At 40.3% G+C, this 249,953-nt stretch overlaps 13 protein-coding genes and 2 long non-coding RNA genes across 25 annotated transcripts; 6 read left to right on the top strand and 9 right to left on the bottom strand.

The window, feature by feature from the left end:
* The first annotated feature begins 1,129 nt into the window (after positions 1-1,129).
* LOC135263154 (ras-related protein Rab-38-like) lies at positions 1,130-12,174 on the top strand. Its single transcript, XM_064350825.1, has 3 exons — positions 1,130-1,401; positions 6,300-6,580; positions 10,213-12,174. Exons 1-3 carry the CDS (start codon positions 1,203-1,205, stop codon positions 10,363-10,365), a joined length of 633 nt encoding a protein of 210 aa, XP_064206895.1. The 5' UTR covers positions 1,130-1,202; the 3' UTR covers positions 10,366-12,174.
* A 21,662-nt stretch (positions 12,175-33,836) lies between these two features.
* LOC135263152 (transmembrane protein 135-like) lies at positions 33,837-49,566 on the bottom strand. 3 transcript variants are annotated; one of them, XM_064350822.1, is made up of 16 exons: positions 49,136-49,277; positions 48,558-48,696; positions 48,346-48,473; positions 47,052-47,144; positions 45,594-45,627; positions 44,111-44,176; positions 43,361-43,407; positions 43,013-43,054; positions 42,456-42,635; positions 42,105-42,174; positions 41,654-41,821; positions 40,442-40,505; positions 40,266-40,342; positions 39,707-39,805; positions 36,126-36,193; positions 33,837-35,615 (listed from the first exon to the last, which is right to left on the bottom strand). In XM_064350822.1, exons 2-16 carry the CDS (start codon positions 48,651-48,653, stop codon positions 35,483-35,485), a joined length of 1,365 nt encoding a protein of 454 aa, XP_064206892.1. In that variant the 5' UTR covers positions 48,654-48,696; positions 49,136-49,277; the 3' UTR covers positions 33,837-35,482. The 3 variants fall into 3 exon arrangements, with proteins under 3 accessions (XP_064206892.1, XP_064206890.1, XP_064206889.1); XM_064350820.1 differs by lacking the exons at positions 48,558-48,696; positions 49,136-49,277 and adding an exon at positions 49,337-49,566 and having other exon boundaries at positions 43,013-43,051; XM_064350819.1 differs by lacking the exons at positions 48,558-48,696; positions 49,136-49,277 and adding an exon at positions 49,337-49,563.
* On the top strand, positions 48,701-63,443 carry LOC135263151 (ferroxidase HEPHL1-like). The gene is made up of 21 exons (XM_064350818.1): positions 48,701-48,893; positions 50,713-50,818; positions 51,042-51,286; positions 53,165-53,377; positions 54,165-54,359; positions 54,784-55,038; positions 55,651-55,822; positions 55,973-56,112; positions 56,481-56,612; positions 56,921-57,126; positions 58,008-58,152; positions 58,530-58,742; positions 59,078-59,291; positions 59,698-59,837; positions 60,053-60,181; positions 60,354-60,460; positions 60,825-61,047; positions 61,176-61,315; positions 62,115-62,283; positions 62,780-62,800; positions 62,932-63,443. Exons 3-21 carry the CDS (start codon positions 51,094-51,096, stop codon positions 63,042-63,044), a joined length of 3,120 nt encoding a protein of 1,039 aa, XP_064206888.1. The 5' UTR covers positions 48,701-48,893; positions 50,713-50,818; positions 51,042-51,093; the 3' UTR covers positions 63,045-63,443.
* A 420-nt stretch (positions 63,444-63,863) lies between these two features.
* On the top strand, positions 63,864-72,261 carry panx1a (pannexin 1a). 2 transcript variants are annotated; one of them, XM_064350824.1, is made up of 5 exons: positions 63,864-64,334; positions 66,089-66,228; positions 70,185-70,387; positions 70,473-71,131; positions 71,704-72,261. In XM_064350824.1, the coding sequence occupies exons 1-5, from the start codon at positions 64,154-64,156 to the stop codon at positions 71,787-71,789; spliced, it is 1,269 nt and encodes a 422-aa protein (XP_064206894.1). In that variant the 5' UTR covers positions 63,864-64,153; the 3' UTR covers positions 71,790-72,261. The 2 variants fall into 2 exon arrangements, with proteins under 2 accessions (XP_064206894.1, XP_064206893.1); XM_064350823.1 differs by having other exon boundaries at positions 63,866-64,334; positions 70,470-71,131.
* A 4,428-nt stretch (positions 72,262-76,689) lies between these two features.
* Positions 76,690-80,201, bottom strand: cwc15 (CWC15 spliceosome associated protein homolog). Its single transcript, XM_064350817.1, has 7 exons — positions 80,052-80,201; positions 79,477-79,618; positions 79,118-79,230; positions 78,598-78,695; positions 78,202-78,312; positions 77,826-77,962; positions 76,690-77,446 (listed from the first exon to the last, which is right to left on the bottom strand). Exons 2-7 carry the CDS (start codon positions 79,605-79,607, stop codon positions 77,317-77,319), a joined length of 720 nt encoding a protein of 239 aa, XP_064206887.1. The 5' UTR covers positions 79,608-79,618; positions 80,052-80,201; the 3' UTR covers positions 76,690-77,316.
* Positions 80,202-80,837: 636 nt separating this feature from the next.
* Positions 80,838-92,834, bottom strand: LOC135263148 (sestrin-3-like). The gene is made up of 10 exons (XM_064350816.1): positions 92,552-92,834; positions 88,082-88,144; positions 87,541-87,741; positions 86,476-86,658; positions 85,828-86,058; positions 85,238-85,385; positions 84,912-85,030; positions 84,237-84,427; positions 83,593-83,737; positions 80,838-83,191 (listed from the first exon to the last, which is right to left on the bottom strand). Exons 1-10 carry the CDS (start codon positions 92,627-92,629, stop codon positions 83,105-83,107), a joined length of 1,446 nt encoding a protein of 481 aa, XP_064206886.1. The 5' UTR covers positions 92,630-92,834; the 3' UTR covers positions 80,838-83,104.
* A 6,795-nt stretch (positions 92,835-99,629) lies between these two features.
* On the bottom strand, positions 99,630-108,593 carry LOC135263147 (protein FAM76B-like). 2 transcript variants are annotated; one of them, XM_064350815.1, is made up of 10 exons: positions 108,211-108,593; positions 107,042-107,106; positions 106,888-106,942; positions 106,466-106,621; positions 105,918-106,123; positions 104,933-104,983; positions 102,799-102,876; positions 102,497-102,629; positions 102,133-102,234; positions 99,630-101,007 (listed from the first exon to the last, which is right to left on the bottom strand). In XM_064350815.1, exons 1-10 carry the CDS (start codon positions 108,295-108,297, stop codon positions 100,918-100,920), a joined length of 1,023 nt encoding a protein of 340 aa, XP_064206885.1. In that variant the 5' UTR covers positions 108,298-108,593; the 3' UTR covers positions 99,630-100,917. The 2 variants fall into 2 exon arrangements, with proteins under 2 accessions (XP_064206885.1, XP_064206884.1); XM_064350814.1 differs by having other exon boundaries at positions 102,497-102,632; positions 108,211-108,592.
* A 1,153-nt stretch (positions 108,594-109,746) lies between these two features.
* On the bottom strand, positions 109,747-118,877 carry mtmr2 (myotubularin related protein 2). The gene is made up of 16 exons (XM_064350813.1): positions 118,620-118,877; positions 117,577-117,679; positions 117,367-117,390; positions 116,818-116,890; positions 116,395-116,489; positions 116,148-116,252; positions 115,770-115,874; positions 115,600-115,683; positions 115,263-115,412; positions 114,920-115,108; positions 114,630-114,815; positions 114,183-114,389; positions 113,482-113,574; positions 113,255-113,368; positions 112,516-112,692; positions 109,747-112,391 (listed from the first exon to the last, which is right to left on the bottom strand). The coding sequence occupies exons 1-16, from the start codon at positions 118,697-118,699 to the stop codon at positions 112,227-112,229; spliced, it is 1,950 nt and encodes a 649-aa protein (XP_064206883.1). The 5' UTR covers positions 118,700-118,877; the 3' UTR covers positions 109,747-112,226.
* A 614-nt stretch (positions 118,878-119,491) lies between these two features.
* LOC135263145 (cGMP-dependent 3',5'-cyclic phosphodiesterase-like) lies at positions 119,492-187,738 on the bottom strand. 2 transcript variants are annotated; one of them, XM_064350811.1, is made up of 32 exons: positions 187,271-187,738; positions 171,977-172,037; positions 149,724-149,813; positions 147,662-147,753; positions 144,936-145,045; positions 144,386-144,441; positions 143,707-143,766; positions 142,100-142,268; positions 141,759-141,811; positions 139,118-139,192; positions 138,932-138,973; positions 138,363-138,431; positions 137,686-137,816; positions 134,861-134,972; positions 134,282-134,321; positions 134,083-134,146; positions 132,152-132,233; positions 131,195-131,260; positions 129,573-129,747; positions 129,272-129,384; positions 128,988-129,065; positions 128,289-128,399; positions 128,094-128,164; positions 127,004-127,126; positions 126,390-126,477; positions 126,235-126,282; positions 125,800-125,874; positions 125,531-125,630; positions 124,771-124,883; positions 124,106-124,144; positions 123,632-123,738; positions 119,492-123,229 (listed from the first exon to the last, which is right to left on the bottom strand). In XM_064350811.1, the coding sequence occupies exons 1-32, from the start codon at positions 187,336-187,338 to the stop codon at positions 123,001-123,003; spliced, it is 2,910 nt and encodes a 969-aa protein (XP_064206881.1). In that variant the 5' UTR covers positions 187,339-187,738; the 3' UTR covers positions 119,492-123,000. The 2 variants fall into 2 exon arrangements, with proteins under 2 accessions (XP_064206881.1, XP_064206882.1); XM_064350812.1 differs by lacking the exon at positions 131,195-131,260 and having other exon boundaries at positions 187,271-187,735.
* A 2,491-nt stretch (positions 187,739-190,229) lies between these two features.
* On the top strand, positions 190,230-201,581 carry LOC135263144 (uncharacterized). The gene is made up of 3 exons (XR_010332403.1): positions 190,230-190,436; positions 193,395-193,520; positions 201,501-201,581. It is a non-coding gene; the product is annotated as an uncharacterized LOC135263144 (long non-coding RNA).
* LOC135263142 (arf-GAP with Rho-GAP domain, ANK repeat and PH domain-containing protein 1-like) lies at positions 194,233-211,297 on the bottom strand. Of its 2 annotated transcripts, XM_064350809.1 has the most exons (28): positions 211,122-211,297; positions 210,935-211,004; positions 210,564-210,684; positions 209,898-210,064; positions 209,369-209,475; positions 208,991-209,184; positions 208,578-208,663; positions 207,042-207,224; positions 206,721-206,895; positions 206,461-206,595; positions 206,232-206,367; positions 205,499-205,601; positions 204,900-205,092; positions 204,739-204,784; positions 204,247-204,410; positions 203,738-203,950; positions 202,964-203,069; positions 202,444-202,591; positions 201,597-201,692; positions 201,462-201,533; positions 201,210-201,327; positions 200,893-201,006; positions 199,192-199,325; positions 198,410-198,492; positions 197,613-197,663; positions 195,647-195,710; positions 195,459-195,525; positions 194,233-195,100 (listed from the first exon to the last, which is right to left on the bottom strand). In XM_064350809.1, exons 1-27 carry the CDS (start codon positions 211,280-211,282, stop codon positions 195,481-195,483), a joined length of 3,285 nt encoding a protein of 1,094 aa, XP_064206879.1. In that variant the 5' UTR covers positions 211,283-211,297; the 3' UTR covers positions 194,233-195,100; positions 195,459-195,480. The 2 variants fall into 2 exon arrangements, 1 of the variants encoding a protein (XP_064206879.1); XR_010332401.1 differs by lacking the exons at positions 194,233-195,100; positions 195,459-195,525; positions 195,647-195,710; ... (2 more) ...; positions 199,192-199,325; positions 200,893-201,006 and having other exon boundaries at positions 201,462-201,692; positions 204,918-205,092.
* A 210-nt stretch (positions 211,298-211,507) lies between these two features.
* LOC135263143 (uncharacterized) lies at positions 211,508-214,465 on the bottom strand. The gene is made up of 3 exons (XR_010332402.1): positions 213,925-214,465; positions 212,055-212,119; positions 211,508-211,615 (listed from the first exon to the last, which is right to left on the bottom strand). It is a non-coding gene; the product is annotated as an uncharacterized LOC135263143 (long non-coding RNA).
* Positions 214,466-215,490: 1,025 nt separating this feature from the next.
* LOC135263141 (ragulator complex protein LAMTOR1-like) lies at positions 215,491-220,876 on the top strand. 2 transcript variants are annotated; one of them, XM_064350808.1, is made up of 6 exons: positions 215,491-215,550; positions 215,663-215,727; positions 216,454-216,581; positions 216,720-216,797; positions 217,240-217,363; positions 217,658-220,876. In XM_064350808.1, the coding sequence occupies exons 2-6, from the start codon at positions 215,686-215,688 to the stop codon at positions 217,748-217,750; spliced, it is 465 nt and encodes a 154-aa protein (XP_064206878.1). In that variant the 5' UTR covers positions 215,491-215,550; positions 215,663-215,685; the 3' UTR covers positions 217,751-220,876. The 2 variants fall into 2 exon arrangements, with proteins under 2 accessions (XP_064206878.1, XP_064206877.1); XM_064350807.1 differs by having other exon boundaries at positions 215,501-215,727.
* A 732-nt stretch (positions 220,877-221,608) lies between these two features.
* On the bottom strand, positions 221,609-232,242 carry LOC135263139 (NLR family CARD domain-containing protein 3-like). The gene is made up of 7 exons (XM_064350801.1): positions 231,652-232,242; positions 230,278-230,486; positions 229,820-229,936; positions 229,156-229,254; positions 226,552-226,684; positions 225,224-225,464; positions 221,609-224,271 (listed from the first exon to the last, which is right to left on the bottom strand). The coding sequence occupies exons 2-7, from the start codon at positions 230,418-230,420 to the stop codon at positions 222,686-222,688; spliced, it is 2,319 nt and encodes a 772-aa protein (XP_064206871.1). The 5' UTR covers positions 230,421-230,486; positions 231,652-232,242; the 3' UTR covers positions 221,609-222,685.
* Positions 232,243-234,484: 2,242 nt separating this feature from the next.
* Positions 234,485-245,368, top strand: LOC135263140 (serine/arginine repetitive matrix protein 1-like). 4 transcript variants are annotated; one of them, XM_064350804.1, is made up of 10 exons: positions 234,485-234,659; positions 235,620-235,680; positions 237,675-238,451; positions 238,797-239,501; positions 241,777-241,946; positions 242,345-242,456; positions 243,040-243,106; positions 243,339-243,455; positions 243,572-243,692; positions 244,677-245,368. In XM_064350804.1, coding segments are annotated over exons 2-10 (2,121 nt in total). In that variant the 5' UTR covers positions 234,485-234,659; positions 235,620-235,630; the 3' UTR covers positions 244,679-245,368. The 4 variants fall into 4 exon arrangements, with proteins under 4 accessions (XP_064206874.1, XP_064206873.1, XP_064206875.1 ...); XM_064350803.1 differs by having other exon boundaries at positions 235,615-235,680; XM_064350805.1 differs by having other exon boundaries at positions 234,487-234,659; positions 235,615-235,680; positions 237,675-238,421.
* The last annotated feature ends 4,585 nt before the right edge of the window (positions 245,369-249,953 follow it).

The raw sequence follows: 249,953 nt of genomic DNA, 5'->3' as shown, positions 1-249,953 counted from the left end.
GAGGAGATGTTGTCATTCTGGCCAACTGAAAGTTTTCCATCCCTGGGCAATGTTAGAGTGAATTGCGCATCGCCCTGTGGAATTTCTGGCCACTGTGGGCACTACTAGCTGAAACAATCTTACTAGTTCTGCCTGTTCTGAGATTGCCATTTTAAGAGACCCAGATGGACCATGTCATCATTTTAAGACCCAGAAGGACTTAATCTGGACCAGAATGTGGTTCTTATACTGAACATGTACCAATTTATTTTTCATATTTTGATACTGAATAATAATGAACACGAATTGTAAAACCATTAATATTTTCTACTTAAAGTGCTCATACCAGGCCATGTATGGATAACACATGGACAGCCAGCTCATAAAGAATCATTTCTATTTGACGCTATCAGCAGTTTATTATCAGGTATGCAATGAACCTCCATCAGCAAAATCTGCATGTCATACTGTAGCCTACTGTGCACTGTAGCCACACCAGTATTAGCTTGATCAGTCTTTTCCAGGGTAAACCCAGTGTTAGGCTTATTCTAACGTTATGCTATTCAAACTACGCCATGTGTGTACATTTCATACATTTGATCGCTTTCTTTATAGCTTTCCCAAGACGATTGAAAGGAAGGGATTGTAGGCTATAACGTACGTAAGGGAGAAAATAGTTTGGTAGCAGGGAATTCTCAATCCACTTCGACCCCATCACATGTGTGCACTGAGACCTAAAAACGGCCAATCGGTCTCTGGGGAATGCAGACATTGTGCTTTATCAGAAGTGATCTGAAAAACTTATTATTTCACTTATTTCAGTTTCATTATGTTCTCCTGCCTTCTTACAGTGTTCTACTACGGTTCCGTAAATGCATAAAAGCAGCTATTATTTTAATTGCAACTCAAATACAAAATTCTGAATAATTAGGCCTATGTTATACATAATTATGATAGTTAATACGATAGCATTGTACCACGTGTTATATAACAGACAGCGATCACATTAACAGATTTCAGGGTGAGATTTAATGTGGCACCTATTATTACTGTAGACTCGGATGGGTCACAAGTTGTTTCGCGATGCCTTGTCATTACCCGTGCCGTTCTGGGCGTTCCTCTCTGGGTAAGAGAACCACGCTCCTAATTCGAATTACTTCCTCATTGGGGATTTTTCGGGGGCATGTTCAACATAATCGCCGTCGCCTCTACAATTCGCTGTCATGCAGAACAGTCGAAAAGAACATCTGTTCAAGATACTGGTTATCGGGGATTTAGGTGTGGGGAAAACGAGCATTATACAACGATATGTTGACCAGAGTTTCTCGACGAATTACAGAGCCACCATAGGAGTCGACTTCGCCTTGAAAGTTTTGAACTGGGACTCAGATACAGTCCGTCTACAGTTATGGGACATAGCAGGTAGGACTGAGCATTCTGACGTTTCGTGTAGGCTACACTTGTTTTCTCCGTAGCACCTCCCCAAATGAACTGTTAGGCTACGGTTACTGATTCTGTGACTCTTCATGCTATTGGCTGCTAAGACGAATTAATAAGTTATTTTTTAAAAAGTCTGGTTTTGTTTTTGACGTCTGGTCGTCTGGTGTTTACTTGGGGGGAGGTTCTGGTTGTCATGAACCGTGTATTCGCTAAATTACATTTAAACATGTAAAACAACCTTGTCGTCTACAGTTAAAAGGTGTTGAGTTTTTATGCTTTCACAGTTATTTTGTGAAACTAATGTCCCATATCAATTGGTTTGTTTGAAGCAGAGAGCACCGCTGTGTGCCGATTGAGGCCTATTCATTTGCCTTGGGTAATTTACAGTCAGTCCTAAAAAGGAGGACAGCAAAATCAAATAAAATAAATCAAACCACGTTATATTTCAGAAATCAAATAAATACAGGAGATTATATTAATAATACATAAAGGGGCCGGACATTTGCAATAAAATAAAATAAAATAAAAAGCCGAAGGGACCCATACATAAATAAAATAATAAATAAAAATGAATGGGCTTATATTCTGCTGTTATTATTGGGTGGTGTGGATATACCAGAGCATATTTATTGTTTCATCCTGCTGGTAAGAATGTGATGAAAATGTGATTGTGATGCTAATCACTGGAAAAACATTCAAATAAAATGTAAACAGAATGGCAGATCTGACCAGACCCACTGGCACCATTTATTATTATTATTATTGTTGTTGTTGTTGTTGTTGTTGTTGTTGTTGTTGTGAAAAATCTAACAAACTGAATTAAGCTCAGTCAGTTTGTTGGAGAAAATACTCAATTTCTGTAATTACACAGGACAGGGCAAAATTGGCACAGCAAGTTTGCTCAGGGGATTCAAGTTCACCTTTTTTCTGGCTCATCTTTGTGTGTTTTGACAGTTCACATTCCAGCTGTTGTTGCCTTGGTTTTGTTGCCTTTGTCCTTATGAAATAATATTGGATAAAAATATCAGATTTTTAATCAAGTTTGGAATTTTGAAGCATTGGGTACAATACGAAAGTGGGGAGAAAAGATTTTAAAACAAGATCCTGTAGAGATTTTCAGTTATGAAAGCAATTGGGAGAGAAGCTACCTTTCAGCTATGAAGTCACTACGTTGTGCTTAAACTAGTTTTTGAGCAGGTTTAAACCACTGAGGTTGCTGCCCTAATGTCACTTTTTAAAATCTGGCACAGTGTCAAATAGCGTAACTGGTGAACCTCACTGCCCTCTGTGAAGCACTGCCCTCTGTTAGAACTGTGCTTGGCCACACGGATTGCTATTTCAATCAGACCATTTCACATGAGTGCTGCACTATTGCTGTTTCTCACTACCAAGGCGTACTACTAAGCCCCCCCCCCCCCCCAGCAAACACCCAGTACCACCCTGTCTGCGCCTGTCCGCCCTGGACTTTGGTATGTATGTGGTCATGTGGCCCTGTCTCATATGATTGAGATTTAGAGGCAGACTCACTAAAGCTATTGTAGATATAAACGGAAAAGATATCCCTTATAGGGTGTTTGGATTTGCTATACCTTGCATGTATTTAAAGGGAACACAGTAGGTAGGATCTGTATTTTAGAGAATGTGATGATATCTTTAAAAATACCGTTTATTTAAGGAATTCACTGAGGAGCATTCCTCCTTCAATTACTGAGTCACGTCAGTTGCCAATACCTATACACCCACAATTAAAATGCCTTAAATGTCATCTTCACATTTTTACTATTGTAGACATCAGGGCTATGGCAACACACTTTACTGTGTAATCATTTTCAGAGTTAGCCCTGATAATAGCCATTGCAGGTTTTCTACAGCTGTCATACTATCATGTACTGTCGTACAGTTAAAATTAATTTTGTTTTCGCAATCACTGCTATGTTCCTGACTGAAATCACAGTTGTTTTGTGAGTGCCAAATGACTGTGCCAGCCAGTCAGAATTGTTTACAAAAAATGCAGTCAATATTGTATTTGATGGGTAGGAATGTCAGCAATAATTTTTCAACTGTTTCTGACAAGTACCAGCTAGAGAGCTAGACAACAAGACACAAGGGCATTGAGATATGAGCACTATGGAAAAATCATATATTGAACAGAACTAGAGACTGATGAGTTTATTGAGCTTTGGGGAGGACATTAACGTTGACACATCCACATCCACACTGTATAGCCGCGTTTCCACCAAAATTACCCGGAACTTTGAGTCCCAGGAACTACTTCACCAGGAACTAAAAGGTTCCTTCAGCCAATGGTTGTCTGCGTTTCCACCGGGGTCTAAAGTACCGCGAAGATTAGGCAAATTAGCCCACTGACGTTGTCGTCGGTCCATCTGTCATATGATTTCTTCTGTAACCCCATACTACCACCGACGTAGCCTACATTATTTTCTAATAACCGGGACAGCCCGGAGGGGTTTATTCCACTTATATACAACGGGTTACCAACAATGACTATATATGGTTACTTTTGTATTTAGCCTATTGATTTTCATATATCCTCTCAAACACATTCATTAACAGCAGAAAACATGCACACTTTGTAAACAATTTGCTGTTTTATTACTTTCTCGTCGTCAATTCCATATAGACTAATCGCAAAATGATAAGAATAGAACGAAAACTCGGACTTGCGTGAAAATGTAAATTAGTAGTGGTACAGCCACCGTTTGCTTTCCTTCGAAGTTACTGCTAGCCGAGCAGCGAAGTGTGCACTCCAGATGCGAACCATGCACCATAAATTAGTCCATAGTCTTCCTGGTCTTTTCGTGGAATTGAAAAATGGCAGTAAAATTGAGTAAAATTACGTCAGTCTGAAAAAGCTAAAGGGAAGATTACTAGAATTAACCTGTTATTTTACCCGGATAAAAAGTGCGGAAGGTGATTTCCAGTTTGCTTGTACTGTATCACCAATGTTAATTATGCAGAACTACCGCATACCTCACATAACTGTATCAAACGTTTGAGTCAATTACAACGGGCTAACAAAGAAAATCCGGAAGAAAATATTCAGCAACCGAATTAATCCGTTTGAATGTTTTGGTAGCCTACGTAATATGCTGTCCCAGAACGAATGCTTAGCATTTTATAACACGAATACTAAAGCAAGAAAAGAACAGAAGAGCACACGTTATAATTCCAAGACGTTGACAGGCTATAACCAAAAGTAGGCTACTGCGCCGCATAATATACAAGTTTGATTTGAAGTTATTATGAAAATAAATTGGTTTGCCGCTGAATATTTTCAAACATGGCGGGTAATGGCGGAAAATAAATACAACACAAATGCTACGAGTACTCGACCAATCAGAAATGTTCAGCGCTGCAAGCTCCACCCAAAAGGTTCCTGTACTTTCGGAAAGTACTACCCCCCGAGCAGGAACGTTTTAGGGGGTAAAACAAAGCCCCCAGAACTAAATTTAGACCCTAGTTCCTGCGGTGGAAACGCACTGAGTTCCTCAAAAGGTTCCTAGTTCCGGGGTATAGTTCCTGCGGTGGAAACGCGGCTTATTGTAGGACAGTTCACAGAAGTCTGCCTCTTATCAGACCCTCAAAGTAAAACAGACTGTTTACTGTGCTGACAGTCAGCAATTGTGATGAAGAGACAGAGTTCAGTTGCAAAACATCTGATTGGATCAGCATTATGTGAACTTTAGGTTCTCCATAATACAATGTAATCATGTTTTGCATTGTTGGAAAGCCGATGTCATGGGGAAGTTGGTGTCTTTGGTAGTGGGGTGCTTTAGATAAAAGCGATGTACCAAAATAAATGTAATGTAATGCTTATACGCTAGTGTCATAACAGGACACACAATTGTATTTATACAGGCTACACAAGCCAAAGACTTGTCTGCATCTACCAAGTTAGATACAAATAATAACTGTTAGCATGGAGGAAAGATTAAAACACATTATTTTTGGAGTCAGATATCTGGGATAACATTAAATTAATCCTGTTCCAGTAGCAATGGGTAAGACTACACACGTTCCTTCACCACTTGGACACTTCCGCTGTTTGGTTTGCAGAGGGGTTTCTTGGTGACCTCGATGTGAGAAGTTTCGGTTTCTTGCCGTTGGTGACGGCAACGCACCGTTTGGTTTATCTGAGGGGTCTCTTACAGTACGAGCATACAAAGTAAGGGAATACATTGTGAGAAGCCTTCATAAAAATGATAGGTGATTTTCTATTTCCCAGATTTAAGTAGCCTACTTTAAACCCTCAGAGCCAGATATAAAAATTATCTGCTTGGGGCTGCTGCTGGATGGTTCATCCTGTTAAGGCACTATTTCACTGTTTTGGTTTTCAATTCAGGCTGTACCAGTGTCGATTGAGGCCAGTAGTCCTGGAGGGTTGATGGATTTATACCATAAACAATTTCAGTGTACTCCAGTTGAACTGCAGTGGCTTTGGGTGCTCCCTTTCTTTTTTTTAAAATGGAGCGAAGCAGGAGCATTTGAGCAATTATGTAATTATTAGCTGAAGTGTGCATGTAAATTATTGGTCCTGGTCTTCAGGCTCCTACTTGACAGCTTATTCATACCCAAAATCAGCATACTTACCATGCCACATCAAACGAGGCTGTTAAAAACAAATGTGAATTTATCCTCTGTATCAGTACAAGTACAGGAGAATATGTTTGTTTTTTTTTTTTTTAGTAGGGCAGTTTTTAAAGGGGGCTTAAAAGGGTTTTTTAGCACAGTAAGATCTCTGTACTATGGAGCTACATCACATGCACAATATCATCCGTGTGTACTGAAATGTGAGTACAGGGTTGTGATTGAATAATATGCGATTAATTAAAATCATGTCTGTTTGCTTGGCTTTGAAGGCCAGGAACGATTTGGAAACATGACCAGAGTCTACTACAGGGAGGCCGTGGGAGCCTTCATTGTGTTTGACATCACCCGACCAACGACTTTTGAAGCTGTGAAAAGGTGGAAGGAGGACCTGGACTCAAAATTGACTCTATCAAATGGCAAGAGCGTCGCCATCGTCCTACTGGCCAACAAGTGTGACCTGAACAGAGATGAGCTGAAGAATAATGGCATCAAAGTGGACCAGTTCTGCAAAGACAATGGCTTTGTAGGCTGGTTTGAGACATCAGCGAAGGTAACCCCTGGTTCTGTTTCCTCCTGCCCTGTCCTTGTTGCTCTGGTTACACTGCCTATGACTAAAATTCAGCTGAATTGTTTTCTACAAATGCAGAAAAAAGTTATTTCTTGCCTTTTGTCCTTTACCTGGCCATCTTTGTAAATAAGACTTTGCTGGTGAACTAGTTTAAATACAGTCAAACAAATAATAAAATATGTACCAGACTGTCTGCTGGGATGTGCAGGGTCATGGGATTGAATCATGTGTGGAAACATGCTGATTCAGGGTGTGGCTGTGTTTGACATTGGGATCCATATGACATCTTGTGCCTCCTATTCTACTGAAGAAAAAAGCATTATATCTATAGAAGTGCTAAAAAAAATGGAGAAACACTTAATTTAAAAACAGATGCTTGGCAGGAAAATGAAAATTGTGAAATGTCAGGATATTGTTAAACTGAGAATTCTCAAACAAACTCAGGCCCTTGATCAAGGAAATGACTAAGACATTAGCTGTAACAAAAACCAGCATACACAGCTGCACTCATTCCCATGTGACCATGACTATTTGTGCATAGGAAAACTAGGATTTCTTTAAAAATCACATGAATTACATATAGACATATGCCATAATTGATATGTCATAAAAATCCCACTTAAGAAGAAAGTTCAAATCAAAGTTTAATTTTAGCTTAATATAAATGTTGGTTAATATTTGATTTGTAAGGCTGGTTTTCAAAAGTGTTTCAATAGAACAAACATTGATAATTTTAGTGAATGATTTTTTTTAACCCTTTAACTCTAGTTATAGGGTTACAAACATAATACTTAATAACGTAATACTAGTGTCTATCCCTTTATTTATGTAGCAGAGTTTAAAAAAAAAAAATCTTTATTGTATGTTAATACACTGTTTCACTGTTTTATTTAAGTATTGTCCCTAATTGTAAATGCCAACCATTACGACACAATGCAAAATCCTTTCCTGCAAATGGTACTAATAAATTCAATTCAATTTTAAAACAATGGCCAGCAGGAAAGAAGAAGGATGTATCCATAATTAGAAACAGTTCCAGAGAAGGTTCTTATAAGATTAATGAACATTTCTTCTCAGCGACCTCTGGAATTTCACAGATTACTGGAAGGGGCAATGGGATAAATTTAGGCAGAAGGGTCAGGCACAGGGAAGTGTGTTGAGGAGTCTCTCTATTTTGCGCTTTACACAGTTTTCTCCCCTTTACACACACATACCTCTGTGTGTTTTGCTGTATGACAGAGCGAAGCACTGTGCTTGTAACAGGGAGGTCCCACATTCCTTCACCACTAAACAGAGGTCAGAGATTAAACGTCACCAACTAACCTGGTGAAAGTGGATAAAGTATTCAAATGCCTTTTGGTTGTTAAACCAATAAACATTATATGCTGGACTTCCAGATTCTCGTTGATGTGTAGTTGAATCTGGTATTCATGTAATCTGAATTTAAAACTGGGCATTTTTTCTGTATTCCAGTGTCCGAAATGTCCAAAAAATTTTAATTAGAATGCCCGATTCAGCGTTTCAAGCTTTTCTCGCATTGTAGCTGACAAACAAGTCATTCATTCCAGTCATTTCAAACAAAAAAGGTTCCCTGGTGGAATGTTTCAAGTTAGCATGGATTCCGAAGGACATGCAGGGAATTAATTGAATGAGCTTGTCTGTGTTCTATGTTTTAAAAAGCACAGGCCTAAACTAAATCAATTGCTGTTAACATTGGGTTTATGATATGTTAGGTAAAAGTGACACTTTTTCAATGTAACTATAGTTTGATGAATGTTTGGTGTTAAGTGAGCTATGCACTATCTGCATCACTACTTTTCACAAGTGCATAATTTGAATTACAATAGCACTTTTTCTGATAAAAACTATTTGGAAGCACCTGTCCTGGTGGGTATTTTGTGCATAAGTAAAAGCCAATGCTTTTAGCTATGAAAGATCAGTTATGTGTTAAACAGCGCTGCTAATGTAAAGGAAACTAAGGTACAGGGTGGATAACGTGAAATGGCTCATTTTGAAATGGTTCAGGGGAAGGCTGTTCGGCACACACTGATGACATCAAAGTGCAATGATTGGTTAATAGGAATGTTGTTGCAGGAACAACAGTAGTGATGTTGATCCAGGAGCATATCCTACTTACCTATAAATCATTTTGTGTGATACAGGGCCAACGTCAGGGGTGGAACAGGTACATTAGAGCAGTATTTCTCAACCCTGGTCCTGGGGACCCACTGCCCTGCATGTTTTAGATGTTCCTATGCTTCAACACACCTGATTCAAATGAATGGGTCGTCATCAAGCTCTGCATAAGCCTGATAACGACCCATTCATTTGAATCAGGTGTGTTGGAGCAGGGAGACATCTAAAACATGCAGGGCAGTGGGTCCCCAGGACCAGGGTTGAGAAACACTGCATTAGAGGATGGGGGGGTGGATAATGGTCTGTGAACTTGTGGTAAATATTATTGTTCAGGGCCCAAGAATAATATAACAATTAGATATTTGTCTTGGGCCCTGTATACCTTTCTAAGGTAACTGCCTATTGTGTGGACACATATGTCATTCATGACAAGTAAATTTTGAGTATTAAAAACCCCAACGATTGTAAAGGAGTAACTGGTATTGGATGGTATGCTGAGGTAATGAGAATAAAGATTTGGGATCTGTTTAAATTGAGAGAAATGTAATATTATGTGAAAAATGGCTTGGTATCAGGGTTGGTAAATTGTATTGGCTATTTGATTAGAAAGTTGGATCAGTCATTGGTAGCGGTGTATGGATGAAGAAAAGCTGAGGGAGGAGAAAGAGATGGAAAAGCTGTCAGCGTTGATGCTGCTTTGTGAGGGTAAACAGGCAGGATGGAGCCAAAATGCTATTTCAGCCCCGTTCATTCAGAGGTAGTCTACAAAAACCCATGATCCATGTTCTGTTTAAACAACCATTCAATCGGATTTCCTGCGGGCTATTAAAGCTGGCTCTCACCCCAGCTGGGAAATCAGCCCGTGTCTAATTGTGATTGAGAAATTGGATTCTCAATCACAAGTTGCATTTATCTTCAGTTTTAAATGGAAAAGATTTATGGTTTTGTAAATGAAAAATGTTCAGACATCCTCTCCCTTCCAGAGGCATGGATATGTGGGTCCGAGGGAAAGTGTGGAGTACCAGTGTAAATACTTAGAGGGATGGATAAAGGCTGGATTACTTGTGAGAATCTGCTGCACACCCTGTGTTATTTTCTGAGGACGACTCAAATGTAAAACCTCATGCATATTCAAGCTGTAATTATTTCTGACACTTACAGCCAGAAAAATGGCTGGGGAATTGGAGCTAGCCGACTGTACAAGGAATCTCATTAATTCTGATCTGGAAGGGTGAAGGAATTTTATTTTCGTTCTTTCATCACTAACCAAGTGGTTACTTTGAACATCCTTAAATTAACCACTCAATGAGCCCAAAATATTTAATTAGCACAGTGGATATTGAATTTCATTTTGTTTTCCGAACTCTTTGTTTAGCACCATCCATCTGTTGTACTGTAGAGCACACAATCTGTTCAGCTTTCATTATGTATAGTACTCCAAAGTCAATCTAACAATAGTCTCTCTCTCCCTCTCTCAGGAGAATACCAACATTGATAGAGCAGCCAATTGCCTGGTGAAGTACATCATTGCCAGTGAGAATGACATCCTCAAGTCAGTGGTACCTGACTCCATTTCACTCCAGCTCAACTCAAGAAGAAACAGCAACTGCTCAGCCTGCCTGAATTCCTAGGACTCGATGCAGCAGGATCCTACGACAGTGACGGAGTTGGTGGTCGGGCGTGGCTGAGAGTAATGAGCTGCAACACATACTCTCTTATGTCTGGGTCCCAACAATGCAGCATCTGAACCACAATTACAGATTAATGAATTGCAATACAGTGGCTGGTGGACGTGTGCTCTTACTGGCAGTCTAGCAGTTTTAATACGTATCCGTGTTGTGCATATTTGCCATTCTGCATGACGTGCAAATGCTGCAAGGATAGGGTTTGTTTTTCATTTCACATTTTACAAGTTTCTATAAGACATGCAGCTGTCAAAAATTGTGTCTCGCTGTTTAACTGCAAATTCATGTGCAATATTTTCATGTTTAAGAAGAGATTTCCTGTCATCTTGTTAATGCACTATCATTCTGAGATTATTTGTTACATTATGAGAAACTGAAGCTCTCTGCACTCATAACCTTTAGCTGCCATTAGTCACTGTGGATGAAATTGTACAGGAGAGAGATCACTAGTCTGTGTTTGCTAACAGCCTCCATTATTTCATATTTATTTATTTATTTATTATTTTGGTTCTCGTTGCCAGCCCAGGTCCCATATCTTTTCCATGGCTGGTACTGCTTAGCGCAAAATCTGAATTATTTTGTCCTACACTGGGGAAATACCTGGATACACACATATACAGACAGATGTACAGCACACACACACACACACACACACAAACCACATACACATTCAGTACCTATAAATGCAACCTTATAGATATTTGGTTTGGATCGATTCTGACCCAAAACTGCCCCCCCCCCTCTAACACAGGTAACATTCCCCAATGTTTTTATAATGCCTGTAATCTCACCAAGCTCTTTTCTGACTCAATCGCTTTATGTGAAACTCTTGACTGCAGGCTGTTACCTTTTTTATATAAACATCCAGCAGTTTTATCGATCAAACGCCTTCTTGTCTTTTTATGTATTTTCATGTGTGTTGTGCAGCTGCGCTCTGCTGTACTTATTTATATAAAGACAAAGTATTTTATGTAACAGTATTGTTTCTCTGGATCTTGAAATCCCTGTATCTCCCAAATAACGTTCCAGGGTTTTATCAGTTCAGTCATAACTACCGACAACAGCAGAAGTATGGGACATTTTTTTGTAACTCACCCAGTCCTTCTAATTTTACTTAAGTGCATTTGCTGTGAATTATCCAATTGCAGAGAGAGGACACTGTGTCTCTGTTCCTGGGAATGTGAACAGCAGTAGTAGATTCTGCAGTGTCACTCCAACTTGCTGCTCTGCTGAGACCCCTGTACTGTATATAATGTTCCTGTATCTGCAGCATTCTGTTGTTACCAAGACAACGACCTCACGGAACCATAGTCCATATTTGTACAATAAATTCAAGGACAACTACTGATGCTCTATGAAAAGTGCACTATTTAGCAGTACATACATGTTTTAGCCCTGATTTTGGACAAATACGTTCTCTCGATTATTTTCAAACATTAAATAAGAGCTACAGTTGACGCCTTCGACGGGCAGTCCATGTTAAAGGCAGCTTTTAACAAACCACATAACAAACCTTATGGAAGCTTTACAATGGCAAATGACTTTCCCCAGTAACTAGGTGTTGATTAAGTTGCATGTTATGCGTTGTCTCTTTAAATGGAAATAGGAGTTATTTCAGTATTTCCTAAGTGCTCAAACTGCCCAATTATGTTTATTACCGCTGTGTAAAAGGGGCTTCTGGTTCTGTGCTAGTACTGCACATCCCCTGCAATATGTGTGAAAAGCAATATAAATAAATTCCCTCCTTTGTATCCATTTCTTATTTGTCATTTTATTTGTTCTTATTTGTGTGTGTTTTGTGGTTCTAAGAATTGTGCAGAATCTGCACTTTTCCCATGAAGGGATACAACTGCAATTCAGTCTGCCTCTTGGTGGAAAGCTTGTTTAAATGTACTGAAGCTTTCATGAAACACAACACGCAGCTGCATTGGTTTCAGCTGACATACAAATATATCAACTTTAACACACACAGTTATTAAATGATCTTATAATCAATCAGGATATTGGGTATGTAAGACCAGATGAAAAACTTTTAAGTACTGAAGGTAGACACAGAAATTGAGAAAAAAAACATTGCCTGCATAAAGATCATAATGGTCAATCAACTTGAAGATCATTGCCAATTATTCACTGTTGAAATAATAAAAATCTTTTCATTTCTTGTGTGTTTACAGTTGAATATTATTTTATTTCTAAACATGTCTAATTTTGATCCTGAGGTAGAGGCTTGAGAATCTGAGGTTTTTGGACAGTCAGCACCCCATTCCCATTAGCTTCCACATGACTCAGTTTTTCCTGGGAATTAGATTTGGCCTCATCCCTGGCTAGCACACAATATTAGTGAACACTGAGAGCTCCCTTCTCTCAGTCAGCATCATATGAGGCATGTTCATAAGAGGCATGTGGACACTGTGTGTTTGGGGGTCCTAACCTTCAGTGAGGGAAACATATAATTCAGAAGGTGAAATGGTAGCTGAGACGTGTCCTCCAAAATTATTCACACCCTTGAAAAAATGATCAAAGACTGTATAAAATAAACAATACTGGTTTAAAAAAAATTACTTTTTATGCTGATAAAATTACTGAGAAAATGTATTTTCAATCCAAAAACATCCAAGACATGTCACAATTATTCATTCCCCCATTTCACCTTTTCAAAATATCAACGTAAAATCCATTGCTCACTTGAATGCAACTTCAGAGTCCAATTGAAGAACCAATTTTGAACTTTGATTGTATTGAATAGGTTTTGTAAGCTACTCCTCACAAGATTAAAATGCACTGTAAAATAGCATAACCTATTCCTGCACTCATCTCATATTCATTTATATGGGCCCAAATTGCCCCCCTTAGGATAAGGAACTGTTAAACACATCCTGGACATTTTATGCAAGGCTTTATGCCCTACCCTTGTTCCCGAATGGGAAGACATGTGAGCATTGCTCTGATCCATACCTGCAGCTCAAAGCTTGATTTTTCTGTCACTCACATATGTGAGTGTGGCTATATTTGCATTTGTCAAACAGCAGCACTACACGTTCTGTGGCACCACACAATGAAGAACCTTGTAGCTCTCTTCACAAGCAAAATGGATTTTGCCCAATGAGTCAGTGATCTGGGAATAGCGTGGGACAAATGAACATGTGATTCACACCTACAGATTCAGAGAAGCCTGAAGAACATTAACAGCTACTGCATGTACCTCCACCCCTGTCATGTCCTTAGGATTTAATCATTGAATCAAACAATAATTTGTCCTTAATTTTCAACCTGAAGTTTATATAAACAGCTAAAAGGCTGTCCAATATATCTTTATCCAGATAATAAAAGCACAGATGTTTACAATATGCCGCCCCCCTCCCCCATATCTCTATGTCTACCAGCATCCCCCCATATTGCATAAACTTGTGTTGGTAGTTTGTTTGCTGGCAGGGCTCCATGGAGGGCAGGATGAAAGCCACACAACATTAAACAAGAAACTACACTGAAAAAAAACGCAGGTTGTTTTCTTCTTTTTGAAAATATTCCCTTGTCTCAGAACACTGCTCCCATTGAGAGTGTGAGATAGTGTCTTCTCTTTTTCTCCCATCAGTCAGGAGGCAGTTTCCACCACAGCCAGGTGTGGGGCAAATGGAAGGGATCTAACACGTATTTATGTACGTGTGAATGTGTAAGCAGGTGTATGTGTGCATGTATGTATGTATATGGGTATGTGTAAATATGCATGGATATGCATATATATTATGTAGACCCCAGGAAGAGCAGTTGTTGCCTTGGTAACAACTAATGCAAATGCAAATAAACAATAAACAAGTGTTGATTAAGTACCCACCTTGTGGGCTTATTGTCCGTTTCCAACGCAACCTAAATCCTGTGGGTTCTGAAAGGTACACCCAAATGTCGTCTTACAAGTCCCTCAGGAAAATCCTGCTCGTGACAGAATAATGACTGTTGGCTCCTGCAATGGTGTCAGACACAGGCAGGTAGGTCTTCGCTCATTAGAATGTTCAGAAAGGAAATAACTCCTAACTCAATTATGCAAAGTGTTGTGGGACCAGAGTGAGAACAAACATAATCACCTCCCAGGTCCTCCCAGAGGTCTCTGAGACCTTGTTATCGCTAATCAAAGGATCGGGTAAGCTTGAGCACTGCCTTTTGTGACTGAAGATGACCTCAATGTGCATACTTTACTCCCCCAGGACACCACCACTGATGGTGCTCATTATTCATGAACAAAATTAAAAGACACAACTGAGTTGCTTCTCAGTTCAAACACTGGTCGTTTAAAAAGTGGGGCAGAGCTGGGAAATTCAATTCATTTTTATCATGTTGAAGAATGGCAAATGGCACTTAAGTCATTTACAACATTGCTATTGTGTTTTTTTTTTTTTTTTTTTAATAACTTAGTTTAAAGATACTGTTAGTGTGAAGTTGAACCAGGTTCATGTCCACTATGACCATGCTATCTTTCTCTCGTCTTATTGTCCATATTGAAATTCATCTGGATTAGTTGAAAAACATTGAAAAAAAATTGTTATTAAAAATGTTCAGTTCACTTTGGTTGCATGAACAAGCAGAGGTCTGAAATGAAACTTAAAGCATCTGTGGTATTTACTGTGAGATCTGCAGTACCTGTCATATATTCTTTAGAAAGAAACTCATCAAATGTAAGCTTGGGGTATCATCCAGTGTCCAGACAACACATACATGTAACCAAAAAAGATGACTTCTTGATAATAGCAATACAGCAGCCCTAATGCCCAGGTGGAAAAGCCCAAAGACCAGCAGTATCCCCAGTTTTGGTGATGAGGAATCCATTGGCCAACCATTGAAGACTGATAGACAGAAAGATTCTCCTAAGTATCTAATATGTTCCCTCACACTTGTAAGGAGGATCTCTCTCTCTCTCCATCCTCTCCCTCTATAAACTCCCCCCCACCACCAATCTCTTTTCTTAGTCTTGGCACAAATGCCATTTCTATTACAGTCTGGCACAGATACTCAGTCTTCGCTTTTCCTTATTTCATGATTTGTTTGAAACACAGATGGAGTACTGCTACATCCGGAATATGATAATGAAATATAGTTTTACTACAGAAATGTGGTATGTACCCGCATGTATTTTATGCACACTTCACCTATACCATCAATTTCTCATACGCACATACATAGTTGCATAGTTGCAAATTACTACATTTATTCCACACCAACCTCCTCAGATATGAACAGTTAATGCGTGATGTCACCCCCACACGTTTTTTCAGATGCATCACTGATCTAAGACATAGCATGGACTTTTTTTACTGTCTTCAAAGAGGAAATACTTTCTGAAGCCCTCAGGGCATACAGAACAGGTACAGTAGCACCATGACAGCGGTGAATGCATGAAACAGACATAAAAGCAATGGCCCCACGGTGTATGACACAGAAGATTGCATTGGTCTGAGTCATAGACCGGACTCACCTAGGAGAAGGTGGGACTGATTACTCACATTTAAACAGGGAATGACAGCTCTGTGGGCAGCCTTTCATAATGGATGTGCTGAGAGCAGCAAGGAAATCCACAGAGGTGTTACAGCTTCACAGGACTATATCCTGGACTTGAGAAAACTGCCAGTGAACATTAATAATGATATGTGGGTGGCACACCAGTGTGATTATGATACACTGGTTTTACAGAAAAACTTAGAAATCTGAAAGAGCAAAGTAAAACAGAGAAATATTGTTTCCGTTTCCAAATGGCCCACATGGCCTGACACTCAATCAGACAAGACAAGCCTGGGTCAGATGAGTGCCCAGAGTGAACACAGTGGATACATGCTCAGAATAACCTGAAGAAAACCTAGTCAGAAAATGGAGGGCAGCAGTCAATCACAAATTCATTTGCCCTGCACCTAGGTCTTTTGTTAAACTGGGCATAATTAATACAGCACAAGCACTCAGCAAAATGATTCTTTAAAAAAAAAAAAAAAAAGAAGAAGAAAAAACATTTAAAAGTCTGTGCTGAGATTCGCTAGCTTTCCCCCTTGGCTAAATGCCAGATTTTCAGTGGGTGGGTTATCTGGGTACAATGTTCATCACTAAAATGCTACGACCGATGAAATCCTTTCTGCTTGTTATATGTAAACTTTTGTGTGGGCTAAGTTGGAACTGCCAAAGCATTGAGCCTTTTCTGGATGCAGAAATACCAATATACTTGTTTATTTTCCGAAATAATGAAAAGACCCACAAGAAATGGGTTTCATTTCTGGAGGCCACTGCAATATTGTGATAACCCCAACGGTTAATATTTGTCCCCATTTATGTGAGGAGGACTTCACCAACTATCTACAAAAACAATATGGCTTTGCATTCATCAGCTGTTGCTGCAAGTGACACGCCCGATGGCCACAGAACAGATGAGTGATGGATCGGTGAGCAGGTCTACTGTTAGCAGACGATAATTAAATAGCTTTCAAGATTAGATATGTGGAATTAAAGCCTTTCTTTATTTGGGTGTAACGTCTGAAGTTATACTAACTAACTATAGTTACAACTATACTGACAACGTCTAATGTTAGTACAGTAGCACAGTGTTACAACATCATTACACACAATGGTCTGCAAGGTTTAACAAAACAATGGTAAAGCCTAGCTTATGTTGCTTTCTTTCACGTTATCTGGTGGTCTATTATCACTGCAAGGGACAACCTGCTCTAACCTAGTGACAAGAAATTATTTACTTATGAGTTTGCTTATGTATGTAAATATTAATGAGTGCCGGATGCATGCCCACTCTGCTGAACAGGTCATGATAAAAGTGTTTATTACAGTTAAAACTAGGTTAAAAACTTGAAGAGAAAAATAAGAAGACAATCAATCGTCACTTCTGATGAATATAACCACAATTTGAATCCAGTTTACCTGACATTTTAATGATTTATACTATTTTATTACTTAATGTCAAACATTCACTATGGCCTGCTCACGCTCCAGCCATTATTAATCCGCTTCCCAAAATAAGCAAGAGGAGATTTAAACTAGCAGAGACCAGCATAATGTATTATATCTATTCCTTACCCATCTATCCTCTTTAAATATGGGCAGAAAACTAAATGTGAGCCTGTTTAGAAATGTATAATAAAACTGAGACCAGAGAATAAATGGTTTCTTTAAATGCTTAAATGGTGTAATTCAGTCCCAAACATTCCCCAGTACATTACTAAAGCTGAGAGCTTCAGGAGAATAAATTATGTAAGGTCCTTTTGTGGAGAAGACAGGAGCAGCATGCACAGGAAAGTGGTCACATGGACCAGTCACCGTAGCAACAGTGCATTCTTGTACATTGTCTCCTCTCTGTTTCTCTTATTCTTCGGTATGATTCACACATTTGGAATAAGTTTATACCAGAGACACACGTGACCTTTAATATTTGAGTAGAAACTAGTGCAAAGTTAAGAGCTGGTTTTGACCCGACCAGTTAACTTGTATTCTTAATTGAAAAGCAGAGGGTCAGGGTCTCAGTCAACTGGTAAAGAAATCGCATGTGGAGTCCTTTCTCCAAATTGTACATGTAGGATCGTGAATGGCTGTTAGCAAAGTAGTTTTTTTAACAGAGAGCCATTTAGAAGAGAGGATGCAATGTGAGGATAATCTGAGTTTACTGTATGTGTGAAGTAAAGCTGAAAAAGCAGGAACAGTTATAAAAATCTATTGGAGATGAGGGACCAAGGACATGTTCAAATCAAGTGGCAGAACTTTGGTATAAAATACATTTTTATCAGCACAAAGAAAATTGATCATTTGTTCAATTCACCAAAAATATGTTTAAAAAAGGTAAGGGCAAGATATGTAAAGTGCACAATGAAATGGGCAGATCCATTCATGTACAGTTAAATTGGACAGTAACAGAATGTTTTTGGCTCTGTACCCCAACACATTGGTTCTCAAATAAGGCAATGGATATGAAGTTAAAGTGACTGTCCATTTCAATATGAGGGTCTGTACATCCAAATCAGGTGTTCCATGAAGAAACCCTCCCCTTAGTGCTTGGTTGCAGATCCTTGAAGATGTATGACTGCCTGAAGTCTTTGAATCATAGACCATAGACAATTATAGATCACCAGGCACTGGGTATCTTCCCTGGTGATGCTCTGCTAGGCCTATGCTGTAGCAGCAGGAATCTTCAGTTCTTCTTTTGCCTCCAGCAAGTGAAAAACACATTAAATTGGGTGATTGACTTGGCCAGTCAGGAATACTCCACTTTTTGGCTGTGAAAAACTATTTGGTTGCCTTAGCATTGTTTTGCTGCAAGGTGAAGCACTGTCCAATGAGTTTTTAGGAATTTGGTTAGATGTATGCACATAAGATGTTTCTGTACACTTCAGCAGTCACAGGATCAATGAAGACAAGCGAGCGTTCCATAGGGATACATTTTGGGACCTTTACTCTTTGCCCTGTACATGTTACCCCTGGGTCAGTCAATTAGACAACATGGCGTTAACTTCCACAGTTATGCCAATGACACCTACTTGTATATCTCTGTCTCGCTTGGTGAAAACAGTACTCTCAGCTCTCAAGTCGGTTTTTACGTTCCTTATTTTTTATTATTACTGCTGCTTATTTCATCATTATTTCACTAGATGTATTTATTCTTAATTTTTTTAAATCTCTTTTGTCTTTATTATATCTGTCTATTTCTGTTTTGCCATTAGTCTCTTTTATATGATATATTTGTATGTTATTTCTATGTAAAGCACTTCGGTTATTATTATTATTATTATTATTATTATTATTATTATTATGTTAGTGTGTGCCACTTTGTGTGTAACAGACAGCAGGGTGTACATATGTGCATTGTGCACCCGACTATGAATGCACATTATTACTGTCTTAATATTGCACCCTTAAAACAGCAATGAAGCTGCAACATGACTTCAGATCAGGTTTTGGTTGGTCATAACCCAAACACTTATAGCTGCATCAAAATAGGAATACAATTACTGAAAACTACCATAACCATACCTAATTTTTAGACCAATCCGCCCACATGAGCACAAGGTCATTTGCTATTTTTACAGCATAGGTGCTGGATGGGAAAATGACAGCTGCATTTAGTCTGAAACGAGCAAATTGTGTGACAATTGTGTTTGGGCCACCATAGTGTTGCACCAAGGAGGATGCAAGTTGAGTATACAGCCTCAAGATAGAGAGTCCAAGATAGAGCCTTATACGTCTTTAGAGGTGTAAAAAATACCATATTGTCGATTATATGCTCGTGGAAGAAGTGTGTTGAAATTAGTTCCCTTTCCCCCTGCCTGGCAGCCCCCCCCCCCCCCAACCCACCGCTCTCGCTCTACCTTCCCTCTCCCTCGCAACTTCTGGGAGCAGCAGGTCTAGAAGATTGTAGAAAATAACTACATTGACTATTGTTTACTAATCCATTGATTGAAGTCCATTTGATTGAAGCGTGATGTTCTCAGCATGCGTATTGAAAGAGCAATGGTTTCTTTACGCAGGAGAAACAATATGTCCTTTAATAAATGTAATTTCATTGGCTAAAATGCTACACAGCCATCACTATAACAGCTCACCATTGACATTATGCTGTCCATGTCGAGTCAGTGCTCTCATTGGCTATAATGAGAGACTGCTTAGCCAGTACTGGTTAGAGTTCATTGTAGGTGGGCTCATCTTGTAGGTGGACTCATAAAAATGGTCAACAATGATAATTCCTCTGAAGAATTATTAAGTGAACAAACATATGCAGCTCCAGTCAAACAGGACCAGCAGGGGGAGAATGGCGACGAAAGTGGTTGGCGGTTAATGGCTCGATTGTGTGACCTATTTACCTACATCACAATACCCTGAGAGAGATCTGTAATGCTGCAGCATCACTAGATGCTGTGTCTGAGCCTAGACATCTTGTACAGCTTGACTGGACTTGCTTTAGTGAGTGTAGGCCTCTACAGTCAATTGTAAATGGAGATGGAAAATTACAACCCTCAGTGTCAACTCTACTCATCAAATGTTCTACTTTTCAGTGAAAATGAATAGTTTTCTGCAATTCATTTTAGATTATGTGCATTATGGATTTTGCTCCATAGTCTACACCCATCAAAGACTGAATTGTAAAACAATTCCAGGAATTTCTATGCTATTATCTCTTGGAAAACAAACTCCCAAGGGTTGCCTTTCAGAAGAGACAAGAATTATACCTGTAGTCAAGGGTTCACTAATAGAAACCATTGTATTCTGGGTATGTCATTTTCAAGCTTGTGTTATAAAAATTGGGTGCTACAGAAGGGGTTAAATTTGCCTTTTTATTTCATTATATTTAATTTGATTAGTCTGCTTTTCTGGAGGTCACAAAAGACATGCCACAAGGCTCAATCTTGGGCCCTCTGTCATTCACACAGTATAATTGACCTTGGCTTATCAGTTACTAACAGCTCTGTTCGTTATTATGCAGGTGACACTGTCATTTATGTATTGGCACTCTCAATTAATCTAGCTTTTAGTAAATTACAGGCCGATTTTTCTACCATTAAAAATTCTCTCATCAGTCTTAAGCTTGTTCTAAACCATACTAAAACTAACTTTATGCTCTTTAGTTGAAAATATTTTAAACCAAAACAAAATTATTATCTGGTTAGACAAAATCGTATCATACAAGGTCTAAGTTGATAAACGTACACCTTGCGAGCTAGCTTTATCATGTGAGCTAGCTTTCAAATTGTCCAGGCAACATTTTTATCATTTTTAGACTGTGGTGACATTATTTATATGCATGTAACAGTAACTAATTTGAAGCCTCTCAATGCAGTTTACCATTGTGCTCTCAGTTTTATTACTGGGGATGGTTTTATCACCGTGTTTTCTACCCAAATGTAGGTTGGTCTTTACTCAATATCAGGAGGGAGAAACACTGCATACTACTTGCCTACAACGCACTCCTGAATACGTTGTCTTGTATAATATAGCATCTTATATAATATCTCTTTTAATATTAAAAAATGGCTACTTATCATACCCGTTCACAAGAATATAGTGGTCTAGAAATTCCTCACACTTAGTTTTATGCATCAGGAAAATGGAACTACCTACAAAGTACCTTTATATTAAAACAGGTCGTTCCCTTTAAACTTACATACAGCATCTTTAATTAGTGGCAATTGATGTAGATCACCGGGGAGGGGAAATGTGATAATTGAATAACAAGAAGGCTTTATCAACCTCTTACTGAACTGCAGGTACAAAAACAGCCCAAGAAAAACTGGTGTCCCTAATCACCATTGCACCTGCTATATTTATCATCTTTTTATAAAACCAATACTGTGTTGGCTGGCTGACCTGAATAGGAGCTGATTAATCAGCTATATACAAAACATTACCCCATTAAATGTGTGTGAGTGTGTTTGTGGGGGGGTTGTGTTTAATCTGATTGCAAAGTGGGGGGATTAGCTCCACCTGCATTTTATTTCATAATAACACACTCATTGACACTATAATTGAACTAAAAGCAGGTCATTACAAAACAAGTGACTCAAATTCAGATGAGATCCTGTGATTCATAGTACAACAGAATTATTATTGAGCTTGCCATTGAGTTAGAAAACGAATAAATGAACAACATTGGAGTTAACAACATGAATGCCAGTGATTGAATTTGCAACATTAAATTACTGCACTGGCTGTAAAAACACCAATAAGAATGAAAAGGAGTAAGGGGTCCTTAATGGTAGACTGAGGAAATGTATGGTTCCAGTTTTGTACAGTGATAGCATGGCCAGGAGTCGAAGCGGCTGTGTTTATACATCCCTGACTTCAGACTGACTGACATTATTATTACTTAACATTACTTTCTGCTTGCTGTGAAATATTATTTTAAGGCTATGTTATAAAAGCTTAGAGCTTTTTTCATTTATACCTGTAAGGAAAACCGCTGTAGCGTAAGTGGCTCTCAAAATCTCAAATCTCCAGTATCAAATGAATAGCACATACCATATCATGACTTATATTTATGGTTTCATCCTGCAACCTATTGCTATATGTTTTCCTTTTCAAGAACCTATGATGTGACTCAATGGCACCTGCCCACTGGGACAGAAGAAAGTATTTGGGACTTACTATTAGATCTGGATAAAGAAGAGGAGGAAAAATGTATGTTGTATCTTATAAGAATCATGTACATGGAACATGCACTAAACATTCTGGAAGCAAGGTGAACTAAAGTTCACAAAAAAAAAAAAATGGAATTGACCGTTCTGTGTCCTTCAGTGCCTTGACTGGCAAATTCAAAGCGCGCTCACAGAACTGACAGGACTAATTGAGAAAGGCGTTAGTTAAATGACTCAGAAATTAAGCAATTCTGCATCAAGCATTAGGAGAAAAATGAGTATGCAGCTGTTCATTAGTATTCACAGAACTTCCAGGGGTTACAGTGTCCTCAGCAAGCAGCTTCACAGCACCATTGTTCATATAGCCCCACCTGATACTCTCCACTCTGTAGTCTTAATATTGAATGATAACATTAAGGGCTCTATTTTCTGGAATCAATGTCAGATGCAGTCAATGGCACAGTGCATGCACACACTGGGCGTGGCTAGTGCATGTTTGTATTCTCATGACCAGAGATGAGGAGCACACTGGGAAAAGCGAGCGGTGCACCTGGAAAGTGGGCTGGATTATTCTGAATATATTATCAGTAGGTGTGGTGCAGCTAGATACAATAATAGCCAGTCAAATTACCTCTTTTGATTCACTTTAAGAGCCATGCACATTGCACAGGGTGTACCGTTAATTTGCAATGGAATGGAATAAGAATACAATAATTTTATGTTTTCGTCTGAAAATGTTCTTTTGCAGGAGGTGTTGCTCAAATGAAATATTTGTGTGAAGAAAATAAAAAGGAAGCCATGACTGCATGAGAAGATATACCTTGGTTCAGTGGCAATGTATTAACTTGTTAATTGCCTTGTCACTTCAGACTACACAACCACTTGGTTACATTATTTGTTGGTTGTCTCTGCAGTTACTGTTACAGTAGGGACGCTTTCATCAATATAATCAAAAATTCAATTTCTCTGTTAATTATAATTCAAATAAACAAAGGTTCTTGCATATTTCTTCCAATAAAATTTGTGTTGTGGATTTGGATTGACTGCTTAGTGAATTTGCAGTAATACTTGTTTGACAGTCTTACATATGGTTGCAAATTAATGTTGTAATATAACAAAACCATGAGTACGCCCTTCAGGGTCCATCTCCTGCAAATACAGACTGCCAGCCTGGATCCATTAATGTGGATTAATCACGTCCTGTCTGCATTATTGCTTCATCAATAGCTGAGGACCAGTAACTGAAATTAATGAGGAGTCCTTTTGTCTTTATGTCTGCCTGCCTGCCACTTTTCTTGCATGGAGTAAAAATAGGTCAGACGTTTAGATTGCATTAGTCATTTGCTTTGCAGACACCTTTATAACTCAGTCCAATTTAAATGGTTGGTATTAAGGGAGGTATTTTATTGCAGGACATGAACCTTACTTTATAGCTTGCAAAGGCATTGGGATTCAAATGAACAATATTAATAATGCACACGCATGCGCGCACGCACGCACACTCCCACACACACACACATACATCCATAAACACAGTGGGGGGACATCCATGCTAAGAGTATATATGTGGCATACTGTGATTGTGCTGCAGCTCAGTCTCTTGTCACCTGGGGATGTAATGTAACAGTGACCTCATTCTGCCAGGCCTGGCAACAAGAAAGCCACTTTATTCTCAAATTTCGCTGTCAGGGGGTACTTTCCAAGCACACACACCCACGCACCAACTAATCTGCGTCACTGTAACGTTGCCGTGCAACGTCATGAACGGTGACCCTCACAACCAAGAGGGACAGAGAGAAGGACAAATATGGAGTGGAGGGGAGAGCAAATGAGAGAATATGAAAGTGGGAGAGGGGGGTAATTAGGGGTCTGCAAAAAGAACAAGAAGTGATGGGGGCATTCCCAGGAGCCAACCTGTCTCATGATCCCACAAAAAAGGCTTGTCACGGCTGTGTTTTATTGATCCGTCGTCTCATCTGCATCCAGACTGAATAGTTCATTGCTGCATTGCAATTTCAATGTGAAGGATAGACAGAGACAGAGAGAGTGAGAGAGAGAGGGAGAAAGAGGGAGAGAGACAAAGAGAAGGGAGGGAGAGAAGTGAGAGACAGAGATGTAATGCTTGCTGGCTGCTTTCCGAAAGGTTGTTCAGATCACAGCATTGTATAACAGCAGTATTTCTCAATAAAAGAACAGAGGATCAAAAGGATATTTTATGACAAGTGCAGGCTATAAAGTCAACCTGGGCTCATCTATTTGGCTACAGTCTAAAGTGCATCAAGCCTGGTCTCCTGCTTCAAGTCCAAAGTAAGGAAGGCTATTCCAAGGCTATTCTGCTGTATTTATAGATCAACTGAATTATATGAAACAGAATTCAGTTGGTAATTTCAGATTATAATCAAAAATGCAAATAGTATTGAAATACTAAGACATAGAAGCGCCTTTTTGAGGTAAACAAATATTCATATGATGCATTCCCATGAAGATATACACATAGAACAAGTCATTAAATTTTATGCAAATCCTGTTCATTGAAGAGATGACTGTATTTATTTACTGTTGGTCCTACAGATAAAATCACAAGCTGGTGTATTTATACTGAGCCACTGAACCATGTGGATAAAACAATTGGATACTGGTATGACCCTGGGGATCGAACACATTACCCCTTGTCAGAACGTTAATCACTGACCAGACAATGAGGTATTGGAGATCTAGAAGTTTAATTAATACACAGTAAACCTAGAAATAGTTTGAAATACTTCTCTCTACAAAACCCTGAACACTTTTAGTCTGGAACCAGTCTGGAACTGCAGGCCACGAGGGGAACCTGGCAAAAATTAATAGAGTTATAGATAATATTCGAATGCTTATAGAATGAATTGCCAAGGTTGTTTCAAAGACACCTTTGTAATTAGAAAACAACTCCCTGAAGGACAGACATGTTCCTGAATTTGGTTGTTCAAGGTTGGTGGTCCACATTCATTGAGGCACCCACACAAAATATAATTTTAACATTAAGTGCTCTATTTTCCATCCGGCGCATAGCGGGTTGCGAGCCATTGCACTGGCGACGCACAGTATTTTCGTCATGGAAGTGGGAGGAGAGCCGCTGCTGTGTGTGTCAGTCAAGATTGAGCAGCGGACAGTAATTTTGGTGTTGGCCTAGTTTGTGATTTGCGCTCCCACCGCCCGTATGCTCAGGCCACATCTGCGGTGCAAGTAGCAGCCAAGTGTATAGTGGATTTCTCATTTCCAATGCAATGCGCACATGATCATAGCCTATTCAAAAGCCAGGCAATAGGCTATGAATTCTGACCAATTTGTCTTTGATATAAATCCCACAAGCAGGAAAAAATTCATACTTTGCATTTATCGTTTTTCACTGTCGCAACACGACACATTCCAGCAGAAAAATAGAATCCTATATCACCATCCATTAATGTTTGCTCTATTTTTGTTTTGGGAAATGTAAATAAAACATTAAATAGAATCACTGATATATTTCCATTACTTACCCCTGGATTCAATTAAAAAGTGCCCTCATTTTTGACACATGCAATTAGAGTGTGCCTGGTTCAGTGGCAGTACTTGTAACACAAAATATAGTCGGGGATTGAAGCTGGAATTGCACAAAGGAAACAATGTTTTTAATAAAGAATGGATATAGAATCAGCAGGACTTGAAACGTAAATAAGGACCAGCCATTTACTCTGAACTGCATGTATTGATCTGGAGTAAGAAAAATGTTGAGAGGACATGGAGCTGGAATTCAGTTAGTGCAATTTACCAAGTTTGGATTTGAAAGGAAGTGAATTAAAGAGTTAGAATTTACTTGCATAGGAGTTTTAACTGAAAGAATAATTAAAAAGAAGTGAAGCGATTAGTGGAACTGATATTAAATATGGCTTTAAGGGACTGCTGTTCAGCTCCAACTTTTTAGAAAATATTTATTCAGTACTCTGAAAATAAGTAGTGTTGAATCATGGTGCTGAAAAATGCTTGAATAGTTCAGTGTTGAAGATTTCAACATGTTGAAAAACATTCACTTTTGCACACTATTGCAATTTCAAGAAAAAAGAAACAATGTTTGTAACAGCTGGAGTTGTTGTTTGCTGGGGCTTTGGTGCTGCCAATCAGGCATACAGTGCATGGAAAATATGCACCCAATTTTTTATGGTTATACATCATATGCCATAACATGTTTAGTTTAACTCATATAAATGTTACACATATTACACAATCCCTTTACAGGGTAGGTTTTCCGCTGAGGAGTTTCAGGTCAAAATACCCTTAAATGACACTGTTCTGCCCCCGGGTGGATACTACTAACCCCTCTGGAAGAGTCCCATGCCTCGATTGCTCACATCTCCTTCTGAACTCCAAAAGCCAAAGCAGAATTTTGTCTGCATGAGCTGGACCACCTGCTAAAAATTAATGACATCAGAACATATTGGGGGGACACTCCATCTCTGCAGGTCCCCCCAGGTGAACAGTGGACAGGGGGCAATGGAGGCAGTAATGATGTGGCTGGATGGCTGTGTATCGCCCCCATCACAGCGACCTCCATGCAACACTGATATAATCATCATTATCCAGGCAGGCCACTAATCATGCTAATCTCCCTGCCGGCACTCTTCAATTACATACTCCTCCCTGCAGATGCCAATACAGCAGGTCCCTGTGATAGATGCTGAGGGTAAGAGTGTGTGGGTGGGTGAGTAGGCGGCTTGTGGAAACCGAATAGCGTTTGATGTGCTTGTATGAGAAATGCACTGTAGTCTCATTCTGCAGCAGAAACGTTACATAACAGACAAAACCTGTGAGCAGCGTGTCTGTACCAATGCAGACATTTTATTTTATTTCTCAGAAGGGGCATTATCTGTATTCTAAAGATAATGCCCACAGCCGTGCATAAAAGAGCTGCATTCATGCATATCAGCAGCAAATCTACCTTTTTTAGCAAGTTTGCAATGATTTATGCCATCACAGGCAGCTGTGTAAATCATGTCAGCTCTCTGCGGGATTAAGAGCACAAACTCACTGATTGGCATGGGTTCACAGGATGTGGCACGCTGGAGAGGACAGAATCAAAAAACATAAGACTGTTTGGGAAAAAATATATAAAATGTCAGAGCTGGCTCAATGTCCAATTCCAATAGCCAAAATGGATGGAGAGGTCTGTCCCAACAGGGGTAACCAACATTGATCCAGGAAGGCTGCAGGATATTTTGGTTTTTGTTTTCAGCTCAAATTAAGCACCCAATTAAATCCCTAGAAATGAGTTCAGGTGAGTTCACTTTGAACTCAGTTGCTTTGATTGATCAATTAAGTATACAGCAACAATGCAAAACAGCATATCTTGCAACACTCCAGGACCAGGGTTGACCATTCTGGTCCTATATTATACACATACGGGAGTCTGAAATATTTTAGACTATGTTTCATAATCATTTGGCAGTTAAATTTAAATTTAGTCATTTAGAAAGTGCTCTTATCCAGAGCGACTGACCTAAGTGCGTACATTTAGAAAGGTACATACAAAGTTAAGGTAATGAGCAGAGATGATGCCAAGACATCAGTGTTACAATCGATAGTCAGTACATAAACCTGAAACATAAAGTTAAGCGCCACAGTAGGGCCAAGGCAGAGACTGGGAGTGCTTCAAGTAGCAAATCAGTTTATGGATATATTTTCTTGATTGGTCTCTGCACTCTACAATCTTAGATTTGTAATCAAACAATTTACAGATTTTATTAAAGGGTATTTTTTAATGTAATTTTTGGTTTCAAAATGTAGAAATTACAGTGTCCTGCCATGGGGGACTACGTATAAAACATGAGAAGATACTCAGCACCTGGTGATGTCTATGTGTCACAAACTTCAAGCAGCCATTGCATGCAAAGGATATGCCACAAGGTATTAAACATGACTACTTTCATTTACATAGCATTAATATGTCCCAGACATTATGGTGCATGCAGGGGCTATGCATCAAAAGTGCTGTAATGTCTACATGGGGAAACCAAAATGTATTAAAAAAATACCCCTTAATAAAAGCTGAGAATCAGCACTTTAACCACATGTGATGTATGATTACAAATCACAAATTGTGGCGTACCGACCCAAATCAAGAAAAAAGCATGTCTTTGTCCCAAATGTTATGGAGCTCACTGGAGTTTAGATATTTTAAAAGAGGAATCAGGGTTATTCTGTAAAATATTGATTGTTGAACCCTTCTTAAACAGACATATTGTTATTTTATAATTTATGGGTATAAACTTGTGTAGTTTGCAGTATTCAATATATAGCAAAACCTTATCCAGTATTTTGACCAGTTGTCATTTTCTGCAAATAGATGTTCTGAAAGACAATATTTTTGTTTGGAATTACAATCAAATGTGGTCAACAGTCCAAGAAAGAACATAAAGTTAAGTTTTGCACAGACACATACCCATAAACTGTGAATCTTTAAAATTGTTCTCTCTGGTCTCTCTTATTTTTTCCATTGCTGTGGGTAGTGCTGGTAAACTAGTTAACCACCTTCCTGATGTTCCTAGTGGGAAGAGGGGAGATGTTGTCCAGAACCACATGGCTGTGGGAGAGCAGTGCTCCTCGTCCTGCAGGGAGCAGAGGGGGAAGTTTGGGCTAGCCCACAGGCTCTAGAGAGACTCCAAGAGGGACTTTCGCGTTTCTACTGTACTGTGGGAAAGCTCCTTGCCTCTGGTCTCTTAGCGATCTCTCTGAAAGCTCATAAGATCAGCAGTCTGAGCAAACGTGGCACAATGTTAGGTAAGAGAAGAGACCTTCTTCTCCACCAGTGGTAGGAGGGTTTAAACATCTCTTCATCCTGGTGTTTGCACCACATGGGCCTGGCATTAATAAGCCATGTTTGTACTTCCTGAAGATGAGGAGCTGGTGATTAATATTATCTGCAACAAATCCCTTGCTTCACCACCCCCACACCATTTCACCATCACCATGCTCACAGTACGGCTTGCAAAACACTGATGAAGTAGGCTGGTGCGGTAGCTACAGGGGATAGGAGTACTGTGGAGATAGAGATAATATGTTGCTAACATTGCTGGGGACAGATTGTGTACCCATGATTGATCCTATTTCTCTCACAAGGAATTACACTGCCAATACATCAAGTGTGTGTGTTTGAGTTTGATTTCAGAGAGAACCTTATCTGCTTATATGTTCAGTTTGATTAATCAGGGTACAGTACTGGAACACAGCAACACACTCCTGTTTCCAAGCCAGGAATATGAAAGCAGTCCTGTTGAACCACGTATACCATATTCAACACAATAGTCTTAAAATATTTGCTTATTAGAAGCCTGACCTTCATGTGAAAGGCAATCGTGCTGAAGGTATTGTTCCTCTTGAATTAATGGATGGAAAGATGAAAGGCTGAAAGATGGAGCCTGCGAATGATTGACGTCAGTAGCTTCTCCTGCATAGAAGCTGTTCGCTTTTTAAGCAAAGGGAGCAGGAAAAGCAACACTCAGTTTTGTAGGGTTTGACAGCAGACATGTAGGAGTATTCAATACCTGAGGAGAGCGGCAGCTCAACCAAGCCGAACAAGCTACGGAATGAGAACCGTACCTTTCGCTCCCTTCCTCTCAACCTCCTCCCATCCTCTCTGTGCTGTGCTAACACAGCCCTGATGTGTGGGGTGGAGAGAGATACAGGTCAGGGGTCAAAGGCGTGGGTGTAGATATGTGGGGGGCGGGGGAGACGAAGGGTGGGGGCTCTTTTCATACTCAATGCTGCGGGTGGTGGGAGGATGAGATGAAGATGCCGCGACCTTCCACTGCGCCTCATCTGAAAACATCCAGAATGCACAAAAACAAACGTGCACACGCAGACAGACAGACAAACATATACACGCACGCACGCACAGAGCTTCCAAGCTTTTTCCTCTCGAGAGCAGAATAAAAGCAGCCCATTTTCAGAACAAACCGTCCTCTGCCACCACCCCCTCCCCCATCTGCCTGTAGCTGAAAGTCAGCATGTGCCAGGAGCAAATGTGTGCGTTCTAAATTCAGCCTGTTACAGTGCAATCAGAACGTCAGCCATTTGGAATGGCAGCAGTTCTCACAGGAAAACAAAGGGGAAAATCATTTAGCAGCTATTGCAGAACGGTTCAAGTTTTTTGCGTACCTTTTGGGGAGTGCTCAAAATGTGCTCCAAATTCTGAGACTTGCAGCCTCTCTCATACACAGTAAAGTGGACAGTGATAAAGTGAAGCTCATATTCATGTCCTGAACAACCCTTAATCACCACACTTCATTATTTATTAATAGAAAATGAGGATTTATTGTAATGAGGAACACAAAAGCATTTCTCAGACCACTCTGATCGATTGACTTTCTCAGGTCTGTAAGGAGACCAAGAACATTAATAATGTGTCTCGCCAGGCATCGCATTAGTCACATCAGGACATAAGTATCAGCTTCAAAAGTTACGTAGATGCTTAATTCTGGAAAGTTCCACCGGCTTTGGATTCATTTGATTGTAGAGGACAGTTTTTTAGTCTTTCACTTGGATTCCAGCACCTGCTGTACAGAATTATAGCAATCACATCATGCCTTCCCATTCCAACACAGGTTACAGGTATCTTTAACATCTCCTGCAAACTCCCAATGGTCCATACCCATCTCCTCCACTGCAAACCGAGAGGAAATCACTGACATCAGTAAAAACATTTTTAAAAAGAAATTCTAAATCAAGTAATTATCATATCTGGTTTGTGCGCAATTAAATCTGAATTAAATGCTGTGCCCCAAAACCCGACCCGTCTCTCTTCTCCATGCTGGAACTACCATCTCCAGTTTTCCTTACAGTTCAGATTTGGGAAGGTCACTGCCTTCTCTGCAACTCTCCCCAGCAACCTGAGCAGCCAGTTCCCCTGGAGGTAACTGCAGGGTCAGTGGGCAGGTAGGTTTCTGACAAAGAGTTGTCACATGATCAGATGATAGGTTGTTACCAGCCAAAGACCACAGAGAATGCAGCTGCCGTCTAAAGATAGTCCTTACCTTAATCTGACATTCAATATTTTCAATGTAATCGTGAAAATTTATGTCCAGGTCCAATGTTATTGGTTTAACAGGCCACAGCACTATAGCTTTCAACACACCACAGAATGATGATAGCATATATATTAATTGTACATTTCTGTTTAGTTCAGCACCGACATCATGGATAAATATTTTCTTCTTGCATGCCCAAATCCACAAGGTTTAGTTCAGTAAATGTACAAAACCCCAAGGAAAGAGCAGCCCCTAGTGGAGAAAACCACAAATCAATTTGCAGCCAAATTACAAATATGACCTTATCCATGACGTCAGTAACACGTTCTCTTACTTCTACAAATAAATATGCAGATGAATAAAATGACTCATTCCATTCCTTTTGTGCAGGACTGTATACCACCAAATTTTCTGCAGTGCTCAATATGATTGACACAGATTAAGTATTTTATAAAATAGAGACACAGTATGAACCAGAAAAGATTGACAGTCACACACTCCCCTGCACCTCAAATGACTTTCATTAAAGACTGAAGTATTTGCCTCAGGTATAGACCTACAGGTCTACAGAAACTAGAATTACTCAAATTGTACCAATTACTAATTGTGCTTTTTCCAATTGAACTTCTTCAAATTACCAGAGTTCCTGAGGAAATACTCTTTTGAAGTATGCTTTCTGCAGCACCCTGTAACAAATGTTAATTTAAAGAAAGAGTAGCACCTTTGACATAATGAAACATTTTAAATTGGCCATTCAACACAGGAAATCCTGCTTATGGCTAAATACTGACTATTAACTCCAACCCACTGACTTGCACATACATTGTTTGCACCAGTAGAACAGCACTCCCCTTCTGTCTCTGCTAATAGAATATCACATCCATTGTACAAGCACCAGGAGGAACAGCACTCCCATCCTGCATCCACCAGTATAAGGCACTGGATTTCAGCCTGGCAGAGAAGAACAGCTTAGATTTCCATTCTGTCACTTAATCTCCAACTATAGCACGGTGCAAAAGAGAAATACCTAGTATTACTGTGACACAGCTGGCAAACAAGCCATAAGCTTATAGCAGGCCAGTGCCTTTCTGAAATCAAAATACCCGTTATGTTGAACATTTTGTTCACCCAAAATTCTCCCAAAATAAAATGAAAGTTGAGTTATATTATAATTTCTCTTAACCAAGGGATTTGTCTCATGAAAAGTGTTACACATTAAAGACCCTGTGCAATCACTTGGTGTTCATTACATCATAATGTAAGTAAATACATACTTACCTTTTCCAAGTGTAAATTTTCTTTTGACATGAAATATACTTTTTTCTAAACAGGACAGCAGGAGGACTAAGAGGGTGTTTCTTCTGCAATGCCATTCAAAAGTTCCTTTTTGATAGACAGCCCACTAAACTGACTCACACTAGCATGTAGTTAGCTAACTTACAGAACACAGAACTACGTGGAAAATGACACCAATAAGTGACAGAGGCCATCAAAATCCAAATCAGCAATTGGATCAAAGCAACTCAGCCTCAATTTCTATGATGGGCATATTGCAGTACCAGCTCCATAGAGGGATCTAAAGCTGTAAAACGTTACTCAAAATAGCATCCAACATTCAGCTGTCTGGGTAGCTAGCCATCTTGGTTAGTAAACCATTGCAGAAGTCCTCCAACAGTGGGCAGGAGAATAACTTTTCTTGCATTTGCATTCAGAATAAAAAACTATTTAAAAAATTCAAAATTGCAACAGAATGACAAGTGCTTAATACCATAGTTTTTATTTCTTTAGTTCTTTACCTACAATATAACTATTTTAAAAATGACGATTTTGATTGCACAGGGTCTTTAAAGTATTTAGTGAAAACAAGAGGTCAAATACATCCACTTGGTTTTGAAAACACTGTATTAAATACACACACAATTTTTGACATGCAAGTAAAAATATGATTCAATACCTTCACAGGTAACATATAGCAGCCACTGGGCTCTGATAAAAATGCTGATATAAAAAGTTGTGTGTGGAAAATTCAGAGACAATTAATATCTGTAATACAACAGAGCAAGGCAAGGTGTTTCCACTTCAAATAAGTTTACAGGTGCAAGGCAATAAATCACAAGCACTCAGAACAAGAGAAGTGTATATGGAGAAGGTACTACTTCTTATCAACAAATACATACAGTCTGGCATAGATGTAAAAAGTGTACCTATTAATCACATTTGGTCTCTTCCAAGTTAGTCTGAATTATTTTAATATCTTAAAATAACCATAACAGAAACACAGTTCATGGCTAAATTCAGCAAATTTTATAAGAAAGCTCTTGCACCTTCCCAAAAAACAAACATATAGCTTCATTTTTACATAAATTACAGTTTCATTTATGGTCAATTACACTGTCCTGTATTACTAAACTTCATATTCATTGTATATCCATCCACCTATCCATCCTTACATCATCTAACCTGCTTATTCCTGGTCAGGGTCACAGGCTGGAGCCTTATCCCAGCATGCTTTGGGCAAAAGGCAGGAATACAACAGGTCGCCAGTCCATCGCAGGGCATACACAGCATTATCATATTTATTGTTACATATTAAATCTCTGCTGAGTAGACTGAATTAAATCATTTCACTTATCATCAGCTTTGTACAATCACATTGAAGCTGGAGGCAAACCTTTCAGTGTAAAAGTCATTGCACCTTAAAAGGCACCAGTGATGTAAACTTCCTACAAATTAAAATTAAAGTTCTTTAAAAAAAAACTTTAAGGGTTTCTGAATACAGTTTCATGAGTACCAGTCGTGAGTCGAGCTAAATATTACTGAAAGCCATTTATTCAGGTAATTTCTGCATAAGTCTTGTAACTTAAGACATCTTGCCTGCCATCAGTACAAGAAGTCAGAACCAGACAGGCCTAATACCGTGAACTGTCAGCATTTTTTTCCCTTTTGACGATTCTGCATTTGAAATAAAACAAGACCCCACCCGCCCCCTCCCTCCCCCTTCCGTAAACAGACAGCAGTGTTGCCCTCAATGTATTCATGCTAATCCAAAAAGTGCAGCTAAGAATAACTTGTGAACTCACCCATACATACACACTTGGAACCAAGTTCTGCCATATCCTTGGTTTGTTCTCCCCAAACCGCTTTCACTATGGGAAGATACTGATTACTAAAGATAGACAGCAAGTTTGAAAAATAATTCAATGAATTGCCAAGTACCCAAGTACCATTTTTAGGATCCAAAATAAGCTGTTCATTAACGACATTTTAAAGAAAGCCTGCTGAACAACAACATGGCCAAAAGAAAATCACAGTATATATAACATCATCTGCAGCCTTTCCAAAAACAAATTCAAGGTTGGTCTTCATGTGTCTTCCGTGTTTAATCTGCTACAAAAATAGGAGGGGTGCTCTGCAACTACAGACTCCACAAACAATAATAGGTTTCATCAGTATATTTTCTGTAAATTCAAGGTTATTTACGTTAATCATTGAACACATGTTCAGGCCATTTCTTAATGCTGAACCACTCAACTGTGAGAAATAAATGAAATTAAATATTTTGGTAGAACCCCAACTTTAGCCTCCATCACCACCTACTCTCTCACATCCCTGAACGCTCACATGTACCATTATGGTGCCTCTTTTCTTGGAGCATCTACAAGGCATCCCACGTAAAACCTGCAATAACACTGGACAACCGTTAAAATATTATCATCACTACTGGACCTTAGGCTGATATCATAAATTGTTGTAAATGTTTACGAAGACATTATGCAGAATTACGTCCATTTCATCATAGGCACTTTTAGATCAGCGCTGCAATTTGCTTCACGTGGAAGTGACACTGATTTGTGTGAGGGTCCCGCACTCGATTTGGACCGGGTCGAATGGTGACCCTAGCCAGACACCCCATGCCCCTCGCACTCCTCAGTCCAGCTGGACATCCACAGCAGGTGGGAACAGCGTGTACTTAGGGTCCAGTTTGGGGCGGAAGCCTTGGAATTCCTGCGATGCGCCAGTTTCAAAAATGTCTAGAACTTCCCGGTTCATCAATAAAAATCTGGGCACACAGAGGAGAAACATACATATGTACATGTGAGGATATTCTTGATTTTTTCTAAATGCAAGTACAAGTTTCAAGTTCTCAGAACATTCTTTTAAATGAAAAGCACTGAAGATGCTTGGAAAAGTTCTTATAATGTACACTCAGTGTGATTGTCCAGATATAGACCCTAGGAAAAAGGCACAATTGTATGATTAAAAAGAGTTGAAGTCGGCTACCTTTGTGACTACAGTGTCGATTCACCACGACACAAAACGTCTTTTTAATTCCTGTCAGACAGTAATGTACATTAAGGAACAGCCTCGTCAGTGAGACAGGACAGCCTGACAATTCATCAAGAAAAGTCAGCTGATTTCTCCCGATAAATCAAAAGCACAGGTTAGTCTTGCTTAGCTCATGGGAATCACGCATTAAACACCAAAGGTCACATGACATTCCTTAACGCTGCGAACACAGCACACAATCATGTGCCCCTGCAGAATGGAATTGTGCGTTCATTTCAATTACCTGCCCTTGGTGAGCCGAAGCAGGAACTTCCAGTATGAGGGCCGCAGATTCTGCACCTCCATCACTGCCTGGAGAACAGGAGGAGCATGGAGTCACTAAGCATTCAATACACACACACACACACACACACACAGATATAAAATGAGTGCACACATGCACACACAAACGCGCGCGCACACACATACACGCAGCATGTCGGAGCCGTGATCTTGTGCAGCTGGAGACAAACGCATCATGCTATGAAGTCAGTCAGTCAGGCAAGGGCTTCCACTATGAACTCAGCCTTCAGAATCCTGTGATTCACTGTGTGCAGTCTGATTCAATCTACAGAACTGTGAAAACTGTTCACCTGGCTGCAGTAGGAACCCATACACAGACTCTGAAACTAACGTGTTGTTGATCCACCCACTGTATCTGGTGCATTAAACCAGACACCACCACCACCACCACCACCGACCCACCCAACCACCACCCCCCCCCCCCCACCCCTCACAAATGAAAAATGAAAACCGCAAAATCACACGAGTTTATATGACGTATAAAACATTTAAAAAATATTTAAGACAAATCGATTTCAGCATGAAATTAAATGAACAAACAACAGTAAATACAATATTTTGTCTTTGCTTAAAGGCAATGCTACCTTTTTTATTACAGTTACATATCTAAGAAAACTTAGAAGACGTGTCACTCAGGAGGGTTGTTTTGACTTTTCGGGGGCATATAGATGGCAGTCAGCACCGAACGTGACTTGCTCTTCAGCACAGAAAACCAGCCATTCATGACCCTTTCCCGTTACTAACAAGCTTCCACTTCTCATCAAACCAGTGTTTCTTTTTATAACATCACTTTGTTCTTCAACATTGTCATGTTTTCTTCTACTCTTTGACAGGCTTTTTTACCCCAGTAATGTGTTGCCACATCTTTTTCGACAGCTAATAACAAAATTTTTTATTTATATCACACCTTTCTGTTGCTTCACAACAGAAAAAATGACAGGGCTTAAGAAATCAAGCATAAATAAAAGGTGTGTAAGGTGATAAAACATTTCAAGATACAGTCAATACAAATAAAAGCAGTTAGGTTCAGGATCAGGAATGATCGGAAGAGAAATTAAAACAAATTTTTAAATAATAATAAATAAAGTAAAACTTTGAATGGGTTCATTAAAACCCAGCTTAAACAGACAGACTTTTAAGCCGCGTTTCCACCAAAATTACCCGGAACTTTCAGTCCCAGGAACTACTTTACCAGGAACTAAAAGGTTCCTTCAGCCAATGGTTGTCTGCGTTTCCACCGGGGTCTAAAGTACCGCGAAGATTAGGCAAATTAGCCCACTGACGTTGTCGTCGGTCCATCTGTCATATGATTTCTTCTGTAACCCCATAATACCACCGAAGTAGCCTACATTATTTTCTAATAACCGGGACAGCCCGGAGGGGTTTATTCCACTTATATACAACGGGTTACGAACAATGACTATATATGGTTACTTTTGTATTTATTGATTTTCATATATCCTCTCAAACACATTCATTAACAGCAGAAAACATGCACACGTTGTAAACAATTTGCTGTTTTATTACTTTCTCGTCGTCAATTCCATATAGGCTAATCGCAAAATGACAAGAACAGAACGAAAACTCGGACTTGCGTGAAAATGTAAATTAGTGGTACAGCCACCGTTTGCTTTCCTTCGAAGTTACTGCTAGCCGAGCAGCGAAGTGTGCCCTCCAGATGCGAACCATGCACCATAAATGAGTCCATAGTCTTCCTGGTCTTTTCGTGGAATTGAAAAATGGCAGTAAAATTGAGTAAAATTACGGCAGTCTGAAAAAGCTAAAGGGAAGATTACTAGAATTAACCTGTTATTTTACCCGGATAAAAAGTGCGGAAGGTGATTTCCAGTTTGCTTGTACTGTATCACCAATGTTAATTATGCAGAACTACCGCATACCTCACATAACTGTATCAAACGTTTTGAGTCAATTACAACGGGCTAACAAAGAAAATCCGGAAGAAAATATTCAGCAACCGAATTAATCCGTTTGAATGTTTTGGTAGCCTACGTAATATGCTGTCCCAGCACGAATGCTTAGCATTTTATAAAACGAATACTAAAGCAAGAAAAGAACAGAAGAGCACACGTTATAATTCCAAGACGTTGACAGGCTATAACCAAAAGTAGGCTACTGCGCCGCATAACATACAAGTTTGATTTGTTATTATGAAAATAAATTGGTTTGCCGCTGCATATTTTCAAACATGGCGGGTAATGGCGGAAAATAAATTCAACACAAATGCTACGAGTACTCGACCAATCAGAAATGGTCAGCGCTGCAAGCTCCACCCAAAAGGTTCCTGTACTTTCGGAAAGTACTACCCCCCGAGCAGGAACGTTTTGTGGGGTAAAACACAGCCCCCAGAACTAAATTTAGACCCTAGTTCCTGCGGTGGAAACGCACTGAGTTCCTCAAAAGGTTCCTAGTTCCGGGGTATAGTTCCTGCGGTGGAAACGCGGCTTTAGTCTTTTTTTCTTATTAAATACCAGCTAAGCTTGCCATTCTGAGGTCTTGTGGGAGGGTGTTCCACAATTTAAGGGCGTAAAAACAGATGGTGGCTTCACCAGCTTTCTCTTGCATTTTTATTGGTACATTCAATAAAAAAAGTACTGGAGGAGCTAAGAGCTCTGCCAGGGACATAAACCGATAAGCAATCTGAGATATATGAAGGTGTGAGGCAGTTAAGTGCTTTAAAAAGTAAAAGGAGTTTAAAATCAATTCTAAAAGATACAGGTGTAAGGATGTATAACTGTACACAAGAATGTTTGTGGCCTCCTGACCACGGGACTTCCTGGCCAACCAAGGCATAATTAAGTGCCTGTCCCCTTCATCTAGTGACCCTGCAATAAACTCTCTGCTTGATCAATTAGGCATCAGCTTGGGGTGAGGAACACCCACGTTTTGGAGGAAAATAGGGAACCCGATTTAACCAGCTTAAACATTAAAGCAGTAATCAATGGTTTATCTATCCACATTTATTTAAAATCACACCCAGGTCCCTTACTTCTGATATAGACTGAATGGCCAGACAGCAGAGCTTTGAGAGCAGTTGGTCTCATTTCACTTTTAATCCTCCAAGTAGAATCTCTGTCTTTCCTTCATTTCACTTTGAAAAAATTCTGCTAACTGATTAACGTTAAGATGATTCTGGCTGATTTTCACAGAAAAGAGTTGACTAACATTAGGTTACCACTCGATACCCCTCCGGCAGGTGTTAGGACTGGTGACGTACTCAAACCGTAGACACATCCAATCAGAGTAGCCAAAAGAACACACGGATTCATGGGAGTTGAAGTCTCATATTCTGAAGCTATACTAGTGAATACTGTAACTGTGAACTTCCATGTATGTTTTGAGGATTTTTTCGACAGCTTTATTTCTACACAACAACATGTCTGGTAAATTTGTCCGGTTCACCTGACACTGACATAATCTACCTGCATTGGGCGAGTGGTCGTGTGCGTGTTACAGTCACTGCATACAGTGATCTGTCAGCAAAGACAACGTTGGTCAACTTACCGCCTGGAAGCAGATGGCTGTAGAAACAGCATAGATCAGGGTGTCCGCGTAAGGAAAATAGGGTAATCTCCCGGCCTCAATGCCTTTGAAGTACATGGTCTGAGGAATACACAAACACTGGCTGTCACTTCTGAGACTCAGTAACTTCTGAGAGGAGGTCAAACTTCAGTCCTGGAGGCCATTAGTGTCGACTGGGTTTTTGGTATTTCAGCGCCAGTGATTCTTCTCTGTCACTGAAAGGTTAGAGAGTCCACACTGACTGACTGACTGAAAGGAAACCAGTAGACACAGCAGCACTCCAGGACCTCACTTTAAAGTCAACACTTTTATCTTAAGTATAAAAATTTAATTACTAAACCATTTACCAAGCTGCTGAAAAAGACAAAAGGAAATCCAACAGCCACGTTATTGGGGAAATGATGACAAGCAGCAAACCATGAACAGTGTTTAACAGGAGCACTACAGTAACTGCCAGTGCTCTCATAAGTCCAAGAAGCCAATGAGCTAGCCTATCGTTTTTTTTTTATTGCAGGCGATCAGCAGTTGTGAACAGAATTACCTCCACCAATTTGGAAAACAGGTACATGGAGATGGAGGTGCTCTTGTAAAAGAACATGGAGATGCCTGCCAGGAAACCTAGGAGGAAAGGGGTTGGGAGAGTCTCTGTTAGAGGGGGTTGGAAACAGGAAGATTTACCAGACTGAAGAATGGTGGTGGGCGAGAAGTGTACCTTACCAGCGACAAGGGCGTGGAGCTCATCGTCTAGGTTACGTACCCACCGCAGGAAACAGCTCGTCCCCTGAGAGAGAGATCATATGACATGGTATATCATGCATTTTTAGCACAGGCTGGCACAGATCAACACACCACTGGGACTGGGCACCAGGATCCACTGACAATGATGACATATGGTTCATTCCAATCACTTATTATATCTCTTCCTCATGTCCTTTCCTTGCTCCTTAGCTCCACCCAACGGAGGAGGAGAGGAAGCGATGCAGGGATGAGATACGAGGAAGGGGGAATCAAGACAACATGCATTAGGCAACTGGAACATCCTAGCTGAGTCAAGCGTCAGTTTTAAGCAACGTAAATTACAGACATGGTAGATGCGGAGAGCTTCTGCATAGGCGCCACTTGTGCACCTCACTGAAGTATCCTCTGGAAGCCTCCTCGCTACACCAAGGAGCATTTAAGATACTGGAATGCCCTTAAAGAGGGTGGACCTCAATCAATTTCCAGGTCACGCAAGGGCCAAGGAAACAAGCACAGAAAAAAAAAGTGATTGGAACGAACCCATAGTATCAAGAGGACAGAACTACATGTCTTATGCCCTGCCTTGATAGCTATAACTGAGGCAAGTCAGGTCTTTCAACAGAAATATGATTCTGGACAACAGTATATTGGCCAACCCTGTCTATGACAGTAGATTATCCCAGGGTCAAGTTACATCAAGTGGACATATGTCAAGTGGAGAAAGAGCACAAAATGTTTTCAATATCAATAATCCAAGATAGACCTGAAAATTCCTAATATGTACCCAATCGGTAGCATTCTCGGAAAATGTTCACTTCCGTTGGATCCTTTATGAAGCTAGAATAATAATCTAATGTAATTATCCAAATAAAGCGAGCACACTGACAAGCCATTTTCTATCCAATACAGCAATACAAAAGGCAGACATGGGCTGGGCGAGGGAGGACCAACTCTAAAGATGTTCTGGGGACATCAGAGCTTTGGCAGGGGAAAGGAAACAGCCATATTGGGTCACAAAACACCCCACATACTGCGGGCCAATGGAACCCAGACCTGACACAGCAGAAGGGCTAGTGACTGTCCACACACAAAGAAACATATTTGGACTCAGTTACCCCCTTATATATACAGGGCAGAAAACATCAGGGTAAAGAGGTCATTGTCTAGGTTTCGATCGGGGTGGAAGGTTACCTTGTATATGCTAACAAAGGAGCCCAGGAACGCCCCCAGCTGGAAGTTCTCCTTGTGGTAGAGCAGAGAGAGCAGACGGGAGGGTTTGGTAAAGGCCTGCCGAAACGTTGAGGGAACCTTCAGACAGCACTGGATCAGGTAACCCACACTGAACATCCGAATAAACCCCTGCAACAGAAAGCAAAACGACAGATCTAGCACCCAGCAATGTCCACACGGTACCCAGAACCAAGGTGAATATTCACAGTTCTCAAATTAATATTGACCTTTATGCAGTGAGATTTCTTATGGCAGAATGGTGAATATTAACTGGAGAACTGTGCACAGCTGAAAGTCAACAATACCAATGGCTTATAGACTATTCATAAGTAAGTGCCACTGTAAATGCACAATGAGCAGGTTTAGCCAAACGAGCATCTCATATGTATCAGAGCGTGGACAGAAGTCTTACTTTGACACAATATGAGATGCAGTTGTCATGGTAATGTTTACAACATCTGTGTCTGGGCCCACGCTTGCACCTGGAACCAATAAAGAAAACAAATTACGAATTGCACTAAGTCAACCACTTCACACAATACTAATAATGAACTTTATTTATACAGCACCTTTCATGCAGTAAAGTAACCGATAATATAGTCGATAATATAACAATGATAAGTGGCCCCTATACCAAAATGGGAAAATCCATTCTACACTGCAATGCAAGGCTTACATCTGATAAGGATATTACATTTATATATGTGCATGTGTTGGTTTTCATGCGTGGGTGTGTGGGCGTATATCCAAAAGCACTTCTCACACAGACTCCAGCAGTCTCCGGGTCAGGGCAGCGATGGACGTTCTGCAGGAGGCAGGCTGGGACTGTGGTCTCTCTCTCCTCTCGCTCTCTGACTCGATGGCGCCCCTCTCTGGTGCCCCCTTGTATGCGTTTTCTGCCTGTAGCGAATGTGTGGGGAGCTCCTCTTTTCCCACAATGAACCTGACGGGGAAGAACAAAATCGCCTTCATCTTTGGATTGAGGAACAACACGTGATGGTACCTTGCCACAAGCCTACTCAAGAGCAGGCACTGTAAACTACAACAGACTGCCACAGATAGGGAAAAGCAGGATAAAAAAGAATGTAGCTCAAGTAAGAAATAAAAATGGAAAAAAAAAAAGAAGGAATAAGGCAGCCCTCCAGATACAGCGCTTTGTATATCCCCCCCCACCAGGCCTGGGGGGCCCTTAGGTATGTGATAAGTTCATCCCACACAGATCACTGACCATTATTTACAAAATACATGTGTACAGACATACAGTACCAACAGATAGTGTTAATATATACTGTACATGCATGTTTAGTAATACATACTTACTTGAGAGCAGAAAATGCAAATCCCTGGAGGCCATCTTTGCTGCTAAAAAATAAGTAAAATTGACCTTAATGGCAATTTTCAAAGAGTATGTTGACAAGACTGGCCATAATTATAAAGCACGTTATTAAAATTCTTCTTGCAATTCTATTTAAAAAAAAAGTAGAACCTCCCTCCCAAAGCTGTTTATAAGCTGTGTAGAACACAGAAAATGCATCTACTCAACAATGACTCATGGGTCATCCTCCACTGGCTATACGCTCTGAAGATCAACATCATTCAAGAGCTATGGAACTGTGAACTACGGTTTCACAGATGGGAGTGGTGCTCTGCCGTCATCTGCTACCTTACCGGAAAAAGAACATGTAGATTGACGCAGTCAAGCAGAACAGCAGTATCTATGTAGAGAAGAGAAGCAATGAATCAATCTACTCCATCTTGTCCCAGCCCCCCACTGTGGTGGAATGACCTTCGGTCCTGGGGCCACCAGGACTAAAGAAACAGTTTCTACAGAATCTCCAAATCTAAAACCACACCTACTCATAGTATACTTAAAATGACGTGTGTTAAATAGACTGATAGCAAATTCCTGATCCTTATCCATCAAAGCAATTAGGCTCCTTTTAATTAATTTTTTTTTAAACTTCAATACTACTTTAAAGTTCGTCCTCTGTGTTGAGTCAGTCATCATTTGAAATCTTCTTAAGTAATTGTGCATTTGATACATTTAATACGCTGTCTATTGGTTCAGTCTGATCAGCTTTAGACAAATTATTGATAGTATTAATGCCTACTTGAACTGTTGTCCAAGTTATTAGCACTTGGTATGCCATATTAGCAAACCATTAGTGTCTGCCAATACATATATAAAAAACTGATTGAGTTATTGTGACTATAATAGAGGCCACTGCAAAGACACACACTTCTCAGTTTCTCTCCAGTGCAGGTCATATCAGGCCATTGTTTGCATAACAGCTGATCCTGATGCACGTCTGCTGCTGGTTTAAACACACTGTGGATTTACAAGACTAGAAGGGAACATCCCTGGTTCAGGATTACTGACTCCGCATGCCTTGAACTGAGAGTCCCTGCAGAACTCACCTCTCCGTGTTTGATGGGGCTAACCATTCCTCTTCTGACTGCCATCCGAAATATAGTTTCTGTCGCCTAGAATGACACAGAGACATGCGGGGCTGGTGAAAGTGGCATTCAGCACAATTTTAACACATTCTTTACTACACGGCGCTCCCTCTGTTCACATGGCAACGGTCAGGGAACTGCATGGAACGCTGACTACAGGACTGGTGAGCGCCCATTTCCATGGTGACAAAGGTTTCGCTTTATTACTCAGCCCCATGATTTTCCTAAGGCTGGAGGATCCCTGTCTGTACTGCTGAACAGACGGCACAGACAGGCATGCAAAGAACTACTCAAACCTGCATTCTGGGAGGGCTCCTCTTGGTGTGGTCATTATTCTATGCTTGTAACCTGAAGGTTGCAAGAATACAGTTCCAATAATGCACCCTTTTCCATACATAAGATCAAAATAAGATACTTTAATTACTTCATGTTATTTGCTGTCATCAGTTATAGATAGCCAAGGGAGGTAAGAGTTGAAAAAGTAGGCCATCTTGCACAAGCAGATTATGTGCAATACCAGCCGTTGGACTATTTTGTTTTCCCCATAGCAGCTATATATGGCTTTGGTTCTCCACTGATTAAACACCTGATTCACAATCACAATTGCTTGGGTTCAAATCCTGCTAGCAAACATTTTAAATCTGACAATTTCATTAGCCATTAACCACTGTACAGTACCTTGTGGCAATATTACGCATTGTACACTAAAAGGGTTCACACTCACTCAATGTCAATAGCCTAGTCAAAGCTTAGACTATTTTGGCTAGGCATAATGCTACCATGCACATCCTTAAGTTTTTTTACTTTTGAAGGTTCCAAAGCAAAAGGCTTTTCCGTTTTACTGCGTCAATCCTGTGATAGCAGCGTGGTTTGGTCATACAGAAACAAGACAGGTTCTTTGGCAGCATTCACCAACCAGGAGCCCCTGCACATGCAACCAGTACTGACCAGGAAAATGCTCAGACATCGTATTGGTTTAAATCACAATCACACACCAAAATACTGTATCAGCAGCCAGAAATTGTGAAACTGTAGATGGACCCCTTTGCAGTTTCCCAGTTCCCTACTGCAGATAAGTTAATAGTTGATTAATTTAAACCGATGGCAGCAGGGCAACAGGCCATTCAAGGTGCATTTGCTCTGGATTGATTTCAGCTTTTACCACATAACGGTTACAGTTGCATTTATGGGGGGGGGGAGGGGGGGGGGGGGGCATGGCTGATCCAGGACCAGTGATTGGGGGGGCACCAAGTACACACAGCACTCTTTCCACAATAGACATGCTGTGAGCTACATCACACTTCCGCCCGCAACAATGGGGTGACGTGTAAAAATTGGTGCAAATTTTATCGTTACCAATTTTAAGAACAACATTCCAAAAAAAGGGTATTTGACTGTGCATTATATTTGAAGAATAGAATGTTATAGTGTTGGGACAACATACCAGATTTGCCATGTATATGGTCAGCAGTCCTCTCCTGCAGAGAGCGAGAAATCGAAATATCAGATGCAAATAATGAAGAAATGCACTGTGGCAAAATCTGCAAAGCAACCAGCAGTCAGTCAGATGAACCCATTACACACAGTAGAAAACAGACATCAACTAGATCTACCTGAGTGATTTCTAAATGTATGTAGCTTCTAGCTACACAACACTCTTCGCATCAGTCTAAAGCAGGGGGCATTTCCCAAATGGAAATCTTCTCTCAAAAGTATCAATTCTGAATGCAAGGAGCTTTGTGTACACCTAATAAATCATGTTAGGGTACCTATTGAAGCTGAAAGACTGATAAACCACAAAACATTCAAGGATTTAATTATACATGTTTAAATGGTTTATGCAAAGTAATTAGACAAAACAAACAGTCAATAGACTGAAGAGACTTTGTTCCAACAGTGATTTTTTTTTTTTTCCTGTTTGGGAAGCATCAGCCCATAAATCCATATGTCAATCCATTTAAACACATTTTCTACAATGACGGAAGTAATTGGGTAGGGTATTTAGCTCTCTTTAAACCAGAGAAGACTATACTGACAGTGATCAAACACTGTGCCTGTTTGTTTCCTATTAAACTAATATTAATTCAAAAGATGTCTGTGCATTTGTCCCAAGATAAAACAAAAATTCAAAACGTCATTTACTACAAAAATGATAATTTGTCTATTATGCTAAACTAGTAGTAATCAAGGCAGAAATGTGGAGGAGGAGTCAGCACAGTAATATGTAGCAGTGGTGCGCAGCAGTGTAGAGCAGTGCCCAGAATCGCAGTTGGGAGAAGTGGTCAATGCAGCAGTGTGGAGTAGTGCTCAGAGCAGCAGTGTGGAGCAGTGCTCAGAGCAGCAGTGTGGAGCAGTGCTCAGAGCAGCAGTGAGAGCAGTGGAGCAGTGCTCAGAGCAGCAGTGTGGAGCAGTGCTCAGAGCAGCTATGTGGAGCAGTGCTCAGAGCAGCTGTGTGGAGCAGTGCTCAGAGCAGCAGTGTGGAGCAGTGCTCAGAGCAGCAGTGTGGAGCAGTGCTCAGAGCAGCAGTGTGGAGCAGTGCTCAGAGCAGCAGTGTGGAGCAGTGCTCAGAGCAGCAGTGTGGAGCAGTGCTCAGAGCAGCAGTGTGGAGCAGTGCTCAGAGCAGCAGTGTGGAGCAGTGCTCAGAGCAACAGTGTGGAGCAGTGGTCGGAGCAGTGATCAGAGCAGCAGTGTGGAGCAGTGCTCAGAGCAGCAGTGTGGAGCAGTGATCAGAGCAGCTGTGTAGAGCAGTGCTCAGAGCAGCAGTGTGGAGGAGTGCTCAGAGCAGCCACGTGGAGGAGCGCTCAGAGCAGCCATGTGGAGCAGCAATCAGAGCAGCAGTGTGGCCATGCATGTGCAGGCGACAGGACCACCACGGACAGACCGCCATGGAAATGAGGCTGACCTGCTTTTCCGTTCAATCAGGATGGCGATGTACGAAGCTGGCAGAGCCGCTCCGAATCCTGTGGACCATGAATAGAACCTGCCAAGAAGTCTCCTGAGCACACAAAACAGCGAGAGGAGACTGAGAACCATCTACAGTTACGCACACTCACAAACGTTGGAAATCAGACATTTTAAAATACCTGTGCTGACTTTGACCCCAGTGTTACTTGCCATTTATAGCATAGGTCACATGCAATAAAATGACATGGCAAACTGATTACCTCATATTGTTCCGATTTACTGTTTCACAATGTCAGTATTTTTATTTATGGCTACAGATAACCGCAGCAGCTTCTCTACATACAGGAGAGCTGTAAAAATGGCTGCCACAGCTGCTGTTGCTGCTGCAGGGGCAACAAATATACAGCAGTAGCTGAAGGGTCAGTTATAGTACAGACTGATTTCCCAAACATCAGCATCACATGGACCATATCAGTCAATACAATAGGACACATTTTGGTTTGACTGAAAAGCCATAAATCCTCTGTTAACAGGTGTAAATACTCTAAATGGGAGACATGACTCTGAGGCTCCTGCCTACTGCCTATATAGGATGTAAATATTGATCATAAATGGTGTTTCTTTTGCAATATCACACAACACAGTGGACAGTTTTGATAGTTCCTCTGTTGACTAGAAATACACTGGACCACACCCTTGGTATTCAGTTAAAGCATAAACAGTACATTGCATTATGTTACAATCATTTAGCAGACATTCTTATACAGAGAAACTTACAAAAGTGGAAAACATGAATGTTATTCTCAGGAATACAAAAGTGCAACATCACCAAGAAGGCACAAAGACCATTTATAATTAATAAGCGTAATGTTAACCTAAAAACCAATAGCTTGTATAGCATTAAAAGTAAAAGTCACTAGACAAATTAGGCCCTACCTATCTTTACACAGCTATACCACACTTTAAGGGGCAATAGTGTCAGTGTATTGCAGTATCATAATTTTGTGTGATTTAACTTGTGCATAGATGGTTTGTGTGATTTCACCTATCTGTAGCGTTTGTACGATTTCAATAATGCAGACAGTTTATAAAACTGATACTCAGGAGCATTGCAGGCCTATTTATGTTTACTCTTGTTATCTAAATTGTCGCCTTTATGGATTTATCCTTCAGCTTTCCAAGCATTGCAGACTGCTCTTATCTGTGGACTTTAAACAATCAATAAAGCAATCCATGAGTTGCAATGGCCGAATAGCTGTTTAAGAGCACTGCTTACAGTGAACAATTCCTACCTGAGAATGCAGAAGAACGCAATGTATAGTCCCCCATTGGCAGTCAGAAATGACGTTGACTGTATAATTTCAGGTATCAGTCTTTTCAAATAGTAATCCTTTTTTCTCCTCCGGAGGATAGCAGCAATCTGTAATACACCAATTGTTGCATTAGACCGATTTTGGATGAGATGGAATAAATAAATAAATACATTTTAGAGACCTAAACCTACCTTTGCATATTCCCTAAAGGAAGGGTGAGCAACCATGCACATGCTACCCACCACACATATCCAACATATACACAGCTGCCACGTAATTCGTGACATAGCATGCTACACGACCATCTGCTTAGTGACCTTGGTATTACTTCTGCAACACAAGGGACAATGGAAGCCATATTCCAAAATAAATCTAAATGCATAGACAATACGTCACTTAAGCACGCTAGCTATACATCACAGTTAGTTAGGTGTATTCAGCGGTGCAAATCACTTTGCAAGCGGCTCCGTTTAGGAAATATCAGAAGCTGTCTAATTCTATCCACACTAGAGACGCGAACGTTACAGGTAAATAGAAGACGTTCTCATAAAGATAGCTAATTATCTAATGTTACAGCCAACTAACCTACAGATGATAGCACAACATGCGTAGTATTTGTAACAGACTAGACTAGTTAAACTGAGCAACATTCGACAGCAAGCGAAGTTACAAGCTTCCTGGCTAGGGATTGGAAATTTCAGTTTAAACTGCAAAAGCTTGCCAATAATAGATGACAGAAAATTCGATATGGAACGTTAATAAAACATACCAAATATGCAAGTGTTTGTTAATGTTGGCTAACAATCGACTGTATACTAAACGTGCTAACTAGCTAAACGTAAGATCGCATCGAGCGAGCCAACAAACTTTCAGAATAGCACTCATACATTGATTATCATTAGTTAGTTGTACTCGGGCCCTAGCTTAAATTCATGGAAGTTTCTTGACGGCGTAGAAACCTTTGACTTACAAGATACAAGGGTGCGTATATTTTAAAGGACGCTTCAAGTGCTCCTGCGGTAACCTGCAGTGTCGAAACCGTGCACGAAGGGTTCCAGGTATGTCCAATTTCGTAGCAGTTGTGTGGAATTGACTTACTGAAGGCAGCCATGTTGGCTTGTGCTGAACCCGTGAACGCGCGATCACGGCACAAGCCCCGCGCTGCACTGAGAGGGAAATTGGAGGAAAGGTCGTTTTCGGGTTATTATGGGACACTTGTAATGGTTAGAAACTGCCTTATCTTTCAGTTCTTTTTAAAAGAATCTGCGTATAACACATGCAAACACTAGTACAACCGTGACTATAATTAATTGGAAGGCAATAATTAAGTAATTTATCAATTAAATGCAACCATATGCCATGGTCCCCTTTTGGGAGGTTGTTAAATAGTGCAGTTGATAATGCAAGATAAGTAGTCCATTGTGTACCTACAATAAAGCAGAAGCAAGGAAAGGAACATGCCAATGACACACATTGCTCATTTATTTATGTAAATCTTAATTGAGCTAGTGAAGAAGCTCAGTCACCAGTGGATACCGCAGTGTTGTCACTCGTGGGATTTGAACTTCTAGATGTTTCCGTAAAGCACAGAACCCCAAACAACACTCAAACCTACCAATCAGATGGACTTTTCTCGACATTTCCCTTCTGAAATTTGTACATACACACACAACATGGACATTTGTTAGTCTTGCATGAAATCCCATGTCCTGTTCTCAGAACAAACCCAGCATGTAATAAAGTAAGATTAAAGAATAAAAATAGAACAGTTCCAAATATCTCTGAATCTCAGTTTTTATTTTTTCAATTTTCTCTGCCCAGATTGTAGATATAGACAGATGCATGGTGATGGAGTTGGGTTTGTAGAAACCTAGCGAAGATGGAGCCACAGACTGCAGCTGAGTAGGCCCTACATGTGCTGCGCACCTCAGTACATATAAATTTAGAAATTTAGAAAGGAATGGTTCCATGGCAGGGAGCTGCAGGTCCCAGCCATGCAACCATTCTGTGGCATTAATGTTACAAATCCCTTTATGCAGCACCAGAATGCAGCCACAAGCATTGTACCGCAGAAGTCTATGAAGCAGCCTATTTGAAGAAGTTTTATAAGAGATTATCATTAACAGCATCCAGGGATAGCAACGCATCCGTCCTTCCTTTTTGATTGCACTGCATGGCTAAGTTTCACAAAATATATCCTTTTGGGAAAAGGGAGGGGACAAACACATTATTCCCTACACAAGTACACGACACTTGACTGTACCTGTTCTTTGCCATTAACCATGGGCTGGCTGCGAGACACTTGGCTTTTGCTTATTTGCACACTTTGTGTCTCATTCTCTGCAGTTGATAGCATCACCAGAACATACTACATCGGAATTAAAGAAGACAGGTGGAACTATGCTCCGAGTGGCCGCAATCTAATAACTGGGAAAGACTTCGCTGAAGATGAGTGAGTTACAGTATGACATTTATATTGTTTATTTCACATAATAATCAATATAATTCAGGAACTCAAAGAACATTTATTACATGGATGTATTGTAATAAGGCAGATTTACAGTGCTGCTTAATACTTTGTGAAGCTTACATTAAATGTGTTTATCTTGTGAAAATATGTTCCCAAGTCAATGCTCTCTTCTGCATGTTTTGTCCTTCTCCCCAATATCGCCCAGGCTTGCCTCTGTGTTTTTACAACAAGGCCCACGCAGAATTGGATCTGTGTACATGAAAGCAATGTACAGGGAGTACACGGACCAAACCTATTCCAAAGAGGTACCTAAACCTAACTGGCTGGGGTTCCTGGGCCCAGTTCTGAGGGGAGAGGTGGGCGACGTCCTGGTTGTCCACATGAAGAACTTTGCCTCAAGGCCATATTCGTTGCATCCACATGGCATGTCCTATGAAAAAGACTCTGAAGGTAGACACATGCATGAATGAACACACACACGGGGAGTACTTTCAGGCACAGAAATACATTTCTAGCCATGTCACAGATAAATGTACTTGTTATGTTGTCTTGATTTTAGATGTTAGATTGTCAGTCAGTTATTTAAAAAGTTTGTTAATAAGATTTTAGGAATGTTCCAGTAAGTATTGGAATATCAGGTTCATTGAACATTGCTAACTTTCCCAGTGAAATTAACATGGATAGCTGTCCACTGTTTATTTTCTAAATAGAGTGGCAAAGCTGAATAGTATTTAAAAACTACTATGGCAATGTTCCTTATAACTTCAAAATAATATTCAAGTATTATATAAACAACTTCACACCTTGAAAACATTTACCCTAACATACCAGAAATGGAACATAGTGGAACTAAACGTGAGCTGGGATCACACCTACTACCTACATACTCTTTTTCAGAAAAGTGTTGAAAATGAACTATATCTAGAATCTTGGCTTATATTTAAGAATGTAAGAGTATTGAATTCAATTCAATTTATATAACCTTTTTACAAAGGCCTTTATCACAAAGCACCTCTTCTGAGATCTGAGCATGAACCCACATATTACACATCTAGTACAACACTGGCAAGAGAAAACTACCTTGCTAGTGTACACTTTTCGAGAAAAGATCAAGAGTATAACATTTTCATTGTCTTTTAGCATTTATTCCTCTTAACATTTCAATGCCTTTCCTTCCAATGTCTGATCTCCAATATGATATTATTTTTTATTCTTTTTGCCTTTGAACATAAACTCCATTTTATTGTTTTCTTGGCAGTAGAACATTGTGATAGCAATGACAAAGTTGCCCAATGGCAAAGTTGGCAGGAAATCTACTAAAATATACAGAGTAAATGGCTCTAATGTGTAAAGAAAGATTACAGCCAAGTGAATGTAGGTGTCTTTTACTTGGCTGTTTATTTATGCCCTGACACCTAAGTTTACATCTGTCACCCACATTCCACCTATTTACACCAATATTAACACTTACTATACCACACTTACACACAATGCTTACGAAGTGTTTCGACAGATTTGATCTTTAGATGCCAATGACCAGTCCCTTGAATGAGTAAGTGACAACATTATCCTCCTTATTCATCATTAATAAAATGGGGAAAGTATTTAAAGGAACCTTGCAGAAGAAAATCTCATTATTATGTTTAGCCTGTTATTTTATTCAAAAAGAAAACTGCCCCCAAAGCAGCCATTTATTTATTTTTCGTTGTTGTTTCTGAATGTTGTGCTATAAACAGACATAAATTGGTGTGCATGTCTTTGAATGTTTTTAATCTAGCCTATTACTTCATTACTGCATTATATTGTCTATGTACATCTGTTGGACATCTGTTGAAGAGATCCAACTGTATACTGTGTCAGTCAGACGATTATATTTTATTCCGTACACTTTGTAAATGTGTAGTCAAAGAAATGCACTTCACTGAGTGCATTTCAGAGAAGTAACTGAAGTCATGTTCAGGTGCACAGATTTGTCATGAAATGGGTGGGAAAAGAAAAGAGGAGTAATTTAACATTTATCATGCAGCAATTTTGAAATGATTTGAGAGGATATCAAGTGGCAGTATACAAATTCATTTTATCTCCTAGCAGTATTCACAATGCAATTATTATTGTTATTATTAGTATTATTAGTATTATTATTATTTTAATTTATTTTTAAAAACATTTTTATTATGTAATTGTAATGATAATCTGTTTGTCCAAGGTAGTGTCTTGATGATGACATAATGACATATGCGTTTGAGACTTGAGTGCGTCAGTCCTCTATGGGTCTGTGCCTCCCTGTGCAATTTTGTGTTGATTATGTAATAGTACGGTTTGTTCCAGGGGCTCTGTATCCTGATGGGACATCTGGAAAGCTGAAGCTGGATGATGCTGTCCCCCCGGGAGGAAAGCACACCTACACCTGGACTATCAAGCCCGAATTTGCCCCCGCGGAGGGGGACGCTAACTGCCTGACCTGGGCGTACCACTCACATGTCGATCCCCCTCGGGACATCTACTCTGGTCTTATTGGGGCTCTCCTTACCTGCAAGAAAGGTCCCAAGCCATCTACACACACATCACATCATGAGGTCATGAGATGTCAGCATCATGGCTATTAGTATTTACCCCATTCAAACAAGCTGCTACTCAGTGCTCTGGCCATTTGGTTCCCTTGCAGGGTGAACTGCCATCCTTTAAGGAATTCATGAGTCACATTCATTGCAGTGCCTTCATGTAATAGCAAAAAATATGTTAATTATGACTGTCTCCATATCATGCCCTTTATGGCTGATAGTCAAAACAAAGTGGCAGGTCAAACTCGTTCTAAAAGTATTTTAAATTTTACTATTATTAATGCAATTATTATTCTTATTATTTTTATGCTTTTTCTTCGCAATATGGTATTCCCAATAATGTTCACACTATGATACTCATCACAGCCTCCACAAAAGCCTGTAATATGAATTTTTGTGCAGTTCAATAGGCAAACTGAGAGTACTCAATTGACCAGCAGGGGTCGCTGGTGCATGATGAGATACCTTCTTCCTGGCTGGCTGAAGTCCTCTCTTCCTGGTCTAGCACAAATTGTGTGTCACCCTGCAGGGCTCCCAACCACAGTTGGTATTGGCATAGTCCAAATCTTAGGTCCATGCCCTGGAAAAGTTCTGTACCAGCTAGCCCATGGAGTTATTATTTGACTATTAGCTAAAAACATTTATCTTTAGCGTATCTTCGTATTTTACTGGAGTCAAATAAAATAACAGATTAATCACTGACTACTGCTCCATAATGGTGTGCCACTCCCTTCTTTTATGTGTTCCCCTACCTCTGCTTTTTCCAGGCACCCTGCTGCAGGTACCCAGCAAACGGACCATGCTGAAGCGGAAAGACGTGGACCAGGACTTTGTCTTATTATTCACTGTAATAGAAGAGAACCTCAGTTGGTACCTAGAGGAGAACATCCAGACCTTCTGCTCAGATCCCAAAGGCGTGGACCCTGATGACGAGGACTTTCAGGAGTCCAACAAAATGCATGGTGGGTGGTGCCAGCCTCCTAATCACTCTTTTTGATGGTGTCCATTAAGTAGATGGTCAGTTTAAGGTCTGACCCCTATCACACTTTAAAAATGCCATCACCTTTTGCCCTGCAATGGTGGAACATAACAGTTTTTTTCTTACCAGAGGTAGGATGGGTTTAGGCTGGTTACTGCTACAGTTCCTTGGGTCACTATGACATTAGTTCCTACTAGCTACACACCAGGTGGCCACAGGCCATGAGTTGTGAAAACAGAAAGGTATATCTCGCCTCCATTTACAACTAGCTCTCTTCTTTCAACATGCAGATCCCCTCCCCTCCAAAGGAATCCCACCATCAGATTGAAGGAAGGTGGTGCATACTGTAGAAGCTTCTTCTTTCTCCATCAGTCTGCTCATTGACATTGTTCTTTCCTCAACCACAGCCATAAATGGGTACCTGTATGGGAACCTGCCAGGTGTGGAGGTGTGCCTGAACCAGACGGTGGCCTGGCACCTCTTTGGCATGGGCAGTGAGGTGGACATCCACTCTGTCGACTTCCAGGGGCACACACTGCTTAACCAGGGTCACCGTACTGATGTCCTCAGCCTGTTCCCGGCAACCTTTATTGCCGCAGACATGGTCCCCATCACCCCAGGAAAATGGCTGATGGGCTGCCTGGTCAATGACCACATACGAGGTAGAGGCAACAAAAGCAAAGATTCATTGTAGTTATTTCAGGACTTGACTGCTAACCAGGAGGTTTTTAAGCACAGGTAGAGCAATACCTTTGTACCCTTAACACCTAACTTTTAGTAAAACGGTCATTTAGAATAAAAAATAAAAAAATAAAAAATTCCCATTTAAATAGAATCGTTTTAACATAAATGGATAAAATAATGAGAGCATAAAATGCATTCCTAAATGTGTTCATTAAAAAAATATTTAGATTTATTTCCAAGTCACAATTAATAGTGTGACTTGTCATTACATTACAACATTACAATTAATGCCAGGTCACATAATTCATAGTAACTTGGAAATAAATCTAAATATTTTTTTAATGAACACATTTAGGAATGCGTTTTATGCTTTCACCCTTTTTAAGTGTTTTTTTTTTTTTTAAACACTTAAAAATATTTTTTTGGGCATATGTACATATGGTTTCATTGAAAATGTTTAATTTACTTAGATCACTGTGTGGAGGCAGGCTTTCAAGGACTTGAACCTTACACAGGAATTTTCAGCGAATGTCCTGTACATTGTGTAATGTCTTCCCCTGGTGGTTGATTGTCTGTTTTTCTATCCATAGCGGGGATGCAAGCCTTTTACCAAGTTTTGAGATGTGGAGGAAAGAACACTACTGAAGCATCTCCTGATGGCAGAATAAGGCGGTATTACATAGCTGCTGAGGAACAGTTGTGGAATTATGCCCCATTAGGAACTGACACTTCAAATAATCTGTCCTTGGTTGATTCTGGCAGGTGTGGTGTAAAAGTCTTTTTTTAAATGCATTTTTAACTCAAAGGCGATTGCCCACCAGTCTCTGTTCCCTGCATATAAATACATAGTGATGTAGGAATTATGCTGCATAGGTTTTTACCGGTATCTGTTTGTCTGTGCTCCCTTGACAGTCAGTCGGAGATTTTTTTTGGAAGGCAAGGGGGTCGGCTGGGAGGGGTGTATAAGAAGGCCCGTTATGTGGCCTACACCAATGGAAATTTCACCACCAAGGTGGAGCAGAGTTCTGCAGAAAGACACCTTGGAATTCTAGGTAAACCTGCTAGATACTGCTAGTTACAGTAAAAGATATGTTCTTAATACTTGTATGAACTGAGTTGACCCATTGTTATATATTCATATATATATATATATAATTATTTATTTTGTTTCATTTGATTTTCCACTTTTACATGAATACCTGTTTCAAGCATACACACACATGCACTTATGACATTTTAAGATGTTGATACTAGGAAATCATTGCACATACTGTTTTCCATCACCATTCATTTAAGACTAAATTATGGTCAAAGTGTAAGTTTTGATTATTGTTTTTCTGCCCCCTAATATTATGCAATGAGGGGGCAAATGGATGTGGAATCCACTGGATACCAATATAATGCTGACTCACTCCCCCAGGCCCAGTGATCCGAGCTGAAGTCGGTGACCACCTTCTGGTTACATTCATGAACAAGGCCAGCAGAAACTACAGCATCCGGCCTCACGGTCTTCAGTATGACAAGGCTTTTGAAGGCACCAGCTACCAGGACGGTGAGGCCCCAGACCCCTTCTGTGGTATCAGTGAATGTTTTATTGTGTTCTAATTAAAGGTATTAAACGAAAACAATCAGAAATACAAAAATTTGAATGTGTTAAAGAAATCTCCTCACAGAAAACTGATATTCTTTCTTGATTATGTTTTCTCATCATTAATTTTTATCTTCTCTTAACATCCACCCCATTTTTCATTAATGACTTTCTTTTATCATTAAAATGTTACGGCAATGATATAGAAATGCTGAGATTTTGTCTCTGTGACAGTATTGTGATTGAACTTTGCTTGTATGGATGCGTCTCAGGTGTTCCCAATGATGGAGCTCACGTGCGTCCGGGTGGCAAATTCACATACAGCTGGAGAGTGAAGGAAGGCCCCTCCCCCAGTGACCCAGCATGCATCTCCTACCTGTACTACTCATCCAGTGACCCAGTCCAAGACACCAACTCCGGACTGATGGGCCCTCTGCTGGTGTGTAGAAGGGGTGCACTGAATGAGAGTGGGTCTCAGGTAATTTCTTCTGCCACTTCACTTCACCAGAGGGCACATTAGCAGGATGGCAATAAGTCTTGGTTTTGTGGAACTGTTTGGTTGAAACTTATAGGGGCAGTTCACCCAAAAATAAAATTAAGGCGTGTTTTCACTTGCCTGGAGTAGTATCTGTCCATCCAGATAGTTTCACTGAAATGTGATGAATTTTCTGGATATTTGCTGTAGCTCACTCTAATAAAATGCACCTGGCGAGTCTATCTTCGTGTGGCCTCAAAGTGCCAAAAATTAACATTTGATAAACGCAGCAGTGACGTCCCTTTCCAAAAATAATCTCACGGTTACTCACGAACATCCACAGAGCTTAATTTCTGCATGGTTTCATCAGACTACTTCTTCTACCGGAGAACGCCAACTGTGCAGCCTATAACTACCCGAAGTCTTGTGCAGGCAGACTAGTATGAAACTTGAGTGGTGGTGACGTAACATTGGTGGAATGCAACCTTGTGTAGTTTCAATATAATTAAATGTTAGCAACTTACTTTATTAAAGCACATAACAGCTTCAAAATTCAAGGTTTGTAAGGTGTACAGGGCATAAATCTACTTAACACCCTGGTATCTGGTGATATTGTATCTAGTATGTGCATTCATATTTTCTTGAAACAAAAAGCTTAAGTGTGTGGGCTGTGGAAGCCATTATATAGGAATGACTCTAAACCTTTGTTAGCAGCTTCTTCAGTTTAAGAGGAGATTCTGGACTGCTGGCTCTCTTTCAGAACACCATATTGGAAACAGCTAACAGTGTACATTAGATATAACATCTAGTATTGAAATGTTTGTCTGTGATTGTGTGCAGGAAGTGTAGACCATGAGATATGTGTGTTGCATGATGTGTTTCAGATGGGCGTGGACAAGGAATTCTTCCTGCTCTTCTCTGTGATGGATGAAAACCTCAGCTGGTATTTGGAGGACAATATCCGCATGTTTGGGACCAGCGAATCAGATGTGAAGAGTGAGGACTTTATGGAGAACAATAAAATGCATGGTACTTACATGAATTCTCCTTTACCAGTATCACATAATTCATTATCATGACCTTAAGTAAATATTAAGTAAATATTATTTTTACTTTATTAAGTAATGTTTCTTCAAACTTGTTTTTAAACATATGTTCTTGGCTCAGACACATTCCTCCACCAAGCTCTAACCAAGTACCCTCCAGATAAATAATTTGTTTTGTACCCTAATGTTTCAAGTAATGTTTTTGTATTGGGTAATATTATAGATTATACATGTAGAGTAGTATTTTATGATCTTGGTTTTATGTTAGTTTTGCACTGATTGTGTTGAATGAAGCATTAGTAAGTCTGTTTGTGTGTGTGTGTGTGTGTGTGTGTATGTCTATGTGTGTGTGCCACACAGGGGTGAATGGACTGATGTATGGGAACCTGCAGGGTCTGAATCTCTGTGTTGGGGATCGGGTGTCCTGGCATTCCCTTGGCCTGGGCACAGAAGTGGACGTGCATGGGATTTACTTCAATGGCAACACCTTCCAGCAGGAGGGCATGAACAGGGATACCTTCAGCCTGTTCCCCCACACCAGGGTGACTGTTTCCATGCAACCAGACTCAACAGGTGGGTTTCCCTGTCACAGATGAGCAAGGAGAAAAGGTGGCCACGGCCCATCCCAGGAGTGGAGCTGCCACCTATGGGAGGCCTACTGTCTGTTTCACACAAACCTGTTGTAATTTCTGAATGAATATTACATGCTTGTAAGTTACTAACATGATTTATTAGTGAAGTAGAATTGCGGTATTCATTTTTGCCAGTCAGATATACTGCAGTTTGAAACCAGTCTGTGAATCACAGTTATGCATGCAGTACCGAGAGGACAACAGCGCATGTTGCATAAGTTCTGTGATTTTGGTACATATTACCTGTGACTGTGTACTCTGACCTCTGATTGGCAGGGACATTTGAGGTGAACTGCATTACCACTGATCACTACCTGGCTGGGATGAGGCAGCAGTACTCAGTGTCACAATGCAGAGGACGAAAGGTTCCACAGGCTGCGGCCCCGCCTCCACTGGTGCAGTACTTCATCGCTGCTGAGGAGATCGAGTGGGACTACGCCCCCAGCAGAAAATGTGAACTACAGATACACGGTGGCACTGAGGAGAGCAGGTACTGCTCACCCTTACTCCTCCCCCTGTCTCACTCGAGCCTCACCTGAGCAGGTATATTGTACAGGTGCACCATCTGCTGTCCCATCCACCTCACGTTGAGCCACGTTACTTGTGTACCTCTATTGGAGTTTCACCAGACCTGGCACATTTATATTGGTTCGATTTTCACCCCGGCTTTTAATTTAACCTGTAACACGTGTTTGCTCTGCTTGCTCTTTCTGCTCTGTCTCTTGCCTTGCTACTCTGTAAAGTGTCTTTGTGACTATGTAAAAAGCGCTATACAAATAAAATTGAATTAAATTGAATTGAACATAACTTTCAATGAAAGAACTTACATTTCATCTGCCACTCACATTCCCTCAGAGTGGGAACATTATAAAAAACACAGTTCATTTCACTTTCAGTCCTGGGAGCATTTTTGTGGAGAGAGGTGAGAATCGCATCGGCTCCAGGTATAAAAAGGTGGTTTACAGGGAATATACTGACACCACCTTCATGACGAGGAAACCAAGGTTACCGCAAGAAGAACATCTTCAGATTTTGGGTAGGTCTCCTTTTCATTTCATTGTCAAGAAACATTTATTAATGAAGTGAAGATGAATTAAGTGCATGCACATTCTCAACATAAGAAATGTTGTGCTTCATCTGAGCCAATCAGATGTATGGAGAAAAGAAAAATACTGACTCTTAACAAATATCTCTAGTTTAAAATTTTATGAATGAAAATCTTAAGTTTGTGTGTATATGTGTCTCTTGAAGGTCCCATAATCAGGGCAGAGGTTGGAGAACAAGTTCTGGTCCATTTCAAGAACATGGCTACCCGCCCATTCTCCATACATGCCCATGGAGTAAAGACCCCTGCTGGTCAGCTATTTCCTGTCCAACCAGGTGAGAGCAGGGTGAGGGTTGATGTCAATCACATTCTCAAAAAACATGGCTGTATATAGTGCTTCTCACATAGTCACCATAAGACTGTGAAATCTCTCTTCATCTATCTATCTATCTATCTATCTCTCTCTCTCTCTCTCTCTCTCTCTCTCTCATCAATTACGTGCACAAGGTGGAATACAACAATACCAATGGGACTTTCCAGAAAGATCTGGTCCTGGAAGTTTAGACCCCAACTGCATCTCATTTGCCTATTACTCCTCTGTTGACTTTGTAAAGGTTAGTAATCAATATAAAAGCATTGGCAGTTATAATTAGTATTTTAAAACTGATTACACAGTATGGTTCCATTTTTGTTTGACACAAGGGTGCTGGGGTGTCATGCAGTTGACAAATTGTGAAATGTGTGAAAGAAAACTGGTAGTAGTGGGAATATGTAGTGTTACAGAACAAGAAACTCAAATGGACATGTTTGTACTATTTGGGCATTCGGTACACTGTTTAAGATTGGTTCTGACTGGACAGCTGGTTTTATACCTTCTCTGGTCAATGGAAATGTGAGTAAAATCAAGACCCTATAGTTTTTTTTGTTTACAACATGACCAGACCACTGTTACTGATAGAAACTTAATTTCTGATATAGGACACAGCCAGCGGGTTATTTGGGCCTTTGGTGGTCTGTAGGAAGGGGACGCTGGACCAGAACAGGAAGAGGAGGGATGTGGACAGGGAGTTTGCCTTGCTCTTCATGATTTTCAATGAAAATCTCTCCTGGTACTTGAAAGACAACACCCAAACCTACCTGGATGAGGACCCCAGCACCTTCCCCATGAACGATGAGTTTGTGGAGGGAAATCAAATGCATGGTGTGACGCTGCAGAAGACTGCTTGTGATCTAACACTGGCATTTAAAATTCATTATTTTATTTTGCTGCAGACTGTGGTATATCTGATATATACCGTAATGGATGTTGTTCCTCTTCTCCCCTCATAGCCATCAATGGAAAACTCTATTGTAATCTTCAAGGGTTGACAGTGGTGCAAGGGGAGAAGACGGACTGGTATCTTCTTGGAATGGGGAATGAAGTGGATCTACACACTGTCCATTTCCATGGACAGGTTTTCATTTACAGGGTACTTTTCATTGGCCGGATTCCATGCACATACCGATCTAAATGAGCTCATTTCCACACATACCGTAGGCATTTCCATGTAATGCTTCATCTATGATTATGCATGTGATTAAGTTCCTGGTAAACAACTATATTCACAATACCTAGTGAACTTGAGTGACTTGGAAGGTGAAGGGTGTTGGAGGGTGTCATGCATGTATATTTATGTTACTATTTGGTGATATATGGTTAACTCATGTAAGCTAAAAATGTTAAATTCCTTATTTTTAACCAGTTTGTTTCTGGTTTATTTTCTCTCATTTTAATTTGTGTGGTAATTCAGTTAGCTATGTGCAAATCTGTTGCGCACTATGCAACATTCCAATTTGGAATAGACCAATAGGATGAAGAGGCTGTAAACTGTCTGAAGTTTATGCAGGGAAAGACACTACAGATATATGCAATGTGCAAAAGTGAGTTATTGCATCAAATCAAACTCGGTCCCTCACCTATGGGATCTAGGTTCTAGATTGTCAACTTCAAATCAGTCATTGACTGGATATCTGTGTAGTGCTTATAATGGAGTTACATAGATCTTATGAAAGTGTTCACTAACAGTGTTCACTAAAAAAAGCTTTACACTGGAAGATAGATTCTTATGGAATAATATAGAGATAATTATGATGTTTGGTTTTGATTGTCCTTAGAATTTAAAATGATTAAATCCTCAAGGTGGTGCAGGCTGTATATGGGTCATAATTTCAGCTCGTGCAGCTCGCACTATCCTTTTGTTTTCTGATGCATTGACATTCTTACCGCAGACAGACCTGGCTCACCGAGCGGATGTCTATGAACTGTTCCCGGGAACGTCTCAAACGGTGGAGATGATCGCAGAGAACCCTGGGACCTGGCTGCTGCACTGTCATATAGCTGACCATGTTTATGCTGGCATGGAGGCTGTATTCACTATCAAGAGCAGGGCAGGTACAGGTAAGGGCCCGGGCAGCAAAAGCACTGGGTGTATTATGGTCAGTGCTGGCAGTTGCTGTAGGAATGGAGTACACACTTTGAGAAAAGGGTTCTGAGCCTCCAGGGTTCTTGTCTTCACATGGGAACCATACATCTTAATGGAACCCCCTATGGTAGGTGTGAAAAGTGTAGAAGCTCCCTGATTGAACCATTTTTCCCAAAATAGAACCCTTTAAATAGATGAGGTTCCTCTATGGAGACACAGAGGAGCCTTTTGGAACCCTTTCTTCTGAAAATGTACCTATGACACTATTCCACCAATCACAGGAACAGATTGCTGAAATAAAGGGGAAAGGGGTTCTCACTAAATCCAGGTTTCATTTGATCAGCCATTTTTCATAAAGTGTTTGAGCATCCATTTTGTATGTCTTTTTTTCAGTCTGTGTATCTCTGTCTGTAAAGGATTCAACCTTGTTTCGTATGACTGGATAATTTTTTTTTTTCTTCTGTTTTCCAGATGATAATTTCTCTAATAATGGTAAGACTACAGTTATGTTTAATTAGGCTGTTTGATGTGAATGTGAAACTGAGAAGAAATGTACTTCATAACTACTTCTTGCGATTTTTATATTGACAGGCTTGTCTGTGTTTTTTTGTTTCTTTCTCCAGCAGGTTCTGTACTGAAAATCTCCCTGCTTGGCCTCCGGTCAGAGGACAGGGGTTTTATGGTGACCCTGACGATCCTTATTGGCCTCCGTCTGATACTTTCTACACTTTTGTAGAAAGATGAGGATTTTCATTTTCATTGTTGATGTCTAGAATTGGCATTATATAGCACATAGTAATAGATTTACAAAGAGTTGGCAGAATTAAAATATTAGCACATTTGTTTGAAGTTGACAAATGTTTTCATTCCATTGAAGTATCCCCATTCTTGTTTTTGGGCACCCTTGCTGTTGACATACATTCACTTCCACCCACATTGCCCAATTGATTGTTTCCATTTATGCTACTCCTGTAGGGTGATCCAGTGTACACACTTGATATGATATCATGATTATGGCTGAAGTTCATCTCTTCAGGTTATAGGATTATCAATCCAGCTGTTCTGGTCTGAAAGAAGTATAACCAAAAAATGCTAAAAAGCTCTCCACAGCATGCTCTGGTATTTTCTGAGACAACATCAGTAGTGGATGATTTTTTATGTACACATGAAAATGTTTATGATTTATGATTTTGTTTTGTTTCAAGTCAAAAGCATTTTATAGCACTGAATATGGCTGTAGATCATCAGAGAACCTATGGAATGAAGTTGAAATATACCATTGCTGTAAAATAAATTGATGGAACACAATAATGGTAATCCAATAAGCAGCCTTTTTTCTGCTAAGAAACTATTTATTTTAGGATATTATACCATTTTGAACCCATTTGTAAAACACATTTTGATGAAAGTAGAGTTTATTGTCTTCACTCTCTTGAAGTGTTTTATTCGGCATGCTAAACGTGAAAAGAAGTCTCGTAGTTCCAGGGTTTTGCTGAAACACCGCCCAACTAATAGCGTCATATAGATTACTCCGCCCCTGTGGGAAGAACCCAAGCCAATTCCGTTTGCTGCCGGATGATGAGCACAAAGAAAGGCGGGACATTACTGTCGTTATATTTATTGTTTGTGTGACTGGAGTCGCTTATCGAACTGTTGCAAAAAATATTTAATTAAATATTTTTCAAATATACATTCCTGTATCGTATGCAGGTCGAATTTAAAATACAAATTGCAAACTTTGGTTTAGTTTCAAAGAGATATCGGTTAAGCAGGCTAACAGTTTCATTGAGAAACATCCCTGGATCTGTTGACAGCCAAGTCTATAGCTTGGTTTGTTATTAAACTATGGCAATTGCACACGTTGCCACGGAATATGTTTTTTCAGATTTTTTGCTCAAAGAACCATCGGAGACAAAGTACAAAGGAGTGCGTCTAGATTTGGCTGTGGATAAAATAGTCACGTTTATTGCGGTCGGGTTGCCTTTGTTGCTTATTTCTCTCGCGTTTGCTCAGGAGGTGTCAGTAGGTGAGTATATAGCTAATGTTATAACTTGATAGGTAACAAACACGGTTGTCGCGGCGGCATCCTCAGTATTCTTAGTGTGAAAATTCACTTTACATTGAAATGACTGGTTCAGCTATTACTAGAGCGCTAGTAATTATATAAACTCATTCCATATAGCAAAACCCTGCAGGTGTTTTGCTAATGGTTACAATAACAATGTAATGGTAGGTTTTAACCCTGGATTTTTTTTTACTTATTTCTTAATACTTGTTCTTTCATGTGAATCAACGGTGATCGATGGTTCTTATTTTGCAGTATAGGCGGTATAGAGCATGTGGTAAACACGCCCTAATCCTTCACTCGCTGACTCCCTTCTTCGATGACTTAAACAATCTGAAACAAAAGCCTCTTTACTGTGATGAGACTTCTTTTTGATGCCACATGATACAATGTCGCAATGTCATTATAACTTCAGTTATCAGTAAACCAATTTATAAATGGTCTTTCTACCTCTCTGCAATATGACCCTCTGCGTGTGGTCAGAGCACAGACAGCGCTTCTCTTGTAATTGAAACGGTCTAAAGCAGTCTCAGCTGACTGCCAGTCATGCAGTGAATGTGCACTTAGCCTTCGTTTAATGAAACGGCCTCTGATTTCGGGGTGCATTAGTCAGCCGTCACTTGGATATTACTCAGCAACTTGAATTTCACGGTGGCAATACAGTTAATGAAATCATCTCTTCAACTTTCTGAGTTTGGAATGCAACAGTAACAGAACGTTCTTATACCTGCACTAAGCGATTGAACGCACCTGCTAATCAGAAACACCTGTGTAGCCATTTGTCCCAAACATTATGATGCCCTGGAATGGGGGGGGGGGGGGGTGTATGTATATATATATATATATATATATATATATATAACTTGTAACTAGGCAGCTGTTTCATAGGTGACTTAGTTGATGCGCCTGTCTTAACGACTAATTGTATTTTTATTTATTTTTATTTTTCCATAGATTGCGTTGTTGCCGTTCTCGTTGTTAGTGTTAATCAGTTTAACCATTAGGGTCCAAGTTGAACTATGCGGTTGTTCCCTGTACTTGGACCGGTACTTCTCTCTAGGGTTTTCGTCATACTTGTTCCTGGTTATGGTTATACACTTTGTTGTACGTCGCTCTGGATAAGAGCGTCTGCCAAATGCCTGTAATGTAATGTAATGTAATGTAATGTAAAAAGTGCTGTAAGCTCTACATGATACCAATATATATAGAAAATACCCTTAAATAAAAGCTGAGAATATGCACTTCAACCACATGTGAATTGTTTGCTTACAAATCTAAAATTGTGGAGTACATATCCAAATCAATAACAAATATGTCTTTGTCCTAAACATGGCACTCACTGTATATATGTGCAGGTTAACTTCAAATTAAGTTTAGACTGATTACAAATACTGAAATACTGGAGTCCTAGCCCACCTGCATTGCAACTAGCTGTGCAATCAATTGGGTGATGAACAGTCTGATGTAACTGAGCGTCAGACTTGGGTCAAATGACAACCTCCTTCACCAGTGGATTTGGTCAGATCTTTGGTCTGTCTGCACATTTCTCCATGCAGGCTGACCAAAGGTGAAGAATAACATAAAATTTTTCCATTTAACCTGAGGATTGTAATTTTGAAATTGTATTTCTTTTGTTGTCAGTGCCCTGGGACCATAATTGTGCACTTTGTGAGCCTGTACTGATTCGACTGTCTTCTGTCCCCTCGTTGCCATAGGAACACAGATCACCTGCTTCTCTCCCACCAACTTCTCCTGGCGCCAGGCGGCCTATGTGGACTCCTTCTGCTGGGCAGCTGTGCAGCGGCAGGACCTGTCCGGCGATGAGAACGACCACGCTCCGCTCTGGCTGCACAAGGTACAGGCTGGCCCTTCTCCCCTCTGCATCCATATTCACAGAATTGCACACCATGCTATACCACATAGTGCTACCTTATACTATATCCCAGTTCATGCCACCTCTGCTTTGATCTATTTACAACTGTATTTGGCGCTGGTTTTACAGGGTGTGAGCTGTCTTTGTCATGTACTGCCTTTCTTTCATCTTTCTTTTGTTTATTACTAAATAACTCAACATAATTCCCAGCTATCTGCTTTTGGACTAAGGAGAGAAAATATAAATTCTTCTGGGAGAGGGAGAAATGGCACCTCTTGCAGCTCAGTATGTCTTAGCATGCCATAACCTGAGGGACAGTGAGTAAACTGATCTCAAAAGATTCAGATACCGCTGAGAGAAAGCAAGTATCTCTGTCAGAGAATCAAAACAAAACTAACAGCTGAGAAGTTGAGGAGCCAGATGGAAAAAGACAAAGCAGAAAAGGTTTTGCTGGGTTTGTTTTTGTTGTTTTAGTTCATTATTTTACAGGAACCAGTGAGGAGGAAGGGGGAACATTTACGTTTTTTGTGTTTATGTCTGTGTTGTTGTGCTCTCTGTCTATGTTGCAAATCGTGGTGAAAACCGCATTTTGCCGCATCTTCCTCCCAGGGACAGGACACAAGATGTGACACTACAATAATAATTGTTGTTCTTTGTTGTTCTTGTTATTGGTATTGTTGATTATCAAAATTATGTGGGAATGATTGCTTTGGCAGTGCTTGTACCTTTGTGTGGTTATGCCAGTAAAGCATATTTTCATTTGAATTCGGATTTACAAAACTGCTGCAGTTATTTGCAGAAATTGTAGACACAAACTGACAAAGTGAAATCTTTCCAACAAAAATAAAGCAGTAGAAACATCCAAGTGTAAGAAAAAGCTGCAATATTTATACTCATTTTATATCTGCTGTTGTACTCATTACTAGTACAAAGTAAAATGCAGACTGGTATGGTATGGTATGTTGGCAGATGGACAGACCCTGGACATTTACTGCAGTCTGTTTCAGTTTTCGGTTGTTAGGCCTGTTCCCATAACTCTCTTGGCTCAGGCACGGATGCGATTAAATTAGACCAGACAGCTGTCAAAAGCATGAGTTTTACCGTCCAGTCCAGGCATGTCCCAGAGCCGTAAATGATCAGCTTAACTATCTGTAATGTGGACACCCATTGGCACCCTTTGTATCTGTGAGCTCAAATATGTGACACGCATGTTTTAGTGGTATTCACACAGACGTTAAATAACATTAATTAAATGGTATTTTTAACCCATTCCTATATGGGCAGTAGTGTCACATTTATAAGTTATATATTTTTAACAACAACAAAAAACTATATTTTCAGGGACAAAAGGAACATGTTCTGTAGTTGCATTATCTTTTTATACTTTTATTTTATCTGTAAAAGCCCAATTTAAGACATGAAAACATCTTAATATAATAAATAATCAGAAATCTTATATAACTAACAAAATATTCATAGTAAGTCATCAATATTCTTCTCTGAGGTATGAAAGGGTTTGAATATGTGTTTTTTCTTTACCACATTATAATGTTATAGATAGGGAGAAATTTTTAGAACTGTGGCAAGACCATGGGTGTTTGAATATATATTGGTCAGATAGATTAAGGCCTACTGGCATGTATTAAGTACTGCATGCAATTGGTGTTCATCTGTACTAGTGGTCACAAGACAAACTAATCTGAATTATTAATAAATAGGTTCACGGCTCAAGGAGAAGTAAAAGGCTTCACCACACGTGAAAGCTGAGCTTGTACCCTGGACATCGCTCATTTGAGTGTAGGTGGTGTCATTAGCTGGCTATGGCTGGGAGTTTGAGGGGCGGGATACAATTAGCTGTATCTCATTAGGTTAAAGTGGGCTTAAAATGGTTTTAGGGTTCCTGAGGTCACCATCACATACGTAACTTGCAACCTCTTCGGTATAACTTCTTTTGTCTTAATTTTTTGTCCATTATTTTACCCTGCTATCCAAAATAATCTTTCAATTTCATACAGTATATGTGGATATTTTTGTTTGGTTGTGTTGCCTTAACTGTTCTAAGATACAGTTTCAGACCTGGAAAAAAAACGTATTGTTTTGCAAAGTATATTAAAATGAAAAACATGTAAGTAAATTAAACATTAAGACCAGAACCAGATAGTTAGGCCTTGATGTTCCATGAAACTGTAACCGATTTGTGGAGCTGCATACCAGGGCATTTGAAGTGCAGTCAGTCATCATAAGCTGCTCTGTATATTCAGGTTAATGGATTTCTGCACATTATGTACATCTGGCTAGAGATCATTGAGTTTATTCGCAATTCATCTGTTGCTTGGTAACTGGCCTAATTCTTTCCGGACCCGCTGTGGTCTTCAGCAACCGACTATTGTAGACTGTGTTTACGACCCAGTCCTGCCACCAGGCCAGACACGCCAGAATCAAGACTGACATCAGGAATTCAGAAATACAATGAATTTCTTGTCTGAGTATGACCTCATTTCAGCTGATTGCATTGTGAGAGGGTGGCTGTTGCCAATTATAAAAGAAAATGTGATTAGTGTATCAACTCAACTGCAGGGAAGTTCTACACATACTTATACGTGGATTTTGTGATAGTGAATGCAAAGGGAACAGGGAGCCTGTACTGTTGTTTGGTTATCTGACTGATCATTTTAAAAGCGACTGCTGTAATAAAGGCATGAGGTATGAACAGTTTGGTTAATGAATGCATTGTTTCCATCAGCTGCTTAGGAGAGATAAGCCATCAAGACAGCCATATTTTATTTTTAAAATGGTATTGTTTGTACACTCTCTGTTAAGTTTGATTTTCCCTGAAGGAGATCACACAGTCCCATGGCCGCATTGGCTCATACACCTTTTATTTGATCTTATTTTTAATGAAATTATGCTCATGAATAATATCATACGATTTAATGGATTATTTATATAGATAAAAATAATAAGATGTCAAACGAGCTTGCAGAACGTGACATAGTTGTAATGCAGCTTCAGTACCAACATGCAATCCAAAAGCACTCCTGAAAATCTGGCTCTGACAAATGCTTCTTGCTACAAGACATACATAGTTCTTGAATTGTAATAATTCATGTTTAAACTGATATTTTACTTTTGTGAGCACTATTTCAATGCAATGATCTCATTGTTATCACACAAGCTCTGGGACCCCATAACCATGATAGTTTAGGTAGGTGAAGTGCAATAAAAAGGCAATGGGTGTCACTAGATCCTTAAAGACAAAGAGTGAAATTATTGTAGCTGTGGAATCTGCATGTTCTTCACAAAAATGACTTGAGAAACTCAACAGTAAGGCTTTAAAATCCAGGTGGGACACATTCATTTAATTGTTCACATTGTTTGTTTTAATAAGGCACTTAGCTTGAATTGCTTCATTAATTATCCAGCAGTGGAAGTTGTACAGTAGCTATGCAATAAATAATGGTTAAGTATGACTGAATTCCATTTGTTTGAAAAGCCTTTTCCCCACTCCATTTTAAATCACATAGCTCCCGTTAAAACTTGTTTTTTTAAAACAGAAATTGCGAATAATGAAAATGTCTTAAAACAAAGGGCCATATTTACTAAGGATTTGTTGAGCTTTTATAGACTCTAATGAGACAAAAAGCATTTTTCCACAAAGTAATGTTTATATATTGCTGTGACATCTATTTATCATCAATGTTTATAATATGATTCAATCTTTGTATCAGGGTACCTGTGTAGTTCAGTGTATTTACCAGCAACAACACTGTTGAGAAATATATGCAGTGTGTATTCATTTTAAAAATAATTTTTATTAAGCTATTTTGCACATAATACACAATTACAACCATTTGAGTGCAGGGATAGATCAAGATAAAGCTACAGATGTATTTCAAAATATTTTATTTTTTCTTTCCCCTCTCCTCCTTCATCTCTAGTTCTTCCCTTACATCCTTCTGCTGGTGGCCATCCTCATGTACATCCCTGCCTTGTTCTGGCGTTTCACCGCCGCACCTCATCTCTTCTCTGACCTGACCTTCATCATGGAGGAGCTGGACCGCTCTTACAACCGAGCCATAAAGCTGGCCAAGAGCCTGGCGTCCAACCTGGACACCAGTGATGCCCCTGCAGACTCCCAAAGGTAGGCCCCGACGCAGTTGCCCCATGCTCTGCCTGAATGATTCACACAGCCAGTGTTTATTCATGGTTTCTGTGTGCCACAGCAGTGTCTTGGACCTGGCAGAAGGGTGCTTCAAGTACCCTTTAGTGGAGCAGTACCTCAAGACCAAGAGGGGCTCCCGAGGCCTTGTCATCAAGTATCTCATCTGTCGAAGTCTGACCCTGGTCACCCTCCTGCTCGCCTGCCTTTACCTGGGCTACTACATCAACCTGGCATCCGTCACGGACGAATTCACCTGCAACATTCGCACGGGCATCCTCCATAACATGACGTCCATCCCTGCCGCCATGCAGTGCAAGCTGGTGGCCGTGGGCGTCTTCCAGCTGCTCAGCTACATCAACCTGGTGGTCTACGCCTTGCTGGCGCCTGTCATCGCGTACACCGCCCTCGTACCCGTGAGGCAGAGCACCGCCTTCCTCAGACCCTACGAGGCGCTGCCGACGTTCAGTATCCTGGACCTGACCACCTCCCTCTACGATGACCTCAGCATCTACCTTCTCTTCCTGGAAGAGAATCTGAGCGAACTGAAGTCCTACAGGTGCCTGCAGGTGCTGCAGCTGATCCAGGAGAGCGGGGGTGAGGCCCTGGACACCATGTGCCTGCTTCGCACTCTGGGCCAGGTCAAGACGGATGTTGTGGATGGGAAGACTGGGGCCTCACTGAAAGCAGAAGCCGGGGAGCAGGACAGCTCCATGGAGCTAAAAGGTGACTATACTTACTCCAACAGGCTTAGTGTTACCTAGCAACAGCACAGCACAGTAGTGTGCATTAAATCATGAACCCAGTTTGAATGTTCCAAATGTAAGATTTCAGCTGAAAACTATGAGGCAATTGTGCTTTTTGCTCCATTTCTTTTACTACAATGCGTTATGGGAAGGCAATATATGTGAATACATGGAGCTAATTAAGCAGGGGAGCAATTTGTTTAACAAGAAGCTGCCTACCTATGTGCCTCCTAGTAGTGCAAAACCTGATTTTAATTCACTGACATTTTATTTCTAGATAAATTAGCCCCATTGATCTGTCAGATATTTATACAAAAGCTTCTGCCAATTGATCAGGCACCACAGGTCCACATGTTCTGCTACACGGACTTCTGAGTTGTGAACTGCTTTGTGACAAGAAACGGTGGCATTAAAAACAAAACAGAAAGACAGCCATTCGCATGTTTGAAAACTGAATGTTTTCCTTGCAGTGCAACACATAAGTTCAGATATTCAGATGCACTGTGTAGAATGGAACATCAAAAATACATGTGCTCTTCTGTCCCACCCCAGACGTCTCCACCCTTTTACTGGAGGATGGAAAAAGCAAAGGCGGGAAGTGCTGTGACGAGAAGGCGGTGCGCCAAAGAGTGATCTAACTGTCCCCGGGTTACGCCAGTTGCCATGACGACATGACAGGCTGAACTCGACATCACATCAGATGAAAGATGGTTTGTGTGGGAAGTTGCTGATCCAGGATGGGAGACATGAGAGGACATTTGTAGTTGAACCTCTCTACTGTTTTCTTTAAGCAATAATGGGCTTAAATGCTGCAGCCTCATGGAAGTGTATCACCACTGTATCCACCATTCGCTATATATGGCATAATTATGCTTTTATTAATGCCAGTCCTTACATTTTTCAAGGGTGATATTAGGCATATTGTATATGCCTGTTTTTAGGATGGGGGTGTTGCTGGGTATTTATTAGAATTGGCAAGGGCAGGCGAGAGATTTGATGCAGTCTGTAGGGTGCCTGAATCTCAAGCCATATGCCAGTCGCTGGTCCCTCCTATGTGTTACCCTTTCTTCCTGCATGAATAAAGCAAAAAAAAAAAAAAACATGAAAGAAGGCCTGTCCACTCTCCTTTACAAAATTGGTGGACAAGGCCAATAAAGAGTTTAAAAAGAGACCGGTTAAATGCACTGAAGCCTAACAATACATATATTCTGTCTGTAATTTCTGTCCATAGTTTGTGCAATTAATTGTTTACATGAAAGTGTTGAATATATTTCAGAAACACTGGCTTGTAACTGAGCATAGATCTTATATTTAAATTGTTATTGATGAGGTTACCAGTATTTTTGTTTTTAAAATGCACTGCAGTAGTATCTTACGGCAGCCACACATTCAGGTGTTCACGGAACTGTCTTTGCAAGGTTAAATGCATTGGAATCCAAGCCATTTTCTTCCTCATAATAGCTTGGCACTTTTGCATTACTGTAGTCCATGCACGGTATGTATTTATTGTGTCTTAGGAAAATTCATAGTCTGAATTCTATAATTGTTTCAGAAAGCTGAATGTTTACATGTACAGCATAGTGTTTTGTTTTATTTCTTAAATGTTATGAACCTGCTGAAGATTTTTAGTATAGATTCCTGTCCTTTTTGTGGAACCGTAATAAGGCTATTTGTTCAATTAAACCCGACTCTTCGAGAGAATTTGTATATTTGTATTTGTTTGCAAAGATATGCAAAGATATGCTAATTCCAGGAGAGTGATGTGGTAAACTGAAAAGCTGACTAGTGAGTGACACCGTTGGTGGATTGAACATGACATTCCACTTGTTACCAAAGGAGCCCATTCTTAAACAAAAACAGGTAGAATTTGTTTTTTTTTAATCACGTGGTTGTACCTGCCAGCATAGAGGGAATCCATGTTCTTAGTGCACATTTTACAGTTTAACTGCTTCCAGAAGTCAGTGGCTTTTTGCGAAAAAATTGATTTTTAATCCAGATGCTGTGCCTACTATATATCCCAGAACCAAAGCAGCAAGCATTGCCAATTTGCATATTCATAGATTTGGGTATTCTCAATGAGGGTGAAAGTGTAGAGATGATATTTTCAGCAGTTTTATGAAAAAAACAATAAAATTATTTTCAAATAGAAATTTACATTTAAACATCTGGAGGTCTTTAAACATATTTTACTCATATTAGCTGGGCGGTTTGATATTGAAATAATCTGCTGCCAGAAATAAATCTGACAGGAATTTTATTCATCCAGCTTGCAACACACTTGGGTGTTATATGGTCACCGTAATGAAGTGCAAAAAAATACTTACTAAATACTGTTTGGTTACTGAAAAAGGTTATGTCAAGTTGGTTGAACTATTTCTTTTAAAGGAAATATGTTCAATAAACTTTTTAAATATAGTGTTTGGAAAAAAGGTTTGTAAATTGTAAAATTGTATTTATTATTTCTGAATTACATGAGACAAACATTTTCACTGCTAAAGGGCTGTTTGACTGTTTTACACTTCATTTTACATTTTCACAGATCAGGTCAATTTTACCTGTAACATAATGGATGTAACTATTTTTCAACATAGTTAAAAATATGTAGTCTACTTCCAAGGCCTGTTTCTAGAAAAACCATGACCTCACAGAAAGTGAAAGTAAGAATGTGTATCTTTTATTCTTGTGTAAACAATGGATGAGAACACAAACATGTCTACTTGTATTTTTAAAGATAAAGGAATATTTTCTCTATTGTGCCATTGATTAAATAACATTTTCCCCACAAGGCTGGCTCTGCATTCTATCATGGTTCAAAGATAATTACAAAAAAACCAAAATGTGCTCAAAAAGATTTTGTGCTTAAGAACACTTTTGTGTTAAGCTACTTAAGTTACAAGAACAGTGAACCACTTGGGAAGAGAGAATTGGAAGACTGCATTGACACGTGTCTTACCCTCAGGAATGCCGACTAGACTGAGATTGTTCCTACACTACATTTCTTCCAAATTAGCCAAATTGTGTTCAAGATTTACAATTCAAGTAGGCTGTTCTCCTAATTCTCCTTGAGCAAATGAGAGGCCCTTGGGCATTCGAATCCATCTTCAAATTGATAGTCATGGCCCTTCATTCCTGCAATTATTATTTTGCATTTCAAGGTATGTGTTGTTGTCTTTGTGCACTCTGCAACGTTTGCAATTGTTAATTATAATTAATAATTATAATTAATATTCCCATGGATCCCCTGATGCTCCAGACTACGTATTACTGAACAAGATGAGGAATGGAAAGGAACTGATCAGGAATGCTTCCCTCCTGTGTGACTGTTCTGGTTCTCAGTGGAACTCATTCAATCAATATTGTCAGGTGCTTGCATAACAGCTACTGGCACAGTGACTTCAGACTTGGGTTCAGTTTTGCTTCGTAATGTAATTATATAATCCTGTCCCTAAACTGTGGGCAGTCAGTTAAAAACAAAGACTGGGATTTGTGCTTTTGCCTGTAATCTCTTTTACGCTTTTTTACATTTTAATTGGCAACATATTCATGATGTTCCAGTTTTCCCCAATTTTTAAATACCTTAGTGCTTTAGGCTTAACGCTGTCTGATTTGTATGTTAATGTTTCAATAATGAACAATTGAAACATTTTGATCATGTATTTTTAGCATGCTCATCTGTAAGCAAACTAAGATTTACATCACTCTGTACTAGCACTGGAAGGCTAATGATACAAATTGTGGGGGTCTTTCCAGACACCCACCACTCGGGTGTGTAGATAGTGCAGGCAGGGTATATTTCTGTAGAGCAAGGTCATTCCACAAGGTCATTCAGTAGGTCATTCCACTTTTAGTAACAGCACATAGTATGTATATCATAATATTAATGTACCTATTGTCCATTTCAAAGTTCTGCATGAAAATATGTTTTTGCAGGTTCATAATTATAATAGAATGCCCCATCTATGTGATGTAGTGTCTGTGGGTGTACTGACAAAATGTATATTTATGATGTATATTTTTACATGTATGACTATGGTTGCATCATACAATAAAGTATGCATTGCATTGATTGAAGGTGTAGCTTTGTGTTTATTTGTATTTGTATTCCTGATTAATTGAGACTTTTGTGTTTATGTATGCTGTACACTAATGTCTTACTGGCATTTGTTTTCAATCATATCAACCATATACATCCAACTGGACTTTCATTCTAAAGCTTGTCAAAATATCAAAATAAGTGTGTTATTTTTACTGAATGTGGGAAGATTTTTTTAAGGCATCAGCAAAGAGAGTCAAAATTGTACATTTACTCAGTCTGGATGTGAAAATGGTTAGTAAGGATTGTTGACACAAGTAAATGACCACATCATTGACTCTTGCTAGCCAAAATGTATGAAATTCCATCTGTATATTCCTTCAGTTCTAAGGCCGTACTCAGGTAGTGTGGGAAAATATTTAGCTCTCACATAACTGATGGAATTGAATGGCCATGCTGGTGACAGACATCTTTTTCAAAATGAGTTTCCAATAGTATTTCTTAAACTAATTTTCGTAAATTATGTGACTGATAAATGAAGATAGGTATTTATTTTCTTCAGCTATGAAATTCAGTTGAACTTGCAACCATGGTAATATTACAGATGTCCTCTTCTCCAAGGTATTTTGAAAGTAAGGATGTTAGCCAGCATATCATTATGCAGAGCTGAGCAGCTGTACCACCCTGTAATTTCCTTGTGCTGGCCTGGTTAGAACATGAATAGACGACTTTAGAGAACAACCCAGCTGCACTCAGTGCGAGTACATTTACTTCTGGAGGCACTGCGCTATTGATGGAACTAGCATTTGCATTCGATTTGCATTAAAGAAGGGGTGGTCCCCAGCTGGCTGTATGTTAGCACATCATCCCACCTACAGAGGTTCGGTGTCTGTTTATAAGAAATAGTTTTTTCTGTCCTTACCTTTTAGAAAAAGGTTTTACAACAAGGACAGTGTCTTTTCAGCACACCAAATAGGCCTCCAGGGCATCTCTGCACTTAGTGAACTGGCCAATATGTTATCCAAAATAAATGTTACTTGTATTTGCTTTGTCATTTTGGATTGGTTACTTGTAAGAAGTGTCTTTGGAATGTTAACTAGCCAACATAAAATGAACGTTGAAACTGTACAAATTACAGAAGTCTTTTTAAAAAAAAATATATTACTTGTTCATTGGCAGATAATCTTATCCACTGTCTCGCATAGCCAAAATAGTGAGAACATGACTACACATTGCCAATTTTGTTAAACATTGTGCCTTTTTCCCCCTTCCATGGAAATCTGTCTGAGGTTTTCTAGATTTTTCTCTCATCTTTGCAGAGGTGCTTGTGAGTTCAGTAGAGGTGCATAGCCTCTGCTATTGATACCTGGGGGAATCCCTGTGTCTAATCAGAGAATGGAGAATAAGCAGCGTCTGCCTCTCACTGAAAATAAATGTTAGAAAATGAAATTTAAGACTGGGTGTTTTGTTGCCCCCCAAGGCTTGACATGACAATAGGGCAGGAATGAGTGCTCTGAAAAACTTTACTTCTTTAATAATCTACTTTAAAACTACAAAAAAAGACAAAATAACAATGCAAGGATTTTACTAAGAAGACATTGTATTACCACGTTTTTAACAATTTTCCACAAATAACAGAAATTCGAGTAAACTTATAAGCAAAGCAAATATATTTTTACAGCACAATCTGGTCAAATTCAGGGAAATTTTTTTCTGATGGGAGAATCTTTCCAAAACAAAAGAAACAGAAAATTCATTTTTAGCAGAGCTACGGCAAAACCAAACCATGCTTTTCTTTTCTTTTAAAAAAAAAAAAAAAGCATGGTTTGTCGGGAGACGTGGTCAAAATCTCATTTTATATGGCTGCATTTCCATTCATCATGTATTAGTGGCTCACCTGCCCAGTACATGCAGAACTGAATTGCATCCAAATTCCAATTATGACAGATAAAAATCCGGTTGTGAATGCTGTGGTGCTTACTGTACACGAGAGCAATTTCTTTTGTGAAAGGCAGAAGCCCATCCTCTTCTATCCTCAATTCTGACCGCGAAGTACAAGCCCCCTTTCGTCCGACTCTACCCACTGACCAGACAGGGTGTGATATCACCACAATCGAGCGTATTCTAGATCTTTATTTGACGTATTTCTCCATGAACTTCTTGTGAAACTCGGACCGCAGCGTATCGTTGACAAAGCGCTTCTCTTTCCTCGAGTCGTCTACGCCCTTCGCACAGTTCTTGAACACCACGTCATCGTCCCACCTGAGAGAGACACCGCATTACTTTCAGGCTAACGGTTCTGCTAGCACTAATCTGATTTTGGGTGCACCATGCACTCATAAAGCAAATTTCACTTAGAATTATTGAGGATCATTCCATATGATCTGGTTTTTCTTCAGAGGATCCCACTAAATAAATCACCTTGAGATCAGTTTTTAAATGGTTCCCTGCAACACACCCTGTGTGTATATTCAGTGCACTTACACATGCCTAGAACGTAAACCATGGGATGCACAAAGATGAAAGATCACCATGCTTATCCTCCCTGGACTACATAACACAGGAGAAAAACCCTGTACCATAGCCCAGAGAGGTCGCAGTATTACGTGTGTAAGGTATGCAGGTGTGCGTACTGCATTACCTCCTCTTGACGCTGAAGGCCGTCTGGGTCTGCACAACCACCTGCTGCTGCTGCTGCCCGGCCAGGTTGAGGAGCGGGTTCCCGCTCAGAATGTTCTCCATGCGAATGCGCTCCTCCTCCGCCTTCTGCTCCCTCTCCTGCGCAACACAGCACCCATCCCACGTGAGCCCCTAGCTTGGGAACGCGTGTTAACTGTTCACCCCATGTTCAGATTTGGATCATGGTTAAAAAGCCACAGTGACTCTGCCAGGAGAGGCGTTATCATTCACAACACAGTAGGCGCTTCCTAGGCCTGGCGGTTGGTTTATCTGCTCGGGATCAGGGCCCTGTTTTTTCGTAGTCGCCCCCCATCGGGGGCCGGTACGCTGCCGCTCACCTTGCGCTCATGTTCTTCAGCCCGCTCTTTCTTAATCTTTTCAAGTTCCGCCAGCAGGGCGGCGGTGTCATCATCATCGCTGTCCTCGTCAGAGTCGTCCTCGTCGTCGTCCTGTCACATAAAGCAACAGGTCAGCGAAAAGAGATAAGACTTACATCACCCCTGTTTGTGAGCCTATATTTCTTAGATTGGACCTTTAGCTGATCCTTATTTAGGCCTAGGTAATATTTTTTTTTTATCTTAAAAATTTCCTCTAAAGCAACTGGAATTTTTTTAATGAAAAAATATCTGTATGTCTATTTTGTTCACCCCCTCCACCTCCCCTCCCCTCCCACAGTAAAGGTTTCCTTATGCTGTGACAGACTGCCTAAACTGCAATGCAATGAGGCCACCTACGTCAGTGAGGGGATCATCTGCATCCAGGTTAGCGGCAGGAATCTGGTCCAGGCGGGGCCTTTTTGAGGAAGAAGAGGATGAAGATGATGTGGTGTGTTCTGGGGACAGAAGACAATTCAAGACAGAGAACCCTAAATTGAGCAGCAAAATTAACAATTGAACACATTCATTACCACCAATTTCATGTAATTAAAAATGGGGCGAGACTCAAAATATGCCTAATAACTCCAAATCTGCCAACATGTGTTAACACTTTTGTTGAATCCTCACCTCACCCCACAAAAATGGAATTCCAGCATTCAAGGGTACAAATGACATTCTGCACAAGAATTTTCTCCACACACCATTTTAAATGCATGGAACAACTGTGATCAAGTGCAAACTCAATATAGATAACTGACACTAGAGACAAATAAAAAGTTCCATTCCTCTTCAGTGTGTGAGAGAGAAATCAGTTATGACCCATAAGGACACAGCTTCAGTAAAAGTGCTTCAGAAAATAGGCAGTGAGGAAACTCACCCCTGGGCCCCCTCTCCCTGGTCTTCTCCCTAACTGCAACACGCTCCCTCTCCTCCAGCTCACGACGAAAGTCACGGGCACGCACCTCCTCAGGGGCATCCTGGGTGGGTTGTCTGAGGATCAATGATTAAAATTGACTTAATACACAACAGTAGGATGCACAGGTACACAGGTAGAGTTTTTTGCATTTATTAAGCATTTTTTAACGGCTGATTAGTCATTCATTTCAAAGCCCAACAGCCGGGAACATACCAGACAACATGAATCTAAGGGGGTGGTTTGACAAAGTATCTTCTAAGAGTCTAATACTAATAGACATATTCGCACAACAGATAAATTCCGACTGGTTTTGTCATCACCTGTATTTAATCTTAGTGTGGCCCGGTAGATCTCGGCTGGAGTATTGTTTAGAGAGGGCGCTGAGGTCCCCTTCTCCCTTTCCCCTCCCGCCCCTCGCGGGCTCGAACGTTGGTCTCGCCGCTGTGGTCATCCTTCCACAAACTGAAATAAATTAGTTACAACATGTATTACAAGCGATTGACAACGGCGCAAACCTTCCACTCGCAGCACTGAATATGAAGCAGGATGTTGTTGAAACTTCATCATCCAAGGGCAAGATAATGTTACTTTGGTTACGGAGATTTGATAACATTTGAAATGTACTGCCATTTCCGGCGAAAATCCAGGAAATCTACCTAAAACGAAATGAACACTACAAGCTGGCTATCACACTACCTGCTAGCTAGCTATGTTTGTTGCTAGCGTTATTATTCGTTTGATTACCCCTTCGCAACAGAATATTGTTCGCTAGTAAAAAAAAAAAATGAATTCGAGAACCACAAGACACAACGTTCACATGCTTGATTAAGTTTCATCGATATATTTTGTAAATATGACGGAAATTTGCGCATAATTTCAGAGAGCTTTACATTACCTTCTTATGCGGCCGTGATGAACTAAAACATCCCAACAACCCTTGCGAGAAGTTGCGACGATACAGTGCCAAGGGAAAGCTACTTTGGACAAAAGAGTAAAATGGTGCTTTTGAAAACGCGGATTGTCTTCTTCTTCCTCTTTGGGTTTGGTTCAAATCGCATCCAAGTTTATACACCGCCATCTACTGTGCTGGAGTGTAAAGCCGGTCACTGTCTAACTACATTCAATTATTTTCCCTAAACCTGTTCCTCCAAGAAAACTAAGAAGAGCCTTACCCATCTCCTCTTTCCCCTTTCCTTCCCTAATATCCCACATCTACTCTATCCCTGCTCAGTTTCGCTGACCCTCCCAATATCTCCCTGTCCATATTAATGTGGATTGTCAGTCTGCTATACAGATTTGATTAAGAAAATACTAATGTAATATTTATTGAATACAATCCTATGAAACTATTTGATTTTGTATTATTGTTGTGCCTCACCATTTCTTTGGACAAACCAGATGGCGATTCCTTTGTGATTCCTGGAATTGTGGGTTTTATTAGTTAAAATATTACCTTGATATTGTGCACCTATGGAACATTGTAGGCACAATTCCTCTGTTCCAGTACATAAACAGTCATAAACCTGAATGCTGATTTCATTGTCCTGCATCCAAAGAATGGAGTTTCTAAAGCTGTCAAATATGATTTGGCTGTGTCTTTCAGCTCTTCTGGTTTTACTCATCTATTAAATTGTTGTGATGATGTTTATTTTTTCTGATAAGAACAGGAAACACAAGCACCTCAAGAAAGTAAATTTATTTATGCTGTTGTATTTGTCGAGAACAAAATGTGTTACAAAATAAGCAAGGAAAAATATTTTTGGAGCAGATTTACAACAACAACAAAAAATTAATAGTGACTTCACCTCCACTTGTGAAATACAAGATATGCTCCTTCCCTGGATGGATGCTGAAATCTTTCAGGGAAAAAAAGTAAAGTTATGAAAATGTTATACCTGTTTAAATGAATCTTTAACAATATTCATATCCCTACAGCTTAAAAGGGGAATAGAATGGCATATTACCATATGAACTCATCAATATATATTAAGGTTTTCTTGGACAGTACGTTGAATGATTCAAACTTTGGCAACTTTAAACTTTTGCATTCACTTTATGTGTCATAGACAGACAAGAGAACTGGTTGCACCAAAAAGAACTGTCAGTAAAATGTTAGTAAGATGTGATATGTAGATTGATTTCATGTTTTCCTATGCCAGTGTTAAGTATTGAGTCAACAATCACATATAAGACATGACTGTCATTTGCAAGTCAATGGAAAAATTAATATGCACCCTTCTGTTGCAAAAACAAGCACTGTAATAAATCATACCACCTAATTAGATGACATTGCAGGGGATCACAGCTTCACAACAACTGGTTAAGAATTCAACCAGCCACGATGGTAATACTGAAAATGCTTTAAAATGCTTTGAAATGTGAAAAGGCAAAAAGCACTGTTCATAGTATGCTATCATTACAACAACATGCTATAAATGGTTTAAATGATATACATCGGAGACAAGAAAGTACAGAAACCAACAAATTTGGTTTCTTTCACATAGATTTCTTTCACATTTTTTTAGTCGTCAGTGGTACATGCATTGATTCATATGAGGCATAATATCCATCAAGTGAAACCAATGTTGAGGAAAACAGGTATCCCTCTCTGTCAAACTGAATCCCATCTCAAATGGGACCTTTACATATGTGCAAAATGTAAAAAATATATATTTTTTGAGATTTTAATCTCAGCTTAGTTTTTTCCTTTAATGCAGTCTTCCTAGCTCTAAAACATAAGACAAAAATAAGGAATAATGTATATTGCACATTCAAACAGACAGTACCTTATACAGAAAGAAAAGAGCATCCTGTGTTTCCACAAAAAGAACAAAACTGTACAGTCTCACCAATCTCACTCTGTACTTTGTTCAGTATTCCTTGGTTAAATTCTATTCTGTCTAGTTCTACTTTGTTGACAATTGTTTGGTTCAGTCTTATTCCTACTCTGATCAAAAACACTTGCTTCAGTCTCTCATTTCAGTTCTAGATTATTCACTATTATGTACTTGGTTCTGTCTTCCATCCAGTCCAACTATACTTTGTCTTATCCGGCTCTGGCTTTTACAATAGATCTTAAAGCAGTGTGTCTGCACTTTGCCACTTTTCTGTGCCAATGTTTCAGCTGTATCTTTCAGGAATGAGGCCTTTCACCCCAAAGCAGCCAAAGTGTAAGTCAGGTGATCAAACAAAGGAAAAGGCAACTTGGTGACACTTGATAAATGAGACAATTCTGCTTTTGGTAAAACAGCAGAGAAAACAGCCAGTGAACAGTACATTACTAATTGTGTGAGAATCCCCCCTCCCCCCTTCCATTTAAGTATTTAAAACAATATTTATTTTCATTCCAAGGCATACTGCAAAATCCCTATTTCCTGGCTAGCCAGATGTTGAGTTGGAAACACAAGGTACATGACTGATACATCTCATGTTATGAAAAAGATTAGCGAGCAATGTATTTACTGCTCTAATTGAATCCTGACCACAGTTTTATATCATTCTGCATAAGCCATTTGATCTTATGGTGGAAATATGTACTACAGTAATTATGCTCTTTAAAAGCATACTCAGCTCTAATAGGTTCAGCATGACAAGTCAACTGTCAGCGCATCAACAAACTGCACTACTGCCAGTTTTGTCTAAATGGTAAAAAAAAGAATCTTATCAGAATACAGTACATAAAAATAAGAGAAGAAGGAAGAAACTTTTTGTCATTACCCCAGATACGTCTCCTCCACAACTGTGTTGTTTTTGTTTCAACTTTCTTTTAGAATAGTGCTGAGTGCTGTGGTCCACTCTGGAGTAAATAGAAAGGGGAACTAAAATATAGATATTTTGGGAATGAAGTTAACCCTATCCACTTTAAACCCATCATTTATTCCAGCTAGGCCCACAGCAGGGATAGGTATGTGGAGGTTTAGTGTGGGCCAGCAGGCGAAGTGCGTCCCCTCAGGTCATGTGATGAGTGATGGCTCGCAGGGCATACAGAAGCTCCGCCTGCATCCGGGCCTCCATGAGCAGCAGGTTCACATGGACCTGGCAACCCAGAGGAAAAAGGGTTCAACGATTGTGAGACGGAGATACTAGATTGTATACTTTTAGCACACCCTTAACCAGAGCATATGAAGAATAGATTAACACAAAGCATCTGCATCAAGGCTCGTTCTTTTAAATGTCCTGATAGATGGTCAAACTGGCCAGCCACAGAGGATAGTGCTGTAACAAGGTCAGAGCTCTAAAACCCAGCGAGGAACAAACTGTTAAACATCAAGCTCTATGGACTGAAGAACTCACATGGGTTAAAACATGAAGCAGTCATTTAATCCTGAAATAAGGACCGGGATTACGAAAAGGCATGCAAACACAGGTGTTCAATGCACACGCACACACGCACACGCGCACACACATACACACTCACACACACACCATGCCTTCACCTTTTCGGAATGACGGAACTGGCGCCAGTAGCTGTGGTACATGTGACAGGTGGTCCTCTCTGGGTAGCAGGTCACAGTCTTGATGTAGACCTTCAGACTGCGTTCCAACAGTTGGTTCACCTCCCCATAGTTGTAGTCATCATACCTGGATCAGGAAGGTGGTGGCATGACATTTACTCAACCAGTTTCCCCCCAATGGCATGGAAACAGCACGCATGAATGAGGAGAATCATGGGAAGTCTACAACACCCATGGGCTCAAAGAAGACACAGAAAACTCTGGGGACCAAATCTATACCAATTACACACTCAGAGCATGGACAATGCAGAGGTGAACAAGAATGGTGTCATGGGAGGGTACCAGACTGTACAATCATTTATCCATTTAGACTCTCTCATCTGGAGTGCCTAACAGATATAAGCATTTAATAAGGCTAAAGCAATAGTGTACAGTATACACAGAAGATACGTATACACAACAAGTGGATTGTGAGACTGGATAAACGTGTGATGTCACAAACAAATGGCGGTCCTGGGTTAGAATGCTATGTCATAAGGAGCAAGAGGGTAATAATGAATACTGCAATGTCAAGGACAGCAGAGATGCTGGATGAATGGATGCAGAAAGATGAGACATTTTCTTACCTGATGCCGTACATGCAGTGCACGTAGTTGAAGATGGCACGGCGGAGCATGGTGGTGTCCACGTCCTCGTGGGTTGCCATGTTGTAGTACGTCAGGTTGCACACTGTGCGGAACTTCTCGTCCAGCAGGAGCCCAATGTCAGAGTACAGCCGGTTTACCAGAGAGAAACCGTGGTCTTCCCAGGAGTAATCCTGCAAGAGAAAAAGAGTGAGTGTGTGTGTGTGTGTGTGTGTGTGTGTGTGTGAGAGAAAAGCTGTGGTCAGGGTAGCAATATAGAGCAGTCTTCAGACCAGCAGTGTGAAGCAGTGGTCTGACCAGCAGCGTGGAGCAGTGGTTAGAGCAGCAGAGTGGAGCCGTGGTCAAAGCAGCAGCGTGGAGCAGTGGTCAGTGCAGCAGTGTGGAGCAGTGGTTAGAGCAGCAGTAGAGCAGTGCTCAGGGCAGCAGTGAAGAGCAGTGGTTAGAGCAGCAGTAGGGCAGTGGTCAGAGCAGTAGTGTGGAGCGTAAAACAGTAGTCGGAGTAGCAGTGTGGAGCATGCAGCAGTGGTCAAATTAGTAGTATGGAGCAGTGGTCAGAGCAGCAGTGTGGGGCAGTGGTTAGAGCAGCAGTGCGGAGCAGTGGTCAGGGCAGCATTGTGGAGCACTGATTCCTCTGATTCAGTTACAAAACTGCCTCACCTGAGCTCGGAAAGTGGGCAGGTCGTCTTCCGCACGTCTGGCAAAGTCCTGATACCGGAAGGTGGAATCCTCCACAAACTGGGAGACTTTTGATTTTGGCACCACCTCTTCCTTGAAAACTGAAGGTACCCATGGAGAATGAAAAATTAATTTAAATATTTCTTTGCAAACTATATGAATTACTAGTACCTAATTCCCAGTTTTAGTACCTTCTATCTGCTGGTGAACAAAACATGATCTTTGGGTTCTAAGGACATTTAAAATAGACGTTCCATTAAACCTGTCTTCTGCAGAGTTGGGCAAAAATTAGGTCAAGCCTGCAGTACCTCCTGAGCCCACTAGAAGGCTCTCTTTCTTCTCCCTCTCAAAGCGAGTGGCCATCTCCTCCTGGGAGGCCTCCTCCTCCTCCTGCTCTTCTTGGAGTCTCTTCATTCTTTCCATTAAGGCCTCCAGTTCACTGACTGAGTCCGTCATCTGAAACACGTTGCCAACAGCAACCGTTAGGTCCATATAGCTATATTATCCCCCACTATATACTTCCCTGTATACTGCCCCACTGAATCATTAACACTGTCCCTATGTTATCAGCAATCAGTACAATCATTTATACTGCATTATACTCTCAAAACTGTGCCACCTGCACTTTGACTTCATCGAATGAGGTAAGAAATGATTACGCCAGAGTTGCAGGGCATCCAACTTTATAGTACGCAAAATCCCCACAGGGGCTGTCGTAAGTCCCTGCGTCAAACGACAAAGGTCTTTGGCATGGGAACCAGTAACACCCGTCAGCTACACTGGGGGTGACGTGACAGCAACAGTGATATGGAAGTTCATCTGTGAGAATGCCAGGTAGTTCCAAGACCCCAGTCGCCAGTTTTTGCTCCCTTCCCCAGTCCCCATATGACTATCTCACCTCAAGGCTGCCACGAAAGATGCCCTCTGGCTCCAGGCTGCAGTTATCAGCGAGGTCACAGGAGCAATTGCACATAGACTGGAAGCTCCGCTCATCTATGTCCTCCTCCCCATCCGGGTTGATGCCGCTGCTGAACACAAAGCTGGCCAAGGCATGGAAGTGGGCCAGCAGGACCACAGCATGGACCAGCTCTGCCAGGGACCAGCTGTTCTCCCCAGTTTTAACCAGACTCTGACAGTGGGAGAGACACGAACAAGGAGATGTAAGTGTGCATGTAAGTGTGCACACGTGTATTTATGCTAAATTGTTGCACTACATTGTTGATGTGTGTGCGTAAGCTTTTATGTGCGTGTGTTTATGTGATTGTTTGTGGGTGTGCGTGTGTGTGTATGTGTAAGCTTGTGTGTGTACGCAAATGCGTCAGCTTGTGCGTCTTTGTGTGAGTGTGTTTGTGTGTGTGTGTGTGTGTAAGATAGTGTGCGTGTGTAAGCCTGTGTATCTGAGTGTACGTGTGTGTGTGTGTGTGTGTGTGTAGGTGTTTGTGTGTGCGTGTGTGTGTATGCCTGCGTAAGCTTATGTGTGTGTGTGTGTGTGTGTGTGTATGAGTGTGTGTGTGTATGCATGTCTAAGTTTGTGTGTGTGTGTTACCTGTATGTGGTCCTTGGTGATAAGCCATGGTCTGTGTGCTAGGATCTTGTTGATGTCGTTGAGCTTCCTCATCCTCTCAGGGGCGTACTGCAGGCCCCTCAGCCACTCCACCGGCCCGCCTATCTGGTAGAACTCCTGCACGTGCATCTTCACCAGGAAGGAGCACTGGTGCCGGGCCGCCGCCTGGTGTGGGAAGAGGAGCAGTCAGGACCACAGCAGGACCATGTATGCGGGGAGAACTGCCACACTGTGCCACAAACCTCAGGCCTTTCACCAGGAGTGGGCAACCCTGGTCCTGAGGAGCCGCAGGGACTGCTGGTTTTTGTTTTCAACTTAAATACAATCTCTTTAGACCCAAGAATCCAGGTGAGGCGAGTTAACTGTGTAATCGACAGCTTTCCCAGATCAACAGAATACACTGACAACAAAAACCAGAATACCCTGCAGCTCTCTAGGGCCTGGGTTGGCCACATCTGTCGTATACTTTACATTACTAAATTACGTGGTAGAGATTCACATAATGTTTACATTCACCTATACTGTACACACTGCTTATACATTGTATGCACATTTGATCAATTCTTGTGCAGTGTTATGTCAGATTATCTCCTCTCTCATATGTGCACTTGTTCAGAGTTGCTTTCATTGTAAAATTCTCATTTTGCTGTTAAAATGCACTTTAAAACGCTGATGCACTTCTGGGAAAAAAGACACTTGAATAAAGCCTTTCTTAAAAAAAAAAGCAGACCATATCTATATCCCAAAACAAAACCTCACTCTTTGCCTTCTCCTTTCCCAAATCCAACCCAGTTTTACACAACTGCAATTTGTTGCCTGTTCTTCCCTTCACGTTAACCCGGTTGATGAAAGCCAAATATTGTCAAATAAGCAATGTCTCAGAACCTCACCTGGCTACTGCTGTATCCCTTATACTAAATGCGCTTAAACCATGGAGCACACAGCAGATTTCCGCTGGCATTCGAAAGGGGGTGTCAGACTGATCGGAAAGGTTAAAATAAACACCGCGTTGCTGCTAGTGCACAAGCCAAAACAAAAGGGACTCACCATGATAGCGATGTACTGGCGGCAGTGCAAGGGCAGGGGCCCATCCATCCACAGAAGGTAGAACTGGCTCTGCAGGAAGGACTGCAGGTATTGGGGGTGCAGGCCCATCACCTGGGTCAGGTGGTCCAATCCCCCGCTCGGGGAGTAGGCCTCCGCTAACAGCAGCTCAGTGCAGGCATCGATGGGGAGGGCCTCCAAGATCTGTTGCAGAGGGGCAATTATGGGAGAAGGGGGTCATGGTTTGCTAACTGTACCCTAGCAGCAAGGAAAAGGGAATCTCAGAGGGACGATAATGGCCATGGAAAAAACACAGGGAGGACCTAGGGAGGAATACCTCAATGTGAAACTGAAAAGTCTTAAACGCATATTTCTGCACAGTCACAGTTCCTCTGGATAAAAAACATCTACTAACTGCGTGAAAGCAAACGCAAATGTTCAGACGCATGCGATCTTTGCCCTCGTTTAAAGGAGGCTTGAACTTTTATAGCCGAGCCGAGTCAGCAAGTCGCTCGGCGAGAGAGCGTCGCCACTTCCCACTGACCTCATCCTCTGGAATGAAGGCGCTGGGACCGCTGGAGGAACACCGCGCTCTCAGTCCCTTTTCCTGTTTCAGACAAGGGACAGGAGGCAATCTGTCAAAACACGGCCTGAAAGTCGCGTACGACACAACACAGCCTACTCCGCACTCAGGAGGGACACGGGAGGGGAGACCATTGTCTACACGTAGCAGATACAAAGGGTTTGCGTTTCACAAAGTGATCTTCGGCTCTGGGGGCAAGAGGAGGCTGGAGGTCCCGTTCCAGTCCCTGACCTGGGTGCTCTGTGCACACAACGTATCCGAGCCGTGACATCACTGAGTAGCACTGGGTCACACTCCCAATTTCCCATGCAAGACAATGTCCACGTTTAATTATTATTCACGTTGAATACTAGAAAAATATTAATATATCTCAAAGTGATAAACAAATATATTCAAGTAAAACCTTTATTGCATGGCTCTTGTTTTTTTTTTATTTTATTTATTTATTTATTGTTGGTTATAAAAAAAGAAAAAAAAGAGTAATCAATTTGTCTTGAAATCTATTTTCTTTGCCTCTCTTGTTATTTTTCTCCACTGTTCTCTAGACAACATTGACAGCCAGACCTGCCCTTTTTTCTCCCCTCTATCAACACCCCACCCATTTCCTGTCCAGCCTGTGACATTTTAGCTTGCGGTAGATTGCTATGAGTTAAGGACCTTATAATTATAATTCAAATTTCTCTATAAGAAAGGAACTAACATCTTTATGAAACAGGACATGTTTGAAAATGTGAAGCAGGGCCAGGTAATAACATGACAGAGGGAAAAAGCGTGAGGGTGATGTCAAGCACCATGCTGGGTGCAGGACAGGGGTTTGTGGGAGCCCCGGTCACGCTCAAAAGGACAAGAGCAGCAAAAAAGTAAGGAGAGTAAATGAGTGGGATGGTGCCTGTTTTAGCAAAGCATCGCTGAGATGCTTTCTTTCCTGGCACACATCTGTGGGAGAGCAGACATTGCGACATGCACTGTGCAGCTCAGAAAAGCCTCCAGCTTGGTGTCAGCGACTACAGCCAGTTACACAACCCTGTTATCATGTGCTTATTTATAGAGCGCCCTTTGTGCTGAAAAATACCCCCCTCCACTTCTTCATTAGCTATTCACTAATTCATTTGTTGATTCCCTCAGTTGTCCATTAACTCTTCAGTCAATTATGTCAGTGGTTGATTAAACAATCCTTCAAGCCCTCCATGTAGATGATTGATCTGTTCATCAGGTGGACAGCTATTGATTACTCATTATTTGACCTGTGAGGCAACAAAGAGATAACAAGCAGCGATCAAAACAGCCACTGACTACCGTTTAAAATGGAACTACTGTTAGTTACACTTAGAACCAGCGGCTTTGAATTCAGCTAAGCCGGGTCAGGAAGTACCACGGCTGTGAGACCCAAGACAGGGAGTGTTGTGTGAGATGGCTGTGGTCGGGGTGGAGCTGCTGCAGGATAGAAAGGCCATGAGGAGGGAACCGGCTGTGTAATTACTGTTTGTGCTCCCACCCTTTTCTGCAAAAATTACCTCTGTTTCTACTTTCAGCCAAGCAGCCAAATATTCCCTGTGACTCTGCATCTCCTCTTGGCGAAGGAGAATGGAAAGTACCTCACCACACGGCTGTGCCTTTCGATGCCCTAGTGGGTCACCTTTAATGGGTCACCACACATGCCCATAAAGACGTAATGAGCCACTGCTCTGTTACGTGCACTTCTGCAAAGAGCACCACTGCTGACGTATGTGCTCTGCTACAATGCACAGACCATGCAGTACTACAGGAGTTATCAGTTAACTCCTAAAACTGCACTAAAACCAAACTAGCATGTAAGCGTTGCACATAAACGATCTCTAATTAGCCTTAAGCAATGTAATGCCTTTAACTGTAATGTATTCATAGTGTATCACCACTGTTAAATACACTGGATACAAATGCAAAAGTAAAGAAAATTAGTCTGAATCCACGCTGAAGGGGAAAGCTTCTTTTCAGCATTTCACTCAGCTGGCTGTGCTCCCATACCAACTAGAGGGGAGAACTGTGCTGCTGAGAACAGGTGGATGAAGACTGCGGGTGTCTTATCGACAACACAGCAATTAGCTACAAAAACAAATTAGCTATGTCTATGAATTAACTTGGAAACTCGTATAACTTCACCAGGCAGGATTTCCAGACCAAGACACCATCACCACAGCCATTCTTGAGCATAGTTCTCAAAAGTTTGAGAGACAAAACATTTTCAAAATTTTCAAAACAAAATTGCTGGGGCTAGAACGAGGGCATAGTACAACAAGTAGACTGTAGGACTTGCATGCTACATTGAATTGTACTCATTTGCCAGTTGCTTTTATGTTGAGTGACTTACACTAGAAGAAAAAGAAACGCATCTACCTGATTCGTATGAAAAAAATGGTCAGACTCGGCTAGTACCATTCCTAGATCAGCGAGTAAAGATCCAACACTAGTGAAAATCAACAATTCTAATCAAGAGTTGGCTGCTTTTCTTTTTAATTTGATCTTTTTGGTAAGTTTTGGACTGGAGAAAAGGGAAGGGGAAGTGAGAAAAAAATGAAAACATATGATTCTCATAGAATCTGAGCATGATTGACAGCATGGATAAAGAAGTGAGTGTACCACAAGCACCCACAGATGAACCTGCAAATGCCAAACATTTCTCATTATCTCCTAACACATAAAAGCAAATTCTTAATTATTTTATGTATTTTATTTTATATATTCAAAACACATCACAAGAATGATAACTTAATAATTATTTAAACTAAACTGTGTTCAAACCACTTGTTTGTTTGACCTAATTAGTACATTAAAACTTTATGTATTCTGAATGAGTACCAATATATTTTACTTTCAGTTTAATAACTTGACCTAGACATTTGCTGGTTTCACAGTCTCAGATGAACATTGAAAGCTGTCGCTGCTCTGACCGTTACTTTTGTTACTTCCTTTTGTTGTTCAATGGAAGCAGACCACAAAATAGACACTGCAGTAAAACATTCTCTTAACCTTGTCCACTTTGACTGTGTCTGTATGAAGGTATTGTGAACTGCAAGGCCTTACGTAACACTGAAATACACTCTTTTCTCCTGTCCAACATCAGGCAAATCAATGGGTTTTATGTTTTCTCAAATTCAAACAGATCGCTGTTTGACTGTGATAATGGAACATACTGAGGCATTGACTGAGACCATGTTTGGGGTGTGCCTATATTCTGACTTCTATTTCCAATGTGTATCTGTGAAAAACTGAACTGCCAGAAGCAACACACATTTTCAGTGTGCAATTCCTAAAGTACAAATGCTCATGTGTTGGTCTGTCTATATTCCATTACTGACCCAAAGAACACAGATATGAAATTAAACTTTGTGATGTCCCACTTCACACAGCTTGTGGAAATAAATGTGAAGTTTATCGCATTCTTCCAGATAGCCAAGCTGGGTGTCATGTCCCACAGTAAGCCTATTTATCTGTAGTGCCAATTGACCACTGTGATTCATACCTTAAGACTTCCCAAATGGTTGATATTACTTAACTGACTCTGACCTTCTAATGAGAGTAAGGGTTAATGAATAAGCTATCAGTGAATCAATGAATGAAATTCAATTATTGAATTGTTTCAACCAATCAGGGGTTTTTCTGTCTAAAACAAAACACAATGATTGGTGGGTCAAAGTGAGGGGGTCAAAACTGCAAATTTAAATAAAATATATTTTTAAATTGTCAGTGTTATATAAACTGACATATATGAATTGAATATATATAGCTGCACATTTGCTTTCATCATGGGCCAATTAGCAAAATATTCACCCCATGATAAAATCAGATGGCAAAGGCCCTTCTGTCAATTGCTTCAAGCTTTTAATACTCAAGGCAAATAAAACACACAAAAACAGTTTCTAAGGAGGGCAGTAGTTACGTTGTCCGAGCCCGTGTTTCCACAGTCCATATCATTAATCTTCAGTTTATCATGTAGCATGGATAAATGCTTCTGGTAATTTCAACATTAATGCGCTCTACTTGCCCGAGACGGGCGTAGATGAATAGGGCATTAATACCAGGCGCAATACAGCTACATAATATGACATTATTAGAGAGGCTAAACGGGATTTCAACCGCTAGCACTGGTGCCTACAGGGTATTCGCATTAATTCTGACAATGGCACTTACTAAATTACACAATTCTACTGCCGAGTAGTTGAACGGATGCGTTCACAGAGCATACGCAAACTATTTAAACGGCTGTCATGCAGCCTGGTAAGTTAAGATATAACTTATCTTCCCTTATAAGCAACAGGACAATTGATTAGACTGTGACGCAACACCGCAGTCTCTGTAATTTTTTTTTTTTGTCTACTGCACAATTCAATTCACAATAATTAGAAAAAAAACATACAACAGGAAGCTAGTGGAATATAAATTTAAGTATAATACCTTTTTTGCGCTCACTTTCCGACAGGCGTTACAGATGCGGTACGGGCTGGAAGACTCGGAGTTGGTACTGCCATTCATTTTGATACGTGACGATTTTTTTTAAATGAAGATAGCTGAACAAAATTAAGATGAATTAAATTGCATTATTGGCTGTTAGTTGGGGTTGTGGCTGTTTGGTGGTGGGGAGATTGTGTAGTTGCTGAGAACGAAGGTAATTGCTGATAACCAGAGATGTTCTTCCTTCGCTCTCGCTCCCCACACAACAGCATTTTTTCGAGAGTGAGTTTCTAACTTCAGTTCGCTCGGTCATGGCACGCCCACTAGCCAACCGGCCGACGTTCAGGGCGGTGCTTACAGTGTTTTGTGGCCTTTCGCCGTAATCCCCGCCGTGTTCGTAAAAGTGAGTGCTCGTCTTGAGCGGTTCAGGTGGAGACGGCAGTTCGTGTCCCTTGTCCCACCAGGGGTAGAGTAAGCCCGGGTTTGTCTGATCGATACACTCCTCCCAACAACGTTCCAGGCTCCCATAGATTACCAGGTACCCATAACATCTTTCGATGATGCCTTGTAATTGTGTGGCCTGTAAAACGAAAATTTCTGCAGGGTAGCGCATTGGAGGAACGCACTTGATATACACCGGTTCTGGCACAGAGGTGCTCGTGGGACAGTGGTATTTGAAGAGGCAGAATTGGCGATTGCAAAAGGAAGAAAGGTTTACTTATTTATTTGAGAAAAAAACCTGCTGGTGGTATTTTTTGTTTAAAATAATAAAATGACAATTAACAGGTTATGTATATATAATATGATTAACTGAAAAATGAATAAAAGTCTAATTTGAACAGTTGAAGCTGTCAGTCCAAACCTCACAGTTCACAGGCACAATTCAAAAGCATCTCTGCTCTCAGAATGTTTCCCTCAGCAACAGCATGATGTCAGCAGAAATGTAGTGTGGGAACAAACACAGGGTTTGTTGTGTAGAGAAGTCAGTCTGATCTCTCAGCAATGGCTGATCAGCAAAACAACCTTCTCTGCACTTCTGCTGTCATGTTTATCTGTGCGCTGTGCCCTTTCCTGAGTTTAGTGAAGTGCAAGACATGGTATGTACTGTAAGTGGTCGACTGTAGTGAATGCTACTGAACAGCACTGCCAAAGTCAGCTACTGATCTCTTTCAGAGCCTTAATATAGAGCTTTAATACTTAAAGAAACATTAAGCAGCTTTAGATTGTGTTGGGAGTTGAACACAGAAAAAAAAAAACGTGCGACTGCCTGCTAAAACAGAAATTTGTTGATACTAGAAAACTGCTTTTTAACAGGGTTGCATGAAAGGACAGAGGTGACCATTGTTGGGGTGTGGTCTTGTTAGGCCATCTGTCTAGTGGTCTTGACAGAATTTGAGAATACTGGCTTTTAACATTTTTTTATCAGTTTGACTGCTTGTATGGGAAAGCAAGTTTAAAAACTCAGGAAAGATATGCTCACAGCAATTGTCAACTGTCACACATTTTGTTTGGACGCATTACATTTATTGGATTCAGTAGTAGCTGTAGCTTGGATGTCAGTTATGATACAAACATCTAGGACAAATTTCTAGAGTAGCCTACATTGTTTTAGAAATTTGCAATTTAACCTGGATGGTAAGTATTTGTGGTGTCACCTCATTAAGATGTGGTTAGTTATTGTACATATTTTTTATTATTTTTCTTCATAGATTTCTCCTCTAGAACAAGAGCTTGAACTCTGCAGATAAATACAAATGTGCTCTACCCAGGTTTAACAGATCCTGATCTTTACCTTCAATCCAGTGTGCAGTTGTGGTTTTGGTTTGGTATTTGTGTCTTATTGCTGTTGTGGCTATCTTCTGCACACAGTTCTTAAGCTCTTGCTCAAAACAGCTGCTTGCACTTGTTGAATGATAATTGTCCCAGCAGTTGTCGGCTGTCCTTTCTTGTGAATTCAAACACCTGTGAATATTCTGGTGAAAATGTCTGGCATACAGTAAATTGTTAGTGAACTAAACACATTTGAACCAATATCTTTACATTTAATTACTCAGGCTTGAATCTGTGTTCCAGTTTGCCAACATTTATATCAAAACCCAGGGTGTGATTTATTTATTTATTTATTTATTTATTTATTTAATCCTTTATCAGGGATGTCTCATTGAGACTAGAGTCTCTTTTTCAAGAGAGCCCTGCTTACAAAATTCACAACCAACAACAATGATAATACAATGAGAGACAAAGTACAAAATACAGTACAAATGGGTAACCGGTATTAAAACAAATCAGCTACATGAAACATTTGCCGTCCTCTGCAACCCAGGTTGATTTTCACATTGTGTATTTTCTTGACATTCTTAAGATATCTGGGACCTGTATCACAAAGCGGGATAACAGAGTTAGCCGAATAAGTGCACTGTGTAAAACCTGGAACAGCGTTTTTTAGTTCAGTCTGTGTTATAGATTTGGGAGGGTTCCGGGTTTTAGTTAGTGCAGTTATTCAGCTAACTCAGTAATCCTGCTTTGTGATCCAGGCTCATAGCATTTAGGGCCCATTTTTTATTGTTATTCACCATTTTCTGTCAAGTATTATCTACAATATCAAGTCTTATTTGGTTAAATACTAGGCAGGGAACTGCTGGTGCACATTAAAGCAATGAACTTTCCCATAGTTCAGTCCACTGAAAGGCCCAACAAAATATATGTGTTAGTGCACAATATCACAGTGAAGTTCCCTCTAAATTTTAAATGAAGGGCATCTGCTAAGCACATAATTTCAAACAATAATGTAACACAAACCACTGCACTGTTCTCAGCTCTACCACTCCTACACACTGTGCTATAAATACATAACAAATAATTCACTGTGCAACAAACCCCCCTTTCATGGTTAATGCCACGCCCCTCTAACATCACCCCTTCTAATGACCAATCCTATTTCTATTTTCTCGCCACCAGAAAAAAACACATCTTCTATTTCTACCCACAGGCTACGGTCGCAAGCTATAATTCATGTAAAGACAAACTGAAAAGTCAATTGTCTGTTCAATAATTGTGCAGGGGGATATTTGATCATGCATTTGATATCAGATATGTCACACACACATACGCGCATGCACGCACACATGCACACATGGACACATGCACACACACACTCCTCCCTTTTTCTCTCTTTTCCGCCATGAAAATACAGAAACGTTTCTCGTTTCATTGCAATTCTAGTAGTTTAGTTGACATTGTCTTACTGAAAATAAAGGTACCTATTACTTATAGCTGTCTACCTGACATACAAACATAGTTATTTCACATGTTGTGTTTTGTCCTTTTGAAGATCAGTGAAGGAATGGAAACAGCTTTTATGTCTGTCCTTCAGGTGAAATTTGGGTTGAAAATTGGGTTGATTACTTTGAAATGAAATGTGTCTAAAAACCCTCAAAATAGTTTTAAAAAGCAACAGAAATGAAAGAATCCAAGAATATCCAGCAACACTATTACTTTAATGCATGAACATAAAATAATAATAGTTAAAATGCACTTAAAATGCTCCTGAGGGGCTCCACTTGAAAAAGCACTCACCAGAAGCACAGGCTGGGCCCTGTAGTCACAGGTTCAAGTGTGAACTAAGTCAGCAGCGTAATATGATTGGGAGTCTGGAGTAGAAAGGCACAAATGGACTCTCACCAGGGGTGATGTGGGCTCATGCCAACCAGAAATCTTTGGCTTCCTACAGTAAAAATAATTCTAAATTGTTCTAATTGTTCAAAAGACTCAAGGAGTACCACATGAAATACTGCAGATAAAGTGTAACAATGGGATCTATCAAAATCCATACATTAAGCTGTGTTTGTGTAAAATTGTGATCTTTCTCATTTTTATTTATTTAGTACTCTGTTGTTCATTTTGTTCACCAGGGGACATATTCTTCAGGGCATACCAGCATTTTGTCATATTTTTCATATCAGCATTGAAGATATAAGATAAGCAGAAATGACCAGATCACTGCAGTCTCATCTAATAGTTATAGAATCAACTCATATATTGAACACTACTGTTATGCCCTTGAGCAAGGTTTGAATGTCTTCGATAAAAATAATCGTGTGTTCATTAAAGTGCATCCATGAGCCATTACCTTGAAAAAAAGGAAGGACTTGATGTATGTTTCAGTTATTTAGTACACAGTATGGGAGGTTGAACAACTGACAGCTTGTTATCCAGGTGGATTTAGGACTATCAGTGGATGGAAAAGACTTGACGACCTTTTATCAAGCTTGTTAAAGATTTAATGAACTCAATGAAGAATATCTTTCATATCCCCCCCCTAATTATCTTTGGACCTTTACCTTCAGACCTCCCCCAAACACCTAATCAGCAACAGCCTATTGTAAACTTGCATAACTTTATAGCTTTTGTCTCACTAATTATGGGTGACAGAATATCTTGCCAGTAATATCTTTGCACTGCATGGGCATAGATGTAAATATGATATGATGAGGAGAAGAAGTAAAATATTGATTGGAAGTGTGGCTATTCTTTCTGGAATCAGAATAAAATTATGCGAAGTGAATGAGTCTGAGTTTTGAACGAGCCTTTGAGCCTTGTTCAAAGCCTGGTGCATACTGGATGTACTATAGCCAATGTGCTATAGTTTGTTGATCATGCCAATTGTGATCTGATCATGACAAGATTGGGCCAAACAGTTTGCTAATGAATATTCTGTTGTTTTTTTTTTTTTTTTTTAAGTTGCACTCTTCTCTCAGAAGGAAATGTATGTTTACTGGAAATTACCTTCTTTCGGTGAAATAGCCCAGTCTGTCTTGTCTTTTCACGCTGAAGGAAATAGGTAAAACATTATTATTTTCCTACTCTCCTAAAATGCATGGCTTTCTTTTTTCTCAGTAAAAGTATTTTCCGTTGCTCAGTGCCATGTCAGTTTGGGTGTGCATCTTTCCCTTTCTTATGAAAAATCAATAATGACCACATTTGTTCACATTTATGAGTGAGCTAGAATGGCAGTGCTTAAGCTGTAGCTTGGCATATGAATGTATTTGTACAATTCTCTGTTGGGTCTGTTTTAACAGCAGGCATCCATGTCTGAATGTTTCTTTGTATGTATGACACAGAACACAGATTCTCTGATGCAATAAAGTTGTTTTCATTCTTTTTCCTGGAGCATTATCCACATAGACTGTATTGACGGTAAATACAGAATGCACACCACACAAGATTAACGAGTATTTTTCTCAGTAGAAACACCATTGATTAACAGCCGCTAAAAGAAAACCTTGACTGACCCACATACAATGACCTAAATCACCCCCATTGCCCTCACGGCTTGCTTATAGTCTGTATTCCATATTTTCTACACTTCACCCTCATAAATGAGCCTGGCCTTGAGCCTGTTATCGTAGAGAATGTAGCCTACATGAGCACGAATATCACTGCAGGAGTGAGGACTGGATGATAATGGCAATACTAAAATGAACTTATACAACTTACCTGAATAATTTAAAGTTAATTCAGGGATGTTATGTTCCACGGGGCAGCAGATTCTTCTGGTTTTCTGTCCATTTAAGCATCCAAGTTAGTTTGTCCCTGAATGGCTAGAGTCCACACACCTTGTTTCCAAGGCCAAAACTGGCTGCTGACTGAAAGGAAAACACAACAACCAGCAGACACTGTGGCCCTACCGGACGGACGTTTGAGATCTCCGGTTTAACTGGAAATGCTGGCCTATATTTAAGTCAGGGGTGTCAAACCCATGTTCTGGACGGAGGCAGTGTCAGCAGGTATTAGCTGGTTTTATTTCAAGCAGCAGCCAGTTAAGATGAAAATACATGCAATTTTTAGCCAAACGACAACTTAAATTAATCACTGGTGCTGAAACACACCAAAAACCGACAGACAGTATGGTCTTCCAGGTCTGGATTCTGACACCTGTGCTTTTCAGAGGGCTATTAAAGTACTGGCATCAAATACATTACCACAAGTGTTCCCAACCTGGAAATTTGCATAAGTGGCCAGCCAAATTGACAAACTTGTAAAGCAGTCTATTTTTATAAGCCAAGAAAAAAATATATATATTTGTACATAATTACTCAGATGATGTCTGGACCAGTTGAATATTTGTTTTTCATTAACTTGCAAAAACGCTTTTTTTTGTAAATAATGCCAGGGGTGAAGAACCAGGGACTATCAGGGGCCAACACTGGTGCTGTGTGCATGCGGTCAGGGAGGACATGTTACAGCTCTGTACACTGGAAAGTAAGGTTTGCTCCAGCCCACTGACCATTTGTCATCTAGAGTCATCTTGCCACCTAGTGGCCCATATATGGAAGGTGTTAATTGGACAGTATCAACTCATGAGGGCCATCCTTACAAGCACACGAACCTTGATATGAATGAGCACACAGCTGTTAATGTGCAGCCAAATTACATAATATATACACAGAAAACATTTGTAGTTTGTATGTCTGAGGTTCACTCTAGGCAAGCTGTGGTTTCATCACTATGAATCCTAGCAGTGGCATTACCACAGGGCTCTAGCAAAGTAGACAAGAAAAGCATAACCCAATTTGCATTACTCCAACACCAGTGTACCAATGGTAGAATATTGTGTTAATTAGTGGCATCAGAGTGCCTTTGAAGCATGTTTCACACCTGGGCAAGCAAGCTAAAAATGTATTTTAAATGAAAAGGGATAAAAATCACAGCAGTTAACCAGGGTAAAAAATTCAACATTTTGTGAAATGGTGCTCTACAGAAGGGGGCAAGCAAACCATACCAAATTGAATATGTTCCAGTAGTCAAAACACAATGAAATTACTTAAGCATATCCATATAGAAAATAAAAAGGCAGCTTTTAAGGTACTTTCATGAAGCAATGCTTGGGAACATTTCAATATAAATCTTCATGCTATAATTTAAATCACCTCTTTAAGTATACAAAGCAGATCCCTCTACTGGCACATCAAATGTGTAAAGCACACACATACCAGTCAATTCTACTGGAGATAGACAGTGCAGAAGAGAACATAATGCTGACCATCTTTACTGGTAGAAAACATCAAATACAGAGACCAGCTGGAGAGGGCATTTCACCAGATTTAATATTTCTGAAACAGTTTTGAGAAAAAAAAAAACAAACAAAAAAAAAAAGTATAAAAGTGGATGTGCGAGCCAGCTTTAGGTACAGCCCCATACTCTCCACATACCGGTAAAAAGTCAAGTAGATGTTTTTAAAAGTATATTGTTTGTTATAATAATTCGCCTTACACATATTTACTAGGAACCGATACAAGTAACAAGTTTTAAATACACAAAGGCCTTAACCGTCGAAACCTTCACACTTGATTCTTGAAATTCATCTAAAAATTAGGTTACAGTACATGAGACCGCAAAGTCAGTCTTCCGGCGAAGGGTCGTGAAGCATATAGCGGTTCTTTCTACAACAGAACGGCGATGCGACGGGTCCGTGGGAAACTCCGCGGATCGAGCCGCCCCATTCCGGCTCCGCACTTGCATACGGGATGCCATGAACGCAGCCCCCCCCAGTCGCTCACGCAGTTATATCCATCAGAAAATGAATTGTATACAATAGCTACTAAAAAAATACGTTCAGTGGAAAACACAATGGAAAAAAAAATAAAACAAAAATGTGCATCAACATGCAGGATATGTGCAGGTCTGTTAAAATGCGAAAACGGCATAGTAAGCAATAAAAATAAAATGTCCTGGAACCTGGGGTGTTGACAGATTCACCCCCCTCCCCCCCTTACTTTCATTGTTCAGTGTCCCCAACTGCTCCTACAAGCAGTTTCCTCACAGTGCACCAAACATTTCTGCAGTCTGGGAACGGAGCAAAAATTCACCACACGCTCCTCTTAAAGAGTGACAAACAAAATATGATTTTCACACACCAGTCACACTACAGAAGGCTCCATTCTGAGACTGTGGTTTTACAGTCATGGTGCGACTGGGCATGATGTAATGCAGATTCCGTCTGCAGATATGAGCAGGTGCCTATGCGATCATCTGTATTTGAGACCACATGTGCGAGTGTCAGAATGAATGTATGTGTGCCTGTGTGTGATTGTGTGTGTGAGATGAAAGTGCATAAGTGAAAAGAATGCGCCTGTGGTGAACATGAGGGGACTGAATGTATTCATGATTCAAGCTGATGTCTCCTGCAATTTCGTCCCCAATTCAAAAACAAAACAAAAGGAATCCAAAGGAAGGAAAGCAGTAAAAAAATAAATATGATCTCAAGAGGGATTCGGTGTTAAATGGAGAACTGTCTTTGCTCCATTCTAGGTTGGTGTTTTGGAGTGTGTGGGTGGGGGGGGGAGCCGTGGGTGATGATGCCAGTGAGTTCATGGTGACAGCAGGGTGCTCCCTGACTTCTCGAACTTCTTGCCCTTAGACAGGGCGGCCACCTGCTTCAGCAGCTCCCTGTTCTTGGCCTGCAGCAGGAAGAGAGAGAGAGAAGGAGCACATCACCACACCGCATCAGCTGACAAACCATTAGAACAGGATCTCCAAAATGGGAAGAATCACATTCCAGACGAACGCCACTTAAATTACATTTGTTCTGAGACACACTGACCCTGCCTACTTGGTGGTTTTTTCCATGACATATGCCAGAACCAGAAGAGCAACCCCAGCCACTGTAATATAAATTTTTTTATTTTTTTTTTAAGTATGTGGACACCTCACATCTCATCCAAAATTATAGGCATTATTAATATGAGCTTGGTCCAACCTTTGCTGCTATAACAACCTCCATTCTTCTGGGAAGGCTTTATACTAGACGTTAGAGCATTGCAGTAGGGATTTGCTTCCATTCAGCCAGAAGACCATCAGGGCTCTGTGCAGGCCAGTCAAGTCAGTGTTCTCAACAAAAACATTCCTATATGGACATTGATGTGTGCCCGAGGGCATTGTCATGCTGAAACAGGAAAGGGCCTCCCCCAAACTGTTGGGGAAGCACAGAATCATCTAGACTGTGATTGTATGCTGTAGATTTAAGATTTGCCTTCACTGGAACTAAGGGGCTCTCTTTCTCTCTCTCTCTCTCTCTCTCTATATATATATATATATATATATATATATATATATATATATATATATATATATAAACACGTGTGTGTGTGAGACAGAGAGAGTGCATGAGATGGAGACAGTTTAGAACACAGTGAGAGGAATCAAGTAATTTAAGCTTCAAATCATTCTGCAGGCTATTACGAGCAGCAAGGGCAGAAATCACACAGGCTTTCTAGCCTATCTCCAACAAAGCTTTGTGGACAGGCAGCAGAAGGGAACCTAGGAACCTCAGGCTGCACTGTCCTCCAAGCTTCTGTGTAAAGTGATGAGAACCACACACAGCTGGGAGTGAAGGCACACTGAATGAAAGAGCAAGACCTCTCCCCGTTTCATCTTATTGCATCCTGACTGATTGGCCAAATAGTTTAATCTCTGGAGGGCTGGCCCCAGGTGCCTTCTCCAATCCCTTTCCACCCCAAGCGCGTGCCCGTAACCCCAAACGGGTTACGTCAGCTGTGTGCAGGGAGAACGCTCCGCCCACTGACCTGCTGCTGCTCCACGGCCTCTTTGTGCGCTTTCTCCATGTTGTTCATCTTCACTCTCATGTTGGACTCCTGGTACTGGAAGTCGGCTTTCAGCTCCGTCAGCTGGGAAGCGTGCCGAGAAACAAACATGTTTTTAATGACTTTGCCGGACGTGGCTTTCTGCTGTGACAGGTGTGAGCTCAGCTGGCGCACACCAGGCACTGGTGGAGGTAATGAGCTTAACGTGAAATCCTTCGAGGAAAAAACGCTGTACAAGGAAGGGATTACCTGCACTGCATTGAAGTTATTTGGGAGACTGTCTTATCTTATTGTGCTGGGGCAGAGCCTGCATTATTCTGTGTTATCCAGAATATTTCTCACATACCTTCCTGTCCTTCTCCAGTATAGTTTGATCCCTCTGCTGAAGAAGTCTTTTTAATGACATCACTTCCTCCTTCAACTGACTTATCAGGATAAAGTTGTCTGTTCCTCCAGAGTCCATAGACTGAGTGATGGAGCTACTACAGATAAAGAAAGTGAAGGAGAGCAATCAAAAAAGGATGATGGAGAGAAAGAAGGGAGTCAGAGAGGGGAAACACTGTTCATGCAGAGCTTATACCAAACCTTCACAACATTACTGCCAAAGCAACAATTTTCACTTGAACAGACCCATGCGAAAACACACACCTGTCTCCATTTGACGGCTTTGATTCCAGTTTGGGTTTCTTCTTTGGGGTGTCGTTCTGGATCGAAGATGACTTATGGCTGATCAAGAAAAAAGAGACATGCCAGTGATCAACCAAAAGGGTCCCCGAAATGGAGATGAATTTCCACATTCATTTCATGAATAACAAGATCATGGTTTACATGTGAAAACCTTGCAGAACTTCAAAAACAGCATTTATAGTGTAAACAAAGCACAAAATATTTTCTTTCATGTTGTTGATGCTGGGACTATAGCCTGCATAATCATTTTAAAAAAACTGAATCCTCCCACACGATTTATGTCTGCAGACTTATTATCAATGTCGTGGTCTGAGACCAGATCTTTTTCTTGAAAACCTGACAGATATGACACTTTACAATCCATATTGGCACTTGTTACTGGCACAACAGTTTGTGCATTATAATCGGAGATATCAGACCCCCCCCATTCACCAGCCAAACAGGAATATTTGATGTCATCTGATGTCAATGTCACCTCCCTACTATAGAACAACAGCTAAAATGTCAATGCCCATGCAATGATGAACCAGTTTGCAAATAGCTCCTTATTTTTCTTCTTTGCAAATAAATGTCTTGTCGGATATTGAGTTTTGATTGTTGCCTTTGTAAGACACAATATAATTTTATTTGGCAAACTTGATCATAGTCTACATTGTGATTGAGTCGGTTTCTGTTTGACCATAGGAATGCTCTCTCTCTATCCCAGTTTTCCCCTCCACAAACATCAAAGGAAACATTTTTGGGTCAATTAGAGTTACATTGAGGGTATTGCAAATGCATACAAACCTAGGGTGTCCTGGAATTCACCCTAGAAAGTTTTATTAGTTTATTACCTACTGGTGGAAACACAGAACATGCAAACTATTGGGAATGCCACAAACTATTGGGAATCAATGACTGAAAAACGTAATGTCTATATAGATAATGGTTGTTGAAGCCTAACAACTGAAATCCACATTTTTAGAAGCAGTTCCAGTTTCAAGTGGAAACCAGCACGGTGAAATTTGGTTTCGTTACATGGAAAATATTTTGGCTGATGGTAGATTACTACTGGATGGCTTTTACAAGTATGTGTCTTCAACTATCACCTCTGTTGTTAGAAGCAAAAGTAAACTTTTTTTAAAAGAGGTGTTCAATAGCTCAGCGGGATTACCTCCCAACATATTGATGTTTGGTCTTCATTCATTAAGCATAAACAGGCCAGGAGAAGGGTGGGTTCTCCCCCCCCCCCCAACAAAACAAGCTGTAGTTTGGTATTTTCATTCATTTATTTATTTTGTGACAGTAACCTGTCCATGTCTAACATTTGTTATTTGTTAAGGAAGCTAAACTTTCATCTTTGAATACTTCACTAAATAAATTTCTTTAATTTATTTGATTGCAAGTTGTACATTTGATAACGGTTGATCCAACATGTTGCTCTGCCTACCAATGAATTCAGCGACTTAAATGATAATTGATGTCTTTGATCATTAAGAATTAAATCAAATAAATTAATTTTACACGTTGGACAACTGAGGTTTTTAACTGTTAATACACATGTGTTTGGTATTCAGTGCTGAATGGTAAAATAGGGCCTTAGCTGTTAAACACATATTTTACTTTATCCCCACTTCCCCAAAAGTCTCCAATGTTTAAATTTTTATTTTATTTTATTTAAATCAAGGCAAAACACTGCAATAATTTGTCATGGTGATTACTTGCTGACTACACAAATAAAGGCTCTCCCTTAAGAAAATATGATTAAGTTAAATGAAGAAATTTGATTTATCCAAGTGATGAAATTGTTTTTGTATACATTATGTTCAATAATTCTCAGTTGATTTTGACATTTTTTTCACTGCATTTAATAAATTACGGATTTAATATTTCTAAGTGGTTTTACTGTGGTGCTTATTTTTCACAAGTTCACAAGGAACTACAAGTGGATATATTAGGTCATAAAAGAATTGGGAAAGATGAAAACACCTGACAGGGAGAGGACTGTTCTGAAACGTCAGTTTTTACCTCATCCAAAGTACTATAGCAGGGGTACAAAACCACACCTAATGTGGACAAACTGTAACTATTGACACATCTGCAGCAGCAGTCTCACCTCTGCTTCCACAGTCCTGGTTCCTGCTCCGGGCTGAGGCTGCTGCTGAGTCTGTAGCACACAGAACATAACCAGGCACAACAATTACACACGTGTGTATACACACGCACACACAAAGCAGGGTCTCGACATACGCTTTTACCTTTAACGTAAAAATGTAATATTTCAGATGAGACATTTGCCCAAGTACAGAGAGGAAGCACAGGTTTACAGATGAAGTAGGGTCAACACTAAGGTTAAGCGATGAAAGCACCCACATCAGGGTTTGAAAAAAACAAAGAAAGTACTGGAGAAACAGCAGATAATAGTAGGGAACTAGTGTTGTGCCCAAACCAAAATTTTTGACTGATACCAAAACCAGCTTTGTACCAACCTTGGTACCGATACCAAATCCGTCTAAACGATTGGACAGAAAGAAACAAGTTTGGCTAATAAATGAGGTCAAATGTCCTTCTAGGAGGAATAAGGCACAATTTAAGTCTTTGTGGTGCTCATGGTGAACCTATTGGATAAGATACCGTTTCATGAAATCTCCTGTATCCCATGCAGACAGGACCAACAGGCCACTAGACACTCCCATTATGTCAATGTTCCCTTCAATTCTTAGACACAGTATTCATTTTCCACTGAATAATCATTTTTCTGCAACAGAAAGCAGTGTCAGGTACGTTTTCATAAAGTATCAAATTTAGCAAAATGCTGTCATTGCACCATTTAAAACTTTTTTTTTTTAGTACCAGCATATCATGGAACCGTAGTAGGGTCTAGGGGCAGGGGTCTACAACCCTGGTCCTGGACAGCCATAGGCTCTTCTGGTTTCTATAGTTACTCTGCACTTACATGGATTAAAACAGGAATTACACAGTTCTCACTTCGCCTGGTTACTTGGGTCTGAATCGGGTACTGATTTTAAGGTGAGAACAAAAACCAGCAAAGTTTGCGGCTCTCCAAGACCAGGGTTGCAGGAAATGGGAGAAAAGCGTACTTGTTCTGTGAGCTGCTGTGCCGGTGTTGATGTTGGTTATGGTGATGGTGGTTGTGATGGTGGTGGTGTCTGGAGTGGTGCTCCTTCTCACTGAGGGAGGAAGAGTTGGAGTGGGAAGAACCCAGTCCTTTCCTCTGCTCCTTGGTCTTCTGCAGGACACGACGATATGACAGTGTGCAGAGCCAACACAGCAGCTTCCCATCCACCTAACACACAAAAAATAAAGCAGACTTGTGAGAAACTCACAGCGTGCAGCGCACACACCCACACAGAGGCATATGAAATTATGGAGGACGATGTATAAAACTGTAGCGTGCACAACATGTCTGTTGGGATTAGGTATCTAACTGTAAGGCTACTGGGTGGCTCATTCGGTAAAGGCACCACACTGGTGCGTGAATGAGCCCCACATTTGGACCGTGCCAATGCCAACTGCGGCCAGTAGCACTGCAGGGCGACGCAATGCTCAGCCCCACACCAGCTGCCAAATTTATTTTTAAAAGATATCAAACGGTATATCCAGATGACCATTCAAAGTTCAACGGTACCTTCCTCCTGCCCTCCTCCTTGCGGTCGAAGGCACACTGCTGCTTGCACTGCTCACAGGTTTGTGGGGGCCCATATTTCTTCTCTGAGTTGGTGCAGCGCTGACACTTGGTCCCAATGAACGCTGCTATGATATTGCAGTACTGGCACGGCTTGGGCTGTGGAAAACAACAGGGAATATATCAAACAATCATGGCAGGGAGGCTGTCAATTGAATTACTAGACTGGACATAAAATCTTGGGGGGGCTTTTAAAATTCCTGTCCCTGCTGTGTAATTTAGTTTTAATTTCATAGGTCTTATTTTCCAGTGGTGAAAGAAATAACATTCCCACCAGCATGTCACTACTGTATGTATGGTGGAAGAAAATAGCAAAACTACCAATGCTGTAAATCACGCAAGGAATAAATACAATTTTATTTTACCGTTCCAAACTGCTTGACATTCAGAGCACACTTCTTGCAAATGGTGTTTGTTTTGCTGTTTAAAGGGAGCAGAAAAATACAGAGTATTTCAGGCCAGCTCGAAAATCGACAAACTAAACCCACGCCAGAGAGGATTCAGAACAGCCAGTCTTACCTCTCTTGCTGGAACTCTGATCGGCAGTATGTACACTTCACCATAGGGTGTGCTATCCGACACTCCTGTATTGACACAAAACAAACGAAAATGCTACCGTTTGTCTGTTCATCAAAAGCACTCAACCAAAGCAGCATCTGAAATACAGGCTACATTTAGAGAACGGAGTAGAGTTGAAATGAATTTATACAAGTTACAATTTAATGCTACACCCGGAGTATCAACAACACACCAAACAAGAAGCACACGTTCCCATCCCTAACCAGTACTTCACAGTGATTTGAATCACTTGCTGCGATTCCTTTTTTACCGAGCCTGCATTGTCTGCTTTTTAGATTGTGTGGCTAGCTATCACTGGCTTAATCAGGAAAATGAGCTGTGAAATCCTAATGAAAGTTACAACCGGTAGCTTCATTATCGATATCTCAGCTAATCAGACAGCAAAGAGGTTAAATAAGGTAAGAAGGTATGGTTAGACAGACAACAACGTTACATCTAGTATATATTATATTTGATATATCTTCACATTGGACACCCCACACACTATTAAAATCGACTTTCACCCTGTTTCTGTGACGTTTAGAAGATAGGCTGACTCAATAAGATAGCCAAAGGACCACAGCCCCTTACAAAACAGATATTCGGGTAACTAAAATGGCTCAAGCAAACTGTAAATTAGTAATTTATCTGCACATTTATTATGCTGAATTTGTTAATAACGGTTCATCATGAAGGTTTTCTACCTACCCAGCTAGCTGGTAACACGAACAGTAAATGTGCGTAGCTTACTAGGTAGACTACAGTAGGATATTCAACAATAGATGTTTCCAACAGGTACAATCGTAGACGGTGAATCACGGAGCTTAGTAATAGTAGACCGGTTAATCGCATGCACAATCTACTGTATCGAACTGATTTCCTGTCGAATGACACTTGCACTTCAGGTCTCTGCTTTTGTGTTCCTGGATTCACACTTCCAAGTGAAAATATTATGTAACCTGCCGGAGCCCTCGGCTAGTGGGCTATAGCTAACGTTGTTGTGTCTGTGGGGCACCGAGAGTACACAGATGTATTTGAGGAAACACGCATCCCCGGCGCCGCGTGAAACGCATACGGAGGTTCTAGCTAGTAACAATCACACGATTTTGTCTTTCGACTCATTTCCAAACCTTGCACAGCTGCTGTCCTTGTGATAGCTCCTCAAACGGATAACGCTGGTTACACTTCGTGCAGGCGTACAGGGCAGTTGTTGCCATTCTGATCGACAATCAAACAAAATAAAATAACCAGGGCTAGCCAACAAACTAGCTAGCTAGCAAGCTATGTGTGTACGCTAAAAGGGCAAAATTCAAAAAATGTTTATCATCAAAATGTAGATGGATAATTCACTTTCAATCTAAAGTTATGTGGCTAAAAACATTTGTCTCATATCCTCAATATATTCCATTAAAATCGAAATACAGTGTACAAAATAAGAGTTTTCAGGTCTTCTCTGCTTTCCCCTCTTCTTTCCTTTTTCTATTTCTTTTTTTCTTTTTGTTTCCGCGTCGTCAATCGCACCGGAAGGAAGCAGCTGAGAGCCAACCACAGCTCATGACCGATAGGCGGGAATTTACATTTTTGAATTATACACACCAATCAGAATAAACTATACTCCCTTTAAGAATTGTACGGCCCGGTTTTTATTCTTGACATAAATTGGCCAACGTGGAGGTCAGGACAGTTCTTTGGGGAAAAAACACATTCTTGACCCTTTTATGAAAAACAAATACTTCCTGACATGTTTGAAGACAACCCCTATACAGACAAAGGAAGTCAGAGTACTGCAAATCAACACTAGGAATATAATCAATTCTACTTTCATGTTTTTTTTGTTTGTTTGTTTTAAAACATGCCATTAAATTGTACTGTATAAATTAATGCACTTTTATGCATACAATGCATGCATATATATTTTAAATATGTAGAAGTATTGGAAATTTTACTAGGCCACAGTATGTATATACACTGATATAGAATAGAACTGTAGCTATATTATAAATACATGCAGCTTAATGTAATACATACTGAATATTGAGGTGCCGTTTATTAAATATATTCCATGAAATTAATTTGTAACACCATCTCAAAAAGTTGGTGATACACCAAGTATAATTCTGCACTGTCCTCCAAAAGTATTCTCCTGTTTGCACCACAAATAATGGTCATTAGGAAATTAAATAAATGGGTTGGGCTTCGAACTCCTTCCAGAAAAAAAGAGGGACCATGAAAACATGAAATGTTCAATACACCCATAATGTGCAGTGGGTAAAAGCGCACACTGAAAATGAATGTCTGGATGGCACTGGATGCATGTTGTTCCGACTGACTGCAACACTCAAGACAAACCCATGACAAACCAATGAGATGCTCTAAAGTATGAGAAGGCTGTATTGTTAGAGCTGTGTAGGCATGCTGTACGTACAAAGTCTAGGCCATTCATTAAAGTAAAGGACTTTCTCACAAAATATTTCACAACTACTCTGTAAATGCACAACCACATCTAACTCTAAGCGCAGGACTCAGCTCTGTGTAGGATGAAAACCGAAAATCTAAATCACAATGAATCATTTCGAATCATAAAACAATACACACAACAATCAAGAAGCAACAGAGGTTTGTACTGAACAGCCCAACCAAGAAAACGAATCCATCGCAAATGAAAATGTTTTCAAAATGTCTTTATTTGTTTAATGCTGAACAAAATGACTACTCAACAACAGCTTTTAGGAATGGACATGTTAAGTGGAATGAAGAATTCAGGAATTCAGACAAAGTTTCCCTGGCACCTGGAGGGATGGCAAGATGTGTTGACAAACACTGAGGAGGCTTTTAACGCCTCCCTGATGAATTCTGGTCAAGCGGGTGGAATACTAATTTGGCCAATTTTTTTTGTCCAGCTGTGGGCTTCAGTCAAAGATGCACAATACAAATCAAAAAGAGTTTATGAATCCTGCCAAAGTATGCACGTTCAGAACAGGAATTATACAGCAATGATTCTTTGCTTATATACTATTTGAACAGTCTGAAAGGGAGGAGGGAAACATTTTAATTGTGGAAAATTGTAGTTTTTTTTTAAATAATAGAAATTGTTCTAAGATTAGTGTTTGACGTTTAGTCTGACATTAAGATTAACCATTGAGCATATGTTTGCAACCATATTAATCAGTTATATTGTCACACTCTTAATGTAAATTACAGGTACAATATACTGGGACTGCAAGCTGTATTTTACTGGTCTAACTGAGACTGAAAGGTGTAATTAATATCTGGTTACTCAGACTAACATACATAAAATAACCTCTCTTTCCAACTATCCATGAATAAATATGAGATTAGAGTTTAAATATTGAGATTATATAAAGTGTTTATGAAACTGAACATGGTAAACAGTGACATTTTTTACACAGTACTGTGAACAAGGTTCTTCTGACCCAGCCATACATGCAAGTCATTTTCTAATGTAGAAGTAGTTATGTTGTTAATTTGTGAGCTTGAAATCAGTTCAGATTTACACACTAAATATACAGAGAAAGGCCTGAATTTTTAGTTTTGATACATTACAATACAAGGATTGCAGCCAGGCAACTCTTAGAACATTTTGGGGTTAATTAAATGAAAACTGCTGCAAAATGTGTAATTGATTATGGTGGCAGGTTCCAAGTGGTGTATCAACATTATACTGGTTTTCTCTGGGTTCTTTAATCAAATAAAATACTTATGTTAAGCAACATATCTACCATGAGCAAATAAAATCCTAGCATAATTTTAATTAGCCTAATTCATTTTATATTATTTTTTAATTTTGAGATATACCTATAATATTAACACTATACTGAGCTATACGGAGTTGTATGGGGTCCAAATTGATGACCAGAGGTCATGTGGTATGGCAGTCAGTTCCTTATATTGCTTGCCCTGTTCCAAGTTGCTTGCAACTTCTAGTAAATAATTATAATTACAAATTTCCTCAGTGCAAACAAAACATTTGAACTAAATACAATCTGAACAGTGAGGAGTCAGCTAAACTATGCATCATAGACTCAACGAGAGCATTTACATCAAAATAGACTTTTCTAATGTAATTCTCTCAGACCATGATGGTCCATTTAAAAGGCAGGCGTGGGTGTAAAAATGCCTCTCTCCCCATGATGCATTTCTGAACACGCTGTACAGTCAGTCATCCCACTGATGTCACAGGGGGGCTTGCCAAAGACATTTTGTTAACTGACAAGACACAGCACTCTATTGCCTCCAGTCTCCGCCAAATAATTTGTAAGAAGTTTGCTCTTTGTATAACAATTTGCATATATTCATGAGCAGTCAGGCCTGGAATGCATTTCTATTCTGAACAGACTCACCATTACAAAGATTCTACTCATACTGCTAGTGGATATAATGAAATAGGAGACTTTCTCAGTGCTATTGGATATTTATAAGCACCTGCCTTCACAAGACCTGTACTGTACAAAGCAGGTACAGAACTCAATGGGAATGGGAATAGAATTTCTTCAGGTTTGGCATACTGTCAACCTCAAATTCGAAATATCTCACAGGTAAGGAGAAACATACTCCCATCATATACAGAATCCTATTTGATTGTGGATAAATATTCTGGAATTTTTCAGTAGTTGACGATATCCATCTGATACGTTAAAAGGGAGTGTGCTGTTCAGCTGAAACTAACCTACCAAGGAGTGCTGGCCTGAGACTTACTTTAAACAAGCTGAACAAAGCGCACGCACGTACAAACGTCTGACAACGTCAGCTTTCAGCCTTTAGTTCCAGCTTCCACAATTACTATGGAAGAATAAATAACAAGTATTGGATTTCGTTAAGATAACAATAATAACTGTGTAATAAAGGCAGAGGGTAAAGACTTTGTCCTACCTCTCCCATCCACAGAGTTATCAGGAGGAAAACATGGCTATAGTGCGAGGCTATTTGTGGCATTGAGCGAATGAACCTCAGGTCCTCTTCCGCTCCGGCAGCAGGGTTCTGTGTGCAGTGGACGCAGGATCCCTCGGAGCACCGGGATTCCATCTCCATAATATAGGCAGAGGGGCTTCTTGAAGAGTGCAGCCTACTGCTCAGAACAAGTTTGTGGAGGAGGTCCCCAGAGTGCCAGCACCCGCCCCTGATCCCATCACACGAAGGTCTGCACGGGCGTGACGGAGCGTGTAGGAGACCCCGCCCTTTCCGAGGAGGAGGAGACAGAGCGATTGGTCACCTCCCGCTGCAGCTCCTCCACCCGCTTCTGCAACTCCGCCCGCTTGGCCAGCAGCTCCTTGTATCGTTGGTGCAGGGGTTCCTGGGAAAAAAAGAAAGAAACAGGCACACAACACACATAAAACCACAGCATTACACAACAGCTTGTTGTGAGTGAACATAATTTTTCCCTGTCCACTGTCACCCAGACCAGGGTTTCAGCTCACCTGCGGCCTCATGCGAGGGTTCCAGCGGATGTAATACCCCACCCACAGCTCCAGGTGGCGCATGCTGACCACTGGAAAGAGCACGTGGTTGGAGTAGTTGACGTACAGGGGGTTTGTGAAATCTTCCAGCTGGCTGTTTATGTAGGACCACAGCGAGACAGTCCTCTTTGGCAGGTCCTGGAAAAAAACATTAAAACAGGGCTGTAAAAGATACGTTTTACAGTGTCTGATAAACAAAATATTGACATTAAAAGACAATACTTCAGCTTAAGAAAACAACATGAACAAAGTTCATGGTAGGCTTATAAACATGCTGGACATGCTTTTATATTATGCAGTTATTTAGTGACATCTAGAACAGCACGCCAAGAGTTCAACGTGTAACATTTAGACTTTAGTTAGGCTCCTGATTACAAAAGCAGATGTATATTTTTGAACACAACCACTCACAACCACACATTATCCATGTAGTAAATGCAACCCAAAACTGCCAACATCTTTAAATGACATCAAGTCCAGAAGTTGTTATTATTATTATTATTATTACTAATAATACATAATCCAGTTAATCTATTTTAAGAGTATTGCGTGATAGTGGACAAAAACTGGTGATGTAATCCTAAACCTTTCTTTCAGGTACAGTTCCTTTTCGGAACAATGCTCTCAATGAATATTAGCACTCAAATTGAGCCACAGCTCAAGGTAATGTACATGTATAACAGCAGGAAGGTGCTCTTACATCCTTTACTCTATGCTGCTCACAGTTACACAGGAAGGTCCCAAAAAGGCAGCTGTAGAGGTGGTCCAAGATGGTGACCAAGAAGTACTCGTTGAATTCAAAGGCTGCCGGGAACTACATACAAAAACATCCAGACACAAAGTGCTTATAACGTTGCATATCATATAAAGTATTTTTACAGATGCAACCCTATCAAAGCCATCCCAAGTTATGTCATAGTGCCTTACCTGTCTGGTCATCTGCCACACACAGTCAATGAACTGCACAAAGATGGGCGAGCGGTCTGCATCAGTGTGGTTTTTATCCCCATGACCAATCCTCTGCAAGGGACAAGGTCACATGACAGATCTGTGGCTGTCCTGAAACTCACAGAATTTTGAAAAGGTACCACTTGCTTAATTGCTAGATAGTATTTGCTGAAGGGGGGAATCATTAGACCAAATGGATTCCTTCTACAGTATTTCAAATTACATTAACCCGAAGACCATGAACACAATTAAAATTAACAAACACTGTAGTAAGTATTGCTATTATGTGTTTTGATTTGGTTTGGTTTGAAAAAGAAGGGTTTGAATAGGACAATCATATAATCTGTCATATTCACTGCATCATAACCATGGTTATAAAGGTAAAAAGGAAAAGAAAAAACACACCACAAACCCACAGAAAAAAATAAATCTCATTACCTCTGTGTTCAGTGTGTCAAACAGATTATTACATTGCCTGTAAAAGGAACTAAGACTGCCAAGGACTGTTGCACAAGGTCAAATAACATGTAACAGGAAATGGGAAGCTCCCCATAACTGATGGACATGGTCATGTGACCCCTAACAGGAAGCCATGAGCTGCAAAGATCTGGTGGGTATGGTAACATGACCTATAACAGGAAGTGTCAGGCCTTTCAAGGCCGTGTGTAAGGGAAGTATACCAGCTGGAAGCGATGACCAAAGCTCAGCCACTCTTTTTCCAGGAGGACTTGAAAGCCACGGATAGTGCGGTAGTAGCCGTCCAGCATCAGCATAGCAAGGGACGTGAGCTGTGCGGTGCGGTCCCAGCCATCACTACAGTGAACCACCACTGATGTCTTCCCAGATTCCACCTTGTCTGCAATACGTAGTGCCCCCGCCAGGATCAGCTATACAGGGTCAGACAGGTCAGTGAATGAGGTAGAACTAATTGGGGAGGATCTTTTAGTAGTTCTTTCAAACTTGCCTAAAACTGTCCCTCACTTTGAAGCGTTGCTTGCCCATGTCGGAAAATATTCCCTCCATGGCAAGTACAAAATCAGCCACTAATAACAGAACTGATCTCTTACTCTTTCTTCCTTTGGTTCATCCTGTTCCCTCATAGCACTCCCAAGCCCAAGTGCCCTCACCTTTATGTGTTCCAACCAATGGGTGGACTCCAGGTTTGACAGCCAATGAGATTCCTCAATATTGGGGTATACCACCTCCTTTAGCTTGCGCAGGGACTCACGCATCACATGGATGTTGTGTATGTCCAGAAACACCAGCTCTGCATTTTGATACGCATCCTCGCTCTCATACCCACCCCCTTTCATCTGCAACAGATTTACACACACATGACAGTAAAATCAGACAGCAGGTGCTACTGTATATTCTCAGTAAAATGTAAGAACAAGTAAAGGCGTGGTGGGGAGCTTGCCTTGTTTGCTGCAGCATTGACACTGGGTCTTGCATCAAAGATGAAGAGTTTGTGGGACTGGGCATTGGCGTCCATGATGGCTTGCAGGTACTTCTCATCCTCCTTGCTACGTTTGCCGTTGACGCCCACCATGGGCTGGCTGCAGCGTGTCACCGTGGCCTGGCTCTCTGGGTGGATCCAGGAGAGCACCTGGGGACCAGGCAAAACCCCAGTAACATGACTGACATACCTTATTACAGGGGAGGAGCCACTGCACTAGAGCAAGTTCTACAGGAGGAAGGGACGGCACTGTACGAACTGGATAACAGGGTTAATGGAAATATGTCGGGGGGTGGGCACTTACTGGAATTCTACCCTTGGCTCTGAAGGCTGCCACTCTCTTCAGCTCCTCATCAGGAATGTTGACAGGCACCACCAGGGTGGCCGGGTAGGTGTCACACAACTCATACTGGTCATTTACCTTTGTGATTCTCCAGCTTTCATTGGGCAAGCCCTGCCACAGCAACCACACACATGGCACAAGCAATTCAATTCCTCAAAATGCACACACACGCACCTTCAGGACAGATGATGAAAACCTTTACAAACACCTCCCTCAAACACACCATGGTACACAGATTATACAAAAGCAGCATACTTAGCAGGAAGGAAAAATGAGAGGAATTCAGAGGTCTGCTCACCTGTCTCTTGTATTCTGAGAGAGCATCGTATACTTTCCAGCCATTCTCTGGGAAAATCTGCCCATATTCAAAGGCAAAGATTTGCTGGAACACAAACAAAAACTACAGTGAGTATCAGTACACAATGGGGTAACATCAGCCACAAGGGAACAGCCATGGAGGTGTCTTACCATGCCATTGGAGACAGGGAATGCATATTTCATCAAGACCTCAAATATGGACTTTTTTAGTGAGTCTTCTGGCTGTTTGTGTGCAAAGCGAAGATTCCTGATGTCCTGAGAAGAGAGAGTTAGATTGGTTACATGACAAAATAAATATACCAGCACATGCTGTCCATCTGTGAGGAGTCTTGTTTAACATTGTGACTTGAGAGTTTTAATCTTCTTGACCACATAACAGTACTAGCAGAAATGAAGTTTCAGGCCCTGGAATCAGTCATAAATTTGAGATCTTTGGTCTGTCTTGAATCATTTATTAAACAGTTGAAGTAACCGTGCATGACTGACAGGTTCTCCATATAAAGACAATCTACTGTTTCCCACGCTCACCTTGCACACCAGACCGTATGACACCTCACCACGGCTCGATGCACCACCAATCTTCTCCACCCGACTGATCACACCCAGAGGAAGGTCCTGGACAAACGCTGGGTCCTGTGAACCCAGACGGTTTTCATCAAAACCTGCCTTTGATACTAATACAATGAGTCAATATTCACTCCATACATGAAGCCGTTTCTTAAAAAACAATCACCTCCTTTAGACCAAATATAAACAGCTACTGTAATGAGTATACCCTGTCCGTGCATTTGAAGAATAGTCTGTAATTGGTGACCGTCACTGTCCCTCGAATGGCACCGAGAAAGGGGCAGATGTAAGTAACATCTTTGGCTGCAGCGAGAAGGAAAAATCACATTGATTGGAAAATAGTAGCGCAATTTCACTCATTTTTAATGTAGATATGAATAACCAAGTTCCTTTCTGCAGCACTGAGTGTCCATAATTTCAAACCTTTGCTCAGATGCTTTGAAATTATAGTATGGTAACAATACATTTTAAGAACTGTAGCACCCTGAAGGCTTACAGCTACATTGTCAAATGACAAAACATGACATCTGTACAACAAACAGTGTGTATCGAAATATTGATACAATTACAGGCATATACTTAAGGGGAAAAACACACTGGTATTAGTCCAAGTGTCCATTTGATGACCTACCTGTGTCCTGTACAGTCTCCTTTGGAAGCAATTGTGGTTCTTCTTGAGCAAGTTTATTAGCATCCCTGAGCAACTAGTGTCAGAGAACAAGTATTGAGTCATCAATAAAGCCAGTACACACACTTCTACACCTAACAGTAGCATTGTATAACCACACTGAAGGAGCCGCCGAAAAGCTTTTAAGGCACAGCACTCTTTAGGCACCTCGCTTTGTAAAAACCATTTATAAAGTTATAAAGGAACACACAGCAACTTTCATTTTTCATTTCTGCTTAGACCGCTAACAGTTAGCTGTAGAGGAAATCATCTCCTTAAACTGAGATTAAAAATAAGACTAGATTGTTACATCTAATCAAGAAATTGTATATGAGATTGTCAACTCACGCTGACAGATTAATTTAATTTCAGACTGCATTAACAAATATTTTAGATACTTGCAGGCCTTTAAAAAGAGTCTGTTTCTTAACAAATGAGACCATGTGATACCTGTTTTAATCAAAGAAAAACTGACATGCATTTTGCAGGAGATAACATTCAATAAAATATTACCTTGGCATCTACTTTAGTCCTGCTCTGTGGACGAAGAAAGAACAGTCTGACATTCAAAATAACCAATAAAATAAGAGTAACACGACGATTTATTATGACATGTCAATTCATTTTATGACTGCATTTAAATGCTGTCCTTACTAATGTCATCATTTCCCTCATCTTGGATCAACGGAAGTTAATTGATGCTTGTGGCTAAGTAGTACCCACCCGTAGCTCTGGGGAGAACTCCGCAGAAGTAGACACGGAGTCTGATGAAAGAGCCGAGGGAGCCTTGGCGTGCGACGATCGGTCAGATCGGGAGGTGGACGTACTACACGGAACGGACGATTGGAACAAGCACACATCAGAAGCTAACATGACAGTAAACAATAGTCTACAAACACCAACACACACTCACTGAAAAAAATAGCATTGGTCTCGCACTGGGGTGTCCAATCGTATCCTAGTCCGTGTGGGACTCCACGTATTCCACTAAGACACCTGATTCTACATCTTGCTTGAATACTATGACTCGTTAATTAGTTGAATCAGAAGTAGTACTGGGGTAAACACAAAAACCTACGCCCACATCGGTCCTTTTCGGATAAGACCCATGGTCTAATCGTAAACTAAAACAATTAGCTATGTATATATATATATATATATATATATATATATATATATATATATATATATATATATATATATATATATATATATATATAACAATATGGTACGATTAGCGAACAATGTTACACAGTTAATGAGTTTGACAATCAGTAACCTACAACAGACCATTTCCACTCTAAACTCTAGTAGTCAACGCTACAGACTAATGTTAAACTATAGTACAGCTAAACTTAGCCTATTGCGAAAATGATGATAATTTTACATATAATATAACTCATCAGCTAATGATACATCACGAGTTAACTGACGTACGTTAAGTTATTCGGTACTGGAAACCACGTCAGGATTATGTGGTCATGGTGTTCACGGCGTACGAATTTCAGAAGACAGAATAGCAAAACCAAAAGATAGCTAAGCCATCTGCTAGCTTGCTATTAATTTTGAACTGCCCGGGAGATGGATCTGTGACATATGTGAAGCCAGCTAATCAGAATGCACGACAAACTATGTATGCAGATTTAGTTTTTCTTCTTAAGCATGACACTAGTTCAAGAAAGTAATCAAGACGGCGTCTTCGAACTGTTGTTGATCAACTTTATGCCAACTAGCGAGCTAGTGCTATAAAGCTAGCTAAACCCTACCTGGACAGCGAATCCACACTTGGCTGTCTAGAAGAGGACTGTTTCGACCCAAGACTGTCAATACTTCCGCTCTTCTCCATTTTTTAACACTGAAGTCCAGTTTCCCGTTTCAGGTATCCCAGTAATTTGCGGTGTGAATAGACAGCAACTGTATAAAAGTTGTTTCGCCTCCAAACTGCGGAACACTGGTCTCATCGGGTACAGGAAGCTGCCATCTTTTCCCAGCGTTCCCGATATTAACAGGGGTGTGGTTTGTTTTCGTCCTGTCTCTGCTTTGAGAGGGGGCACAGCCTTAGGGCACAGCGGATGCGACTGTACAAATAGATCTTGTATCGTTTTGGTTTAGGCACAATAAAAGAAAGCCATCAATAGCCCTTTTCGGGATAGGTAGTTACGGTGGTTAATCAAAGGCAATCTGAGGACGGTTTTTCCTGTTTTCCTCATTCAAGTATTAATGCAAATTCCTTTGCAAATGACCTTAATCGTCCTTAACTAAAAGGATGGCGGTCGTGGAAATGGATGGGTTGTCCCAGGGCCACTAATCATAAACACATTAATTCATCATAACAGAGGAGTGAGTAACACTGAAAACATAATAACATATATGGACCACTTTATATCCTTAGCCTATATGAATATACCTCTGGACTATGAATGACCACATTCCCTTCATTTGGTAAATGGAAAAAAAAAAAAAAAAAAAAACTCAGGGCCAAGCTACATTAAATTATTTAGGAAACATTGGGTAGCATTGGTTTGAATAGAGCTTGATTAATTTGTGTGAGCTAAGATAACCAATATTGTTTGTTAGCCTCATTTTGATATCAATACTTTCAATGGCAGATTTAGATGACCAAATACATGCAATATCATTCAATTTGTGAAATTTTTTATTAAGTTGCTTTGTTCATTGTCCGTTTGAGCACAAAATATTCATACACACACCCTGTACAGCATCAACAGAAAGAACATTTACAAATTATAACAGAATGAGACATCAATCAGACTTATTTGCAATATCAAAGAGAAATAAAACATTCTGCATGTCTGGAAAAGTCCTTAGTGTTAGTCATCAAAGTTTTTTCAATTAAATGTTATATTTAGTGTGAATTGCTATAATTCCGGATCTTGAAAAATTATGTTTGGACATCCCTGAAAACGTTTCTCTTTCACTTTTGGAATGTTGGTGAACTGTAAAACCCAATCAAGCAGAAAAAATCAAACAACAGTAGGTACAATGACATGCTAACCATATAGGTACAGCAGTGCAATCACATAGGAAAAAGCCCTGTGAAGAAATGAAAAAGTATTTGAAAAATGTCAATATACCCCTGATATATATTGAGATAAGACTAAGAGAAATTAAATACATATCACATATTTGGCACTGGCAATGGCCTCCCCTTTCTGGTAGGACTGGGAAACAAATCCAAATGTATTTAATAAAAAAACACGTACAAATGAGCACATTTAAAATGGACTATTACAAATACTGGAGTATCCACAGTTAAGTCACGCCCAATGCAGTTAGCATTTTGCATTAATGAAAAGGCAGAAGGAAACAAGACAGGAAGTAGCATAAGCCTCAAACAATGATTGAAACCACATGGAGGGATATGCAAGATTAGTTCAAAGTATCTGAGTTTAATTTCAAGGACACCCAAGGTTGTTCTCGGAAATACCTATCATTATAACACATGGAAAATACCAAACTGGACCTGGAAACGTTTAAATCCCATAGTATTTCAAAAGGAATCTCAGTTAAAGTGCTTCAAGACTGTACTTTGCAACATTTACAAAGCATTATAAGGCTGACTTGCTGACAAATGCAATGCCAGTCCAGACATTCCCTCCATTTAAAGTTTTCCAAAAGAATGGCTGCCCTTGAGAGCAAAGAAAGGCAATGCAGGAACATGTATCTGTTCTTGTAGCCACAAGAGGAAGTGGCCTACCCATTCCCAACTCTTAACAAGATTACTGAATACATGATATAGCAAATGTATTTAATTGATGTTTTTTTCATATCTGTGTCTTGTAATGTTCTGAATGTCTTTTTATATCTTGTACTAAATAGTATACATGGCAGGTCCTGAATATAAAGAAAGTAATTTTATGATTTAATGGATGCAATTTTAGCATTTATAGAGGTGTCAGAAGACATTCCTTAGAGAAATATCTCAAAATTTGAGACGAAAACAAGTAACATCTAATATATGTCAGAATATATTTAATATATTATTATTATTATTATAATTATTGACACTTCCATATATGATCAGATGCATAAAATATGTTTTTAGTACATGCAGAGCCACTTTTATGAAAGTGGCAATAATTTATATATGTAATATCTGACAATGTTTTTTTTTTTTTTTTTACATATAATCAAATATATTTCTTGTATTTGCATTTCTTATTGAAACATATATTGACATTACTACTTAAATGACTATGGCCTGTGTAAACACACTAATCTTCACATAATTATAAGAGCACTCATGGTTACACGGCATGAGCAATATCGTCAAATACCCATATGCACTTATGATCACACTGAGCACAGCAGGTGCAACATCATGACTTATCCACAATTTACAATAACATGACCACTACATGTGCAATATTATCAAATATCTATGTATACTCCTCAATAGGAATTAAACACCAGAATACTGGACTCACCGTAATCTGTGTATTGTCTTGTATTAATCGTATTGATAAAGGCCTTGATTACTGTTTGTCTCTTCTGTGTTGCATACTGATAAGTCTTCCCAACATGCTGATTTAAATAAGAAAAAATAAATATAATTTTCTATTCTTAAGCGCTTTTTTTTAGAACATTTGTATGTATTTTCTCCAGTCAATGTTAAACAACATATACTGTACCAATGCAAATATATACAAACACAGAGTCTTTCAATCCAAAGGCAGGTCAGACATGGTAAGGCAAGCCAATATTCCATACATAATGTAAGATTGACTTCAGAATGACAGAGCCTACAGCCATCATCAAAAAATATATTTACAACCACTTTCATCAAATCTACAGACATTTGCATTGCTAGATAAGAGCACTATTTCCTCACCCTGATATCCTGTCTTACTGTGTGTGTATTTTAAATGTATTTAACAGTCAAAGAATAGTGTGGGCATTACATAAACACCCCAAAGTTGTTATTATGATAATTCAATGTTCTTAAAGGGACTTAGTCATATTCTGTCACAATCATATTCTTTCAGTATGATTATGTAATCACAAAAAAAGCAATCCACTTTAAAATGATTTATAAAATTGATGTAGAGTACTTTCATGTTGAAATGTGCTTTACTAAACTAGTTATAATGCCAAGGGTTGTCCATTAACAAAATCCCAACATCTTTGTATCAGCATTTTATAGGTTTTTGTGTGCATGATAGGCATGAGAGAAAAAGTAGGCCTACACATGCAGCACAAATGTTGGAGTAAAAAGAATGAAATACAGATGCTTGATTGTCACACTGTCTCATTTAAAAGGTGCAGTGTGTAAGCTTAGAGAAATGGGCAAGAGAGAGCTAGATTTATTTCTGTTTGCATCAGATATATCTCAATCTATCGTTTTCTACTAGCTAGCTAGCTTTAGCACTATCTCTGCACTATCTCTGCTCTGCTCTTATCTGTGTAGCCCCATCCTGCCTGCTCTGGCAGCACTGTGATTGCACAACAGGATTGACAGGCAGGTAGGGAAGCCTCCTTGCAGAGAGCGGTCCTGATTGGTTGTTAAGATTCTGGCGCAGTGAAATTTTGAGTGGCCGATTTCAGTGCCTGAGGCTTTCCGACTAGATATACGGAAATATAATCAAATCTGAACAAAAGTGTTCTAAAACAAACTTACATGCCATACCTTTAAGAGTACTAGATCAATATCAAAACTGACAAATGTACTTGTTGCAAAAGAACTTAATGAAAAGTAAAATGAAATGAGAAGGTGGTGTTCAAAATGTATCCCCTAGATGAAACATAAAATACAAATAACCTACATGCAGCATATTTTCTTAATTTAAAATATTGAACAGGTTGTACTCACCGCACTAGAATTAGCATTAAAGTCAACAAGTTTTCACCACAGTTTGTCAGAGCACATAGAATTATTCCTGTTAAAGTTAACATTGATGAACAGTATTCACAGGGTGTTTGTAGAAAATATTTCACAGATGCCTGTATCTTAGCGCAGTGCCTCCAGGCAACCCACTTTCAATGACTGCAACAACATTCTGCTATTAGCACTACTGTGGCTCCAAAATGTCTGTGCGGTTAATGGAAACTGTCTCTCTCTGTCACAAATGTATGCCGCTACAGATTGCTGCACATACATATTTTATGATGTCTTTGTGCGCATGTTGGTCATGGGGTCTGTGTGTCCCCTTCATTCTCTGTGAAGCCGTTTGCCCGCGGACCATCTCTGCCCTCCTGCTCCTGCATCTGCTCGCACTCCTCATCCAGGAAATCCAGCGAGTTGTTGCTAGGCAATCCGCGAATGTTGAACTTGTGGGAAACCTTGGTCCACTGCTCGCAGTTGGCCGCCACCCTCTCGTAAAGCTCTGCCGACCTGGGGAAAATGTCCTGGAGGAGCCTTTTTCAGAAGAACAGGGGACGGGGATGCAGAGAGACATTCAGTGCTAAGTCAGCTCTAACAAAGTTTAAATGTATACTCTATCAGTGTAAAATGTGCTCTGATTTAACGCAAAACATTTTACAGTGCAGGCACAGATAAAATTTGTATGTGCGGTTGCATTTAGGAAAGCACCATAATCTCATCATCAACACCATTATCATCAGGGTCATCCTCATTTGCTCAGCACTGAGCCACAGACAGTATTCTTACATTTTCCCCTTTCTTTGCTATACTACATTAAATGATTGTCACTGTCATTGACAAAAGTTATTCAGTATTCAGCAGTAACTATGACGTCCAAATACACCTAAATACAATGTGTATCCATTGGATGGCTATGTCATGGTGTAGGCCTCTCACTTGTAGATGGGCATAGCAATATGCTCCATGAAGCTTGTCTGCAGCTCAGGAATATATGCCTTCTCCCTGTCCATCATCTCACTGGGGCGGTTCCCCATAGCCTTTTCCTGCAGTTGCATATGCAAGCACACAGATTTCAAAGAACAAGAAAGCACACATATATTAACTTATTAACAACACACTAGGATAAAATGATCATTTACGTGAACGTCATTTGCATGCGATCCATGCTAATTATGTTGGAAGCTGCTGTTAACCGAAAAATTAAATAAAAAAAATTGCCAAATACATGAACTCCTACTACAGTAAGAAAACAAAAACAGAAAAGAGGATGATGGTTGAGTTAATCTATCAGTTGATTCAAGCAATACTGCACCATGTTGGGAAACTACAGTTTTTCGGTCGAAAAGAATAATGTGAACAATACTCAATTCTACTTAAAAATGACTTTTGAGAAAAGCACAGTGTACCCACCAGGTCCCCTTGAGAAAAGAATTCCTTGTAAATAAGTTCCTATAGAAAGAAAATGCATTTTAGTTCACATGGACTGCATCTAGGTGACAGACCCATCAGCAACAAATAAATGGAAGGATATTTAGTGCAATTGATATTCCACTGGGAAACAAATTTAGAATATACGCAATTTCAAATTATAGGTCATGTGCCAATACCATTAGCCATGTCAGTATGCATTTACATTTGTTCTTTTAATGCATTTTAATGCACTTTTGGGTGCAAATGGTAACGGACCAAAGAGCTATGGCAGAATTATGGCAGCAGTGCTCATTCAGAAAAGCTCATGGGCTCATGTGTCTTGTCAGTTGTTTCTTTAAGAATTTGTGTCATCTCTTCCTCCAAGTGGTGTTACTTGTACTATTTGTGCAATACCAGCTGATTTGGTGCATCATGTCTGTCAAACATTTTGGTGCATAACGACCAAGACCACATGCAGACACATGCAGAGTAGGGGGTTCATTCACTTAGCCTCATAAATTTATAATGGAATAAGATTTTCATGTGTCCTGTCATCACGGCTGTAAAGTTTGTCAAAAAGAATATATGAAAAATAAATATCAATCAATGTCTAATATACAGAAGGGGCTTTGAGGACTCAGCGGCCAGGACGTAGTCTCACTTACTGCAATCTTCCTGGTCGTCTTCCAGTCCTTGGTCTGGTCGGAGAGGTCGCAGGAGGTCATGAGCAAGCAGAGCAGGAGGCTGTGGTGGTGACGGTTCTTTGGGTTGTAGCCCTCTGCGATGAAACAGAAACAACAGAGATGTCAGAGAAAGGACATCTATGAGGGGATAAAACAATTATTCTAGGCTGTGCAGACCTCCTGACCCTCTGCTTACATCTCCGCAACCTTACCTCCAACATACAACATATCTCTGCTGGTCGAGCTTCAGAATATGCACTGATATTTTGATTCTCACATTTTTGTGAGTCCCAGTCTATCTTTACTTCCTAAGGGTTATATCAGCATCATATTAAAATCAGACACTCAAGTAACAACGGCTCTATAAAATCTCAACAGATCAAGTCTATTAGAATTAAACTACACAATGTTTCCCATATGAGAGCTTAAGCAGAGGTCCTGATGCATTCATGATTGGCTATTGCAAAGTAAGTGGTTCCCCAATGACCCAGAGTAATAACCAATATGTAGTTCTAAAAATGACCTTCAAAGCTACTTCCTGTTTAGCTGACTGCACAAATCCCTCTCTCTGCTCCCAATCTCAGATGACATTTGTGAGCATTCAGACATGTTACATGTTGGGGAAACTGAACTAATTTAACATCTTCACATCATCAAATAAGAAATGCTTTAGTGATTTTGATTGAGCTGTATGTTCATTTGTTTCTGGTCTTGATAAAACCTTGTTGCTACTGAAATTGACCTTCAGCCACTTTCTGCAGGTCCTGGAAAATGCGCAGGTGATGAGCAAGATCTGTAGCCAGAATGATGTCCCTCATTAAGTCCAGCATTCTCTGGTAATCCTGATAATACAACACAACACAAGAAGAGTGGCAGCCTTGTTCACATTCCTTCAAAGGCAAATGAACCACAATAAAAAATGTGAACCACAGTAAAATGGTGCATGTTTGTGCATAAATGTTTATTTCTTTTTCCCTCTTTTGTATCACCTGCCCTGCATCTTGTACTGACCTTTCTTGAGAATTTGTCAAAGATGTTGCATCCCTGGGTGTTGAGGATAGCAATTGCTTGTGCAAAGTGGTGTCTCTGCCAAGATAAACAAATCTTGTCAGACAGTAAAACTGTAGCTTGGTAACTATCCATTAGATGGCAGCAGAATCAAATAGGAAATCTGATCCTTTCTGCAGCAAAAGCATGTAATATGAGTTCTGGACTAGACCAAAATGCAGCATTCATGATTTTATTTCAGGTGTTAAATATGCGTATGCAACACAGCATTCTGTGAAACCTGGAAGAACATCGGAATTCTATTTTCACTTGCAACGGTAGATTTAACATTATCACACTCCATTGAACACAAAGAACCATTTACTACACATGTTTGCGACAAATGCACCGTGTTACGTGATTGGCTATCTCAATTTGTGTCGGAGGTGGGAGCATTACCTCCATGACGGAACCCTCTGAACTATACAGGCCAGCCAATACAGATTGCTGAAGAGCAGTAGACAGGAGAGAAATACACAAAATTCAAAACAAACTCTTTTTTTAATAAATTGTGAATAATATCACTGGAAACAACAGATGGGGTGAGTCCTCACCGATGCCACCTGAAAGGAGTTGTTGGTTCCTCTGTGATCCAGGTCATGACACATGCAGGACACGAAGAGGGCAAAAATCTCAATGTCACTGCAGGAAACAAACATTCCAATTATTACACTCAAACAAATTAATTTTTACAATCCTCAGAGAAACCACAACTAAATTTATTGAAAATGTTTGGAGTACAATCTCTGACTTGGACAAAGTAAACCCAAACATTTTCCATAAATGTTATGACATCAAGTGCAGCAGCTCAGAGAACTGTCAATCACACTGAGTTAATGGTGTCATTTGTTGGTGTCACACTGCTCATGATCACATTTCTATTGTGTAATAATCAACGATTCACATTTAAAAGATTCCAGCATTTTTAGTACCAATTCTCATTGGATACATAGTACTGCTGGCATTTAAAAAAATGAATAGTTTAGATTATTTTATAGTAATAAACACTATACATTTAAAAGATGTCAGCATTTTTAGGACACATTTTTATTGGAAGCATAGTGCAACTGTGCTTCATATTAATGTGCTCAGTCAAGATATTTGCCGAGAGTCACAAAAGACAGTGCATGTTGAAATATGAAAGTGAAGATCTAGTAAATGTATTTACTCCAGGTAGTTGCTGAGCTGCAGGTTCTTGCAGAGCAGATAGCAGAAGTGTGAGACAGAGAAGGCGTGCATCCAGTTGTGGTATGGGGGGTCTCTGTAGCCCTTCTTCACCATCAGACAGAACCTTCCAGGAAATAGACATATATAGAAGTGAATACGTTTGTTGATAATTAGAATGGGCCATTCAGCCTGTCAACCACATTATTTTTCATATCGGCTAGATAGATTGGCACTTTGTCACATCTTGTTTTGAATGCCCCAAAGGGTTTCTGCTGTCCTCTGTTGAGAATTCTGATGAACTATACCAAGCATGAAAAACTGAAAAATACTGCCTAAGACTTGCACCTACAGGCACAACTAAATCGACAATACTACAGACATCATTGCATGCAACACTCAATCAGCCAAATGCAAGCAGTGTCATTCTACAAACACAGTAACCTGTTATAACTGTAACAAACCCTATACATTGTAGATGTGATACATAATCACATACCACAGCGAACATATGCAAATAATCACAAACCAAATAATTCTATGGAAGAAAACTTGGTACGGCACTGCATATCTACACGTTTTATTACTATTGGGCTTCAACGACAATATGATAGAATACACAAAGTAACCTTATAATGGCACCAATTTGCATGGTTTTATATTTCAGTATGGGAGTTAAGTAATTTCCCAGTAATGCAGTATGTATTTTGCATTTGACAGGTCTTGTCAGGTTATTGACACACTATATAATTCATGAGAATGCCTTAAAGGATTCACTAATGTTATCCGATATGCAGGATTTGCTCCCAACGCCCTTCATTGTCAGACAGGAAAATAGTAGAAGCTGCAGAGTGCATCAGAGCAGGTATTTAAAGGAGAAATAATTCTGGGATGACAAAGGTGAAGTCTGTCTTCCTGTCACGAGTGTATGATCCAGAGAGAAGGAAAACATTTAGCCAAGAACCTACTGTGTAATGTGCATTCAGAGGGAAGCAAAACATATCCCGCTATTGTATGCGCAAGTGTGTTTACATAGTGGGGGTGCGTGTGTGTGTGTGTGTGCTTATATGCGTATGATTGTTTCAGATCCTGACCGGGCCAGAGTGTGCATGTTGATCTTGTAGGTGCTGATGAAACCCATGTCCTCAAACATGCTGAGAATACCCTGGAGAGAAGAGGAGGGAGAGATTAGGGAGGACACACACACACACACACACACACACACCACTCCCGGACTAATCAACGTCCAGCAACACAATGTCCAGCAGCACATGTGGGACAGGACTCACCAGGGGTGTGCTCTCATCTGGCAGTGAGCGTGGTGTGTAGCTGAACTCAGCAAAACAGGGATGCATCTCAAACCCAGTGGACAGCAGCTTGGTCACTTCCTCTTCTGACACCTGGGGCACATCATTGTGGTCATTAATGCTCACAATGAGCAGACAAGGAGACAGTCTGACCCCCCACCCCATATCTAAGTCTGATTGATGTCTTGCAGATGTCTGGAGAGCTTAACTTTGCCTACAGAATTCACCTCTCATTATTAACTCTCAGAAACTCTGAGAAATGTGAGTGATGGGCGAGTCTGTGCGGAATGCAGACCATGATCAAGGTGAGTAATCCATCATAATAGACATGTTGGTTGTACCAAGACCTGCAAGTGTCCTGCATTCATCCATGCTGTCATGAAAGGTGGAAGAAAATGTTCAGAGATGGCACCAAAAAAATATTAGTTACTAAATGCTTTGTTGCTTTGATGAAGCTATGTGGTTTCTCGGTCTGTTGTTTTACTGGTGGATATGAACTGCAGTTCTATTGATGTGATGGAGGCCTTGTGAAGGACAGCCATGTGCCAATGTTCTACACTTAATGCTAGCAGACAAGTGCTGCTCTACCTTAATGTAAGGACTGTATTGAATATTTGTTTGCCAAAGTGGGCGATGGCACACATTCAGAGATTTGAGAGGAATACTGACAGAGGATTTTACCTTCATGTGGTACATCATCATTTCATTAGCAAGGTGACTTCGAAACTGGGCCTCATGGACCTTCTTGTATAACAGAGACTGTTGAGTAAAACAAATAATGAGGAGACTGCTATCAACGCATAATAATGGATTATTATAATAATGGATGCTAGGCCATGCCACTGCTTTGAGAGAGGCTTCAGATGTACTCATTTATTAACCACTCATTTTTTAGAATATTTCTATTAATATAACCATTGTCAGAGGTAAAGGCAGTAAAATCAATATAGGTTTTATAGACGTACATGAGCAATACTGATACCACAATATATGGAGAAGGCCGTAGCCAAGTCTTCATCAAAGCGGTTAAACCATGGACCATTGGTCTTGTTGACAAGCTCAGCCACTCCAATGACCTCTGTACCAAGTAAAAGAAGAGAGAGCATGGAGCAGTGGTCAGAGAAGCAGTGTGGAGCAGTGGTCAGAGCAGCAGTGTGGAGCAGTGGTCAGAGTACAGGGGAAGCTCTGTATTACCTAAATGACAGACACAAAGCAGGCCATGGAATGAGATAATTGTAAATTATATCAGTAAGTACATAGACTCACCATTGTTCTCATCTTTTATAGGGAAACAGAGAATGTTCCGGGTGTGGAACCCTGTGCTGTCATCCACGCCCCGGTAGAAGAGCGGGTGTGAGTAGGCATCTTTTATGTTTAGGATCTTCCCTGTGGTGGCCACATGTCCAGCGATTCCCTGGTCGGCAGGGATCCGAAACTCCTTCTGTAAGACGAAAGAATGTGCACAAAACATTATAGCATCACCACAGACAAGCACATCCATAGGTACAGTTAGTCAAAAGTATTGGGGCAGTTGTCAAATTGGTCATTCTTCCTCTGTACTAATCAAATTGGTATTTTCAAATCAAACAATGACTATGAGGCAAATTCACATTGCCTGCATTTGTTTCTTTTTTTAAAAAACTGACATTGAATTGTATTACAACAATGGCATTCAATGTGTCAAGTCTCCTTATTCAAAATGAACATAAATTTAGGAAAGTTGTTACAATTTTCACAGATTTACTATATTACTGTAATTATTTATAAATGCAAAGCAGTGAGTGTCAGGGCATGGGTTATATCCTTTGGAAGTGTTGGTAAAGTCCACTTTACAAGCAAGACATGAAAACTGCAGATGAGGGCCAGTGAACTGAATATAACAACCAAGAAAAATACTGTGAGGATAAAGCTAAAGAAAAAATCAATTAGAGCTATTGCAGAATGTTTGTGTATTCCAAAGTCAACAATATGGAATGTTCTACAGAAGAAATTAACTACTGGAAGACTTGGGAATCACCATTGATCAGGTCATCTGTGGGAGATATCAGAAAGTGATGACATGATGATTATAAAAGATATGAAAAAAATCCTATTGTCATTAAGTAATTTCCAATGATTTCCATACATGGGGGTAAAGGTACTGCAGGACACTGTGCACAGAAGACTGAGCGAGCCAACGTACTGTACACAGTCCATACTTCCAGACGAAAATCTCCCATCAGCACCAAGAACAGAAAGGAAAGATTGGAATTTGCAGTAAAATACAAATATGAGCCAGATGAATTTCGGAAACAAGCCTTATGGACAGATGAGACAAAGAAAACCCTTTACCAGAGTGATGTAAAGGTGAAAGTGCGGAGAAAGAGGGACTGCTCTCGACCCTCGATATACTACTTCATCTGAGAAATGCCACCAAATTAATTCCACAGAGATTTATCATGCAGCAAGACAATAACCCAAAACATAGCCACAGACTCTATGGAGTCATCAAATGTAAATGGTATGCAAAGAAAGATTAGGCTTGCAAGTAATTAAATCTTTTGAAACTTTTTTTGTCCCAAAGCTTATGCTGACTTAGGGGGACTTGACTCATTGAATAGCATTGTTGTAATATAGTTCAATGTCTGTTTCAGAAAACCACATGAAATAAACGAAGGCATTTTGAATTTTACCTAGTCTTTGTTTGATTTGAAAATGAAAATTTCATTAGTAGAGACTACAGAGAAAAAACCAATTTGACACAATTATCCCAATGCATTTCCATTAAACTGTACATACATACTGCGTGACACACCAACCTCCACAGATGTTTTGGCACTCCCCTGACAAAGACCCTTAGGCCAGGTGTTTCCCCAGTGACATGTTTCCTCAGCTGGGGAGGACCCTACCTGCTGAAGGAAGGTGGTACGGCACCCAGGAGAGGTTCTCACATGTAGCACGGGGGAAAATTCCACCTGCAATTATGTCTCCAATTATAATTACGTCCGACGGCCTTCTTAATAAATACAGCGCAGAGGTGCGGGGGCGGAAGAGGCAGGAGAAATCGCTGGCCGTGAGTGTGGTAAGCAGCGGAGGCCGTAATGAGCTGACAAAGGTTCTGATGACTTTATTGCCTTTAATCACCATCAGTGGAAAAGACTGGCTTTCATGTACTCTGTTTTTTAAAGAGAGGAGAACAGGTGGACATACTTTTGAAGGGGACTAACTCTTAACCACTGGGCACCTTCCTGCAGCCAAAACCAAAGCACAGAACCTTTGTTGGTGGTTTCTTTCATTTTATCTCCCTTTGATTTAGAAGACGCTGAGTCGCGGCAGAGGTGGAGCAGTGCTCTGGCAGTTTTTTCCAGCCCTGCTTATATTTTCCTTGATCTTTTTCACCAATGCTCTTTCCTCCAGTCTACCTTAAAGTCTACTCTAAATAAAAATCACCAAGATATTTCACTTGAAGCTCTGGTTCCAGTGCAGTGTCTCTGTTTCCAAGCTGTCTTGTTCTTGCACAGCTGGGTGGCTCACAATGCACACATGCACAATATACTGTATTTCCATGCCTGCATTCGTATTTACACACACACACACACACACACATAATATTGTACTACACAGGGAACGTTAGAGATGTTATTGAAGAATTATGTTCACATCTGGCCAATTCATTTGTAGGGTATAAAAATAATATGATTACCATTGATAACACAACTTGGGAATATATGCTCGAGATTTTTGAGACTTAAAAAAAAAATAAACTGGCATAAGAATAGCATGTTTGTCTGTAAATGGACAGCATGGCACATAATGTCATCATGTCAGTGAAGGGTATAAAGGTTAAATTCAACGAATGAACACACCTCGTCTTCATTCACAAGACCACCATCAAACACCTTGGCGACCAACTCATGACTGACACGGTCCAGGAGGAAAACGGAACAGCTGAGAGAAAAGAGATGAACACTGTTTAATAATAATTCATATTACTACTATTATTACAACTACTACTACTACTAATTTGCAGATAGAATCAATTAATCTGTGAGTCAGGATCTGAACCATGAGTATTGCTGGATTGAATCAATGGATGAGCTGAAATAAAACCTAGTGCTATACGGTAAAGGTGATTGATTCCCAGCTGGAGCACTTTGGTCAGACCTTGGAGTGAGGTACCTCAGTTACCCAGAGACAGCAGTGTAAGGAGACGCTTAAGACAATGGAATTAGTTCAAAGGGATCCAGATTTCATGATTTTGGAATTTATCCAGTATGGTAGTGTGGCTATGAGAAGACGATGAAGACTAAGACTGCTTCTGGAAAAGATCAGGACCTTTACTGAGTCACCTCATACCACAGCATCCCCAACCAAGGGGGTGGGTCATAAGACTATTTGTTAACATAAAAGAACACTTCCACTTTTGTTGATTGCAGTAAAAAGTGTAAAAACATTTATTGGAGAATTTATCGCACGGAATGGATGTGAGATAACTAGTGACTCATTTGAGAATACGTGTCGTGAGAAAGTTCTGGCAAAGCCATTCTTCCAAAAATAAATCCTCCAGTAAAAGTTCAGTATTATGCTCCACAAGTCCCATGAGCATTTTACACCAACTGCTACAACTATAAACAGACAAAATAGATTTTCACATGGAAAAGTACCTACAGACTTGAAAACAATATACTGTATAGTGATTTTATGAAAATTGATTCTTCAGCAACATAATTACATTGAATGAAAATACTACTGCTAAGCCAAAGGTCAGTAACAGTAAAATACTCACGTTCATTACCTAAGTGAACCGAAGAAGCAGTATTATAAACATAAAGTGAACTGGTTTCAGTCTGCAGGTCCCGATTTGGCCATGGAATGCCCATTTTATAGTTAATTTTTGTTTTTTTTTATCTCTGTACATTTGGAACATTTGAATAGGCAAATTGTGTGTGAAAACCTTTAGGGTGTTTTCTTAGGTGGGGAGATATTTTTCTGTTGATCAAATTTATTTTAGGTGCTTCAGAATGTCTACAAAGTCATTTAGACCATTGTGAAGCTTTTATTTGAAGTTTAGGTTTACTTTTACTTTTAGGTTAAAACACACTGTACATAAATGGCACAGGAATGGTAAAAAAAAAAAAAAATTCTTGTTCAATCACTTGTGCAGTGACAAATCAATCAAGTCTATCTCCAAGGTCTTTTAAAAGTACATTTTTCTCTCTTCCTCTCCCTACGACTCCAGGCAGAGCCATTAATAATTAGCCCTGGCTCTAATTCATGCCAACGCACCCTTCATTTGAAGGGGGTGTTTGTGTCATAACATCAGTAGTTCTGCCCTCAAAACAGATGCCACACAAGGATCTAAAATTCCCCAGTTCCTGATAAAATCAACTGATCAGGGAAGAAAGGACCCAGCAGAAAGAATAATTATGCTTTATCACATGGCTGAATTCATAGAGCAGTCATGGCAGAGCTGTTGAAAATCACAGTAAACTGGAAAAAAGCGGAAGAAATCAGAGAGGGGGAAATGATTGAAATAACATGTGCAACTGTAGCAACAGTAACAAGGAAAAAATGCACATGCCTATACAAATAACACTGTAGGCTACGTAAAGGTTGACAGTTATCATCCAAAACAGTCGAAATATCATGGAAACAGTGTGATTCGCGGAAATGGCAAATAAATAAATAAAATTGGGAAAGAGAACTACCAAAAAAAAAAAAGCAAAAATAATAGAATCTGTGACACTTGCGCTTTCCGTGACAGTTTCTGGTTCACAGGAGATAAGTTTGCACTCACATCTCTGCATTGCTGAGGTTTCGCGCTTCCACAATGATCTCTTGCAGCAACACGGACACATCGTCTGCAGGAAAACACAAATAAAGATCCCAAAACATCACCTTCTAAAGTTTCACCTCTCAGCCACAGCTTAAGCAGGTATAACTGAGCAAGGGAGAAGGGGAGATCAGACAGGGAATAATGCATATGCCTTACATACCAAGGTGTGTGAAGAGGTTTTTGGCAACCTGCAGCAATGCCTACAAATGCAAACAAAAACTGGTGACTCATGGCTGATAGGCAGGCATAGGTGTGTGTATCTAGATAGAGCATAGGGTAGACAGTCAGGTGAAGTTATTACACATCTGGGTGTAAGGGTATAGAGAAACTGAAGCATCTCAATTGAGTATGCAGTAAACACACAGACAAAGGTGCATCTTGGTGGACTGTGAGATGGACAGTTGGAGATAAATTGGTGGAGCTTGGAATCAACAGAAGTGATTTTGGGTGAACTGTGGAATTAAAATACAGATGGAGGTGTACCTGGGTGGATTAAAATTCTACATATTGCACAGTGCACAAACACAGGAGATACAGATGACTTATCAATCACAAGTTCATTGTGTCAACTTCCAGATGGTAACTAACAAAAATGGCAGTCAAGTCTGATCTGAATCCAACCGTTGATTCTGAATCTAACCTTGGTGCCATTGGATCGACTGGACCACCATCACTTGGTCGAATGCTATAGTTATATTTTAGAAGGGCGAAGTGCGGTGAAGGATAGGGTTGTTATTACCTGGCACTCCGACTTGAGTTTCTGCTCTTTCTGAAAGGCCAATGTGCTGGTTAGCACTGGAGATGTGTAGCGAAAACAGTGTTGGATCTTCCACTCATCCATCTGAGAGTACCTGAACTCAGGAAAAACACAATTGTTTTTTGTTCAGATCTTCTAAAACTGTCCAACTCTTTTTTTATACCCATAACAGGGCAATGTTTCTCTACTGAGTCAGAAGTTACAGTTACAAATATAGCACACTGAGAATTGAAAATTGTGAATAACCAAGAAAAAAACAAAAGGAGCAAGATACCTTGGTGAACAAAAAAGAGCAATACATTGTAAAATTGCTAATTCTCCTCTCACATAGTATTTCCAAGGATCAAATCAATATCCATTGCTTAAATGTTATTGCTTTAAATGTGTTCATTAGAATCATCCTGAATTTAGACAGTGAAACTGTATAATCTGAGAATGAATGAGGAATTAGAGTCATTCATATTGACTGATTAGATGATTTTTTTGATGTCATGCTGTTTGGTAGTAAAACAGTAGGTGATTCAAAATCATGACAAACCTCCCAAGACCAAGAAAAAGGCCAATCGAGCAACTAAAAACTCAAAGAAGAAAGACAAACAAAAAGTCACAAAAGAACAGCCGCAAATGAACCAGGGACCACCATGCACATCAGTCCGCACATCAGTCCACCAAGGCCTAGAAACCAGGCCTCTTTTATAAGGCCCAATAATGAGATCATGGGCAACAGCAGCTGCAATGATTACAATGAGCTACAGCTGCTATCATACCTGTGTGTGGGGCCAGCGATGCCCCCTGGTGGACAGCGCTCAAACTCAAACCTACCTGGTGTCACAATACTTGTAGCATTTAGATTTGAGGTCAAAAGATTAATATGAGACAAAAGTACATACAATCAGCTCTTTACATGGTATTAACATCTGTGTATGTTACCATTTCACAGAAATAGCTGTTTTTGTGCCCTCATTTTCAGCAGTGTAAAAGGAAGTTAACAGATAACTAACAGGTGTCAATTGTTCCTCAGGGATTTCCTTTTGTATTGATTGTTTGCACATAAAAGAGTCTAGTCTAGTCTTGGTTGTCTAATTTATTTGCATCTGTGGTAACTGCATTTTGATTTAGAAGGCATATGCCACCATGAAGACCAGAGCACTACCTATGGCTGCAAAACAACTAATCAGTAAGCTGAAGAAGAATTCATTAAGAAAGCCAGCGCTGAAACTGGGTATATCAAGTATAGCAGTTTGGAAAGTCTTGAAAAAAAAGAAGAAACCATTGGTGGACTCAGAAATAAACACCATACAGGTCAACCAAGGAAGACAACTGCAGGTGATGACAGACGAATCCTAAGAAAAACCCTAAAATAACAGTCAGTGATAACACCAGCCGTCTCCAGAGGGCTGAGGTGAAAATATCATATGCCACTCTATGCAGAAGACTTTGAGAGTACAATTATAGAGGCTACACTGCAAGATACAAACCTCTCATCAGCTGCAAGAATTAAAAGGCCAGAAGAGATCTGGAACAGTTTTATGGACAGATAAGGCCTAAAGAAGCCAAAACTGTGAAGAAAGGGAGGAACAGTTCATGATCCGAAGCCCAATCTGTAAAAAATGGAGGATGTTGTTTCATGGTTTGGGCATGTATGGCTGCTTCTAGAGCAGGCTTATTCGTCTTTATTGATGATGGTAATGGACTATGGCAGCAGTAGGATGAATACATTCATCAATGTGAAAGTGCAGTCTTGGACTGGCGAGGTCAGTCACCTGATTTAAATCCAATCGAGCATGCATTTAACTTGCTGAAGAGGAGACTGAAGACAGAAACACCCAGAAGCAAAGCGAAACTTAAAGTGAAGACCTGGAAAGGCATCTCCAAAGACGATTGCAAATGATTGGTGATGTCAATGGGTTGTAGACTTGATTTGTTAACTTACTTTTGCACAGCTTAGAAAGGGGGGGGGTCACTGAGCACAGCAGTAAATGCCATACCATGAAATAAAAGCTGTTTTACTCTTGTCTCACATACATTTTTTTGACCTCAAATCAAAATTCCATAAGTATATAGCAAAAATAACAAATTTCACTCAACTGTTCCCATACTTTTTCATACTGTATAAATGAAAATGATGATGTTTATTATTGCAAGCTAGCTAGATGTAGAATATATTCTTTGTTAAAATCCTAAAATCATGCTGATATAAAACTTTTACCAGAAAAGAAAATAGTTACCTCTTCAGTTGAGCTGATATCTCTCCTGAATAACGTCTGTATTATCTTCTGTGAGATACTACAAAATACATAAAACTAGCTATATTTTATTTTGCTTTGTCTATGCAGAAGTTTGCTATCACCTGCCACACAGCCAGCTTTGGTTACTTCCGGTAATGTGTGTGGATGCTCAAGACGTTATATCAAAGGAGGGAAGTAAAGATTCGCACTTGAATGGTGATGTGCTGTCAGACAGACAAAGGAGCACTGTGAAATGGGTGCAAGTTTCCGTTGCCGCTGCTCTCTATACAATCTTTGCTTTGTTTGCATGTGTCTGGTGTACATCCCAGAGTCTACTTTTAAAGGAAAAAAAATCCCTGCCTGGCGTGAGGCTCTGTCAAACTGCCACATTCAACCCCCTTCCACCCCCCCTCACCCCCACCCCCCCAAGTGGCAGGACTGCACACACGGGAACCATCCACTCATTGCTGCACTACGCATCCCAATAATGAGTTCTACATCAACTGCATCAAGCTTCATTGGCAGTAGCCTGAAGGGAAGTGAGTGTGTGAGAAAGACACCTCCTCTTCCCTCACTCACTTCTCTCCACCCCTCTTGTTGAATGCACAGGCGAGGGCCACGACCAGGGAGGTGGCTTGGCTCACGACGGGCACGCACAGCATCAAGCTCGCCTCAAATCCCAGCATGCTGTTCAGCTGCTGGTGCTCCTCCTATCATAAAAGAAGACAAAGATGATATAAGAGGTTGGGACACAAGATGATATAAGAGTGAGGGTTCACAGCAGGCCCTGTGCACTAAAGTTGCAACATTGCAGTATGCTTATATCTGTCTACTGTGAACAATGTCTGAAAATATTTTCTTTTACTAGGAACAGCAACATTAGATATGTTCAATTATTAATATAATTTTAAGTTAATCATAAAGTTATTCCCCACAATATCCTCTACATTATTGCAAGATTGTTTCCTTGGGTTGTTGGAGTGCTTTTCTTCATAAGCACCTCTGATCGTTGGTATTGTCATTTTACTCTGTTCCCTATACCAGTTACAGGAATGTTACTTTCCCAACTACACCACCACAGACCTGCTTTTGAACTGAAGACCTGTTTAAATGAAGCAATTACTGTATTTAAATTAAATTTTCCCCTCTGTAACTTGCGCCAGAGAAATGGGTGGGGGAGTTGGAGGGAAAGAACAAAAGGAATCCAGAGGAAAAGGGAGACAGATCTTGAGATGCACTGGCTTTTATGGACTTACTGGACTGACTTCTTGTAAAGTGATGGATTTCTTCTTCTCCACTGCCTGCCCGAGGTGGCCAAATGTTAACTGGTGAACACAACACAAATGAAAGAGTGTACTCTGTGAAATTGTCTCCATTCTTGAAATCACCCATCATTCTGACTTTGCACAGTCTGTCTGTCCTCAGCTGTGAAAGGGAGACAAAGAAGGTCAAAGACTGACAAAAAACTGTCACCCATCAGCGATCCCACTGTGTTCTCACACGACCTGCCCCCTAGCTTGCAGCTGCTGACAGAGAGTAATCTCATCATGGCTCCCAGCCAGGGCAACCAGCTACCCATGCAATTACAAGTCATCCACAAGTGACTGACAGGGGCAGTAGCCCATTATCAGCCATTAACACATCATAAACGGCAGTGACTGCCCTATTCCAAACCACAGGAAGGCTGCACATTACAGGACAGTCCTAGTGTGCTCACACTGTGGAGGAAGTTAAGCTGGTGAATCGCATCTCATTCAAACAAATTAAAAGATGTTTACATTTGAGCGAACATCTCAACACTTGGCTCCAACCTGAGGCAACTTACAGGAAAGCAGATTTCTTCCTCCAGCACCTTGTCTCCCACTACCTGGAAAAACAAAGAAATCAAGACACTGAATATGTTACATTTCATATTTTACCATTAGTATGAGGAGAGACAAAAAAGCACTGTCATTAGTGAAACCTGGGGTGACTGAAAATTGGTTTTATTTTTATCATATGGCTACAGTACCTGACAGAAGAGCTGTTGGTTGTCCTCGGACACAAGCAGCAGACAACAGCAAAGTGATTGTGTCTCCTGTTGCAGCTGTGGAGATCAATTATTTATTAAATTAATTAATCAATTATTAAATAGACCAAGAGATTTCTTATTCAATTAATTAATCAGTCAATCCATCAATCCCTTGCATAATCAAATTTAATTGAAATACTCGATTCAAAGATTCACTGATAAGTTTAAACATCCTGTCTGCCTTCAGCAATGGCCAACTCCTTATCATTGTAAACAGAAAACAGGCAATGGGTTCCACGGTGAGCAAGATTGGCAGTCTCTGTAGCCAAGCTGTGGGAAATTCACTTGAACTAACATGAGTCATGGTTACACCATGGGTTCTGCTGTCTGAAAACAAACACCACCTCCAGGTACACACACAGGGGGGACGATACGAAAAAGAAGAGTTTTTTTTAAAAATGATTTAATGATGTTCTTAAAAACCTACAGGGAAAAGGGCTAGTCGTGATGCCACACTGAAACCATCAAACACAAACATGCCCTTTTCTAAATCCTGCACAAAAGGGAATTCTGAGCTTTGATGATTCATCCTAATGTTCTTTTTGCTCAAGGTACTCTCAAAAAGGCCTGCTCAGGATGAGAAAACATGTTTGGGTTTTGCTATTATGGGGTAGCTTCGGGTAATATAATGGGTGATGGGACGGTCATAACTGCAATTGGTCCTCGTCAGATGAAAAAGCAGAGGAGCGGGAGCCAGCTCACACAGCTGGAGCAGGGAGCAGCAGGCAGGCTTGCATCTTATCTGCAGAGCTGAGCAGACATCATTAGTCTGAACAGAACTCAATGGCCTATACCATATGTACTGTGCTCCTCCCCAGAGAGTGACTCTGGGAAAACCTGCGGAGACTGGACTGTCTATAGGGGGAAGGGGGGTGGGGGGTGGGGGGGGGGCCGCAATGACAGTCCAGAATGGTGCAACCCTGGTCTTGGAAGGCTGTGAACCAGATAGCATGGTTTATATAGCTCAATCAGTCATCTAATATATAATTTTGGAGGCCACCCTAGTGCAGCTATTGTCCTAGATGCCATTGTTTAGCCTGTGCAGGGCAGTCAAGCTTTAGCAATCATCTCACAGTGAGCTTCAGCGATTTACAGGCACACAAACCACAATATCAGATGACTGGGAGATCCCAGGGAGAGATGTACTCATATGTCAGTTCCCTGCAGGTCATTAGTTCAAATGAACAGAAAGCACAGCATCAACAGTTCCCTCCCTCTGGAGAGCGCCCCTCTTCATACACCACTGCTTTCCCTCCAGACCACAACAAGAGAGAAACAGAGGCGGGGAACATGCAAGAGGAGGCAATTGGTGTTAAAAGCCTTTGCCAAGAAACGCCAAACTGGCAGCTGAAATGGGATGGATCGGAGCTCAGCAGGACAGCAGTAAATTGCCCGTGCCCAGGGCTTTCCATTAGAGTCTTCTCATGTTTTTAGGGGAGAAAAATCAATAGGAAAGGATCGCACAGATGCTGACTGCTGGAAAATCACTGACCCACTCAGAGAATAGAAGCCTATCACACTGTGACACACTAATACGCTCTCCATGCTGCTAAAGCAAATATGATCTCAAAGGAACAGCTCTTACGATAAATCAAAACCAACATATTTGACTGTGCAGATCCCTACAACATTCTCAAAGTATTGTCACAGTTTTACTGGATTGTTTCGCCTCAGCTAGGGTACAATCAATGTACATCCTAAAGTCATTAGTCTTTACAAAATTAAAGTTTATCATTACCACAGACTTCAGCAGATTCTTGAGTTTGCATCAATGCTCACAGTTTGCATTGCCTGCTCCAATCTCATCTCAGAATGAAAAGCGCTAACATAGTTGTTGAAGAGCAATGTGTTGAACATGCTCTTGGCTACCTATTATAAAATTCTACAGTGTGGCAACTGGATTCAGCCCAAAAGCATCCGACTTCCGACAGAACAGCACAGAATATTCATCTGTAACTTTCACAGCACATCTAAGAGTCTTACACTACCATGGCATTATTATCAGTGACTTGATAATCTAATAGACTGCTTATATTGGAAAATGTCTTCAATAATCCATCTGCACACAGGGGAGATGTGCGGTATCATGAGGGTGAGAAAATCTGGAGTGCTGGGGCAGATGGGGGATGAAACAGCACCACATTAGCAGCTGTCAATCAGACCCTGCACCCTGGGACTCCATCAAAGAGCTGGGTGTTTACTGTCTGTCTTTAACTACTTTATCTCTCTTTGGACAAAGCAGCAGTATGTTATATAAAGCAACTATTCTACAATGTAAAACAGGAATATACATACAGTATATATAAATATACTGTATGTACATATAAGCAGCAGTTATTAAGATTATTTACTATTACAATTAACAAAAGAAGAAAAATGGCATAGTGGCAAAAGGAGCCAACAGTACAAAAATGGTACCAAAAAAGGATGGAAATGTTACAGTTCCAAACCGCCTGTCACAACGAGCATGTCTGTCTACAATATGGCGTTTCATATGGAGCTACTGGTAGGGATATGGGCTTCTCTCCTTTCCTAACTCTCTCATTCTCTATCTCTTTTTCTGTAGAGATGAAGCACTTACATAGTGGATGACTTTTAGCTGGAGTGAGGAAGCATCCAGGTCATACAGCTCTCCTGGGGAAAACAAATGGTCATTACCACTTATCAGAACTGAGTATTTGTTATGAATGTAGCCCACTGACACGCATATATTAGATATTATTGCTGTTGTTAATTAAATCAAATTAAAATAGCATCATCGTTTGCTGAATTTAGACAGAACATTGTCTTTAGTATGCAGATGTCAGCACCATAGACGGTGGCACTACACATTAACCATCAACACTACATGCCACAATATTGACTGTTGCAAACAAATGGCTTCATGATTAGCCCATTAAAATAATTGCCATACTGCCATACCGCACAGCTGCAGGATCTTGCAGTCAAGTTCGCTGTAGTTCCCATCAGGCTTGATTGTCTCTGGTGTGGTCAGGGAATTCTTGGACTGCCTGACGAATGGGCCGGGAGATCTGAGTGGAGTCTGAGCACCCCTCTGCAACTGCTGGACCCTCCTGCAGGCCACAGTGACCTGGTACAAACACAGACATCACAGTTCAGAATGGCCCAACTTAAAGGTCGCAGCAGGAAAGAATGGCATAGATCAGTGGTGTCAAACTCGTTGCCATGGAGGGCCGTGTGTATGCAGGTTTTCATTCCAACCAATTAATGCTGCCTTAATTGAGTCCAATTACTCATTCAGCCATATGCGTTTAACTGCATTGAAGCACAGAATATAAGAACATTTTTATCTAGACAATGCGGGTCACCATAGACGTCGGGTCACCATTGTGCACAATCCTGCATCCCTAATTCAGCAAATAATTTAACTAATTATATAATCAAGATCTGAGGCTGGAATGAAAACCTGCATACACACGGCCCTCCATGGCAACGAGTTTGACACCACTGGCATAGATCAAATATTCACATAATCCCTAAGTGAGATATATATACAATGTGCTCCATGATGCTTTGGACAAATTTGACAATGCCTATGCGGTTAAAGTGTAGATTCTCAGGGTATATGTAACAATAACAGCACTTTTTATACAATGCCCTGTCCATCAACTAAGCAAAGGTTGATTGGCTTATTTTATGTAAGAATGCCATCGTATTCCTCTTGCAGCACTCCAGACGGTGCTAGACTCCAGGACACAGTGCATAACAGGCCGTACTGCCCACAAATGGTGGCACAACACCCTATTACAATACTTTATGTTAGCATTTCCACTGCTTGTTTATCGGCTGTACATCACTGAAATTGAATCATAAATATTGAAACTCTAGGGATGGAGTCATTCCACCGTTTGAACTAGTAAATCAACAAATTGCACTGGTATTCGTTTAGCAGTGCCTCATTGCTTGCCTGTTTCCTTTGCATCTGTGACCCAGGTGGATATTTTACAACGGTGAATTAATAAAGAGGTGTCACATATGGGAACAGAATAAACCCTTAGGATCAGAGTCCAAGGCTCTGTACACCACCACAATTTACCTCACCTTTAAGCCTTTTTATCTCTGTGGAATAAATAAATATATGTGTGAACCAGTATTCTATACAAAAAAGAGATGCATCCTGTTTCTGTCGAGGGCGCACTTGTTATGGGCACTCTATTAATAGAGAAGTGAGGACACAGAAAGTAATCTGATAATTATTAGGTCTTGGACAATCATTTGCTGCTGCATCACAATTTGGAGAAACTCTGCATGGCTGCCTGCTTGCGACTAAAATACTGTGAAGAAAGCATGAGATCATTCACTGGCCACTTCCTAAGAAGTGTTACATAGCTGAGAACATGCAGCAGATGTACGCAGCCCAATATCATTTACTGTGATAATACACAATGTGATATCTTTTCTTCACAATAACACTGTCTAAGCATTTTAGAAGGAGAACATGTTTCAGGTTAGCCATGTATTTTGCCATGAATGCATTTACAATAATGAAGAAGGACTGCTCTCATTACATGTTTCTCCAGGATGTCCAGTTTTTGCTCCTCTACTTCAGTCAGATGTTTGCAGCACACCTGTGAGCCACAGAAAAAAGAAAGTATAAGTGTACTTATCTCTGAGTATTATCATGGGACCACAAGTCTTCAGCAGAAATGTCAATCTTCAACTCTGTTTTGCTCTGGCTCTGTGTTGTCATAGAAACCCATCCTTTATTGAATCATGAGGCACTTCTGAGTAAGATGTCGTCTTTCTCTCTCTCTCTCTCTCTCTCTTGCTCTCTCTCTCTCACTATCTCACTCTATCTCTCTCTCTCAGCCCCATTAGTACCAGCCACAGACACAATCTACCAAAAAGGGATCCCTGGAGGAGGGGTTGAACTGACAGAATTTCATCTCATAATTTCCATTCCAGTTTCCTTCAGTGCCTTACATCTCACTGCACCACATGGGTTTCTAGTGGCAGATGTAGTGTGACATTAGAGGCTTTGGTTTGGTCCCTCAGTTGCCAAGGGATTCACACTGTCCCTTGTAGGGAAGGCATGGTGGCTCTCAAAGTGGTAAAGGATAGACCTGTATGCTTATCAAAAGCAGAATAGACCTGTATGCTTACCAAAAGCAGAACAGACCTGTATGCTTATCAAAAGCAGAATAGACCTGTATGCTTACCAAAAGCAGAATAGACCTGTATGCTTACCAAAAGCAGGGCAATGACTTTGCTTTGGTCCTGGTCCATGAGTGGAATAATCAGCACTGGGAAGAGAGGAATACCAGGTGAGTTTGGAGGAATTAAATCCAAAAGGAAATGTAATGTAAATATGTTCATTCTGGACTCCATAGAGGGTTTTAAAAAAACTTGTCAGCTTTGGGACTGATCAACTCGCCCAAAGCCCTGCCAAACATTCTATACTGCAGAAAGTGGAGCTCCCCAGAACTAGAATTCAGCAGTACAGAGGAGGAAGGCTCAAAATCATTAAGAATTCACACAGTATTCCATGCTGGGTTAAGGGTAAAAAATATACCTGCATGCAACGGTATGTTTCACCCCATCTTTATACTTAATGGCACCATTCATCCTCCCCCTCTTCTTCATCTTCTTCCTCATTCTCCTTCTTGCTGTCTCTAATGCACCCTCAAAGTGAGTGGCATTAATTTCACTCTAAACCCTCTCTGTCGGGCACCAACACGGGCATTTTAATGTGCATTGGCATGCACACAGGCAACTGAACACAGAAACAGACAGTAACCTTGTTTGTCAGGTGGCAGAGGTGATGCCAGGCTACTCCCCTCCCCATCCTGCAGCTTTAATGGAGACAGACCATCACACTGAACCCTCTGCTGCAGCGTGATAACATCTCTGAGAGAGAGACAGAGGGAGAGAGAGAAAGAGAGAAAGAGTGATTTAGAAACAAAACTATATAAATTACAGTTTTCAGCTTTATATTTAGAGACTACAGTTTTCCACCAAGATTCATATAGTTTTGTTTTCAAGCCCACTGTCTAATTTAGTTTTGTTTTGGTTGGTTTTTAGTGTGTTTGTTAATTTTATATGCACATGACACTCAGAATATTCCCAAAGAGGACTTAAACATTTTCTCCCAGTTTGCAACTGAACTCGCTGTAATGGTGGTGCTTTATGCTACTGCACTAAGAACAACAGGGGTTGAAGAGGGTCCAGCCTCAGTATCACATAATCAGACTCAACAGAGAAAGGACCATTTTATTCATATCAATATATGCTCTCAAACACAATCAGGACAGGATGAGAAAATAAATCCAAAATAATCGATGGTATATTTTATTTTATTTTAGTTTTTGAACTAAATGGTTTTGAACGACGCAATGTAGCCCTACAGTAGTTTCAGTTAAGTTTCAGTTTTCCCCCCATATTCTTGCTTTTGTTTTTATTTCCATCTGCAAAAATGTTTTTCACACCTCGGTTTCATTTTTGTTTCAGTCAGCTTTCCTTATTGTTTTCTCAAGTTGAGTAAATAACAATGCCAACACAAGGTGTAGTACGACACACGAGAATGGATACGTAGTGCTTCAAACAGAAGGACAATGAGCAAACAGGGTTTACAGCTACTCGCTGACATGAACTGCAAGTAATATGCAGAGAGTAATATGCAGCAACCTGGCTCTCCATGCCTCATTTCTGTATGGGTGGCGTCTTTGTATTATTTGTTATGCAGTCTTTGCCTTTCAAATGTACTTAGAAGAGTTCAGTAAACAAGATCCTTCAGACAATGGAGGAGGTCCACCAATAATGTAACCACCTTCCCAGCAGTGGGCAACTCAAATTGCACAACCTTTGTCTCTGTTTACAATGAAGATGATATCATAACACTTCACTCCAGCCTATTCATCCATACATGAAGGGCAGAAAAACAAATATACACTAACGGTGAGGTATGAAAATAGCAATGACCCAAATGACACCATGAGCAGTTAAGTAATGGCCCAGTGAAAACATGAACATTTTTTCACCAGATGGGACAAAAATGTTAACACTAATTATTATTGACTTATCATTTCCACTAAATAAGGGTGTATTTTTTACTCAGTACATCGTTTCAGCATGAGATAACAAACCTGAGGGGGGAGGGGTTAATAATATCCTTAAAATGCTAGACCTCAGGATGTCAGAGTCTTAGGATATCAGAACTTCGGGAGATCAATGCTTGAGGACAAAGGAATCCTGGAATAATAGAACTTCAGGATCAGAACTTTAAGACGTCAGAATCTCAGGATGTCGCATTGAGTACACACTACACAGTCACAGTGTCTAAAGATCCTCCATCGCTTAACATCACCCATCCCCCTCTCTGTGCCAATACCCTTCTTACAGTCAAATTTAGAACACTAGACATGTATTATCAGAACTTTCTCTGTGATAGTCCTAAAATACACCACAAACAGCATTTTATGTTACAGAACAAAGGAAATCACAGTGCAGAAGTTTAAATGAATATGATTAATTGAACAAAGTCATCAGGCACAAATCACACTGATGGTTCATCATCTGAAAAATAAAACACACAAAACACTAGTAACACTGTCATAGCCCAAAGGCACAGAGCAGATCATATTTCTGGACAGCATTCAACTGCATGCTATACAGCAGCTTACAGCAGTGTTATTGTTTATGAATTATGGAGCGAGTATAAAGCTAACTGCTGCCCATCTTTCACCTTCAGCAACACACTACATTCATTGAGACATGCTGTATGGCTGTGACTCTGTCCCTGATACAGCCATGGGAATGGCCAAAGATAATGGAGGAGGCTATTTAGACATGCAGACTGCTGTATTCAGTGAAAGGAAAAATAAATGGGCCCTGTGTATTTTTAGGAAGGACAGCACAAGTACGAATGGTGTGTAAGAAAAGAAAAAGAAAGGACTAGGCAATGCTAGGCAAAGGAAAGGGAGACAGAGAGACTGGAGGAGGGGCAAAGACAGACAAGGGGAGGGAGAGGCCTGTAGGGGTTGTGTATCTGTGCATTCATACAAGAAGGAAAACAAGCACATGTTAACTACTAATTCAGCTACCTTGGCCAAGGTTGCCAATGCAATCAGTACCAAATACTGATTGCAAAGGCAAAGGGAGGGAAGATTTAACTACAAAATGATCAATGGTCCAAATGGATATTGTATAAATTGACACATATAAGTAATGTAATGTTACATATAACTACCATTTCATGCATCCAAGTAGCAAAGCTAATGTTGCACCAAATTATGAACCTTTGCATCTATTTTACCTATGTAAATGTTTCAATTGTTACGGTTTCAGGTTTATACCTTTTCAGGTAGATAAGTATTCAGGAGTGTTAATCTCAGCGTGGTGAGTGTTCAGGTAAGCAGTGGCCTTTCTGATCAAATATGTAATTAAGCTTGATAATTACACTGAAATTATTTATTTTAACCATAACAGGGACCAAGAATGCACCATTAGCATGATCACGCCCCTTACCTGACTTTTTCTTCAGTAAGCAGCTCATGGTGCAGGGACTCACACAGCAGATGACCACTTTCCACATTCAGAAGGTAGATAAAAACATCTTCCTGAGAGAAGGACAGTAAAGAGAGACGAGTAAAGTTCCTCTTTAGAAGACAGGCTATTTACAAGTATATTCACATTTACATTTTAAAGTATTATTAGTTTCTAACATTGATAAAAATACATTTAAATCACTACCTGACAAAAGTGGTACACCACCAAAGTAAATGGAACATATTATATCCTATTTACAGTCTGCACATGTACATGTATAATAATATTATTATTATTATTAGTATTAGTATTAGTGTGGTTGCCTTAGGCAATCACACTACTATTATCTCACATATTATTATTGCATTTTTTAATAATAAAAAATAATTATTGCAACATGTTTTTTCTAAATGTTTAAACAGATAAGTCCTTAAAATAAAGGAATAAATGCTTCAAATATTACCTTTGCAAAATCCCCCAGTCACTTTATGGAAATGAGTTATGTGAAACAGCATATGTCAAAGCATTTGGTAAATGCACTGTATAAAGTATATGCATTCAGGTTTTAGATTAAGTGAATTAAATTAAATGACATCAGCAACAAAAAACATGAATAAACCAAGCAGAGAGTTATTTTTGCTACACACTTAAGACATCTGGATTTGAGATGAAACAATGAATACGAGAAAAAGTACAGATAATCAGCCTTTATGTCATGGTATTTACATGTGCAAATGTTTTACCACAGGAGCGGCTGTTTTTGTGCTGAGTCAGCCATTTTCAGCTGTCCAACCAATAAGAAACAGACGTAATGGACGGCTCCAGCACTCCAGCACACTGTCAAAGGTGTCATACACTGACTGGGTCATCAGCAGGGTGGAGTTTAAAGGCACTGCACAGAAGGATGTAGCCACCCTCCAGCTGAGGGGTTGTGGGTGCCGGAGGTGTTAGGCTGTGAGTGGGTGTGCTGTGAGACAGTGCGGGAACGGTGGATCTTGTGAGGCTACTTTAATTTGACAAGAACTCTCCCCTAACTGACTCACTTAGCTGCATCCCACTCTCATTGACAAGAAGCAAACTACCAGGAGTCATGCGCAGAGTCATTCTTGCAATGACATAAAATCTGGAGGAATTAATCATTTGGGTGATTTAACTCCAGTCATGGGAATCTGCAGTGTCTGCAGGTTTTTGTGGATTCCACTGCATCAGCACCCAGTTTAACCTGGTGGAAACAAAGGATGTGAAATCGCCAGCCAATCATTGACTTAAATTACGCTATTGAGTGCTGAAATATACCAGAAAAAAACTTTCTGGCGCAACAGAAGGGAGATCACTTTTGTAAACTCTTGTTTAACAGCCAAATGGAACATAAAAGTATTTCACAGGCTAAATAAAAATTCTGTATATAGATGGTGGGGGCGTGGACCATTATCGAAGGGGTAATAATAATAATAATAATAATAATAATAATAATAATAATAATAATAATAATAATACATTCAACTTATATAGTATTTTTTAAAGGACCAACAGGTGCTTTACAATGTTGCAAAAGGGGAATTCACAAAGACAGCCAGAAATAAAGTTGAGATTGAACAGAAGAGGGCAGGTGGGTGAAAAGAAAAATGTATGTGTGCGTGGGGGGAGATTACATAGGCCAGCCTGAAGAGGTGGCTTATAAAGCAGGATGGCAAGAGGGAACAAGTTCCAGAGTCTGGGTGTCATCCAAGAAACAAAATCTGTTGTCTACACTGTGAAGATTGGATTTTGGTGGAACAGTGTTTGTCAAGGAGCCAGCAAAAGTCACTTGTTGGTGAGGAGTTTGGCTGCTGAATTCTGAACCACTTGTAATTCATCCCACAGTGTAGGGAATAGCAACAGCCAAGTTGGCTGATTATAATAAGAGTAGATGAGGGCTACAGCCATTCATCAGTTCGCTGAGTCCCTATGACACAAACAAACACTCACTTCAAAGCACACTGATCAGTATATTAGTAGTAAACACCAGAGGAAAATGTGAATCATTACAAGAGAGTCATACCACTTTGGAAAGCACAGCCTGAAGCGCATCTTTGATAGCGTCTCGCAAAGAACCGCTCTCCGTCGCAGAGGCCAGCTTGAGCAGGGCATCCTGGGAAAAATGTGCAAAAATGACCAATGTCATCACATCATGCTGCTAGGCATCAGTATTTTATACTGGGTTAGGTTGCAAGTCAAGCACGTATTTCCCTTTAGCATGGTGTTAAATTAAATTTGACATAACATTAATATGTCCCAAACAATATGGTGCCCCGAAATCATGGGCTATGTATAAAAACGAAGTCATTTCTACATGGTGAAACTAAAGTGTATAACAATACCCTTAAATAAAAGCTGAAAATGTGCACTTTAATCACAAGATTTTTTTTTACTATTAATCTAAAATTGTGGAATACAGTGCCAAATCAAGAAAAAATATGTTGTTTCCCCAAACATTATGGAGCTCACTGTAACTCAGCAGCATTAGTAAACATATGATCAATACATTTTAAAGTCTTAGAGCCATCATTTCCGAGTTTTATTCTTGTGGGCATCTCAATGGCCAGTGACAAATTACATGCATCTGCAATAGAAAACTATTAGTTTTTTAAGTTAACAATTTCATAAGCATCAGTCAATGTTGAAATCCCCAAGAAAATAAATTTCATAATTCAATTCACATATACAGTTCAATATATCTGATCAGGATATGCCACATTTGCATTTGGTGGTCTGTAACAGCATACAATAAGCAATAAGCATCTTCAGTCCCTTCTTTGGTAATTCTGCATTTAGTAACATTATAGGTAGGCTAAATGATCTTTATATTCTTTGGTTAATCAAATTTGGTCCAACAAAACAATATAAATGAACACCCAAACAACTACCAGCATACAAACATCCATTAATATACAAATGCAGACACACACAGCACCTTTCATGCTCCCGCATAGACAAGTGTACAAGCACAGAGATATTACAATTACAAACAATTTTACACTCCAACATTAAACGTGCACACAAAATACACACACCCACATTCCACAGCCATCTCACCAAACCACTCATGCCTAGCTGATGAGATTTATTCAGACCCTTCTCACTTCTTTCAATACCTAATTAAAAACACAAGCCTATGCCTTCATTTTCACTCTACAGTATAAATATTTCTGACACCATACCACTTTAAATACCATTATCATTGTCCCAAAATTGATAATGCAGTTTTGTTTCTTTTTGTTAAACTCCCATCTTATTCAGTCTGTAATCTATTCAGCATTAGCAAATACACACACAGCCAACTTGTTCGTTAAACTTTCTGTAGATGGCTCACTCAGTCAAACATAGTCACTAATTAATATTCATTAATATTCCTTATTCATTCCATGTTAACATGCCAATTCAAAAAAGTCAAGTCCATAGTCTTATTGGTGAACTGCCAAGCACAGGCCTGCCTACCTTTAGGCCCACCTTCTGATAAGCAAGGCTGGTTTTATCACCTGCTTGAAGAAAATCTCAGCATCCAAGTGATCTGTAAAGGTTTTTGATCCTCGTTGAAAGTAACTATCAGCTGGATGCATCATCCCATGCTTCACTTAGGCTTCCCATCGCTTTCCTCTGACATCTTGGAACTTTGCTCTTTATTAGCCATGTCCACTGTTAAATCAGGCAAAACGCACAGCTTCATGTCATGGAATTCTGTGACCCTTCTTTCTTCTTTGCTATCTTTATAATCACTCTTTGACCATATACACTACATGACCAAAAGTATCTGAACACCCCTTAGTCTGGGGCTGTTATTCATGGTTTGGGCTAGGTCCCTTAGTTGCAGTAAAGGCAAATCTTAATGCTACACCATACAATCACATTCTAGACAATTCTGTGCTCCCCCAGCAGTTTGGGGAATCCCTTTCCTGTTCAGGCATGACAATGAACCCAGGTACACAGTGAGGTCCATATAGAAATGTTTTTGTTGAGAACAGTGAAAGAACTTGACTGCCCTGTACAGAGCCATGACCTCAACCCCATCCAACACCTTTGGGATTAATTCTGAAAGCCATCTGCGAGCCAGGCCTAATCGCCAAATCAGTGCCTGACCTCACTAATGCTCTTCTGGCTGAAATTCCAGCACCAATGCACCAACATCTAGTAAAAAGCCTTCCCAGCAGAGTGGAGGTTGTTACAGCAGAAAAAGGATGGAGCAACTCCATATTAATGCCCATAATTTTGGCCAGATCATAGTAGCCAATTCATGTTGACTGTAATGGCATGACTTCTCATAGCTTCTGTTGACTGATCAGCTAAATTGGTATGCTGTTTTTCTGCCAACTATAGTTCTTTTTGATTTATCTGGTAGCATAACCTAATGCAGTGGAGTACTAAGTTTACCACAGATAAAATGCAATCCTGTAATAACTAGCGGGAGTTTGGCGTCCTCAGCTCTCACGCTTTTAAACCGGACATGATGATGGTGTCTGACCATATAAAGCATTCTGAAAATAGCAAATCTGCTCAAATGCTTTTTCCCCTCTATGGATTTACATTTTTGCATCCTACAACATGCACTCCAGCTAGTATACAGCATGTTCATTGTTTGTTTAGTAATACATGCATACGAACACATGCACACATTAATTGAATGGCTTTGAAAAGTGCACTTGGAATACCCTATGAGCTTCAGTGAGACATCCACAGGATCAAAGGGAAAGCTCTCATATTTTTCCAGACACTTGACAGGAAAAGCACTGTGTTTGGGTTTCTGACCAGCTGAGCCGGCTCAGAACCGAAAGCTTTCTTCACATCTCTGTACCAACATTTATGCACATCAACACTGAGAGAGAGAGCCAATCACACAGATAATCCAACTGTCATCAACTTCTTTATCAAGCACAAAGAACAAATTAAAGGTACAGCATATAAGTTTGGTGAAAAGAGTAAGATAGAGCTAGATAAACAAAACAAAAAAACATTCTAGCTCCATCCTTTTAGCTCACCCGCAGGAGCCCCGCCCTCCAAACACAAGCATGTGTGCTCCCTGTCGTCTGAGTACTGGGAGCACACATTCCCCCCCCCCCCCCCCAGCGGTTGTGGTCCTAAACAACCGCATAGACCGTTTATGCCACGGGCCGGCCCTGATTACTAAACACATCTGGAACTGGAGTGTGTGATTTCTTTTATTATTTTTTCACTTGAACACCATAGGTAGCAATAAACATAGCTAACTAGCTTACAGATAAGCTACAAGATAACACCTAATGTACAGCATACATACATCAAATTCCAATAGAAATAGAACAAACAGGATAAATACCTGTCCAGCAGAAATACTGCAAGCTCAGAATCCATTTTAAAGCTCTTCAAGTCCCTGAGTGCTTGCTAAAAACTCTAACTGATGTTCAGTCGAGTCTTGCCTCTCATTCAGTTCAATTCCTTTTTGGTCATAATATTTTCTTCAACAGTGTTTCTTTTCTTTTTTTCTTTCTTTTTTTTGTCAGCATACACCATTGTAGTCAAAGACGGAAATGGAAATTTTGGCAGATTTTTCTTCCTGTCCCGACTGGCCTCCTTACAGAGAGCTGTCCTGATCGGTTGTTAAGATTCAGGCATGGCAAAATTTAGAATGGCTGATTTCAGAGCCTGCCACCAGAGAGACCAGTTCTTTTCTTAAAACATATAATATATTGATATCTGTGAGATGTGAAGGAAATTTAACCAAATATGAACAAAGGTGTTCTAAAAAATTGCATTCTGCACTTTTAAGGGAAAAGAACACAGTGTATCTGGCACTGAACCCAATCAACCGAGTGTCACAGGTTGCTGGTCTTATAGTGCACCTCCTGCATTTTTTATGAAAAAGTATAAAAACATTTAATGATCACATATGATATTTGATTGATTGGATGCAAAATGATTTCAGACAAAAATCTTATTTGCACTCGTGATTATCCTATTGAGCACTACTGAGAGACCATCGCCAGTACAGCGCAGAATTTTAATGAGGACCTCTTGCATAATTCAAGTGGGTGGATATTTCCTTTCAGCTTGATTGCTGTTAAGGTGCAAATTACGAGTGTGTGCAAACAACTGAGAGGAATGATATGCTTAGTTTTAATGGTAACCTATCTATTTTTACACTAGTGATTAGTGTGGAGGCTGTGGAATGGCTCCTGCCTATTGGTCGGTTTGCCTGTGTGTCAGCCATACATATTAGCGCAAAAGCAATGGTCGGCTCTGTGAAAGTGCTTTAATGATTTTCCCTGAGAAAATGTTTTATTTTATTTTATGGCTTATACTAAAAAATCTACATGTTTAATAACAGTGAAGCAGGATCTCTACCCTGAACCCTGAACCAACCACTGAGTATGGTAGTTGATTAATAAATGAAATTCATGCTTTAACAAAATGTGCTGAATATATTTTCTGTCCCAGAATATGTTCTAGCTATGAACTGAGAGGAGACTAAATGTCTAACAGACTTTTGGGACTACAAAATATTACTACAAAGCAGCTGAACAACATCGTCCTACATGGATGAAGGTCTAGACTGGTGAACCCTTCTACTTTCCCACTAGGGTTGATTAACCTATTACTGTGGAAATACAAAAGGGAAATGCTACTAATTAACTGTGTGATATGTAAGTGCAGGTGCTATATTCCTGAGGAAGATGTGTGAGTACAAATTGCAGAAAATCTCACAATAAACACCATTTAATTGTCAAAGACTATATTTTCACTGCTTTAAAATATAAACGTCACAGCAGCAATACAATCACAAATTAAGATTTAAGACTGCAAAAGTAGGAAAGAAGCAGGAGAAGGTATGGGCCATGGATGTTATTCCAACAGGGCTGTCTCTCCAGTTGCTTATAAACACTGGAGACACATGCACTGTAGAATACAGCTAGGCCAAGAACCCTGCAAGTCCCAGTCAGTCTGTAGATGGTACACTCACACTGTTGCCAATTCCTGTGAAAGCTGTAGCTGCACACTGAACAATGCAGCAGACCATGAACACGTTAACCTCTTAGCCTGACATTTTAGGCTACAAAAAGTAGAACTTCTAGATTCTGGTTGTACTTTAGAAGAATAACAGATCAATAAGAGGAGGATGTGGCTAGGGGATGAACACAGACCTGTACACAATGTAAAGTCGGACTATGAAAATTTTGAAAGCAGTCTTAGGTTGATGGTATCTATCCCCAAAGACTTACGTAAATAGAAATAAATTTGAATTACAAGTTTCATTATAGCATCATATATAACAATTTCCTATGTTGTACTTTTAAAAATGTGGCAATATCTACAGACTAGTTAGTAATATCAGACAGGATGCACCATTTTATCATTACAAGTTTATTATTCCTCAACTATGTTGTGCCAGGGAATCAATTATCATGTAGTGTTTTATGTGTGTGCATTTTCTGATGTATGCATTTTCATAAAAATCTACTTTTTGTTCATGGTCTGGACTAATCCCACAAAGAAGATAAGTCCGGAAAGAAGTCATTTTCAAATGGGGAATTACAAATATGTTTAAGTCTCTTTGCAAATAAATTCACACTGTATTTATTCAAACAACTATTATTAGTTATTTACAATATTTTCACATCTCTCAAGAAAGGTCACATTGACATTTGCAAGCAATGCTTCACAATTCACATTTGCACAGGACTTATCACATAACTGTATAAAGATAGTTTCCTTTCATCTATTTTACCATAAAATGTATCAATCTGAATTGCACTTTACATGTATTTTTAAATGAAAAGTATTTTTAAACAAAATATATCTGCTTTGCAGTTTATTCACAAAAAGAATAAAAAAAAGAATTCTAGCATGTAGCAAAATGTTTTCTGAAATGAACCTGAATTCATTCTAAAGGGTCTTTGTCTAACCAAGGGAACTGAAAACCTTCTTAGAGCACATCCTTTGTGCCAGTTCTCACTGTGATTATTTTCACTGTGGTAAGATCACTGTATTGAGAACAGATATTTGTTTTGGCTGTTTTCATTGAACTGAATTACATTTTGAATGTGAAAGCCTCCTGTGAATCTACTCATTGCACCTGCATCTAGTACTCACCATTTAATAGCACTCTTCAATATGCCTATTAATTTATACTGTTTCGGTGAAGTTATTCAATGTAATTATGTTATGTAAAAAGCAATCGCAATCAACATTGTGTCAGAATATGTTTGAATGCTTTAAAGGTTTTAAAGGTAATTTTACCTGTTGCTAAATTTACTACATTTATGAGAGATTGCAGTAAATATGCCAGATTTTCTGTGTTTAAACAAACTGTGTGTTTACTTTACTAGTGAGTCATATTCTCTATATTTAAATTCAGGCATCGCAAGTCCTCAGTTTTCACTGCCATAAGGCACGCCCTATTTCCTCAAGGGAAAAACTTCTATGATTATATAATTTTATATTTTGTACTCTATCACACATTTGCATTTGTAAATACATTGTGTGAACAAATTTTTGCACGACTCTCTCCCTAGCAGTTTGTGAACATTGTAATATAAACAATATGTACAAGGGTTCAATTAATCACTTTCTCTGTGTTTAGCCACTAATGAGCATCAATTAAACCAGAAAAGGCAGGGTAGAATAAATTCAACAGCCTGGACAGCAGCTGGTATTGAAAAAGTGTAACATAAATAAATGAACAGTGAAAGAACCTTCTGGAAGGCCACTGTGAGAAGAATGTATTACAGCAGGTGCAGGAGCATTACACTGACAGCTAATATACACCTCTAAGGAAAATGGTCACACCTCTTCTTCCATTTTCACTCTTAAGCTGAAACATGGTCTCTGTGATGTAGGAAGACATAGTTTAGGACTAATAATAAAGGGGTGCTAGAAGACCATACAAAAGGCCAGTAGGAGTGCAAGCATTAAACAGCCAATACAGTGATTTGGTAAAGGTTTGATGAGTTCAGAGATGTCATCTTTCACAGACTCCCATTTCTGCAAAAAGCTCACATATGCATTTATTAGAGGCTTTTCAAAGACACGATAAGGCTGAGATTTCAGGTTTTTATGAGATCTTCAGAGCAGGTGTGGAGCACAGGATCCAATCATGATGAGGATTAACAGACCTTATTATGAGAACGAGGGAATGGATACATCTGGCTTCAAAAAGGCAAAGAGAATCAGAAAACCTATTAACAGCACAGCGCAGTCTGATTAGACAATTAGAGAGAGCCCACGCTGTCGGCAGACAGAACCTGCTGTGCATCTTCTGTGCTTCTCTAGAGAGATGCCTGCAACGTACCACACATATAATTCTAAATAAATGCCGATACTGTATACTGTAAGAGTCACACAAAAAATATATAAATTATTAACTGTTATAATTAAATAATTTGATACGCATATCATTAGGTGGAGGAGATTAGCTTGAGTGTGACTGTACTGAGTGGTCAGGGTAAAGACTAAAGTTTGTAAAAGTGATGCTAAAAAGGAACTTAGGACTACAAAGGAGGATTTTGTGAAATTCTCCAGAAGTATTTTAGTACTGTGACTATTCAGTCTTTTCATTTGCCTTGATATTGACTGGATCCATATACACTTTAGTCAATAATAAAAGATTGTTTATATTGCACACATAAAATTCACATAAAAATGCTGTTATTGCCCACATACAGAATATATTTTGTGACACTACATTTAATATTCCTGATGCAAATTTATTTAGTTACCCTGAACAGCCTGCTCAAAGCAACAACAGACATTCATCTACCAGAATGTAAACAGTGCATGCTGCTCATCAATTTAAAATAACATGGAGAGTGTTGTGGAGACTTGAGAAGACTTTAGTTAATATATGCCCATTTATTGAATAACAAACCAACGTGTAAACATTTTTTCCCAATTTCAACCTAAAATAACCCAAAAAGATGAGCTACACTTAAAAATAATTTTAGACATGACCTTCTTCAAAATAGCCTCCTTTGGCTTTAAATACATTTAAACATATGGGAAGTCTATCCAACCATTTGCAAATGGAGGGTAGGAGGGAGGTGGAGGGGTAGTTAAATTGATTTTACTTATATATGTGTTGCACTTTTAAAAAGTGCTCTATGGGAAATTCATTGTGAATGCAATTACAGTACTTCATATTTGATGGATTCTGGATTTACTGATAAATAAATAAATAATTAATAAATAGATAATAAATAATAAATAATGTTGCTACAATAGCTGCTCACTGCCATGAAAATCAATTTACTTGAAATGCAGCATATGCATCACTTGATTGTGAAATAGATTGGGTTGAATAAATCACATTCTAAATTGGCTTACACACATATGCATAATACAATAAAAATGTACATGCAAAATGCACACAGGTTCTTTTCAAACTGGTTCACTCTATTTTATCACTCCCTGACGCTGCACCCTTGGAATAACTGTAATAAAAGAATCAATTGTTTTGCAAGAATATGCTCCAGGAGCTGTAAGGGATCACTCCCTGCAATGCAGTGATTAAGGCTATCGAGCTACTGTATATTGACAATGGAGAAAATTACCAGCTTTAAATTGCGAGGCCTGAATGTTTCCATGGTGACTCAGAAATGTATGCACAGGAGATTACACATTTATGAGTAAGCTTTTAAGATGGCATATGAGGTTTCTTGGTGGCTATGAAGCTAGAAATGAAAGGGGAATGTGAGGGTAGATTTAACATTACCGAGTGCTGTCAACTTACTTGAACAGTAAATCAAATCTGATATATGTCAAACTTCCTTATGGTTAAGGACATGAGAGTTCATAAATGAACCTACAAGAAAAGCAGTCATAGTTGTTTACCAGTTTATAAAAGTGGACAGTACCTAACTGCTTTGGCATTTACTGCAAGACAGTGATGCCAGCCAAACAAGAACATTATTCACCTAGGATTGACCCTGGAATAAATGGTCGAAGGTGAGCACGTTTTCCTTGAAAATCATGCCTTCCTCCTTATTCTTCAGGAGTTAAAATATATATTTGTAACTGTAAGAGACACATATCTAGACAGAAAGAACAGCCTGGTCTGCGTAGGGTTGCCGCTGTCCAGTGCTGAAAAGCCAGCGCAGCTGCAATCCCTGCCCTCCACAGCTGAAGCCTGTTTACAACACAGCTGCACTCCCTGCTCTGCACAGCTGAAGCCTGTGTGCAACACAGCTGGCTCAACGGAGGCAGTGGAAACGCATCAGAGAAAAGGCTCGGATGCCGTCTCACGCGCACCATCACTCTCTCACCATCGTTTGTTCATGAACACCTCCGGCTCACAGAGCTCAGTCGCAAGGGGAATAAACCGCCTGATCTCCTCAACTCGACTGGCTCACAAGCCGTAATGTATATTTGATACCCTTTAAACGTGTTGCTTTATATTGAGGAGAATAACTATATTTACTGGAAAACAAGACCAAGAAAACCTCAACAAAAACATTTCAGCCACTTTTGCTTTGGGTTTTCTTGGTGTCACTCTCTCTCTCTGCTTACTGTTTTATGCAACTTTGTGTGCCAACTTAACCAGTAGGCAGGGTCCTCTGATTGCCCTGATTCCTGAGCCCTGTTATAAACATTTACTGGACGCATTTACTTATTATGTTGAGGGGAAAAAATGTTGAAAGGATCAGAACTTCAACACAGTGAATTATTAGGCTTGCAAATGAAGAAAATAGCAATTAGCAATCCATTTCCCAATGTTACATCGAAGATTATTTTTAAAATTCCTTAAACTGCATTTCCTGAGGGATGGGATGAATTTCTCAGAAGTGATCTTAATTAGAAAAAAACTAGCTTAGACACCAGGGTAATGGGCAGCTAATCAGGACTTCAGTTTGCCATATAATCTGAAGCACCTTCCCCAGCACGGTGTTCCCATCCTTTCTCTGTGCTTTGGAACTGAATCAATTAAATGGTCCAGTGAGAAAAGTGTCACCTACTGGTACACCAACACCAACTCGCAGAACTCAAGCTAAGATGCTTAGCTTCATTAGTTTGAAATCAAAGTGCTAGGGGATGGTATGGTTGCTCATAGCTGCTTTATCAGGCCATAACTAAATGCACAACTTGATGTCCCTTTGGGGAAAGGACTTTGAATAGACCGAACATACTTTTGTTGCTCTCTGTGATTTTCTTTCATATAAATTGTTTCTTTCACAGCTATTTCTTCACACAGCTCTGCTGTCAAAACAAGTGCCTAAAATATCCACAGTAAGACACAATCTGCCGGCCCGCTTATGTAACTATAACAACCTGACATGTTTAGATGGAATTTCCATACACCTGCTGGGATCATTGACTGTTTTGCATTTGGAAATGTCATCCTAGCCAGAGCTATTTCAGAGAGCCTCGTTTTTGTTTTCCAACAAACCATAGATTCCAGAGCCTTTCGAATCAATGTTTATTTGCCTTTGTGGGCCAAATAAAAAAGGAATAATAAACAAAAAGGATGATACATTCATTTTCAAGTACTGAGGATAGAATTGTGGAAAATAATTAGGCTATATATGCATTCATCACAAAGAGCTTTTATAAATAAGTATGAGAAGAAAACTAAAGTACAAGTTTTGTACAATGTGCACTCTGACAGCATGATTTGAGGTTGATGATATGGTGCTATGGTGCTATAGTTAGTGATATGAGGTACACTAGGCAGGACAGCTACAGCTCTGAGTGTGATTAGTCCCCTGTTTGACCCAATGAGAGGGAAGCTTTTATCATTACTTAAACTATACCCAGCACAAGCACAAACACCCACACACACACACACACACACACACACACACACACCATCATTACTACATTAATCCAGAACAAAGTACATTTACACAACCTCTTCATTAGCCGTTAAGCTACAAGAGCTGAAAGCTTCAAAGACTGTTCTCCATTAGCATCTGTATGAGGTATAGATCAAATATGTCCTCAACACACTGTTTCCATGCTGGCTAAATATCACAAAGGAACAGCAACCAATGTTGAAATGACCTTCTTTTGGCTTCTTCTCTCCTTTCAAAACCTCTCCCTTTCATTCCTCAAGGACACAGGGGGAGCCACAGTTAACAACCATTGAAGCCTGTCTTTAAGCCTTTCCAGTAACATACACAATCTTTCATTTGTGCAGCTTGCGTGAGAGTGCGAAATCTCTGTTTTAAAATTCCTGAACTCAGTGTTTCCCAGACCTGGTCTTGGGAATCATCTACATATATATTTATATTTATATGTATATATTTTGATTTTCAGAAGTGGAAAGTCCAGGGGTCAGGAAGTAAGTCCTGCCACATGTCTCTGTCACCCATGAACTCAGCCAGCTGATTTCACTAATAGGGTCTGTCTCCTGGCTGAAGAATTGTGCTAATTAGTAAATCCAGGTGATCTACTTTCTGAACCTGCATTTTCCACCTCTGGCGGTTTTTATTCCTAATGACATCTAGCAGTCTACTTAACAAAAACGTTAAGCCTTGATCACAGTTGTAATTATAATGACTATTATGATATAAGATACAGGAAACATAATAATAATAATATAAATTAATGAATATGACCACATATGATGACTATAAACCTGGCCTCAATCAATAATGGCTACCATAAGGACAACTATATATTGTTATATAATAGGGAAAATACATATATTGAAAATATATGTATTTTCCCTATTTTATCTAGTCACAGAGGCAGAAGATGCACAATTCAAAAAATTGCAGACTTAAACCTTCAGAATCAGTGAATCAGTGAATCAGAATGCAGTGAAATCCACGCAATATGACAAAACCAGGATTTACAGGAAAACAGTGTATGTATGGGTGGTTATAAGGAATTCCTTGAAAAGACTTCTAACTTGTGAGTTAGCAACACATTAACATGATACACCAACCAGCTGACTATGTATTAGCTTGCAGATCTGCAACAGGTCCAATACTACAGTAACATATTAACATATTCTTATATTCTCCCATCATCCAGTCCTATAAGTTGCTCTTCTTCTGTCAGTCAATGTATGAAAAGGGAGCTGACTTACAGGTGTGTTAAACAAGAAAAACCTTGTTTGTTAATGACATAATGAAATGCATCCTTATCAGTATGATTGTCATAAACAATTTCTTTTTTCAATGAAAGGAAAGAGAACAAAAAAGTGGCTGTGGAAAGCGACAGCTTGTTTGACCTGATTGTCATTACCTGTGATACAGGGGAATATCCATGCTTGGTTTTTAAGTGTATTTTTATTCCTGTGGTACATAAATGAATGATTCTGGATGATATTCAGAACTGTTAAAAACATACTGTATTATAAGCTTAAACATTTGTCCTCCAGTCAAGCTCAGCAATCACTGTAGTTTAGTAAAACACTCATATAATCCAAGCTAACCGGCTGCAGAAAATTACCCACGGACTAGTGGGTAAATCCAACAGATGTTGCTAGCAGTAATTTGCCTGTGAAAGCACTGCTACCTGATGGCTAGAACAAGGATTATGGCTAATTATTTTCGTGGTGTGATGGTGTTCGGCCACATGTTACAGGAAACAAAATCCTTTTCCCTCTCCTCCCTCTCCTTTATGCCCTTGTGGGAAACCAGGGAGCTGAGATCATACAGTGCTCCATGCCAAGGATGTTAAACAGAGAGCAGCTCTTACGGTAAGTCAATGAGACACTTCCACAGAGATGATGCAGATTCTACAGAGATGGGAAGCTCTTTAAAGTGCCTCTGCAGGATGTCCATTAACATTCATACAACTTCACTCAAGAGTTTGTCGAATAAATCAGTAGTGACCCAGCACCCAGACTGAACGTGATTATGATAATTCACAGGCTACTGAAGCTGCTGGGCTTGACACAGAAAAAGTGAAAAATGTTTCTTTTTGAATCAGTTCAGTAAAATCTCATGTCATCAGAACATTCATACTTCCCCATACGTGAGGAAACACGTCTGTCCATGCACACACTTAAATTTCCATAAAAATGGGAGACATTTTTACGATATGGTGACTAGAACGGATTTGTTGTATTTTATTTGTATTTTTTATTATTTTGATTATATTTATGTATGCAAGTAATAATAATCTTTTGAGTGGCATATTATTCAATTTCTTGGTATAAAGCACAACCCCTTCGCTGGTTCTCATTCACCATACATTGTCTCTCACTTCTATAATATTCCATGAATTGTCTTTTTATGCGCTCTGTAAAGTTGCTTTTAAGTTCTTTTTCAAATATTTATCTGCCCACAGTGGAGGTTTCTTTAATCTGTCTGACAGCTCGGCTGAGTGGCAGGCCAGACCATCCCTCTCACAGGCAGCATGCAGAGGCTTTGTTCGAAGCTATTAGAACTGGCAAATATAATAATACCCTGGAAGCCAGGGGTCCTTTCAAGTATCTACCTCGACCCAGTGAAATGCACACAGGGCAGGCTGTGGTAACGGAGGTGTGTTAACAGAAGAGTCAATCCTGACTCCCCAAATCTTGGGGAAAACACACCAAAAAGCCAGGCAAGCAAGCGCAGTGCCTGTTTCATTTAGGATGTGCACTCCTGCATTTGGTTATTTTTTATGTACTGCTTTACCTGAAACAAGAATGTGCGTCATTTTTTAGAAACATCCTTGTTTTGGGATTCTATATAAAGTATATCAGTCACCTCATGAGGGCAACTAAGCCATTGGGCAAAAAAAGATAAAATCATCATTTTGCATCGCAGATCCATCCATGTTTGAATGGTCCCATACAGACCAATGACCTTGTTCTAGCATAATTTAATGAAGCAGAAAATGAATGCAGTTCTGTGTGTTCTTTTCATTTCTTCGTCATTGAGTTGCTGAGTCCTGGTCTTTCAATTTTTCTCTTTGATCTGAACTGAACTAGCGACATTACCTTTTTATTAGATAAAGCACAGAAAAAGAAGTCATGAACCTTGGGCAGATACATTCAATTATTTCAATACCTGAAGGCTGGCATTGGAGGACATACTGCAGTGTTTCTGACACACATTTTTCTTTTTTGTAACTCTTTCTTATATAACGTGTGAGTCATTCTAACTTCCCATACATCCTTTTCCCTTGTGCTGCTTGTGAAGAGGTGTCCAGACACAAGCATGGTTCACAATGCACTAGTTACAAAGCACAATGTCCAGCCAAGAGCATTTGTTTCACAAAAACAAGTACAGTATACACATTCATATGGCCACAAACACATGACAAACTTGTCCCTGTCTCATTGATTCTGAAGGTGACTTGACAACTATGATGAACGTCATGTCACCCAGCGAACTGGTCATGCCGCCATAACGCTTTGATAATTTTACTACAGTACCATGGACAAAAATGTTAGAACATTAAGTATATATTATATATTTCATATTATATTGAATCATTCCTAGTCATTGATTGGGGATTCTGATTCATTACCAAATCACATCTCCTATATGTGAATTTGTCCAAAATTTAGATTTAATTTCCAGCTTCGAATAGACAGTTTTGTGAAATACTCAGGTGGAACGGCAGATAAGTTTCCTTCGGGCAAGAGAGTCCCAGTTTCTTCGCCGTACTTAATATCCCACTGCAAATGAAGAGATTAGTAAAAGATCTATAATAAAGGATTCACAGTTCTATTCCTAGCAGATAATCTGGCCTGTGTGCAGGAGCAAAGCTCAGAAAAGCAGGGCACAGCAGCAGCAGAACTCCACTCCAAGTGCAGCTGCGGCTCCTCCAGCAGTCAGCAGATGCTCCGTAAATATGGCCTCTCCATTTTGGTCACCTCTCAACTACCGAACGCAAAATGAAAAGAAAACTCCACTGAACACTGTCCGTGAAATTTTTCCAGTGTCATCAATTAACTGAAACAAATTGAATGGCGTGTTAAAAAAAAAAAAAACCCATAGGACTTATTGCTTGGCGACAACTTTACGGATTATGAGCAATTATTCATGACATACAACGGTAACATCATTTATCATATTTCAACTTGAAGTAAGCCAGGTTTTTATTGGCAAAAATCTAAAGCCTGTTCCTCAAAACCTCAGGGATGCTGGCTCATAAAACACCAGAAGATCAAACGATAAATGTTATTCAGAGACAAAATTCCTCTCAGAGAAATGAATTTAATTGACATGTCAAATTACTTTCACCGAGCGAGCACGTCGTGTTTTATTATTATCTTTTCATTTATTGCAACTGAAACTCCCTGCTGGAGGCCCTCCCCGCCTGTGCCACCAGTCCGCTTGAGATTATTCATAATGCAGTCGCTCATAATTGTTTGACTGATGTACAACCCTGAGAAGCCTCCCGTGTCTCACCCCTCAGCTCTCTCCACTGACTACATTATGCATCAAATTCAAGAGTAAGACGCTTGCCTCCATCGGGCTTGATTCATATAAAAATGCGCACAGTAAAATGTTTGGTGTTAATTGAACTCCATCACAGTTCATATACCAAAAGGTGTCAAATGTACACTGTCAGAGTAATTTAACTTTGGACATTTCACCATGTGACGTGAGCGATAATATATGTGCTGTCTTGGAACCGAGACAGACAGACTTCAAGAGATCTGAAGACTCTGTTACTGCTTGGCCTTACCTCCTGTGACCAGCGCTTACTGTATAGAGACAGACACACCAGGTACATATCAAATTAGATGTTGTACTCAGAACTTATGCTCTGTAACTAGGAAGAGTTTTGTGCAATTGTTAAGAAATTAAGTACAGGCTGGTGTGTGATTGGTTGTATTCATTTATGGCCATTGTTCAGCTTGATAATTTACTTAATGCGCCACTCACTGTTCTTGAAGCTCTCATTTATATGCATGTTACTAATCCTGCTATAATAAAAGAGGCTGCTTAGTTAATAAATGATAGACTATAGATTAAGTTATATTACACAAATCACACCTGCTTCTCAATGACTCTTTTGAGATGTGATCACAACACATCTCTGAAGTCTTGTTTGTTTAGATTGTTCATGGTAGATTTATGGAGCAAAGCGACAGCATTTTCTAAACCTACAGTGCCTCTCTGCCTGCCAGTGAGCTCCAGGGCAAAATACTGAGGTGTGAGACCTTGCTTGGCACAGAGAAACAAGGCCATCTATCTTTCAAAGAGGTCTCATAATATCATGATCATTTCATGATCATTGAAGAACACACAAAATGCCTTTAAAACTAAATCAGTGAATCATCGCATGGTGCATTGGAAACATACTAAGTAATCTTATTTTTTGTAGTTCCTTGAGCCCAAAGACGGAGAGCGCTTAGTCATGGATATGATCTGCAGTTCTGCTGAAGTCTGTGGGATATGACTATTTCCCAGGGTGCATTTCTGAATCATATGGGTGAGCGCAGAAGGAGAGAGGGCTCAAGCAGACAGAACCCTCAAACACTGACCATGGACTGCTCCCAGGTCTTTTGAACAAAATGGCTATGGTTAAGGTCATGGCTTTAATAGCTGAAGCTAGAGGACTAATGTGGAGCAATTCACAGACTTAACCTGGAGGTGAGCCAGGCCCTGAGGGATGCCAGAGGTCAGAGTTCAGAGTTCAGAGGCCATATGTGTGACGCAATGGTAGGTACTACCCTTGGAATCCTCTAGCCTCCTCTGCTGGAGCTAGGTTGTACAAGAGCCTGCTTCTCACCACAGGGCCGAAACTCAGCCTTGTTGACCTCTTCCAAATGGTACAAACTTTCTTCTGAAAAGCTTGGAGAGCAAAAGCCAGTCCTGAATCTGTATCATACGATAAACTGAATCTATGTCCAGTGAAATATCTGGGAATAATGAGTCACAGAAACTTAATTACTAACATGATCAACCATCAAGAATCAAGAAGGATAAGCCTAGGCATTCATTTTGAAAAATAAAATCACTGAGCAAAATATATATATCTCTGGAGAACCCCCCCCCCCCCCCCTCCCCCTTTTCTTTCCTGGAATAGTGTAGGGTGACACTATGTCTGACACTCAAAGAAAATGATTTTCATCTGATATATCCCTAAATGTCAACTTCAATCACATTTCTCCATGATGCCTGTGCACTGTCTGTCACCACACATCTACTTGGATGCCACACTGACTTGATGTATGAAAGAAAAAGGACTGGGTTTTTATTTATTTATTTGGCAGTTTTATAAACTGCAACTGGATCTCCTGATATTTCAGAAAAGTGGAACAATCATTAGCTCCAGTTAAAATTCAGAACTCTTTGTAACTCTGTTTACTTTAGCCAGTTGTGCAATACTGCTGTCTTATTAGAGGCTAATGAAACCTGTGGAGTGCATCATATTAAGCGATCTGTGTCCTAAAAACACAAAGATGTATTTTCAGTTTCATGATGCTGAAAATATGATGAACAGGAAATTCTCCAAGCTGAAAAAACCTGACTAGTGCGGAAACTGGCTTCAGTGGTGAAATATACCTTAGCATCATATCACTATGCACAGGTACACACACACGTTCATGTTCTTTGTCAATTATCCAGAGCAGGAATTTTACATATTGTTATTTCTACCACTTCATCCCAGAGTCACAGTTTCTGAATCCCGCCCCTGTGAAATTTCCCTGCGGACATGTTGTTCTCCAATGAACCCACTCCTCCAGCTCCCCTGAAGAGTGACTACAGCCCGGACTGTGCACTAGCCTACATCATTTACACAGTGCCATCAGGGGACTGACACTGGCCCCAGGCAGTGAGTGATAACGGCTGACTCTTAATTTACCGTGACTCACTTCTGGAGTGGCAGCACGCTCAGAAGACCAGCAGCACATGGTGGTGCCAGCTGCTAGCAGGCCAGAATCGGTCCGTTTTTTGCCGAATTTCCACAATCAGAACTCAAACTCATCGGAACTCAGGCCAGCAGCCCACTTTGCTTTTCCATTGACCTTTTCTGGGCTCAATGGTGTGACAAATGGGCCTATCTCAGGGCTTGAAGCCCTGCTCTTCCCCCTACTCATGCCCATCAGCCAATGCTACACTATAGACAAGTCACACTTTTCCCGACCGGCTGTCAACAATAACAATAACAATATGTATGCATGTATGTATGGAAGTATTATTATTATTATTATTATTATTATGTACTTGTATGTACTTGTTGTATGTACCTCCTCTGTGGCCTCAGCCTGTCATTTCTCTAACTTAACCATTCCCCAGCCTAAGAATGAAGAGATCAATTCAGGGCACGTATTTGCATGGGTTTTCATGACCATTTATTACTATATTTATTGCTCAATGGATATAAAATTACTGCAGGACATGTGTGACTGGACTGATGACATTTCTTCTTCCCTTCTCATAGCTGAAATCTGGGAGTGTTGCTCCTGCTTTGTAGTCCGTAGATATTCAGTTGAGTCATATTCCACTTCAGTCAAATCACAGTTTTTCCTCTTCACTGATAAACACAAAACAAATCTGCATTTGGCTAATGGCATGGATGTGGGAATGTCACCTGCTTTGTGGACGAAACAAGAGTTAGAACTCACTGTTGTCTTTTTTCTATTTGTTTATGTCAAGCAAGCCTTTTGACAAAGTTCACAAATGAAAAGCAAAATTAATACAGTATTTTTGAAAATGCTTTCATCAGATCAAATCAGAGTTAATGACAAAGATATGGATGAGTAGAGTTGTGGATTTTGTTTTCTCTGTTCACATTGTTAATGTAATCTTCTCTTGTATGCTAGCAAATTTAAATGTGTCTATGCACTATTTAAAGATGTGGCCGATTACAAACATTCAGAGGAGATATTTGTGCCAGTGCTCCAACTACACCAGATTCTGATGTGGTTTCTGCAGTTTATTAGAGAAACCATTTATATGAAAAAAAACTAACATTAAACAGGACCAATATCACATTGTAATTAATATTATAGCCTCTATTATTTTATTCATTGTTTTTATTTACTTTTATTGTATGTGTCTTGCCAAGTAATTAAATCCTTACCATACATAATATGCATCATTACCCACAAGAATAACTGCTGTCATAGGGATTTGTATTTTCCTAGTCACTCAATTAATGTAATAAAAAGATGTGGAAGATAAGGCCATTTCATACAAATTACTAGCAAAGATTCTAGACTTGGCGGATATGGTTTGGTCAATTATGCATGCATGGATTTGATAGATACCATAAAACATGTCAAATTAAATTTTTTGACTGGAGTTATCATTCATCTAAACTGAAACAGATTACACATTGTTATGACAACAAAACAAAAATCTCATGAAAATTAATCTCTGTGGTTATTCCATGAAACAAGGCTGCCGAACCCTGTTCCTGGAGATCTACTCCAGAAACAGGGTTGTGCATGTTTTCGGTAGGTTTTCATTCCAACCCTATTTTGGCACACCTGATGATTCTACTAATTAGCAGCTCAAGCTGTTGAATGAGGTGTGCTCTGTTAGGGTTGGAGTGAAAACTCGTCAAGTGGGTACACACACCTGGGTTGCATTGGCAAATCAGCCTGGGGCTTAAAGATACGCACACCTTTAAGCCCTGAGAGAGGGAGAGGGAGAGAGGGAGAGGGGAGTCCATCATCGAACAAGTAGGCCTACAAGAGGAAGGTGCTGAAAAGTTGAGGAGCTGGTCAGCTCAAACATTGAACAGCTGCAGAAGTGGAAAGCTGAAAAGCTTTCCTGTTTGGTTTTTGTCTTTGTTGTTCTAGTTTTATTATCTGTGCTTGGAACCCATGTGGGGGAAAGCGCTCTCTCTCTCTCTCTCTCTCTCTCTCACTTTCTCTCTCTCTCTCTCTCTGTCTCTCTCTCTCTCTTAGCAAATAAAATGCTGTTGTGAAAACCAGAATTGCTGATCTTCCTGTGCCCAGAAATGTTCTCCCTCCCAGGGGTGTCAACCGGTGTATGACAGCGATATTACTGCCAGGAAGATTAACTATTCAACACTAATTACAGTGAGTTCAGTATGTAAACAGTGCAGTCACATCAATATTTTGCTGCAGTTATTCAAACAAGCCAAATTCCCAGATCTTCCAGCGCTTTAACACAGGAGCAGAACTATACATATATTCACATGCATAAAACTGTTTTATGAATGTCTACTTTCATAACATGATGAAAATTTTTTATGTCTCCCCTGTACTAGGTAACTGTACTGAAGAATGCAAGTGTAGCCAAATATAGCTGAATATTTTAAATCCATTTCTGAATCCATGTCTTAAGGCTGAGGTATCCCTGATGCAGATTTAACTTGAATTACAAGAAAAGTAGGTCCACCACAGTTTTTGAAACAATCACATTTGATACTTCTTACCTGAAAGATTATGCAGATCTGTGGTAGGTAGGACCAACCAGCAGAGATTAAATACAATTATTTTTTAAATTAAGTAGTTTTACATCTTGTTGCTTTGTCATTTATTTTTTTTGTGATGGCACATATTGTATTTATATGTTACTTTACTATATGTTACTATACTTATGGAAGAGTGGTCCCTATATCTTTCGTGGTTTAAGTTCATGTGATGGGTCACAATAAGCATATTGGGACAACTTCTGTAAACATAATGTGGTACATTTAAACTGTGTAGAAAATAGAACTTATTCTAGCCAGCTGTGGCATAGTAGGCTGCTGCAACATTACACAGGAACCGAGAGCACAAGGCTGTTCAAACACTGCTAGAGGGAAATGGAATATACTGCACCGTATTGTTAAAATGTGGACCTTTTGGAAAATATTATATACTTCACTGCCATTTGTTATTAAAAAATATAGCAATATCTGAAAGCATTGTATATTTTAATATTTCATTGTTTTAAGTTGCTGTTTGTTTGACATGTGAAATTTTCTTACTCCATTGGCAAATCGTACAATGAGACGACTTGTGTCATTATATTGGCAATGTTGTTTAGCAAAAAATTAATAGAAAATAATTTTTCAAAAATTGAGTCAAAATATAAGACTAAAATACTTGAGATTGACTTATTTTTTGGTTTTTGCAGGGTATATAAGCAAGCTCCTTGTTTGTCAAAAGGCTTGCTTGACATAAACAAATAGAAAAAAGACAACAGTGAGTTCTAACTCTTCTTTCGTCCACAAAGCAGGTGACATCCCCACATCCATGCCATTAGCCAAATGCAGATTTGTTTTGTGTTTATCAGTGAAGAGGAAAAACTGTGATTTGACTGAAGTGGAATATGACTCAACTGAATATCTACGGACTACAAAGCAGGAGCAACACTCCCAGATTTCAGCTATGAGAAGGGAAGAAGAAATGTCATCAGTCCAGTCATACAGGAAAGTTCAGTCTCGAAGTTCAACCTAATAGGGCGTGCTCCAATCCTTAGTACACCAGGGCTCATGCAGTTAATGAACAGGTCATTTGAGGGGTTGTGTTCTACTGAATGTCCTCTTAAATGCACACATCCATAGCACCATTAGGTGCTGCCATCCACTGTACTGTTACTGTGGTAAAACATACATTAATGAATACATACATTTGACTTTGGGTAAAAACAGAGTCAGACCACAGACCAGTCCCTGTACTGATAGGTGTATATGCCATTCACACATTCTGGCCCGCTAAAAGGTAGTTTCACATGTAAATCAAAAAGTTCACCAGCCCCTTCATTAAGACGTGTATACGTCAATTAAAAATACTGACCCCCGAAAGCATGAACACAGGTATATCTCAATCAACAGTGCTTGGTGCATATGCTAATCATGCACTAGCACCTTTTAATGCCGTGTAGCCTATATATACCACTCACAAACACCAGCTCCTTTAGAGACAATATATATATACCAATCAAAGACCAGCTCCTTTACAAACAGGTTAATATGCCCCACACTCACAACAACTCCTTTACAGGCAGTTTATATACCACTCACACACACCTGCACCTTTACTGACCAGTTTACATATCACTCACACACCAGCTCCTATACAGACAGTCTATATACCACTCACTCACACACAACAGGTTTATACACACACCAGCTCGATTGCAGTTTATATACCACTCAGACACCAGGTCCTATACAGAAAGTTTATATACCACTCACACACACCAGCTCCCATACAGACAGTTTTTATACCACTCACACTCCAGCTCCTTTACAGATTTAGACCAATCACAAACAGCAGCTCCTTAACAGGCTTTGCAGTAAATCAGCGGGTGGTGGGGAGGCGTGACATGATTTGAAGGCAGTGTCCACGCACTTGTGAAAGTGTACACAAGTCCACACCTCCCACTAACTGTAGAAGGTTAGCAGCACAAACAGACAAGCAGACAGATCTGAGAAAGAAAGGAGGGAGTGTGAGAGAGAGAGAGAGAGAGAGAGCCGCTGGCCTACCTGCAGAGAGTCTGGATGTGACCGTGGCTCCTCCACCCTCAGGAACACCTGCTGTCCCCTTCTGAAAAGGTGAACGAGTGAAATCAGAATCTGCTGCAGTATCAGAATCATCCTGGAGCTGCACTTGCCCTGCTACCTGCCTCCCTCTCGCGCTGCCCTCTTACTCCACAGTGGCAGTGGACTCCAGACACACATGCACAGACATACAGGCACACCTGCACTCCACACTTCTCTTTTCTATGTTCTGTCACCTTCCTTGTCCCTCCTCCCTCCCCACCCTTCCATTTATGTGTCTCTCCTCCCCTTTCTGCATCTCACTCTCTTCCCTGCTCTTTTTTTCTCTTTATCTATCTGTGGGTGGAGTGTGTAAGTGTCGGTGTGTATGTGTGGGGTGTTTGCACGTGTGCTTTAGCGACTCATTTTGTGACAGTTCTCCCGTTCTCTGTGCGGTTGAAGTGTTGCTTGCACCTGCGTCTGCCCGGAACAGTGAAGCGAGCTCTCTGACAGAAGCGTGAGCGAGGAGAAGAGGACAGCGAGGGCAGCGGTGGACACTTGCTCTGGTTTTTCTGTCACTCCCTCGCTCTTCATCTCCCCCTCCCTCCTCCTCCTCTCACCCCTCTCCTTTTCACTATACTTCTCTCCCTGTCTAACTCTAACTCCCTCTATCTTTCTCATTTCTAGATAAGAACACATTTTCTAGCAATACGTGTGGTGCAGCACACAGGGGAGCAGTCTGTCGGCCATGCAATTTCCCCCTGCTTGGGTGCGGGGGTTCGATCCCTTGCGTTGCATTTTCTCAGCTGTGGTATCCTCTCTATACTATCTCTGCTTTCTACCTGTCTAAATAAAGGCAAAATACAAAAGGTAGGTGGATTGTCCTGTTATTCCTGTTAAAACTGCTTTCTTGGAATGAGGGAAAGTGCAAAGCAGAAGAGGGATTTAAATGAATCTAATTCAATGAAACAAAATCAAGACAAATGGAATCGTAAGTCTGATGTGAGATAACAGTGATTCTCACTTAAAAAGCATAATTATGTCATTGCTAATGAAAAATACTTGGGTCTAAGCCTTGGAAATGAGTCACAGAGCCACACACACACACACACACCCACACCAAGGTGAAACCAATCACAGAGCCTCTCTTGTATGAAATTGAATTGAGCTCCCCTCATCGATTTCTTGTGAAATCAAACCATAAAACTTTAGATAACCTTGACCTGAAACGTATTCCACCCAGTACAAATGTCATTTTATTTATATGATATAGTAAATATAATATTATTATATACATAATGAGCTACACTGGAACCTTTAAATGCATGGAACATCTTTATCTTTATAACCCAATCTATAAGGACACTAGCCCTATGTGTAGGCTTAGCTCTGTAGCCAAAATATCAAACGTTCTTAACCAGAACCAGCAACTGTCCAGTCTATCTCAGTAGGCCTTGTCCAGTCAGGGGTAAGAAGATAAATGGCAGGAGATTCTCAGCATACTGATGCTTTCTTGTACCTCCCAATAACATACCAGTAATATTGTTTGTCCTTAAAATATTGCAGGTATTAACGATTTATGCAGCTATTTTCCATTGTTACAATTGTACCGCACCTCTGTTACAACTGTGCTGCACGTACTTTGCTTTTTTTTGTGCTGCACGAAAATTATCATTTCATGTAGAAAAAACAGTATTTCCAACAGTAAGACATGTACATTACACTTCTCAATCATGTTGGTATGAACTAATACATATAGGAATTTGCAATTATTATTGCCCGTTTAACACAAATGCTAATTATTTCATCATTTTTGTGTTATGTTGATATTATGTTTATTGCATATTACATTTATTATTAAGAGGGATTGTTGCAAATATTGCATTAATCATCAAACTTTGTTTATAAATCCAGTCTGACTACAGTCAATTAAAATGAAAAGATTGCTCTTCTCATTACAGACAGGTGTAATCAAAAGAACGAAATACAGTACCCCAGGGATCACAATGCAGTATTAGAACAGCCGTAAGTAATTAAAAATAGAACTAAATACAGGAATTAAATTCATAAAAAAGAAAAAAGACAATGAAAAATTAATGAGTGCATAAGTATAAAATGCATAAGTATGCATTTTTCCTGCTTCTGGGATTTATATCAAATTGTCAAATTTGACAGCATATGATCCACAAAACCCATTGACTGGCTTTTGAATAGGCTATGATCATGAGCACATTGCAAGGGAAACGCCCAAAATTAGCAATCCACCCTACACTGCGCTACGATTTTTGTGCTGTAGACCTGGTCTCTGCAGGCAGGGGTGGGGGTGCCAGTCGCCGACTAGACCAAAATAAAAATTGCAATGAGCTGCACTAAAACTGAAAAGCGCTGCGCGATTTTGACTGACACACACCCCGGAAGCTACTCTCCTCCTACTTCGGTACACGGCTAGCCACGAAACTACCAAACGGCTCAGCCGCATGAAATTCCATGGCGAAATTATCACTTTGCCAATGCGACAGCTCACAACACGCCATGCTCCGCCCGGAAAATAGAGTCAATTGTGTTTTTTTCCCTGTGTGTCCCACAGCATCCTCTCCAGCAAAATCAATCTCTTTTCACACAGAGAAACAAAGGTTCCGCACTTGCCCTCCATTTGCCACTGGGTCACTGTACTCAAGTAATTTGTTCCCCATCCCCAACACTGAAAACCACTGAACCTTCCAGTGGTTCAGATATTTCAACATACTATAACTGACAGCACCAGGGCTTAAGCAAGCTTTCTGATATCCCAGAATGTCTGATTACGGTTGCAATTCTCATAGGGGATTAAAAATCACAAATAAGTAAAATTAAAGCAAACACTTAAAAACCTGCATTATTTTTGAAACATAGTTCTGTCCATATATATTCTGTCTCAGACTCTGGCTGACAACAGTCTTCTTGCATCAGGTGGTCTCAATGGCCATGCTGTGCTCAGTGAACCTACGCCCTGTCAATACATATTTTCAAATTTAGCTCTGTAAGTGGACCGCACGCTTCACTGCTATACAGGGCAATAGGTTCCATTATGGATTCCAGTATTTCAAGCCAAATTTGAATAGCCATTTTTACTGTTTTTCAACTGCCATTTTATCCCATAATGCCATAAAAATCCATGACCTTATTTTTCTTTAATTCCATGCACTGATGTATTTATAATAATAATAATAATAATAATTGAAGTTCAAGGGGGAGCAAACAGTAAATTATGAAAAAAAGTTAAAACTTTGACATTCTGTTCTGGCAAAGTCCTCAGCATGGAGTGACTCCCTGATGAAGGCTGAATTGCACTGGAGTCTCTCGCTCTCTCTGTAAATTACTGTGTCATCCATAATATTAGCCATGCAACAAATTCAAGATGACATTTAAAAGAATGCATTTCAGTTCCCTGCTTCCAAAATCTGCATTATAATCCACCTTCCTCTAGCTTTTTTCCTTTTAATGTGACACTACTGGAAAACAGAAGTATCTCCCACTCGTGCTCAGCCTTTCTATATCTCATATTTATCTTTGTTTGCCCTTCATGCAAACATAGCCTGTCTCAGTTGAAGAGATGGTGTCATTTTCAAGTGGATTGAGCAAGATCACACTCGAGCGCTTTATTGCTGGACTGTAAATAAGCTTTCTGTGCTGACTCAGTGATCTAGGCCGACAGCAGGGCATTGAGCCGCTCCACTTTTCACCCATTAAACAGGGTAAGCCCCCGGGGCCCGACAGCTTGAAAAGCACAGGGAGCGCACAGGGACAAAAAAAGGCTGACCTTACATGTTAAAAATGCTGTCTTGCTTCCCCCAATTTAATCCTGCACTTTATATATAGTAGGAGTACCAAACATGCCAGGGGTCTGAGGAAGTACACATGCGTGGTCTTATGAGTAATAAGACACAAAGTGGCTCTCGTGGCCCACTGTGAAATCCTGACTGAATTAAAACTAAATTGTGTCCACCCAGAATGCACCTCAGTCAACTCTACTTCTGAGCAAGAAATATACAGCCTATATGATCCTAATCTAGTTCCCACGTCCTTGATTCAGATATATCCTGATTGATTCTATGATGATAATTAAACATATTTCTCTGACAAATATAGGGCTTCTGAATGAGAGCATCAGAACACACTACTCTTACGGTGCCTCTCATAGTTTCCATTCTCCCCTTTGAGCACATAACAGCAGGAGCACAGCAGCTGAGACCTGTACTGTACCGCAGCTGCCCACCGGCACACCAGAGATAATTCTACACCCGACGGTCCACAGGGCATTACAGAAGAGACAGCACTGATTGGAGGAGAGGCATATCAAATGGCAGAACAAAAATGGAATGTCAACACACACACATCTCACAATTTATTTAATTTATCCCCCATTCCCGTAGAGAGAATCAGTCACACGAGCCTAAATCATGTCAGAAACATTCCGCAAAACATCAACCCTTTGCATTCACTGCAGTTCAGTGGCCCCCATTTTTGTATTATTCTATTTCAGACACACAACTCACAATTGAATCAAGCGATATTCATTGAGATTAATGTGGATGCAACTTCGACATCAAGGCTCTGCCTCTTATCACTCCCTGCTTGCACAAGCCAGCCAAAATTAACAGAGAGTGACCACTGCAACCCAGCTCATTTTTTAAATCTCTGACAATTTGAGGAGATGCTCCCCTGTAAAACACACAATGCCTGCTGCTGCTGCTTCTTCTTCTCACTGGGCATTCCACCAACTGAGCTAGCACAGACACTGAGCTGGAGGAGGACACTGAGCTGGAGAAGGACGCTTCACGTGCAGCTTGCGCAGGTGGGCCATAGGTAACCCATGGGCCAGAGGGGGTCGTTGGTACGTGATAAGACTTGCTGACTGCTGACTGAAATGCAACGCCGCAGCCAGCCGTGCACTACTTTGCGGGACTGCAAAGCACAATCAACCCTGGCACAGTCTGGATACCATTCTAGATCATGAGGCCCATCCACACCCTGGAATGGTGTCTCAGCAGGAGCTATGCAGCAGTTCCTTGTGCCCCATATTATTCCCTTATTGTACTGCATCTCATGACATAACAACTGTCCATCCAATTCATCATATCATCTCTGTAGATACAGATACATCTCAGCACTGTTACATGAGCACTATATGCTTCAACATCTCTTCCCTGTTAGCTAATTACAGCTTAGTCTAATCACTCATCCCATTACATAATTACAGTTCAACTCAGCCCAGTGTCTTATCACCATTACCATACATCACACAGTGTAATCAAAACACCAACACATGGGAATAATTACAGAAAATGATCCATGCAGGGTTTATGAAAATTTTCATCTTCTCTGCAGGTTTTTCCTCCTCAAATGTGTCACAGAGTACGCTGATCTATGCCTCATATTTCATTACTAGTTTGGAAATGAATAGCTTAGGAATCAGACAATACTAGGTGCTTTTTCAAGCTGCCTAAGCTGTGTAAAGGAAAAACATGAGAAATAAAAATAAAAAAAACTGTAAAACGATTATAAATGGTTTTGTCCGTGAATTTATTGGTACAATGTGTGGTGTATAATACTGCACTTCAGGTTTATAAAGTTTTGACTGCCTTCAAGTTTTTGTGAAACCTCAGACACACTCTGAGTGACAGTAGAATCCGCTTAATTGCATAAAAGACAGAGTGCTGACGACCTTGTGTGCCATTCAGGCATCTGCTATTGGTGAGATTTTCTGCTGATTTTCTGAGAAGTTTTTGCTGTTCTGTGTCTTTATAGAGCAATCTTTGGTTTATTTATGCCACAATTGCTGACTTTTAACAAATATTTACAGATCATTATGCAATGTAATTGGACATAATTCCATGAAAATATCACAAATATGCACTAATGGTTTATGAAAACATGCAACCACTTTACAGTGGAATGAACAGGAAATGGTTTGGGATTTTGCTATTCTATGCAAATACCCAAATTATGTGATAATCCGATATGCAATTAAGTGGATTCTGCGGTATTAATCTACACTGTTTTTTCCTGTCTGTGCAGATTGAACTGAGAAATAGAATTCTGAAAAGACTTTAATGTTCTTTAGGGTACACCAGTGACAAAAAGGATGGTGCAAGCATTCCTTGAGTGAATGTCTAAAAATTATTTCAATGCAGTAAACTGCCATTTGTCTGGATTTAAGTTAGAAGGCTAATTAATATTTAAAAGTTTAATTAATATTTTACTCTCAGTTTTGAGTATAAAAAACACATTTCAAGACATATTACAATTCCAAATACCACTATTTCTGTAAAATGACCCCCTTACAATGTGTAAATCCTTCAGCACTGGCTATATGATCCCCACAATTCTGGCACTGTAACCCTTCAATAAATATCTTAATTGTTTAATTATTAGATGTATTCAAAATTGAAACAATGAAACTATTTCTGGCAAATAATTATTCCTGCTACAGAAGCACATAATGTGAACAAAAGGAATTATGGAAGCCTTTACAAAGAGAAGAAATAAATTGAAGATACTGTAATGTACGCAGAAAATTAGTGCATTGAAACACCACAGAAACCCTCTTAATACTCTTTTTAGGACAACGCTTTCAGATTTGAGTATTTATGCAAGTATTTACATTATCGTCACATTTTAAAGAACAGCTTAACTTTGCTACACCAGGAGAATAATAGTGTGCAGCTCTTTCACACATTCACGCAATAGCTTACCCACATTACTGATTCAAAACAGCATTTAAATATAAGCTGCATGAACAAACTCCCATTACTCAGAAAGGGATACTTCCATAGGGCTATTTCGCAATACAGACTAGCAGCCTGTTATGGGCTTGTTGTCATAACAGCTGGCCTGCTAAATGCTTGGTTTAGACAGGTGCTCATATTGATGGTGGGTGAATGTGTGTTAATTGATTCAAGAAAGGAGGCGTCTTTTTTAAGTCGAATATCTTTCTGGTTAAATTAAAAAATGCAAAGATGTTGCAGGAAAGTCTGGAGAGTCCTTTCCACACTTCAATTTTGATTATTTCTTTGTTTCACTTTTTTCTTTCCCTTTGACACTACCACTTCATTTATCACTACGACCCTTTCAAATGATGTGCAGTCCATTCTGATCTGTTACCATGGTTATTTATCATTTTGTTTTCAGTCTTCTGCTTGATCTGGCTTTTGCTAACAGCAGACTGTGAGAACCAATTTACTCCAAAACAATCTCCTCGTAGGAATGAAGTCATTTATTCGCCCCAGTGACTTGTTCTCCAGGTGTTAAATTACCCCTGTAAAAGCAGTGCAGACCTCATGAAGAGGCTTGTATGGTCGTGGAGACTGTGACACAATAAAATAGCACAACTGTGATTGAAGAAGCAGTGACTATAGCAGGAGCACCTCTTACACAGTTCTATTAGAAATACTCTCTATACCTAGAGACTTAAAAGCACAGATGGTGTTTCAATTTTATTATTATTATTATTATTATTGTTGTTGTTGTTGTTGCTTTGTTAGGATTCTTTAGTTTTTCTCCTCCTTTACCTCAGATAATGATGATCTGGAATGGTCCAGAATGCCCAAACTTGGTAGGCTTGTTTTGGTGGCTGAACTCTTTGATCCTTTAAATAATGGTGCAGATTGAACACTTGGTGATGCTGTAGTAATCGATTAAATATGAAATGTTGAATTTGTTATTTTTTTAATTCATGTAATTTATACACTGACACTTTTTTCATTTTGTGAATTTTTAAAAAAATAATAGGTTATGTGTCTCAGTTTGCCATTACTGGATGTCAAAATTTGGAGTCGGGACACTTTGAGTTCGAAGCAGGGTCATGTTGCCTGTGTTTGATATTTCTTTCTTTTTTCTTTTGTATAGTGTAGAGGATATCTTGAGGTATTTGGAATGGTTGGAATGGCTGGCTTCGAATGAATAATGAGATGCCGTATAAATTATTTCTCAAAGGCAAATTTTCAGAAAGTGTCCCAATTTACCAGTATTCACGCTATGCCATTTATTATAACATTTGTATCCTAAAGTGGTATACTTTAATTACTTTAAAACCGTTTACTTCTGGAAAATACTTTAATTAGCCGATGCAGAGATTTAGTTCAGAAAAAGTTTACTTTGGGCATATTTTTCTCTTTTGCGTAATGAAAGAAGATGCCCAACACACTTCAAGCCAGCAGGGTAGGGTAGAGTAGGGTAGGACATACGTTTTGACATCTATGACATACCTTTTTTGACTCTGAGGAAGACGTCGTAGACATTGCAACTTCTGTCCTACAGTCCTACCCTACCCTTTCCACCCCTCGGATACCTCTTGAAGCCAGTCCACGTAGAGCAGAGGATCACTACAATGCTGCGCACTACAGCAAAAGTACAGTACAAAACCAAAATGAGGCAGTCCGATGAGAACAATAGCCCATTAACTGGTTGCCTACATAAATGCACTTGAGACATGTGTTCATGGCTTCCAATTTAGATTTTCTTTTTTAAAAATTTTGTAATACAAATTTTTATTGTTTACCATATAATACAAAACAGGTACATCACAGCAAAAATGTACAGTTTCATGTGACAGTGACTCATTGCAAGGTAAAAAGAGAAAAGAAATGAAAAGGCAATTGTGATTTCTATGCGAAACACTCCAAAAAGGACAGAATAAATCTATCACAACTCACAGACCTCAGCTTGCACTTCGCAACTTTCATGAAACAAGCCCCAGAATTTCAGTTTGCTTGTAATATCTCTGTTTATAATCTGATGGAGGACAAAGGAAATTGAATAAAACAAAGTGCTGTAATTTGATCGGAGGCAGAAAAAGGACAGTTGCAGAAAGAAAGCATAGACATACACTGCAAATTGGCCAAATGTAACTTTTCTCCTGTTCCCAGGGATTGTGGATAAATTCCTAGGCATATTCCTCTCTTTTACTGTTATCCCAAGTGGAATGGTGTTTTCAGATTAAGACCGACCACACTAAAGTAAGACCCATTGCGTGGTGTTCATGCAATGGTCTGGGCATGCGTGATGCTGCCAGGATGATTCGGCAATCGGTATTATTGTGGGGTCTTTGAAGCATTGTAGGACCCTGCATTGAATAAGGGCGGTGTTAAATATATGAATTAATATGTCACACATGCTTAGAACAGAGGACGAGAGGTTACCCGGGTCTTTTTCTTCAGTCCACTTTCTTGAAAATAGTCCTCACTTGTTGGGGTTGGAGGATGAAGGGTGTGAGGAAGGGGTAGCAGAGAGGATTGTTGTGGGTGTGGGCTTCAAATTCGCTGTAGAATTGGTTTAATCAATCTGGGAGAGTTGGGTCCTCACTGGTTATGTTTGTGGGGGATTTCTTATCGTTGCTCTGCCGGGCGCCATGATGCTAATAAATGGAACCAGCTGAAAAAAATGAACAGCCGAATAATCCTGTCTAGGGCTGGCATGCTTTCTGTTTATTTTGCATTAGTGTCGCATTGTATTTGACAGAGGCTGAACTAATTTCTTAGTTATTATAACCTCAACAAATTTTAGCTGATCTGATTCAGAAAAAGGGCTGCAATTTACTTTTGCTCATGGGCTTTTCAACATGGAACAGTGTCACCCAGCTCCCTGCAGGCAGAGCATGATGGGAAGGGCTGACAGGCTGTACTTAACTGATTATTATACTGCAAAGAAGAAAATCAGCAGGATTTTACCATAAATAAAATGCCACTGATTTCATCCCCACAGCTATTGCAGACAGTGCATATGAAGATACAATGGTTTCAATCTAAATGACACCTGATAACTCCCAGCTGGCATATGTGAATATGGTATTGGAAAAAACTAAACAAAAGCATCTCCTACACTTATGACTCATCATAATTATTATTGGGCCAATTAGAGGTGGTGAGAATAAATGGGTAGGCTTTATATAACTATGTGGAGGGGTTCCCTCGGTGATGTTCTGGAACCTTCTGCTTTTACCTAGACATGGGATGAAGCATTGTCTATTTATTCGTGTTTGTGTGTGTGTGTGTGTGTGTGTGTGTGGGTGTGTGTGCATGATCACATTGCAAAAATTGGCCTTTCTAAGTTATTTAGTATCTAACACTGTGCCGCCCAAGACATATTCATTCATGGAAATTATTGAAGAGGGATCTAATTACATTTTGAGCAAATGTAAATGTTAATTTATTATCAAGGGCGCTAAATGTCATCTCCCACACCGACTGGGTGGCCAAATAAAAAGGATATTAGATTTGGATTTTATGGAGCAAGGAGCATTTAGCCCCATTAGAGCTACAATATAATTTCAAAAGAGAGGGTAAAATGTAGTACAAAGTTAAAAAGAAAAAATGAAGATCAGGGCAAAATAAGAACAAAAACAATGATACCATATGTAAAACACGAGCATTTGAGCCCCAAATGGCAATTTAGCAGTGTTAGCTAGTAGTGTTTGATACTGAAAACGGATTCAAATTTGAAAAACATTTCACTCTTACAGCCTAGACAAAAACATATAAGAAAATCAATTCATGAAGGATTTACAGAAATAACCCTCTTCCATACTAGTTATTACATAACAGCTATGCCATTTGTATGGGGGAGTAAGAACGCACAATGAACACAGTGCCCTGACACCACACCCCTGTAAAATTACAGTGAACACAGCGCCCTAACAACACTCGCCCCCATGACATTACAGTAAACACAATGCCCTAACACCACACACCCCCATGAAATTACAGTAAACACAATGCCCTAACACCACACCCCTGTAAAATTACAGTGAACACAGAGCCCTAACACCACACCCCTGTAAAATTACAGTGAACACAGAGCCCTAACACCACACCCCTGTAAAATTACAGTGAACACAGTGCCCTAACACCACACCCCTGTAAAATTACAGTGAACACAGACCCTAACACCACACCCCTGTAAAATTACAGTGAACAGTAGCCCTAACACGCACATCCCCCTGTCAAAATTACAGTAACACAGTGCCCTAACACCACACCCCTGAAAATTACAGTAAACACAAAGCCCTAACACCACACCCCTGTAAAATTACAGTGAACACAGAGCCCTAACACCACACCCCTGTAAAATTACAGTGAACACAGTGCCCTAACACCACACCCAGGTAAAATTACAGTGAACACAGTGCCCTAACACCACACCCCTGTAAAATTACAGTGAACACAGTGCCCTAACACCACACCCCTGTAAAATTACAGTAAATGGTATGCCCTAACACGGCACCTCTGTAAAATTACAGTAAATGGAGTGCCATAACACCACACCCCTGTAAAATTACAGTGAACACAGTTCCCTAACATCACACCCCTGTAAAATTACAGTAAATGGTATGCCCTAACACCGCATCTCTGCAAAATTACAGTAAATGGAGTGCCCAAACACCACACATTCCTGAATAATTACAGTAAACACAATGCCCTAACACCACACCCCTGTAAAATTACAGTAAATGGAGTGCCATAACACCACACCCCTGTAAAATTACAGTAAACACAGTTCCCTAACATCACACCCCTGTAAAATTACAGTAAATGGTATGCCCTAACACCGCACCTCTGCAAAATTACAGTAAATGGAGTGCCCAAACACCACACATTCCTGAATAATTACAGTAAACACAATGCCCTAACACCACACACCCCAGGGAAATTACAGTAAACACAGAGCCCAAACACCACATATTGCTGAGAAATTACAGTAAACACAGTTCCCTAACACCACACACCTATTAGAGCACTAGACACGCTGCACCGACACCATACCATCCCAGGCTGCTTAACACAGCCCACCCCGGAGCATCAGACACATTCTATTTCCCAGAATTTTCCTGTTGTGTTGTCAGATGGATTTCTGTGTTTTTCCACTGGTGTTTTTAAGTAGACTTGTCAGCAGTGTGACTCTCTCCAGAGATTACAGAGGCACTACCATCCCAACCGATGTGTAGCCTACTGTTCTCTAAATGTTCCTAAAGATAATGCATTCAGATATCTTTCATCCCGCTTAAATTGCATCTATCTGTCTAATGTTCCGCTGGAACAAAGGACTCCAGCTAAATTAAAGGACATGAGCTATGCATTTGGAAGGATTAGACAGAATTTATTTAATGATTAAAGCACGTATTAGGTTGTGACAAATCAATCTGGAGTTATGATTAATTGTTTGAGGTTCTCATGGGGAAATAATATAAATGTATTTCATATTTGCAATTTAATTTATATTATCAATAAAAGTGGAATAAATGATCATCTAAATCAGCAGATCGACAGGTTTAGTACAGATTTGCTGAAAGTGTGAAAACCAACATTATATGTTCTTTTTTCTCTTTCTATTTTTTGACTAGCATTAATCCCAAAGCTGAGCTATTATGTGATAATACTGTACTTGCATGAATGTACGGGTAGATGCATGTGTGGGTCAAAGTAAAAGCAGAGTGTCAGAGCTATCAAAGCTGTAAACACTTCCTTGTTTGCTGAGCAGCTGAGCAGCCAGGATGCCTTCCACATGGCCTTCACTTTAGATTAGTTTGCTTTTGTGTTATTTTCCTTTAATTCTACAAACCATATTTCACTCATCCACACACGCTTTACACCACTGATGCCCAACATTCCCATATTTATTTATGAGTTGTTATGCTTAGTTTAATAAATACATTTTTCACCTTTCATTTGTGTGTGGACTCTCTCATTTGTTGCAAGCCCTGAGTCAGGACACTGTACTTGGGAGATCACAAGCCCATTTTTCATTGTACTTGTACCTGTGCAATGTACAATGACAATAAAGTTGAACTGAATTTAAGTGAACTTGATCAGTGCTGATGGCCCAAAAGGTCACTGTTCTCGCTGATAACAAATTGATCCCACAAACTCTCCAGGCATCCAACAACCAGTAACCCATCCTGCTTTGTCTATGCTTACCTTTACAATAGAGTCCACATCTCTGATATACTCTTTAAAGTCACTAGCTGAACATAAATATTATGAGAAAGATTCTAATATCACCTCACTGCACAGATAACCAGCTAAAATATTTTTTCCTGAACAAAGACACCTGTTGCCAGCAGCCCTGGATCTCATTGTCATGGTTACACATTTCAGACATTCTGAGACACACACTAATATCCATTTCCATTTATAAATGATATCATGATGACATTTTTTTAAAGTAATATAAAAGGAGTGAGGAGCTTTCAGGCACACATACACATGCACGCGCATAGGCACACGCACACAATGCAAAGGGCATGCAGGCTCTGTGATAAAATTAACACAATTGCCTCAACTTGAAGCAAGGTAGCTGCCTGCATCAACAGGGAAAACAATCTACTATTCTGCTTGACAATGAGGAGGGAAGGGACTTGGACCAGGAAAAGGAAAGACCACGGATAGTAGCTAAAGAGGTTCAGGGGGGCCACGTGTAGTCTGAAGAGGTGGAGTATCAGGTGGGGTTTCTGCTGATCCTGATCACCATGGGAAGCACATTCAACCACTGGGAGGCCAGAACAAACAAGAGGGAGGGTGGGTGAGCTGCCCAGAGGTCCCCAGAACAGAAAGGTCTGGCTGGGATGTGGGTTGTATGTCACCCTCATATCCTGCAACAGTGAGCACGTTAGTGTGACTTATGTCCCATTCCCAGCCACTGACCGCTGCCCCTTCTCATTAGCTCAGAAAACTGCCCAACTTTAACAACAAGCCACAGAAGACCACCTGTTTCTCTGAGATGGCCGATATGCCAATTTCTGGTTTCCCTGGCAAACGGCGAGCAGAAACGCAGCTGGTCTGACTGCCACTCTGAGAACAAATTGTCATTTTAGACAACAACACCACAGCTCCATTCCAGGAGCAGCTCAGGGGACTGCCATGGCACATACAAAGAGCTTTAGAAGATTAGCTGCCAATCACTTGTGGCTGTCACCCGTACCTCCGGTGTTTGGCTCAGACTCTGGGAATCAGTAACGACACATTCCAAATCCTGTACCCAGGTACTTTGTGCTGCTTCATGTCAGCTTTAAGCGACAGAATGTAAACTCTGGACCGTAGACTAGTCTGTGCAGTCACACTGCATTGCATCTCTGCACTGGATCACAACAGCCCACAACATAAAGAATATTCCCTCCTCCCAGATCAGGGACAATGTAAATATGGCACTTCGCACAGGGAAAATGTATGGGGACAGCATACATGGACTTAATGCATACAAGCACGCCAAATTAGAAATGCCCAGTGTAGCCTGGGAGCCCATGTTCCTCCAAAGAGAGGGGGTCTTCTGGTGCGGAGGGTTTACTGAGACAGTGGCTCCTCTGAGAGTGCTGCTCAGCCAATTAGCAGTGATTCTGCCAGGCCAGTGATTCAAGGGACAGGGATGCTGGCCAGTGTTCATTAGACGGGCAGCACAAGCTCACTTAAAATGTGTCAACCCTGGTAATGAGTTTCCCTGGGTGAGGCGGACAGCCTGTCTTTTCACATTTTAATTCTGTGTGAGAAAAGCCAGCGATAAAACCAGGCACTTTTCTCCATTGTGTCTGTTAATATTCAAAAATACTGATTTGATATAAAACAGCTGCCATAAAACTGCAATGGGAAAAGTCTAGATTAAATATGGAACACATGCTAATGCACTTGACCAGGTTCTGCAAATAAACTGAGGCGAGCAGAGAGCATGTGACTCCAGCCACTTATCACAACAACGTGACAGTGAAGTGTAACATTCACAGAAAAGTATACAACAAATCTATTACTTTAATTTTATCAGCAACAGATTCAGAGTCGAATGCCCCCCCCCCCCCCACACACACACACACACACACACACACACTAACACAGAATCGCTCTCTCCCTGAGCCATCATGCCGCATAACCTATGCTACATTATTTGAAATCTTAACAGTTACAATGATAAAACGCCGCCACTTGCGCACTGTTGTTGGAAGTTGTCCAGGTGACTTGGCAATGGTATGCCCTACACCTCATGGGCACGCTATCAACGTAGCATGATGTTCGTTAACATTATAAATACTATTAGGCTACGACAGTACTTCTGAACAGTCTTCATCAAAACTAGGCATAATGTGGCAATGGTTAGTGTCGTGATACTTTTCTTTTTACCTTAATTTATTCAAAATAAATATCCAACCGTGCTCGAGTTTTACGTGTTTAGAATATAGGTATTCATCACTGTTTTGTTTTGGTCCTCCCTCACCACCTGCTGGTTAGTGTAGCTATAATTTTCGTTCATCCCACCACCCTTAGCAGACGAAAGCTCACTTACATCTCTGATGCTGCTGGTCGGTACTGCTGGCTACGGCACAGCAGCGAGTGTCCGCACGCCTGGCCCATCTCACATGATGTCTGTCAGAAGCGTTTCCAAGAGTTCTGTTTGTACTCAATAAAACGAAGCTCCAACTTCGAACCAACACCGGGTCTCCGAGATTTGACAGTGGCAGAAGAGGCAGAGCGCGGATGTTTTTTAGTGAGTGGGTGTGCGCTTGTTTCAACTGTTCTCTCCTTCGCTTATGATGCTTGGAGTGGATTGGACGTGATGCTGTAACGAAGCCTAATGCAGCATCTCTAAAGCACGCGGACAGATACGAGTATGTGAAAGCCTTGTAAACCTCAAGGGACTCGGCTGGACGCCCGATCGATGGAGAGCCTACAATAACTGGAGCCGCTAGCTACAGACTCCCCGCCGCCTGGACTACCCGCCAGTAGCCTATGCCGGGTGTGAACATTTACACGCCACTCATTTTATTAATGCAATAGTAAATAAATATGTGGCAAATACATACATATTTGTTGAAAGAAATAAATAATTTAATTGTATGTACTTATCGTGTTGCTCTCATGTTTCTACGACAGTTTAGGCACTGATAACATATAATAAATAAAAAAAAAAAAAAAAAAAAAAAAAAAAATTTAAGCATAACGGATAGTTCTGGCGCACGCTGATTGGCCAGTGAGCATTCCAGTGGTGAATATATTAATTGACATCATTGTGGAGAATGACGATCGGAATCACCACCATCTCTTGTCCATTTTACGGGTTAGTTATATCATAATCTATTATATTTTGAGTTACCTCTCTAATAGTACAGTTATAATTGGCATAAGGGGAAAATATGCTACAGGCTTGGTATATGGTAATCAGCAAGGAGACAGAAGAAAACACTACACAGTGAAATGTCCAGTGTTAATTCAACTCTTACAGTATTAATTCAACTCTTAACAGAGTGGGGCTAAAATGTTATCTGTTAAGAGATTAATTAACACTATTAGAGTTGAATTAACACTGGAGATTTAACTGTGGAAGCAATGCCGTAAAAAAAAAAAAACAAGGAATATTGGACTTTCTCCATGCTTTTGTCAGGGTTCTGTTGTCTTCTATGTCTTCCCCCTGTGTTGTTTCTCTGTTGGGCCGCCAGATGGCGGTACCTTGGTTTTGTGTTCTGTTAATTGTTTTATTGGTTTGCGTTATCTAATTATTAGTTGCGTTGTGTCTCGTGTTCCCCTCCCTCTCTGTGGCTTGATTGTTCATCGTGCCCTCCTGTGTCTCGTCTGCGTCTTTCTATTTAAGTCTCCCTCTCCCCGACTCAGGTGCTGGAATCTTTTGCTTTGCTTTGGTTTGTCTGATTTGTAACCTGTTTGCTACCTGCCTGTCTGCTACCGGTTTGTACCTGTTCTGGCCTGATTCCTGTTTCCCTGTTGCTTGTCTGCCTGTGCCCTGCCTGCCCTGTTTCCCTCGTTTTTGGATTTTTGTATTTTTGTTTTCTTGTAAATTTTTGAGGATTTCTGTTTGTGATTTTTGCCCTGCAAGTCCCTTTGTTTCCCTGTTCTCTGTTTTATTAAAGTCTTGTTTCCCCATTTTTGGAACCTCTGTTTTTACTCTGCTTTTGGGTCCATCCCGTACCCACCCCTGACAGCTTTTCTCTTGTGGCATGCACAGAGAAGTAGCACAGTTGTTTGTCTTCATTTAACTATACATCCCGAAGAATATGGGCTTTCAGGGCTGAGTTAAATGGCTTAACACTTGAGTCAAATTGCAGAAAGCTTCCTTGCTAAAATTTTACATAAGGTTTGAAATGTTCTTATGTATGACACAGCCACTTGCACAGTTTCCATATTGTTTTTTAGAATCTTTCAATTGTGACACTTTCATTTGGGACTAAAACGTGTTATCAATACAACATACTCTGCACATTTTACACAAAAACATGTGAAAAAAGTATAAAGATACTTTAAATAAAATCAAATGGAGTCAAGCTGATTACATAAGTCTTATGTACTCTGGCAGCTCTAAATGAATGCTGATGCAAAAATCAGCTTAACAAGCTGAGCAACAATAGATAGAGGGATTGTCTAATACATTCCTCATGTATGGTGTAAGAATCCCCACAAACACATCAAATAGAGGAAGTATCTGAGTGGCAAAGGAACACCTGTAGTCCCTGGTGTCACTGGAATAGGATTCATTTATTATTATCTCGGTTTTACTTGGTTATCTTCTTTCCGCCAGTAGTGTGGCTCCATACAGCTTGCTATCTATCTAATATCATCACCCCCGATGCCTCCTTATTGATGTTTGCTGTTTATTGATGGTCCTATACAACAGCTGATTTCAATTTTCATTGACTGGGCTTTATGGAGAATTCAAATGAACCTGTGTTTGTGTTGCCCAGTCTCATTGGTAACCTCCAAGGCAGGTCCTGTTGTCCTGTAATGAAGACATTCATTAGCTCCTGGGCAAATTCAATTATTGCAGTGAGCCTGTGAAAACAGTACCTCAGAAGGAAAAATAATCAACCATGACTCATCCTGCTTTAGCTCCTTCAGTTCTGGAGTAGATAGGTTTAAATAAAGTTAAGTTTACATAATGGTTTTTTCATTGTTTCATAAAGTAGTATTTAGGCACTGAACGCTGTCTGTGCACTTGTGGTGGAAAACAAGTATTCTTACAGATCCAAGTATCATCTACGGCAGGCTGAGGCAGAAGTGAAATGCACTCATTTTCCCAGTGAAATTCAACTCCTTGGTGTCTGACCCAGCTCAGGCACTCTGGTATGAATAGTAGCATCCAAATTAATTATGCTTTAGGCAGTCATAATTGGAGCCCGACCGATATATCGGTATGGCCGATATATCGGCCATTATTTGACTTTTTTGACGATATCGGGATCGGCAGTTATGCAGCCGATGTGTCCCGATTTTTAAATAAGTATAATAAACAACAAAAAAAAAAACATTGATTATTTATCTGTACTTGTATGTTCGAACGTTGTAATTGCTATTTATTAGAATTATCCAGTAGAGGGAGCTCTAATACAAGTGTGAACTGCAGCAGCTGACGCGCTACTTCTGTAATAAGACGTTTGTCACTCGTGCCTCATCCAATATACTCCACTGCAAGACTTGTCTGCACAGATTCGATTGCCACAATAAAGGTATGCATATTTAGTGAAAGTTTTTAATTAAATGCGTTTATACGACCACTATGTTTATCAATCCTCATTATCAAGCGAGCGAGCTAGCTAACATATTTGGTTCACTTTAGCAAGCTAGCTGGCTAGCAAGCCTTTATGAAGTGGCAGTGAGCACATAAGCAGCGTAGGATCTACATTTCCAGAGGGCATCGCTGTATTTTCAAATAAATAACCAGCCAAAATAAAATGGTGATTGAATGCATCACACATTTGTTTTTGTTTTTTATCTGAGATGATATTAGCTACTATATGATGCTGTGTCGATAGACAACGCGTTATTGCAAGCGTGTGTGTCATCTAGTCAGGCGTCATCGTAGCAAGATAACCAGACAGTAAAAACGCTGATAAAACACTTCTAACGTGGATCATTTTAAGCCATTTTATCTAGCTTTGTCGTGATAACATGAGAGAAGGATTGCTGTTGGAGAAGTGAATCAACCAAAATCAAAACAGTTAGCGCAGGTAACCTGCACGAAAGCGCATTGTAGTTTTTTTCACGTATTTCATCCAGTCAATTTAATTTCATCTAACGTTACACTTGATTCACTCATTAGCTCCGCTAGATAACGTGTTACTCTTTGAGATCATGTAGTAGAAACAAAATAAGAAAGTATAATTCATTTAACTTACTGAGGATATATAATAAGAAATAATGAGGCTGTGTCAATAGCGAATGCGTTATTGCAAGCGAGTGTGTCATCTAGTCACGTCAGAGCGCATTGTAGTTATTTTCACCACCGAATTGTTATGGACAGGGAAGCTCGCTAGATAAAGTCTTACTCTTTGAGATCATGTAGCAGGAATAAAATAAGAAAATATAATTAATTTACTGAGAATAGATACAAAGAAATAATAATAACAAATGGACTGCATTTATATAGCGCTTTTATCCAAAGCCCTTTACAATCGATGCCTCTCATTCGCCAGAGCAGTTAGGGGTTAGGTGTCTTGCTCAAGGACGCTTCGACACTCCCAGGGCGGGGTTTGAACCGGCAACCCTCCGACTGCCAGACAATCGGTCTTACCTCCTGAGCTATGTCGCCCCATAACAACAACAACAACAATAATATTTATAAAAATACATGTTTGAAACTGGAAAACTGATTTTTTTAAAATAATTTTTTATAGATGGCCGGAAAAGAAAGGAGTAAAAGCAAGGTGTGGAGTTATTTTGATTTCACACACTTAAAGATGGTGTTTATATATATATATATTTAATTTAATATCATCCTTTACATTTTTTTTATCTAAAAAGTTCTTTGTGTGTTTATTTTTATTTTTACTTGTTTGCTTATAAGTTAAATGTTCTTAAATATAGAAACTTTAATAAAATATAAGTTCTTCAAATTGATTTGAAAATGTTGCACTTTTTGACAAAATATCGGTCAAAACATTGGTAATCGGTGGGCTAGGACTCTCCAAAATCGGGATCGGCATCGGACCCAAAAATCTGGCATCGGTCGGGCTCTAGTCATAATTAAGACATTTAACACTTGTTGTGTATGTGGACACATCCAATGGCCAGGACTTCCAGATCAGTTTATTTAAATATAAAAATGTAAATATTGAATGTCAAATCTTCTGCGCACTGTTGCTGAGTGATATTCACTTTCCTGTTATAGAATGACCAATCAAAAATGATAAGCTAGAAACAATAATGAACCTCTCACTTGTCGTGCGTAGTTTCATACCGTGAAGAATGTTTGCATTAAAAATATGAATGTCTACTTAAAAGCCAAGCTTTTTCCAGCAACAAGATGCAAAATCTATTCAGGTGTGTATCTGAATAAAATTTCAAGGAAATGTGTCTACGTACATTTCTCCAGGTGTCTTTGGGCGGCAGCTCAGCAGCATGTTCAACAGATGCTGCATCTGGTCAAAGGCATGCTGAGCCATATCAGTGACTATATGAGCCGTCAACTAAAACATTGCCTGATGTTTAGAGAGTAGATCTACCGCCACCATTTCACAGAGGCAAGAACAGTATAAAATAAAATACTGAAAATACTTTACCTGCAAAAAATGAATATCTTGTGACAAAGGAAATGCCTAAAAACACTCAATCTGTCCATCTCTATTCACGGAGGGCTGTGTTCCAGCCAGTTTTTCAGGTCTCCTTAATTTACAAAGCTGTCAATATGCTGCTCACATGCACTGGATCTGGATCAGTTCACAGACACTATTAAATTCCTTAATGCGACTGGCAAGTTATGATCAAGTGATGGATTGTAGAGTGGAGTGAATGGCCTGACATGGGAGAGAACAGCCTGACGGCCCCAGTTTTTATATCAAAATGTGGTCAAAAGGACAAACAGGTTGGACTCACGTATGCTGGTTTCAGACCCAAACTGTGCGCCTTATTATTTCAATATGCCAATCATTACACCCTTCACTTTTATAAAAAAAATAAAAATAAACTTGTATGCAAATGATAAATCAAATCTGAATGTCACATTCACATCTTGCATTCAGTTAGTAATTTTACTGCAGTGCATTTTGAAAAAAGACTCTAATTGCATGCAGCTAATTGACTAAATGGACTAAATTCTGCCAGAAGGGTTGAGTGGAACCAAAATCAGCCCTCTTACAGAGGTCCGGTAATTTATTCCCCAGCCATCTGATTGTTAAATGTTCATTCAGGTCCTCAGCTCCTCTGCATTGCTGCCAGCATCTTCCTCATAATGATGGTCCTTGACAGGCTGCACCTCCCCCGAGCGGCTCATAGAATCAGGCCCTGAAAATACAGAACCCGGTGGGGAGACGGCAAGCGTGATGCTTTTGATGAGGATCGACCGCACTCCACAATGGCCCGACTCATTTCTCAATCTGACTTCCTTTATGCTCTTCAGGCTTCTGAGAGCTATTTCAGCAATGGCAATGCTGAAAATTGATTTTCTTAAAATTCCTTACTATTTACAGGGATGGTTTTTCATGCTGAAATGTGGTTGCCATGGGAATGGTACAAATGATGTGAGCACTGAGAGCAGTAACTGCAGCCAGGAAGAAGTGAGCATGGAATTAATGTATGCTTCTGTGGATTTAGAGGTGAGTAGAAACACTGATTGTGATTACAGGTACAAGGGTTAGTGTTTTACTGACTAGGCCTCTTTATGTAAGGTTCTCCAGCTTTAAAGCAGAGTATAACATATTTTCTTTTGGAATCAGTTTCAAGAATATTGATAAATAGAAGCATGCTAAGCCACTACAACAGATTTGTGCATGGTGGAAAACTGATATTCTTCTGGCTCTTTCTAGTGTATTCTTAGGCAACCCGGTCATCTTGCCAGTTTTATGTTCTGCTGTCCTGAGAAGCCCCTGTACACTTTTCGCTCCTTCTCTCTCTGACATGTCATTAATTTTAGAAAATATATGGAAAGTATATCTCATTATCCATTTTATTCACTTAAACATTCTGTGCAATGGGGTTACTCATTTACACTTCAGGCTGCAACAGATTGACTTTTTCTCATTTTATTAGAACAGTACACCCCTAAGGTCAGGTCTATTTTAGTCCAGCAAAAAGGTGCATTGTAGCCTCCTTCCTGTTGCTCTCTGTCCCTGAATTCTGTAATCACCATGACCATGTTCTATTCCCAGAGCATATTGGCCTCTTCACACACAGTAGGTCATCCTCAAACATTCAAGGAGGCAAAACCTGACTAATTTATTGACATTGCATTGTTGTATTAAGGTTCTACTGTAAATATCTGCAATTGCCAATAAGATAAATCCATTCCTTAAATAGTCCTGGTGCCACATTCTTATTGTTTAATCTCACAACACAACATTTCAACACACCTGTCTTGGTAACTGTTTTGCTTACAAATAGAAAAAATTATTCATAAAATTCTCTAGTTATATTTGCCATAACATTCTAGCATAAATGGAGGTGTCTATTAGTGTTGTTTTTTCCAGGCTTAGGACATCCATGATCCTGAGCATCTCTGAGACACTGCAAATCACGCAGAGGTCCGATGTAGACAATGAATTCAAATTCCATAAAATATATTATGTCACGTGCAATGCGTGCATCTCACAAGAATTATATGTGACCAACTTTGTGAAAATATGCTAAATTAGGCATATTGCAAGGCAGATGAAAAGAAATATTTTATTAACTGATAGCAGGATGCTGTTTCATTGACATTTGCCCCTATCAAATGCATTTCTACTGTATGCCCCATTGTCACAAAGCAAACATCCTGAAACGCAGATCCAATGGGCAAAATTTTAACAAATGGATCACCACTAAATTTACAAAGAAGATAAACACTTGGAACATTAACTTTGTGATATGCTACCCTAACAAAAACATGAAAATTATATTAAAAGTGCACTGAAATGCTGGCTGCTGAGGCAGGTGTCATGGCAACTTACAATGCCATGGTGACAGCTTGAGCCAGGCTAGAATCAGGACTAGTAAATTTCCTTCACATGACACCACTACTATAGGAACATAAAACAATTTTCACATCACACACGTAGTTATAAATATTTAATGTAGGTTTCGCTCATTTCATGTCTTGCTACTGTATATTATTTAAGAGATGTGTGAAGATCCTGTGTCCCTGGGGTAATGGGAATGTTGGCCCGGTTCCACACTGCCTCCTGCTGGCTGCTTCTCACTGCAGGGACAATGTGACAGCAGAGAGGGTTTCACACATTACACATAACAAAATGTGCTGCCCTGGAGCACTAGTTCTCTGTGGATACATTCATTTTTTCCTCATTTTCCTCACTAATTTTCCTTGGGGATAAGTTAATAATGATATACATGTACTCATTATTATAATTATAATAATGAGTATATATTATTTTGCTGTATCTAGTACATCTATTCTCATTGCAGTATAATTTGAATTCAAATCCATTTACAAATAAATATTTTGCTAATGATCCTATGTGCCTGACTGCACTGCAATGTTTTATTAGCTGTGTGTAATTGTACTCCATTTTAGTATGATTTATAGTTGCTCCACTGACCACAGCCAAATAGGAGGATGATTCACTCTACCTTCATGTGCTCCACTGGCCACACATTGCCCTTATGCTGAGAGAGAGAGAGAGAGAGAAGAGAGAGAGAGAGAGAGAGAGAGAGAGAGAGATAATGAATTAAAATGAGGTTTGTAGTGGTCATTTGCTGTAAAATACAATTCTCTCTCTGCTCTCACCTGAACACTCAGGAATGTGGCCATCCACTCTATCATATCAATCTCTGTCTCACAGCATATGTACCTGAGCAAAGAAGTAGAAATATAATGAGAATATTCCAGTATTCCCAGAAGCAGCCGTACCTTACGGCCATTTTAAATTGCTGTGCTGAGCCAAGTCATACCGACGTCATCACATGTCTTCCCAACATGACTCAGCTTACTAACCAGCATGACTGGTTCTGGAGGGGCATGCAAATATTAATAAAATAAAAATGTCTGTTACCTTTAGTTTTGACTGTGTGCAAAAGTAGAGTGTTCTTTCTGTCAAATTTGAATTTAAAGACAAAATATTGTCAAGAATCAGCCGATGGCAGGCAGAAGCCAGCGTGTAGGAACAGCTTCTTTCCACAATGGAAATTACAGGTGCAAACACAGTCGCACGCACATGACAAAGTAGTGTTGTGAACAGAAATAATAATTAATAATAAAATAAATAATAAATAATTAATAATAAATTAAAGGAGCACAACAGTTATAGTGGGTGTGGACTAGTGCACCTCCCGATCGTATGTGGCAATGGATGCAATTCTGGCACACAATAAAGCCGAACCTGCATGGCTAGCCCCATAACAACCACTTTTGTCTAGCAACAAACTAAACATCACCCATTTATTTTCTCTGTTGTTTATTTTGTTTGCGGAACATATTTTTGTGATGTGTAGCTGGTATGGCTGGAATTGAAAGCATGGTGGAGATTCTTTTTAAAGCAACATTCTAAAAGGGAGTGTTAAATTCACAGTCAGTCATTTTGGACACACCGTGAAAAATATCCATACATATAAACATTTAAAGTATAAAAAAGCGAATTTACTGAGGTATACAAAGATGGATGACAAATGAAAGGAAAAACCTGAATAAATCAGTGGAGAAACATAACAAATTCAAATGCTTCCATACCGGTGTGCTGAATGATACAATTAAGTAATTAATGTCCCATCATGCTCTGTAGCATGTATGAAAAATGCTGAGCAGGCCCAGGTTACCTTTATTTTGGATCAAGATGGCAAGAGGAAAAGATCAAAGCGACCTGAAAGAGGGTTTATTATTGGGGCACGAATGGCAGAAGCTTCAGTCACAAAGACTGCGCAACTGGCTAGTGTTTAAATATCTAAGGAAAAACAGAAGAGCAACTCATTGTGACTGAATGTCAATGCAGGATGTGATCCGACTGTGTCAGCAATGACAGTCTGTCTACAGGTACATAGAGAGGGATATTATAGTAGGGTTACAGTGCATAAACCCCACATTACAAAGATGAATGCACATTTGAGAGTTCAGTGCTGCAGAAACCATAGGCACTGGTCTACAGAGATGTGGAAACAAGTGGTATGGTCAGATGAGTCTTTTTCAACAAGTGCGGGAGAGCATGTATGAAATACATCAAGAGAATGGTACAGGCCTAAATTCTTGACCCCTACAATGAGGGGGTCTGGTGGCTCTGTTATAAGCTGTGGGGGCATTTTCCTGGCATGATTTGGGTCCACTTGTCTCCTTAGAGGGACGGGTCATTGCAGATCAATACAAAGTTATTCTGAGTGATCACTTTTATCCTGTGGTGAAACATTTCTATCCTGATGGGAGTGCTTTCTTCCAGGACGACAATGCCCCCATCCACAGGACACGAGGGGTCCGAGAATGGCTCGATGAATATGAAAATGCTGTGAATCATGTACTATAGCGTTTGCAGTCACCAGATCTCAACCCAATTGAACACCTATTTTTGAACCGACGTGTTAGACGGCGCTGTCCACCACCATCATCAAAACACAATATTCCAAATAAATAAATAAATAGATAAATAAATTCAGGTACTTTGGCCCTGTGTTTCTGGTTTATACGTTTTTATTATTATTATTATTATTATTATTATTATTATTATTATTATTAGCAGTGAACTTCCCTTCTGGAGTAATCAGACACTCACCATCGCTGATTCTGCTGTTTCTCATCTTCACATACTACGGTCATCCCCCAGCTGTCACCAAACAGGAGCAATGCTCATTATCAGGTCAGAGTGATGTCACCAGATCAAAGCTTTTTAACTGGATCATCAGAGAGAACTGGAGCAACTGCGCACAGGATATGTTGCTGAATTATACAGCTTAAAATATGTTTGATTTGTTGTACTGCAGTACAAGGTGTCTACAAGCTCTTGAAGATTAGTTTATCTGACAGTTGTTTATTTCGGCGACATAGCTCAGGAGGTAAGACCGATTGTCTGGCAGTCGGAGGGTTGCCGGTTCAAACCCCGCCCTGGGCGTGTCGAAGTGTCCTTGAGCAAGACACCTAACCCCTAACTGCTCTGGCGAATGAGAGGCATCAATTGTAAAGCGCTTTGGATAAAAGCGCTATATAAATGCAGTCCATTTACCATTTACCATTTCCTTATGATGGAATATGCGGTGAACTATCTGCTCAGAACCAGACACTCAGATTGACAGAATTAGACTGCCCTCTGCTGTCAAAGTTATAGAATTTTGCAATGCATCTCACCGTGAATTACTAAGTAACATAAAGTATTCTCAAATTTGTCACTAGGAGGTAGTAGCTATTAATGCTTAAATTATATTAAATTATTATTCTTTTTTGATTGCCATAAATGTACCTCAGAGAATACAATGTTAAGACTGGCTATTCAAAGTTATCTGTAAAAAACATGCCACCCAAAAGCCCGAGCACTGAGGTGACAATGAAAGGGGCAGAACCAAGCCAGAGTCTTACCTTGTGGGTGGTTGCAACTTTGCCTTTATGCCCTGACAGACCCTGAGGGACTTCACTGGCCACTCCTTCTCTGGCCGAATACTCTGTGAGGAGAAAGAGACGACATCCTGTGACATATAGCCCAGACAAAGGCGCTCAACAAACCTTACAGAACTCACACAAGTAAACACATAACATTGGTCTCACTTCACTCACACAAGCACACTTGCATAGGATAAGTCAAAAGAAAACACACAGTATGACAAAAGCAGACATTCTCAGTATGCATCTCTCAGTACTGACACAGACACTCAGTATGTGTCTCTCAGTACTGACGCAAACAGACATTCTCAGTATGTGTCTCACACAGGCACATCCTTAGCATTTCTGCTGCTCTACGTGGGAATGCAGACTGGGAAGTGGGGGAGTGATTGGTGCTGTAGAAAGCGATTGCGGACCCATTTGGCCGCCCCTCTAGGACAGCTGTCGCCCTTGCCGACCACCTATGTCACCTATACCGAGAACCAGCCCTGGTCTCACAGTACCAACACACTCTCAATATGTGCCTCGCAGTACAGACACAAACAGACACTCTGAGCATGTAACTCAGAAAAATACAAAAATAGGGGGCAGACTGCCCTCTCTCCTGCAAAGGGATAGCGTTACTCACTATACTGACTAATTCACCACCTACAGGCACCTGCATATCACACAGGGGCACTAAAAAAGGAGACTTCTATAACAGACTGCTCAAGTAAAAACACAATCCAACAAACAAATCAAACTGTTAACCCCCCTCTTACGTGTTCTTCCTTGAGGAGCATGAGAGAGGTGTCCAAGAGGACAAAGAAGCAAGCAAGGAATCTTCCCCGGCCTAGAAGAGTCCGCTCCTCCCGAAACTTCATCACCCCACTTTTTTTCATTTCCTCATTTGCAACTGTAGAAAATTCCAAGAAATATTACTCGTATTTCATGTTCTGTCACTATCCAGTCAATCTAGTATAAATTCAGTTATCATTAGCAGTTAAATGTGTAGTTCAATTTCTTGTGGCATTTATGTTACTATTTCAGTTTAAGCTTCATTTTGATTGGCCCAGACAATTTTACTGTGTAACAAACAATATTATAGATATTTAAAGTGGTTTCTGATGACCTGTTGGCTTTACAATGGCAGATATAAGGCATTCAGTGGCATGTAGTCTAAAGCAGCAAAATGCACCTGAAATAACGACATTAGGTTTCCAGAGGCAGTGAATATGAACAGACTAATTTAATAGCATTTATTCACAATTATAAGCATACATTTCAGTTTTTATGCCATGCTGGTACATCTTTCCCTGATGACAGTGTTCTTAGGTTGTATGCACCATAGGAAACAGAGTAGTTTCATAATATCAAACGCCACTGTACAAGCTGATTTTGAGTTACTTTAAGGGTTTTTTTTTGTGTTGCTTTGGACCACTAATCCCAAAATGCTCTTTACTGAACCTATTGTAAAGATGGCAGGTTATCAGATATTTTTTTATAAATACCAGAAATATCCATCTACATATCCTGCTCACTTATACAGCAAATCTGTCTTTATGAAGCCACTGAGAGCATTTCACTTGGGGATACCACAGCTGTACCATTATTTCTACAATCAGACTTTTTATCTTGACCTAATGTCCCATGTCTATATGACAATTTAGTAGAAAATGTGATAAATAAATATATAGAGTCTATAGAGTGACTTTCAATTTACAGAGATACCTTTTATAAGACACAGTAACCCTCACTTCTTAAACAATGATATACTCTTTAATTGGCACATTATACTTTTCCTCATTAATGAAGCACAAACAGAGATTATTTCCTTTTTTCACTTGTTTCAGGTCACACAATGTTTCATTTCCTCAAAAATAATATTGCTTGCTTTGTCTTCCCTCGTTTTCATATCCCCTCTAATGGTATTTCAGTTTATTAATTTGCATTGCTCCTGTTGTGTGTGTTCCTTTTTTAATGTTTGGTTTCAATTTTGCCATTTCAATGATATATACACACTATAAAACAACATACATTCCAGCAGTGGTGAAAACTGAGCTGAAAACTGAGGAGGCAGAACACTTTCCCTTAGACTGATTGGTTTTGACAGTGATTAATTCACAAAATACTCAATACCATCCGATATAGCCATCTCTCAATTTTTTCAGCTCAGTAGCTGCTGCTGCATTTTAGCTAAGGAAATATAATAGATATTGGAGAGGAAAGAAGAACCACTAATTGTGGCCCAGTTCATTTGGATCATAACCATAGTACACCACGAGCTGTGGGTCCAATGGGTCCACAGGCATCCCACATGAGATTCAATTAAGATCACTGCTAGTTTCCCCTTGCAACATACACTTGCTACATACACCAAACAGACCTTGGTGCATTTACAATAGAGTAGTATTGTATCCAAGTATTTAAAATAGACAGCTATGCATACATAAAATGAGCATGCCTTTGTAGATTGTACATACCCAGGTAATTCAGCATTGCCTTCATAAATATGTTTCTCTTAACTAACAGGATGCTCTCCGGCCCCAGGGAGTAGCAGATAGGCAGCACTTTCTCCTGATAGTGCAGCAATCGCTCTGGAGGGGTGACAGAATAAAGCATTGACATATTCTTATCCAGGGCTCAACCATTTCTTAATGAGTTGTTTACTAAGAATATTTATTGAGATGTTATGGTTTAGCAATGGCTTTTTCCAATGTCACTATCACAGATGTATTAGAAATGCAATGAGGCTGTACTTGAAAAGTGAGACCACTTAATGGGTAATGTGTTTGCTTACCTGTCCCTTCACTTTCATTCACTTCAAAACAGCTCCAATACTCTTGCTCATTCCAGCAGATTTTGCACTTATCCAAGATCTCCAGAATAAGCTCGGCAGCTGTCATGGCGACTGAAATCTGAAAATGAGGAATTTATCAGTGTAAATCACACGTCCCTTCATGCTCTGTACAAACAGCCTTCCTGTATCAATTGTGCAAGATCTGTACCCAGACGTTTCAGTTTATGAGTTGAACGGTCAGTGGGCACCCACCTTGATATGGTGTTCTTCCCTTTCTTCCTTCTCCTCCAGGTAAACAGTGCAGAAAATGTGTGGAGGTGGAATCTGGAAGCACAGTTAGCAGTCATACATGGAGTGAAATGTATTGTTCTCACAACACTGTAAAACGCTCTGTAGCATTGTTCTTACCTCTGGCACATCCTCCCACACCTTATTGATGAGTTTGATCTCATTGAGCTGTGTCTGCAGATGCTGTTCATCCACCTGCAGAACAGAAAGAGGGCCATCTAATAAACCCTATCCCAGAACCATCAACAAAATTTGCATCCCAGAATCATTACTATCTAAAAACATTTTCATTCAGACTTTTTTGCATTTTTTGCATCATACATTCCCACCCCAGAACAATTACCATCTAGAACTTTAATACCCCAGGATCATTACCATCACATATTTATCGTATTATAGTTATTCAGTGCTAAAATATTAACATCCCAGATACACCATTATCTCAAAACTCTCCCAACCCAGAACATTGCCTCAAAACATACCCATCACAGAACCATTACTATCATAGCTGCTTCCCTCTTAGAATTATTACCATCTTCTGACCATTCAGAAAACCATCACCATTCCCAAAATTATGGCCATTTCAAAAACTATTGCTTTACACTTTAAAAAAAATGTTATTCTATTCTCATGCAATAATCCAATGATTACATCACTTATCCTCCTATAGCAAATAAACTTTATATTGACGTATTTATTGTTCATATTTATATTCAGAAAATAACAGTGTATAGCACAGATTACAACCTCAACCTTTTTGGTGTGTTTCAGGACTAAATTTAAGTGCTTAATTTATTTGATTTATTTATTTGATTGACTTCATTTTTTGAGACCTTCTCATTTAAAGGAAACCACAAAAACAGTGCCCGTCCAGGACAGGTGTTTGAGAACCCTGGAATAAAGGTATACTGTATCTACTATTGAAACTATATCCTAGAAGACTCACATTAAAAATGGCCACGTAGTGTTGAATGAGCTCTTCAATGACCTGGCAGGCACTGCTGTCTCTGCCATCTGTCTGGAAGAGAGTGGGGCCGAACACTATGGCCAAGTTGTACGGGCTCATCTGGTTAATGTTCACAAAGTGCTGGACGCTGCATCAAAAACATATCCAGAGTTGACAAAGCCCTAATCAAAATAATTCAAAACTCTGGTTATGTTACAAAGCCATTTTGTGTAAGTCTCTGGCGAACACAAAGAGGACTGTAAATATGAATAAAAACTGAATGAAAATAATGAAGATCTACATACATCTACTTCTAGCAAGAACACATTTATACTTGAAAGAAATGAATGAGAGGAATCCATTCCCATTCCTTCCAGTTGAATTCAAATGGCTTTATCTTTCTGCCAAGGAGATTCTTGTATGGCAGATGACATCTCATCCACATTTAGTGCATACTAAAAACCAGATACCATTGACAGTACACACAGTACATGTGTAAGTACTGTGGGGCTAACCTTACCAGTAGAGATGGTTGATGAGCGCTTGTAAAGTGGCCTTGTTGACAGGTGGCAGGCTGCATAAAAGAGACTGGTACTGTGCAACCTTCTGGCTCTGCTCTCTGATAGCTGTGAGGGGCGACATAGCTCAGGAGGTAAGACCGATTGTCTGGCAGTCGGAGGATTGCCGGTTCAAACCCCACCCTGGGCGTGTCGAAGTGTCCTTGAGCAAGACACCTAACCCCTAACCCCTAACTGCTCTGGTGAATGAGAGGCATCAATTGTAAAGTGCTTTGGATAAAAGCGCTATATAAATGCAGTCCATTTACCATTTACCATGAAAATAAAGACCTCACTCCACAGCAATGAGACCTGGAACAAATTATGACCAAAGTATCCTAGACCCTTTTCCAAGAAGGCCACAGTTGAGCCCCACTGGGCGCAAGGTTTCCAGAGTTAGAATTTAGAATTTATCAAAACTGGACAATATGCACAGTTGGAAGTGACGTGGGGTGCTGTCAGAACATTTCATGGACCGGGGGGCAGTAGGCAGTTGTCAGAATGGATCATGGATTGGGAGTCCCAGTGGGGACTGAAAACTGGACATGTACACATCACTTGAAAACCAGAATTATAGTTGAAATCCTGACATCTGGCAACCCTATTATGGCGACGGAATGTGAATTAATAAATTAGACTCAGATCACATGGTTTACTCTGAGGGCTCAGAAGTAACCCCACACTGTGGCATAAGTCTGGCTCTGTGGGCAGTGTAACCCTGCAGGATTAGGGCTCACCAGTAACATCCAGCCAATGCACTGATGCTGCGTTGGTGAAGATGTTATCCTCCAAATCTCTGAAGAACTTCTTCAGGACACTTGACACATTCTCCACTCCGTGCGTATCCTCCTGCAGCCACACTGTGCGCGCGTCCTGCCGGAAGGCCTCCAGTAGGGCAGTGATGCTGGAGTTCACACCACTCTTACGATAGATACCCTCCAGGGTTAGTCCTGAAAAACACACACATACACACACACATGCACACACACACAAATGCACATACCCCCCCACACACACGCACACACACACACACGCACAAACGCATGTATACATTAGTAAGGCTACATTACCATTATTCACTAAATCACATCCATTTTAATCCTGGTTTGAGCAGGGTTGTGCTGTGCAAGACTTTGCCGTGTTGTTCTGTGCTGTACTGTGTGCAATGGGACCACGTTGGTAGTTTGTGTTAAACTGGGGTAAATTGAGCCATGGTATGTTATCTGCGCTTTGCCATGCAACTCACCATACTTTGTGAGGTAGTTGATGCAACAGTCCACAATCACAGGAATGTCCAAATGGGTCAGCTGCTGCTGGCTTAACGTGTTCCCTGTGCTCTGTGCTGATTGCTTAAAGGCTGCGCACCAACCCAGGAACTCAAGATTTTGCTCAATCTCAAAGTGCAGAGTCCTGCCAGGGAGGGCACCACATCATCATAGTATCACAAATAATCTACAGGTCTAATCCACAATCACCCATACCTTTCTCATCTTCCTTGTATTTCAGTACTATTAACTGCTTGCCACATCTTGTCTCAAAATATTTCATATTTAAAAAATTCATAACTACACCAACAGGCTTAGACCTGCCCCTGTATCTCCCAACATGAATCAAAGTAAAGTACCCTAATGCAGTAAGCATATATTTTGCAGCTGGATACAGGAATGCAAACTATGTATTATCCCTGATCATGATTTTTATGATGTAAAAATATACACATATTGCATTTGAATCTCACCTGTATTTATCCACCAATACAATCACCTCATTCTCCTGCCGGACAGCTGAGAAGGAAGAATAATACAGTGGATCTTTATACAATTTGCCATACAAATGCAAATGAGCGGTGGCTTTCCGTAACATCCACAGAAGACCACACTCCCCAGAACCTTCACTTACAGAGTTCCTTCAGCTTACGTAGGTCAATGTCTGCCCTCTCGCTATTCTCAAAGCAGGAATGGAGAATGGTGCCCGCCAGGACAAAGAAACCCATCTGGGGATTCAGCAGATTCAGCCTGTCCCTGCAAAGCAGTTTCCCCATCCGCTTAAAGTCCAGGTCAGCCATATCACCTGCACTGGGTGGGACAATGGCCTGTGGGAGAGGCGAAACCAAAGGTTTGGAGGTTCTTATAATGGTAGCATGATCGGGACACTGTGTCAGTCAATCATTATATTTACTGATAAACATAAGTATTGATTTTCAATAAATGTTAATTCAGCATGAAATGTCGTTATGGACCTTATTTACCATATCATTATTTGTCTATCATAACATTATTTTTCTGATTCGTACCTTCGGTATTGCTGTTGTTATGTTTTCTATTCCCTTAAAGTCAAATCATTTTGGCAGCTTGGTACTTCTTACCTTAATAATGTTCATGGACTTTTCACCAGTAATAACCCATTTATTGTGCTGAACAAATCATTCTCCCTATGTGCTAGTTTAAAGGGTGATATTTATAACAACGTTAGCTATACCATGCTCTCAAAATAGTTACCTTGGCGATAGACTTGATCCATTCCTGTGCTGTGTGGGCGTCATCTGCTCCAAAAAGGTAGAGTCGCCCAGAGGTGGTGAAAATCTCAAATGTGTGAGCATACCTGAAATGAGAATGTTGAAAGCTGGAGCTAACAGAAACTATAGACAATCCAACTAGAGACAATGAACAAAGTGCAGCCTGTGGAATGGAAAGAATAGACAAAGCTATTTTCTGCTTGCAATGCTTGTGTGCTTTGATTTCAATTTAATTTGCAGTGACCTCCAACATTTTTTTGAGAATGGACACCGAATGGCCATTACTGGCACATAAAGCCAGGGGATGCAGAAAGCTTAATTCTATACCAAAATATAATGGATTCAGTTTTTCCCATGTGAAGGGAGATTTTATTGTCTGAAAGCTGACTAATTCTGGTTAACTCTGTAGAGAGTCTTTCTGCATATTGAATACATTTGCATGAGCAAGCTGTTGACATATCAATAATATAAAGCAAGAAAAGGAGGGGGCCCAAAATGCTACCCTGTGGGACCCCATAGCTGATGCACCCAGGGTCAGAAAAAGTATCAGAAACATCCATCACCTGGTCTCTCCCTGTTAGGTTAGACCTACCCAATCAACTGTCATGCTGCTGAAATCCAGCGTTTTAAATTTGAAACGCAGAATACTAATACCAACTGTCAAGAAGATCAAGCAAGATCAAACCATGACCTTGGCTGTTTTAAATATTATTTACCCATGTGTCTCTGGGGGATTGATTGCCAGGGAAGCAATCTCCTTTATCTTCAGCTCCCCCTTCAGGTTGGAATTTGTTTCTTTTTCGTAGTAGCTAAAACTCTCTCCAGTAAGGCTGCACCAGCGCTGGCGGAACTCTGAAATAACAAGTTCAGTTTTATCTTATCAATATATTTTTTAAATTGTCCATTGCACCAACCAGCCATTGACAAAAAAATGAATTACCTCACCTTCTTTGGCTTTACGTCTTGTGACTGGCCGTGTCACAGAGCCAATCTTGAACAGATAACCTTTCCGTGTGATGGATGGAAAAGCTGCACTGGGAGTTTTGCTGAATATATGTCTGCCTTCTGGGCTTGGGACAGCTGCAAAAAGGGCTAGATTGAGTATTCAGTTCAGACTGCAAACATGCTGTTACCCTGAGGTAACAAAAAATAGCCAGTAGTTGCCATCAGTGGAATGGGATGAAGGCGGTAGTAGACAGGCTCACATGTGTTCTGGTTCAGGTACAGAAACTCAGCTTGAAGTGTCTGGTTGTGGCTCTTAGCCAGGGAGATGGGAGTGGGAGATTCTGAGCAGTGTGTGTCACAGTGTACATTGGCACCACAGAACACCAAGCACAGAGTCTCAAAGACATCATCTGTCTGAACATTTATACATAGGGCCTGAAATAAGAGAGAGAGAGAGAGAGAGAGAGATTTATAAGTACAAATACAAAGCAACAGAAGAGTGAAAGTATATGTCAGGTAAAGGTTAGAGGGGGAATGCATTGGACTGGAAACTGTTGTGTCAGTTGGACAGGAAATCTCACATTGTTGAGCTTCTCCTGATGACCGAACAGTTTGTGGCGGCAGCGGAACCTGCCCTCCTGGTACTTAGCAGCGATAAAATGCATGCGCTGCTCGCTGCTGCTCGACGAAGAAAGAAAATTTCCTGGAGGCACATTTGACGACCAGAACAGGTTTGCCCGTTCATTTCCAAGAAGCAAGAATAGCTGAGGAACAGAAAAACAGAATTTAATTAGCATTAGAAAAGCATGTTTATCATACCTGACCTTGAAAAGGCTGTTTGTACTGTTTCTTAAAGGGGAATTGCACTTTCAAACACATATGGGCTTATTTTGTTTATATTGTCCTTCTAATGAATGTGTCGACCTTCATTTTTCGATTAGTTATTTCATTTTAGATGTCTAACGTTAGAAACAAGGACCTATTTTTTTTTAGCGCAAGTCCACATAGTTTCCGGTTTTTTCTTCTTCTTCAAAGAAAAGCATAGCGTTGAAGTTGCGCAATGATATGCTGCCTAGGTCTACTTCCTGAATTTATAAAGGTAAGCAACAAAACATTGTAAAATATTAACAAAATGAAATAACTAATCAAAAAATGAAGGTCGACACATTCATTAGGAGAAAATTAGAAATAAAATAAGCCCATATGTGTTTTAAAGTGTAATTCCCCTTTAAGTTATACTGTCACTCTTGAGAGGTTATTAAGCTTTGCTGTGCAGACAGAGTTTATATTTTGTGTTCAGGCACCTTTATATTTTGTGTAGGCAATTTTATTTATTTATTGTTACTTTGGCCAAGTCTCTAGATGAAAATTTAATCTGTATGACACTTCGCGTCAAGCTGTACTGGTGACACAGAGAGTAAACAGAATGCATTTCAGCAACCTAAACTAAAACCAAATGTCCTTCATTTCTAAACACAATGATTTTCATCCATTTCAATTAAAGTAAGTAGGCCTAACTGTAATCTTATGGCAACCTATCTGTGGTGCAGTTTCTCCCTCCTCCTCCTCTAGGCATTTTTTTTTTTAAAGAAAAATATTTCTACACCCATTTCTGTCAAAAGTGAAAAGTTAACGTTTTCATTAGCTAAGCTAACATTAGCTGGGTAAACACTGATGCTTGCCAAATGCTAGCTAATGCCTTGGTAATGTAGAGGAAATGATGTCAAATAATGATGCTTAACACAATGGCTAAATTTTATTGATTTGTTCCTGTCCTTCTAATTATGTTCATGTACAGGCACTGTCCTCCCTGCCCTTTTCTACATACGCCGGCTACTAGAGGGACGGGGGGGGAGGGCTCACATAGCGAAAGGAGAGATAGCTGAATGTCACTTTGACATTCAAAAGAACAAATAGGACTAATGAATACAAAAAAATGTGTGTTGCTTATAGAAATAAGCAACTAAATACCAAATCTTTTTGGGCGGGGGGAAATCTATTTTGGCGGGCTGCTCAAATTAATTGTATGGGAAACATTGCGTCTACTAATAGCACACATTTAAATTCACTGGTTAATTTTTAAACCCAGAGACCTACCGAGTCTTTGACAAACTCACCTGAATAAGCTCATCAGTCCACACCTTTACATCAATTTCCAGACTCCGTATTTTAGAGATATTACAGCCAAGACGTCTGTGTATTCCTGAAAGTGTAATGAAAGAAGGGCCAGTATAATAAAGCCAGGGTCCAGTGTAAAATTACCTCCCACAAACTGATGGTCACATAATGAAAAGGAGGTCTGTACAATATTGTAAGTGAGTAAAGGTTTATTGATATAGTAGGCTACTTTTCAGGAACAAATTCAAGAACAAAGTAGCTTACTGATGTAGACAGGTGCCTGACCATACAATGCACTATATGTGATGACAACAACTTGGATGAGAAGCCAGTGGGTGTAATATGGGACGCTCAATTCAATTAATACATAAAAAGTCTTCATGGGCCAGGCAGTTTTATCCTGACACTGTACCTGCACATTGCTCGCAGACCACCACACACAGGTTGATGGATGCCCATTTAGGTAGGGCCTCTCCACAGTCTGCACAGAACCTGTTGGAGTCCTCAGACCATATCCTTGTGAGCACCTCCTGATTGGAGAAAGATTCCTCAGTGGAGCTTTTCATGGCTGCCAGCCACTCCTCCTTTGCTTGGTCTGCTACAAAACTGTGAAAAGAGACAGAGAGTGAGAAGCAGATAAATATAGACCCACACATCTGGACATCTGGGCCACTTAGCCTGCTGTGCCTACTCTTGGTTCTGCGTTTCGTGTTTCCTTCATCTACTGATGCTAGTGGTGTTCCAAGGCTCCTGCAGGAGTACGGATTTCTACACAGTAGGGGATACGCACCGGATTGTTTTGAAAGGTGTGATAAGCTCAAATGCCCGGTGATCTGCGTCCTTCACAGTCCCCACATTCATCTCGATGGAGGTAATACCTATGCCTGTTTTGAATTCCTGCCCCCAGAAAAGATAGTTTCTGGTCAACTCACCAGATAAGGACACATGCACACACAGGTACACAAGCTAGAATAAGAAGACACATGTTTTCTTTGTTTACCAGGAATACCTTGAAGTACAAGACTAAGGAAATACATTATTAATTGCATTTATTAATTATTATTAATTACATTATTAAGTATTACTCCAGGTTCTTGAAGGCCACTGAATCTTGCTTGCCAGGGACAAAAGACTTTAGGAAGCTATCCAGGAGGTACTTAACCACCAAATTTATGCAATTGTTGTCTTGACTTCATTAATTCAGTTTCCTTCTCTAGTTCTGAGAAGGCAAATTAAGAAAGCTGTTGGTTTGCAGCAGGACAAGAACTGATGTCTTGGTCCAGTGTGTTGCTATGGCAAGAAGCACATGACTAACTAACCTCAGCATTCTCGTAGAGAAAGACTTTGCCTATGTAGACAACCACATATAACTTGCGCCCTTGCATTTCCAGATGGCCCTGCATGAGGATGGAATGGGGTATGCTCCAGGAACTGCGCTGATCCCACATCGTATCCTCCAGGGCTGATGCCCACATGTCCCTCTCCACTGCCACACAATCAGCAACCAAAACACACAGGTATCAGACCTGGCTCATTTGCAATCTTAAAATTCTTTAGATGCAGCTAAAATTGGAAAACTCTTCAACTAAACAAATTAGATGTGGCTGGATTCAGGTTCACTTTAACACATTCCCTTCCCTTGCTCTCTTCCCTCAAATGTTCTTTTTATTTTGTGACTAAATTTGTGACGTGCAAGGAAGGATAGATGAGGAACGAAACAAAATGCAGCTCAACAGCCCTTGCAACTTATATAGGAAGTGCTACACAACCTCTGCTCTGTGTGCAAGTATTTTGTTCCATAGGATGACTTTGGAAGGTTTATGAATAATTAACAGCAACCTACCCTATCTTATAGACCTTACTAGGCCTGAACTCTTATTTTCAGGGATAAACAAAACACACCAGCCAGTCTTATATAACACATTAATATATGTATATATGTTCTGGCTTATGCAGTGATGATGACCAGAAAGCACCAAACTCACATTCACACTGAGCTCGGAAATGGAATGTCCGGTGCTGTGTTACCACCTCCATCTTCCGGTTGCCAGCTCTAACAACATCATTGATTGAGGACATTGGTATTATCTTCTTTGAGAAATTCTCCTGACAGACAGATACATTCAGAGACATATATTCTTTGACTGAGCACATTATGCGATACATACACTGAAAAGCTTCATCAAAATTCTATACTATCATAATGCCAAAATGAATTTTGCAGGTTAATGGCTCCAGAGTACATATGAGTATTATTTGAATGTGTCTCTGCGTCCTACCACATGTAAATTGCTTCAACAAGCTCCAAAATCAAAGCTGTAATCGTAAAAGATGATCATGAATCATTTATAATTACCTTCTCATTTTTGAAATATCTCAGGTAATCTGCATCCAGCCTAACCCAACGCTTTTGGAAACCCCGAGACCTGCCGGCATAATACTGTTTAGAACCATTCAATCACAAAGTCCTGTCTGCCACAGAAGAATGACACTGCACAGTCAAAGGAGAGGGATGGAGAGGGTGAAGCCTCATCTTCACTGACCCTCGAGGCGGGGTCTTCTCCAGCCAGCCCATCTTGATGACAGGGGATGTGTGGTGATTGAGGTCTGCCTCATATGAGGACAGTGATCCACTGGAGAACAAAGAGATGCTGTCACTGATGGAGGGCCTTGATCTGTCCAAGCAGAAAAAGTGCAATAACATATATGCGTGCACACACACACACGCACACATATAAATACACATGCACCTGTGCACATACACACACACGTGCATGCACACACACACACACATCTATGAACGCACATGCAGAGACCTATAAGCACATACACAAAGACCTATAAACACACACAAACACATGCACATGCACACCTATAAACATGCAAACACACAAACACACAAATAAACACATACATATTCATATGTATTTGCATGCACACATACTCACTTGCGATTCTTGTTATCGCTGTCATCATATTCACTGCTCATGCTATCAGAGCGCGTCTGTTCCAACTTCTGCACAGGTTGTGACTCATCCTGATGGTTACATTATTTGTTAATCACCAGCTGCAAGATTCAGGGTATGACATTTTTTCATAAGCTGCACCCAAACCCTTTTCTCTTCATATGATCTTAGATGGCTACATTTTTCACTGAGCATTGGTGGAAACCAAGAATACCTATATAAAAAGCAACAGATTGTCATAAGCACATATATTTACAGATCATTGCTCTTGTAGAATCAATAGTTATATCTTAATAATACTAGATTGAAAGCTAGTGTTATAGGCATTAGGAAAATTGAATGTACAGCAAATGCATTTTAATATGGGAACTTTTGGTAACTATAATGACATATATATTTCACAGCAACATATTTTTAAAGAATGCATTTTATGTGTATTTCATATCCCTTAGGGTAGGTGTTACTGTGGTGAAAACACATAAAACCTGCTTACACGTCCAGAATACACACCTTCTCAGCCATGTCTACAGGGTCAGTCTCCTTATTGACTTATAAGGCCAGCAGTAAGGTAAATCCTGACAAAGGGGAGGAGAAATGCAATATTAGTCTATTCATTAGTCACTCTCTCTCTCACTCTCTTTCTCTCGCTCTTTAAATTTTAATTTCAACCTTAAATTTGTATTTGTCTGCTTGGAGCTGAGCTCAGATGTATGAGACATCTTTGACACAGAGTCAGTTCAAATCTAATTTCTAATGCAAGTTTCTTATAGCGCTAGGTAAACAACCCATGCAGATTTTCAGAAAACTACTGAATATAACACAAAACTGTGAAAGGATATGCAAATATGTAAATAGTATAGATAAATATATAGGATGTAGCTAATGTATATGTTGTGAAACCCGTCCTGCTAATGTGGTATACAAGACCAATGATACAAGACTCTGCCATTTATGGGAAAAGGGGGATAGGTCTCCTCCAAAACCACAGTACCACATTGAGACCTCTCTGTTCAAATCATGATCAAACAGGATGTGGCAAAAGCATGTGGCAAAAGTGCAGAGAGTCCCATTGTACCACAGGAATACATGCAACCGTTTCACATCTGTTTGGGATCTGCAGCGCCGTTATCTAATCACATGTACTTCAGCAGCTGCTGTGCTGTGTATTTTCATTCATGTACAGATGCTTGCACAGATTGCCTGTTTCCACCAAGTCGCTGTTATTCTTGATTTAAGATGCTATCATTTATTTATTTATTTTTTGTAATTCAACGTTTCCAGAGGAGCTTTTTTAGTTTACACACCATCCATGAGGCTGCTCAAAAGACTGAGTGGAAGAAAGCACAAATGGAAGAAGACAGCTTCATTCTGTTGTTTTCTGCTATAATGGCCCTCTCTGCAATGCTTGAAACTACAGCTCGCACTTGCGTTGCGTGAAGATTTTCAGGCGACACATTTTAGAAAGCAACAAACGCATGAAATGAACTTTGCGCAGCTGGAAGCACCTGCGTTTGCATACTTTCTATCCTTGAGTGCTTCAGCGCCCAGTACACAGAGCGTGCACACAGTTGTGCTATAATGTAGATTTGGTGTACAGTTTTTTCCTAAATGTACAGTATAATAGGTTTTGTAGAACACTTTTGTTCATATTTGGTTAAATTTTCCTTACAGTCTCTCTGACTACAGCTGTGCATATGTTGTATATTCACAGTGCTGTCAGAGCACTGGTTACACGGATAAGAGCAGAGCAGAAATACCGCCCGAGACATTGCTATAGCTAGTTAGTTGCCTAGAAAAAAAAAAAAAAAAAGAATGGCATAGAAAAATCTGTCAAAATTACCTTATTTTGACTGCAATGGCATATACTGATAAAAAACAAAGAAAAGAATGTCAAAGAAAAGAGTATGACCAAAAAGGAATTGAACTGAGATCACCCATGTTTTCCAGAGCAGTATACTCACTGAAGAGCTGGTGTCACCGTTTGGGACAAGACTAATCCTATACCAAGCTCTCTTTAATTACCACTAAATTTTTTTATATGTATTTTGTTGCCAGTGCAAAAAATCCACAAATTATATTTACGGCATTTTCTTTTGTGGAAAATAATCTTGAACAAAAAGTTGTCGAGAAAGGCCAGAGAATACATTGGTGGACATACTCCATGCAAAAAGGAAATACATTTGATTAAATCATTCCTGGAATACTGATGATCTCACCAGAAAAGAAACAGTCAGTTCAAAAACAAAAACACATTAACAGGAGTAACAGGTTACTATTGGTCATTTGTATTGGTATTGGTCAAAGTAGAAACTGCCCGTCTGTGACACATTTCCCACAGATGACTGAAGTTCCCAACACCTGTTACTAGTTTGTGACTTACCTGTTGCTCTGGAACAATGTCTGAGAAGAAAATATCCGTCATCAGTATTACCGAGGGAGAGCTTTGCACTGAACTTCAGTACGAGGAAGCAGAGAGTAATAGTACTTCTGGGAGATGTGCCACCTGGGCTGTGCAACCTTCAGTTAATGACTTGAGACTCCACCTTTATAGTTCTGTGTTGAATGACTAGCAAAACTGTAACGAAACATCACATAAGAAACTGCTTATCAATCAGATCTCCAGATTTGCTGCTATGCAGTGTAGCCTGGCGGATCAACATTAATCGGAATGTACAACTTGCAATCGCATTGAAATTAAGAGATTTATTTACGACACAGAGTTTTCAAAAATCTAATCTAAAAGCAATTAGCTTAACAAACAGTAAATGCTACAATCACTAATGCTGGTACAGTCACAAAAGATATAAATGAAAGAAGATAACTTCTGTTTGTGTCTCCAAAGGTAATTCCAAAAATGCAAGAAGACAAAAGACCAAAAACCAGCAGAACCTGTAATGCCAAACATGAAAAGACAAGAGCAGCTTAAAACAAGAGCAAAGGAATAGGGTGATCCCAATAGGCCACAATTGTATGTGTTTTAAAGGGGGAGGGGACACCCACTCTCTTCCTGGCCCTTGCGGAATGAAGAAGTGTTTAGGAGAGGTCCAGAGAAAGACTAATCTCTTTCCTATTTTAAATATACTTTGTTTTTAATCATTCTACGACACATCTTTCTGTATGGTTAAAAGACAAATACCCCATATTTTGTGGAATTTTATAGAGGCTTATGCAGAACTTGTTTATTCAGGCTGTAAAGTTTTTTATTTTAATTATTTTGTTTTCAATTTGCTGTTGAAAGCATACAAAATACTTATTTCCCTCAGGATCTTTTTCAACTGAATAACTTCCTCTCCAAATATAATTAATACCTAGTAACATTTATTTTTCATATTATACAAACTTGAATTCTACCCAATGTAATGGTATGTTCTATCCCAAATATTCCATATATTAATTATAACTTTTGAAACATTTGATTTTTAAGGCTACAAAACAGAAAATGAAGGGGAAAAAGCACTGGTGGGAAGGAAAAATGTTTATATTAATGTTCTCCAAACAATTCCAAGGTGTAAGAAAAATGAAGCTGCACTGTCTGTAGAGAATAAAGGCATATTACATGGGACCTCTAGTGATGAAAATGAGCAACTGTGGCTTTTGCACATATTAGGATAATCTGTCTCGAAACTATGTAATGAAAATGAAACCTACTTGTGAAGTAAATTGCATTTAAAGATGATGAAAGGTTCATAAACATAAACTTCTTATTTCAAGTTACATATATAAACAAACTTGTACATTTTGTCAAATGAACCTGACAACCAACATCCTTTCTTTAGGTCCAGCAGTTTCATACATTCATTTAAATGTCTTGCATGAGGTAATATTTGTCACCAGATGCACAAAGCACATAAGATGGATATGCCATTCCTGTAGTTCATTGTATAAAACGATTAGTCTCGATTTAAATCTCCCTTGTCATGTGACTTTGTGTTGGCCGGATGTGTGTAATTGCTGCAGAGCCGTGGTCACGTGACATGAATTCCTTGTTTGGCGAAGCTTTGTAAAGGTATACAAGACGGTTCGAGGTGAACCGTCCTCTAATTTCAAAACTGTGTTTCTTTTGTATTCATTAGTTTAACAGAATGAAAGCTGGAGATTGTAATTGATTCTTCTGGCTGATAGCCTCGAAAATCAAGCGGACATGGGTTGCTGTTACAGCAATGAGACCGAGTCTATGCAGCAGGTAGGCTACTGTTTTGCGATGAGAGCATACTAACGAGCTAGTTATTTACTTTCAGGTTCTGAAACATACGCTAGCTCGCTACGTGGTCGTGTGAATGTGGCGTCACGTGAATACTTTATTGCGATGTTTAGGATATAAGGAAGATGAAGTGCTGTCTAGTTAAGGCGCACGAGTTGTAGAACGCAGTCTGACCAACTCTAGCACAGTTTGTAAACAAGGCGATGCTCGCTATCTTGATACTAGTAGGCTGGACTGGTAGACTGATGTACTGCTGTTAAGTTAGACAGTTGTAGGTGAGTAACTTCGTGTCTGTCTGTATCTTTAGCATAGAAGGTTTTCATCTTTAAAATATTTTCCCGGCGTGTGAACGTACGTATGGCTTCGATTCGCATGACCATGACATTTGTGTGTTGTGTCATATGACATCTGAAATGTACTGTCCCCCTCCTCGAGTGGCAGAAGACTCGTTCTGCATTAAAGGTGTAGCAATCTCTTTGTGTCTCGTTGTATTTAAACCTTTGAGCAAGTTTAAATGCATTCATTTTAAAAATCTGTAAAGCTTTCAGAAAACTGTTTTTTTTTTGCTCCATTTTTTAATTGCCATTTTTTATTTTTATTATAAAGATTGTGACTGTTGAGTATAACACTGAATTACACAGTGCCAGTGGTAAGCTGGTTACTCTCAGTAGGTCTCTGTCCTGTAACATTTCCTACCCCCTTTCCCAGGATGGGCTAAGGAAGCCTCTTATCCAGCATCCAAACCCAGACAGCAGAGCGATTGATAGCATGGAGCCCCCATCCTGCCCAACTGATGAGCAAGCCCTCCTCTCGTCCATCCTCACAAAAACAGCGCTGTGAGTTTTGATGTCTTCATAGCCATTGTTGACCACTGCATATAGCTGTCCACTGCCTACTTATCACACCCACTTCTTTTCTTCCCATCTTTCTCTCTTCCCGTGTGTTTACTGCCCCCCCCCCCCCCCCCCCCACAGGAATATAATTGATGTCTCAGCTTCAGGCTCCCAGGGCATGGAACAGCATGAATACATGGATAAAACCCGACAGTACAGGTTTGGTTCATCCCTTTTCATTACCAGAGTGAATCTGCTTTGTGCAGGGGTATCCATGTGCAGAGCAGGTGGGGGTGTACCTGTACAGAGCAGGTGGATGTGTCCCTGTGCAGAGCAGGTGGGGGTGTACCTGTACAGAGCAGGTGGATGTGTCCCTGTGCAGAGCAGGTGGGTGTGTACCTGTGTGAGGCAGGTGGGGGTGTCCCGGTGCAGAGCAGGTAGGGGTATCCCATTGCAGAGCAGGGGTGTGGGTTGCTAAGCTGGCGGATTACAGAGAGGAGAGGAAAGGGGCAGCTCACAGTACACATTTCTTATAAGACGCAGATGCGCTAGTATTCCACTCCCAAATTCCATTTGGTTATAACATGCAACAACAGGGTCCAACCTGTGCTCATAGTGTTTGACTATATCAAGAATCCAATTTCATTTCTTTGCGTTCTAGTACCAGGCTGGCAGTAGTAGGTGATGGGCTGTCCCAGAAAAAGCCTGCAGCTCTCCCATCCCTCACCAGTCAGCCACACAAAGTCCTCGCAAGCGACCTTATTTCATATCTGGACCTGCAGCAGGTATGGTAAATATTCAAGATTTTGTACACACCTAATCTGACCTTGTTAAAGTATCTTTTCATCTCTAAAATTAGATTCTTGATTAAGGCTAACTGGGATCTGAGTAAAGCTTGGACAACTGAAGGGCAAGATAGTAGGATAGTAGTGAGAGTGCCTTTCAAGCCCTTTGGTTGCTTTACACAGACTCCAATTAGCCTTAGTTAAGGACCTGTTGTTTCAATGGACTCTGTAAAACATTTAATGATAGGTGTTTAATAATGTTTAATATATTCAGTTGACCTGTTTATTTTTCAGGTTTCAAAGATAGCAGCCTATGCACACAGTGCAATTTCCCAGATAAAGGTGGATGCAAAAGAAGATTTGGTTGTGCAGTTTGCCATCCCCTGAGGGTGCTCTATAGTCCTCTCTTTTCATATTCTCCCTCTCCCTCTCTCAAATGGTTCCTCCCACACTCTAACTGTAAATAATCTGTAAATAATCCCCCATCTCTCTCCCCACCATCCTGGACAGCAGTCAACCAAACTCTTTAAAGCTCATGGCCAACAGAGCCAAACCAAACAAAACTTTTAAGCACTGATAAAGCTACGACAATGTTCAGAATGTCTTTTTTTAAGTTATGAACAAAATTGCATAATTCAATGCAACATCCAGTTCTGTGTGTGTGTGAGAGTGGTATTGTGCCCATCACCTTACTCAGAAGTGCCTCATGATTCAATAAAGGATGGTTGTGTGTGGAGAGGGGCTTTCTCAAACCCCTATCATCAAGAGTAAGGTTGAAGCGAGACTGCAGTGAGAGAATATTCTACACGTGAGTAAACCATCAAATATAGTGGCAGCAGAGTGACTGAAAAGAGTGTTGGCACAAACCTCAACCCAGCCTCATGATTGATCCTCCTCTCATTACATTGGCAGTCCATGAAGTCATGTATTATATTGACTTGGCTTGGACAGGGTGTGACTCTGAACCTCAGGTAGCCTTTGCTATGAAATGTGATGAAAGGAAGGCACTGTCAAGCTGAGTATTTTAATGTGGCATTCGGCCTTCATCAGTTATGGTCTATACATTAAAAAAAGATTAGCAGACACATTCACAAAACAAAAATAAACATGAATTTTAAATTTCATTTACAGCTGGTTATGTACTGGAGAAGTTCAATTTAAGAGTATAGCAGCAAGGCCTCCCTGGGACCTCCAACCTTTGAGATATCAGTCCTGCTCCTTAGCCATTCATTTACTTCGAAGGGTATGTACTGTACTGGAGTGTCACTGTGCCTTACAGACTCTGACAGTGGAGATGTGCTTTTGAAGCTTCACCCTCTTAATCCCAGTTGAGTTGCACGACACAAAGAAGAACATATCATAACATAGCAAAAGAACATGAGAAGAACAAGTCAGAAGTCCAGGTCAGAGTCTGGGTAGAACACTAAATTCAAAGAGACCATTTGAAGGTCAACATCCCAAGGTGATCAGTCATACAAATATTTTGCAGCATAAAATATTTCAGGCCAAATGTTACCTTATCACTATGGGCATTCAAATTTTATCAGCTGTAAAAAACAGTTTTAGCTACTGTTTTCATTTTTGTGTATAATATACTTATGTTCTTTCTGTTCTGTTTCAAGGACATTGCCACTGCAGAAGCAAGCACTTTTTTGGTGTGTTAAAGGGAAAACATACAGCAGATAAATATCCTAACCATACATTTTATTTTATTGCAGTATGCATGTTTGAATGTGAAGTTCATTTACCTTGTTCACTTCTAGAACTAGTACTAAAATGTGTTTATTGAAATTCTCTTGGTAGTTCCAGTGCAGCGGCATTATACATTGTTCAAGTGTTTTGTCTTTCAATGTGTAGGTCTTAAATGTTGGGAGGTGCGTGAAACAATCTTAAGTATCGTTGGGAGTTGAGAGGAGTTATGACGTCTGTGAGTGGAGCTGCAATATTCTGTCACTTCAGCTTGTATGAAACAATCAAAATAATTTCCCCTTTCCAAATGAGTTATAGCACCCATTATGTGTTTAATAACCACTCCTCAGGAGTTTAGTATAGCTCATATATATCCAATTATACAGGTGTAAATTGTCTTGAATGATTCTTTAAATGGTACATTTAAGGCTCACATCAGAGATTAACCAGACAATCCATAGAAACCTAAAAAGTTCACCACGTTTGTATGCCATAAGCATGTTTATTTCCTCTTGTAATACGACTTTAATCCTTAAACATTTTTTCCACTCACAATGGACAGGCTCACATCACAATAAAACGTCGACAAAATAGCCCTTAGGCAGCCCTGTCATTTCAGACCAAACACCATATAAATCCAGCCACACAGGCCTAAATCATGAAGTTCCACAACTCCACACAAAAGATAAACTACATTTCTAAAAGTATATGGCCACCCCTCCTAAGTAGTGCTTTGGCTATTTTATTTGCACCCATTGCTAATGGGTACATAAAATCAAGCATACAGCAATGCAACAAACATTGACAGTAGAATCGGTTGTACTGAAGAGCTGAAGATGCCACCTTTCCAACCAATCATTTTGTCAAATTTCAGCCCTGCTAGAGCTGCCCCAGTCAAGTACTGTTATTTTGTAGTGGAAACATATAAGAGCAATAACAGCCCAGCCGTGAAGCAGTAGGCTACCCAAGTTCACAGAATGGCACCACCGAGTAAAAACCTGTCCTCGTTGCAACACTCACTACAGAGTTCCAACCTACCTCTGGAAACGTCAGCACAAGAACTGTTTGTCAAGAGCTTCATGAAATGGGTTTCCATGGCCGAGCAGTCATACACAAGCCTAAGATCACCATGCACAGTGCCAGGTGTCGGCTGGGCTGATGTAAATCACACCGCCATTGGACTCTGGTGCAGTAGAAACAAGTTCTCTGGAGTGATGAATCACGCTTTACTATCTGGCTGTTTCACGGATGAATCTGTGTATGGTGGAATTTATACTGTAGCTCCCACTGTAAAGTTTGATGGAGGAGGAATAATGGCCTGGGGCTGTTTTTCATAGTTTGGCCTAGGCCCCTAAGTTCCATGAAGGGAAATCTATATACTACAGCATACAATGACATTCTACAGAATTGTGTACTTCCTACTTTGTGGAAACGGTTTGGGGAAGGCCCTTTCCTGTTTCAGCATGAAAATACCCCTGTGCACAAAGCAAGGTCCTTAAAGAAACGAGTTTGGTGGGGAAGAACTTGACTGACCTGCACAGAGCCCTGACCTCTACCCCATCTAACAGGTTCATGTTTGTTCCTTAATTTAGAAATAAAAATCTTCTACATAATTACAAAGGGAGGTTGACATAAATATCTTCAATTATTCAACATACTGATGGCACAAAGTTGGCAACATTTTAAGCTCTTTGGTGTGGTACAGATGCTTAGTTATTAAATACAGGCCTGTTTTCTCCAGTATGTTTGTTTAATGAGCTGTGCCTTTCTGCATCTCACCAGTTCAGCTCAATTGTCTTTTAAATGATAAAGGAAGTTTTCCAAGCTCAGTTTTTCAGCGCTTTCATTTCCTCTGGAAAATGTTCATGGTGAAGCATTGTGTGACAACCTGCTTGCAAATAACGCTATACAAAAATAAAGATTAATTAATCAACTAAATTAGAAAAGCTCCTCCTTATGAAAGGTAGATGGAAGAACAATGCACTTAAAGTGGCCCCAGCTTAAATGGAGTTGAACTGTCAACAGTTAAACTGTTTAGCAAACAAATGCATATAGGTTAATTGTTTGCATATAGGAAACACCCAGGCTGTAAATTCTATGTAATTTAAACTGTTGTTAGGCAATACTGATACAACCCCGATATTATCGTATATTGGGATTGTATCAAAGCTTGCAAGTTGCTTCTGAAATCACGTAGCAACCAAGCCAGCCACAATGTTGGAAGACCAGCGTTACTTTTGGTAGTGGGAAAATAGCACAGCCTACTGGTCATGATGGCGACATCGGTTTAAACTGTCTTTGGGCCAGAAAAAGAGCAATAAAAATGCAGGTGTTGATCCTTACACTGTAGCTAATGTGAATTTAAGCATGCTTGAATGAACACTCAACTAGTTAGCTAGCTTTAAATTAGCCAGGCTAAAAAAAATGTAAAGCCATTATTCATCTACACGTAGAAATATATACAATGAGCTCCATAATGTTTGGGACAACGATGTTCTATCTTGATTTGGCTTTGTATTCATCAATTTTAGATTTGTAATCAAACAATTCACATGGTTAAAGTACTGATTCTCAGCTTTTATTGAAGGGTATTATCATCAATTTACCCATATACACTTTGCCAAACCCGGACACCCTTTCTTGTGGCGTTTTTATACATAGTACCCCCATTTTAGGGCACCATAATGTGTGAGACAAGAGGCTTGACAGGTGTTTCTGATTAGATAGGTGTGTTCAATTGCTTCCTAACTGCAGGTATAATAAATATCAGTATATAGTCATCATGATTCTATACTTTTTATTTCTTTTGGAGTCTGTTACTGGCATTTGTCAACATGAGGACCAGAGGTGTGAAAATCATGGAAGCCCTTACAAGGCTGAGAAATAAGAAAAACAGTCACAGACATAGATCGAAACTTTTAAAGCTAAGGCTTACCAAAATCAACTGTTTGGATCATCATTAAGAAGACGGCACTGGTGAGATGGTAGACCAAAGAAGATCTCAGTTGATGACCAAAGAATTCACTATAACATAATGAAGAAAAATACCCGAACACCTGTCTGACAGATTAGAAACATTCTTCAGGAGGTAGGCATGGATGTGTCAGAGACTACTCTCCGCAGAAGACTTCGTAACAGAACACCAGAGGCTACACTGCAAGATGCAAACCAATAATTAGCAGCAAAAACAGGATGGCAAAGTCACAATTTGCTAAGTACCACCTAAAAGGCCCTGCAGAGTTCTGGAAAAAGGTATTGTGGTCCGATGAGACCAGAATTCACTTGTATCAGTGATGGCAATACCAAAGGGTGGAGGCCAAAAGGAACTGCCCAAGATCCAAAGCACCCCCTTATCTGTGAAAAATGGTGGTACAGGTGTTATGGTTTTGTCATGTATCGCTGCCACAGGTACTGGCTCGCTTGAATGAATTTTGAAGAGTACAGAAGCATATAACAATTATAAAACAAACATTCAAACAGTAATGCCTGATTTGCTTAAAACTGTTTGCTTTTTGGAAATTAAAGAGGCAAGCTTGCAATTATTGTAGAATTCAGCATTACGAACTGGGTGTCCCTCCAGCCCCCTACAAAAAAAGAGGGGGTGAATATTACAACCAATCAGTGAAAATGATCTCATGCTGTAGAGTGAAGTGGCTGTATCTCAGTAAGACAGTGGGCCAGATTGTTGAGCCTTTCTTCAGAGTGGTTCTCTTTCATTTTCTTCCTGATGTACTGGGCTGTTTTCTCAGATGTGTTTCTCAGATGTGTTCCTCCTTCCACCTTCACAATGCCTCGAAGGAGTTCTTGATTGGACTCCAGAGAAAGGCCAAGCAGGAAGCGGAGGAACATGTCAAAGTTTCCATTCGGGCACTGCAAGGTCCTATCGACTGCACTCTTGTGCACATCGAGCAAGGATGTTTTGAATATCCTTGAGAACGTACTGCCAGCTTGTTTCTCAAGTACATTCTTGTTGTGGTTTCTACAGCTCATAAATACATATAAAGCAGCCAGATACTCCTGAATGTATAAATGCATGAAGCAGTACATCTTCTCTCGATACAACGCATACTGTTCTTTGAAGAGTTCTGTGCACAACCCATAATACACAACAGCTTCTCTGTGACAAATTCCAGTCTGTTCCCACTGCTCTTCATTTAGAATGAGCTTGTCCTGTTCCAGCATTTGAAATGCCAGTTTCCCAAGCTTCGTCAGGAATTCTCTCCCTTCCACAATCACAAACTCCTTCTTGTGATACTTCTGTTGCTTGGTATTCAACTGAATGAGTAGGAACCGGGTGAACATTTCAGTCACAGTTTTGGGGATTTCTCCACTGGATGTGCAAAACACTTTCTGAAGCATATCCGACGCAGTCCAACAGAACATTGGTAGGTGACACATTATGTAGAGGCTCCTTTCTGACTGCAAGTGCGTGATAATTCGGTCTGCCAGGGCCTGGTCATTGATTGTCTTCTTGAAGTACTCCTCCTTCTGTGCATCATTAAACCCTTGTACCTCTGCCACCCGATGGACACAATCATTAGAGATCCGTCTGGCTGCTGCTGGCCGGGAGATGATCCAGATATAAGCAGAAGGAAGAAGATTCCCCTTAAAGAGGTTCGTCAGCAACATGTCCATCGAGGTTGGCGTATTTATATTGCACCACATCTCATTGTGGTAGAAGTTCAACGGAAGTTCACACTCGTCCAGGCCATCAAAGATGAACAACACTTTGTAGTCATCAAGACAGCTGATGGTGTCTAGCTCTTTCATTTCCGGAAAGAAGTGGTGAATGAGCTGTATCAGACTGTACTCTTCTGACTTCAGGGAATTCAGTTCATTAAAAGGAATAGGAAAGACAAAATACATATCCTGATGGCCCTCTCCTTCAGCCCAGTCAAGAATGAACTTCTGCACACAGACTGACTTTCCAGTGCCAGCCATCCCCTTCATCAGCAGAAATCGATGGTGTTTCATGTAACCGCCCAAAGAGGTAAATAGGTCTCTACACTTGATCTGAAACTCTTCAGATTTTGTCTCTACCATTTTCCCAATCTGCTTCACCTCATGTTCAGTATTTATACTCCCATTTCCCGCATCAGTGATGACAAGGTCTGTGTAAATGCTGTTTAAGAGGGTTGAATTATCTTGTTTAGCTAACCCTTCAGATATGAAAGTATACTTCTTCTTCATGCTGGCCTTCAGTTCATACTGCATTTCATCTGTAACACAAAAGACAACAAAACAAATTCATTTGTGATTTGAGAGCTGATACATGACACTGACCATGATCCATTATATTTTCATGAGCTGGCCAACTACCTTCTACTTTATGATTTGATCAACCATAATAAATACTGAATATAAAAACATGGAAACAGAAACTGTGATTGTTCCCATAGTCACAGGAGTCGGAGTTGATAATAAATGTTATTCAGAACAAGAATAACTAGCCATGTTCAGGTTAAGTGTATGTGTAATTGAAAAGTTTTTTTTTTCATTTACAAAAGAAGTTCAGCAGTGAAGCATTACATAAATCAATGCAAAAATCAGTGTGTTGATTCTTCATAGATATTTGTGTCAAAAGTGAAGCTTCAGATACACTATATGGCCAAAAGTATCTGGACACCCCTTGGTCTTTGGCTGTTTTTCATGGTTTGGGCTAGACCCCTTTCCAATGAAGGAAAATCTTTATGCTACACCATATAGTCACATTCTAGACGATTTTGTGCTTCCCCAACAGATTGGGGAAGGCCCTTTCCTGTTTCAGAATGACAAGATCCCTGGGCACACAGCGAGGTCCATACAGAAATAGTTTTGTCAAGAACGGTGTGGAAGAACTTCATTGGTCCGAACAGAGCCCTGACCACAACTCCACCCAACACATTTGGGATCAATTGGAAAGCCAACTGCAAGCCAGGCCTAATCACCCTATCAGTGTCCAACCTCACTAATGTTTTTCTGGCTTATTAGAAGCACATTCTTGCAACAATGCTCTCTACCATCTTGTATAAAGACTTCTCAGAAGAGTGCAGGCTGTTATAGCAGCAAAGGGTGGGCTAACTCCTCATTAATGTCCATAATTTTGGATGAGATGTTGGATGTCAGATGTCCACATACTTTTGGCCATGTCATGTATCTTGATGGACAGATAAAACAGAAGCTAGCTCTTACTTCTCTTGCACATCCTCTGCAAGAATTTTGCAGTTTCCTTTAGTTTCATGTAATCCAGGATGAGGAGGGTGATTTTCAGAGAGCCTTCCATGTCACACCTCTCAAGCATTTTATCAACAAGGTCCAAGACCTTATATTCCAGCAAAGAACTCTCAAAGATTTGTGGGTACTGACCCACCAGACACTTCCTGAAATATCTCCGCTCATCTTCCTCTAATTTTTCCAGAGTTGCATGTAGTGCCTGGAGAAAGTACAAAGCAAAAGGAAACTTACAACATAATTAGGCCATGTCATTAAGCAAACATGACAACATTATTTACATTAGATTTACAGAGAGGTCATCAAAACTAAAGGAAAAAAACAAAAAAACGAATTTCACCTGAACAAGTGCTTGCATATTGCTGCGTAACATTATGGCTGACTGCGCAACATTATGCTGAAGCAATCATTCATGCTGTTGCTCAGGGCTCCCTGAGTCATCAATTAAACTGAAATGTATGGAAAATAGTTACAACGCTGCAAAGTGAGGTTTTGCACGTGGCTGATGAAAATGCCTTCCTGTGCAGTGTTTTTCACCACTGTATTGGCATACCTTCAGGCTTTAGCTAGCTTTATCTTGTTGCTATGATTGAATACAAATTTTAGGAAATGGAAGAATATTTTTATGAACTCCCAGATAGATGTTATTGTCCAGTGCGTCATGCAGTTGCAGATGAGACTGCAGGAAGGGGGTTCTTGCTAAATGGATGACCTATGTTACAATGGTGGCACTAAAAAACTCTGTATTTGGCATAGTTGTCATGTATCACCTACTAATAAAGTTAGAAGTTAGACTGTTTGTTGTTTACACTCATAGTTTGGTTGCAGGAGCACTGAATGTCTCAGTTGTGCAATTTCAAGATGCCAGCATGCAGGCCATTAGGGGGCTTGTGCGAAGGGGTTACATAGAATTAAACGATATTGCAAAAGCCCTAAAACACCAAAATAGATCATGAATTAGCCAGATGGAGACAAATAGAGGCCTTCTTTTCTCTTTTTGGTGCATTCCGCCATGCCGGACTATGCTCTTTTAAGGTGCTGTGCCTGCAGGTGGAAGTGAACTTGGTGAAGTGAAATAGACATTGTCTGTAAATCACGATATCCAGCTCCCATTCTTAAGAGCAGTAGAGTACCTGGAGAAAACCCACGCGAACACATGGAGGCCCTACGCAGAGGAACTGGCCGAACTTGAACCTCCTTCTGGCAAGGCAACACTTCTAACCACTGTCGATATCCCATACTACTGTTATATCGCCCAGACCTTGTGTTTACACATACAGTGAGCTTACCTTTGACATGAAGGGCAAATTCATAGCAGGGTGCCTCTGCTCAGTGATACCAAGCTGGACCATAACCTCTGCTTTGTCTAAAGGGACCCAAAGGGTGCTGCACTTTGAGCCCTCTGTTTTTCGCACCTTTGGTCTGGGGAAATAAGAAACCAGAATCAAAATAAGAAACCAGAATTCAATTCTGGTACTTTCACCTAAAGGACTGATGAAGGAGTATTCTTGAGCATGAGGATACAAACCTGTGGCAGTAACTTACTAGAATGCCATTTTGGACCAAAGCAGATCAAGGACCTGAGTAATATACAAATCTCTCAACTCACTCAATCATGGTAAAATACTGCCCATCACACACTGCACTGCTTGTCTAATTAACTTTTTCAATACATTTTTCATTACTATGGAAAATGTACAACAGATTTACAAAACATTGTTTCCTTTTTAAAATACCAGTCACAAAATCAAAATTAACAAAATGGTTTAAAAGGGGAATTCCACCATAGAATTAACTTTTACTTGTAGAACTTTGGCTGTCCTCCTTAACATGAGCTCTCAGCCAGCTCTCTACCGGCATTGAATGCAGAGATATAGCCCCACACTACTGTGCATGCTCCAGGTACCTACTTTACTAAAGACTACAACGGGTAGGCACTTACAGTCTATAAGCGGGCGTCAGACAACGCCAGTCACAGGTTGCTACTCTTATTGAATTCAAATGGAGGGGCTGGGCATTACTACTTGGCTGGGAGAGAGGATAATGTTACTCGGTAGCAAGCTAGCTACTAAAGAAAGAAAATCCAGGTTTATTATTTTACTAATTTTTTATTATTAAATCTGGGTGTTCAATTTACTTTTCTGCTTAAGTTCTACCAAAAAGAAAATGCCACTTCAGAGCGACAAACTGCATTGGTTTAACGTAACTACAATTTGAAGAACAGTGATTTATGTAGTTGACTCACAGAATGCCAATTTGAATATGGTCACAACTTGTCCGAATATATTATGTCAACCAAACATTCCACATTTTTATAGAATACCGGTGGTGAGAGAGAATAGGGGAAAGGAGATGAAGGTGTTCAGCCAGGCGAGGAGAAATGTATGGTTGACATTTGTTGATGTTCCGTCATACGAGAGCTCATATGGATATTCTCCACATCTATGCATTTCAATAAATTATCTGACAAAAATATCTCGCTTGTCTCTTGTTCATTCATTGCTGATTTTTGTTGCTTTTCTAAACAATGCATCGACAGCGAAATGACCTGCTTGACTTGTCATTTTAGTGGAACAAAGACAAAGGTAGCCTATGTGAATTAGCCTGAGAAATCAATTTGCAGTATTACAGTTCCACTGCCAGTTAAAAATAAAATGTTTTCAAAGTAGGATTTAGTCGCTTCAAGTGTAGTTACACTGTCTCCAACATTTGGATCAATTACCTCAATTTGCGCTGTCATTCTACTGCAAGCATGGATTTAAATGTTTTCAGTAAACAGTTTGTCAAGTTTCTGTGTTGTTCTTTGTAAAACATGCTTCTGATGTTTGAGTAATGTTAGCCATCACACCAGAGCCTACAGCTAGATAACCCAACGTTTATTATGAAGGTACAAGTGGTTATGTACAGACATAATTTTAATTTAAATCGGCGTACTTTGCTTTTCTTTATAGAACTAAATTTCTCTTGCATGTTGGCTTAGTCTCTTGTGAGATTCTTTAATATTTCTCAAATGCAATTAAGATTAATAGTACATGACTTCAGTTAGATTGATTGTGCAGTTAACCCACAACAAAAGACACAAACATGCACTTAAAATAATACATTGCTGCCAGTAATAAATATATTGTTTATGACTGGTAGTAATATGTAAACGGAAGTCTGGTTATATAATATGTGTATGGTAAATGCATAGTGGCAGTGATATGATGCTGGAGCATAGCAGTGGCATGCAGTTGTCATTTCGTTAACTAGCATGGCATATTGCAGCACTAGCAAAATGCAAATAGCAGTAAGCTAGCATTAGCTTTGCTCTGTTTGATTAAAATGTGGAATCAAACATGCTGAAGGCTTTCTAGTTTGCAGTATAATAAACCACAGTACAAATTATTATTATTATTATTTTTTGATGTGTACTGTTGGGTTTGGCTGACATTTTTCAGTGGTCTGTGATTTCACCACGGTCTCTGGTCTACCCCCGAATGTGCTCCTGTATCCATACTATGGATACTATCCATGTTCCCCATCTCATCCAGGGACAGTTGATCCTCATCAAGAAAGGGCCACAGAGAGCACAAAAGTGCACTACACCAGTTAGCTTGCAAACTAATACTGTTTACAGTAGGAACAGCAGCTAGTTACCCTGATTCTCTCTATGATGCAAATTCAGCCAACTCCCCCTTCGCCCCTATGGGCACAGATATAATTAATCAGTTAACGCCTTGATCCATGAAATGAGCGAAATGTTATTTTGCAGTGGAATTCCCCGTTAATTACTTCAAAATCACTTAAATACTACTTCGCAAAGAAAGTGCAGCAGATATTGTAAACTAACCCCGCATATACATTACTTTTCACCACACAGATAATGTAGGCTACTTCTTAATTTACTTCACCTTGGTCCCATCCAAAAGGGTTCGACTGGACATTCCCCTGATACATCACTCTCCTCAGAACAGCTGGATGCACGGGAGTCTGGCCTATCCAGCTGAATCCTAAAAACAGACAACACCCAGCTAATCCATTGATGACAACAAACAAACATTGCAGCATTAGCTGCAAAAACCTCTAATATTTTCTAATATACATGTACTGAAGAAACATGGTTACATTTAATTCCCTTCACGATATTTATCCATTTTTGAGCAAGACTCAAAGCATACAGAAAGTGTATGAAATGGTCATAAAGTTACTAAAAAGGGTAACAAAAGGTTAATAGAAAAATCAAAATCAACTCTTCCACAAGAGTAATTTTACACTATTTGCCTTTGATTTGACCATTCACTGGGTTTGCAGCTCCGCATCACAGATGACTGTGCAATCCCCTTAATAACTACTACGACTGAGTTATGTGCATGTTTTTATAAAGACCCATCCATACTGATGAAAACAATGTGCTGGGAATTTTCATGAAATTATGCAACAGCATGAAATATGGAGAATACAAGAGTATCAGTAAAAGTAAGATTTAAAAGGGACCATCTGCATATTATGAAATTAAGAATTTCATCATCCAACATGAAGGTATTGCTAGTCTCTCTGACACAAGTATACCAGTACCTTGGAACGGTTGGACAAAGTTCTTCACTGTAATCACTGATGTCATCATCAGATCTTACATCGCTCTTCATGGACTCATAACTAGGGGCCGGAGATGGAGGTCTATCGTCTAGGAGCCTGCACAGAGGAAACGGGACACTTTAGGCCTTGAGCACTTCACTTTGTCTTAAAATGAAATTCGGAAATAGTGCTTATTTATGGGCGGGTTCCTGTCAGTGTCCAAACACCACATTAGCAAGTGAACGGACAAATGTATCTGAATTAACAAAACATTATAGAAAAACTTTCAGTACTTGGTTTCTTCAAAGAAGTAAGCTATGTCTTGGGTAAAATGGGGGTTTCAGTCTAGTCATTTAAAAGAATTTTCACCAGCTCTGTTAACATACTCTGTCAACCAGGCCTTACCTACCGATGCAACTTGACATGTACATCCCATAATATTACTAATTTCTTCTCACCTCTTACGGCCCATAGTTCCTGGTGAAGTTTCGCCGAGCAGCAGAAAGATATTCCTTTCAGGTGCCACTTCCCCTTCCTCCTCACCAGTCCAACTCATTTCAGAAGCAGGCAACCCCTCTTCGTGATCATGAAGGAGACTCATCTTAGTATCCCCATTTACAGGTTTGGTTGGAACAGAAGGCTAAGGCACACCCATCATCTTCTTTAGCTGTGTCATAAAACCGATAGTCAATTAAATGTTCTGACATGCCCATAACAAAACAAAATATTCCAGAAGGGAAAACAAGTTTGTCAAGCAAGCAGCCAGTTGAGAGCCACCAGCAGCCTTGTGCATGGACGTGTGTGAATTTTATGAGAACTACGGTAATAAAGCATGTCATAGATTGAACTGAGAAATAAAATTCTGAAAAGCCCTTAATGTTATGTGGGGTTTGCAAGTAAGACCACTGACAAAAAGGAAGGACAAGAATTCTTTGAGTGAATGTATAAAAATGATTTAAAGACAGCCAGTTGGAATGTGTGGATTCATTAGTGTGGATTCATCAGAATAAAGGGTAGGCTACACTGTAGTGTTCTCCTGAATACCATAACTTCACATTCAAAATAGAGCTAAATATAGGAAATGCAAGCTGATGCTGACAATAAAGCTGCACGGACCCCAGTTATTGTTACCCATAGTGCATTAAAGTAATCATATTACCAATTTGTTGCTTCATTAAAACTGCTGTCTGTGCTTCAGCACCAAAAAGGTCAGACTGACGTGTGACAAATAATACTTAATGATACAACAAATTAAAAATAATGATAATAATATATTTATTTGTATAGCACCTCCCAGCTGAACACAACGTGCTTCAAAACAATACAAGAGACTAAGATAATAAGATATTAAAATTACATATTAACGAAAGTCTAAGAATAACATAATCTGCTAGCTAAATGCCTGCTGAAAGCTCTCAGTTGCCTGCTCAGTAGGATACCGCTGTGAAAAAACACAGGGAAGTAGTCTCAGTATTTATTAGCCTACTGAACTAAAAAGAATGACGTGTTTATCTTAATTAATAATTTAGCCTGCCGACTAAATTTTGTTGTGAACGCAACGTTTGGTTAGCATTGTTTAACAGTAAAGCGGTTAATTAACCGAATAGTCAAAGAAGTCAAATGCTTTTTTTTCATATGCGGGATCTACATATGTAGACATGCTTTCACTCGGTTTCGATGTAGGCTACAACATCGATATGAACAGCTAACTGGCTAACTTGGCGACGTTCATTTTTAAACTACCATAAAGAATTATGTACAAACATCTAACTCCCCGTGAACAGCTAGCAATTGACTTTTCTCGAAATAATATTTTCTACAAATTATGTTACCTTTTATGTTGCCTTCTCCTCTCCACCTAAAATGGCGTCGGCAAACAACAGATAACGCGAGAAACACGTATACATGTCTATGCTGGGAACTGGGAAGGGCAGGAAAGCACGAGATGACTTTCGGCTCGCCTCGAAAACAGTCGAGAGTGGCCGATTGCAGTCGGGGGAGGAGTCAAAAAGTCGGACACGAATGTGTAAAGCGTTCAATTGTGATTACAGTCTCTGGTCAGTACTCTGATAAAAATAATTTGGTGTCTGACAGTTCATGAAGTTTATCTTGGAATAATGATGGATAAGATAGAAGTCTCATAACTTCCTTGTGGGTGGTGGCAGCTTTTCTGAGCCAAAAGGCGCTTCGGTAAAACCAGAGCAAGTCGTTTCCCATCATGTATGAAGTTGTGGAGTCGGTGGAGAGCAACTGCGTCGCCTACAGAGACTGTAAAACTAGCCTAGCCTTGCCCTGAAAATTACGAGCGCCTCGCTAACGTGAGATTTCCGCGGCTCGCGCAGTCGGATTTCCAGAGCACCATTATACAATGTGCTTGGCAAGGCGGTGGTCAAACCTGCGCAGCCCTAGCTAATCTCAAACAAGCCGATGCTCTGCCCACTTGTGCTGAACGAAGAAAAGACACTGGCCCGCGAGATCTGGCAACTCTAGGCACAGGTGTACTTCCGGGTTCTTCACAGTTTCGGTTAGGGCTAACCGAAACTAATGAAGACAGACTCTACAACATTATTTTTAACCATCTTGGCAAATAAGCGACTTCGTCGTCAGAAAGTAACAGATGAGCAGCAACATGCATTATGTTGCAGTTTTTTGGAAAAAATTATTAGCATTTAGGCAAAGTCAAGATCATGTGAAGGGGAAAAATGAGGCCAAGAAAGATCTAAACACAGCCTTATTATTGAAATGGATTAGGAACAGCTGATGGCATAACCATTTGTTGCCTGTAACTACACCCTGCTGCCTGACCATTCTTGTGCTACACTACCCAAGGGGAAGCACATGCATTACTGAAAAAAGTTAAGAATTGCATGCATCTCTTTATATTCTGTTTCAAATTTTGACTCCCACAGATGGGATAATTAAGTGGATATTACATGGACAAGTGATTGCTTTCTTCTACATTTATTTCCACTTTCATCAGTTTGTTAGTCTGTTTTGGACAAGGTGACAAATTTGAAGTGAGCCCAATTAACAGAGCAAGTGGACATTCTTCTTGTAATGTGAGTAGTGATTGCCCATACATTGAAGACTGGGCTGCTTTCAATACCCAGTTACTTCATGACGTTGCAAACATTCCCTTAGCTGTTCCCTAAAATATTTTTACTGCTACCTCCTCATCCAGTGGTATGATGTACATTTTTGTAAGGTATGTGCTCCACAGGTGATTATAGTAAAAAAAAAAAACACTTGGCCCACTGATTATATTGTCCATATTGATAGGGGTTTATAGGGGTTAAATCCAAGATGAAGCTCACCTGATTTAATGATCAGACAGGGTGTAAGTGTATTTAGGATATTATTTAATAAGGCTTATTCACTTTCTCAGTAACTAAATATGTTGCAGTATTTTAATATGTGCGGTAGAAAATAGAAACATCTGAATTAATATCTGCTTTTATTTCTATTTTTCCGTCCTGTTGGTCACCGGAAGTTTTTTTTTTTTTTTTTACTCACGTCATATTTGTGAAATCGGATTGTTACCAACCCGAGAAAAGGTTTATGATACGCTATGGAAAGAAGGGTTGTTAATCAAGCTTCATAAAATGGGAATTGAGGGAAACATCTTCAGTTGGATTAGGGATTTTCTAAGTGATAGGTCAATTCAGGTCAAGATAAGGTCAAAGATCTCAGGTAACCATGTTGTAGAAAATGGTACGCCCCAGGGGAGTGTTGTAAATCCTACGTTATTTTCAGTCATGATAAATTGTATATAGGGACTGCAGTGGTGATTCCCAGTCACCAGACTGGAATCAGTAAGAGAACATCAGATTATTTGAGCATATATGCTGTTGAGCTAATTGCAGTTCTGTTAGCGTTAGAGTGGGTGGAAGGAGTGACGGCAAATAATATACTCATCTGAGGTGACTCTGTATCAGCAATGTCAAGCATTAAAACAGGATCAGGAAATAATCACCAAGATATATGAACTGTTGTTTAATAATTCAAGGATAACTAATCAAGGGAAAAACATAGAGTTCATGTGGGTACCAGCACACTCAGGAATCCAGGGAAATGAGAAAGCAGATAAATTGGCAAAGGAGGTGGTCAGGAGAGAGTATGTGGCCCTTAATGTTAAACTTTCAAAATCAGAGGGGAAAAGCATAGTTTGGAGGGGAGTAATCAAACAATGGCAACAACATTGGGATAGTGCAACAAAAGGAAGACATTTATATAAAATACAAAATAAAGTAGGAATGGCAAGAAACAGTGGAACCGATAGAAGAGAGCAAGTAATCATGAGTAGATTAAGAATTGGTCACAGCAACTTGAATAGCATACTATTTATTATAGGAAAACATCCAACTGGCTAATGCGATCAGTGCCATGAGTTAGAAACAGTGGAGCATGTCCTGATTGAATGCAGGAAGTATGATCAAGACGGAAGGGTAATGTTTACAGTATTACAGAGACTAGAAGTGGAGGCAAGGTTTACAGATCTGCTTGAATGTGGGGACACGGTGGAGGGAAAGAAGAGGATATTTAGTTTTTTTGAGGACAACTGGTATAAGTAAAAGGACAGAGAACCAGACAGCAATGCATGATTAGATCCAGAAGGAGGCGGTAATGCAACTACAAAGGATTTAAACTGCCATCAAACACCAAAGAAGAAGAAGCAGTTACCAACCCGACATACGTCAGGACGTGTGCTATTTCTTCTACCGGTCAGGTCCGAAGGTGTTGGCTGGACGAGTTCGTAACAACGTTAACATATCCATTTGTTGTTCAGTATTCTAATAACCTGCGTATCTACAGTATTTGAGAATGTTTTAGATGTGTTGAGGTAAGGCGATGTTACTTCATGTGATTTTAATTTGAAGGAACATTACTACGTTAGTTTGAAATAATCTCGCTAGAAAATATTTGCTGTGACGAAACGGGGAACCAAGCTAACCAGCTACGTGTGATAGCATTTTGAGGCCTGCTCGCAGTAGCTAAGCCAAGGAGACATTTTGTAGGCCAACGTGAAATGTTGATTGTTCTGTTGCAACATGGAGACTTCGCTATGTAACGTTCGTTCGGTTAGAAATTTGTAACGATTTACTTGTTCTGTTTATTTGCATTTTTGACGTCTTTATTGACTAACGTATCAGGCGAGTAGATAGAGAGAGAGTTCGGTAGTCTCCAGTGTAGTTGAATTAACGTTAATCGAAGCGTTTGTTAGTTTAGCCAGATTTGCTGGCTAATAATAAAAACTACTGCCAGCTAGTTTGCTCGTTTTCTGGTGATGATGGCAGGCAAAGCAGTACTGACTGACTCAATTGTGCCGCACGATTTGTGAGTAGTCGGTAATTGTTAATTGACGTTAAGTTAATCGATAGCTTCTGGATAGGAAGTGAGTTTGTTTTGAATGTAACGTTACTAGCTAGGTAGTCTAGCCAGCACCTAGAGTTTATTTGGCAACTAGCAGTAACGTTAGCTACCGTCGCTTTCAAACAATTCCAGAGTTAGGCTAGGTAACCAAGATCGCTCGCCAATTTTATTACAGTTGACCGCAACGTTGGAGAAACTGATAAACATAGATAAAACTCGCGTTAGTTCACTTCTGACTTGAGTGTGTTGGTATCTATTTTTAATCTACTCTGAGTTGATTTGGAAACTCGACAAATTCCACATCTAGACCGTTTTAGTATTTGCTTTGATCAAGTTGCACGCAGTGCCAAGTACATTCGTCAACGTCAGTTCTGAATGTTTTTGAAAACATAACCGTTACCGGTTTGACCATTTCGCCCTCCTAGAATAGGTTTTCGCCAAATGCCGAAGATGGTCAGGCCTTATTCTGGATCTCCTCGCCTAAAACACCGGTAAGTCAATGTGTTGTGTGTGTGCTTAGGAGACGGACTGGGAGTGAGATTTTTTCAGGGCGGCACTTAAGGATGTTAACTTTACATCAGTGCTACGGCCAGGGCTCTACACTGCGTTAGTGCGCTCCTAAATTTTTCAACTTTAGAGCACATGTGGTCCTTCGAAAAAAAATCTAGAGCCCTTCTGACCCCGTCTAATTAACCCCTTCGGTAAGTGATTGAAAAACGTATACAAATAGCAATCGGTTGAATGCAATTGTCAATAGAATGAAAACAATAATTTATTCTGAATAGCAGCAACTTTTAAAAAATGTTTAATGCTCAGAAATAGGTCAATTGCTTTTTGGATCTCAAAATCTAAATGGCATGTTAGCCTATATTACGTTTATTTAAAAATTGGTGCGTCAAGAATTAGTCGATAAATACCTACCTTATACCATCAACCTTAAAGATGCTGCTCAAGCACTTAGGTTAAAAAAATAAAAATAAAAAATCCGGTTAATGGCTATGTTGAGTATCAGTATTTCCTTTTTTTGTTGTTTAATTGTAACTTTATTTCTTTAAAACATAAAATGTATTAATACGGAAATATCTAATGGAAGGCCATTTCACCTATATCACAAATGGCAAAATTCATTCTAAACCGTCATAGTGCGGTTTTAAGCATTTAAAGTGACATTTGAACAATTGCAATTGGACCAATTGGCTGTAGCATACAAATTACATGCCCAGATAAAATAATCAGTACAGTTTTATTGGAAAGTCACAACCATATGTAAATGATATCTTTATTACAGTATAACAATGATATATGGCAAACCTGTAGGCTTTGGGGATGTTTTTTGTTTTCATTCGTGGGGGTAGCCAGTCTGTTTTTTCAGTTATTAGTTATTAAAGGATGAAAGTGCAGATATACTGAGTGGCATTGTTGAATTGTTCCACAGCAAGATTTGCCTAAGAACGTGTGGACATCTAGCAGAAATAGTCTTGTTGGTGATAATACAATTTCAGTTTGGCTGCGTGGAAGGGCATTTTTGCTGGTGTGACAAATTGTAGCATATTTCATCAGGTATGTTACCAAGTACAGCTTTTTCAAACTCTTCTAGTACATATTATTTCTGAAGCCTAGTGTGGGTTTTAAAAAAATTAAGTACAGTAATTCTGCCTGTGTGCAAGATGGATACTATGGAATTGTTAGGCTTTAGGGTTGACATACCACACTTGCTTTGAAATTTAGGGTGTACCCAGTATTTATGGAAATGTGAGTTTTTGAAACATGTTATGAAGCATTTGGAACAAAACTATATTAAATGCCTGTTATCACTTAGCGATTATTTGTTCATCTGATGCAGACATGCTTCTCCGTTGTATTTCTTTTGATGGTTTTTATGTAAGACCTGGTTACTACAGGTTCAGGTTATTTGCAAACTTATTTAAATGCATTCAGAAATACAGGTTTCTCAAGAATACTTTTCAAATGACAAGTTAAGCCACAAAATGAATATGGAAACTCAAAAAATTAGTATGTCGTGCAAGGTACAATGTACCAGGATGCTTTGGCAAGTTATACCTGGCGCTGCACCTGATTATATGCACCTTATTTTTAATACCACGTCAAACCTATGTTAGCTAGTCTTACTTTGCATTTCTAGCACCTTTTTTTTTAGTGTGCAGACACTATTTCATTCTAAGATAGCACTTGGTTACTGAATATCACAAATGGTTCCTGATAGTCGTGGGCAGCGCTTTGCTCAAGCAAGCATTCTTTAAAAGTATATGTAACTATAACTTATACACTGACACAAGGCGTAAGTTTTTTTTAAAAAACTTTTTTTATTTTCTCCCTCCCTTGTCTTAAAATATTCCTAGAAGAGTGCTGTTCTTAAGGCTTATAACTTCAAGCAACTGTAACATGTTGCGGACAGTTGTACTTTAAACTGTAAATGATGTTTCAGGTTGATGTGTTTTCAATGATGTCTGTTTTTGATGCGCAGGCTGTTTTCCCAGTCCTATGGGTCCCACGAGCCTCATGGAAGATTGCAGCGTGCGGATCACTATGGTTCACATTCCAGGGATCAGAGGGAGTTCCGTGAAATGAAAGCTCCGCAGTGGAGGGAGCCCAGGGGCGGAGGCCCAATGCGGGGCAGGCCCCCCCATTTCAACAAGGGTCCGCGGCTTATGGATGAGTGGAGAGATCCGGCGCATCACTTCCATCGCCCCGCTGGTCAGTGGCGTCCCCAAGCACAGGGGCGTTTCCATGGATATGCCTCCCAGCTTGACCACTTCTCCCCGGAACCCCACCGTGCCCACAGGAGGTCATCTCCCCCCAGGTCGAGCCACTCCCCACCACCTCATCGCCGTTTGCCCATGCATACCCCTGGGAATGGACCCCCAATCTACAAGAGGCTTTCCCCACGATTGCCCCTCCATGGGCCCCACCCTGGGCACAGACCCCCCTCGCCTCACCACTTCCACGGCAGCATGAGGCAGCTGTCTCCTGTACCCCACCATGGTCCTTACAGGGGTCCTCACCGGCGTCCAGGACCCACAGGAGAGGACAGGAGCCGGGAACGTGGCCCTTACAGGGACCACAGCCCTGGAGAGAGGCTCTTTGACCGGCTGCCACGAGGAGAGCGCTGGAACGGGGGCTTCCCTCGATCCCTATCTGGGGAGCGCAGGTTCTCAAACTCACCCCAGAGGAAGTCCCAAGAATTTCACAGAAGGGGCTCCTATCCAGAGAGGTACAGGAGTGAAGCTGCAGTGCAGGCTGGGTAAAAATAAAAGAAAAATAAATTAAAAACAGCAAAACCTGAACAGGGCAGGCATCTAGGCTTCACACACGGGGGGCAGAGTGTCTACTGCTACAGTTGCAGTACCTTTAAGAGTGGGTAAAGTGTGCACAGCAGCTCAGTGTAGTAGTTACCTGCTGCTTTGGGGAGTTCTTAATAAAGGGATAAACCCTACTGGTCTGCCAGTACAATACATGGGAGGAGTATGTTCTGGCATGTTTGGGAAAGGGGAGGAGCTAGCACGGGCATATCCCCCTGTGGCACGTCCTCAGGCTGCCAGAGCTGCAGTGTAACAAGATGTTTGTGTTCTCTGTGATGGATGTGTAGGTTGTCCACTGAACGAGAGGCCAGAAGGCACAGTGAGAGTGAGAGGGAGATGGAGGGGAGCAGAAGGAGCATGGAGTGGGGGGAGGAGAACAGCCCCCACCACTCGTACAGATCCCCCAAATGGAAAGCAGGTTCACCCTCCTCCTCTCCCAGATTCCACCAGCATCACCACCCCCAGGAGAGACCCACCAGGCGACCAGTGAAGAGGAAGCACCCAGAAGGCAGGCCACTGCCCGCGGGCCCTGGGTTCGAGCATTGCGCCAAGCGGGCACGGGGGGAGACGCCCCAGCGCTTCCACAGATCCCGGGGCTTCGGAGGCCGCGGCCTCTCGCTCAAAGACAAGAGCCGCCTGTTGAAAGGGAGGAAGCTGAGGGCTTCGTCGGAAACGGGGGACGAGCAAAAGCCCGCGCTCGCCCTGAAGCCGAAGCACCCCAAGATACAGCCGCCGAAGGAGAACGAGCAGGAGCAGCAGGAGGAGGAGGAGGAGGAGGAGAAGCCGTGTCCGTCCGTCAGAAAAACCCGGTCGACCGTCACGCTCCAGACAGAGCAGCCCGATGCGGCTAAGGCCCGGGCCCTGAAGAAGACCAACCCGAAGAGGGTGCCCCTCAAGACATCCTGTTCTCCGGACTCCACGGCTGGTTCGCCCAGAGAGATGGAGACACTCACCATCAAGGTGGACACACGCCACACCCTGAGCACACACAGGTACGGTATTTCCCATAGCGTTGGGGACGGGGCATGAGGCTGGCTTGAGAACTCAAGCTTTTTCCTGTTACGTTATTTGATGTGTCCAGAAAAAGGAAGATGGTGCAAGCCCTCTCTCAAGGCGGGATAAAAAAATTCCAGTCATCATCATGCTTTACAGCAAAAGTGATTGCTATAAACAAGGAAGAGGGGTCAAGTCAGCATAAATATGTTAATCCCATTGGGGTTAGTTTTTGTTTTTTTTGTCCGTTAAGTGTCAGAGAGAAATGTACTGGAAGACCCATAGCCCAGTTAAAGAAGTGCTTTGATCTTTCGACCCTCGCCCTCTGCTTCAGAAAACCGCTTTAAAATGAAAAGGAGGCCACTCTACAGACTTAGATTGAAAACTTTCTTTCTTTGGGGGAAAATAACAAAACTTTGAGGGGGGGGGGGGGGGGAATGTGAACCCTGAGCCAGGAGGAGAGGAAGAGTACAATAAGACTGCAGGCTTGAGCTTTTCTTTCTCAGTGAGAGAAACTGACTGGATGAACACTCCCGTGTGGAACAGGGAAAACGAATCAAGAGGAACAGAATCCTCCTTCCTTTCTGAGATCCAGGTCTTCCTGCTATAGTAAAGATTTGAGGACAACAGCAAGGGTGCATAGGACAACAGGGAAAAGAGAAATGGCCATACAAAACATACAGTACCCATTTAAAGAAACATAAATCAATATATCTTACCCTGGATGAGCATAGTGAAGGAGAACAAAGCTGCTTGCATGTGATTCAAGTGCCCAGTAGCATGAGGACCTATAGCTATGTCAGGCTGCTCATCAGCCTGACAAGGGCCCAAATGTGCAATGGATGACAAAGAGCATGACTGTGCTGCCCTGTAAAATGCAGTGGATGATTGTCTGCATGGCTGAACCCGTCAGACCAGATTTTCGATGAGAATCGCTGAAGAGGTTGGCGCGGCAGTCTTATTTGTCCAAGATCAGTTTTATTTTTTTCCAACTGTGTAGTCACTCAGGAGGTCAAGGCATTAAAAGCAGCCAAGCTGTGAAGCTTTTGTCCTTTAGACATGGAAGATGGTGTATATCAAGGACAGCAGCAGCTGACTCAGAATTTACTGCTGACCAGCTGGAACCGGTTTGGATGTTGGATACTCTCCGTTAGCAGAAGATGAACAGCAGCTGTCCAGTTGCCATATAGTACACAGCACCTACGTGTCCCCAAACACAGGAACCAGGGGGTGAACTGCAAAGCCACATGCTGCTGTCAGTGTTCTCTGGACCATTGCTCCCCTGAGGCCAGTGTCAAGTAGGCATCTCAATTATTGACCGAAGTGACTAAAGTGGGTGTCCGTGAATGAGGACGAGAACAAATTGGGAATTTACTGGATAATTGTGAACTGTCTGAAGAATTGGGAATTTGTTGGATAATTCTGAAGATCTAACTGAATCTGTTGAAGAAAAGTGCCTTTATAGATGTCTACTGAGGAATCGAGTCAGTCTTATTAAAAATAGTCCTGGGAATTTGTCGGGATTGCAGTCAAAAGGTCATTAACACATTAACATGTCTTAAGTGTACCAAGGAATTTGGATGATCAAATTTGACTGCAGCAGATCTCGAAGTCTTCACCTGAGGCACAATCCATTCAGGATAAGAATTTCTTTCGGAGGACCTCTGTAATGTCATTGACAATGCAAAATGAGATGAGAATGCGCATCAAGTGAGTGTTTTTCTGGCTCCATACACCACAGTCAAATTGTCCACCAGTAAATTGGAGATGCTGGATAGCCTTACAGTCCTACACCATTTAAGCGCAGAGCGCAGACCTGGTGCAGTGTTGGACTCCTGAACGCAAATCGATGATTTCACTCCTGGCTTCGTCGTTTACTCGTGTTGGCATATCTCAAAAGCCACAGTAGAGGAAAGAGGTCCACTGCTCTCCTTCATCCCGCTATGTGTGAAATGCTGCGTGTTACTTACAGAGGCATGGAGACAATAGAACCTCTTCGTAAGTACGCCCAGAATGTTCATTTTGTCTTTGTTCGCTGTCTGATGTAATTTTTGATCTGCTCAAACAAATTTACCTTTTTGTCTTACTTGTAACTTTAGGCGAACACAGTTCAGAAGCGTTTTCTCTGTTAGATGCTTCATTCCAACATGTCTGTAGCACTGTCATTTATGCAAAAAGAAAACTGGATAGGATACCTGTTTCGCTTCACCCAAATCTAGCAAGCGTTATCTCATCTGTCCATCGTGTTCTGCCACACCCCTGCCCTTGCCATAGTTCCTCCCCCTCGGATCGGCAGCTCTCCCGGGATCTGGTCACGGTGTCCCGGCAGGGCCTGGGCTCCAGGCCGGAAGAAACAAACAGTGCCCCCTGGAGGGACGGAAACACAAAGTCTCAAACAGGTGATTTTGGCCCGGAACTCGTCACGTTAGTCCACCAAGTCAAAGGTTTGTGCTCCGAAATTGAGAAAGGTGTGTTTGTTTGCATGGTTTGCGTGCTTAATAAGGAAGGATAAGTTGTTCAGAACAAAGTACCTTCAATGCAGTCAATGTACTCGCATTCAAATATTTGTACATGGTGTCTAAATGATGTAATTTTGTATTTTTCTCAGTGCATGTGGTCCTACCTTGGCTCAGTGCTACTATGTGTTTCAGTGGTGTTTCATCTCTGAATTACATTGCTTTTCCTTGTCTTCCTCTATCATTTATTTCCTGTAACAGTTATTGTGTGGAAAAACTTTGTTTATGTAGTGTCATTGTAATCAAGTAAAGCAATCTTACCATTCCTCCAAATGCAATAGCTTATGAGTTTAACCATTGAACTGTAATTCTCTTCTGTCCTCCAGAGAGCTTTTTTAGCTCCCACGGAAACCTCACGCTGAACGAACGCTTCTCAAAACTGCAGAACTCCTGCTCTTCATCACGTGACCTGAGTGGTCGGTACAGTGGTCTGACAAGGTATGCTCTATTTCGAGGCTTTCACTCTGGCTCTCACCATCACATCTGCATTATATAGGCCTGCATTTAGGCACTCAGTCAGAAGACATTCACTCGTATGCTTTCACAGTAACTTGCACATATTTGCACAAATGCTCTGTTCATGTACGCATGCATAATTTAGATAAAAGCTCTCCTGCTTTTATCTGAAAACACATGCTCAGATAAAGGGGTGTTTCCATCAGACCCTTGATGTTTACAGATTTGCAGTTAATAGTTTAAAGCTTTTCTTTCAGGCAGCACTGCTTTTCACCCGGTAATTAATACATAAACGCATATTACTACCTGAATATGAAATATGTATTGAATATAAAATATGAGTCACTTGTGTAAGTTGTTGCATTGCTTGTGTACTCAGCATGTGGCTCCACAGCTGGGAACACATTTGCCTTTAGTATGGGTACTGTAGTCTTATTTCTTCATTTGTGGTTCATATTCCTAACATATCACAGAGACTCAGTCATGTAGTTGCATGTGTGTTTGTATATGAACACTCCAATGTGACAACTGCTCTTTCACAGTCTTGCTTGTTTGATTTTTTTAGACAGGTTGACATGCCCTTGCTGAGCCAGAAGACTTTCAAACCAATCAAGATAATGGGACCACCCCAGGTAAAGAAGTGCACCTTATATGTATGTTTGAGCTTGGACAGTGAGTGAGAAGCCATCAGTGCCGTGCATGCAGTACAGAGAGTAAACGCTTCATTACATTAAACAAAGACGACGCCAAAACTGCTCATTCATGGGATGGGCTTCTATACAGAGGGTTGTTAGCTATTCAATAGTGACCCTGTTTAGATTGAGTTTTTAAGAGTGAAGGCTAACCCGTGTCTCTTCATTATAGCGACCCAGCTTCCGCCCCTCCAGTCCCGGTCGGAAACCGCCGCACTTCCTGCGTAGACCCTTCACGGAGCCCCCAGGACATTTCGGGAGGTTTGGATACTTCAAGAGGCCGCTGATGGTACGCGTTTGCCGCGGCCCTGGCTGCCATGTGAATCAGAGCTGGAGACTGCTGTTCTTGGGTGCGCTGTATTTGCTTGTGGTGTGGTGTTCACAAGTGCTCTCTCCCCAAACCAGGCCAACTTTGTGCCACGCCCTCCCTTCCAGCAGAAGCCGATGTTCAGGAAGAGCCAGAGCATCATGTCCAAGTACCGCCACCTGCAGGTGCTGCGCCACCGAGGGCCCGCGTACCGCCGCTGTGAGTGCGCCGCTCGGCCTCATACGCGCGAATCAAACTCAAGCACACCCTCACTCCACACATACACTGACCAGCTCACACACACCCTCACTCCACACATACACTGACCAGCTCACACACACCCTCACGCCACACATACACTGACCAGCTCACACACACCTTCACTCCACACATACACTGACCAGCTCACACACACCTTCACTCCACACATACACTGACCAGCTCACACACACCCTCACTCCACACATACACTGACCGGCTCACACACACCTTCACTCCACACATACACTGACCGACTCACACACACTTTCACTCCACACATACACTGACCGGCTCACACACACCTTCACTCCACACATACACTGACCAGCTCACACACACCTTCACTCCACACATACACTGACCAGCTCTCACACCCTCACTCCACACATACACTGACCAGCTCTCACACACCTTCACTCCACACATACACTGACCAGCTCTCACACACCTTCACTCCACACATACACTGACCAGCTCTCACACACCTTCACTCCACACATACACTGACCAGCTCTCACACTCCACCAATCGCACGCACTCAAACGGAACACATGTACATTGACCAGCTCACACGCATCCACTAACACTCACACTTACTCAAATGGCTCACACATACAGTACACTGTCAAGCTCACACAACTTCACTCACTCACTGACTCTAAGAGAACACGCATACACTGACGAGCTCACACACATCCACTAACGCGCACTCAAGCGGAACGCATGTAGACTGACCAGCTCACTCACATCCACTAACACTCACTCAAACAGGACACATGCACACTGACCAGCTCACACACATACTCACACTTACTCAAGTGGAATACATGCACACACCATTCTAAAGTTGCCTCTTAGCAACTTGAGAATTACGTGGCCTCTGTGAGGTCATTGTCTATTTGGATTGTTTTTATGTTCATGTGCTCTTTCTCTTCTCTGTAGAGTCATAGAGGAAGGAGAGAAGTATCAGATGTGGAATACGCTGGGTGATCCTGTCCCATGGCACATTTGCAGACTTCATGCTTTATTTTATTTTGGGAAGACCCTCTTATACAGGACAGTGCACCATGGGCATTGGCAGGCTTTGCATTGGGCTGCACCCAAAGTGAAGCACTCGGTTCTGTGGAGAACTTGCCTGCCTTCATCTGTATGTCGGATATCTGTTCTGACATGTTAGTCCTGGAAGATATTGCTTGCTTATCTGCAGTTTTTTGGGTGTTTGAGGATAATGTCCTTTTTATCATTTTTCTTTAATTTCTTTCATAAACTGTATAAAGTTTTGTTTGTGGAAGGCTAGGCAAATCTGAATTATGGGTAGTGTAGTGGTTTTGTGATTTACATGTACAATGGGGTGGGAATGGGGTTCACTAAAAATGTTGCTTTTCTATTTATCCATCTTAACTGTGCCCTGGGAGCCAGGATGAACACTTTGTTTCAGCAGAGTTATCATGCCGTGCAGGTTTGAGAAGTTTGAGGAGTTTACTTGTAATGACAGTTTTTCTTGGTTCAGAAAAAATGGCTTTTGTATGTTTGCTTCAGTATCTTGGTTTCATTACAGCATCTTTAATGCACCTTGGCATTCTGCATGTCATGTAACTTATAGCAATTATATTTTTTAAAAAATGCTGTGTAAAGTCGTGTCACGTCTTTTTTTGTTGTTGGTCTCATTGTATTTTAAAGACAGTTTAATCAGTTTTAGCCAGCATTGCTGGGAAAAAGCCCTACAATCCATTGTATTGTATTTTCCTACCACCCATATACTGTAGACCCTAAACATAGTACCAACACTACCTTGGGCATTTTGTAAATGTCCATAGGCATATTAGTCATTGAGGATAGATATATGGGTTTAATACATCAGCAGCTTAAAAAGCTGAAATGAAGTTGCCCAGCAATCTATTGAATGCTTGGAGTGCCTGAAAGTATCCTCCTACTTGTGTTGCTCTTGTGAGAATGTAAACTTCGGCTGCTTCTGCTCATGGGTGTAGGTCCCTGAGCACCGATCTGAGGGCAGGTTTGTATTTTCTTACCGGATAGGATTTGGTGCGTGACATAGGTGTCTGACATAAGAATTCACTGAGTCTGGTGTATTTCATAGCTGGTTAGTATTCAACATTTCTACAAATACATCTGAGGCCTTTAATCTGTAAAAATCTTGATCCCCATTCACAACCAAACATGGAAAGATGCAATCTGTTGCCTAATCTGAACAGAGAAACTGTAGAACGACAATATTTTTGCCAATAGAGGTATTTTCAGGATACAAAGTAATTGGAGCCCCCCTCCTCTCTGCACTGGCACCTGGTAGAAAGGACTCAACCTCTGCCTCTGAGGTAAAATATCATCTATAAAAATGATAGACATCTCAAAGCTTGTGTTTACGCAATATTCTGCCGATCCCAATGCCTGATAATATTTACAAGCCAACAAGCTTGCACATGTGGAATGGGGGGAAAGGCATGATTCAGACTAGCAATGCTGCAAACACCTAAACACAAAAATCTAGGTGTAATTTGCCCAATCTTCAGTTATACACATGGGTATTCACAGGTCTACCTGTCTAGCCATCATGGGTTAACATTGAGCAGTACATTGCTGCCTATTCAGCTGAAAGCCGCTTTGTTAATTAAACAGCAAGGAGTGGGTCAGCCTCACCTTGTCTGTGTTACCTTTGTCTGGAGAAAGATGCATAAATATACTAATGATTTGATGGCACAGTCCTCATGGGTGCCCCTTTGAGAGAGCCCCTCAATAACTATAGGCAAGAAACCAATCGGATGAAAGGGGTCTCATGGAAGAGACTTCCGAAGTGGCCGACCTATACATAGATGCTCGGTTCAAATCATATACAGTACTGAACACAGTAACCTCACCAGTCTCATCTACCCTGGTGGAAGTACTTCCAAATAAGCAGTGCTGTGGAAGCCTTTAGAAGCAAAAGTAAAGTTCCTGCATGATATTGGGACAAATAATAGAAAGAGAGAAATTGACAATAAGCACTCCTAGAATCTATGAAGAATCCATTGACGAAATTGCATCAATCTTTCGGGCCACAAAGAGACTGGACCACAGACTGGTATTACCCAAGAATAGTGGGACAAGGTTTGGAGTGGAGTTGACACTGTAAGGGTGTCTGACTGTGCCTCCATACCACTAGACCCCTAGCAAGCTACACAGGGTTGACCTTTTCATTTTATTTATTTAATCTTGATTTACCTGGGGTAGGTTCGCTGATCACGGATTCTCTTTTGCAGGAACGCCCTGCATACACATTCACACCTGGGAGCTGCCCAGTACAATTACAATCCTCTGTTGTTGGCCACTGAGCAGCTCCACTGGAGGGAGAGAACATTTTTTAGCCAATTAAATCGGGATGATTAGGTGGCAAATTTTTTGCGAGAGCCTGATCTGGGATTTTTTTAGCCAGGACACCGGGGAACCCCCTACTCTTTGCGAATAGTGTCATGGGATCTTTAATGACCACAGTGAGTCAGGACCTCAGTTTAACGTCTCATCCAAAAGACAGCATCTCCTACAGCACAGTGTCCCTGTCACTGCACTGGAGCAATTGGGGTTTATTTGACCAGAGGAACAATTGTCCCCTGCTGGCCCACCGACACCACTTCCAGCAGCAACTCAGTATTCCCTGGTAGTCTCCCATCCAAGTACTAACCAAGCCCACACCTGCTTAGCTTCAGCCAGTCAGCAGGAGCAGAGTGCGTGGTGGTATGGCTGCTGGCATTTAATGCTCAGCAAATGCTCAGCCAAGGAAGGGACTTACCTGCACATGGACTGGGAGTGTCATGTAATTAAGAGGGTGTGGGTGGTGGTTCTTCAAAGAATTAGCGAAGTGACAAGAACGCAAATTGAACTAGATTCTGCTTTTGAAGGACTTATAGTGTTGTTACTTGAAGGACATTATAGTGACCTTATGGTTGTCCAATGTTTGTTGTTATGTTTTTTAATCTGTGTATACCTTTGTTTGTGTCACTTGCAATGAGCATTGAGATGAAGGAAAATTTCCATTTTATTTTTTATTTTAATGGACAGTAAAGTTTTCTCTTCTATTTGTATTCTTGGTGTCTTTTCCAAATTGACCTAATCACATGTGGTTGGCTATAGCCTGGCAGTCACACGAAAGTTAATGTATTGTAAATGGAAGGACACCTCTGCCCCTACCACTCAAGACTGAATTAATACACTTGCAAAATAGCTAACCTCAGTCATATACAGCAACATAGGTTATGTAGATAAATGCAATAACATTAGTTCACCTTATTTAGCCTCCATGACTTGAACCCTGTCAGCTTTGACATGCTTGGTATGAATGTCCCATGTGAATTATATAATTTCAAAGGGTCTATGTGATCATGAATTACCCCACTTTTCACTACTGTAATAAGTGCTTAACTAATCTGACCACAACTTTATTTATTTTCATGAGTTCATTTACTTTTGTATGTGCAATTACATGTAAGCAACCCTAAGATCTGTATCCAATGTATGTACAGGCACATACAGGTAAAAACTGATATTTGTCTTATTTTTGTATATTATTGTTTTCATATATCAGCAATTATTAGCACAATTTTTTTCTTCATGTTTTGTGTGTGTACATGCATGTAGGTGAGTGTAAGTATGTGGGAGTACTGGCATGGGAGCATGTTTTGTGTGTGGGTTTGTGTGGGTGGGTGTTGTATAATCTTCAGTCTATCTGTACTTGTTCAAATGTAAAACAATAAAAAAAAGGTTTTGAAGGAATCTTTCTAGAAAAAGTAGGCAACAGAAAATCTGACCAATATAAAGCATGAACTAAGTGAACAAATTTATAACTTTTTTTAAAGAGGTAGGATTCGCTGCACCAGTAAAACAAGTTGGGTTACCCTGCTGTCTCCATCGAGGACATCAATTTGTCTGTTCATAGCTTCAACAAAGTAAGATTCACAGCTAAAAATATATGTTCTATGCCCAGAATGCACTGTAATAGTTCAATTTCAGGGCACCTGTTCACTGAAATGAACAGGTGATGTTGCAGTCTCCCACACCAGCTTGAAGGATATGACAGAACCCAGATTAGTGTTTTGGAAGGATGCTTTTCCCCTTTGTCCTCTCATTTGTATGAAATCCCACTCTATGCTATGCTCTTACATGGAGGAGGGACCAATAGTTTCCATAGTCACAGTCCCACCACTCAAATTAAATGAATGGCGTAGTTTAAACTCAGTTTAATGATCTAGCTATAGGCCTCAGCCTGAGTTTTGAGTTTACAGACCGGGCCTCAGACCACTCAAAATACCTGTTTGGGATAATTGATGTTCACAGGGAAGAATGTTTTCTTGTTTCTCACTGTGGCCTCTAAATGTATTTGTACCTGTGAAAAACTGGGACATTCCATCAAAATGACAAACAGTGCTGATTATTCTGAGGAGCATTGTGTTCTCTTAACCAGTGGGGGGAGTTGAAAAGCTGTGTAAATATTTCTCAGCAGCTAAAGCAAATCCCCAGATAGGAAGGATGGGAGATGCCAAGTATCAGTGCACGTGTGTGTGTTTTTAGGGTTTCATTAATTTCTGTGGCAATCTCGCCTTTCTCTATTTAAATGGTTTGAGAACTCTGGACATAAATTCTCCTTTCTGCATTCATGCTTTGACATGCACATGTGATCTGAGAATTTGTAGATAGATAAATGGAACACAGCAGGCTCACTTGCACACAGGGATATTGCTCTGCCTTCCTCAGCTATTCCACAGTTGTATTTGAGCTGGGATGACTGGGTAATAGGTGAATCAAAGGTGATTAGAGAAAAAACATATGATTCAGGTTAACAGAGGAAGGAAGCAAGGGGATGGAAAGAAGAGAAGGAAGGAGGGGCAGGGTGTATATTGCTTCCCTTAGTAACAGACTGTCTGTCTGAGACAGAATCAAGGCACATGGGTATATTAGTGACATTATATTATTTCCATGTTTAATTTGCAGCTAGCAGATGCTGGTGGATACACTGTGTTCTTTTATTGTTGTTTTGCATGTATGGTGTATGTAACACTATGTATTTTTAATATAGGTTATGCAACTGTTAATGTTTTTTTTTTTTTTTCATGCATTTGAATGCAGCCTTTTGGAACATTGCATTAGCTGCACTGCATGGGGTTATTTTGTGCTGCCCAGTAGCAGAACATTAAATAACAGTAGTGTCCTCATTTCAATTATTCCTGTCAGGGC

The sequence above is a fragment of the Anguilla rostrata genome, chromosome 9 (genome assembly GCF_018555375.3).
Source record: "Anguilla rostrata isolate EN2019 chromosome 9, ASM1855537v3, whole genome shotgun sequence".
Classification (NCBI taxonomy): Eukaryota; Metazoa; Chordata; class Actinopteri; order Anguilliformes; family Anguillidae; genus Anguilla; species Anguilla rostrata.
This window is presented reverse-complemented; position numbering and strand designations above follow the sequence as displayed.

Coding starts and splice junctions, on each gene's coding strand:
- LOC135263154 (XM_064350825.1), top strand. CDS start 1,203: ATGCAGAACAGTCGAAAAGAACATCTGTTCAAGATACTGGTTATCGGG. Junction 1,402..6,299: donor ACAGTTATGGGACATAGCAG/GTAGGACTGAGC, acceptor TTGGCTTTGAAG/GCCAGGAACGATTTGGAAAC. Junction 6,581..10,212: donor GGTTTGAGACATCAGCGAAG/GTAACCCCTGGT, acceptor TCCCTCTCTCAG/GAGAATACCAACATTGATAG.
- LOC135263152 (XM_064350819.1), bottom strand. CDS start 49,477: ATGGCTGCCTTCAGTAAGTCAATTCCACACAACTGCTACGAAATTGGA. Junction 43,408..44,110: donor GCCCCATCAAACACGGAGAG/GTGAGTTCTGCA, acceptor TTCTCTACATAG/ATACTGCTGTTCTGCTTGAC. Junction 42,175..42,455: donor CGGAGACTGCTGGAGTCTGT/GTGAGAAGTGCT, acceptor TATTGGTTCCAG/GTGCAAGCGTGGGCCCAGAC.
- LOC135263151 (XM_064350818.1), top strand. CDS start 51,094: ATGAAAGCAATGTACAGGGAGTACACGGACCAAACCTATTCCAAAGAG. Junction 57,127..58,007: donor TGAATGAGAGTGGGTCTCAG/GTAATTTCTTCT, acceptor GATGTGTTTCAG/ATGGGCGTGGACAAGGAATT. Junction 59,292..59,697: donor GGTGGCACTGAGGAGAGCAG/GTACTGCTCACC, acceptor TTTCACTTTCAG/TCCTGGGAGCATTTTTGTGG.
- panx1a (XM_064350823.1), top strand. CDS start 64,154: ATGGCAATTGCACACGTTGCCACGGAATATGTTTTTTCAGATTTTTTG. Junction 64,335..66,088: donor TGCTCAGGAGGTGTCAGTAG/GTGAGTATATAG, acceptor TCGTTGCCATAG/GAACACAGATCACCTGCTTC. Junction 66,229..70,184: donor CTCCGCTCTGGCTGCACAAG/GTACAGGCTGGC, acceptor CTTCATCTCTAG/TTCTTCCCTTACATCCTTCT.
- cwc15 (XM_064350817.1), bottom strand. CDS start 79,607: ATGACCACAGCGGCGAGACCAACGTTCGAGCCCGCGAGGGGCGGGAGG. Junction 78,696..79,117: donor CAGGGAGAGGGGGCCCAGGG/GTGAGTTTCCTC, acceptor TTCTGTCCCCAG/AACACACCACATCATCTTCA. Junction 77,963..78,201: donor CTGAAGAACATGAGCGCAAG/GTGAGCGGCAGC, acceptor TGTGTTGCGCAG/GAGAGGGAGCAGAAGGCGGA.
- LOC135263148 (XM_064350816.1), bottom strand. CDS start 92,629: ATGAATGGCAGTACCAACTCCGAGTCTTCCAGCCCGTACCGCATCTGT. Junction 85,386..85,827: donor TCTTTCGTGGCAGCCTTGAG/GTGAGATAGTCA, acceptor AACGTGTTTCAG/ATGACGGACTCAGTCAGTGA. Junction 85,031..85,237: donor CCTTCTAGTGGGCTCAGGAG/GTACTGCAGGCT, acceptor GGGTACCTTCAG/TTTTCAAGGAAGAGGTGGTG.
- LOC135263147 (XM_064350814.1), bottom strand. CDS start 108,297: ATGGCAACAACTGCCCTGTACGCCTGCACGAAGTGTAACCAGCGTTAT. Junction 107,107..108,210: donor AAGGACAGCAGCTGTGCAAG/GTTTGGAAATGA, acceptor GTGTCAATACAG/GAGTGTCGGATAGCACACCC. Junction 102,235..102,496: donor TACTGGAGAAGGACAGGAAG/GTATGTGAGAAA, acceptor CACGCTTCCCAG/CTGACGGAGCTGAAAGCCGA.
- mtmr2 (XM_064350813.1), bottom strand. CDS start 118,699: ATGGAGAAGAGCGGAAGTATTGACAGTCTTGGGTCGAAACAGTCCTCT. Junction 116,253..116,394: donor TCTTCAAATGCACGGACAGG/GTATACTCATTA, acceptor CTGGGTTCACAG/GACCCAGCGTTTGTCCAGGA. Junction 115,413..115,599: donor TCTCAGAATACAAGAGACAG/GTGAGCAGACCT, acceptor TTGCTGTGGCAG/GGCTTGCCCAATGAAAGCTG.
- LOC135263145 (XM_064350811.1), bottom strand. CDS start 187,338: ATGGGCCAGGCGTGCGGACACTCGCTGCTGTGCCGTAGCCAGCAGTAC. Junction 138,974..139,117: donor ACCAACAGCTCTTCTGTCAG/GTACTGTAGCCA, acceptor TTGTTTTTCCAG/GTAGTGGGAGACAAGGTGCT. Junction 125,875..126,234: donor CAGAGGGTTCCGTCATGGAG/GTAATGCTCCCA, acceptor TTATCTTGGCAG/AGACACCACTTTGCACAAGC.
- LOC135263142 (XM_064350809.1), bottom strand. CDS start 211,282: ATGTTATTGCACTTTTTCTGCTTGGACAGATCAAGGCCCTCCATCAGT. Junction 209,476..209,897: donor TTCTCTACGAGAATGCTGAG/GTTAGTTAGTCA, acceptor TTCTGGGGGCAG/GAATTCAAAACAGGCATAGG. Junction 206,596..206,720: donor GTACCTGAACCAGAACACAT/GTGAGCCTGTCT, acceptor CCCTTTTTGCAG/CTGTCCCAAGCCCAGAAGGC.
- LOC135263141 (XM_064350808.1), top strand. CDS start 215,686: ATGGGTTGCTGTTACAGCAATGAGACCGAGTCTATGCAGCAG. Junction 215,728..216,453: donor AGACCGAGTCTATGCAGCAG/GTAGGCTACTGT, acceptor CCCCTTTCCCAG/GATGGGCTAAGGAAGCCTCT. Junction 217,364..217,657: donor CATATCTGGACCTGCAGCAG/GTATGGTAAATA, acceptor TTTATTTTTCAG/GTTTCAAAGATAGCAGCCTA.
- LOC135263139 (XM_064350801.1), bottom strand. CDS start 230,420: ATGAGTCTCCTTCATGATCACGAAGAGGGGTTGCCTGCTTCTGAAATG. Junction 229,937..230,277: donor GGAACTATGGGCCGTAAGAG/GTGAGAAGAAAT, acceptor TCCTCTGTGCAG/GCTCCTAGACGATAGACCTC. Junction 229,255..229,819: donor CTTTGTCCAACCGTTCCAAG/GTACTGGTATAC, acceptor GTCTGTTTTTAG/GATTCAGCTGGATAGGCCAG.
- LOC135263140 (XM_064350804.1), top strand. CDS start 235,631: ATGCCGAAGATGGTCAGGCCTTATTCTGGATCTCCTCGCCTAAAACAC. Junction 238,452..238,796: donor GAAGCTGCAGTGCAGGCTGG/GTAAAAATAAAA, acceptor ATGGATGTGTAG/GTTGTCCACTGAACGAGAGG. Junction 243,456..243,571: donor ACTTCAAGAGGCCGCTGATG/GTACGCGTTTGC, acceptor TCCCCAAACCAG/GCCAACTTTGTGCCACGCCC.